Source organism: Zootoca vivipara, chromosome 5, assembly GCF_965207765.1.
Source record: "Zootoca vivipara chromosome 5, rZooViv2.hap1.1, whole genome shotgun sequence".
Taxonomy (NCBI): domain Eukaryota; kingdom Metazoa; phylum Chordata; class Lepidosauria; order Squamata; family Lacertidae; genus Zootoca; species Zootoca vivipara.
In genome coordinates, this window is record NC_142588.1 from 20,521,916 (window position 1) to 20,765,708 (window position 243,793).

Below are 243,793 nucleotides of genomic sequence, written 5' to 3' on the forward strand. Positions count from 1 at the left end.
CATCCCCAAACTGCGGCCCTCCAGATGTTTTGGCCTGCAACTCCCATGATCCCTAGCTAACAGGACCAGTGGTCAGGGAAGATGGGAATTATAGTCCAAAACATCTGGAGGGCCGAAGTTTGGGGATGCCTGCTCCACAGCCTAGCTTCATAGTGTTAGTATTGGGAAATATTTTCTCCTGCACTGCTAGGAAGGATGTGCACTAAAGCACTGCATTGATAAATTATCACTTAGCCTTACTTTTAGACTTGGTGCAGGCGTGCACTTGAGTATGTGTGATGACTGGAAGTTGGATGTGTGTGCTCTACACGACCAAGTGTTATCTGAGACAATACGAAGGCTCAGTCTGCCATGTTAGTGGCCTATTGACAGATCCAAGCCAATGAGTGTAGCTGTCAAGAGTTGAGGGTGAGCCCAATACATTTTGGCACCTGGGGCAAATGACAAAATGGTGCTTCCCCCTGCCAGGGAAGAAGGAGTAAGCGAACAAGGGGAAGAATAAAGATCTACATCGGGAACAAGAGGGTGAGTGAAGAAACAAGGGGAGGGGGAATCATGTCAACCTTACCCAATGGTTGAAGTGGGAATCAAAGGCCATCGTGGTGGGAAAGGGGCCTGCTCTGAATCATGCCAGGCGAATGCAGAGCCCAGAAGGGCAGCCTTCCACCATTTCTTCTCTAGGGGTGGGAGACCAGCAGAGCCTCCTATTTGCCAAGAAGCTGCTACAGAGGTGGCATGGGGGGAGGGGCCTGCCAAAGATGTGGCAGATCCAACCTCCAAGGAGCACACCAAAGCCATATTGCAGTGGCAGCAGCAGGCAGGCAATTCATTTATTGGAGGCTGGATCTGCTGGCCCTCTGGATCCTGGGCCTGAGGGGGTCACCTCACCTTGACTCATGTGTGAGCTGGCCCTGCTTTTTAACCACCATTATGGAGAAGATAGAGATATACCATTGTTAAAATTAAGAGCAAGCCTCTTGTTTAAATTGACATTAGGTACAGCATCTTAACTCCTGCTCACCTAGCAGTTCAAAAGCACGTCAAAGTGCAACTAGATAAATAGGTACCGCTCTGGTGGGAAGGTAAACGGCATTTCCGTGCACTGCTCTGGTTCGCTAGAAGCGGCTTAGTCATGCTAGCCACAAGACCCGGAAGCTGTATGCTGGCTCCCTCAGCCAGTAAAGCGAGATGAGTGCCGCAACCCCAGAGTTGTCCGCGACAGGACCTAATGGTCAGGGGTCCCTTTACCTTTACCTTACAGCATCTTAAAAAGCAGAGACATCACCTTGCCTACAAAGGTCCATATAGTTAAAGCTATGGTTTTCCCAGTAGTGATGTATGGAAGTGAGAGCTGGACCATAAAGAAGGCTGATCGCTGAAGAATTGATGCTTTTGAATTATGGTGCTGGAGGAGACTCTTGAGAGTCCCATGGACTGCAAGAAGATCAAACCTATCCATTCTGAAGGAAATCAGCCCTGAGTGCTCACTGGAAGGACAGATCCTGAAGCTGAGGCTCCAATACTTTGGCCACCTCATGAGAAGAGAAGACTCCCTGGAAAAGACCCTGATGTTGGGAAAAATGGAGGGCACAAGGAGAAGGGGACGACAGAGGATGAGATGGTTGGACAGTGTTCTCGAAGCTACCAACATGAGTCTGACCAAACAGCGGAAGGCAGTGGAAGAAAGGAGTGCCTGGCGTGCTCTGGTCCATGGGGTCACAAAGAGTTGGACACGACTAAACGACTAAACAACAACAACATTATCTGTCTGTCTGTCTGTCTGTCTATCATATATTAGCCAGAATGATATTCCAGCAAAGTTATAATGGAAGCATTGGAAAATTAAAAAGCTGCTGTCAGATTAATCTAGAAACCACATAACCACCACAATCCTCACTAGGTTGCCCAAATGCAAAAGAGGAAGCTTCCTGTACCTTTAATAGTGTATAGAGAGGAGAAATTTTGGTAGTACAGCTCTTCTCACCTCTGAGGATTAAGCTGCATCTGCTGGAATTCTGCTATTAAAGGTGGCATGGAGAGTCCTGTCTTTCTTTGCATCTGGCCTCTCTAATCCCCAGTGGAATACTAATTGCCACCATCTTCTTAAAAATAATATTTATTTCCTGGAAATAAAAAAAATGTAGAATATACATATTAAAAGTAGCATTAAAAAAGTTTAAAAAATGATAATTGTGGCGGGGGAAGCATGATATTGCTTCAATCTTGACTTATTACAGGATTTTGAATACTGGCAACTAATGTTGCAGTTCTGGATGCAAGCATTTATAAGTATGTTCCATCAGTGCAAGCTGAGTAAATATGCATATAATTTTGCTGTAATGGTAGCCTTATTTCCACTTTTATGTATGGCTTTCACTTCCAAGATGCCTCCTTAACTTTCTGTTAAAGTACAGTTTGGGCGTCTTTATTATGGACTCAGTTAAAGTTAAAGGTAAAGGGACCCCTGACCATTAGGTCCAGTCGTGACCGACTCTGGGGTTGCGCGCTCATCTTGCATTATTGGCCGAGGGAGCCGGCGTATAGCTTCCAGGTCATGTGGCCAGCATGACTAAGCTGCTTCTGGCGAACCAGAGCAGCGCACGGAAACGCCGTTTACCTTCCCGCCAGAGCGGTTCCTATTTATCTACTTGCATTTTGACGTGCTTTCGAACTGCTAGGTTGGCAGGAGCTGGGACCAAGCAACGGGAGCTCACCCCGTCACAGGGATTCGAACCGCCGACCTTCTGATCAGCAAGCCCTAGGCTCTGTGGTTTAACCCACAGCGCCACCTGGGTTCCCTATGGACTCAGTTATACAGCTGCAAATATAACATTTTAAGTGTGTTTTAAGTGCATTATACAAATGTGACACTAGATGGCGCTGATAAGCTAATGGCAAATTCCATATCTACTTTACGTTTTTTTTTAAAAGGCATTTTCACAGCATTTTTAAAAAATATCTGTGTAGATTCAGTCTATTAGGCACAAAGCAGCTGTAAGATTTGACTTAAAAATTCATTGGTTACTAATATAGGTATCTTTTGGAAAGTTGTCCTGCGTGTTTTCCTAACGCACAAACCTGTTGCATTCAGCAACGACTCTTTCCTATGATTTAACATTTCAAAGGTGCAATTTTCCTAAAGAAAACATGTTTGACTTTTCTCCTGCAGTTCTCTAGTTCAGTGGGCACAACACAAACTGCAAAACCTTGCAGTTTTGCACCTTTTATGAGCAACGAGTGTGTGTGCATGCAGTGTATTCAAGAGCAAGCTGCATGTAGGGTTGCCAACATTTTTACCAGCTCTGTGCTTGCAGCCAGATTAAACAGATATGCTCTCTCCCACTTTATGCTTTCTATGCTGGGAAAGCTCTGCTTGCTAAATCTCTGCAAATCACACTGCCCTTAAAAGCAGAGGAGCCAATGCTGGGAACAGAGGGGTTCTCCTCCTGCTCCCAGATAACCAGTTCACACACCCCAACCCCTATTGTTGGACCCAAGGAAAGGCATTTCACACATATTCATGCATCATGCATGCTGCTCTTTCTGAGCCCTCCCAATATTGTTTTTTTCCCTGGTTCCAGCAATTAAGCCAAAGCTGGTTAAAGAAACACACAGGGCAGTAACTGAATGCACACCTCCTGCCAGTGCACAATCAATACATTTTCCCAGCTATAGTATCTTCCGCCATAGTCTACACTTCCCCACCAGCAAAACAACTCTCTCTCATTTAAAGTCAACAATACAAAGATCTCAGAGACCCACCTCCAGATTGCCGTTTTTAAAAAAGCACCAAAACTTTAGTGAATTCCATCTAAGGAAGAAACAACATGGAAGTGTCAATTTTTATTCCAGAAGGGGGCGTCACAAAATGTACAGCACTAATACTTGCACAGTGCATAGGTGCCAAGGGCCCTGGGTGCCCGAGCACCCACAAATTTCCCCATGAAGGGGCCGGGCACCCACAAATTCCGGTGCCAGGGCCATGCACGCTGCACAGTACCCATGGCCCCGGGCACCCACGATTGTGGGGCCACGTTGGCACTCCTGGCACAGCGTATCTCTTGATTATAATTCTGGGGCGATTAAAAGGTTATTGGCTACGACCTCGTAGCAAAAAAAGGGGAGTGCTTGTTCCCTCCCATTTCAAACAGACCACATTCAACAGCAATAATTCAACATCCTGTGCCCTTTTAAAATGTGTGGGTTTTTTGGGGGGGATGGCCTAGTGGGCTGTTATTTTTATTATGTATTTTGTGGTTTTATATCTTGATCTTATTCTGTGAACCACCCTGAGACCCCCAGGTATAGGGTGGTATATAAAGTCAAATAATAATAATAATAATAATAATAATAATAATAATAATAATAATAATAATAAAAACAGAACAGAACTGGTAGAGCATATAACCTCCAGCGTCCCAGCTGAGCATCCCTAAAACATTAAAGAATGGAAACAAAATCACTATACTGTACAACACAAGCACAGCAGAGACTTGGCCACATGGCCCAGCTCTAGAGGGGGTGTTAACTCAGTCCCACAACCTGTGTTTAATTCTCCTTTCTAGAACCCTCAAAAGCAGCAGTGGGTGCCCCCGAGCATGTGCAAAGTACATCCCCCAAAGCTGGGAGTGGGACGAAGATGAGGACAAGAGGGGGACAAGTTGAAACGCACAAATCAAACTTTGGAAATCCTGCACGGGACGAAAGGGATAGTTAACCAAAAGCTGGCACACATCTGGCAAGTTGGGGGGGGGTGTCGAGAAAAGAAAAGGCACATGTGAATCCGCGTTGAATCAGGCGAGTTTCCTTACTGGCGTCTTAAGGGGCTCTCCCCCCCCCCCCCGCCACCTCTGGGAAAAGGAAGCCCATCACGGCTACGCAGTCACTGCTAGGTTTCCCTGGGAGAACCTCGACAGCCCCTTTTCATGCGCACGCTTTGTGATTCGTAAAAAAGGAGGAGAGAGGTTTCTCCGACGAGGTTTCTCCCTCTTTGATAGAGGGCAGAGGGAAACAAGCGCCGGCCTCCGCAGACCTTACCTTTCCCTCCAAGTCACGGAGGTTTCACATCCAGGCCGCAGGCGCCTCCAGCTCTTGGGGGATTCCCACGAAGGATGATGCTGATGCTCGATAGGCTCAGAGGCGAAGAGAGAGGACCAGAATGGCGCGCGCTCTCTTGCTCGAAGTCTCCCTTTGGGAACGGCCACCAGGGGATGAGGCTGAGGGAAGGCGGCAAAACAGCCCTCGAAGCGAAAAGGGAAGAGAAGGGGGGGCGGGATAAAATAATAATAATAAATAGCCCGAGGTGTGTGTGTTCCCCCCTCCCCCCTTCACATCTCCAGGTGAGCCACTTTGGGAGTGCCTGCCACCCCAAAGGCTGTGAGGAAACAAAATGGAGACTGGCAGCAGAGGGACTAGAGATAATCCGGTTGCCTCATCTGATTACTGGGCCTGTGCGAGCCGAGGGGAGGAGAGAGGGAGGAAGGCAGGGAGGAAGAAAAGGGTCAGGGAGAGGATAAAGGGGCACATATTTTGTGTGTGTGTGTGTAAAGAAAAAGAAATGGGGTGTGTTTGTGTGTACAGAGTAAGTGGCACAGACAGGGCCGGCTCTACCGTTAAGCAGAGGGAGAGGGCCGCCTCAGGGAGCTGAATTGGGACCTCTTCACCCAAGGGCAAGGAGCTGCTTCGTTCTTTTATTTATCATCGCCTTTTACCGCCACCACCAAAGGGGAAGGCGGCTTGTGGGGTTTTTGGCCTCCGGTGCCGAAATAACTGTGATGGGCACAGGAGGCAGGGGTGCATTTGCTGCTCCGCCTCGTGCAGGAAAAATGTTCCATGCCGGCTCTAGGGATAAGGAGAAGTGTTCCTTGAGAGACAACCTTGTCCTTCATATTCGCAGGAGGTCCCTGTGTTTTGCAGGAGAGCTCTTCTTTCACGTCCCTAAAATATCGGAAGCCCGCTCCGTGGCAGGGCTTTCAGTCCGGGCACCCATGCTCACAGAGTGGCAGCATCCCTGTCAAAAGATGATGGGCACCCAGGATCCGTACTTTCTGGAAACGGCCGAATACATTTTTTTTGTTCTGACTAGCTTTTCTAGCCGGGTGGAAAGGTCTCTGCCATATGCAGTGCTTCTTTTCTGGGGGGCCGCAGGGCTACACATACCCCTAAACGTTTTGTGAATCTGACCTCATTGAGGGGCAGTATTTCAATATGAATAGGAAAATGATAGGACCGCTAAACATTTTTTAAAGAAAAAGAGCACTGGCCTAAGGTTTAAAAACAGGACAAAATGAGCAGCTGTCTTTAGCTGGTTGTGTTTTTTTTTGCACCCTTTTAAAAACTATTCTTAGCCTTAGATATATTTGTAAATTGACTTGAGGTGCATGTAAAAGACAATTCATAATAATAATAATTTTTAAAAGAGTCAATTCAGAGTATATTCAGGTGGGTGGCTGCAAAGGAGGTTGGCGTTCCTGTCCATTTCATATTTGTGCAGAAGAGGCAGTTTGCAGGGCTGAGAGAAAAAGCAGGCCTCTCCTGAAGCTCCCTCTCCCATGTAATGCTGAAAGTTACACTTTCTCGTCCTCCTCCTTGTCTTGTCAGCCTCAGGGGATAGGCGGGAGGAAAGAATATTACAGTAGAGCAGAACTGAATTTGAAGGTGGAGGTGATTTATTGCATCACACTCTTCTGCACACAGAGCAGCTACCAACCTTTGCAAAACCACGTTAAAAGCAAATTTACTAAACCACAGTTCACCATGTCATGGGGACACTCCTGCCAAGCCCCAAAGGCTTGCACAGAACCCTCAATTAAGATAAAGTGAAGGACAGCTGGATCTGTCATGTCACATTCTCTTAATCTGAATCCTCTTCATTCCCAGCCATGGGTGCTGTTGGAGTGAGGGCATTTGTTACTTTAAAACGCACATCGTAAAAGCAGGACTGTGTTGTTTAGTTAAGAATATGCTGAAAATTCCCTAAAAATAAGGAACTGGGGCAGAAGCAGAATATATAAATGAATAAATGAGCATTTTTAACTGGAAAAACCAGAATGGTAAAATGAATGAAAGGAGTTCACATGGTTATAGAGACAAAAGGAGTCCAGTGAGAAATATTTAAAAAAACACCATTAAATTTTGGATTAGCTGCAGCCTTAATAGATGTGAGAGCATACCCACAGTTAGTTTCCCTAATCTCATCGTGCCATCCTTGTATAGTAGGTGGCTTTTCACTTTATCCCTCATTATTGGGGTAGCTTTGGGAGCTACTGTATCACTGGAGAGCACAGCCACACTGCTCCTGTAACCTACGGTAGGAAATGACTTTAGAGCTGAGCTACCTGATCAGCAGATTCACATGATGCATCTTGATGCTAGACGGTAAGTACCACTTCAGAATGTGAATGGGGGATGAAATGTTTGAAAGTTCGTTTTTATGCAATGTACAGATACGTGCAAAACCAGGACAATGTGGAAAAGGCTAGCCTGCATCCTGTTTCCCAACATGCTGATTTTGAGTGTGCATATTACACAGAAGCATTTTGACATGAGGCTTTCCCTTTCCCCCCCCCCACCACACCCACTGATAAAAAATTTCCCTCCAGTCTGAATAGTACATTCCAGGAATAATTGCACCATGTGATTCTTCTTCATGTGCAGATTGTTTTATTGTTATGGTTAAGTTCTTGGCCTCACTTTGAAAAGGGACTACTTGCACCCCATTGATTGCCACCTGGTCTTTGAATTTAATGGCCTTCGTACTGCAGCGTCTTCCCCTTGGGTGCACTCTGGGTAAGCAGAAAACGTACCACCCAGTTGTCTCTTGCAAAGGTCACAGCAGCCATGGCCCTACTTGTGTGCTGGCTCATGATGGCCCCAGGCTCTGTGATCTGAAGAACACGGGAAAGCTTCTACCATTCACATTAGAGCCCAAACCCATTTAAGCTGGTAGACTTGCACTTCACCACTTAACGTTCGCCTTGAGGCAGGCTTGGTGTGTTTTTAAAAAGTCTGATTTATAAAGTGAAAATAATGTAGGCCTCCAGGGGAAAAAAAAGATGCCATTTTGTGGGCAACATTGCTTGTTTGCTTGAATTCCACCTGCCACGATTAATTTTAATCAAGTCCGGGAGGGAGGCATATTGAAAGTGTTTTAATGTTATTGTCAAAAGGCTATGTTGCTAATTTTAACTTTATACAGTCCATTAATGTTGCCTTGAGAGCAGTCTTTCTTCTAGCATCAGCCACACTGAATCACCACAACCCTATAGCCGCAAACCCAATGGGGACCCTGCTGGTTCTCATGCTAAATTTTGCAACACTCTCTGATGAGTCTGGGCTCTAATTGCAAGTGGTTAGGGCTACCATACATCCTGTGTGACATAGCCATGATTTGACCATTGGAAACTGGGTGAAAATCACTGAAATGTCTGGGAAAATCTGGACGTATGACAGCCCATGTCAGGAGTGTAGATTTTGGTGAATTTCCTTTAAAATGCCTCAAAAGCTTCATGAGCCATAGCCCAGCGGGTCTGCATTGCATTCAGGAGGTCCCAATTCTCAGCATCTCCAGGTTAGTATCAGGTTAGAATGGTAGAGTTGGAAGGGATGCCAAGGGTCATCTAGTCCAACCCCCTGCAATGCAGGAATCTCAATTAAAGCATCCATGACCGATGACCCTTGCAAAACTCTGCTTACAAACCTGCAAGGAAGGAGTGTCCATCACCTTCTGAAGGAGGCCGTTCCCCTGTCAAACAGCACTTACCGTACTGTTAGGTTGTAAAACAGGCATCCCCAAACTGCGGCCCTCCAGATGTTTTGGCCTACAAATCCCATGATCCCTAGCTAACAAGACCAGTGGTTGGGGAAGATGGGAATTGTAGTCCAAAACATCTGGAGGGCCGAAGTTTGGGGATGCCTGTTGTAAAATACTCCTGCCCCCAAACCCTCGAGAGCCACAGCCAGGCAGTGGAGGTAATACTGAACTACATGAACTATTGGTCTCATTCTGTACATGGCAGGTTCAGTTGAACAGAAATCCTGCGCTAGTTGGTGCCTTAAGGTTGCCAGGTCACACCAGGGAAGAGAGACAAAATTATTGGGGGTGGAGAGAGGACACGCATAAAAACTGTAGCTCCTGATTCAGTAAGAGGCTGAAAGGTACAGGGGGGACTGGAGGTTGCAGCTTGGCAACTGTAAATCCGTATGCTGCATCTGTGTTCGTGCTCCTGCACAAAAACCAGGCTGCTATCTGGACACACCCTAATGCACAAAGGGTCACACACGATGTATCAGATCAGATTCGAATGTTATTCCATGTTAACCGAGTCATTCTCTTCCACGGTCAAGTCTGTCACGTGTAAAATGTGAATACTCATTGAATAACACCCTAGAGACACTGTGAGGGTGAAGCTGGTGATTTATTTATTTTAAACAAAACCACATTGTACTAAATAATAATAACAAAACAAATACAGTACTTGTAAAAGCAAAAGCAAAAAACATTGCCCTAGATGATTAGCACAGCACTGCCACCCCGTGGATATGCAGAGCACAATCCAGCCAGACTTAGTCACACAAAAAAGGATCGTGGAGGGGCGGGGGGAGCAACAGGGTTTCATTGTGAATCAGGACCAAATTATGCATTAAATGTGCAATTGCAATTACATATCTTTTTTTAAAAAACAACCTAGCATATTGGGGACCGCAGTGCATAGGGGGGAGCAGGGAATTAACACACACAAAAGTTATGCCCCCCTGGAAACTGCCTATTTCCTCCAGAAGGGAGGGAGAATATCAGTGCAAATAGCTAGGCAAACAGTGGCTTCTGGAGAGGAATTTCCACTGGGACCATGGCACAGAGGAACAGGTTAATTTCAGCTTTACTCCTGATACGATATTGGTGTAGATCTTTGTACATGCCTGTTTTTCATAGGAACCAAATTAAGTTCAGCATTTGCCTTATTACACCTTCATATTTAATCATAATAAATAAATAGGTATCATAATACTCACCTTCAATTTTTGCAGAATCTTACCACAAGTAAACTGCTTTTTTTCTCTAATGCAGGCGCAAAAATTTGCGCAATATGGTGTCTGAAGCAACATTTGAACACATGAGAGGGCTATTGTTGATCCTTACATTTTGGAAATTTTAATTTTGGAATCAATTTATTTAACTGAAACCTTAAGTCCCATTGATTTCAATGGGATGTGTTCGTACATTATATTTTCTTGATGAGCAATTAAGATTAGGTAGTTCTTTTTTTAAAATGCATTCACTTAAAAAACTAATGTGTGTCTTTATTTATTTATTTAAAAGTTCTGCCTGTCTTTGAAGAGCTGTGGAATGAACATGTCGCCCACCTTAGTCCCAAAACAACCCTGTGAGGTAGGTCAGTCCAAGATAGAATGGCTGACATCAATATTATCCAGTGAGTTTTGTGGATGATTGGGGATTTATTCAATATACATCACTTCAATTAACCACACCTCTCTATGTAGCAGGGTGAGAAATCTCAGGCCCCAGGAGTTGAATATGCCCTTCCTTGCCTTTCCTATCTCCTATCTGTGGCCTGGGGAGAGGAGTAATGGTCTGGAGAAAGTTCCAAGGGTCAGACAGAGATGAAATGGTCAGTTTGCATTTCTTAGTACAGAAAGTATTGATCTGGTATGTAGAGATATTTCCTGTAATACTTAGTTCTGGAAGGTTTCTTTCTACATGAAAGAAGCAAGCAGAAGGTCCTTGTTTGGGTTATTCCTTCTGGGAAGCTGAGTGGTTTAAACTGGTTCTGTTATTCTTTGTGTCAAGGTCATGGTGACTATAATAGTCAGGCCAGGAGGAGCTTGGGTTTCGCACTTTCTCTTTCTATCTCTTTGTTCTGATGTGGTGTTCTGTGCTGTATGCTACAGTGTTAAGGTTTAGTCTTATTATAAGTTCTTGTTAAGTTTAAGATAAGTCTGATGCAACTGGATTTATTATGGTCAGTAGCAATCCTGAATGTATTTGGATTTGTGACCATGGTGCTCACTTGCCTTCAGTGGCAGTAGCTAAAGCTCTGCCAGATGAAATACAATTGCCTCTAGTCTATCTTTTGGGAATCCTGCAATGTGTTTAAGTTTTCCTCCGCACAACAGAAATGACCTCTCAGGGTAAAGCATCTTCAACGGGGCACAGGTCGGTGCTAAATATTTAGAGGCATAACCTGTCTGTATCCCCAATAATACCAGTTCCAGGATGGTATTATGCCACAACCATCAGTGTGCCTCATCTTGACCATACATTTGGTGGTTAGTCATTTAGAGGTAACAATGTTTCATGGATAGGGTAGCATTAAAATGTGATCTGGGACTGCAAACTGACCCCAGCCTGTGATAATCTGCAGGGTTGCCTCTGTAGCAGATTGAAGCGCAGTTAACTGCATTTATGCAAGCAAATCTTGCTTTAATCTATCAGTTTTATATAACCTCCCCTTACAATCATAACAGAGATTAATACATGATTATTATTTTTTAAAACGTGTCTCTGTTCTCCTTTTGTAAGCAACGTCCCTCAGCTGAGAACTGAAATTCTTTGGCATGGGTGGAAGAAGAATAAAAATGAAAGTTATTGTGTTAAGGAGTGGACATCTCATCTTATCTCTGATGAAAATAAAACTGGACACATATGGACGAAAATTCAATTGGGTCATTATAAACTGTCATGACCTAGATTCCACCTACTAAAGGAACTCAGAAATTGTCCATTATTTGACAACTTTTATTTGTATTTCTTTTTAAATGTATTTCTGGAAACAAGGCAATTTCCTTAATAAATACCTTATTATTGCTTAAGATAGATGATTTGTGTCAGTGGCCCTTTGTGGCTTACTGTGACTGCACTCTCCTCTCACCATGCAACCTGACGAGGACATTTTCCACGTTCGTACAGCACCAAGCACTCTCCAGCTGGCCAGTGGTCAGGGTTGACATGGCACTGAAGAGCCAGTTTGGTGTGGTGGTTAGAGGGTTGTACTAGGGCCAGGGAGAGCAGAGTTCAAATCCCTGTTCAGCCACAAAGCTCACTGGATGACTTTTTCTTCTGCTCTCTCTCTCTGTCGCTCTCCCTACACCTACCTCACCTTGAGCTCCTGGAATAAAAAGGTGGACCATAAATGCAATAATAAATTGTAGTCTAGCAGCATTTAAAATATAAACTCCCCACCACCAACTCTCTCTCTCTGTTTTCCTTACTGCCTCCTTCCTTTTTAACCAGGGAGTCTCTGTTCTTGCTCCCATCACAGATTCTCCAAGCTCACAGCACTTTTGGAAGAACAGAAACATATATGCAAGCAGAGGAGGCAATTGAGGCAACCATCAAGGGAACAGGCAGGGAAAGGTCCCAGAAGAAAAGCAGGCACAGACTGAGCCTGGGAGAAGCTCACAAAACAATTGTTCAGCCCAGTGTTTCAAGAATGCCTTTTCTTAAATAATTGTTTTATTGACAGTAGCAATATCCTGATGCAGATTCCTAGCTGGCTATTTTTTAGGATCTGGCATAGGAAAAACTGCCTGCTCAGTATTTATTTGTTTGTTTGCTTGTTTTAACCCTCATTTTTGGGTGGGTGCAATATTTCAGAATGACAAGAGGTGGTGCTGTTAGTACATCTTCTGTACAAATGGCACTGTAAGGAGATGACTGTTATGCTTTAAAACTATGTACAAGAATCTCCCAACACCACTGTGGATTCTTGATGTAAAAGACTCAGAGGAATAGCTCTTCCGTGGCCCTAGTTGGCAAGCCGTTTTACTGGAGGGCCGCTTTGAGAAGGGAGTGGGGAAAGTGGCAGGCCAAGGCGACAACCTCCGCCCAACTCCTTTTGGAGCAGGTGCTTCTCATCAGCCACACATCTTTTTTGCCACAAAGGTTGGCAATGGAGAGCACAGTTTGGCCCAAGTGCCACCAGCTGCCGATTTATGAGGTTAACAGCAGTCGGAGCCAGCCATGGAAGCTAAGCCACGCTCAGCTCCACTATCCCTTGATTGCTTGAAACATTTGGGGGCCTGCCCCCAAAAATATATATATATTGGGGGGCAACATAGCCCCTGGTGTGGCATATATGACCTGCTGCCATTAGGAAAGCACAGCTGGGTCAAACCAAAGGCCCATCTAGTCCAGTACCCTGTTCTAACAAGAAGGCTGCAGACAGGACTTAAGTGCAACAGGCCTCTCTCTCCAATTTCAGTTCCCAGGAACTGGCATTCAAAGGCACACTGCCTTCAACGGTGGAGGTAGAAGATAGCCGCTATGGTGCAGTGGAAGATGCTGTCCTGTCATCAGCAGATGCGATTGGCTTTTGCATGTAGAAGGTGGTGGAGTCAGATCAGAAGGTCAGCGGTTTGAATCCCCGCAACGGGGTGAGCTCCCATTCCTCTGTCCCAGCTCCTGCCAACCTAGCAGTTCAAAAGCACACCAAAAAGTCCAAGTAGATAAATAGGAACTGCTGCAGTGGGAAGGTAAACCATGTTTCCGTGCGCTCTGGTTTCCATCATGGTGTTCTGTTGTGCCAGAAGCGGTTTAGTCATGCTGGCCACATGACCTGGAAAGCTGTCTGTGGACAAACGCCAGCTCCCTCGGCCTGAAAGCGAGATGAGCACCGCAACCCCATAGTCGTCTTTGACTGGATTTAACCGTCCAGGGGTCCTTTACTATGGAGAAAAGGCATGGGAGGAAATCCTGCTTCCGTTCCACTTAGCCTTTAATTGGATCACGGTTACGTCAAACCATCAAATAAATCTCATATTTTTCCACTTGCTTGAGAAAAACCAAACAGCATATCCCAAAAAGGCCTCGGACGCTTTGTTTTTAAATACAAGGCAAGGCAAGTTACGCTTCTGGCAGTTGGCCCCTCCGTGCCAATGTTTTTTGTCAGGATGCTTTGAGGACGCCAACCCTGCGCTTTCCAGGAAGGAAGAGGTGGCTGCTGGCAGGGCCCACTTACATTGTCCCTCTCTTAGATTCCTTAGACTTGCCAGGTCTCAGCAGCCTTTGAAATCTCAAGGAGCTCCTTGGTGACCAGGAGGAGGAGCTGTTTATTTATTCAACATCCACGGGGAGACTAGGAGGAGAGGTAAGGAGCTGTGCAGCCCAGCCAGTCCTCGCTGCCTCCCTCCCTCTAATCTCAGGTGGGATCCAGATCCATGTGGGAAAAAGTTATCAGCTGGCACCTGAGGTTGTTAGGGAGGGAGAGAGACGTTGGGGGTTTGCTTGGGCTTTTATTTATTTACTTTTATTTGCTGCTACTGCCAGCCCCAGCCCAGATGCAACTGCCCCAGAGAAGAGGGAGAAAAGAACAGCTGCTAGGAAGAAAGGAGACCGAGAGTTGAAACCTCCGTTGGGTAGATGGGAATGATGAAGCTCTGGGCTGCACAGGTGGAACATCAGTGAGAGAGAGAGAGAGAGAGAGAGAGAGAGAGAGAGAGAGAGAGAGAGAGAGAGAGAGAGAGAGAGAGAGCGCACCGCTTCTGTATTCCTAGGACCCATGTCTGGTAAGTAGCAGCACGTGGAGCTGCAGTGCACAACTGGGGCAACTTCGCGATTGGAGAAGGGGGTGAAGGAAGAGGAGAGTTAAGTGCAACTTTCATAGAATTGTGGAGGTTCCTTCATTTGGAGTCAGGAAGCTGCTGTCTTTGAAAGTGTCACCGGCTTGGGCAATGCTGCTGAAAGAGGTGTTGCAGGGGGAGTAGGGGAGATCTGTATTTGCCTGTGCTTAGGAAACACCTGGAATTTCAGCCAAGACAACCTCTTTAGAGGTGCTGGTGTCTCCCTGGTGGAATGCCAGCAGCCAGGTTTAATCTCCCCGTGCAATGATTAAGCTGCCGATCAGCATCAATGTGGCATGATATTGTTTCGTTAAAGTAGGCACTTCTTGGTTGTCACATGCTTTGAGAGCTGTTTGGCAGAAAACCGTCGCAATAACGAATACTAAAAGTTGCACGCCATGCACTTTTCGTCTCGGTGGCCAGGCGCAACTTGCAAGGGAGGTGAGGGCTCCTGTATCACGGAGAAATATGCAGAAGCAGGAAACTGATCAGAAGCAGCTCTCCCCCCCCCCCAAAAAAAAACCATGACAAGCTGCACCTGCTGAAATTCCTGCTTCTCTACACCTACTGGAGATAGAGACAATGGACCACTGGGCTTTGTGTTTTGGAATTTTGTAACCCAGCTGTTACAGCCACAGTATTTCTGAGCAGCCTCGACAGATACATTCTGAAACCACCTACTTCACCTGCCTAGGGTCTGGAGCATCCTATTTCAAGAAACCTTAGATTAGAACAGGGTTAGCCCTGTAGATTTTTGTTGGACTCCAGTCCCCATTGTGGCCAATGGGCAGGGATGATAGGAACTGTGGTGTAATGCCTCCTGGAGAGCCACAGGTCACCTACTCTTGGGTTAGAAGGAGAGAATCCCAGAACCTCTGCTGTCATTTTAGTCTATCAGGATGTTGCATCTGTATTTGAATTCTTGCATTGCTTTTACGTACGCTGTCCTGGGAACATGCCTGAAGGGTGGACTAAAACACCCCTATGATAATGTAGAACAAATAAAGCCTGTGCAGCTGTTGTAGTTTTCAATGCTACCTGTCCTTCTCCCTTGCATCATGTGCTGCCAGTGCTTTTTTCGCATAGAAGAAAAAGTGCCAGAACTCACCTCAAATAGACCTTTGAACTACTAGTATAGGTGACTCCCCATTTACGTGGGGGTTCCGTTCTGGGCCCCTGGGTGCATACACAAAATCACTTACAATGGGCAGCACCCTGGAGAGTCCTAGTGGCTCACAAGGAGACCCCCCCCCTCCCCTGAGCCCAAAGAGGAGGAGAGGAGGGTCTTCTTGCCAGCCAGAGGCTTGTTGAGGCTGGAGATGCTTTTCTTGGGGGTAAGTGGGAAGAAAATGGTTTTTGGGTGGGGGAACTCTGCAGGAGCCCACCCTTCATTCTGTATAGGGAACCCATGTTTCACTAATTTCAATGCTAAGATAATGATTTGTTTGTTAAGTTAAAGATATGCTTGAAAATGTCCTTGTCTTCTAACCTGTTAGCAATGGATTCAAAGCAGAGCCGGCCGTACCGTTAGGCAGAGTGAGATGGTTGCTCAGGCAGCTGATTTCAGATGTCATGACAGGGCAGCAAATTGCCAGTGAACTTGAGAATATGCAAACTTCAACTTACAGGAGTCTGGGATGAGAGGCCAAAGCAGATAAATGAATATACAGTAGATATAAAATTGTGGTGTGGATTATCCCAAAGTCCATGGAAGGGGTATTGCCACAGGGCACAAAACTGTGTGGACAAAATGGACCCTTTTAAAATTAAAACAACAACACCACATATTACCTAACAATTGCCTGGAACGGAGCAGAAAACAGAAATATAGTATGTGTGCAGATTCAACCATAAAACTGCTAGCAGCTTTGCAAAGCTAAGCAGGGTCTGGTATGGCTGCAGATTGGATGGGAGACCATGTGTTGAAATTCCTGCATTGCAGGGGGTTGGACAAGATGACCTTTGGGGTCCCTTCCAACTCTACAATTCTATGAAGTAACACACTAACAGTACAACCCTATATATGTCAACACAGACGTAACCAACATCATGTTCAAGGGGATTGATTACCAGGTAAGTGGGTTACAAGGGACGCGGGTGGCGTTGTGGGTTAAACCACAGAGCCTAGGGCTTGCCGATCAGAAGATCAGCGGTTCGAATCCCTGCGACGGGGTGAGCTCCCGTTGCTTGGTCCCAGCTCCTGCCAACCTAGCAGTTCGAAAGCACGGCAAAGTGCAAGTAGAGAAATAGGTACCGCTTCAGCGGGAAGGTAAACGGCGTTTCCGTGCGCTGCTCTGGTTCGCCAGAAGCGGCTTAGTCATGCTGGCGACATGACCCGGAAGCTGTACGCCGGCTCCCTCGGCCAGTAAAGCGAGATGAGCACCGCAACCCTAGAGTTGCCGGCAACTGGACCTAATGGTCAGGGGTCCCTTTACCTTTACCTTTAAGCGGGTATAGGGTTTCAGCCTAAATCAAGTGTGAAGGACCACAGGGACCACCCCACTACACCTTACGTTTCCTACTACTCGGATTCAAAATCAGCGCTGGATTCCACCGGATTGCTGGCAGAGACTCTAGTAGAGTAAGATGCAGCTGCATAAATTGGCATTAAAATGTCCTGCATCCTTGGATAAAACGATTCCTTGATGAAGGGAAAAGAGATGGCACCAGAGGGGCAGGTTGGAGCTCCTGTGAAGCCAGAGATGGATGGAGAGGACTCCTGGAGGAGGAACCTCAGTGCCTAGTGACCTCTCTAGCCTTTGTGTGATGGAAAGAGGTGCCCTGAGTCCACAAAGGGGGTAAGGGCAAACAGAGAAGCAGATCTCATCTAGTCAACCCCTTTACCTACATGTTTGCTTACCTGCAAGCATGGGACGGTCCAGAAAGGGAACATCAACAGGCTTTCCACCTTCTTCATGCCTCCCTGAGAAAACGGCTGAGTCAGGGCTGCTAGGAAAGGGGTGGCCGTGCCTGAACAAGTGAAGAAAGGACTGCACTTACTGTTTGCAGGAGATCTTTTGAGTGGGTTCCCTGTCATGGACTGGGGTATTTAAAATGTGCTTTAACACCTAATGCCCGGTAAAAGCTGTTGAGTTGAGCATTCCCCATTATTGTGTCCCTGCCGCTGGGTGCCCAACATTAACCATTAAGACTTTTCGAACAGCTAGCATCCTGGATCATGAAGTGAGATGTTACGAACAGCTATTAAGTGATCATATTTTATTTAAGCGAATTGCTTGCTGGTGCTTAATGATGTTTTCTCAATGTCTGGAAAACAGCCCATTGTTCTTAATAGCTCATTAAGGTTGAAAACTGCTATCTGTCAGGAAACATCTCCTAGGCATGGTGGCAATGAAGCTAGAATTCAGCATGATGTGAACATTGCTTGATGTGTGAGTCTTGGTCAGGGATTGAGCCTTCCTCTGAGATTTAGGAGGAACCCATTCTTCCCATGGACAGTATAAGACAGTTGTATACAGATTCGCCTATGCTCCCTCATCTATGAAGACTTCTGACTGGTTGCTTGCCTTCTGACAGGTACAAAGTTACTTCCTCTCCCTTGGCTGGAACAATGCTGGAGGAGAAATTGGCACCAAATAAAGGACATTTTTTAAAAATCCAAACATTTAAACAGGACATGCCAGGGGCCTGAAAACCCAGATATGATTTGAAACCAGATATGAGGGTTATTGCAAGAGTGGAAGCACTGGCTTTGGTTGTTCGGTCAATCCGTATGCACACTTCTGACTTTTGTAGTTGGTTTGGGAGGATTTGTGATCAGTGGTTTAGTGGAGCAGGAAGGGCAGGTGCAGAATTATTATTATTTTCGCAGATGATACCATTGCAAGACTGGTAATTGCTAGTGCTGTGACCTTGGGGCAGGGGGAAATAATGGAAAGGCAGGCCTGGCCTGGCTTGGCACACGGTCCCTTTGTTAGGCAGGCTTAGACCAGTGGTTCTCAAAAGGTGTAGCAGGAGAGAATGGCAAATGTGGCAGGAAGATTCAAGGACAATCAATATTATATTTTAGGAAAGAGTCCTGTTCTTATGTTGCTGCATTGTTTCATACTTTCCGAATGTCCCGTGATCATATTATAAAGCAGTTGTGTTCTATGTTACAAATCAAGCACTGCTAGGAGTTGTTTCTTTTCGTTTTGCAATGCATTTCTATTCAATAAAAAGTTTGGTGTGGCGCGAGCAAATCTTTATTCTGAAAACGTGGCCCAGAGAAAAACGATTGGCTTAGACAGTGAGCGGGCCATTAATTTCACCAGTGAAATTAATGGTTGATTTGAGTGTGATCCCCACCAAAGTCCAACATCCTAAGCACTATATACCAGCTTGTGCATATTTTAACTCTCCTTGGGGGTATAGCAATGGACTCTCACAGGAACATGAGAAGCTATACCAAGTTAGTCCATTGGTTCATTGAGCTCAGAACTGTCCATACTGCCTGGCAGAGGCTCTCCAAAGTTTTAGACAGAGCATGTTTCCAGCCCCCTTGAATATGCCAGGGATTGAACCTAGGACCTTCTCCATGCAAAGCAGATGAGCTATGATGCCCACCAGATGTTGTTGGACTATAACTCCCATCATCCCTAACCACTGGTCTTGCTTGCTAGGGCAGATGGGAAATGTAGTCCCATGACATCCGGAAACTGATGTTCTGCTGAAAGCTGCTGCTGCCTGTCTGCTCCTCCATGTCCAGTATGCATCTTTGCAAATGAACGGATGTTGCCAAATACAGCAGAATTCCCATTCAGAAGGAAAACGCAGCAATGCTCTAGGAACGTCGCTTTGCTTGGGGAAACACACAGTGAATAACAAAACAATGCACTGTTTCTCAGCAACATGCGGGTTTTAAAAAGAAGTCATGCCCAGGTTCCCCTCTGCACAGAAGTTCCCACATCATGTTTTGGTGCTAGCTGCCTTCCTGATTTATTTCCTGATTTGTATCACCTCATTCTTGGATCAGATAGGGCAAACCTGCTCTTAAAAACCAGTGAGCCAAACGCTGCTCCCATTGCCAGTGGCGTAAATCCTAAGCACTTCTGCTTGGACTCCGCAAATTTACTCTGGAATTGCACCACCGTGAATGAAAGTGCAGCTTGGCCTTGAGCCACATGGGTGGGTCAAATATGTTTAAGGATATGATTAAGCTGTGGGCAAAGAATCGGTCACGTCACACTTGCGTAAATGTCAAGTTTTGAACCTCTTTGGGTGTGATCAAGCGCACACAGTGCAGGCTGCACACAGAGGCCCCTGTACTGTCACAGATATCGTAGCTAATGGTACAGGCAGAGGAATTATTCCACTGCTCATTCTGTCTGCCAGACACCTTATTACTGGTGTGTGGACTCTGATTTATGTTTGGGCCCTCCCCTGCACCTGGGAAAGAAGACAGACTACACGTTTGCACGTGGCACAAAGTGTATGCAAATCTTACGTGAATTTGTGTCTTCTTTTGCAAGTGGCGTGGAAGGCCTAATCCACATGTACCAGACTGTGCACAGAAAATGCTGTTGGCATGAAGAGGCCCCATAGCATTTTTTTAAAGTATGTTATTTGAACAAGGAAAAACATTGGAAATAATAAACTAATCTAACAAATTGCAATCTAACAATCTAGCTAAAAAAATATTATGCAAAACTTGAAATTTAGCCATTGAGAGGCCTAAACAGTATCTTATTATTGTACATTAATCCACACTCCCTTTTGGCATCTCTGGGTGGAAGTATACATTACAAAGTTCTCTTATACTCCTTGATCACCAAGATCTTCAGATGGGGCACTTCTGGTGGCTCCCCATGGCCCTGAGGTTCAGCTGGCTTTCACGATGGACTGAGCCTTTAGTGTGGCAGGCTGTGCCTTATGGGAACTCCCTGAAAGTAGATGTCCATCATTAAACCACCTAGACACCTGTACTATGTGTGGAAGGTGAACTGATTCTGCTACTGCACTGTTGTAGCTGGGGTTGGGGGCTTGCATACAAGAGAACGATCCAATTCCTGTGACTCTACAGCCAGCTGCTCATTCACATAAAACCATAATTTGGTACTCTCACTGCACAAGAAACGTTAATCAACTTTAATTAAGCAGCCTGAATCTCCTGGCTTGTGAACAAATCCCACCTGAAAATAGTGGCAGTCTGGAAGTTCCATGTTCTAAATGTAAGCTTTCATTGTAAAATGAACATCTTAAATCTTTTGCTCAGTGAAGTGTTGGGCTGTGTGTGTTTTCTGCTCAATCAGAACAAGTAGCTGCTGTTGCTGGAGGTGTGGTCGGAGGCATCCTTCTATTGCTCCTTCTTGGGATAGCAGTATACCTCTTTTGGAAGAATGTGTATTTCAAGGCTTCTTATGAAGAACTTACTAATCCCGCTTCCCCAGTCCAAGCACCAGTTCGTCTGCAGGAGCCAAATGTTGCAAGGTAAATAGTGTATTTTATTTTACAGTGGTACCTCTGGTTGCGAACTTAATTCATTCTGGAGGTCCATTCTTAAGCTGAAACTGTTCTTATCCTAAGGCACACTTTTGCTAATGGGGTCTCCTGCTGCACGCACGTCTCTGGCGCATGATTTCCGTTCACATCCTGGGGCAAAGTTCGCAACCAGGAGCAGCTACTTCTGGGTTAGCAGAGCTCGTAACCTGAAGCGTTCGTAACCAGAGGTAGCACTGCACTTTATTTTTACATCTGCTGTCAGTTATCAGATTCTAAACCATGGGGCAGAACATGCAACAAGAGACCCAGATTGTCAGTGGCTAACCCATTCCAGTGACCCACAGTTTATAGATCTTTGCCACTGGTTGTGTAGAACCAAATGGTGAAAATGTGTACCTTTTGATGTGCTATGTTTATTGTTTATGACTTTTGTTAAGTTGGTAGTTATGTAAATCTTGCCATGCTGTAAGCCACCTTGAACATTGTTTTCACTATGGAAAGGCGGCATACAAATAAAATGATGATGATGATGATAAAAATGTTCTGGAAGGCCTGCAAATGCCATCTTGACTGTCAAGATAACCCCGAAACTACCATAATTGATGGTTGCTGAAAGAATGAGCTTACATATGTTTATTCACTTTCTTTGATATGTGCTTTGGCTTGCTTTGATGCTCTGCTTATCTGTGGATTTGGGAAGCTCTGTGATTGGCCTGGGGATGGGAGCTAGTCGTGAGATTTGGATACCTGCCCTCATCGGCAGCTGAACTGATGGGAGGTTCTGGCCAAATTGACATAGGCTGTTTTTGTGCAAGGTAATGATGCATAGATGCTTTCTTGGGCAAGTCATTACAATCTCTTGCTGCTTTTGTCTCTATCCGGAGTCTGTGCTGTAACTCCACTCCTTCTTCTAATAACGCACTGGAATTGAACACTCTGATGTTTTATTTTATTTTATTTTATTTATTCTATCTACCACCCTATACCCACAGGTCTCAGGGCAGTTCACAGGATAAAATCAAAATGTAAAACCACAAAATACATAATCAAAATAAAAGTAACAACACCACAATAACACACACACACCCATTATTCCACTGCTCTTGGCATGACAATCCTACTTTGAATAAAACAGCAACATACACTTTTTAATGTGCTAAGTTGCATCTCAGTGTTTCACATTTGCCCATATAAGATGACAGAGAGTAATTTATTAAATGTTAGTTCCTCTGCTTGGGGCATAGCTGCCAAGTTATCCCCTTTTTTAAGGGATTTTCCCTTATGCTGAATAGACTTCCTCGCGAGAAAAGGGAAAACTTGGCAGCTATGGCTTGGGGTGGGGGGTGGGGAAATACTACACTGACAGAAAACATGGATGTGTTTTCTGCTATTGCTAATAGAAAAACAAACTAATACAAGAAACATCTTTTTTAAAAATATGAACACAAAATTAGCAGGAAACTAACCAAAATATGTTTTATATAGAATTAAGACTAGAAGAGAGAAATAGGGATATATAAAGACATATTTTGTCTGAAACTAAACTGGCATGAGAGTTTATGAGGCATCTCAAATGTAAGTAAATGCTGTTATGAGTTGCTCATAAAGGCTGCTATAAGTTGACATCCTTTATGTCTATGACATCCTTCTTTGGTATCCCTGCACCTCACTCACACAGGACCTCCTTTGGGCCTGTGGATCAGGACATTGGTCCCACCCTGACTCCAGCATTGCTCGGGTAACAATAAGTGGATTGTTGCAGTGTGGCATGCCTCCATTCCATTCCCCCCTCCCCTCAGTTTTCCATTCTTCCTTCCAACAGTCAGCTAGCATCCTGTCCTGAGCATGCTCAGTCTTCATCAGGCTCTTCTTGGGGTGGGGTGGGGTCTTTTACCCCTCCTTACCGGTAGGTTCCCCCCCCCCAAAAAAACACTTTTGATACTTCTGCACACATCAGACTTTCTCCAAGTATTCTCTTTTTTATGTGGGTGCTGTTTTCGCTGCACGAGAGCTAACACTTGAAGATCTAAGATGATAGATCGATAGATTAGATAGGTAGGTAGATAGGTAGGTAGATGAGTTCAAATTCTAAAGGAAAGGTATTGTTTACGTGGGGAAACACCTGATCGTCTCCCACTCCCTTTAAAAATTATTCTGATTTAGGGTAGAAGGGTTGCACTACTTATTGTCTTAACTGTTTTTCTTTTAATAAAAAAAATAGTTCCTTAAAACCAAGGAACTATTTTTGTATTTTTAAAAAAAACATTTAATTTGCTTACCATATTCTTTGCATTTCCACTAGATATGTGTATGTGTATAAATGATAATGCAGCCGTAGAAAATGTCTAGAAAACAGTGGTCACGTTCCATCTGAAACCAAGATCATCTACCCATTTCAGCGGAGGAATTTAAGCACACGTTTAAATCGAACAATGGGTTTATTTTACACCTTTTTTGCTAGCTTGATGTGACTGACTCTGGTAAGTTGTCTTTTCCGCAGGACAAAAAGCGTCCCCTTCATCGTCCCACCAAAATTTCACAGGCAAGCTTGGATTGATATGATAAATGGAGAACAAATTCAGGAGGATAGTGACCTGTATGTCACTCCTGACTCTGGGCCTCGATCTTCTTTCCATTCCTTAGGTAGGTTGATACTATTTGAATGAGTAAACCGGAATACAGAGTGTTAGAAATCTGGAAGCATGATTGGAATTTGTCTGAACTATAGATGGGGTCTGTTGTGGGACCAGTGCAGGTTGTGGAGGCTGTATACTGTGGGTGGAAGGAACCATGCATAAAAGGCATCAAGTCCCGTCCCCCCTGATGAACCTAATGTTGTTACAGTCTGAATCTAAACCGTTGTCTTACTCATGTAATAACAATAATAATCTAAAAATACATTCGCTGTAGTTTCACAGTTTGCAGGGGTGTGCAGGTTCATACAGGAACATTCCATTTTGTAGATCTGATATTCTTAACTCAAAGGATCTGGGTGGTTTCTTCCTCTCTGTGAAGCTGGCGCATACCTTGTCGGATCCATCAACCCAGAGCTGTACAGATTTCCCGAAGACAAGAGCGAAACAGACTTCCCAGAGGGTAACATTGGTCGGCTTTGGTTCTCAGTGGAATACGAGCAAGAATCGGAAAGGCTCCTCGTCTCCTTGATCAAAGCCCGGAAGTTGCAGTCTCCTTCCAGCTCCTGCAACCCCTTGGTGAAAATCTACCTGCTGCCCGACGAGAGGCGCTATCTGCAGTCTAAGACCAAGCGGAAAAATCTCAACCCCCAGTTTGAGGAGAATTTTGTTTTCCAAGTAAGCTTTCATGTCAGTGGAATATTACATTGATGCCGGCCCGGCCCTCCCGTGAGGCAACTGCCTCAGGTGACAAATTCTGAGGGGCAGAGCATGGCTAGAACTGTGTGTCATGTGGTCTGTCCTACAACCCCCAAGTTAGCTTTCTGCCCTACAGTGGGGGACTCTGTTCCTTCAACCAGTGCTGAAGTAAAATGCAGCTACCAGTCTTGTCAGATTTTGTGCACAGAATAGGGAATGCACCATCTTGTCCTTTGCCTCAGGCAGCAAAACAGCTGCCCTGCTCCTGTTTTGATGTGATGTTGTAGATTCTTGCCTCCCATACTCCTGATAACTGAGATCCAAACTACAATTACACACACACTTCTCTTGCAGTGGTCAACTGGGAGATTATTTACTGGGGGAAATGAGACTGTTTAACCTCATTTGCAATGTTCTGTTTGCTACTATCCAGATTTCCAGTAGCGCCTTATACCAAAGGACACTGAAGTTTTGTGTCTATCATGTCGACAAACAGAAGAAACACATTCTCTTAGGCCAAGTAATATTCCCTTTGAAAAATGAATCCTTTACCGGTGATGGCAAAGTCATTGTCTGGAGAGATCTGGAAGCCGATACCCTTGAGGTAGGTGATTCATTAAAGCTTAAATCATTATCCTACCTTGAGTGTAGAGAGGGGTGTTCTAGAAAACTCAGCACACACTAAACTGTCAGATGGGATGAGCTAAGAAAATGTAAAAACACAGGGCAATCCTACACATATGTACTTCCCATTGAGTTCAGTGGTACTTTCTCCCATGTAAGGAAGATTGCCGCCTTGTGATTCTTGTATGGCCCGATTTGTATATCTTTAGGGTACAGTTCAAAATGCAGATATTGCAATTGTCATTTGGCATCATCTGGCTAAGAAATGATAAGCATTTTCTGGTCCCACCCAAGGTTCAGTTCCATAGAAGTCAACAGGATGGAACTGTTTCCTGGCTCACCCCTAGATAACCAGCCCTCACATGAATTCACATGGTAACTAAGTCATTTCTGTGCTTCAAATTTAATCAGTCAGAAGACTTGAGTGGAGAGATTGTTCCTTAATAAATTTGAAGTGGCAGTAGAGAGTGGGAGAAAAGGCTAGAGTGAATGCACATTGTACAGTTTTGGAGCAGAGGGAAATAAAAACACACCCTCTAAGGGAATGAGATCTGAACACAGATTCCTTTCCTGTGTGCACAGTCAGTTTTCTGGAGCAATATTCAGATGCCCATACAAAGCTGATACAGATCTGGTGGGCTTCCATTTGCACCACCTGATGTTACGAGTCCTTGGTGTTGAGTCCTCAGGGGTGTCATTATGAAGGGGCTATGGGGGCTAGAACCCCAGACTTTTCTTTCAAAGCTCCAGATCAGGTGTGGGCAACTTTTGGCTCTCCAGATGTTGCTCAGCTCCAATTCCCATTAGTCTTAGTAAGCATGGCCCGTGACTAGGGGTGGTTGAAATAGTTCAGCAACATCTGGAAAGCCAAAGCTCCCCCCCCACACCTGTTCCAGATCAACTAGCATCCTTAATGCCCTTTCATCCTAGGAGCCCATCAGACTTTTCCTTTCCACAAGTGCTCAGTCTGTGCATGAACCTGCCCCTTAACAGGGAAAGCAAGGTGAGGAAGGGAACCAAACTCTTGGTACATATTCCTTCCACATTTGTAAATGAGTAGGCATGGATGGCAAACCTCTTCGCCTTTTCCTAAGGTATCTCTAATATCTATTGGGCACTGTTTCACATCACTGCTCACATCCACAACATACATTTAAAGTGCATGGCTTCCCCCAAAGAATCCTGGAACTGTAGTGTGTTAAGGGTTCTGGGAATTGAATCCTGTGACCAGTAAGCTACAGTTCACAAAGACGATATATGGTGTCAATATCTATGGTGTGGGAGAATAACTCTGCTCTTAAACTTAGTGAAGTAAGGAAAAGATTTGCTTCTTAATACTAAATTCTTGATAAAGTGCAATTTTTACAATGCAGCTGACCAATGTTCTTCTCCACCCCAAAGCTGCCTTCTGAACATGGTGACCTCCAGTTTTCTCTCAGCTACAATGACTATCTGGGCCGTCTCACGGTGGTAGTCCTGAGAGCTAAGGGCTTGAAGCTCCAGAATGAAAGACATGCTCTCGGTAAGAAACACAAGGCTTATTTGTTTTTGAGAAATTAACCCTATTTACAGCACATTACTTGGGTCTCCAGCTGCTTTTGGACTACAATTCCCATCATCCCTGACCACTGGCCCTGCTGGCTAGAGGTGATGGGAATTGTAGTCCAAAAACAGCTAGAGACCCAAGTTTTGGAAACACAAGACTTAATATTTGTGATATCACTGTCAGGGACTGGGCAGAGGAGGAATGGTAGAGCCTGACCCTTCCAGAGAAGAAGACAGTTCAGAATTACAACAGGGGTTTGAGGGAGGTCACAGCTCAGAGGCAGATGAGGGGAAATGCTGCGAAATAATGGGAGAGGGGGAACAAGAAGCACGAGCTGACACAGTGTCTTTAGAAAGCATTCCAGACCTGCCCCCTCTCCCAGAACCCAGCAAGCACTGAAAGCAGGAGAGCAAAGAGCTCAAAGGCAGAGGGCACTTTTCAGCACCCATTGTGATGGCGCATGGAGAGAGGCAAGGGGTGGAGACTCACTCGGGGCAATGCAGTTATTCCACGAGGCTGCATTTCCAAGCTTCTCTCTGTGAATATTAAATAAAAAGCAGTTGGTAAGAACTTTTCCTTGTCTTATCTGCTCCTGGCAACCTGCCGTGGGGGTTGACTCCTCTGCCGCCTGACATCCACTGAGATAATGGAGGTTGCATTCCAAACTGTTCCTTAAGGTGCAAAACTTGGAGAAGGGGTTGCGGATTTGTGTTCCTCTGAATGCTTCCAACCTATATTGAGTGGTTTACAGCCTCATCCCCTCATTCCAGGTGTATTTGTCAAAGTGTCACTAGTGAATCATAATCAATTCATCAAAAGCAAAAGGACCACGGTTGTTCCTGCATGCTCGGATCCATTGTACAATGAGACTTTCAGCTTCAAGGTGGACCAGCAGGAGCTGGATACAGCAAGCCTGAGCCTGTCTGTGCTCCAGGATTCAGAGGGAGAAGGTAAGGAGCTGTTTTCCACTACTGCCATCTGGTTACCTGCATACTTTTTTTGCATAGCAATGAATCTGATGACTTTTCTGTTTTCTCCTTCCTGTTTTAGAAACTTCACTGGGCCGTGTGGTTGTTGGACCTTTCATGTACACCAGGGGCAAGGAACTGGAGCACTGGAATGAAATGATCAGTAAGCCCAAGGAGTTGGTGAAGAGGTGGCATGCTCTGTCTCTTAGCACCTGAAAGGTGGTGAGCACTCTTGCAAGGGACACCTGTAGCAAAGAGCTTTCTGCTGTGCTGTCTCCAGAACATTCTTCAGATGTATTCTCAGCGTATGCCCATCACAGGTGTTGGGTGACTTAGTGATCAAGAGTGTTGACAACGTTGTTTAAAGCGCCGGATTTCAAGGCAGCGTGGCACCTCAGATCTGCTCGGTTGCAAAGTGGAATTTGATCCTTAAAATTAGGAGAGCTCCCAAATCAGTGTGAGAGTGTTGGCCACATATACCATAGTAGACCACTGAAATTTCACAGAATTGCAGAGTTGGAAGCAACCCCGAGGGTCATCTAGTCCAACCCCCTGCACTGCAGGAATCTCAACTAGATTCTACATGACAAATGGCTATCCAACCTCTGCTTCAAAACCTCCAAGGAAGGAGACTCCACAATCTCTTGTGGAAGTCTGTGCCACTGTTGAACAGTTGTTACTGTACGAAAGCTCTTCCTGATGCTTAGTCAGAATCTCCTTCCTTGTAAATTGAATCCATTGGTTCAGATCCTAGCCTCTGGAGCAGGAGAAAAGCTGCATCCTATGTGACAGCCCTTTAAATCTTTGAAGCTGGCTATCCTATCTCCTCTCAGTCTCCTCTTTACCTTGCTAAACATACCCAATTCCCTCATCCATTCCTCATAAGGCTTGATTTCCAGACCCTTTATCATCTTGGTCCCCCTCCTCTGTACACATCCCAGCTTGTCAATATCCTTCTTAAATTGTGGTGTCCAGAAATGGACACAGTACTCCGGATCTGACCAAGGCAGAATAGGGCAGGAACATAAGATTCTACTGGCTTGATCCCTGTATTTTAAACCCTTGGATAGGAAGCACTGGTCACCGTGCCATTAAGAGTTTCCTTAGCAACATCAATTAATCAAATGTATTAGGAGGTAAGTGCATTAAGGATATAACTGAGCACAGAAGACATGTTATGAAAGCTAGTTGGAGGCACCACATCTGCAGCATTCTGGCTTTGGAATCTCTGTCCTCATTTATTGGAGCCATTTCCATTATCTCACTGGTCTGAGGCAGGTGGACAAAACTTCTGTGCTGTTCCATCTCTCTGACAATATGGATTCTGCTTCAGGTTGGCTAAAGGATTGTTTCATCAGTCACAGGCAGAATGATCATGGATTATACTAGTGCAGGCTTGCTAGATCACCAGGCTGTGTGCATGTGTTGTGCTAATGCAAAATGGTGAACAGCGGGGGGGGGGGGGGAGGATGGAAGCATTATCCAAAGTTCCTGTGTGAGTCTAGTCTTTCTGTTTAGGTCAGGAAAAAAACCTCAGGCTGTGACCATTTGTTATGTTCTCCTAAAGTCGTGCGCAAGCCACTTTTTAAAAAATCATAAAAGCTAATTTAATTTCAGTAACTCACTTGAGAGTTCAGCTCGTGATATTTTCTAATCATTAAATTATTCTTCAGTGAAGGAAAAAAAGAAAATGAGGAAATTGTTTTAGCTGAAATGAAACAGGCTTCCCTTTGAAGCAGGATGCAGTGTTAATTAATGCAAAGCATGAAAGCGCCAGACTTTAATCTTGGTTTCCATTGTAATTCTGAGTTGTATCTGCCAAAGTCATACTTTGGATGTGTGCACATTGCACCAGACCACACACACACACACACAGTGTGTGTGTGTGTGTGTGTGTGTGTACGGTAATATTGTTGATTAAAACAGTGAACAAAAACAATTAAAGAGGAGAGAAAGTGAACAATAAAACTCCATATGGGAATGTGACCTCTACTGTTGGCAGCAAAATGCCTCTGAATACCAGTTCCTGGGAATCACAGGTGCAAAGTGGGGAGTTGTGCTCAGGTCCTACTTTTTGGCATCTGGGTTGGCCATTGTGAGAACAGAATGCTGGACTAGATGGATCATTCGCCTGATACAACAGAGCTCTTACATTCTTACAAAGGGAGTGAAAATCAAGTTTATTTGTGTGCTGTTCTTACCGACAGAGCAAGTTGAGAGCAGTTACTTGGTTGTTGCTTGAAATGAAGCACTGGTCATGTCTTGGGGTCAGTTATGCTTTGGTTATTAGTCTGTAATGCTTTGCATTATGTTAAAACATGTGCTGTGAAGCCTGAGAAATAATGCATTTCCCTTGTCCCTTTCCTGTGTCTATCTCTTATTATATATATAAAAATACATTTTATGTGATTAAAAACAATTTGAACCAATGTGTTAGTCTGGTGACTCTAGTCTGCTTCTCACAAGATGCTAGGCTCTGTTTAGTGAGTTGGTGTCAGTTTAGGGCTGCTTCCTGCTGGTTCCTTATCATGGGACTGAGTTTGCCCTTAAACATTGGCCTGTTGCAACACAATTAATTGTGAGACCCAGACCCACACCCACCCCTTTGAGCATTTTGAAAGCTGCCTCATGATGGATAGGAAGAATCCAATCAGAGAAGCTTAAAGGAAAGCCCTTGTATATTCAGGGAAGCCACTCAGATGGCAAAAATTGCACGCCAAGTGGTTAACGGCAGCCAAGTAATTGCTTCTGATTGTGGTGATAAAGCCTCTCAGAATCTCACTCGGCATTTTTCTTCAAGTTACAACACACTCAAGTGAGTCATGAGACAGAGCCATTCAGTGTGTGAGAAAAGGTCTCTAGCTTAGCCCATGCTGACTTTTAGTTGCTTCAGTTGTGGGCATTTGTTCTCATGCGACTGAAATGTCGCTGGGCCACTACAAAGCATCCAAAGTTCACAACAACTAGAGGTTCAAGGATACACTGGGGAGAGGAAATGATTGTTAAAGGAATTTAAGGCTGTAGTTTAGACATTGATCCCCCTGCCCCACAAAGAACAAGCCTAATAAACAGATCTGTTTTTTGTGGTGGTGGCGGTGGCATGTGTTCATTAGATTTCTATTAAATGAAATATAATTTAAATTGTTTTCTTTCTTTCTCTAAATGTTACTATAGAAACAAGTGTTTGCTTTGGAACACATCTGCAATTCTGTAGTGACATTTAACTTCAATCCAGGAAATAAGAGATTTCTGGTATGAATGCAGAAGTGTTAGTCAACATTTTTATTTGATTTGTTAAAAAATAGCTGAAGCCACAATCTGCAATGAAAGGCTCTTCAGAGGAATAAAGAAAGATCAGACTCTGAAGTACTCATCTACTTTCAAAAGTGAATTTTATTATAAATATCACTGTACAATGGTAAAAAAGGTTTAAAAATTGGGTTCATATGGAAGGGTAGAGTAGGAAAAAGTAGTTTCTTAGGTAAGACGTTCAAAATGTTGACTGGATGTTTTCAGAATACCCCAATAATTAATCCTGCTAGTTTCATAATAATTACCAGAAGGATCTTTCATAGAAATAATTGCTGCTCATAAATAATACAAAGGGTATCTATAAAAATACAAAACCTGGGATATTTCATAAATCATTAAAAATAAATATTTCATTTCAATATATATATATTCAGAGATCAAGATGAAAATCCAGCAAATTGAAAATCTTCTCCAAAGGGTAGCTATTTTCATCCAGTACAAAATGGCTCCGGATTTCCAAAATATAGGATGCTTGTGTGTCTGTGAGCAGTGAATGACACAGATCTGCTACTATCATGCCGTATGTGGTCTCTAAAGAAGGTGCTGCAAGAAACAATGAATGGTTCAAACATTATCACTTGACACCTTTCCAGTTTACACTCAAGATAAGCTATTCTCCCTGGACAAGCCGCCTCATACAAGAACAGGAAAAATAGGCTCTAACAGGGCTCCCCCAATAATATTTCCATTAGAACAATATGAAGCATTTTGTGACTTTCAGTAAAGCAGGGTAATCCATTCACAACTATCTAAAGTTTAAAAATATAAGTGTTCAAAAAGAGCAAAGCCTGCCACTGACATTGGATTATTGGTCAATACTGAGGAAACCCCAGGACTGTACAAGGCACAGTGGATGTCTGCAGAATACTCACAGAAGCACCACCCCTCTCTAACTAATCCACCCAGGGTGGAAAAAGTTCCCAGAACAGTTGGTATGTCTCTGTTGGAGAAACACCTGAATAAACCTCTCCCAGTTTAAGTTTAATGAGGATTTTTAAAGGACTGGAATTAGGGAGAACTCCAACTTTACATAAGTAGAAGCTGAATAACTGCAAACATTTGACCACTAAGTTTTGTCTGCTTTTTTAATTCAGTTACACAAATAAGTGTATTACCTATAGCCTTGTTCAGCCACTCTGCTGGAATATTGAGGAACATTTTCTCCATTAGTTCTGACGCCACTTGAACGGACACATCGCATTTCCCATCCTCTACAGTCATCAGTGCAGGTCTAAAGGAGGAAACAGGAAAAGTGCTATCAGTGCTAAGTCAAGTCAAGTCAATGTTTGTTACGGCAAACAGCATATGAAACCAAATTTTCTGCATGATTCTTTACATAAACAATCAATATGGGGTTTAACAATCAATATACTAATTAAGTGTACTTAAAACATGTGTCCTGTCAGTGCTTGAGTTTAGTGGCTTAATTTTTCATTAAACCCGAGGATTTGGTAATTAAGACATTCAGTCACATACTGTTATCCATATGACAAGTTCTTTTTTATTGCATTATCTTGATTTAATGACTCGGTAAGATACCTTGATTGAACAAGCAGGAAAAATTTGCTTCTATACAATATGCTAGTGTATTGTTTCAGTAGCCTTTCGTTGTATTTGAAAGTGGTAATGTATTTACAAGAGACTTTAGAAGCTGAATACTTACAGCCAGAGTGACTGCAACACTTTATTAGGATATTCCAGACATGAGCAGGAGGGGAAACTATGATTAAGTGAAGAATTTCTAATTCCTTCTAGAACTCATGTACTTGAATATTAGGGATTTGGGCATTTTAAATAATAAAATACGTATTAAGAAGAACAGTGTTTAATTTCTAAAAAGAAAAGCCTCTGTTCAAAAGATTGCCACGAAATTATATGCTCATATTTACAAGCCCCTGTCATTCCAGATGAACAAGGATCTGTAGGCACAAGCTCAATTACATTGTTACTTAGAGAGATCTCTATATTGGAAGACTCTTTGGGGAACAGCAATCAATACCTTTTTTTTCTTTTGACTCAGCCTCTTGTCTAGTGAGGGGAGTACATATACCTGGTTATTCTGGGGTATTATAATAAGTTAACCACAATAAAATACAGTTTGGGGAGCTTATCGATTGCAACTCCCTTGCTCTAGAGCAGGCTTCTTCAACCTTGGCCTTCCAGAGGTTTTGAGACTACAATTCCCATCATCCCTGACCACTGGTCCTGCTAGCTAGGGATCATTGGAGTTGTAGACCAAAAACATCTGGAGGGCCGAGGTTGAGGAAACCTGCTCTAGAGAATCCCCCAACCACACAGCTGAGTGCTTATTAGGGGCTGCAGGGGGGAGAAGTTATGGTGCAATTATACTGTTAGTATATTAAGCTGTATTTAAATGAAAGTTTAACTGTAGTACACTTAAAATCTTGAAAATATCAAAGGACAGGCATCTGAAACTTTCTATGAATCTTGTTCTCTACCCTATAACTGAAAACTGAAATGATGATCTTGGAGACCATCCAGTGTCAAAGAGGGCTGTGCCTAAAGACAACACCTTATAATTTCCCAAAGAAAATAGTACCACTCGTTTATTTTAGTGATAAATGGCATGAATCTCTATACTTAGGAACACCTCCATTTGTTGTTCAAATACATAAAGGCAGAACCCGGGGGTGGGGTGGGGTGGGGGTGGGGAGAAGTAGAGCAATAAGACTAAGCTTTTTTTAAAAAATAAATAAATACATGTTTGCAGCTGACCCGTCAAACAGGTCTTGTGATTCAGAATAAATTCAAGGGGGGAAAGTATACTCAAGCATATCTAACTTTTGGCTTCTTGAGTCAAGGACGTTCTCAGCTTTGAAGTTCCAAACACTTGACTAATGGTGGTGCTTAATCAGTTCGCTCTCTGTATGCAAGCAATTAAGGTGAACCGAATCCGTTGGCAGCTGAGCAGCTATTTCAGTCCCCCATTAATACTTTTAATCAACTACAAATAAATTGCAATTTCAAAGAGAAGCAGGTTGAGATGCTTAATTTCGAAATATACTAAATAATTAACACAGGACACTGGCTTCTAACTATAGCATTATCAGTTCCTGGGAAAGATTTCACCAGAAGTCATGCTCTTATAAAGTCAAAACCACCACAGGATTAAAGGCTTGTAGATGTAACTATCATTTGGTTTTACTACAACAATCAGATTTTAACTATTATAATATTTTAAATTCTATTTTTGGGAGGGAGAAGGCATTATGTAAATTCACATACCCACATCCGAAATAGAAACTTAACATTAATATACATACAGGGAGAGAAAGAGAGATGCAAGGCACACTTTCACGTTCTGAACCACCTGCCATGCCATTATTTTCAATCCTTGCTGCAGAGTTAAAATAAGCTGTAGATACCCAAGGAGCAATTAAGTAGACCAGGAAAGAGAAATGTCATGTTAATTTAATTGTTGCATGCAGTTAAACCTTAAACCAGACAAGAATCCATAATCATAAATGCAAATCCGATCCAGTATTTGCCTTTCAACAAATCTAATAGGCAAAAGAAATATTGGTGGGTGATAAATTCATATAAGAAACCCTTTCAAATAGGATTTTCACAATAGGCTTTCTATACTTCTCTTGCAGACAAGTACAAAATTCTGTTGTACAAAATTCAGTGTATAAGACTATGGACTAACCTGCCATTTGCCTCTCTCTATTATATACAGTAAATTGTCTCCATGTGAATGCTAACTGCAGAGTTGCTACAAAGCCCTTAACATTTCTGAGAGAGACCACCTCAAATATCAGCTATTGCTATATATAATAAAAGTCAGATGCATCTGTGGATTTTTTTGGGGGGGAGGGAGTTTCCCACCTGCATAAACTATCCACTACTGCCACCTAGTGTTTGTCGTCAGGTTTCGCTTCCAACAGAAGTTGCTAAATTATTTCAGCAAGGTAATTGGCTTCTTAAAACAAGATGCTGTTTCTAGTTTTTAGTGAATTGTTGCGCCAACAGTTTTCCAGGGGTCTCTATGTTACACTGGTACCCATAAATCTTTTGGACTTCAGCCTCAAGCTCTGTCAGCAACTTTTATTACCATGGGAATCACCAAAACAGATAGATAAAAATAGAGAGGGTTCTATCCAATGAAATCATGCTGTTTGCATATCCTGTTTCTGCCTGTGCAAAGGAACTTCCCCACTCCTCCCCCTGCATGTACATCAAGGCTGTTCTTGGGGGTTCCGTTTGGAAGAGAGGAGTGGAAGGGGAAGTTCTGTTGCACAAGCTGAACGCCTTGTGTTACTGGGATGGACTTTGGCTAATACAACCCAAAGATCACACTTTGTAATGAAGTAATAGTAATTTATACAAATATATGCATTAACACTTAGTTCTGTAACACTGACCAAACACAGTTTCTGTTAGACTGAGGTGTTTTTATCCTGTTGCACCACAACATTGTTTGCTTGGTAAGGCACTATGAGGGTGGAACCCCTTCAACAAAAATATGGAAGGACATAAAAACTAAACTAATACTTTAAATGGGAACTTGATGGTCTTTGGGGTTTATACACCATAAAGACGTTCAATATTTAAATGGTGTAAACAATGCTTATACAGTATTAAAATGTTGCATTTATAACCTGGCCTGCTTATCTCGTAATTCCCAGAAAGGGGTGTGAGACACTTGGCTCCTCCACAAGGTGCCCTTTGCTATGGGCTGCAACAGGATAGGGATGCCAAGGCACACAGCTGTGCATTTGCCCTTCCATAGGATTCGTCTTCATCTACCAGAAGAATCTACTTACCCTTCAACCCTCTGTGAAAAACTCACAAAAAGTTTTATCAGTTTTTCTACTACCCATTCATACCAAAGCAGTAAGAGTAGGGTGACAGAAAACCACAAGCCTAGTGAACGTAATTGACTCAATCTGACCCTGGGAGCATTTCACCAGACTGGATTGATTCCCTTTAAAACAAAGTTATGGAGAGAATGTAGAAGTTTAAATAAAACGTATGGTATCTCCTTTCACAATAATACACCTGCGGGCCAGATTCATATACAGTATTAATATGGCAGCTACCATCAACTGATTCTCATTCACTCACTCACTCACTCACTCACTCACTCACACATTCATCCATTCATTATACACACACTTTTTTACCTGTAGAATATCTTCATTTTATTAGAGGGTATGCAGCTAACACACTGTTTGTAGATCTTGTTATCATCTATCTGTAGTTCAAGTCCACATTTTGCACAGCCCGCATAGGTGATCCGAGTAAGAGAAGCAAATATCTGCTGCAGTGAAGTTTTATCATCAAAGACAAGTTGTCCATATGGAGAAGAGGCAACAGCAAACTTCAACTCTGAGATGCAGGCTTTCACTTGGATCATTCCTATGGAAACATAAAGGAGTTGTCTAGTCTCTTCTGCCGCCAAGAAAACAGGTAAATCATTATTGCCAACTGAATAATGGTAGCTACTTGCACTATCATGTAAATGGATTTTCATCTTATTCTAATCTTAATCTTGTTGTTGCTGTTTAGTCATTCAGTTGTGCCCAACTCCTCGTGACCCCATGGACCAGAGCATGCCAGGCACTCCTGTCTTCGATCTTAATCTTAGTCTACAGTAAACCCCATTGAGTTCAATGGGATTGTCTTTAAGGTGTGTTAGATTGCAGCCTAAACGGCTCTTCTTCACTGAACCAAATTAAAACAACAATGACATAGGGAGTGGCACGTGGAGCTCTCTTCTCCTAATGGTCCATATACTTCTTGAAAGAGCATTAAACATATTTCCCTTTGGGTTGGCACTCAGTCACCAGGTTTGCACAGATGTGGGACAACTCTAATTTAATTAGATACTTGGCATTGTGTGCTCCTTGTTTTATTTTTAATTGCTGCGATTTGCCCCCTCAAAGCTCTTCAGTACAATTTAATAAAGGAGCAAGAGAGAATCCTACTCCCTTAAAAAGAGGGAGGAAAAAAGAATGAAAATCTCACCAGAACATTTCTCCTCCAGAAGTGCAGCCAGGGTAGTTATACCCATCAGTGATCTGACATCCTTCTGAAAGTTCTCTTTGAACTCAATAGCTCTTCTATCATCATTGAAGAGGCACTCCAAAGATGTCCATGGTGTTGTATGCAATTCGAGTTCACCAGAGATAGGACTGTGTTTTGCAAATAGGTATTTGAATTCCCATATGTGGTCTAAGAAGAAAAGAATAACTCCACTTAGAATTTTAGATTCTACTTCCCTGTTAATATCCTCAGAAAACTTTGGATGGAATACTGCACTTTCAGAGATGATAAAAAAGAGGAATACCTTCAATGCTGTGTGCAAAAAATAAATACATAGCATTTTGAGTGTTTAGAAAGCAGATAAATTTGCCTAGTTTACACAAACATCTTTCTTGGGAGATGCTATGAGTGGTGGAGGAAGTCACATCAGGGCCAACCCATCCTACTCACCACATGCATCTGTCCCATGTACGCATGTAATGCAGGGATAGAGAACCTGTGGCCCTCCAAATGCTGCTAGACCCCAACTTTCATCAGTCCCAACCAGCACGGCCAATGATAGGAATGCTAGGAGCTGTAGTCAAGCAACGTCTGGAGGGCCACAGGTTCCTCAGCCAATGAAAGTTTGCACAGGACCAATGCCTTTAGAATCCAAATCACATAGACCAGGGGTCCATAAACTTTTTCAGCAGAGGGCCAGTCCACTGTTCCACAGACCTTGTGGGGGGCCGGACTAGACTATATATATATTTTTTGGGGGGGTGAATGAATTCCTATGCCCCACAAATAACCCAGAGATGCATTTTAAATAAAAGGACACATTCTACTCATGTAAAAACACACTGATTCCCGAGCCATCCGCGGGCCAGATTTAGAAGGCGATTGGGCCAGATCCGGCCCCCGGGCCTTAGTTTGCCTACCCATGACAGAGACACACATCATATGGTCAATTCCGACACAGGTCACATATTGCATGGTTTGGGCTTGCTCCTATTGGATGAATATTTTATTACAATCAAGGTGAGAGAAGGCAACCATTAAAGGTCTCCTAGTGTACTCATAGCTGGGAAGAGATTTCAATTTCCTGGCTTACAGATCATGGCCAAAACCACTGAACAACATCTCTTTAAAATCCTTGCAACAAAAGATAGTCGTATTTCAATTTCAATACATATGAACACTTCTTTATATTCAGAATGTTACTGTATCTTCTGAGGAACGTGCTCAAGATTACACTCTCACATAATTAATATATTTATAAGGAAATAATGGCTTGTAAATACTTTGATTTCCAAAAGAAATGACCTCTGTATGCTGATCTATTTTCCTATACTCAGTAGTACTATGAATGACCACCACATGCTGCTCTATGGTGAGTGAGTCATAATGCTCAGTTGTCACGACCTACAGCCCTGGTTGGCATGAAGTGAGCTCCTGATCCTGGTAGTCTTGATAGGAACATTTAGGATTTTTCAACAGACATAGATATTTGGACAGTTAAGAACACAAGTCTTATCTTACCTTCCAGATATAGTCTTTTAATGATTAAACACAAATTGTTTGAAATTTCAAATTACTCACAAAACTAACTGTAGACTAAATTGCAAGGTTGAATGACAAATGTTAGATGAATTGCAATGTTAGATTTCTTTGCCTTAATTTAACAAAACAGAGCTTGAAATGAATGCCATAAAAAGCAGTCAGCTACCTGCAGTTGTTTAAAGAACAGAAATCTTAATATTTTTGCACAGGGACACACAGGAGAATACACAAGATGACCCTGCAATATACATGGACATATATCACATAACGATAGGCAGTTTGCTAGTTCTAACATAAAGAGAGACTATTTTTGTTGCTTAACATAAAAGCCTTTAACTAGTTAGTAACCATTTGGAAACAAATTGAAAAAGTTGCAAAAATGATTGATATTGCTATGTCAGAAGTAATAAATCAGCCATACATTTGACAGGCATTTGTAATATACAGTATGAGATAGCCATTTCAAACAAAAATGAGATTAGGGTCAAATGATAACATGCTGTTTGCTCCCTTCTGTTGCCCTATGTCAATGGATTACACAGACAAAGAATTCCACAAATATTGCATTAAAACAAGTAGTGACTTTTTACCTCTTTTCATTTGAAGCTGAGGACAGTGAGCTGATAGAGCGCCCCATAACACCAAGACATAATGCTGATCCTTGATTTGTTCCACTGTTAAAATAATTTTTCTTTTTGTTTCTCCTTTGTAACTGTATGTAGATTCTAAAGATAAAATATTGCAAACACAAACATGATTTATATAGAAGTTGAGGGGGGAGTAGTTGAGGGTGCTAATGTTAAGTAAAGCAGAATTTTGACACCAAAAATTATACGGAAGAGGGGGAAACTAACAATTCAGCTGAACATGCATCAGGTGGAGCCTGGTTAACTTCACCATATTAAACAATCATATTTCCAGAAACTACAGTATTATGAACCACAATCAGGAAATGGTACAAGGTAATGGTTGATCAACATTTCCTGAAAATCTTTTCCCAAACATTGAGTGACTTGGCCCCATCAAATATTGTATTATATGCTGTTTTAGACAACAACACAATGAACTACTTTTGGTTTTGGCATATCCAGTGGTATTTTTGACCTTCCCCCTTTGAACAGCAGATCTCCATGCCAGATCAAACTACTTTGAAAGTCCCCTTGGTTTTGAAAAGGGGTTACTATGTGGAACATGAAGGGATGTTTTTAAAAAACAAGTCATTGGGCACATAGAATAAGCCATATAGAACTCTGCATCCTGGATATAAAATCTTCCTTTCAAACAGGATGAAAATTCATTGACAAGCAGCAACTTTTTATGTGTGATGCTACATATATATATGCAATCAATCCATCAATAACCTGTTTCCAAAATGAACAAAATTGAAAACAGGTATTAGTGAATACTTTGAGTTAACCCTTAATCAGTTTTAGAAGGCATTTCTTTCAGAATGTCAGAAATATTTGTACATTCTGAGGATCCCACTTTTGGAATAAGGAAGATGCTACATAGATTAAAAAGATGAACTGGTGAAAGGAACATGCCATTATTTTGCTCTCTGAGAATGCCAGGTAATAGCTCTCCAATCATACACTCATTTTAGGAAATCTAGACCTATCGTCAATTCTTATCTAGGATATTAATCATTACTACTGAAGAATCTGGGACAGAGCACACAGCTCTGTCGTTAGCCACGTGAGCCACCTCACTGAAATCACTGGCTTAACTTCACTAGTAAGGTATGTTGTTAAATCAGATAAGCTCTCTACCTAAGCAAATGAAAACATTATTTGTAAGTAGGGAAACTTCAGGTAGTCTCATAAATCAAACAATGACCATTTTCTTATCTATAGTATTTCAGGTACCATGCTCCCCCTTTCTCCTTGAGAGGGATCTGAAAAGTCTGTTTAAGTATTTAGTGAGAGGACGGAAATATGTCACAGAAGAAATAGTTGTATTAATAACATGCATAGTGGCTGTTTTCTCTCAAACAGGTAAGTCAGAGGGAGGTATATTTTCAAGGTCTACTCTTAGGTTTTTAAAATCTGTAGCCAGGGAACTATCATGTCCACCTTATTCTTTTCAATCTCAAGATACAGCCCCAGTGAAATATAGGATTAAAAAGTCAACTGACCTGATAGCACAGTGATGTTGATAATTTTCACTATTGCGTGCACCAATCTATCTGGTTTGAGCTGATCTAGTTGAATATGTTGTATATTGTTCAAAGTCTGGGTCTTCCTATGGGGGAGAGCTTGAAGATAGGCATGCTTGGAAGACACATATGCCAGCAAATCCTGGAGAATATTGACATCCACTATATGCGAGACTAGAAAAGAACATATATAAAATTAAAAAGTATCTCTAATTTTTGGGCAGGGGGGCTGTATGTTTCACCTATGGTAATCCCAGACCAAAATATCACTTGCAAGCATAACTAGCAATGTTCTTAACTTAATTCAGAAATAGTAATTTAAAAATTATGTACTACTTAATGCCAAAATAGGCTTCTAAGCCGTTAGAAATAAATTTTAAAGATTGTTGTTTAGTCGTTTAGTCGTGTCCGACTCTTCGTGACCCCATGGACCATAGCACGCCAGGCACTCCTGTCTCGCACTGCCTCCCGCAGTTTGGTCAAACTCATGTTCGTAGCTTCGAGAACACTGTCCAACCATCTTGTCCTCTGTCGTCCCCTTCTCCTAGTGCCCTCCATCTTTCCCAACATCAGGGTCTTTTCCAAGGATTCTTCTCTTCTCATGAGGTGGCCAAAGTATTGGAGCCTCAGCTTCACGATCTGTCCTTCCAGGGAGCACTCAGGGCTGATTTCCTTAAGAATGGATAGGTTTGATCTTCTTGCAGTCCATGGGACTCTCAAGAGTCTCCTCCAGCACCATAATTCAAAAGCATCAATTCTTCGGCGATCAGCCTTCTTTAAGGTCCAACTCTCACTTCCATACATCACTACTGGGAAAACCATAGCTTTAACTATACGGACCTTTGTCGGCAAGGTGATGTCTCTGCTTTTTAAGATGCTCTCCACTAACCAGTGGAAGCAACAAAGACAACAGGCATTTTAAAGATATATATTTATTAATGCAAATACAATTTCAGAAGTGATAGTTAACTAAATTTTACTCAGGGTAAGCATTGAAATTAATGGACCTTAGTCATGTTCGTTAATTTCAGCGGCTCTACTGAGTAAAACTTAGTTTAATACCACCCAGAAGGCACTCATAAAGGCACAATTTGTACATCACAATTTGTACATAGTTTTGCTCCTCTCCACTAACCAGTGGAAGCAACAATCCATGTTGTTGTATCCAAGCTTATACCATAGCTTGTTTCATCCAAACAAACCTTGATTAGTAAACAAAAAACAAACCTTGATAACACCATGGTTTGTTTGCTGTGGAACAAATCATGATTCTCCAGGGATCATGGTTTTCTGCTACTGTTAGCTAGAGGGAAGGAATGAAAGAGCCTTCTGCACATCTGCCATGTAGTTTACCATGATGTGTGAATGCTGCCACTGTGATTCATGTGTTTTTTAAAGGCATCATCTATCTATGTGTTTATTCAGGAAATTTTTTATCACATTGGCCCTGTTCAGTTTCTTTCTACGAGAGCATCCTCGGCTCTTCTCATCAGCAGACAGAAATTTATGCTCAATCACATCACCTGCACCCATGCCTTCCCTGAACCTAGATTGAAATTCAGATAGATATTGGGATACAAAGTATGTATTATTGGGGAGAGCAGGATAGGGAGATAGGGAAGAAAGTGAGTGGGCAAGCATATAACATGCACATTTCATGTAGAAAAATGTTTTACTGAGCCATAGGTATGCAAGAGACAGTTCACAAGTTCAACAGGCCAATAATGTTTTCTACATTCTTGTGTTCCTCATGCATTAAATATTTGGATTAAATTTGTCTGAAGGGTATGAACTTTAGTAAAAGAAGTGATGATATTATACAGCCATTTTAAGAAAGTTTGGGAAATACTAGATTTAAATTATTAAGGAAATCATGAATTGGGACAAGAGGAGTTCACTGTATGCAAAGTATCAAAGCTTACATTTGTTCTGATTAATAGTCGAGCAGCTTCCAAGATTCAATAACTGACTAGTGAACGTTGACTGCAGCAGTATTTCCCCATTCCAGCGATTCTCATTTATAATCACATCTGCAATGAAGAGAAGAAACCTCAGTCCGGGTCACAGGGTGGGGGACACACACAGACATATCCCACTTCAAATCTACAAGCTGGACTAGTCCCTGTTCAAAAACTTAGCGCCACCAAGTTGTTCAAGCTTTGCATGACATTTTAGATATTTAGTCTGTCTGAATTGGGCAAAGATATGGCAATATTAAAAGTCCAGCTTTCAATCCAAATTTTGGCTTCAAAACACGTTGTGGAGAACCCTTCACAACTGCCTGTCTCTGCTAGGGTGACAGTAAATACAGTTCTGATGGGAAAAAAGAATAATTTTTCAAAGTTGAGTCTTCAGAGATAGCATAAGAGTTTTGCCAAGCCTCCAATCCATGTTTTTATGAATTGAGTCACCAACTGTTTTCTTTCTCCTCCATCATTGTGGCAAACACTGATTAGCACTTGACCTCCAAACAAAAATCAGAAACTCACTTCAAACCTTGACTTTGGAGGGCAAACACTAATAAATGCTTTTCAATTCCAGTGCTACAGCAAATCATGCTTATTGTTAAGCTGCAAACTGACAGTGATGCCACATGCAAGGGAAGAAGGAGAAGCGAGTGCAAAGGTTGTTTCTGATCATCCAATCTGAGCAGATGCATGTCGAGAAAAGAAAAATCTCTTATTTAATTGTGCTCCAATTTAGTTGCTGCCTTGAGTTAAAGCAGTATTAAAAATACTGGCTTTGTGGGGAGCAGAGAACAGATTATGCAGTGTCATGATATTGTTCGATAGAGGTTTCTTGGATGTTCCAAATAGTTAGGAAACATTAATTGTAGGGTGGGACTGGAGAGCGACTCCTCTACCACATCTCTATAGTTGTGGTGTAATTTTTATAATTGTGCTTACAATAGGGAATGTGTTTCAGAGACACTTTACATTGTACCCGAGACTCAGCAGAAAGGTATATATACCAGTTCACTGTCTAGAATACTGCCTATGGAAAATGTCATAAATGAACTGATAAGTGCCATTTTACCCCTTACCTGTGAACAGTACGATATCGCCAGGAAACATTGTAAGTGACCAAAATGCTGCTGCTCTCCACAGCGCAATCTTTCGTTGTACTTCAGACTGATCAAAAACTACGACTGTGGCTAGAGGGACTCTTGAGGACAATTTAGATCCTGGCTTTGTTTGTATTTCTTTAATATGGCAAGGATGTAGAACTGTGACTAAGACGGTGTACTTCTGACCTTTGCATAAACAGTCTTTAAGCAGGGATGGGTGTTTCAAAAGTTTCTTAAACCCTGAAATTCTCAGTTGCTCTATTTGTGGAACTGCACATACTGGAGAACAAATCAATTTGGCTTTCTTTGATTGCCGTTGGTCTCCAAGTGTAATGTAAGTTGCTGGTGAAATATCTTCAGATGTTTGAGATCTTTTACCAGAGTGGCTGACTTGAGAACACAATATTCCTTTCTTCCGTGGTTCAATATAATGTACTTCTTTCTTAGGTTGATCATCAGATGAACACAAATGGTCAGTAGGCATATCAGCATTTTCTTGAAAGCTATTTTCTCTCAAATACGAGTTGCTTTTCACGGTACTATCAAAGTCAAACAGTTCAAGAGAGCTATCTGTATCAGTGATATTTGCACAAAAACCACCATTTTCATTTAACTGAATATGCAGTTCTGTGGATGCTTCATCTTCCCTACAAAGTCCATCCAATTCTGTTCCACTCGCCTTTGTACATTTGTTTTGTGTTTCATTTTGTCCTACAGCATGCCCTCCTGAAAGCAGAGCAACTTGGCTTGAAGTCAGAATACTAAGGAATTCAGTGTCTGTTGAAACTGGAAGATTTGAATACATATTTAGTGGTTTTCCAGATTCTTTCATTACTTGTGGGAAACATCCTTCCAAGTATTGATTCAAGAGCTGGTAATGAGCACACTGAACATCTGATGGTTTATCATCCTGTCCTATAGACTCTAGACCTCTGCTAAACTTTTCGGTACTAGAAGCCAAGGGAGGAATAGTAAGGTTGTTGTGCATCTTACTGGTACCTCCTTTGGCATCTTCAGATTGATTGCTTGGTTCACCTGTTTTTGTATCAGTGAGAAGCTGCTGATATGGAAGATGCTTAGCTTCATTGCAGAGTAATTTTACTCTTCCAGCCCCAGCTCTAAAGTCTGTCAAAAAACCATCAGTCAACCCATATTCTTTTCCACCATCTGGTGGGAAGTGATTTTTCGACTGAGCAGTCAATTCTGTATCATTCGGTGTCCGATGATCCACATGTTCAAGACACATACATTTTCTAGTACAAAGTTTAAAAGTGTCCTTAGGAAATGAAAAGTAGAGTTTCTGCCATTTTTCAGCAGTAGATGCTGAAAACCTCTCTTCTTTAGAAGTCTTTAATGAGGCTGGGAGGCTAGGTGCACCAAAGAAAATATGAATTTGAGGTGCTGCGGACATGCTGTTCTTTCAGTTTTTTGATTATGAAGAAATTTTTAATAAATATAATAGTTCATTTAACACACGGTGCTTAAAATGTGACTTATAATCACTCTTCATTTTTCAAATAATTCATTAAAGGGTAGCAATATTAGTATTTCATACAAATTACCCAAATAAAAAATCCATCCTACTGATTTGGGAAGGTGGTTAAGTATCCCTAATAAAACATTACAAACTGAGATGTATCATACAACTGAAACACAGTGTTTGTGTTTTAAAGAGCCCAGAACACTATTGTGTCCAACAGCCATTTCTACCCATGTGACTTTTATGGGATGAGTCACAGTGAGCCCGGGAAACATGCTTCAACAGCATCAGACTTCTTAAGGGATATGCTACTATTGTCTCTAAAACTTAGCTGTGTTTGTTAACTTTTAGTTAAATATGCAGGTTTATTAAAATTCTTGAAGACAAGGAGATGACAACATCAATGAAATTTTCCAGTCCTGTTTCTGTGTTGAAATATTATGATTTTCATATTATTCAAATCTGGATGTTCACTGCTACTTGGCACTTTGGACATCAGCTTCTGCTCCCATCTGGCATTTTTTTTGGCGAAACATGCACAATCATGAATGCTTCCACTTGAAATCAGGAGCCCAAGATCTCCGATACGTATTCCAGATTTTTGATCTCCTGTAAAATATTTTTTTTAAAACAAGCACAACGCTCAATAAAATTCTTAAGCATGTATTACTTAACACATAAAACAATTATTTATATTCTATTTTCCTTCTTAAAGAGGAACTCAGCAGGTTACAATAAGAAACATTTCCCTCTCATTTTATCAGAAAATCTTTAATGCATATTCTTAGTTGCCCATCAGAGGTCACCAAATCCTTAGAAAACTATGAGTACTGTAGATTCTACATTGTAGCATGACTGTATGAGGCATATATAATATACACACGTTTTATAATCAATCCAGCTCTGGAGCAGTATTAAACATACCCTAACATATTTTATTTACTCTCTGCCCTAATAGGGACAAGTGTTTTATTTCACGTAGAATCTAAAATTGAGATTCCTTTTTTTATGAAAGGAACACACCAAAAGTGAAAGAGGACTGTGAGATGCAGTGGGTAGGATCAATTGAGTATGGGTGCTTTAGGTACACATTATTTATTGTGGCTTCATGGATCTTGTGGATGAGCAACTGTCCACATTACACTTTAAAACAGTTTCAAGTTCAATAGCACAGTGAAGAACATGGGTTGATCACATCCAGCTGAAACAAAAAGAATAACCCAGTATTTATAGGTAATTTATAAAGAGAAAATAATGGCAGGGATGAAGTAGACAGAAGGTAAAAGAGAGAGAGAGAGAGAGAGAAATTGGGAACACTGTTCAGTGTTGCCTAATCCAAGGCTACGGTTTTCAAATAACATCCGTAGGATTTAAATGGGTCTGGTAAAAGAGAAAGATCAGCCAAGGTCAACATGAACCACAAAGTCTGAGAAAGATACAATACTGCTGGAAACAGCAGTGCCAAAGCAGAGATTAAAGGTTATGCAGTGTTTGAAAAAAGGCATGATGAAACTTTAGGCACTGGCCTACTATCAACAGGTTGGAGTTTGCTACCTCTGAGTTGCAGAGTTCAAAAGTGACAGAGGAATGACAAGAGTAAATAATTTGTTTAGGTCAGCCCCACAGAGCATAGGTTTGAGACCACTTGCCCCATTTGTTCATTAGTATGTTACATTTAACTTACTTCTGTTATAATTTTATCCAGCCCTTCTTCCTATAGGACAGTGTACACATAGTAAAAAACAAACAAACAATCCATTTCAACATTTAAAACCAATAGCCATATAGAAGTACTATCAGTGCAAGAGTTTAAAAATACAATGAATTATAGTTGGAAGGGATCCCAAGGGTCATCTATCCAAACACCTGCAATGCAGGAATTGCAACTACATCATACATGACAGATAGCCATCCAACCTCTGCTTTGCCTTACCAACAAAGAGAAACTAAAATATACAAGTGGGAACTGCAACAAAATGTTGCAGTGTGAGTACTACTATTCAGGGTTCTAGTCATCCAACAATGTCTCCTTTTGGGATTCCCCATTCAATTCCTCATCCAACTTTACACTTCTATGATTCTATGATCTCCTCTTGCTTTTGGCCTCCCACACAACATACATGTAGCTTCCTATTGCTGCTGGGCGGCAGAGGGGGGTGCTCCTAAAGCTTTCCCCTATAACTTTTACAAACCTAGGGGTTCCTCTAAACATGCTGATACCTTCTTCTTTCTCAATGGCATCATTTAGATTACATAGCCATCATAACTCAGCACCTGAGAATAGTATTATTATATACAGCACTTCAATTCTTTGCTCATTCCTCCTAACTTAAAGAACTTCCTGAAAGTAGGAAACAAAATGCTACAAACAATTTGAGATAGAGCCTCTAGAGCAGTAACAACTCTGGAGAAGCTGTATTGTGCTTGATTCCCCAAATAGTAGGGTTATCATTATACTGAGGCACTACCGGTACTTAAAGCATACTAACAAAAACAGGAGAAACTGTACTACACACAGAGAGATATATACTAAGCTACTTTCTGTAAACAGCAGGGAATGTTTCCCACTAAATTAGGTTCCTGCAAAGGTCAATTCAGAAATAGAAGATCACCTAAGTAAAGAAAGCACTCCATGCTTGACCTGACAAAATCATTATAATCTCAGATTTCATTAAAACACACTGGTTTAATTTAATATCTGGTTTAATTTTTTAAAAAACAAACCCTTATGGTTTCAGTGGAGGAACAGGAAAGGGGGAGAAAGAAGAACGCTAGTTTCACTCAGCATTTCTAGTGGTTGATACCACACATTGGAACAACCTTCTTCAATGGCAGCACTCCAAATTACTGCTGACAGATGTTCATTTGGACTGCAATCTCTGAATATCGATGCCAAGATTGTGGGGCGCTCTCTCACATTAGGTAGCTGGGCTGAGGTTCATACAATTCTTGCTATGTAGAAGCAGGCTACAAAAAACTCACCCACTCCCAAGCCATGTCTAATTTCAATGAGATTTTGTATTATCAGAGGAGAACTTTACATTATTTATAGCTTTGCATCTTCTACACCAGTGTTTCTCAACCTTTTTTGGGCAAAGACACACTTGTTTCATGAAAAAAATCACGAGGCACACCACCATTAGAAAATGTTAAAAAAATTAACTCTGTTCCTATATTGACTATATATAAAGTAATTCTCCCACGGCACACCAGGCAACATCTCGCGGCACACTAGTGTGCCACGGAACAGTGGTTGAGAAACACTGTTCTACACAAAAACTGTTGCTAATTCTATACAATAATAAAAAGAAAAACTGTTGCTTTGGAATTAAATGTTTACAATCTAGGGATACAATCTTGCATCTAATGCTATGCTTTGAAACTAGGTGACCACAGCAGAACTAAGTGTGTACAGTGCTACCTTGGTTCTCAAACTTAATCTGTTCTGGGAGTTGGTTCAACTCCTGAAATCATTTGAAAACCAAGGCGCGGCTTCTGATTGGCTGCAGGAGTTTCTTGCACTCAAGCGGAAACCGCGTTGGACATTTGGCTTCTGAAAAACATTCGCAAACCGGAACACTTACTTCCAGGTTTGCGGCATTCAGGAACCAATTTGTTCAACAACTAAGCCGTCCGAGAAACAAGGTACCACTGTATACCTGAATCCAAATACAGTCATATCTTGGGTTACAGATGCTTCGGGTTGTGCGTTTTCGGGTTGCGCACTGCGCCAAACCGGGAAGTACCGGAACGGGTTAGCAGATTTAGCAGAAGTGCTAAATCACACTTTGTGCATGTGCAGAAAGAAGTGCTGGATTGCAACCTGCGCGTGCACAGACGCGGTGCTGCGGGGAGCAAATGTGCCTCCCACACGGATCATGTTCACAACCCAAGCGTCCACTGTAACTGGATTCATGCAAGAGACTGGTGTTGATCCACCTGAGCATCTTGCCCCAAAGATGATAAATTTGACACTGCACTATAATTGCCTAGATTAGAAGGAACAACAGATGGTTTTTAATCAGACCTGCAAATACTCGCTCCTTCAGATCAGCAATAACAGTTGAGTTTAGAAGTAACATTAAACCACAATACATAAGAATAAACCATGGTTAATTTAAAACAGGAAGCAATGCTTGAACTTGTGGCCATGCAGGAGGAAGAAAGAGGATGGAGGTGTGTATGAGCTTGACACTCACAGAGGCTCATCCCCATAATGCTAAGCAATGCTTTGTGTTTCATCTTATGGAGGCCTATGAGGCATTCATTGACCTTGTTATAAAATCAGAAAGGACAAGTGTCAAGCAGGCACATCATGGCACAGACCCAGTCAAGCACCTTGCCCACACCCTCAGCTGAAATCAACCGATATCCATCTAACCACCTGCAACAAGCAGAACCTAAGCTGCCTTTTGGTATAAACCCCAAGCCAGAAACAATTCAAGGTACTTTATCTGCAAAATGTGTTTTTAAGACAGGAATTATTTATGCAGCAATCCTAAAATTATTTGCTCAAATGCCTGCAAAGCCTTAAACACATTTCACCTTTCATTTGCTTTTAATATCTAATACACAGAAGAATATGGGATGACAATTTTAAAATTATGGAAGAAGAGAATGCTACAGTAAGGCTGTTAATAAATGTTCATTGCTCTGCATTTCTCTAGTGACATATGGCAATCAGTTTTTTTATATTACATTTAGATTCTGTACTAAAGTAAAAGAGAGAGATAAAACCTGCAACCGACGTATACTGGTTAGAACTAAAAGGCACATTTCCATTACCTTTGTTAATTATTACACAATTTCTTAATCTGTTCCACTATAAGTGGCCAATAGAACATTTGCTTTTTATCTCTGAGGTGGTCAGAGTCTTACTGATGGGTCAATGATCTCTTAAAATGTGACTAACTGCATCAGCAAATTTGAGCTTTGCTACAAGCTGCAACTGATTGTTGTAACGGCTCTTACTACACAATTAGAAGCCATGAAATAAGAAAAAGGGCTTGCACAAGCAATATAACAAGATATAAAGTCTTTTGACACAAAGCACTGCTATACCATCTCTCTCTCTCTCTCTCTCTCTCTCTCACACACACACACACACACACACACGAGAATCTGTGGGGAGTTCTATTATGTCTAGCAAATTATCTTTAGTCACTTCAAAGACCAAATTAGAGATCAATGTTATAGTTACTTCTTAGCAAAACAATTAACAGCCTACTTCTATGCAGAGTTAGGCACACCTACTTAGGGAGGCTTAACTGGCTGTTAGGGGTTACTTATATAACGCTTACTGTTGTACACAGAAGAACAGCTAGAATGAACATGTACTAAAGGCCTTATTTAAATGTGCATTCGGGGGGGGGGGGAGCAAGTGGGATGGAAAGAGTACACTTGATTCGGTCTCCAAAATGAACTGATTTCTCCCAACCTATTTCCACTCCCAACCAAACAACTGTCCCACCACATGTGCCAGTAAGTGCCAATATCCTGGCAGTCCCTCCAGCACATGAGGAAAGAGCTCAATGACATATGAGCCACCCAATTTGGTGTCAGGGACCATTAACATGCTAATACCTCCCTCACATTTGCCAACATAGATTGATGTTTGTCTTGTACCACAAAGTCATCTACTCCTGCCCTTCAAGGGTCAGCTGCAATTCTGTTCCCACCATATACTTATGCCATATATATACTTTTATTCCTAGGCATCAATCATGGGTATGATTAGGTACCTTGCAAGTAGTAGTGAAGATATGGACACCCTGTGCTGTCCAATATAAAGGCAGAAACTGAAAACCTTGGGCATTCCAGTTTGTGGCTGAAAATTTTTGCACGTGTTCTCAGATCAGGGGATACCAACCTTTTCAGCCACTGACATTTTTGGACCCATCGGAACATTTGCAAACTGGAGAAACTGTCATGGACATCACAAACACACCATAACCCCTCTCCCCTCGCCTGAAATAAGACTTCACAACCCAAATTAATAATTACCCCTTTGAAGTCATATGCTATTACAACAGTTTCTGCTTTAGTTTCCTGCAAAGGCATATTAGTGACTCATAGGAAACTGGTCAGGAAAAAAAGTTTTGCATTTCCAAGAAGTCAGTGATGTGGAACACTTGATCTAAAATGTGAATAGACATCTTTGGTACAATCAGGAATATTTACAGTTATACAATGTCAAGTGTTCCTAGTTAAAGTGTAATGCATAGTCAACTTACGCAATGGAAGTGCTTTCTACTCAAGATAGATTTGGGACAGAGTTGTGCCCAGATGTGTTTTGGCAACAAACAATGGATAAGGATTACAGCATTTTGAATGTCAAGTCGATTGCTGTACTTGGGGTCATAAAATATTTTGCTCTAACAGGCCAAGTCTTACCGGTCTGCAGAACTGAGGAGGGACACCTCAGGTAGAACATTTTCAAATACCACTAAAATATAGAATGTCAGTTACTTATCTTTTGCTTTTATCACCTAGAGCAGGGGCATCATTTAAGTTTTCTACCACAAGCAACCAAGTGTCTTGGGCTGTCTCTATACTCTTACATCAGATGCATTAATGCAGTGTTTCTCAACCAGTGTGCCTCCAGATGTTTTGGGACTACAACTCCCATCATCCCTAGCTAGCAAGACCAGTGGTCAGGAATGATGGGAGTTGTAGTCCCAAAACATCTGGAGGCACACTGGTTGAGAAACACTGCATTAATGGCCCTCAAGGTTATATCTTGTTCTCTGTAATGTGCAGCTTGGCTCTTTTACTCAATCTGCAGATACTTTTTGTTTGCTCTTTGTGACATATTTTAGACATAGATGAGATGATGACTAAGGGCTGGTGGGTGTACAGCTGGGATCCACTTCAAGGGTAGGTTTCCTTCATTGGTTTTTTATTTATTTCAATCCAAGAGTTATTGACAATCATCACCATCCCTTTGCAGAACAAAAACTGCTCAGTTATCTCCTTCAATATAAGTCTACAAATGGAAAAATTATTATTACATATAATCATGGGCCCTAGTAGCCTCAGCTCTAGGGCTGTGAACTAACAAAGAAACTAATTTGGATGAGTCTTATTTATTTAAAACTGGATTTCTGGAAGTATTTTTCATTCATTTTGAAAAAAACAAAACAAAACCTGGCGGGCTGAACTGTGCAAACAAAATTATTCACGCTGAATATTTACTTCAGCAGTGATGAATCCATGAGAGAAGCAGCACCTGTAACAATGCTACAAGCATGAATTTGCAGATTTCTGTAGAAATAGCTTGCAATGTGGTAGTTAAAATGCTTTTAAGGTCTCTAAATTTGAAATAAACTTCCAAAGATTACGGTACATAGGAAGCAGACGGGCGCCATTGCTGGATTCTGCGAGTGACTAGGAGGTCAGTTTTTCTGCTATCTCTGCACTGTAAATAGTATGCACAATAAAACCTTTAAAGACAGAACGGACTTCCCTTCATTCCGCTTCCCTCCTCAGTCCCCCCGCCTGACCCGCTGCTACCGCTCTCGCTGGGCGAAGTGCTGGTCAGGATGACGGGAGGAGGCTCCCTATGGGGCGTCCCCCTGACAATATGTATTGCCAATTCACAGGGGTAGTCACGGTGTTCCATTGCGCCAGAAGCGGTTTAGTCATGCTGGCCACATGAGCCAGAAAGCTGTCTGTGGACAAACGCCAGCTCCCTTGGCCTGAAAGTGAGATGAGTGCCGCAACTCCATAGTTACCGACTTAACCATCCAGCGGTCCTTTACTTTTTTATAAGCAGTATACGGTTGGGAAGAAAAAGGGGGGGGGACGGCTTATGTTCTTTTACTTGGTATATATGTGGGGTTTTTGTGTCAGCGTCACTTGGGTAGGTTTTCTTTCTATGCGCTTGTTATGTTTCCTTGGTGGTGAGAGAGGTTGGGGTGGCCTAGGTTGATTGTCTTTGGATGGCTGCAGTGGAATTTGTTTGTCCAAATTTGTTGGGTTAAGTTAGTCACACTGATTTGAATCATATGCTGTTGGTGGGTTTGTGTTGTTGTCTTGTTGGGCTATGTATGTGATAATGGGGAGCCATACCAGAGTAAAGGCTTCCTCTTCTATTTGTCCCCGTGTCAGTTTCAGTCTATTGGTTAGCTTTACTAGTAAGGCTGTTTCCCATACTACTTGATACCAGTGTTCCATGTTTATTCCTGACAGGTCCCTCCAGTGTCTGGCTATGATGTTTCTGGCTGCTGAGAATAGGTGGATTATGAGCTCTTTATAGTGTGAATAGGCATTGTTATCTTGGAAGATGTTCAGTAGGGCCAGTTCTGGGGTGACTTCTGGTCCTTGTTTAGTTATTTTGCTTATTTCTTGTATGCACTGTTTCACTTGTAAGGGGAAAAATATTTTCAAATTTTAAGAGATGTTACATTTTTTATTTCCTATGCAGCATGTGTGAACACAGCACATAAACGTCCGTATCTGTACATGCTGTTAAGCTTATGTGCACAGGCTCCTCCCTTGGGAAGCATTTACTGCTTAGCGGCCCCAGTTTTATTATGGGGCCAGCTACCGGTATGTACAAGTAAATTTTTTGTAGAGCAAAATACACTGGCTCCAACACCACTTTCTAGAGAACAGAGTGGACCCCAAGAATACTTTAAAGTGAATACAGGCAACTCCCAATTTACACAGGGGTTACTTTCTCGGATATCACACATTTAAGTGAAATCACATACATTTGAAACACCATTGAAAAAGCCTGCAAACACCCCATTTTTGAGATGTTTTTGAGTCACTTCTGGGTTCAATGCGACGTGCCTATGAGGAGTTGCACACATATTGAACATGCTTAAAGGTGAAGTTGCCTGTATGTAGGGACAGCATATTTATTTACTTGATTACAGCCTGATTTTCTCCACAGGATGGACCCAAAGTAAGTTGCAACTTCATAGAAGAACTCAAAAGTAAATCAATAACCAAAATTACCATAAAATATTTTTTTCATACTGTTTTGAAAATATTTTCTAACTCCTCCCCCCCAAACCCCCTGATGTGAGTTTTCCTAAAACGATTCTGATTGAACCAACTGAGTCTTCTGAACCAGATTCACAAATGAAGTGTCAGAAGAGGTTCTGTGGCTCACAGACAGTCATCAGCTTGACTCCTGATACTGATGGCATAAGGAGTAAGACCTCACCAAAAGGTGTGAAGCAGGCATTCCCATTTTTTTTCAATCTCTGTATCTAATTCTAGCCAAGGTTTTGATTGCTTCCAGACAACCTGTTTATTAAGGGTTCATTTTGATATGTTTGCCAGGAGCTTAGACAATGCTGTGCCAAGCAATCACTATTCCACACTTTCCGGTACATTTTCCCTTCACCTTCCTTATTGCCGCTGATATTCTTGGAAGCAGGTTTGCTGCACAAGTCCTCCAAAGCAGCTTTAATGGTGAAACCTGAATTTGCCAGCATGTGATTTAAACCTACCCACAAACTTGTGACTGTCTTGAAGCATCCTTCTCGCTCCCCCGCCCTGACTCACCTCACAGAAAGTTGAATACAATTCAGTAGTCACTGCAGCTTAACGCAGATCAATTCACAAGATCACACTGTTAAACCTTTTTCAAAAAGGCAATTTCACTGTAAACAAAAAATAAAGAACTTGGTTATCTACTTGCTTGTTATCGACATGTGAATGTTAGCAGTTTCAACAAAATATTCTGTTTATATAAACAGTTCTGCTAATTGTTCATTTTAAATAGGAAAGAAACCAGCCTGCCACTACTGACTTTGGGCTGTTTGTAGCTCAAATGCCACTTATCTACGCATAAGACATTTGGAATCAGCAAGAGAAATGTTGATTTCTAGAACTGTTTAACTTTAAGGGAAAAAGAATATATTATGTAGCCCTTCTGAGAGACATTTTTTACCATTCAAATCTGTCATGCTTTGGGTGACCCCTCATCTATGACACAACTGTGAAAATTAGCAATGTTGTTTCCAAGATATAAAAGACCAGAACTACTTTTTTTAAAGAGTCAGCTATTGCTTTAAATTCTTCATTGGGTGGGCAGGGGGGATGGGACAAATTTATGCTTAAGACTGGCACATTGAATATTCAGGGATTGTAGAGTGGGGAAACCAGCATATTCATGTGTATGTCAGTACCTGGCAGCCCTGCTGACCTTGAGGCTTGTGAGTTTCCTCAGGCCTGGGAAGTGGAGGGAAACACCAGCTGTGGCCTATTGCCACCCCCTTTTCGTTTAATTTTTCCCCCTATTCACTATCCCTGGAAAGAATTCTTATTAGTGGATTTCCCTAAAATTTAGTTAATTTATTACATGTAACAGTACAAATGTTTGAGATATGGAAACAAGGGCTTGCCTGTTCAACATCATACGGTTCAAAACTTATATTTGTATGTTCTTTTCTCTGCTAATGTGGATAAGGGATAGGAGCGAGTTTTGTTTTGTTTTTTTGCTGCTGATGCTTATGGACAATTTGTACTACTCACAGGGTTTGGAGAACAGGAATGAAATATGTTGTTACTCAAAAGCCACAAAGAGAGAATCTGTTGGCACAGAGTGGAAGAGAGCGGGCTGCCATGAGTGAAATATAGGTTCAGAATTGTTGCTAATACCATTGGTTGTTTAATCAATTTAAATGTTTTGCTTGCTTTTACGTACATATTTGGTTATACTTAAAATACTGCTTTTTGTTGCTGAAGGTTTGCTTGTTTAACTTATGATAGCATTGTTTATTGGTCCTGTTTAAAATATTTTGTAATTTTTCTAAATTATTTTTCTCCATTTATTTTTATTACTTTGTTTCCCGCAGTGGGATTGAAAACATACAACTAAGAATGGGCTATAAATACTGTAAATAAAAAAATAAAAATAAATAAATAGCCCACACACCACCAGCAAACCTAGTAATAAGAGCACTAAGCAGATGGATCTTCTATACAGGCAGCATTACAGAAAAAAGAAAATGAATTCTAGGGGCTTATGGAGCTTAGCAGCTACTCACACAACAACCAGCTGTACCAATAAGCAAGTAAACAACTTGCTTCTTTATCTTGGTTCATAGAAAAACCCTGTCTTAGCTGCAGTTATCAAGTGCAATATTGTGCTGGTAAACTGTGCTCCAAAATTGTCAACTCCCAATTTTTTTTGCAGAGAATAGTCACTAGTTTTAACTGGAACTCAGCAAGCATCACAAGTAATAGTGCATTTTAATATTTGCTTGAAGATACCAAATGACTCTGTACACACTCCAAAAATATACACTTCAATTACTTTTTTTATAGAGATGTTCCAAAGACCAGAACTAAAATCTAGTCAGTGCAGATTGCGTTAAGAAAAGAAGCAGCAGATCCCTGGTTTTCATTAAGGATTGGTGCCATCTGAGGGCTGTTGCCTGCCTGCATACCATGTCCCTGAACTAGGGAGTCCTGTTGCAGTGACATCAGCATATAGTTAAAGTTAACTCTGATTGTCCTTCTAATCATGGCTTATGGTGGGTTCACAAACTATGCTTAAAACAAACCATGGGAGGCAGGGGGGCAATGTTCCTTTGCAAACCATGTCCCATTATGTCTGCAACAGGTTGAGATGGTAGAAAAAGAAGCAGTTTAGTTATTATAGCAGCTCTCGCCTTTAAACCCCCCCTGCTCCTTTAAGCAAAAAGATACATTTTCATAGCTGCCAAGTTATCCCTTTTTTCAGGGATTTTCCATTATGCTGAATAAGCTTCCTCGCGAGAAAAGGGAAAACTTGGCAGCTATGCATTTTACAAAGTTTGGGGATTTGCAAGATAACCCATGGTGCTTCCTCTGCAGAATCCACAGGTCTTTAAGAACTCCCCACTGAAATACAGTATGGGAAATCGCTCTTACAGTGGAGAATATATAAGGGTCAAGAAAGATTATATGGTCAAGAAAGAAAACCACAGAGTGAAAGAGAGAAGATTTTGCCAGAACCAGGCAATAGGAAGCTCCCTTTCATCTGGAAAATATATGCAACACTCTTAAATCCACACATAACCAGAACATTGTAATGCCAAAAACTCCAGTTAGCATAGCATAACAAAAAAAGAAAAATGTGTGTACTCCCATAACTCAGTCCACAACACTCTTGAAGACGAATACTAAAAGGGCAAAGCAGCTACTTGCTTATATAACTGCCTTGGCCACATTATGGTTTGCATCAACCTACAATAAGTAACATTATTTCAAAGGAGATTATTATGCATTGCACAAAAATATGGCCATTGATGCATTAAAAAATATCATTGTGCTTGTATTGTTGTATAATGCCTGAATATTTTACATGAATTGGTGGAATGTAAATGTGGTTATAAAAGGAAAGTAAGATGTACCTTTTGTCACAGAAGTTACTGACATATAAAACTGCACCCCAATATTTGTCAGTGGAAACTGCCAACATTATGTAACCTACATAAGAAAATGGAGAACAGCAAACAAGAAACTATAAAATATCCAGCCATTAAATCACTCTGAACACATCATCCCACTCCTCTTTCTACATACCAAGAGACAACTATACTTACTTTTTGAAATACAGTACAAGGCAATAGTCTAAGGATGCTATAGCCAATGTGTTTTTATTAATATTGCTTCAAAAGTATTTCCCGTTGCTAAAAAGGTTATTTGTTTTTTATAAAATTGGTTAGAACAATCTCCCTACAATCATAAACTAATTTAAATTGCACACTGTTCTTTCCACTTCATATGTATTCCCAGCCCTGTAACCTTTGTTGATGTTGCAATGCCCAGGGCACCTGATAAAAGAACTTTAAGGAAAAATATTTATGTAAAATGCCATAGCAAGCAAGAAGCAGTAAGAGAGTACAGAGTACATGAAACCAGTTCATGCTGGCCAACAGATCATATAGGCAACACAAGTTTAATGCAAGGGCAGTGTTTCAAACTGCCAGGTACAACATGTTGAGATTGATATTATGAGCTAAAATATAGGCCTGTAAAAGTCAAGGCTAAAGTATTTTATAATGGTCTAATGTTTAAACATTACCCAATTGACAGAACTTTATTATAAATATAGTAAGAACTAGTGCAGTGCTGATGGAGTCAGAGTTGGGGAACTAAATTTAAATCCCACAGGTCAATTCTCTGGTTATGGCCAAGATATTATTTCTCAAACTCTGGGACATATGCGTAAAATGTAGGTCTTTCAGAACCAGAGTTATATGGTCCTGGTGGCTGCTCCAGTCACAAATTTAGATGCTGCATTCTGGATTAGTTATAGTTTCAGTGTCACCTTCAAAGATAGCCCCACGTATAGCATGTCACAGTAGTTCAAGGGGGAGATAACCTTACACACACAGGGCTGTGTGTGTTCAGTACAGCTCGTCATTCATAGAATTGATGTAAATAAGGGATCATTCTCATCTCCAATGTGGGCTACATTTTGCAGAACTGATATGGTGTCTCACACAGGAAATAATATTAAATTATATGGTAATCTCAAGAAATGTGGTTAATTCCAGTTACCTAGTCAGTGAACAAAAGCAGTCACACATTCCTGCTTTTCCCAGGAAACGTGCTACGAATGGATGAAACACTCCTGACAGCTTTCTTGTTGACATCTCTGTATAGAGCACTACTTCTGGTGTTCGCTGGTGGAAAGCAAATTACCTGATTGAAAAGGTACTTATTTCCCTTGGAACATTCCTTGTGCTGTTATTGCTTCAGTCCATGGTAGGCTTCATGCTGTCCACTAGTAGGTGCCCCAGTCTGAAAACTGAAGCTCTTCCTATATTTGAACCACAAGACAGGAAGATTCCAGCTTGCTGTTTCACGGCTAGATCCCTTCCTTTCAAGTCTTGGCAAGCAAACTCTAGCTAAATCAGCAGTTGGAACATCCAGGAGGCTGGTGAAAATTACTTACTGTCATTGCCCTCCTCAGCATCTCTCTTTTTTTTCTGCTGTTTGTCTTCTCTGGAAGAGAAACAAGAAAGCCAGCTGAAAATTATCTAACCTAGCAAGTCAATCTTTCTATTTGAACTGTACTTAAGCCAGGCTGCTAAGGCTCCTTGGCAGACAAAAAGAGCAGCACCAGCAGCTGGAACTTTATTGTATATTACTGTAACTTTCTTCTTGTTTTTTTTCCTATGCTTGCTGAATTATTGATTTCATTTTCTTTGAATTTATTCTGTAAACTTCTTTCTCCACCGACCTCAACCTGTGTTTTGTATTTGATAGTAAGTGGGTTTTTCTTGTAAGCTGCTTTGAGCAAACTCAATGTAGAAAGGCAACGTATAAATAATGTATTAATTTATTATCCATCAAAAGACCTATTGGTTCTAAGTGAGCATCCCAGTCAGCTGCGTACCGGTACTTGTAAATAATAATAATAATCTGCTACTCTCTTTGTGTGCACCATAAGCAAACAACACAATGATCTGCCAAGGTAGGAGGAGGAAAAATAACCATTTCTTAGACTAAAAGCAGCTCCAAGAGAGCAAACAGTCTTAAAGGTGCACTAATCACCAATTTTGGTCATTTGCACCACAGAAAAACAGTGATTCTAGGCTACAGTCGTACCTTGTTTTGTGGCCGGGATCCGTTCCAGAGCCCCGGCCGCTAGCCAAAAAGGACGAAGGCAAAGTGCAGCATCTCTGCACACACACGCGGAGCAGTTTACGCTTCTGCACATGCAGCAAACTCGGAAGTAACCCATTTGCCGGAATGGATGCTAGACAAGTGGGAATTGTTCTCAGAGGTATTATTGTATTTTCCTAAGGGAACATTTTTTCTAGGATTGTTCCAGGCCTTCTCAGTACAGTGGTACCTCGGGCCGAGTACCCAATCCGTTCCAGGCTGCTGTTTGCACCCTGAAAAGTACTCAACCCGAGCGGCGCTTTAGCATATGTGCAAAGCACCAATAGAGCACTTCTGGGTACATGCACAGAACGCTTCAGCGCATGCGGCAGAACCCGGAAGTAAATACTTCCGGGTCCACCGAGTACGCAACCCAAAAGTACACAACCCACAGCGTATGGCATATGCAACCCAAGGTATGACTGTAGTCATCTGAAGGCAGCTTTGTTTAGGAAAGTTTTTTAATGACTGATATTTTAATGTATTTTTAATCTCCAGTTGGAAGCCGCCCAGTGGCTGGGGAAACCCAACCAGATGGGCGGGGTGTAAGTAATAAATAATAATAATAATAGTTGAGCGCACCCTGTGAAATGCCCTCCCGTAGGATGTCAAGGAAATAAACTCTGACTTTTAGAAGACATCTGAAGGCAGTCTTTTATAGGGAAGTTTTAAATGTTTGATGTTTTAAGTTAGTAAGTTCCAGCAAAACTAAGTAAGAAGTACTCTGGATCAAAAAGTAAAGGGTCACCTACAGGAGTTCTTTTGAGCAGGAACTCTGGGGGAACGGAGTCCCTTTACCCATTTAAAATTAATTAGTATTATTTGTCCGGGGGGCTGGAACGGATGTACGTACATGCACCCAATGCCCGAGCCAAAAATCCACCTGTATCCGTAATCAATAAAACTGTGGCCATTTCTAAACCAGATCATTGTCTGTTTGAGTTGATTAATCACATCTTACATTTTGCCACTGCCTCGCACTGCGACTGGGCCCGCAACAAACAAGCAAACTTCCTGATGAGTTTCCCGCCGCCGCCCCCCGCCGAAAAAAACAAGTAAGAAGCACTTGTCACTCATCGATGCGGTGTGCGAAGTCTGAGCAAGACATTTCCAGGAGAGTCTGAGGGAAGCCACCGTCGAGCAGCGCAATACAGTGGAAGGCCTAAGCCCGGGAGGAGGGGAATGCAAGGCATGTCAGAAGGAACTAGAGGCCAGCGAGGCCTTTCTTTATTTATGAAAACGGGGAGCCTCACGGCAGCTACCCTCCCGCCCATACCGGCTTTGCCCTGAAACAGCCGACTTACCTCCCCCGCCCCCGAACGTACACCCCAACGGAAAAAATAAAACTGATTACAACCGTCGCTGCGCGCGCTTTGCTAAGAAGGAGGCGGGACAAACCGGAATCCCTCACCCAATCAGAAAGCGCTCTCCTACCTCAGACGTTCTTTCCCTCCGCCGCCGCACCGCGCAGGCGCGCTTCCCCCCCAAAAAAACGCCGCCCGAGGAAAACACGGGCTCCTCCCAAAGCCGCCGAAGGAGGTGGCGGTTAATGGAATGGTTGCGCCTGCGCGATGGGAGGAGGTGTTACCACGACCCTTTCCCTTCCCCACCCTTTGGACCCGCCCCCTGTTTCCCTCCCGCGGAGGGGCCCATTTAAAGGCAGCGGCGGGGGACCCGCTAGCCCTTGTTGTCGAGCCATTGGGTCGCGCGGGCAGCAGCTTCCTTCCTCCTCCCTTTGCTCCTCCCACCCCTTTTTCCCCCGCCCTGCCGCGTCGACGCCCTTCAGTTTTCCCCCCTCTCAGAGCGGCGAGTGCCAGCCCAGTGTCTCCCTTGCCCCTTTGCCGCCGCTGAGGTAAACCGCCGGCCGCCCCCCCTCCACCCCACAAGCCCCCTTTCGCCGCCGCTACCATGTACCGCTGCCTCGGGGAGCTCCTGGCGCCCGTCCGCGCCGCGGGCTCGCCGGCGCTGTCCGGCGCGGAGCCGTGCGCGGCTGCCCTGCTGGCGGGGAGCGGTCCGGGGAGGAGGAGGGCGACGACGACGAGTCGGGACGACGGCGGGCGCCGCCAGTACAGCCAAGCGGTGTCGGCGTCGGAGGACGACCCCAACTTCTTCAAGATGGTGGAGGGCTTCTTTGACCGGGGCGCCGGCATCGTGGAGGACAAGCTGGTGGAAGGGCTGCGCACCCGCGAGAGCCCCGAGGAGAAGCGGCACCGCGTCCGCGGCATCCTGCGCATCATCAAGCCCTGCAACCACGTGCTCAGCGTCTCTTTCCCCATCAAGCGGGAAAACGGCGAGTGGGAGGTGGTCGAGGGCTACCGGGCGCAGCACAGCCAGCACCGCACCCCCTGCAAGGGAGGTGAGCCTCGCCCCCCCCCAATACCCAGCTCTTCCGCTTAATTCCGTGTGCGGCGCAATGTTTTCTCAAAACTTGGGTTCTTGTCGGACTACAACTCCAATAGTCCCTGACCACCGGTCCTGCTAGCTCTAGGGATGATGGAAGCTGTAGTCCCAACAGGAGCCGAGAACCTAAGTTTGAGAAACGCCAGCAGCAACTCTGGGGGACCAGAGTTCGAATGAGCCACGAAGCTTGCTGGGTGGCCTTGAGCCTAGCTGCTTCTTTGGGGATCACTTGTAGCCTAGTAAAATTGTCTTCCATAAACAGATTTAACAGGGAGTCCTACCTCGCAGGGTTGTTAGGAGAAGAACCGTGCACACCACATTGAGCTCCTTGGAATAAATGGTGGTGTATAAATAATAAAAACCACCTCACCAAGCTGCTTGCTTTTCCTCCTCCCGAGTTGATTGATGTGTCCCCCGACCCCCTCTCTGAATGGCTCTACCTGAGCCCCAATGCAAAAAAAAGGCCAGCTCAAAGCCTGTTCATTAAAACCAAAGAAAACAAGAGGGAGGGGGGGAACCCTGAGTCACAATGAATGGGAAACAGCATAGTCCCAGCCAAGATAACTAGCACTGTATTCTGTGTTCCAGACAAAATAACTCTGTGTATCTATTGTGGCTTGGAAAGTGCACACGGTCTTTGAAGTGACGCATGACTCTTAGCTCTTCGTTTTCCCCCCAGCAGTGGACCACTGATGGGGGTAGCCCAGAGCTGAGTTTTCCTCGTCAGTAACTTTAGCAAAGTAAATGCCTTCCTACCATCTTCCCCCATAGCTGTGTCAAGTTCTCCCTTTTTGTAAGGGAAATTCCCTTATGCTAAATAGGCTTCCTCAAGAGAAAAGGGAAAACTTGACAGCTATGCCACCAACATAGTTGGGAGTTACCATTTGCATTGGGTGTGTGTGCACCATGTACTTTGCTACTGAAGTAAACAGGTCTGCTGTGTGGGTTGGCTGTAATGTAGTCATTGCCCCCTTGAGAGCTTTCCCTTCAAATATGACTATTGTGGTTTCAGCAGCTGAAAGAAAAAGATTAGGTTTGTGCCTGTTTACTCAGGAGTAAGTCCCGTGTAACCCAAAAGAGCTTTGGAGTAAACCTGCATATAAGATGAGGCTCCTTGGATTAGGTCATTTGCACAGACGTGCTCAGCACTTAATTTATGACAATCAATTATTGTACCTGGGACAACTCCATTAGAAATTATAGTCATTAACAGGAAGTATCATAGTACAGTACTGAATTTGTATGTATCCTACCTTCCTGTGGTATATGTGATGGGGATTCCCCTTATTTTTAGCTTTGTAACAATATCTTGAAGTAGTTTGGGATGAGAGAGACTGACCCATTATCATCTGGTGAGGTGTGTGTGTTTTTGTGTCTCAGATTCTCTCATTCTAAATGTGTGGTGTCTTCTTTGCATTTGCCAAGAAATGACTTGCATAAGTCATCATGAGCTGAAAGTGAAAGTGGGAGCAATCTCTTAACTGGTAAAGTTGGCACAGAACAAAGATGTGAAAAGCTCGCCTGATAAATTTCTGCCAACCAGGCACTTTCACACATGCGAAGAATAAAATACATGGCAACTATTTTGTGCAGGCAAATGTGTGGCTAGCCTGGCTGCCATGTTGGCATCACTGGGATCACGAAGAGCATCTGCATCACAAGCAGAAGGTCCTAGGTTCAATCACAAGCATTTCCAAATAGGGTTGGGAGGAACTTCTACCTGAAATCATGGAGAGCCACTACCTATATAAGGCCTATGTTCCTATTTTCCACAGTGCCTTAGATCTTGCACTGTTTGGGGGTATTGTGGAAGAGAAATGGCACCCACCACAAAAAAAGTTTGGAGAAACCTCTGCAGTGGGCTCTTTCTAAGCAGTGAAGGGAGGAAATACCAAGAACTTCGCTTTAAAAAGCTGAGAAATATCAGCTTTGCTGTAATAGTACATACCAAGAGCACGTGCCTTCTCCAGTTTCTGAATTCTGGGCTCAGTACTACGCCTAAGATTTAAGATTAAAAGTGGGAGGAAAGGAGGACATTTTTCTGCCTCCCCACTTCCAACTACTCTCTGAAGACTGGAGAAGAGACCCTCTTAAGAATATTATGGTTTACCTCGCCTGGGCCAAGGTTTACACTCCAGCCAAGATCCCTTTGTGGACCGGATCACGTGAGTGCCCACACCTGTGATTTCCTGCGTCTGCACAGATGTGTTTTCCGACGTGTGCGCAGACGCAATTTTCAGCGCAGCGGAAGCAAGTCACAATTATGGGGGCAGCTCGGGGGCCAGTTAAATGACCCGGCCCATGGGTCTGTACAAGACCATGTGAAAATGAACATAATATTTTAGCTGCAGTTCATTCATTTTCAGCTTTTTATTCTTGTTATAAAAAAGCATTGCCAGACATTCCATTGTTGCACCCATAACCTAGACTTAAGGTGCCATTTAGCTCATAGCTTTCATATCTCAGTTTCTAACACTGGTCTTCTCTCCTACACTTCTTACAGAAATTGTTTTCTACTTTGCTAACTACATAAAGTATAGAATTCCATTTAGTATTCTTATGTGCTTTTCCATAATTGTTTCCATACCACCTATATAATTTAAGTAATTACTGTTTAAAAATTGCTCCTTTGGGAGTAGTCATATGCTGTATAGTAGACAGTCTTTGCTGCAGAAGAACTCTTCTATTATTTACATACTCCAGCACTATATCTATATCCATGATGTTGGGAGTAAATGTGCATAGCTGCCAAGTTCTCCCTTTTTTAAAGGGAAATTCCCTTATGCTGAATAGGCTTCCTCGCGAGAAAAGGGAAAACTTGGCAGCTATGTAAATGTGCCTTGTGGGTATGTAACATGGAAGTAATTGTTTGTGCCTTGGGAGGCAACATTTAATTTCTTTGGGAATGGAGGAGGAAATACTGTTCCCAAAGACAAACTGTTGAATAATCCTGTAGGGATTATTAAGTATTAGGTGCCTCACTCCACACATGAGCACATACCCTCATAGAAGCAGAGGAGTAGAGCTTTGGCATTTGTCATTAAGTTAAATAAGTGCCTGTTTATTTTTTTGTCTGCTTGCTTGTATTATCAGAGTAGAACTGTAATGCAATCATATACATGTTTACTCAGAAGTAAGACTTTCTGAGTTCTGCATGGCTTATTCCCGTGACATCTCATATGTTCCATGCAGATTAGCTGAGGAAGCTAAGGACCAGAAAGGGGACAATTTGCATCCTCATGAGGGGGCTTTGTGGAAAGGTTTAAATGTGTCTGCCCTGTACTGAAACTGCTTTCATAAAAAAATAGATATTTGGGCTGCTGTAACTAGAAAAACATAATTGGGGTGTGGGGCAGATTAGACCATAATGCATGTGGCAGTCAGTTGCCTAAGGGCAAAGAATTTATAAACTCTAAAAACATCCTTTCTATGGTATTCTCTGCTCCTGATGAGGTTACATTGGTACAAAGGTTGTTAAGGTGCATTTTGGCAATCAGAGAATATAATCTCTTGCTCAGAAAGAAAATCATTTCAACATTTTTCCTCATCTCAGCCCTATGACAACTGAACTTCCTCCAAATTCTTGAAGCCGCTCACAACAGACTTCTTTCCTGTTGAGTTTTATAAAAGATCCTTTGTGGAGTAGAGGAACTTAGTGTACAAAGTTTCAAAGAAGCTGGTTACTTATTGGGATTGCCCTCCTTGAAGCTCCTGTGATTTTTGCTTAATCTTCAGTGGCTGTATCAGCCTCAGATGTAAGTAGAAGAGCTGTTTTGGTATGTCAAAATCATGCTCTAAGTTTGGTAATGCAGAACAGTATGTTTATTCTTCAGACTGTTTACAAAAGTTTACAAAAGAAATTGTACAAAAGAAATATTCAGTAAATCTGAATTAACAAATGGAAAGGAAATCCTAGAATACAGTATATAAATACTAGCAGAACCATATCTAGCATAAAATCTTTTCCAAAATTGGTTAAAATCACATAATTGTACGAATAATAGTGAGTAAAATAACTCCTCCTTTGGAAGGGAACTGATTTATTCTTTAGTGACCAGATATTATGTTGAAGATAATCTCAGATATGCACAAAGCAATTGCTGTATTCTGCTTGCAGCTCTTATGTCTTGCTGACATAATAGTTTTGCAATATTAACTTTTATCAGTGTTTTATTGAGCAGCACCTAGTTGCAGTATTTCATGAGAAGCTCAGTTAGGTTGGATTGGCTTATGTGTAAATGTACCTGAGATCCCCAAATCCCCATTCTACACTTTAGTTACCAGCTCCATACTCAAGTTTCCCCAGAGTTGGGAAGTCATAATTCCTATGATTTTCATGCATTAGTTCAACATTTTCTACGTAGAGCAGAACAGGATGAGTGGTAGAAAGTCAGCTGAGAAGTAGTGGTGTTGTATATATGTTCCTTTGTAGTGACTGCTGAAGGTGGTAATCAATTTTATATCATCCCCTGAGTAAGTTTCACAGTCATGCCACTAGCTCTTTCCCTTTCCCTCCAACTCATTGTCTACTTCATTTGTTATTTATGTGCAATTATTAAAAACTTGGTAAGTTTTAATTTAAAAAGTATATGGAAGGAGTGGGATAGTGATCTGTGTAGCCCTCCTCTCAGGATACCCCATCTGATTCTGATTTGTGTGCCCCAGCCTTCACATGAGCTTGTGAATGGTAGTTATACAACTCCATTGCTGCTATTCTTGAGTGAGTATGACAAAAATCACAGATCTAGTTGTAGTTTGTGCCACCCATACAGCTGCCTCGAGAGAAGCGTAGTTTTCCTGGCTTAGTAAACTAAGCACCAGGTGTCCATAATGTGTCCTAGAGTGGGAAGTATCTAATACTTTTGATAGGCTTGCTATGAAAGCTTGTTGCTGCTGGTTGACTCCTTGAAAAATAAAAACTTGCACCCCAGAGAATAACTCTTTTGTAATAGGATCCAGACAGTTCCTTGAGGGGCTTCCAAAGGTTTGCGTACATTCAGGGAGGTTTGGGGCAGCTGTGAATATCTGACCCTTTCCCCACATCAGTACTACTTTTGAAGAAAAAATAATAATGTGGGGTTTACTAGTAGAAAAACCCATGCCCAAATAAATCCTCACTCTGTTTTCAGCTAGGGATGGTGCTCACATCCTGCCTGGACACCTTACTACAGAAGTCTCACCATTATATCTTAGTACTTGGAAAAGCTAGAAGCAAAGCTTTTTATGACTTCACTGCTGTGTACTGACAGATGTTCATACACTGATTTATTTACTAAATGGTACTGATTCTTGATACAGCATTGATAATCTAAGAAAGATTTGCTTAGAAACACCAGTATTGGAGCCTACTTATGATTTAAAAAATATATATGCTCGATCCTTTGGGGTAGATAGGATAAAGTAAATGTTTGAGCTTCAAGTAGATGCTTGGATAATAAACAAAATTTGGCTTTGGCTGTTTGCTGTCAGCATAGCTGAAAGAAATCATTAATCTAGGACGGAACAACTACTAAGCTGAAAGATAAGACCTGCTGTTTACCAGGATCAGTGTTAAATACTCAGAAGATTAAAGTCAAAAGGTCAAAAGTGGTGGATTTTTTTAAAGGTTTGCATACATTGAAATGTTAATCAGTCAAAGGATTTTGAATTATTTTTATTCTTTACTAAGGTTATGATGCCAAATGTTCAGTGAAATTTAGAGTGCTTCACTTGTTAATTTTTCTAAAAACAAAGGTTTTTCAGCTACTTGAGGCCCTGTAATTGAGATGCAAGGCCACTGAATTTGGAACATTCTGCATGCAAAGCATGTGATCTACCATAGAACTGTGGCTCTTTTAAGTACCGTGTTTCCCCCTTTTTAATACGTAGTCATAAAGTAAGCCAGGGCAGCAATTTTAAGCATTTGCGAAAGATAAGCCATACCCCGAAAATAAGACATGGTGTATCTCCATGCCTGCAGCAGCGCGGGCGGAGAGCTGAGCCAGCGGCCGGGCCTCTGTTGCTTCTAGCCCAGTTTCTAGTTTCTAGCCCAGCAGCTTGGAGCACCCAGGAGCACCGGAGCCAGCGGCCCTGCCTCTGCCTGGCCGAGGAGGCCTGCTGTTCCGCCGTCCGGAACCGGCTGCTGGAGCGCGCGGAGCGCCCAGCAGCCCCGGAGCCGAGCGCCAGAGCAAGCGGCCTCAGCTCCATCCAGCCGCCGCCGTCCCGCCGCGCGGAAACGGCTGCTGGAGCGCACGGAGCGCCCAGCAGCCCCGGAGCCGAGCGCCAGAGCAAGCGGCCTCAGCTCCATCCAGCCGCCGCCGTCCCGCCGCGCGGAAACGGCTGCTGGAGCGCACGGAGCGCCCAGCAGCCCCGGAGCCGAGCGCCAGAGCAAGCGGCCTCAGCTCCATCCAGCCGCCGCCGTCCCGCCGCCCGGAAACGGCTGCTGGAGCGCACGGAGCGCCCAGCAGCCCCGGAGCCGAGCGCCAGAGCAAGCGGCCTCAGCTCCATCCAGCCGCCGCCGCCCCGCCACCCGGAAATGGCTGCTGGAGCGCGCGGAGCGCCCAGCAGCCCCGGAGCTGAGGGCCAGAGCCAGCGGCCTCGCCTCCACCCGGCCGCCGCCGCTCCGCCGCCCCGCCGCCCGGAAACGGCTGCTGGAGCGCGCGGAGCGCCGAGCAGCCCCGGAGCTCAGCGCCAGAGCCAGCGGCCTCGCCGTCGCCGTCCCGCCGCCTGGAAACGGCTGCTGGAGCGCGCGGAGCGCCCAGCTGCTCAAAGCGCCCAGCAGCGCTCAGACAGCCCAGCAGCATGGCGCGCAGTGCCCAGCAGTGCCCCGAGCCAGCAGCCTGGCCCGGCCAAGAAGACCTTAAGGTGCTGTAAAAACTGTAATAACGTAAAAAAAATAAGACATGCCACCAAAAATAAGCCACCCTGTGGTTTTTTGAGGGAAAAAAGCAATAAGACGGTGTCTTAAAATGTGGGAAACACGGTATATCATACTGAACATTTATGTAGTGCTTCTAGGGAAGCAGTTTTCAAGCTTTCTTTTGTTGTTGACAGCTTGGTAGTCTTGGTGGACCACTTAATAAACATTTTTCTTTCATACCAACATCATTACAACCAGTGCTGTAGTATGAAAATTACAGTGTGGGCCTTAGACCAAGCTGCTGAGAAGGTCCTCTTCCGGTATTTATTTATTTATTTTGTAGAAATTAGTAAACTCCATCAAAGGAAAACCATAAGCTTTAGGGGCTATAGTGCCTTGTTTGCTTATTGGATAAATTTGGCCCTAGTCAAAAAGCACTTGACCCCCATCTGGGGGGTGGGGTGGGAAACATTGTACAGAAGCAACCTTTCCATCACTCACCAGAATAGTGCTCACACACGGTTGGTTCATAGACCACAGTTTGAGAACCTTTCTTCTACGATGATCAAAGCACTTTAACACATTATCTTAATACAGTAATCTAAACAACTCTGAAAGGTAGATAGCATTGCCATATCAGAGCTGGCATACTGAGATAGAGTAATGCACCTAGTGATTTTGTGGTTGAAGCAGCTGATGTTCTGACTCTCCCCACCACCACAAACACTCACACATGAACACCCTGCTCTATCCTACTGGAGTTGGGAAGCAGATAGAAGGTGCTGGGTTCTTTTTTAATGCATGGTACTGCTTACCTGTAGGATAAGGGAATTGCAAATGCTCTATATAGGGTGACTAATAAAAGAAGTCCTGTTTGATGTAACACTTGGCACATAATGTAATTCATTAATATAAATAATATAATGTATATGAAAACAGCATCATTTATATAAACAAATGCAAAAATTCCCCAAGTTCTCACTTTGCCTGTTTGACTGCATGCTTCGAGGCGGTGCTTAACGGGAAACTACAGCTGCTCTTGTTAATCATATAGACAGCTGCCTAGAGAACTAAATGTATCCACTAGTGTACAGGAAGTAGGAGTTAGCAATGTGAAACAAACTTCTGACACTCTCTGTACTTCTCATAGCAAAAGCTTGTTAGAGCAACAGATTCAGGACCTGAGAGTAAACTCTTGATCCTATAGTGATGAACAAATCTGTGTTGATTCTTTTGTCAGCAAGAGTAGATAATTGACTTCAGATCCTGTTCAAACAGGGGCTCTTAAATCCTGTCAGCCTTGCATATTGGTATGTAATATATTTAAAGTCATAGCAGTTTTAATCAGTACTAGATTAATAACTGCAAGTGTCTCTGTTGGAGCACAACATAAAAATTAAACTGCGTATGGTTACTTGTTTCTAACTACATAATTTTATTTACAGGTAGGTAGCCGTTTTGGTCTGACGTAGTCGAAACAAAATAAAATCTGAAGTGTGCATGCACACGAAAGCTCATACCAAAATAAAAACTTAGTTGGTCTTTAAGGTGCTGCTAGAAGGATTTTTTTTATTTTGTTACATAATTTTATATCACTTGCTACCTTTTGAATTACTGCTGATATTTAAATCTCAAATGCTGTTTGTTTACTCAGTGAACCATATATTCTTTAGAGCAGGCATCCCCAAACTTCGGCCCTCCAGATGTTTTGGACTACAATTCCCATCTTCACCGACCACTGGCCCTGTTAGCTAGGGATCATGGGAGTTGTAGGCCAAAACATCTGAAGGGCCGCAGTTTGGGGATGCCTGCTTTAGAGTGTGCATAAAACAAAACAAATTTGGAAATACTGGTATAAAGATAGTTTGCCTTCCCATGAATCTGCTCAACAATTAAACTCTATAGATTTCTAGTATGAACCCCAGCATTCTGAACTTTTTACCTTCTCATCCATTCTTAAATTGAGTTTGGCCCCAATAAAGTGATGCCCGTGTATGTTGGCAGTCATGTACTCTTCAGAATGCACTATACAAATTTTTTAAAAAATGTATATAATAGGGAAACTGTACAGACAATTTCAGATTGGCAGACTCCAGTGTGATTCTTTAATTCACTGATGACACAGCTTGTCCTTATTTGCTGTGGGATATTTTAATGCCATTTCTTACCTGTTGCCTAACAAGATGTTGGCTGTCCCTTCCCTAAGACACTGTAGAGGCTGCTGCAATGGACAATAGTGATCTGACACTCTGTTATCTTCATAAGATTAGTTTCATATGGTTATGAGTGGTAGTATTACTTATGGAAATGAGTCATAAATCAGTGATAGAGTATATGGGAATTTCTGTATGAAAAAAACAAGTTCAAGAAAGGTTAATCTTTGAGACCTTGAAGAGCTGTTGCCAGTCAGAGTAGATGGTGCTGTGCTAAATGGTGCATTAGTCTGACTTTGTATGTGGCTACTTCATTTGCTCATGTCATCAACATATAAACAGAAGGGCCCTACTGAATCAGGTTGAAAGCCTGACTAGTCCAACACCTAGTTCTCATTAACCAGATGCCTATGGAAATCCCACAAGCAGAAACAAATTGGCCAACTTATTTTGTCCTTTGTTCATACTAATAAGGTTCTTATTGTCAACACAGCCATCTTCACTTTTCCTTTCGTTCAAGTTTTATTACTAAAAATACCTGATGTGTGTATATCTGGTAATGTCGAAATAGTATTAAATCCAGATCACTCAAGTGTGGCTTGGTGTTGTATAGGGAAACCAAATACTTGTAATTTAGCCTGCAATCCTAACCCCACTAAGTGCCATTGTATCAATATGACTTACTTCTGAGTATACATTGTTACGATTGCATTTTTAGAGTTTTTACATATGACACTTAAAGAACCTTAATTATCTAATTATGTAAAAACTAAAAGTGGTTCGACCACTTGTGTGACTATTAATGCAGAGGAGAGCCATTTTAAAGGGAACTCAAATTCCAGATTGTGTACATTACAAAAGCAGGAAATGCAAAAGCCAGTTAAAGTACTGCATGTTGAAAACAGATAAATCATCTCTTCTTTTTTCTTTTCCATCAGATGCACCCAATTTCTGCAAGTGGCATGCCTTAATTATTAATTCTTTTGCCTTTTTCAGACAATTGAGGAAGAACAACTCAAGGATAGTTTTTGTTTTTACAGCATGCAGCACTGAGGCTGCAGGTCAAAGGGAGATGTGGGCTTTCTTGCTGCAACCTACACACTCCCAAGCTGATTTTACTGGCAAGGGAACAGAAGAACAGCCCAAGAGCAAGAAACCCCATTCCCTTTGGTGTCTGAACAAAACCTCTCTAAAAAGAATACCAAATAAGAAAATGAATAGTTCTTCCATTAGCAAGCTTATTAATACATTTGTGGTGCATTTGGGGATTTAAGGAATAAGCAATTTACAGCTCATGACTTCTAAGTGCAGTCAGACATTTTAGAAATAGGGATGACTCTAAAAAGAGCTTGTAAATCCAAGATGATGTCTTTGAAACTCGGGTGGTTATTTTCTTACTTGGAGCAACGTCTTGGTCCACTCTGCTAGGCTCTGGCAGTTGCTTGTTTGGTCCTTGTGTGCTTGATCTCCAATAGTTTCTAGAAATGTGTAAACCTTGTTCATGACGTACCTGACATATGATTTAGTTGACCTATCCCTGTAGACTTTTAAAAATGTGACTAAAATGGTGTGTTCAGTAACCCAAGGTAAGCTACGGTAATGCAAACTTCCAAAGTCCAGTGCATTTGTGGCCCTGTTAGTAGAGAAACTGGAGAAAATAGACCAACAATTTGAATGAGTGTTAATGTTATGCTAGAAAATTATTTTCTGTGTTCACATTTGAATATGTTTGTTTTCCTTGGTTATTTTTCTTGCATCAGTAGACTGGGTTCTTGTAGTGTTGCTTCAGCAATGAGCAAACTTTTGTTTTGCATCATTGCCATTTATTGCCACTTAAACTGTTACCTTTTAAATGATCTCTCTTTCTCTACTTTCTTATGTCTGTGAAGCGTGTAGTAAAATATGTTACTTTTATTTAAAAAAATATTATTATTTTTGGAGAGTAGCTAACCTAGTTTGTGTGTGTTGATATGGAGACAGCCATAGGAAAAAACATGTGAAATATATATTTAAAAATCTCTAAAGTTTATTCTTCATTTCACAAGCAGAAGTTACAGCATTGCTCTCAATTTTGCTGATGATTCTAGAGTAACTTTCACTACTGTTCCATTGCAAAGGAGGTGAATCTGTTGTTAATAAATCACGTCCTTCTAAGTTAACTTGCATTTTTGGGTGTGCCACTGTGCCAGGGAAGGAAAAACCCTAAACAAGTAAGATTCTTTGCTGGTTCAATTGGAAAGTATTTTGCATAGCTATGAGTCATTTTGTAATTTAAGACTTTTACAGAAAAGCATATTGACTCATCATCTTTGAGTTTTAGGAGTTATAACAGTATTGTGCACAACTGAATAAGAAATGTTAACTTTGCTGTATAACTTCCATGTAGGGGCCTCGCCCCTGCCCTTCAGCACTTTTCCAATGGATCTCTTTGTTTAGCTTCATAAATCGGTGGGTAGTTTTCATAGCGTACTTGATTAAAAACAAAGTATCAGTGAGCTATCAGTAACAAGATCCTCCTCCCATTTAGTTTATTTCTTTTTAGTCTTCTGGTGTTCTGTCAAACAGATAATGCCAAGATACAGCATTTTAACCTTTTTTGTATGCTGATGCGACAGATTGGGCTGTTTAAAATTACATGTTGTGAGGGATAAGAGCTACCGACAGCCCCCTCCCATCCTGAATACCAGCTCCTCCCCCAGCGGGGAGGGGGAGACTTCGAGTGGTGATTCAGGAAGTGGAAACAGGAGCTTGAGTACCTTAGCGGAGCACAGGCACCGCTGGGGAAAGGAACAGGGAAGCAGGGAGATGGTGGGAAAGAGGCCGATCCCAGCTACCCCGGGATTGCGTAAGAAGCGCCGGGGGAGGAGATTCAGTATGCCAAGATTACTTTGTTGGAGGAAAACGCGCGAACCGCCATTCGGAGGTTCTGCGGAAGACTGACAACATGTACTACCATCTGTAAATAGCACTGCTTTTCAGCACTGTAAATACACAGCACCAATAAAAGGATAAAATGCAGAGCTGTGTGGAGTCGTTACTCTGAAGTAGCCCACCCAGGCCACTGTGACACATGTCATGTTGATAAACCTAGATGCATTGTCAAATGCACACAATATAGTTATTTCCCTTCTTTCCTGATCAGGAACAGAGAGTGATACCTTCACCAGTGACTTGACTGAGAGGTTATTTGAACCACTGTTTCCCCTAGTCCCAGCTTGACTTACAGGTGATAGTTTTGCAGATACAGCCATACCTTGGGTTACAGACGCTTCAGGTTGCGTGTTTTTGGGTTGCACACCACACTGAACCCAGAAGTACCGGAACGGTTACTTCCGGGTTTCGGTGCTCGCGCATGCGCAGAAACAAAAATTGCACTATGCGCAGAATCGCCAAATTGCGACCCGCGCATGTGCAGACGCGGCGCTGCGGGTTGCGAATATGCCTCCTGCACGGATCACGTTCGCAACCTGAGCGTCCACTGTACTTTGAGATAGTATTGCAGAGCTAGGCTGCTTATTGGAGCATATGTTATTTGTGGTCAATCATGGTTTCTTGTCAAACTAGTGTGCAGTTTTCTGTAGTACTTCAAATGGGAGTTGGGAAAAGCCATAGCAAGCTCCTAGCAGTTGGTACTGCTACAATCTATGGGGTCAGTTGAATGGGTCAGTGATGATGATGATTTATTTATATACTACTCTATGCCCACAGGTGTCAGGGCGATTCACAAAACAAAATTGCAATATAAAAACATAGAGTATATAATCCAAATAAAAACAGAAACAACAAAATAATGCCCCCCCCATTTTTTAAGGGCATTGGACGACAATCAACCAAAGGCCTGGTTAAAGAGGAATGTTTTTGCCTGGCACCTAAAAGTGTATAATGTAGGCACCAAGCGAACCTCCCTGGGGAGAGCATTCCACTGCAAACAAAGGCCCGTTCTCATGTTGCCACCCTCCACACCTCTCAAGGAGGAGGCACACGAAGAAGGGTTTCAGAAGAGTATCTGGGTAGGTTCCTATGGAAAGAGGTGGTCCTTGAGTTATTGCAGACATGAGCAACTAGCTTCCTTGCACAGAATACCTGAAGTAGTTTTCTAGGCTCTTTTAAGTATAGTAAAATCTATACTTGCTGATATTTATACATCCACAGCACTTTAAGCATCAAAAGATATGTGGCTACTTAACTCCTACATATCAGTGTCCCACCATTTCATTAATGTATTATTGTCCATTTCCCTTTTTGCTATATGCACTACAGCTGCGTCACATTCAATAATACTTTATTCGTTTTACTTAGAGATGGAATTGACTGCACAGAAGCTGCTTGCACTCTGGACTAGTCAGCTTCACCACTCCACTGACTTGGGAATATGACTATAATTGCTAAAAATGGTGTTTCCCTTCACACATTACATCTGTAACCTACTATTGCTGAATTAGCTCCAGTTTCATAGTAGGGGGTAATAAAAGTAGCTGCCAGACAGACATTACATACAATCTTACTCTATTGAAGATTAGTTGTGTTCTGTATTCTGTAGTGCACCTACCAGTAATTGCAGATGGTCCAAAGTTGAATGGATTTTGCCTCAAATTGCAGTTTATGAAACACCTTCATTTATTAAGGTTTGGTCATTTAAAATAAATGAGATAGTTCATGTAAGTATACTTATTTGAAAATTATTTTTAATAGGCTCTAGCAATGCTAAAGAATCCCTGATATTAAGTTATCTAAATACAGTACCAAAGAAATTGACTGATTCCCCCCCCCAGGTCTTTAAAGGATTATCAACTAAACATCTGATGCTAGCACCAAACAGCTGGAAATATTCCAGCCTTTAGTTGTGATTCAGGAGAGCTACATATGCAAGGAGCTTGCACTAGTTTAGCAGGTTTAGAAAAGCAAACGTTTTTTGTGTGGGGGTGTGAATGTTCTACCTCTTGGAACTCTGTCTTTTGAGCTCACATACTACTCTCATAGTTCTTTGGATCCTAGTCTTTGGTTCCAGTCAAACTGGAAAGAATAAGTTGACTGAAAACTAAGACTGAAACTTTATCACTATACAGTACTCAAATTAATATGTGTATCCTTATCTAGAGTGCCCAGGTATTAAGTGATTCTAATGCATATACAGTGTAGTTTGGGTTCTCAAGTATTGAACCACTGCTTTTGCTTTCTAAAGGTGTTGGTGGCATTTTCAGTACAAAACAGCACAGTATATCACTGTTTTTTTTTATAAAAAAGCTGCCTTGTGGATCCAATTTGGTAAATTTCTAACTGCTGGAATGAACTTGTCATGACAATTACTGAACTTTCTGCCTTGGTCAGTGGATTGGGCAACCCTAAGCGTGCTATCAGACAGCAGGCATGCCTCCAATTAATGTGCTTCCGAAAGACTGGAATGATGAAATGTTGACTCCAGCTAGAACAAACACTGCAATACTGTATGTCCTTGTACATTCCAGACATGTTACCATTAAAAAGTGGTTCATCTCTTTCCTCCATATGCAGTTAGTAGCTTGGCTTCAGAAATGAAGGCGAATGTAAACTGAAACATTTCTCCTCCAGCAAATGATACCAGAGTTGTCAAGGGAATACCCATATTCAGAATACAGCAACTATGCAGAACAGTGTGGATGGCTCTTGTTTCATTGTACTGTCTCAACTCTCAGTGGTCCTGCACTTATATTTTCTTAATGGCAACAACATCACAACTTATAGTTCAAGTAGTTCCTTGAGAAAGTTAGCATGTCCTGTCTTAACACTAAGTTTTCATGTATTATAGTTAAACAATTAGTTTACTTTCTAGATGCAGAATTGAAAGGAGAATCATTTGAGCTGATTTTGTGCTTCTTAAATATAAATGGAGTTGCTAGAAGCCACTTTTGTACAGAATTGAAACTTCATTTAGTTGACCTTTCTTTGTAGGCTTTCTCTAGAAATATATATTGGCTAAAGTGACACCTTCCAATTGAGCAAGTGTATATATATCTTAAGAGGAAGTAATTCATAGGTCATTGCTCAGCCCCTTTCACAAAAGGCAAAGGATAATAAATTTTGTTTAGATTTTAGATTTTGTTAAGTCACTGTAATATCAAAATGAAGGGGGAGAATTCTTTTTCTTTAAAGTAGAAATTATTCATATTGTGGCTTCAGGTATTCCAAGCAAGCAAAACTACCCTCTTGAACAACAGCTTCCTGCATATGGTAGTAATTTCCAAACCACACACTAACAACCAAATGTGAAGATAGCATTTTGCTTCAGTGCATAAGGGCTAGAATTGGAGTATTCCAGTTCTTTGCCTGTAACACTGCAAAACAATGCCAGAATTGCAGGGGTGTTAACCAATAATAATTTTATTACTTACATGCTTCCTATCTGACTGGGTTGCTCAGCCACTCTGGGCAGCGTCTAGCAAAATGCTAAAAACAGTCAAACATTTAAAACTTCCTTAGAGTGGGTATGTATTCTAGCACAAACATTCAGGACAGATTGTGTCAGTAAGCTTCTTGACATATTTATTAATTGCTATTAATCAAGGAAGGGTATTTACACACACAGCTTTATTGTGGTCCAAAGACCCAAAATACGCAGTATTTTTGTTCTTTGATACCAGTGCTGCATACAAATTTGGGGTGTTTTTGTCTGACTCCAGAGAACTGAAAAATTGCTTGTGTGGGACTTTTTCACAGTGATTCTTTTGCAATGCTTCTTGTGCACATGGCACTTATTCTTAGCCTTTGAGGCTTGTTTCTACTTGACTATGAAAACTTAAGTTGGCTTATTGTTTTCCTTCAGGTATTCGTTACAGTACTGAAGTGAGTGTCGATGAAGTGAAAGCTTTGGCTTCTCTAATGACATACAAGTGTGCCGTAGTGGGTAAGTGATGTTTGTAAAGGTTCATGTACGTTCAGTCATTGCTAATGCTATTTAAGAATCTTGAGGCCATGTCAAACTTAAATCTCAAGCATTACATTAGAATATGAGATGGGCTAGGTATGTATTTATTATATATAAAATACTTAATTCCTTCTGTTCTCCTTCATTTGATGTTTTCAGTGAAGCAGTTATCTGCTTGAGATGAGAAGAAATTTAGGTTTAGCATTGAATTAGCATAGCCTTTATTTAAGCACTTGCCTGTTAGCCATGGGCAACAAAGAGTAGCAGCAGCTAAGGAAATTGGCTTGTGGAGAGAAGATGGATCACTTCAACCCTCTTCTGTGCCCAGCACAGAAACTAAGCTGGTTGCCAGAGAAGAAAAGCCACCTTCACATCCAACCTAGAAATATAGCTGCTACAGGAATGACAGAACTCATCCCTTCTCTGCCATCTCCCAGCAGTCTAGTAAACATTCTTTGCCAGTTAGTAACTTTTGTGAATTTTCTAACAGGACTAAATTAGTGGGATGTGTTGGTGGTAGAGAGGGTTTATATGGGGAATAACCATATTTACTGATTAACAGGATTTGGGAACACACCAAATCGATCTACAATTTATATGGTGCCAAAGCTGCCTGTTAAGCCCCACTAATTCATAAGTCAGACTTAATTCATTGTTTTAAAACACACACATTGGCCAGTTTAGGTGTTCTCTTCTTAAAGAGGGATTAGGATTATACCTCAGGGTCCTGTAGTCTTTCCCCTGCTTTCTTTCCCAGCTTCGAAATGTGCGGGAATTTGGGCTCAGCAAAATTCTTCACTTTTTAGGATTTATCTCCATATAGTTGTGATTCAGTGCCAATAACAATCTGCGTTGCTTTTAATGGTTTTTTTATGTTGCTGTACGCCACCCTGACGTTTTGCAAGAGGGCGGTATATAAATTATTTTGTTAATAAAAAAAAAGAAAATGCCGAATACTCATCACCAGTAGTGGCAGGTTCTGTTTTCCCCATCACTTACCCCTACTCTTCATTTGCAAGTTTTGCGTTCTTGTTTAACTTAAGCACAAACATTTGTTTTCAGACGTGCCGTTTGGTGGTGCAAAGGCTGGTGTAAAGATCAATCCTAGAAATTATACAGTAAGTTCCAATCTGACAGAAATCTTTTAGACAGCATGTTTAGGTTGGGTAAGTTTGAGAAATCACTCTGCTATAGTAGGGCTATTGTGACAGTGGGGTGGAAATCTTGCATTCTGTAGCATGTTGAGGAATGAAACGTAGGCAATGTATTCACAATTTAAGGTTTTAAAACAAGTAAGGTGTTTCAGAATCTCCTATGTAAAAGGTTACATTGCTTAAATTTATTTACAGGGGTCCACAGATTTTGGCTGACCTTGTTAGCCAACCAAACATTTAAATTCACCAGGACACTGCTTTCCCCCGGAGAAGGGCTGGGTGTTTTCACTGTTCCTCAAACTCATTGCAAGGTTGGGGTCAATCCCATGTCTTCTTCCTGCTATTCCAAGTTTAGATCCAGAGATTGGATTAAGAGGTTACTCCTGTAGTTGCACTGCATTTACAAGGTGCTTGGAATGTTTCAAGCACAATGTAACTGTGGGGATGTGTCCACTGCACCAAGCAGAGTTGTTGTAGTATGACTAAGAGCACATAAGCAATGGAAACACATGTATTGTTGAATGTTTTTCTTGGTAAAATATTTTAACATATGACATTAATGGTTTATGTCTTGAAAACTGGACCTTAACTGCTTTTTTGTTATAGGATAATGAATTGGAAAAAATCACAAGACGGTTTACCATAGAACTCGCAAAGAAGGGCTTTATCGGTATGTTATGCAGCAGCTGCTGTAACAATTGCTATGAGAAAGATGGCTCAGCAGCATTTTCTTCCGTTTTCTCTCCAGAAAGGTTTTAGCAGTTGCTTAGCATGCTCTGAGTAACTCATGCACCACAGTGTAACCATTGCATTTATCACCTCTAGGTACATGCAGAAATGCCAAAGTGCTTTGTTTCTTTATTCCAAGCAAACTATCAAGTTATACTGTGTCTGGGCTGCACCACTTCTGATTGCAGACTCTTGTGACTGAATGCTGAGAAGAGTTTTAGCTTCTCTTTGACCTGCTGGATCTGGACCTGACCTATGGGCAAAGGGTTATTGTGTACGGAGGTATACCCAGACACAGGTTTACTTCCCCAGTGAGAATTGAGTGACTTGCCAGATAACACCTTTCATCTAGTCACTGAGCAGAGCTCCCATATTTATAATACAGTGGAGTTTTATTTAGTAACCTGTGCAATATTGGAGCTCTCCTTTACCTTGTGTGATGGAGGAAAGGGCATGCTGGAAAAAGGGAGGATGGGAATCTTTCGTTCCATTAACTTTCTTTCAGATTTAACCCATTATCTGTTCCTTTTGAAACTCCCCTTGCCTCTCTTTTCTCTAAGATTAAGCCACATGGTCTTTACTTAAAACAGGGATTGCCAACATCTGAATCCAAGAGGTTGGCTTTATACTTTAGCCCAAGGTCCATAGTATATTGCACTGACATATACACATCTTCTGACCCACTCATAGGCTATCAGACTGTACCATAAGAGCAACATAACTTTTTTAGTAAGGGCTTTACAGTGTGATATTTGGGTAAAAATTTACCAAACCTTGATTAAATTTTAGTGGTGCCAGTTGGGGACCATGCAAAACTGCTTTATGGCTCAGATCTAGTTGCTGTTGGTCATCCCTACTTGAAAAGAAAGATGTTGGCATACTCCAGAGTATTTAGTTGCTTTTGTATATTTTTCAAATATACCAATACCTTGTTGATGTGGTTGTGACCAGGGTTGCACATGTTTGCATGTAGATGTTGCATAGTCTTGTTCAGCATCCGTCACTTATTTTTGCTTTCTTTCCTAATAATTCTGAACACTGTACAGTATTTGCTTTGCGCAGAGTTAATGCTTTCATTCTATGGCCCCAGAAGTATACCTGAGTAGCTAACAGCTGTGCAAACGTAGCAAAATAGCTCTTCTTAACCTGGTCAGTTTCATACTCAGAGCAATTTTGTTACTGTTTGCTTTTTCATGCTGGTCGTAGTTGTGCCAGTTTTAAAGGAAGTTGAGGAAGGAAATTGAAGCTCCACCTTGTAGCAACCAAAAAACAAGGCTTTGTCATAGCATTCCAAAATAACCTGATGGTTTCAGAAATGACTATCTTATACTGTGTTTTCCAGCCTTTTCTAATATCTCCTATAACTTGCACTAGTGCGTGAATTGTTCTGTTTCCATTTTTTAGATGTAATTTTTTTTTCTGTAAAAATTGGAATAGCTTCTCATAACCAGAAATAACTCTGTAAAAAGGGGCTTGTTCCAATATGAGGAATACTGCAAAGAACTGAATTGCTTCTGGTCTAACAGGAAAATACTTCTGGAAATGAATTATTGTTATCTTTGCATTGTTTTCCTGCTTAAAGATATTTCTTCAAAAAATCTCTGTACAGTGATTCTAGGCTGCCAATAATCCTAAATGCACTTTCATGCCAAAAGCATGAAGAAAATTAGAGGAAAGCATTAAATATCTTTTCCCAGAGTTCCACTTTCCCTTAACCTCACATGTGGCTCTAGTATACAGTGCAGCTGCATTGGTGTATAGATGATGACGATGATGGTGATGATGATGATGATGATGATGATGATGATAATAATAATCATCTGATCCAGAAGTCTTCCAAGCAGCCTCCAAAATGTGGGTGCATCACAAGAAATATTGATTCATTGTTTATAAAGCACAAACCAGTACTGTACCATAGTTCACAAAACGAGTATAAGAGTTGCTATGATATTCGTCACTTTAGGTTGGCTGTAAATTGAGACAATTGAGGCTGGTGTTTGAATTGTGTTGATGGTCTTAATCTTGTCTGCAGGCCCTGGTGTTGATGTGCCTGCTCCTGACATGAGCACAGGTGAGAGGGAGATGTCCTGGATTGCAGACACCTATGCCAATACCGTAGGACACCATGTAAGTTCTGAGTGAAGGCACACACTTTAGGCAGAATTAGTCAACCTATTTTGCCAATTGTACAACATTTACCATTTCCATAATCTTAAGCACTACGACTAACAGATATGTGATACTTCACATGTGCAATACAATGCAGAAGGCTTGTATAACTTTTTAACAAGCTGGCAGCACAGTCATTTGTATGTCTACTTGAGTCTTATTCCTGATAGAATTTTAGTGTTAGTTTTGAATGTAAAAAACTAGTAAAAGCTGTTATAGCAGTTGCTTGATGCTTTTATATATTGCAGAGTAAAGCAATTGTAATTGCCTCTGTTTCAGTACATCTTTGGGCTGTTGTTTAATTCTAAATTGGTGGTGTTTAAATTTTTTGGGTAGCTTCACACATTGATGAAGTTAGTGTGGATACATTCTATGAACCATAATGTTCCCATAATATGCAGCCATACTTGAGTTTTTCTATTGCATGTACACATGAGAAGCTAAGACCCATTGCAGCTCCCAGGTTCTATGATGATAGAACCTGTTCCCCCAATCTTATTTCTTGCATTATAGAGTCATATATCTAATGTTACTCTAATGCAGTGCCTTCCAGATGTTGTTGAACTATAACACTCATAATCTCTGGTGAAATTATGTCCCATGCTAGTGGGACTGATGGGAGCCTAACATCTGAAGGGCACCCTGTTGTCTACCTCTGTGGTAATGTACAAACTAAGAAAAAAGCATGCTAAGAAAAGGCTGGGTCAAATTCTGTTCTGTTGTACAGTAGTACCTCTACTTATGAATAACTCTACTTGCGAATGTTTCTACTTATGAATGGAGCTCCGTCCGCCATCTTGAATGCGGTTTAGATAGGATTTTTTCTACTTACAATTTTTTAGATAGGGTTGCTTCTACTTACGAATTTTTTCTCCCAATGCATTCCTATGGGATTCGAGTTACAATTTTTTTCGACTTACGAATGTGCGTTCGGAACGCGTTAAATTCGTAAGTAGAGGTACCACTGTATACAAGTTATGTGTGTTCAGGGAGCCTCTTGAGTATTGCTATTCAGGCCTATTCATAAAATGAGATTCAGGCCTCTGAGCTACTCATTCCTGCGACCACCAACTGGAACCAGTCAGAAAATAGTAGCTGGGAGTCACACAGGGATCTTGATTATTGGGATGAAATCATTGCAGTGATGGGGAACGCCTGTTCCTGAGATTTTGTCCAGCTGCTGCAAGTTGGAGTAGTACTGGCCAGTGGTCAAATTCACTGTAAAGCTGTCTTTAAAGTGGTACCTCGAGTTACAAACTCTTCAGGTTACAAACTCTGCTAACCTGGAAAAGTTACCTCGAGTTGGAAACTTTGCCCCAGGAGGAGAACGGAAATTGTGTGCCGGCGGCATAGCGGCAGCAAGAGGCCCCATTAGCAAAAGCACGCCTCTAGTTAAGAACAGTTTCAGGTTAAGAACGGACCTCCGGAACGAATTAAGTTTGTAACTAGAGGTACCGCTGAATATTTTTATTCATTGTAGTATAACTGGAGTTGGACCTTAGTCTCTTAATAGAAAAATAATTGTGGTGGTTAATACGTCCTGCAAGGCTGGCTTTGTTTTGCCTCTTTCCATTTAACACTTGCTCATCTCTGAATAACGGCATGAGAATACAGAAGTATGCCTCTTGGTAAAGCAGTTTGAATTCCCTGTCGGAATTTATACCACAACAGGAAAAGTGTTTCTTTTTCAGGATACAACAGGCTGGCCTTTGAGAGTTGTTAATTATTCATGCATGAGAAAGCTTTTGAATAATTCCACAGCTCCTTTGGCTAGATTGCTGTGAGTTAGCATTTTGCTTGTTCAAGGTGGCTATGGAAACAAGTTTCTGGAGCAGCTTCTTCATTCGGCCTGTTACATTCAATTTCTACTTTGTTTGCAAGTTGAGTGGCAAAACGATAAAGATTCTAATAAACACAAAGTAGAAAGCAATGAGAAAGCAATGAGAAGACTTAAAATCTTTCTTGGCCCACAAGCATGTTGCAATGATTAAATTCTACTGTAGCAAACTCTTTAGTATTCAGGGCAGTAGACCAGTGTCCCTGTACAGTTTTTGTTTTTCTATTTTATCTTGTGATTCAAGGCACTACTTCTAAGAGATTTTTCATCCTTGAGAATGTTTGCATGCTAGTTCTGGGCATCAGATCCCTAAAAACAGGCAAAACATAAGTATTGGAGTAACTTAGTTAATAATTCTCTGCAAACCTGCAGGTTTTAAGTGTCAGTTGAAAATCTCTAGCTCAGTAATTGTTTCATGCAATGTGTTGCCCTAGGAATTCGTTTGAGACTTGGTATTTCAAGGTTAGCCAAATTGAATTGTAAACCCAGTTCATAAGTGTTTTGTGGGGTCCAAAAGCTTGCAATAAGTAGGAGTTGACAGAGTCATTCATTGTATATTCAAGAAGAGTTTTGTCACATGCCACTGATAGAAAACTAGTTAAAGCAATCTTGGTTAACAGTTTGCAGTTTACTTTCCCATTCCTAAAAACATGAGTGATGTCTTAGCTGTAAGACAATCTAGTTGGTTTTCTATAAAATATTCTGATGGTGATCCTCAAATGTTTCCTGCTGTAAAATCACAGTCATTTCCCCAATTCAGCACAGACACTGAATCTTGACAAGCTAGAAATGGCCAAGCTGCTCTGCAGCACCCATTTATTCTGTTGTAGGTACAACAGCTCCCAACCAAAGTGTTGGGTGCCAACCTTCCTGTGGTGCTACAGCTGCTTCCAGACCAGTTGAGTCATGCAGTAGCTTGTCCCCGTTCATGCCCTGCGCTCAAGGAGTGCCAAGCACAACACTCCACACTGTTGTGTGATATAGCGGGTCTATGGACTGGGACCTGTGGTTATGGGATCGTAATCCCAGATGCACTTGCTATGAGAAAAAAACACTAATGCTCACTTGTGAATGAAGCAATACATATGAGTCATCAACAGAAGAAAATAGTTTTATGCTATGAGTCAGATGTTGTTCTAAGGCGTAGCAAGAAGAAGAAGAATGCTGCCGGGAGTTTTAAGGGGCTCCTGCAAAAAGTAAATTTAGAGATGAAGAGGCAGTTGAAAAATGGAAGGAAATGGAAGTTTGTTGATAAGGAAGTTCAAATCGGCCAGAACGTTGGTAATATGGGGAATAAGCTTTCCATCTGTTGTTTGTGGGAGTTGTTTCATCCAGTGGCAGCCCTGTGTTACGGAAGCACACAGGGAACTTGACACCAGACTGCCAGCTTTTCATGGTGGTCCTCATGTTTAGCTTACCGTTTGTGTAATGAATACATATGTGCAAAACTACAAATTAACCGGCTAGCCCCTCTCTGCTTTGTTTTCATTGAGGGAGCCAGCTGCTTTTAGAGAGTCTGAAAAAAAGAAGATGAAACCCCAAAAGAGCAGAAAGAAGTATATAAGTAGAAGAGTAACCCTGCTATGCATAGGCTCGGATATCTGCCTGGGCTTTTAACAAATTAAAGGATTATGCTAATAGTTTTTAAATAATTGTATTTTATGTTCCCGTTGCCAGATTATTTTAAAGGTGATTAAACAGCTTTGGCTGATTTAGTTGTAAACTGCCCATAGAAGGTTCAGATCCTCTTATATGCTATTGCAAAGTCCACAAAGTCTATCCAAAGTGTTTTAAGCATAGTTTAATTGGGATTTCTTATAATCTTGTTTTAATATAACAGGTAGCAAAGCTGCCATTCAAATCTTGGGTGTACCCATTCACAGAAATCACTGGTGTGTGGCATTCCTTGACAGGAAACCCTGCTGTGAACCAAATCCACCCCTTGGGCAAATGCATACTGATGTAAAATCTCCACCTCCATCATTCTGCCCGGACACTGAGGTCCAACACAGAGAGCCTTCTGGCGGTTCCCTCGTTGCAAGAAGCCAAGTTGCAGGGAACTAGGCAGAGGGCCTTCTCGGTGGTGGCGCCTGCCCTGTGGAATGCCCTCCCAACAGATGTCAAAGAGGAAAACAACTACCAGACGTTTAGAAGACATCTGAACCTGTTCAGGGAGGCTTTTAATGTTTAATAGATTACTGTGTTTTATTTTTCTGTTGGAAGCCGCCCAGAGTGGCTGGGGAAACCCAGCCAGATGGGCGGGGTATAAATAATAATAATAATAATATATTATTATTATTATTATTATTATTATTATTAATTAAAAAGCTGTTTAAAAATATGTCAAGGTGATCTTAAGATTTAAGTAATCTGGTATCTCTTCTTTCTGGCACTTACATTAATATTTCTGCTAAATTTACTGCAGTAAGCAGATCCTCAAGGCATCCTGTGTCATGCAAATGCCTTTAAATTGGTGAAAGTACAGTATTGTGATAAACTGATTTGTTTGCAGGAGCAACAACTAGATATGTTAACTTCAGTGAAGCTAAAACTCACTAGACATCATTAACACATAAAAATCCAGCTATTTTGACAGATGTTTTCCATGGGAACGAGCCTAACTAAACTTATTTATTACTTTTTAGGACATTAACGCCCATGCTTGTGTCACGGGAAAGCCAATAAGCCAAGGTGGTATACATGGTCGTATCTCTGCCACAGGCCGTGGAGTCTTCCATGGAATTGAGAACTTCATTAATGAAGCATCATATATGAGTCTATTGGGAATGACTCCCGGATTTGGGGATAAGACATTTGCTATTCAGGTAATTTTGTCTAGAATAGTAACCACACTGGAGAGAAAAAGCTGGAAACGTAGCTGCTTTAACTGATAACATGCATCTCATGGGATATTGCTAGAACTTTTAAAAACAGATGTGGCACACAGTATGACATTCAGGTTCTGCTAAACCAGACACTGTAATTGACATTGGTAAAGAGGTCTCCCTCTTTTTCTTCTTTCGTTTTGAATTGTGTCAAATCATAAGCCTGCAGGAACTGACTTCATAAAAAAAAACTTTGTATGATGCTTAGAAAAAATTGTGTGCTTTATATATGACAAATCTACACTATTTCTCCATCCCTATTTCAAAGAGTATCAATCATGCATGTTGGAACTAGTATCTTCTGTAGATAGGCCCTTTTTTGTAAAGAGACATCCAGTGAACATGCAGTAGCTGCTGTACTGCATTCATAGGTCCTGTGCCACCTGCATAGTCTGAAAGTAGGCTACTTTTTATTCATTTATTAAAAGCATTTATAGCCTACCCTTCATCTCAGTGGATTCCAGGGTGCAGGATAGGCTAGTTTCCATAAAATTTCGTGAACAGCCAAGCATAATAACATAACAATAAGAGCAGCTAAAACCATGGAGCTGGGTAAATGCCACAAATAGTACTTCTCTTTCTAATATGATTGTATCCGAGTTTTGAATTTTACACACTTCTGAAGAAGTGTGCATGCACACGAAAGCTCAAACCAATAATAAACTTACTTGGTCTCTAAGGTGCTACTGGAAGGATTTTTTTATTTTGTTTCGACTAAGGCAGACCAAAAAGGCTACCAACCTGTAACTTGAATTTTACAGTTACCTAGAGTTCAGAAACTTGTACAGTGGTACTTCGGGTTACAAACGCTTTGGGTTACAAACTCCGCTAACCCGGAAGTAGTACCTCGGGTTGAGAACTTTGCCCCAGGATGAGAATGAAAATCGTGCGGCGGTGGTGCAGTGGCAGGCCCCACTGGCGAAAGTGTGCCTCTGGTTAAGAATGATTTCGGGTTAAGAATGGACCTCCGGAACAAATTAAGTTCGTAACCCGAGGTACCACTGTATTTGTATTACTTGCTGGAATCCTTTATTTAGAGCTACGTGGAATCAAATTTTAGATATGTTAAAACAGAAAGTTGCCCTTACTAAATATGGGGTTGTACTAATGAGTTACTGTATTTTTGCCAATTAATAAGCGAGAGGGGAATTCTGACCTGTGAAAAGAAAGGGATGCCAACACTGCCGCTCTGGAATGCTTGTGTTGGCAGAGCTGAAATGGGGTGTGCCTGTGCCCAACCAAACAGGGAAATAATAAGGGGGAAAATGTAGACAGGCAAGCTTTGTCCTTGAATAAAGCTGGGAGTAGGTTTTATCCTTTTCCCTCTGAAGTAACTGATTTTAAAATAAGCTGAAATAGGCTGTACAAACTGCTAAACTGTCAGGGCTGGAGTCCAGCATAGGTCAGCAACAAAACAAATCAACTGAAGCCAGTGAAATTATTTATTTATTCAAGGAAATGAACCACAGCTCTGGCCTACTGGACTCTGAAACGCTTTCTAGGAAGTCTTCCCCCGATGAAGCAGTTGCAAGGACTGAAGGTCCCCACATTCTCAGTGCCCACTAGGACTCCTCCTCTCCAGGGACTTTCCTGCGCAGTCTCGGGCTGCATCTGTACACAACCACCCTCTGCTCTGTTTGTCTCATTTCTCTGTGGGTTACAAAGACCAGGTGGGAGGGAAGCTGCTCGGAGCAAGAGCGGAATACTCGCTGACTTCTGCCTTGGAGTCTGAAATGTGCCCTGCAGCAGCCTCTTCCTGTGCACTAGACCCTGTCACCTTTTCTGCTTCTGACACCTCCTCCTCCCTCTGACCACTCATCATTGTTCCACTAGGCTCGGATCCTTCTTCCCCTGGGGATTCCTTAGAGGTTCCCCCACTTGGTGCCTCCCACCACTCCTCTGCATCCAGCCAGGGCATGGTATATGCTAGTGCAAATTTACTTGCATCCTAAGTAGTCATTCTGGTGCAAACATCTAGGATTGGGTTCCTAAACCATATGAATTTTCCTCTAGGAGGATCCAGGCCTCCTTTTCTCCAGCTTAGAGTTCAGCATCAGCATTCCAAACTACTGGGAAGAGGAGAAGAGGAAGAAATATTCTTAAAACTGAATATCTTTCAGTGTAACCTTTATGAAAACTAAACACATTGCTTTAATGGGTGATGGTGAAATCTCTCATGGACTTTCAGCTGATTTCTTATATCCCCAGTAACAAACATGGCGTTCCCTGAAATGTGAATAGGTTACGATTGTACAGTGATCTTCAGCCTAAAATAGGTGCCGCTACAGCGGGAAGCTAAACGGCGTTTCCATGTGCTGCTTTGGTTCGCCAGAAGCGGGTTTGTCATGCTGGCCACATAACCTGGAAGCTGTACACCGGCTCCCTCGGCCAATAATGCGAGATGAGCGCCGCAACCCCAGAGTCAGTCACAACTGGACCTAATGGTCGGGGTCCCTTTACCTTTATCTCCCGTTTATTTGTACAGTGATCTTGAGCCTAAAAATACTTCTCTTCTTAACAGGGATTTGGCAATGTAGGATTGCATTCTATGAGGTATCTTCATCGTTATGGTGCAAAATGTGTTGCCATTGGAGAAAAAGATGGTGCAATCTGGAATCCTGATGGACTTGACCCAAAGGAGTTGGAAGATTACAAATTGGTATGAAAAAATGGTTCTTGATTTCATTGCAAATTTGTACAGCAAAATTAAATAACATATTGCCAATGGAGAAGGTACATTGCGTATTTTGATCAATAAAACAGGGCTCTATATTGGAAAAAAGTGTTCCATAAATGTGTGTTAGGAGTACTCAATATACACAATTTAACCGTAGATTTGTATTTGGAAAGTATATCTGCTGACTTTACCATTAAGGAAATTTCCTTAGAGATCCATATAGCATCGATTCAGCTGCTAAATGATGTACTTCTGACTGGAAAGTATATTCTCTGTCTAGTGGGTGTTTAAACCTCCAGGCATCAATTAAATTTAAATTTTCAATCATTGCAAAGAAGGTTAGTATCTCCTAACATAATCTTTTGGTCCATGTACTTCATTAGCCTGTTTTCCAAATCTTTTAAAAATTCAGCCTTCTTTTCATTAGGGGCGTATATTCCTATAATTACAACCTTTCCCCCCTGTATTGTAATTTGTGTCACAATCACTCTTCCCAACAATTGTGGTTCAAATTTGGACCTCATATACAAAGCTGCTACTCATTTCTTGGTGCTGTCTGATGATACAAATTCCAAACTAATTCCTTTGTTTATCAATAATCTTCTATGTCTTTTAGCAATATGTTTCTTGTAAACAAATTATATCTAAATTTTGTTTCTTTAAAATATGTGCTATTTTATTTCTTTTTACTTTACTATTCAATCCATTTACATTCCAGTTTAATATTGCCATATCTGCCATGTTGGTTATGTTTTAAAGTCTTGTCTTTTTACTTTTCTTTTTCTTCCTATTGTTATCTTCCTCCTCCTCCTGTCTACACTATCCTCTGATTGTTCTGGGTCCTGTCCTTCTACTGCACCTTCCAGAGCGGGGTCTGTACCTCTGAAATCTTTACAATTTCTCTACCTCCTTTTCATCTATGATTCTATGTTTATAAGTAAAAGATACATTCTGGGTACTCCCAGCAGTACCTGGTGTCATTTCTTCTGAGAGTACCTGCAAGGTCTTTATATGGTGCCCTTTTTTAAGGAGACGGGGAGGGACTTCTTTATATAAAATAGTTTCTCTCCCCCCAATACTGTATTGATTTTGTTATTATTATGAGTCTGCCATATTTTGTCTTCTATCCATCCCAAATTTAGGTGTATCAGGCAGTCTCCAGGCCATTTTTGGCCCTTGCTTGTTTGGATCTAATTCTATATCTAATTCTATAGAATTAGATATAGAAGCAGATTGGATTATTGAAACTACTGTTCTATTTGAATTCACTGGAATGAGCCATTGACTTCCCTTTTGTATCCAAACAGCAACATGGATCGATTCTCACCTTCCCAAAGGCACAGCCCCTGGACTGCCACATCCTTGAAGCAGACTGTGACATCCTCATCCCAGCTGCCAGTGAAAAACAGTTAACAAGGGCCAATGCCCACAAGGTCAAAGCAAAAGTAAGAGGAGCACGCAGAGCAAATGCTTGATAATGGATCCAGAAGTTGTGATCCTCTTGCCATGGGCAAATATTCAGCTGTAATATTTTATTTCCAGATAATTGCTGAAGGTGCTAATGGACCCACAACTCCTGAAGCAGATAAAATCTTCCTGGAAAGGAATATCATGGTTATTCCGGTAAGGTTTCCTTGTAACATATATAATCCCTCCGTGCCAAAATTAGCATTAATTTTTGTGTTAAAACATACCTGGTTTACATTCTGGGAATATAAAACTTGTCAGTAAAAAAATGTGCTATCATTTTGGAGCTCATTGAAATTTTTAGCAAAATTCCCAATGATTTTAATGGAGCTGGATTTATATCCTATGAATTTCCATTTTCTCTATAGCAAGGTTGGGAAGGAATGTTCATTTGGCACAGGGGAATACATCACAACTTGATGCATAACTTAGTAAATTGATAGTTAAAAAAGAAAACTACATAGTTATAAAATTACTCAAGTACTCCAGTTGAAAATAAATTTTGGGCAAGGGATCCATCCTGGTTGAAGATTATTTGTATACTATACAAATAAGCCTACTAACACTGATCAGATTTAACTTTTCTTTCACATCTGTATTTGCAAGCAGGTGTTTGCAGGCTTTTTCAGTGGTGTTTCAAATATACGCAATTTCACTTAAACATGTGATACCTTCAAATGTAACCCCTGTGTAGAGGGGTGTGTGTGCCTGTACTGTCATTTAGCCTAGTTGGAATGTAAAGGGAAAGAAGTACAACACCCCATTTCTGATCACTCACAGCCACATTCTCACAAGCCCCTAGTCCGTGTCCAAAGGGATGGGGTGCTGCTATGCTGCTGCTGCTTCTCACTGTGGCTTGACTCGGAGCAGCGAGGTACGGTAGTACTCCCTGGACAGTGCCAGCCAACCTTAAAGTCCCATAGGCAGATGATATATATGCTAGCCCTCTGTTCCCTCCCACAACCCGGCAAGAAATCTGACCTTTGCTGGCCTTTGCCTAGGTAGCAAAGGCATTGCTCCTGATTGACTCCACTTAACTCACTGCATTCCAGTTGTCAAGAAAACCAACAATTTGGCTTGCTTTATCACCTTGGGGTTTCCATCTGCTGTTGGTATCTTTTTGGCCTCCAGTAGATCAAACATTGCACAGCTGCAGGAGGTAATATCTGACCTCCTTGGATCATTGTTTTGATTTTAGGAGTAGGAGGGAAATCCCCATGAAGGGTAGTACAGGTGGCAATGTCATGGAAGGGAAAGCGCACTTCTGAAATACATTATGATAGAGTCCAGCAATGGGGTGCAAGAAACCTCCTTTGGTTTTTTTTTGGGGGGGGGGCACTTAACCACCCTCTGGCACTGCCTGTGCCAGTAACATGTTAGCAGCCAGTGCAAAGATGTTATACTTTCCAAATTACTGTCTTTTGCAATTTTGAAGTAGACTTTAAGTTGCCTATAATGCATTTTCTTACAAAAACAAAACAAAACACAAAACCTTTCAATCTTGTCCTATGCAGGATCTCTATTTAAATGCTGGTGGTGTAACTGTGTCTTACTTTGAGTGGCTGAAGAATCTGAACCACGTCAGCTATGGTCGCTTGACTTTTAAATATGAAAGGGACTCAAATTACCATTTGCTAAGTAAGTTTAACAAGTACTGCACACTTTACGCAGATAAATTGTATCATCCCCTCTACTAATAACAAACTCACTTTCTTTAGAAGATTTCAAGTTTTGTGAATTAGTTTACAATATGTTCTAGCAGCTAGAAGCTTTTAGTAGGACTTGTTTTTGTATGGCATAATGCAATACATAGACTAATATTGCCAAAAGAAAACCTATGCAAATGCAAATTAATAATACTGGAGAATGAGATTTTCTGTTCTATAGTGGAAGTTTATAGATAAGTTACTGGCAATACTGAAAAGCAAATTTCAGCTTAAAAGTGGAAGTAGATACATTTTGCATTAATCTAGAAGTCTCGTCACCCGGCTGTCCATCTTTGAATCGCTTCAGAGTTCTGTCTTACTGCAGCAGAATTGCTTCAGTTGAAATATAGGAAACTTAGAAGTAGCAAAGCAAGTGCTTCTGAGAGAGACTGCTTCTGAGTCAGCCAAGGCTGCACACTCATTGAATACAGCAGGATTTACTTCTGAATAAGCAGGCATAGGATTGGATTGTAACTGTCTGGACTGAAACTTGCTTCATTTAAGAATCTTGCATAGGAAAGGAGCATGACTTATTTATTTCTCTCTCTTTCAGTGTCTGTCCAGGAAAGCTTGGAAAGAAAGTTTGGGAAACATGGTGGAAGTATTCCAGTTGTGCCTACTGCAGAATTCCAGGATAGAATATCTGTAAGTAGCTGCTGCAAGATTTTGCTCATTGCATATCTGATAAAAGAAACCAGTCTGTGGGCACAAGTTAGACTAAAGTAAAAATACCTCACTACTTATAGTATGAAGGACATGATATGAGTTTTGTTTAGCTTCTTTCAGTGGGTTATAGTTCCAGATGTTGCCGAATTTGGGAGGGGAAATGCAGGTTTTTTTTATACCTACCCACAATCTTTGTTAGTCCATGGCAGCTAACGTTGAACATGTGCTGTAACAAGCCCCAGCTGGGTATCAGAGGCAGGAGCTGGCAGACTCCCTAGATTGAAACAACTTAAAAGTCTGACCACATCAGTATGGCTGCTGTTGGTGGGTTACCAGTGGGTTGACACTAAAAGGAGTCTCTACTTTGGGGGGTCACACAAACGTAAGGCACTACCTCTTGGTGCTTTCCTTTTGGTCCCAGCCTAGATGAATGTATGCTGACTAGTGAGGAGGAAAGGAAGGAAGTTATTGAACACAGTGTGGGGTGGGAGCACTGCACTTTCTAGGTGAGAGATAGAGTGGGGGCCCTGAGCGTTTGACAAAGTGCTGACACAGGGTTGCAGCAAAATGCTCTTGTGCTTATCGACTCTGTGTACTTTGTTTGAATTGATACCATGGTGGTACTACGTGCCTTGGCAATGTTTCCATTGGGGAACAGGAAAGTGTGTGGGTGCCCTATTCCAGTGATCACATTAAACGCATTTAGGTTTGTTTGGCTTTGGCTAGTTTCCTTTTCTATCCAGCAGTTAAGGGGGTATACAAAATGGTGTGGGTTAAACCACAGAGCCTAGGGCTTGCCGGTCAGAAGGTCGGCAGTTCGAATCCCCGCGATGGGGTGAGCTCCCGTTGCTCGGTCCCAGCTCCTGCCAACCTAGCAGTTTGAAAGCACGTCAAAGTGCAAGTAGATAAATAGGTACCGCTATAGCGGGAAGGTAAACGGCATTTCCATGCGCTGCTCTGGTTTGCCAGAAGCGGCTTTGTCATGCTGGCCACATGACCTGGAAGCTGTACGCCGGCTCCCTCGGCCAATAACATGAGATGAGCGCCGCAACCCCAGAGTCTGTCACGACTGGACCTAATTGTCAGGGGTCCCTTTACCTTTACTAGGTTTGTTTGGCTTTGGCTAGTTTCCTTTTCTATCCAGCAGTTAAAGGGGTATACAAAAAGTGGCATAGCATATCAATCCCTTAAGCACTAACATTTAAAAAAATACAAAATGGGGTCTGTGGCTGGTTTCAGACTGACTACTCAATGCAATTCTTTTCAATATAGGGTGCATCTGAAAAAGACATTGTCCATTCTGGTTTGGCCTACACCATGGAGCGTTCTGCTAGGGTATGTATTACGTAAGGGTGGAAGCTTTAAACTTGTGTTGACACCTTATCTCCAGAGGTAAATTGCAGAGGCACATAATAGTGTGACATTGTTCCTCCTTGCTCCAGTTTCTGGATTGCATTAGTTGATCAGCATTGGGTACCCAACACAGAACATTAAATGAACTCTATTATTTTTCTAACTTGCTCATTAGCAAAAATAATAATATTCTACCTATAATTTTAGCAACAAGTAGTAGAGGCTGTTCTGCCTTGGGGAGTGTTGCTTTAGGCTACCCTGTGCCCTGTTGTAAGCTCAATAGTAAGACCTTTTGAGCAGAGTGTGTACATGCATATGATCACTGTCTGTCTCAGCTAAACCAGAGTGAATACACTGAGGCAGCTCCTCATTCCTACCATCTGTCTGGAATGGCAGCTGACTTAAAATTGTTTGCTCTGTCATCAGTTCTGTGGTGTGTTTCTCAGCCTCTTCCAGGATCAGAGTAGCTGAATGTCAGTGCCCCAACATTTAAACAGAATGGGTAGGTCCCTGTGCTTAATAAACTGTAGAAGTATTCATTTACCACTTTATTGGCTACCTTGTGCCATTTAGAAAATGAATATGAAGCCCCAGCTGATTAAGGAACATTATATTCCTTGTTCAATGGCTTCTCCAAGTCTGATCAATATTAGCATTGTGTGTGTATTCAATAAGAGCTCAGTAAATATTTTGTATTCACACTATAACATTTTTGTATTCTCCAGCAAATCATGCGTACTGCTATGAAGTACAATCTAGGTCTAGACTTGAGAACAGCTGCCTACGTCAATGCAATTGAGAAAGTCTTCAAGGTGTACAATGAAGCTGGTGTGACCTTCACATAAACAGATAGTCGTCTGCCAAGGTCTGGCACCCTGTTGCATACCCTCTTCAGAAAGCGTATTTCAAGTTTACATATAACCACAGAAATCCCTCTTTTCTCACTTAACTATTGCGGATATGATTCTCTGTTGGCTTCAGTTTGAGTTAGTCTTTCATCATTAAATAAATAAATAAATCTGTGGGTTAGTGCTTCATGCCGAAAGATATCTAAAGATAACCATTTCATATGCACTTGTTTGGGGGGGAAGGGGGGGTTCTAAGTATTCTTTGCCATGAAACTTTAAAAAGGTACCTTTTTATTGTATGAACCTGTGGTCTAGCCACAATAAGCAACCTAGCAAAGCTTCAGATCACACAAGTGTGTGCTATTGGAGCAAATAGCCAACTATTCATGCACTTTGGTTTTCAAACAATAACTCTCCCAGCTTTGGCACTTTGAATAAAGGCCTTGGATGATCAATGCAGTGGCATTATCAGCGACAGAACGGGCCTCCTGCAGGGAATATCTTTGATAGGATTCTCATTTTTACACTTAGCAGCATCATATACCTGGTTCTCCTTAGACAATGTGTTTTTCTTTTTATAACCTGTGCTCCTGTTACAGGGATGCCTTTAAATCATGTACTCATCCTCTACTCAAGCACTGCAAGGTGCACGTAAAAAGATGGGTTCCAGGAGCTAGTATTTTTATAAGCTGAAGCAGTATCATTGTTGTACAGGCACCCAGCGAAATTATCTCTTGTGTTTAATCTTATCGCAGCATATTCATTAAACTTGTTTTTTAAAAGAAGAATTGACATGTACTTGAGCATAATCTTAGGTAGTCCAAAGAACTTGTGTAGCCTCTTCCTCAGTTGTGTTTTATTGTCTGAGAGCTTTTAGCGTTAGCTATTGCCTCAATGAACAATTAAATCATTGGCAACAAGGAGGCAAGCTGCTACTACAAACTTTGTGTAGTGTCCTAACATGCTGACTTTGTTCTCTCTTTTTTGGTGGTTTGCATATTCTGAACATAAATAGTTTAATACAGAGAGGGCCTTGAAGCCAGGACTCGATCACAGTTTTGAGGATTCTTGGTAGGTATTTTGTCCAGAGGAGTCCTATAAAGTGCCAGGTGTATTTATGTAATGAATATGAATGTTTTTTAAAAACAAAAACAAACCCAAGCCTTCCCAGAACTCATGCTTTTTTCTAGCAACTTTGTAACTCATGACATAACATGGTAACAAAAGCAATTATTAAAAGTTGACCTTTCCAAACATATGCTGGTTTGTGTTTTTCATAGCTTTTCACAACATCCCGAGAGCTGAAACGTTCAGTGTAAATAGAATGAAGCTGAGTTTGGAATTAGAGAACTTTTCAGGCAGCTTTCATAGTACTAATGTGTTAACGTTCTTTGGTTTTAATTGGGATGATACAAAGGAGTTACTGATGCATTTTATTCCTGATGGCTGTTCAACATATGCAAACTATTTTTGGTGTTAAAGATATCAAGTGTTAACAGGCATGTGTGTACAATCCCCTGAGTTTTCTGAACCTTTCCTTAAACTTTGCATTTCGTCCTGAACCCTTTCCCCCCTTAATGTTTCAGTTCTTGTACCCTTTCCACTTCAAACTGCTACTTATTCTTGCCAGTGACCAACAGTTCCCTAGTTTGTCCAGCCAAAACTCTTACTGCTGTGTGGCATAATCATGCTAATACAGAGTTTCCCTCAAAACTTTGGAGTTTCACCTGAGCTTTGCACACAGGATCTTCACAGTGGGGTGGGGAGGGTCCCCCACTCACATAGAATGTTGTGTGTGACCTGAGGAGTATTTAGTTAGATGATGCATAGTTAAAGCCACATATTACATTTTACACGTGTGCCTGCATGCTTACGTGTGCACTCGAGTCTCGCATAAAATGTGTATGCCCACTTAACACGCCCTAGCGCCTTCTGCAAAACCAGCCTCATGAACACTTCTCAATAGTCGTATTGAACCAGCATGTAAAACATGCACCTTGTTAGTTATAATGAAACAGAGTTTTAAGATTAATTTAATGAAATGTATAGGGATTTATAGCTTCACTTTTAATGAAGGTGTAAAGAATATATGCCAAACACCTGAAGAATTTCTGTCCATGAAATGTATATAATAAGAGAAAACAGTATAGTAATAGGTTTAAGTTGAAACGTTCTTCTGTTCTTCACTTTGTCCAAAGGCTTTGCCCCAGGCAGTTACCTGGCTTGTTAGGCTTTGTGCAGCCTTTTCTCCAGTATCCTGTGCAGCCTTGCAGGTGTCATCTACCACTTCAAAACAAAAAGGGGAACAATTTAAGGAGGTGAGAGACAACAGCTGACTGCATATGTGGTTTGCTTTTTCCATAAGATGTAGAACTGTATTGGAAGTGCAAGTGTACATGGGGGGGGGGGGGGAGTCCACATGCTGTTTAAGGAACCCAACACCATATGAAGAAGCTGGCTTGCAGCAGTTCAGATCAAGTTCACTATTGTCTGCTCTTGACTGACAATGGCTCTGCAGGGTCTCCGCCTATGGCCTTTCCGATTACGTTGGTACGTGAACCTTTTTTAAAGCTAGATTTGCCCAGGGTTGCACTTGACATTACATGCAAAGTGCGTGCTTTTCTGACTGAGCTTGGAAAGGAGCTACAGAATGCTTATTGTGAGGGCTGCTAACTTGATTTCAAAAACACCAGCCGCCGGGGTAGGCTCAAGGTAATATTTAGCACAGTGGAAAAGAGCTAAATTGGATTTTTGAGTTTTCTGTCTCCTGATACATAGGGTTGTCATATTTGAAGAGGTAAAAATCTGGACAAGAAAAGTGGTAGAGCGTTTTTAGGGCAATTGCCTGATAGACCCTCCGCCGCCCAGGTCGCCCAAGTCTGAACCAGAACAACACACACACACACAAACACAAAATCCCAAATCCAGGACATTTGTTTAAAAATTAAAAAAAATTCCGCAGATGGGTATGTAGGACCCCCCTAACGGAGGAAATGTCAAAAAATTCTTGGACATATGGCAACCCTATGATACCAGTTATTTGAACACAGGTTTACTATTTGGAACAGAAAAACTGTTCCCCACTTAAGTCTGTACTGGAGGGGGGGAATCTGAATTTAGAAGGTATGCACCAAGTCTCTTCTACATTTATAAGCCATCCAGATACCACACATTTTGAGAATTGCCCAGGTTATTAGAAGGGTGCCTCCTTACCTTTCTGACCAGTTTCTGTAACCTGGTCCAGTACTTTCTGCACAGCCTGACCTGCTGAATTAACTGCAAGTAAAACAGAAGAATAAATCACAGAAATAGAAAATTTACAATTCTCTGAATTGTACCAAGCACATGAATGGTGTATCCTATATAAACTCATTGTTCTTACATAGCCAAAAAGCATTACCCCAGCACACAATGGAGGTATCAGCAAGCCTTTATGGACTCCCAAGGTTTACAAAAGGTAAAAAAAAAACATTGGAAAAACCTAGAAGGGTGGAGGAGGACCCAACATACCCTAGTAAAAACTGAGCATGCTTAATGGGTCAACATGCTGGCTTGGCTGTCGGAGGACGGAAATAGAAATCCAGAGGGAAAAAGTATATAGAACAGAATCATGGAAGACACACTTGCTAGCTAAAATCCGTAACAGGAGCAGTTTGCAATGCAACATTTTGTTGTTGGTTCCACATGTTGTAAATCATCTTCAGGAAGAGAAACATAGCTTTATTTACACTAGCTCTGCTGAGAGATTGATTTGCTTTTGGTTCTCCTGAATCTCACCTGGCAGTCGATATTACATTAGTCTACCTGAACTGTTCCTATCCTAGCTGGTCACTCTTAATTGTAACTTGAGCTGATGCCTGAGTTCGCCCTTTTCTTCTTCCTTTTGTGTCTCAGATTACAAGGACTGTCTTGTCTTTTTATATTTAATTGATCTGTAAGCTGCTCTGGGAGCCTTTTTAGCTGAAGAGGAGTTAAAATGCAATATGAGCCACACAAAAAATGAGCCACAGCCACTTAAGTAAGGAAGTTCTATACATCATGAACATTTTAACATGCATTTCAGTTTTGCATTCCTGTGATAGTCAATATACACACACTGTTCAAGAAAGTTGCATAAATCCTCCATGTTGTCCCAGGTCAGAAGATTTGCCAACTTTTCTCACCAGATCCTGGGCCTTTTACTGCTGACTAAAGCAGTAAAATCTCAGCTGAAGCATTTCCCGGCAGGTTGGGAAAACTCCATTTACTGAAGTCCAGCTCAAGAAAAAGGAATCCAGCATTTCAGAGAGAAAAAGCAATTTACAGTCTCCATCCAAACTCTTTAGAAAGGCTGCCAGTTTTTCAAGCAACCCATTGCAGTAGCTTGAACAGAAGCTGGATTTCTAGACAATAGCTGGTGATTTTTCTCCACATACTGCAGAAAGTGTTGCCTGTTGGGTTTTTTGCCAGCCAGGCTGTTTTCAGGTCAGTTGGCAAACCCTATTGTTTATATAATGAGTTTTATTTTGGAATTCTAAAATAACATTTTGTGCCTTGATTACAAGCCCTGGTATAAACACTTGCATGGAAAACCTGAACAATTATGAAACAGAGGGGTCTTTGTTTGGCTTTCTGGACCCACGCCCTTCCATAACTTTTATTTAAAGGTCAGGATAATTACTGTAGGCAATGCATTTCTTGACAGAAAAATCAAACCCTTTTTGTATCTATAAATAAGAAATCCAATTCGAGGCACTTTGAATCTTCACACATTTTTGTTAAAGCTATGCAAGGTCAGAAAACATTTTTTCTTCATTGTTTCCATTTTCAATTATAAAATAAATATGGGCAATCATGGGCATAGGCAGGGAGGGGCAGCTTCCTCCTTTAAATCAATAGAAATCAATAAAAATACATATCTAACTGAGGTTCTGCTCCCCCCGACAAAAGGCCTGCCCCCCCAAAAAAATCCTGGCTAAGCCCAAGTGGGCAATGCAGTATGGTACACCCCCCATCCCCCCCCCTTGTAGGGACAATACAGACGTTAACTTTGTGGGGAGGGGTATTTTCTCACTTAGAAAGGCAAGATCCAAAGTGGCTTCTCATGAAATCCAAGTTATTCCTGCTTGTTTTTTACCCCACCCTATTCCAAAGAGGCTTTACTAAGACAGAAGAAGAAAGTTGAACATATATGGTAACAAAAATAAAAATAGGTCCCAGGGAGCTTTGCTAACATACCAAGAAAAAAATGACCTTATCTCCTCTTGCGCAATTAATACCCTTGCAGCCTTTTTTCCCTATTACACTGGAGCATAAAATCACTGAAAGTTGTGTTACATGAGATCAGACTACTTTTTCATCAAGCCTAGTGCATTTCTGGACTCCTGTGACTCAAGGGTTTCAGGCAGAGGTCGTTCACCTCAAAGCTATTGACAGCATAGAGAATAAATTGATAGTAGTAATACCTGCACATCAAGTTGCTGTTAAGGCAACAACCCACCCCAAGTCTGATGTTGGCATTACTTAAGGATAGATCTTTCTGTGACTGAAAAGGTAGAATATAGACTGGTGGTTTTACAAGAACAAAGACATAACCTCAGTGTCTTTACCTGCATCCTGGGGAGTGGTCCCGGTCAGTTTTTTTGCTTCCTCTTCAAGATTCAGCTTAAACATTTTTGCTTTTGTGTGGATGAGATCTCCTGCACCCTGATTTGTAGATCCCCAATCAGTTGACGGATGGTCACTTTCTCAAATGCAGTCCAGCCCTGTTTTGTTGCTTCCCAAAGAGTTGGCTCTTATAGACCGGCAAACTCCTCCCAGCTAGGATCCAGAAAAACCCAGAGAGCTCCGTTAGTCACCAAACTCCTGACTTCAAAGGAACTGGAGGGATGTTTGGAATTATTGTATTCCTCCCCGCAAGGGAGAGGGCGGGGTTTGGGACTTTTAAAATCTTTTTTTAACCAAAGTAGTTTTCGACAGCTGCAAAACGAGAGTGGTTGTGGGCCGGCCTGGCCAGCCTGCTGTTATGAAACGTTTCCATAACTGGCTTTCGGAAGAGCCAGAGGTTATATAAGGCCAAATAACGGTAAATTTCAATGTACAGGATGGGGGAAATGACACCAGTGCAAAGATACTAATTGCTGTGTTTGAAAGCATATAAACTTCAAATCAGGAACCTATGACCAAACTGGATGCAGCCGCATAGGAGATTAATTCAGCCTTCTGTGATTTTTGTTGTGCATTTTTTTGTGGCACACCTGGTAGTGCAAAAATGCACCTCTGATATGTGACCGAAAAACCATGTTCAGTCTGGTGGATCACAAATTGTGCCGACCTGCCTGAATTTTGCCTTTCTGGAAAATGCTATCAGTTGGGTTCATCGGATGGAAGGACTCCTCCAGGGAAGAAGAGAGATCCCTCCATGTTAGACAGCATATTTTGCTTGCAGAAGGTTCCCCACTGAGTTCAGTTAAAAGGATCAGGTAACACAGATGTGCACAACCTCTTGGTGGGGAATCGCTGCCAGTCAGAGTAGACAAGACTGGGCTAAATGGACCAATAGTCTGACTCTGGTGTTCCTGTGCAGATGTATGGCAGATGGATTCTGTCTTAGCAAATGAGTGGCTTCACACAATCCACCCAGGTGACAATGCTATGTGATGAACTTCCCGCCTTCATGCTAGTCAAGGGTACCACTTGTGGGGGGGGAGAGTTTGGACTGTGACAGGTGATACCTGTTGGAAGATGGTGCTGAAAAAAAGATGATGAGCATTATGTATAAGAGGACGGGCAATGGCTCATTGCAGTTATGCCACTGTCCCAGAGTTCTTGAACTAAAAATCCAATCTTTGATTGCATTAAGTCTCGCCGTTCACAAACTGGCTCATGGGGGTAGCCAGTTGAAGTCTATGGACTTCTGCATCTCTAACTCTGGGTTGTTTCTGATAGCAACAGCCAGCTGGCAGAAACAGTTACCAGGATACCTCACCCTTTTCCTGCTCCAGACACAAAGGTGACTGCATAGGATGGAAAGTGCTCCATAGTCAGTGAATCACTTCCTTCCTGCCTGCCAATTCTCAGTTTCTGGCGCCAGGGCCATCTCAAGCAGGTCGGGCGCCCTGGCACTGAGGCGCGGAGATCGCTCCGGCGCCCTCGCAGCGTGTAGCACGGCTTCGCCGCGCAGCACCCTGGCTGCCGACCAGGCGCCCTGGCGCCCCACGCCACTTGGACTATACCTAGAGCTGGGCCTCTCTGGCGCATTGGTTTTTAGTGCCAGGGCTTAAGCCAAACAAATGGTTTTTAGCATAGAAGCCTTATTTCTGAATCTGTTGTTCTCAGGTGCTCAGAGGGCAGAATTAGAGAGCTAATGGGTGGAAAATGAAAGGAAGCAGATTTCAGGTAAATGTTAGGAGAAGCTTCCTAAAGGTGAGAACTATTCAGCAGTTTAATGTTCAGTCCAGAGTAGTGTCCATTTATTTTTCCCTCCGCTGATGTTTTCCCAATGTTCAGTCCGGGCATCTTGGGCTCATACCTTTTTCTTTCTATCCAAGAAGTCAAAAAGAGATTATCCAATTATATTATACCAAATTTATGATTTTGGTTGGTGGGTTGCACAGCAATCAAAGATCGATTATTCCAGTAGTACCACCATCTCTCCCCCCCCCTGTTTTCAGCTATAGAAGACCCCAATTGCTTAGGGGTTGTTTGGGTGGGGGCATTGGCTGAGGGGTGGGCGAACAATAGCCAATGCAAGTGGTAAAATGTATCTTATGTTTCACACTGGAAAGCAGTGAACACCTTACATTCTATGCACATGCATTCCTCCGGCGAGTCTTGGATTTGAGAAAGGGGAAAAGACTAGAAATCTCAATAACATTAAAAATACCTGTGAGAAGGTAGGCATTTTGCTCCTAGAACCCAAAGTTCCCTTGCTTTTTACTGATGCTTGCTTTCTATGTTGCTTTCTCTGGTGTCCAAGGTACACTTTTAGGTAATGTTAGGTATGCGTACCAGCCAGACAGACCACATGCCATATCGCTAAAGCAACAGGTTATGCTTTTTTAAGAGTCCTTGAGGTAGGTTGACGGGCAAGACGGCCTCTGAAACTTTTCCAGTTTTTCTAGTTTTATGCCAGATGCCGATAGGATGCCCTGAGAGTGACAAAATGCACATTTCATACCTAAAGACAAAAATGGGGAGGGGAAGAGAAGAAAAATCCCCCACACTTCCACAGTTTTAAAATTCAGCATTCATTAACAGTGCACTCCTAATACAGAAATCATATACTCAGAAATAAGACCTAAAGAGGCTTTCCGCCCCCAGCCAAAACTCACTGGAACTCAGTTTCAGCGCCTCTCAGGTGTGTGCCATTGCCATTATAAGAGAACAAGGGAGGTGCAAATGGTGAGTTTTCTAGAAAAATAGCACTACTCACTCCCCAAAAGAGCAATTCTCCCAGTCTCTTAAGGTGGCAGTTGGCAAGCATCAGTAGTTATTTATACAGTTTTGGGTGACTAGAAGAGTTTTCTTTCATGTTTACAATGCATATTGGACAGGCTATCTGCTCAGCTTGGTATGTGATGCAGCGATAAGGGCCTTTAGGTGTTAAAAAGAAAGGAGAATTTTGACAAGTGTCACTTCTCTGATCTTAGTGCTTGCTGCTGTATGGAATGGAGCATCACAGAACAGCTAATACAGCAGAATGGTGGGTGGGTGGTCCAAAATAAGCCCACCACTCATGCACTATTATTGTGTCAATGACATGTTGCATCATGCACTATTATTGAATCAATGACATTCCCCTGCCCCCCCCAAACCCCTAAAAGCATTCTGAAGTAGGCCCCTAGCTGCTGTCTTCTGCGGTGATGCTGGGACCCAGTCCGACCCTTAGGCAAAATGAGTGCTCCCACACATGATTCTGGGTGTCATGAGAGGGCAAACAATAGTTATTTGATTTTTCACCTCTCTCTTTTTACTGTCAGGGAAGCGAGATCCGCTTGCTTGGTTTTCGGGCTCAGCTAGCTGCCCAGATATCTTGCCCGGCTTCAGATACAGTAGTGCCTCGGTTTAAGAACAGGCTTGTTTGCAAACGATTTGGTTTACGAACTCCGCAAAACTGGAAGTGGTGTTCCGGTTTGCGAACTTTACTTTGGTCTACAAACGGAAACCGGATGGTGGAAGGGCACTGGTGGCAGATTTCTCCTAATGCATGTTTATATGCAGTTTTGACTAATGTACACATTTTCTGAAGAAGCTTTCCCTAGTACAATGCATGATTTTCAGTAAAACACATATTAATTTTTATGCACTCTCTCCCCCCCAATATATACATTTTTGTAAGCATTGCTTGGGTGCAGAACTGCACTGCAAAACTGAGTTGTGTTAATTTTGAAGGATCATTGTGGTTTGGTTGTTTTGGGAAGCACGGGTTATGTATGTTTGCCTTTCTATTCAAACTGAATTGAACTCCTCCCGCTTCTCTTTTTAGGAAGGGAGGAACTGCCATTCACTGCTCTACCTAGCAGAATGCCTTGGGCTGATTCTGTGCACATTTACTTAGAAAACAAGTTCTACTGTGGTCAGTTGTCTTGTTCCTACATGTGCCTTAATCTCTAACATCAGCATGCACTGCTTCACAAGCTGGGGAAAGAAACACGGCAAACCCTGAGAATTATATTCTTAGGCTTTTACTCCACACTGTGGCTGGAAAGAGAAACTGCAGTAACACTGACATGTTATGTGAAAATGTGCACCAGTGTTGCTTAACCTGAGTCTGCTTGTGGAATCTGCAGGGGATCATCATACACACGATGATCTGGTCCAGTGGTTCCCAACAGATGGTCCACTGGGGGTCCGCGAGCTATACCAGAGGGGTCCACAAGATGCTATTAGAATAAAAAATATATTAAATATATTTCGTATGATAACAGATTTTTTGTTTTGGCCGCTTCCTGCATGAGCAGAGTCTAGCGCAAAACTAGAATTAGATAGAGGCAGTAGTTCTGCTGTATGCCGTTAGGTGGCGCTTTACAAACACTACTGTTTTGCAAAGAGGCAGCGCGCGCATTCTACTAACGCTCACCTCCCCAAGATGCTTTGCGCGCGTCGGCTTCATTTGTGCGCTACTGCACAGGTACCCTGTCTTCTCCATTCCCCTCCCTCCTCCCTGGCACGCGCTGCCTCTTTGCAAAACACTCTCACTTTTTAATTTTAGGATTAGGAATTAATGGGGGTCCTTGTCACAATAGCGGCTCGATGAGGGGTCCTCGAGAAAATTTTGTTGGGAACCCCTGTTTTAGCCTGTTGGTATGGCTGATTATGGCTGACCTGGAAGCTGTACGCCGGCTCCCTCAGCCAATAACGCGAGATGAGCGCCACAACCCCAGAGTTGATCACGACTGGACCTAACAGTCAGGGGTCCCTTTACCTTTATGGCTGATTATACTTCTATATCTCCTGCCCAAGGGTAGAAGATTAAAGAGGTGATAGCCAGGGTGTGAGTCATCCCTGAGAATTTTTCTCTCCCTCCTAAGGCAACGATCCCTTGCGATGTCATCTAGTGGACTCAAGGGACATCCCATGATATCAAGCATGATGCTTTCAAGCATGATGGAACACAAGCCGTTTGCAGAGACATGTTAAAAATCCTTGTCAGAACCCCAGAACACTTTGATATAAGAAAGAAGAAAAAGAAAGTACAGCATCTGTGTATCTGTGCAGATCCTGATGTTCAAACATGCTCCAACTCTGTCCTTGGCTTTAAGGCCCTGCCCAGGTTGTCCCACTCTTTGCTATTTGTACGCCAGCATCCCCACCTCCAGTGGGGCAAATATCAGATTGGGGAGGCCTTAGATGGACAAAATGTTGCAAAGAGAAAATGTTGGTGCTCCATCTCCCTTTCTCTGATCAGAATGGTGGCTCCCCAGGGCTGCTTTGAAGGTGTTTTTGATTGATTGATTCAAAGAAAAACACATACACTAGAAGACTGGCAGATCTAAGGGCATACAAGGTCTTTGGCATACAAGGTGTCATGAACTGGCAGGACAACGGGGAGGTGGAAGAGGATCCCGGCGAGGGGCAAGCTGGGGATGGGGAAGGAGAGGTTCATGTAGGAAGTACTCACAGGGTGACGGAGGATGACAAGATGTTGGGAGTCAGTGCACAGGAACCAGAGCAGCCGGACCCATCACCATAGCTGCCAAGTTTTCCCTTTTCTCGCGAGGAAGCCTATTCAGCATAATGGAATTTCCCTTAAAAAAAGGGATAACTTGGCAGCTATGCCCATCACCAGAGCCAGAGGCCCCTGTCTCCATGAACACGGTGGGCTCTGAGGCATAAGGAGCAGCGGGAGGGGTGCTCCAAGAGGCTGAGGCAGGCAAGGGCCCCAAACCCAGCTTCCTAGCCGGCCAGGTGAGGCTCGCTAGCTCTCAGTGTCTGACTCCTCAGCTAGAGTAGGCTTGGAACAGGTGAGAGTCTTATGCCTCGTCAAGCCCAGGTGCTGCAATCAGCATGCAAAAAGAAGCAGAGCTGAGGGGCTGTGTTTGCTCAACTGCCCATGTTGATAGACCTCAGCTTGGATGCTCCAGGATCTGCAGGACTGTGCTTCGGTTTGGACCTTGTGCACGTGGATTGACCGTGGACTGACTTGCTGCCAGGTAATCCAGGGTTTCAGGACAGAAGGGATGCTTTGCATGCAGAAGGGCCCAAGCTCAACCCCTTGCTTCTTTAGGTAACTGCTCAGGGAGTAGGTGATGGGTGAGATCTCTGCTGGAGACCCTGGAGAACTGCTGGCAGTAAAAGTAAATGATTCTGGGCAAAATTGCTCAGTATAATTCAGCTAGCTAGGTCCATAAGAAGCTATATCTTGATAGTGGATCTCCTGCGCCTTGCCGAATTTATTTTATTTTATTTATTGTATTTATATACTGCCCTATAACTGGATGTCTTGTCTCAGGGCAGTTCACACCCTGAGTTGAATGGCTGAAGTGTGGTTTAAATAAAACCAGGGACTTCCTTGCTCCATGCCACATGATGCCCAATCTCAAAGTGCCCCTACAGTGAAAGGAGGTAGGCATGGAGGGTTGGTTGGCTTGGACAATCACTTATTCACCTGTGATTTTTATCCTTGCAAGTTACTGTCAACTTCTATAGGGGGAAATGAAGCATAGAGCTCAGTCACATGTAAGCACCCAAAGAATTCAGATTGTCATGCATATTTATTATTATTATTAACATTCAAGTCAAGAAAAGGAAAGACATGAAAGGTAAAACAACAAATAGTACTTCTGTGCTAACAATTAGGCTTTATGGGTATTGCTATGACCTGTTGGTTGGTTGGTTGTGTTTGCTTGGAAGAGAGCGAACAACCCAGTGTTTCATTGCTAACCTGCACCCTCCTAAATAAACTCTGCAGTTTTGCAATAGTTGCAGTTGGGAGCCATTCTTACAACTGCCTTAACATTGTATCACTGCAGAGTTTTCAATACAATTACAGACTTCGGCAGTCTGTTTCAACTAAAAATAGTGCAGCCTGGAAGTGCACAGTACAATTGTTGAGATCTCAAAAACTGATCCCAGGTGGCAATGGGTTTTTCTGCGCATTCGTGATAGTGAGTAGTATCAGAAATTGTGTTAGTTCTTCCAGTTGTTTCATCCTGCTTGGAGAACTCACAATGCATTGTTGCACTGTCAGGCTGCACACCTCTAGCTCCGTGGTGGAGCAAACTAACACAGCATTAGGAACCATTCCAGCTACTGTGTTTTAAACTATATATAGATTAAGCCCTTTTCTCAGATAAAGACCAAGAAAGGAGTTGATCTATTTCAAAATACACCCACCAGAAAACCTTCACAGGTTTAGTGGTAAAAGACATTATGTGCAGAAGTGCACACAAGGTGCAGGTTGGCTATGCACAGTGCAGTTGTTCAGATCTCAGGAAGACAAGCAAAGTTGCGCATTGATTGTTATTTGTTCAGTAGCGATGACAAATTGCAGTTTATTTGTGGTCCTATAGGGTGGAGGGCTAACAGTGCAGTGCTGTATTGCCGACCCACAATTTCTTGCAATGGGAAACTTTCCAAGAAATGCACTACATGGCATGCTCCTGGAGCCTAACAATTTTTTGGACAGGGAAAGTCAATATGAATAACTTTGGGAAATAAAACCCTTCTCTCCTGGGTCAACGACTAGTGTTGCCAGAGGGGCCACTTTAACAAGAGAGAGTAGAAGCATGGGACAAAGCTTCACACCTTATCTGAAATGGCTTCCTGCCAAAATCCCTCTGTTATTGATGTTGCTCATTTCCAATTCCTCTTTTGCCTCTACAATTGAGAAAGCAGACTAAAGGTGAGTTAATTCCATCCTTGGTATGACCTGATATACTGGTGGTAGTATGATGCTTTGTCTTTACAAGAATGAGGCGTGAGACTGGCAGGGGATCTTATCTCAGGGGGACAGCCCTCTGACATGATTGTGTGGAAAGTCACAGGTGCCGAAATGCCCTGAACAAGGTTGTTAGACAATTCAGTTGTCCAAATCTGGCGCGTTTTTCCTTCTGAAGGAAGGTGGCGATGTGATGCTTTTCTTTTCTTTGGTCTGCAAATCTACAAATCAGAAAAGGGGTGGTGGAGAGAATATAGTTCGTGTTTTCCGCAAGGATAAGGATTGCGACAGAATGGAAGAGGGAAGTGTGAATCTGAGGATGCCAAACATTCTTTGGTCTGATTTCAATATCACGATGGCCATCATTTCTTGAGTCCAATTTTTTTCTCGAGGTCGGTCACACCATCTTGAGCTGCTTTGTACACTTGGTCCACAGCTGTAAAAGGGAAGGGAAGGGCGTTACGAATTGGGGTTTCCCAAGCACTTGGTTCCTAATGTATAGTTTCGATGTGCTGCCCAGCTCGAACAACCACTGCCTGCAAAAGCAGGATAGCCCACTTAATATTCATTGAATCCTCATGTCCCAGCTTCCCCTTTCCCTAGCCAGTCAGAGATTAGGGATGGGATTGTGCTTTGAGGTCAGTTGTGATGTTGCTGCGTTTTCCCTGCACTTGGCAGAATCCCGATATGCACACCTTCCTCATTGGGATGACATTGGCAAAGACTGAGTGAGCTGCCATGTTCACAAAGCTATAATTTTCCGAGTTCCCCTGGGAAAAGACATTGCTTGTTAAACCACTCTGTGAACTGTAGCTCTGTGAGGGGAATAGGGGCTTCCTAGCAACTCTCAGTATCCTTAACAGACTACAGCTCCCATGATGCTTTGGGGGAAGCCATGATACTGTTTTAAATGTATAGGGGCCTTACATCTAGTCAAAGGCATGGCACTGGCTGCCAACTTCCTCCTCCTCGAGTCTCAAAGTTGCCATTACAGAACTTAGTAGGGAGGAGAATGGGGACATAACTAGAATTAGCTGGCCCTGCCTCTCATTGGTTCTGGCTCTACCTCCTTTTGGCCTCCCTGCTGCCTTCTGTCCTACCAATCCCAGTTGCAACCACCCACCACTAATGACGCTGAGAATCAGCTGCCCGAGGCAGTTGCCTTATTCTCACTAATGGTAGGGCCAGTACTGATCACTTTATGTCTACAAAGCAGATGCTTGGCTACTACTGACCTTATGCAACCTACCAAGGGTTGTATACACATATCATCAATGGAACAGGCACAGATCATTCTGAATTGACAATCTGCTTTTAAGCTAGTAGCAATTTCGAGTCCTACCTTTCTGACCGGCCTGGGTAGCTTGGTCCACAACTTGCTGCGTGGCCTGTCCCACCTTGTTTACTGCAAGAAAGAGAAAAAAGATTATATATACCGTATATTCCGGTGTATAAGACGACTGGGCATATAAGACGACCCCCAACTTTTCCAGTTAAAATACAGAATTTGGGATATACCCGCCGTATAAGACATATGACCCGGCGTATAAGACTTTCCCCCATCTTAAGTTCATTTGTAAAAATTTGTAGAAATTTTGAGATCGGTTTGCAATATTCTTTTTAAAAGTCCTCATGAAAATTCACCATTTTAGCGTGATTTCGCCTAATGTACACATTATTTGTATGCAATTTTGCTTAATATGCATATTTTCACAGGCAGTAGTCCACCTTATATAACATTTTTGTGCATTATTTTTCACCAATGCATACATTTTTTGTATGCTTTGCAATTGCATAAGCATTTTTGTACATATTGCTTGACCGGAGAACTGTGTTGCAAAATTTGAAGAAGTGCAAATTTTGAAGGGTGGCTGCATTTCGGTTCGTGTATTGTTTCAGGAAGTGCAAATCAGTTTGGCTCACCTTTAAATGTGACCTGAATCACATTTCTCCCCCGCCCCTAGCAAAGTGTAACCCCCACCAAGCTGAAAACATCAGCAATACTTGAGGATCATCTGCTATCCATAGTGTGTTTTTGCAGAGCCATGCATGCATGCAGAAGCCCCAGAAGGGTTTTAAGGAATCCCTGGCACATTTTCCGTTTGTAGTTGATGGGTTATGAGATCCTCTTGGTGGGTCCACAAGCTGTGTGGTCCTGCATCACGAGGTTAGAATCATAGTTCAGATTGATAACTTTATCAGACACGCATCAGCAGACAATAACAAGATGTACTTTGAGTGCACGCTGAGTACATAGATATCATAGGAAAAACAAGATCTTCCTTTTCACAACACCTGGGTGAATGGTTGTGACCTAGCAGATCGGTGGCGTCTGAGGACATGAACGTACATGTTTTTCAGAACGGAGTTGTTTTTAGGAGGGGGGAAAGCAGTGCCATCACAAGTAATGGGGTGAACAGGAAAGGCTATTTAACTTAGGTACAGAAAAGAAATCTCACTATTCCTCTGAGCGTACTACAGTGATGGCTAGCTCACACCACTCCCCTAATTGATGTTGGGAAAGATTGAGGGCACAAGGAGAAGGGGACGACAGAGGACGAGACAGAGGACAGTGTTCTCGAAGCTACTAACATAAGTTTGACCAAACTGCAGGAGGCAGTGGAAGACAGGAGTGCCTGGCGTGCTATGGTCCATGGGGTCATGAAGAGTCGGACATGACTAAACAACAACAACAACAACAACAACAACAAGAAGAAGAAGCCATTGAGGCTTGCATTGCCATTCCACCTCTCAGTCTGACCTATCTCACAGCGTAGCATAAGAGCCAACTCCTAGGGGCTGAGGTCCCTTCGGGGGCCCCCATAAAATATTTGAGGGCCTCTCCTCCCCACAATTGATGGGCATTGCCGTTCAAATGGTGTGTGTGTGCCACTTCATGTGATCATTTCTGTGGGGAAGGGCTCACTTGTCCCCCAAAATTTTATTCAACTTGGCACGCCTGCAACGTAGTCACTGGTCCTGAATGGGGTAACTGTGCCCCTGAAGGACCAGGTGCGCAGCCTGGGAGTCATTTTGGACTCACAGCTGTCCATAGAGGTGCAGGTCAATTCTGTATCCAAGGCAGCTGTTTATCAGCTCCATCTGGTACGCAGGCTGAGACCCTACCTGCCTGCGGACTGTCTTGCCAGAGTGGTGCATGCTCTAGTTATCTCTCTTGGACTCCTGCAATGCGCTCTATGTGGGGCTACCTTTGGAGGTGACCCGGAAACTACAATTAATCCAGAATGCGGCAGCTAGACTGGTGACTGGGAGCAGCCGCCGAGACCACATAACACTGGTCTTGAAAGACCTGCATTGGCTCCCAGTATGTTTCCAAGCACAATTCAAAGTGTTGGTGCTGACCTTTAAAGCCCTAAACGGCCTAGGTCCAGTATACCTGAAGGAGTGTCTCCACCTCCATTGCTCTGCCCGGACACTGAGGTCCAGCACCGAGGGCTTCTGGCGGTTCCCTCGCTGTGAGAAGCCAAGTTACAGGGAACCAGGCAGAGGGCCTTCTCAGTAGTGGCACCCGCCCTGTTTAGGGAGGCTTTAATGTTTAATTGATTATTTTATTTTATTTTTCTGTTGGACGCCGCCCAGAGTGGCTGGGGAAACCCAGCCAGATGGGCGGGGTATAAATAAATTATTATTATTATTATTATTAGGATAAAATCGAGAGTGGGGCAGATTGTTCTGAGCTCTCCAGAGGAAAGGCAGGATACAATGGAATAAACGTAATAAAAGTAAGCTGCATCCACTTTAGTGCTCAGGACTATTAAGCAGACCATATAATGTCAATCAAGAAATGCCATTGTTAAATCCCTGTTGCTGAAGGGCTAACCTGTTCTTTGGTGAAGCTCTTCCTGGACTGTTCCACTTCAGACTGCACATGGGGGTGTTTGGTTTTTTTAATGAAATTCAGCCTCCTTCAAGCATTTAAAAACAACACATTGTTTATAGAAGTCTAAGGCTGCATTCAACAGCACAACCTTCATCTGCCTCAGCTGCAACAAAGCATGTCTCTCCTGTAACCTTCCAATAGTTTGACATCACCCCCAAAGACGCACTCCTCCATTGCCTCCCAAGACAGACGGATACCAACAATCCTAATTATAATGCTAGCACTTCTACCCCAGATTTTAATGTTACTTTTATACTGCATCACCTGTTGCATTATGGAACTGTGGCTTGTTGATCAATATACCACCATGTCGTACTAAATTTGATATGGCCGAAAAAGCTGTATGCTTGAACACTGCCTGAAATTTCTTCACCTGAGACTACAACACAGAACTCCTGCAATTTGCTGGGTTAACTGGTTGTAAAATTGATATTTTTTTTCTGGAGCCAAATAACCTGGAAATGAACACTAAACTTCTGCTAGATTCTGCTCCAGAAGTGGCTTTTGCATTGTGGGAAAGATTGCATAAAGTGTGGAAATTATCAGATAAGGAAACTTTGTGAAAATGGAATAAAATGCTGTGTGAATGCAGCCTGACTTGATATCCCACAGAGTTGTAGAATCATAGAGTTGGAAGAGTTAGTTCATAGAGTCATAGAATTGGAAGTGTCTTCAATCTGCAAAGACACTTTTTCAGAGGGGTGCATTCTGGTTTACAAGAAGCAGAGACCAGGAAGGAGACCAGCTTGATGCTACTGAGAATTTATAAACAAGCCCTGAGAACAAAACTCTTTTTCATTGGGTATCTGAAGTGAAACCAAGATAGATAGATAGATAGATAGATAGATAGATAGATAGATAGATAGATAGATAGATGGATAGATAGATAAGGTGAGTTTCTTACCAGCATCCTGCACGGTCCCTTCAGCTTGTTGAGCAAAGCCCTTAAAACATGGCTGCTTTCCAGACATGGTTGTTTTCAACAGCTTCCGTCCTTTACCAAATTTAAAACATCGGCCTTCTAAACATTCTGCTTCATTGTCTCCAGCCTCTGCTGGTTTTATATACAAACCAAGACACACACACCCCTCATTGATGCTCACTGGGCAAATATTTTCAATAGGTGGAGCATTCAGGTGGCTTAGCATTTTGAGCCCCCAGATAAACGAAACTCAAGGCACGTGTCAAAATGCCAAATTCTTCACCTTTCCCAGGTGTGTCTCAGCAAGCGTTTTCTTTCTTTCTTTCTGCATCAGTGGGAATAATGCTCATCCCTTCTGAGTAGAATCTCGGTGGAAAATAACTGAGCAAATGGCGGCCACGTCAGCACGGAGCAACACAGAGGCAGTTGTGTGAGAGAGGCGCCCATGTCCGTTCGTATCTGGGCCTGTGTATCCACAATATTGAGGTAACCAATGTGGTGCCCCCCTTCCAATGTTGTTGAACCACAACTCCCTTTCACCCCCCCACCCCTATTTGTCATGTTGGATAGAGCACACCACATTGTCTACTCCTGCCTTTGCAGAAGTGTCCTCAAAGGTTGCATTCCGATTTATTGCTCTGGCATATGGATTTCATTTCTATTGCACTAAACATTTGCAAAGTACCATCTTTCGAAAAAGAGTATAGGAAACCAAGGCCCTTCCTCCCTGTCCTAGGGAGACAAGAACACAACATACTGGTGCTCAGATGTCTCTGTGCAGGCCCCTTATCCTCCTTTGTGCACAATGGGATACATGCAGTATCTTAAGTGGCATCAGTTACGGTAATTCATTTAAGTCTTAACAGTCTTTTGTATGCACACCCTCTTTAGGCAATTTGTGCATATTACTTTACTTGCTTCCAAACTATTTCCTTTTTATTGATTTGGTTAACAGAATTGGCATACCACGAAATGCAAGAAACTACTAAAAACCACTAAGCCATCTTTCCCCGTTCTGGTATGGTGGCGAGCCGAGCTTTATTTAGTGGTTCTTCTAATCCAGTCATGCAGCCAGCAGAGTTTGTGTCAATACTTACCTGAGCTTCCGTTCACGGCATCACCGGTATTGACTCTAGCAATCGTATTGCCAAACTAGTGTGTTTTAGTAAATGAGGCGTGTTTTGCTCGCCATTTAATGCAGCGTTGGACGGGCCATTAATGTCTCTCATCTCTTGACTCGGAGTTTTAAAAAGCAGAGAGAGCAAACAGCCCCCTGAAGCCAGCAAACAAATATGAAGTACAGTCCAGATGTGTCAGGTGGCGAGGAAAGGAAAGAACCCGTCAGGCAATGCATGGACTTCTGAGAACAGAAGACAGCAGAAACAGCTTGCTGCTGGCTTAATAAAACGCTCAGATGGACCGTTAAGGCACCACTGAGGCAGCTGTCTTTTGTGTTGACCATGAGCTGAGAGGTTCCTTGGAAGCTAAAACAAGGCCTGGATTTGGGACATTTGCCCACTTTGGAACTTGGGGAGACATGAGGTGATGAAGCAGTTATACAGTAGGGAGGAGCCATGTCTTAGCAGCTGAGCACATATTTTGCATGGAAAAAACGCCAGGTTCAAACACTGGCATGTCAAGGTAGGGTTGGCAGTGACTCCTGTCTGTCTATACAGTTGATACTGAGCTAGACAGACCAGTGGTCTGACTTAGGCTACATCTGCCCCATATATTTAAAGCAATACTACATCATTTTAACAGTTATGGCTTCCCCCAAAGACTCCTGGGAACTGTCGTTTGGTAAGGGTGCTGAGAGTTTTTTAGGAGACTCCATTCCCCTTCCAGAGCTACAGTTCCCGGAGTGGTTTAACCATCAATTCCTCTTCCCAGGGAATTGTAGATATGTGAAGGGAATAGGAGTGTCCTATCAGCTTTCAGCACCTTCAATGAAGTACAGTTCCCAGGATTCCTTGGGGGAAGCCGTCATGTTTAAAGTGGTATAATTGTGCATGCACATCACACATACAAAGAATTCTGGGAACTATAAGGGTGCTGAGAATGGTTGTCCTGTTAGGGACAAACTATAATTCCCAAGATTCTTGTGTTTTGAATTTGTAGTGTGTACAAACTCTTAGTATATGGCAGCTTCCCACTTTTTGGATCTGTGTTGAAAAACAGGCATTTGAGCACCATACCATGTGCCAGTGGGGTTTCGTTGTCCTGGGCAAAGATGCTGGGACAGTATGCAGAGACCCTGAAATCTGTGAACTGAGGCAAGGAAATGCTTGAGGAACCTCAATTTACGTTGCCACAAAGGCTTTTCTTTTGCAAGAAATGCCACCAGGCACACACATCTGGCTCAAGGATTATTTAGAAGTGTGCTTGTTTTTAAGTTGCGAGTGAAGGGAAATATATGACTCACGCTGCTTGCTCTGGATCGTCTGTTTTGTTTTAATCCTTGGCTCCACCTGAGAGCTACTGAGCAAATCACATCAAATCAACTGTGATTGGTCCCTTTTAAGAGATGAACACTCCCCTGGCTCTGCTCTTGCTGATTTCGCAAAGGGAAGAAACATTTCGCAGAAGCCTCTGCCAGGAACATGGCGACTTGTGTTTATCTTAGGGATGCAAGGAAAATGACAGCTTTGCATCCTCTTTGAAGTTTACCTTCTATATTCTACCTGCACAGATAGCTTCCTGGATGCCACTGGAAATCCCTTCCCTGCCAGTCTGAGGATTGCAAAATATATGAAAGAGGTCCTCCCCACTTCCTCAGCTGTATCACAAGCAAGGCCAGCCAGTTTTTGTGTGTGCAGGAGGGCCATTTGGCCTGCACCTCAAGTTCAAAGGGGGCCTCAAACTCAGGCAGTTGTTAGTTGTTTGGCAAGCTCAGCATTGTTATTATATTTATAGGCACCAGACCACAATCTGATACACTTGTCTTACAGCTGCAAATTTAAGCAAATCTGAGATGAGATTTGGAGGAAGGCACACTGATATAGATTTTGTCATATTCAAGAGTTTAAAGCGTTCATAGATATTAATGAAAAGGGATCAGCTCTGATGGCACAAGATTAGACTGTGATGATGAATGTGTCCTCTTTGATCAGCTGATAATATATGCCAACTACTCATTTCCCAGTCCTCTCTCTAACTTTTTAATGCTGGTGTGGTATGCCTCTTACAAAGGCAAAACTACTACAGTCATACCTCGATTTAAGTACGCCTCGGTTTGAGTACTTTCAGGTTAAGTACTCCACGGACCCGTCTGGAACGGATTAATCCACTTTCCATTACTTTCAATGGGAAAGTTCGCTTCAGGTTAAGTACGGACTTCTGGAACCAATTGTGTTTTTAAACCGAGGTACTACTGTACAACCAACAAGACTCACAGTCAGAACGATGAATAAACTGAGAAGGCACAAACAAAGACTTAGTTGAAACAAGTTGTTTTATTTTGTCTCTTTTTTTTCTTAAAAAAAAATGTCCACCATTTTTAGGGATCTCAAGTGCTGATGCTAATGAGCAGAAGACATTAACCAGCAATTCCAACCACGACTGTGCTATATCACGGCTACCAAACCACACGCTCAGAAGGCTTTGAAGATGGGGAAGGAAGGAAGCCACAAAGGAGATGGGGGGGGGGACACAGTTTCCCTAAAACAGATGGTCAAGAGTCTGCTAGACACCTATGATATGTCGGTATGAGGCAAGTGAAAGACTGTAGTGCTGAATGAAGTTAGCCTAGGGGATGAGTGATTTCCCTGCTCTGGTGGCAGCTAACATTTCTGCATTTACTCCTGGGATTCCCACTTTTCACACTAGGAGGGTTAATTTCCTTCATTTTCGCCCTGGGAAGAAGAAAAACAAGAAAGCAGGTTAATTTGCCCCCCCACCAAAATCCAAGCCGACTCCGAAGCCAGAGGGGAAAGCAAGATCTCTATACACATGCAGAAAGTTTTGAAAAGGAGCGGTAAACATGCCTCTGGATGAGCCGTCATCAAGTGCAATGAGTAATTAAACCGTAGGAGGGGTTCCCCACTCTGCCAGGCAACATACATGTTGATATTCATAGTGGCCCCATAGGAATAAACAAGCAATAAAGTGTGCTGAGTAGACACCCTCCTCAGCAAAAGAGCCAATGTTAGAAAAGAGATATTTCACCCTTTGCATCAATGAGAAAGAATTAATATATTTGTTATGCAGAAAAATGAAAATGTGGAATGACCCTGAGAAATCTGGAGTTCCGTGTGTGTGTAAATACTTATATGTTACCATGTGTGCCTGAAATTTGCTGAATGCTGACATCCTAGATACGTTTCCTCTCTAGGGTGGCTTGGCTCTTCCATTAGGCAGACAAAACAAAATGAAAAAATCCTTCCAGTAGTACCTTAGAGACCAACTAAGTTTGTCATAAGTATGAGCTTTCGTGTGCATGCACACTTCTTCAGATACACTGAAACAGAAGTCACCAGACCCTATGTATAGTCAGAGGGTGGGGAGGGGTATTACTCAGAAAGGTGGTGGGAATGATAGGAGTGGTAAACCTGTTGATGACTGTTAACGACTGTTAATGACTGCAATTGGTCTTGCAGGAAAAAGCAATGGGTGAGGTGCTAAAGAAAGCTTGATCATGTATAATGAGATAAGAATCCAGTGTCCTTATTCAGACCAGGTCTCTCCATGGTTTTAAGCTTTCCAGTCTGTTTCTGAAATTTTTTTGTAATAAAATAGCTATTTTGAGATCTTGTCTAGAATGTCCTGGGAGATTGAAGTGTTCTCCTACTGGTTTTTCTGTCTTCTGGTTCCTGATGTCAGATTTATGTCCATTTATCCTTTGGCGTAGGGTTTGGCCTGTTTGTCCAATATAGAGAGCTGAAGGGCACTGTTGGCATTTGATGGCATACACAATGTTAGAAGATGAGCAATTGAATAGTCCTGAGATGGTATGTTGGATGTTGTTGGGGCCAGTAATGATGTTGTCCGGGTGTATGTGGCAGCAAAGTTGGCATCTGGGTTTATTGCAGGCTCTGGTACCAGTGTCCATGTTAAGTCTGGTGGTTGTATTATTGTGGGTGAGGAGTTGTTTAAGATTGGGTGGCTGTCTGTAGGCAATGAAAGATCTCTAGGTAAGGTCTTGGTGGCGCGGTGCGCCAGGGTGCCGGGCCGGGAGGCGGGGCCCTGCGCCGCGAAGGCGCCAGAGCGATCTCCGCGCCTCAGCGCCAGGGCGCCTGACCTGTTCCAGACTGCCCTGCTCCCAGAGCTTGAGAAAAAGAACTGTCATTGTCTAGGAGAGGTTGTAGATCTCTGATGATGCGCTGTACTGTTTTAGCTTGGGAGCTGTATGTGATTAGGCTGTATGTGATTAGGCAGAGTGAGCAATTGCCTCAGACAACAGATGCTGTTCCTCCTGAACTCCTAGGCAATTCGCCTTGTATGAGGATAGGGCTGGGTGCATCACACAGCTTGTCCTGTACCCCTTACACTAGCTTGCTGCCCCCAGGTGTGCCAGAGCAGGGGCCAGCAACCTAAGGCCCTTGGGCCACAAGTGGCCCACGGGGGGGGGGGTCATTTAACCGGTCCCCGAGCTGGCCCTGAACCGAGCTGCCTGCTTGGCGAGTCCCGGTGCGCTGCGCTAAACCAGCACAGCCACTTGCTTCCGCGGTGCTGGAAATTGCATCTGCGCAGATGCGTGCGCGATCCAGCCCACAGAGTGATCTCCACTGGAGTGAACCGGCCCAGGCGAGGTAAACCTTGCCGACCCCTGTGCTAGAGCATTCTATCCTACAGAGGTGGATTTGGGGGAGTGCGAGCAGTATGGCTGCACTGGGTGCACAGCCGAGGAGGGCGCCTTCTCAAAGTCTGGTAAGCACTTGCCTGGCTGCAGGAAGGAGATGTGAGAGCTCCGACAGGGTCCTAGAATCCTCCTGCCTCCTTCCCAAAGCCGGGCAAGCCCTTTCCAAACTTTGAGAAGGATAAAGGAGGCCTCTAGGACCATGTCAGAGCCTCACACTTCCTTCACCGGATGCATCAGTCGGGAGTCGGGGCCAACAGTGGGTGGGGCAGAGTAAGCCTATTCCACAGCGTCGTATAACTCCCCCCCCCGGAAATCTGGCATTGAATTTGGAGGCTCCTGCTTAGGCAGAATGTGTATCTCTAAATGAATGATCAGTGAAGAATCACAGAGCCATTCAGCTACCGTTCAGCGGGTACAATTCCCTTGTACACAATTCAAGTTGCAAATTAACTCTGTTTGGGGGTTCTGTGCATGTAGGCTGGCTCTGCACCGCCATCAGCAGCTAGTCCCTCTCTGCAGCAACTGGTTGTCTCGTGCTCTGCTACTCACTTGCTCTGAACTAGAGCAGTGAGTGGAGGGGTGTGTGTGCTGGAATCTCCTCTGATGATTGGCTGGCAGGCAAGGCACCTACCCACGTTCCTGGTTTATTTCTCTTCTTTCCTTTTTGTATTTATGGGATTCTCCACTGTCCTCCTTCCTATTGGGTTGGGGTGTCAAATGGAAATCACCTTCCTCTGTCTCTCCAACCTGGAAGGACACCATGGCACCATCGGTGGGGTCCCCAGCTGAAGACTAACATGAGGACTTGGTGTGCTGTCACCAAGCAAGCTCTTGGGAAGAAGGACACACACAGAGACACACCCCAAAAGCCACCTTAATTGGTGGCACAGAAGAAATGAGGCGGCATTACGTGATCAAGAAATGGTGCGGCAAAACAATGGGGACAAGGTGCAGTAAGCACCCCAGATACCCGAGCTCATTTGCTTTATTCATTCATGGAAGGGGGAAAGCTGGCAGTTCATATATTGTTGGACTCCAACTCCCATCGTCTCTGGCCATCAGCCATGATGACTGGGACGGATGGGAAATGGAGTCCAGCAAATCCGAAGGACACAACACTAACTGTTCTGAGATAGACCATTCCCCAAGGTGTGCTGAAGGTACCTTCTGAGCTTTCCATTGGCTAAAGTTCTTGACTTGTACTAGGGATCCTATGAGCTAGCCATTTTCTCTCTGGCTAACCCTCTAGGTTTTGTTGTCTTGGAACTTAGCTCCACCAGAATGTGACTCAGTTAATTTTATAGGCTATAATGAACCTGAATTATAAATTTTCCTTCCGTGTGAAGTATTTCTTCTAGCACCCTTTGTGATTAAAGTGATGTTGTTGTTTAGTCGTTTACTCGTGTCCGACTCTTCGTGACCCCATGGACCATAGCACGCCAGGCACTCCTGTCTTCCACTGCCTCCCGCAGTTTGGTCAAACTCATGTTCGTAGCTTCGAGAACACTGTCCAACCATCTCATCCTCTGTCGTCCCCTTCTCCCAACATCTTTCTGTCGTCCCCTTCTCCCAACATGCCCTCCATCTTTCCCAACATCAAGGTCTTTTCCAAGGATTCTTCTCTTCTCATGAGGTGGCCAAAGTATTGGAGCCTCAGCTTCACGATCTGTCCTTCCAGGGAGCACTCAGGGCTGATTTCCTTAAGAATGGATAGGTTTGATCTTCTTGCAGTCCATGGGACTCTCAAGAGTCTCCTCCAGCACCATAATTCAAAAGCATCAATTCTTCGGCGATCAGCCTTCTTTATGGTCCAGCTCTCACTTCCATACATCACTACTGGGAAAACCATAGCTTTAACTATACGGACCTTTGTCGGCAAAGTGATGTCTCTGCTTTTTAAGATGCTGTCTAGGTTTGTCATTGCTTTTCTCCCAAGAAGCAGGCGTCTTTTAATTTCGTGACTGCTGTCACCATCTGCAGTGATCAAGGAGCCCAAGAAAGTAAAATCTCCCACTGCCTCCATTTCTTCCCCTTCTATTTGCCAGGAGGTGATGGGACCAGTGGCCATGATCTTGGTTTTTTTGATGTTGAGCTTCAGACCATATTTTGCGCTCTCCTCTTTCACCCTCATTAAAAGGTTCTTTAATTCCTCCTCACTTTCTGCCATCAAGGTTGTGTCATCTGCATACCTGAGGTTGTTGATATTTCTTCCGGCAATCTTAATTCCAGTTTGGGATTCATCCAGTCCAGCCTTTCACATGATGAATTCTGCATATAAGTTAAATAAGCAGGGAGACAATATACAACCTTGTCGTACTCCTTTCCCAATTTTGAACCAATCAGTTGTTCCATATCCAGTTCTAACTGTAGCTTCTTGTCCCACGTAGAGATTTCTAAGGAGACAGATGAGGTGATCAGGCACTCCCATTTCTTTAAGAACTTGCCATAGTTTGCTGTGGTCGACACAGTCAAAGGCTTTAGCATAGTCAATGAAGCAGAAGTAGACATTTTTCTGGAACTCTCTAGCTTTCTCCATAATCCAGCGCATGTTTGCTATTTGGTCTCTGGTTCCTCTGCCCTTTCGAAATCCAGCTTGCACTTCTGGGAGTTCTCGGTCCACATACTGCTTAAGCCTGCCTTGTAGAATTTTAAGCATAACCTTGCTAGCGTGTGAAATGAGCGCAATTGTGCGGTAGTTGGAGCATTCTTTGGCACTGCCCTTCTTTGGAATTGGGATGTAGACTGATCTTCTCCAATCCTCTGGCCATTGCTGAGTTTTCCAAACTTGCTGGCATATTGGGTGTAGCACCTTGACAGCATCATCTTTTAAAATTTTAAATAGTTCAGCTGGAATATCATCACTTCCACTGGCCTTGTTATTAGCAGTGCTTTCTAAGGCCCATTTGACTTCACTCTCCAAGATGTCTGGCTCAAGGTCAGCAACCACACTACCTGGGGTGTACGAGACCTCCATATCTTTCTGGTATAATTCCTCTGTGTATTCTTGCCACCTCTTCTTGATGTCTTCTGCTTCTGTTAGGTCCTTACCACTTTTGTCCTTTATTATGGTAATCTTTGTACGAAATGTTCCTTTCATATCTCCAATTTTCTTGAACAGATCTCTGGTTTTCCCCATTCTATTGTTTTCCTCTATTTCTTTGCATTGCTCATTTAAGAAGACCCTCTTGTCTCTCCTTGCTATTTTTTGGAAATCTGCATTCAGTTTCCTGTATCTTTCCCTATCTCCCTTGCATTTTGCTTGCCTCCTCTCCTCCGCTATTTGTAAGGCCTCGATGGACAGCCATTTTGCTTTCTTGCATTTCCTTTTCCTTGGGATGGTTTTCGTTGCTGCCTCCTGTATAATGTTAAGAGCCTCCATCCATAGTTCTTCAGGCATTCTGTCCACAAAATCTAAATCCTTAAACCTGTTCCTCACTTCCACTGTGTATTCATAAGGGATTTGATTTAGATTGTATCTTACTGGCCCAGTGGTTTTTCCTACTTTCTTCAGTTTAAGCTGGAATTTTGCTATAAGAAGCTGATGATCTGAGTTACAGTCAGCTCCAGGTCTTGTTTTTGCTGACTGTATAGAGTTTCTCCATCTTTGGCTGCAGAGAATATAATCAATCTGATTTCGATGCTGCCCATTTGGTGATATCCATGTGTAGAGTCGTCTCTTGTGTTGTTGGAAAAGAGTGTTTGTGATGACCAGCTTGTTCTCTTGACAGAACTCTATTAGCCTTTGCCCTGCTTCATTTTGAACTCCAAGGCCAAACTTGCCAGTTGTTCCTTTTATCTCTTGATTCCCTACTTTAGCATTCCAATCCCCTGTAATGAGAAGAACATCTTTCTTTGGTGTCATTTCTAGAAGGTGTTGTAAGTCTTCATAGAACTGGTCAATTTCACTTTCTTCAGCACCGGTAGTTGGTGCATAAACTTGGATTACTGTGATGTTAAAAGGTCTGCCTTGGATTCATTAAAGTGATAGATTTGGTATAATCACACAGGATTGGAACGGAGTGATGAATTATAGCTGGAGTTTCTTACCTGCCCGTGGATGAATGATTGATATTGCGTGTGTTCGTTGTTCGAAAAAAAGTTACAATTGGAACTTAATTTTTAAAAATGGTTTTAAAAAATGAAATAGTAAAAAGTTGATATATACTAAGATTTAATATATGCACAAACAAATACGCCCAGTGCATTATCAAGGGGCCACTCGGTCCGGAAAAATGCTCCATCAAAATCGGCTCTTAAGCTACAAACTACTTATTCTAGAATCATCCCAGTAAGTAGTTTGAGGTTAGTAAGCAAAGATTGGAAACAGATAGTCGTTCTTTTTTGACCCCGCCCCAAGCTGCAGGCAGTTTGCACTACGTACACTATTCTACTCTTAAATTTGATAGAAAAGTTATCTAGGGTTTTGCATCATTTGAGAAATCTGTAAAACCCATTTGCTGAGATGCAGCACCGGGGCTGCATACACACCATAAATTTAAAGCACATTAGTTTCCCACAAAGGATCCTGGGAACTGTAGTTTGATAAGAATGCTGGGAATGGTTGCAGTGTAAGGAGTAAACTACAGTTCCCAGGATTTCTTTTGGGGGGGGGTATGTTTTCAAAGTATGGTGTGTACACAGCCTGGGACAAAGAAAATGTGCATGTATGCAATGGGGAGAAAATCTGACCCACTTCCAATTATTATTATATTATTATTATTATTATTATTATTATTATTATTATTATTATTATTATTATATTATTATTATTTTTACGACGACTGTCTGCTTCCAACCAAACAGGCCAGGAATGGGCTTGTAGCTGGAAAGACAAACAAAAGGGGAGTATTTTTTGGCATTATGATCAGCAGAGAAAAGACCTGAAATCACCTGTATGCAGAAAAGAAATGGAAACCAGCTCAGCACAGAGAAAGTAAGGAAAGAGCAATAGATGGCGAGAAAAAACCCAGACCAGCCAAGGATTCTGGGGTTAGCTGGGCTGTGGCTGGGCTTTACCTCTGCACTGATTTCTGTGGCTTCCACTGGGGCGTCGTCTTCAGCAGTGGCAGCGGATGGCTCTTCAAATTCCACTGGGTGCTCTAAGTCCTCCTGTGGGACGTAAACCACAAGGCAGACCATTAGGAGGGCAAAAGCAGACCCTCCAACATTTCTCCGGTGAAAATAGGGACGTAATAATCCACAATAATGATAATTTATACCCCATCCATCTGACTGGGTTATCCCAGCCACTCTGGGCAGCTTCCAACATATATAAAAACATAATAAAACATTAAACATTTTTTTAAAAAACCTTCCCTATACAAGGCTGCTTTCAGATGTCTTCTAAAGGTTGTATAGTTACTTATTTCATTGGCTTGGTGGGTTGCATAACTCTATACCCTCCAACATTAATCCGGTGAAAATAAGGACATCCTAAGGAAAAGCGGAACCTTCCAGGATCAAACCAGAAACCGGGACGGCTTCTGTAAACCCGGGACTGTCCCTGGATAATAGGAACACATTGCAGAAGCATATTGAGAAACTATTGCAGAGTTGTTTGTTTTTTTACCACGAGGAAAAAGAGGCTGAAGTGAGACTTCTCTGGATCCAGATCTCAAAAGATCTCTGCCCACTTGGCCTCACTGCCTCTCCTTAGCAGGGTTATTGCCGAATCCCTTTCAAGGTTATGCAACGTTATTGCGACAAAAAAGAAATTTGGCAGTTTTCCAACCAGTTTCCACCAGCTTGCTGTGCAGACATCAGCCAGGCAAACTGTGTTTACCTCCCCACAGTGTCACCTGCTGGTTTCTGAATGCCAAGCTGTTCAATGTTCAAGAGCAAGCCAGTCCATTATGGCAGGGGTGGGGAGCAGGGGGGAATTGGTAGCCTCAAAGGAAAATCAGGCTGGCAATGGAAGCCATTGAACCGGCTCCCCATGAGCAGAACCCCAGGCAGCAGCAGACCTGGCTGGCCGGGCTCACATACCCATTTCCTCTTCCTCGTTGGATGCATATTCATTGTTTTATCATGGGCGAAGGGGCACTTTGGTCTCCGGCAAGAGCAGATGCTCTGTTCAGCTTGGTCAGAGAGAGGTCTGGACTGTTCTAGAAGGTCTCTGTTTTTTGTTTTAAAAGGTTTTTATTGGTTTTCTTGTTAAAAACATTAACAGGACAAAAGCAAACAATCTTCATCCACATGCTTCCTTTACAAAAAAGAAAAAAGAGGAATGTGGAGACAAATGTATAAGAGAAAAAAGAAAAGAAACAAAGAACACAGAGGCAAAAACAAACAAACAAAAAAAGAAAAAAAGAAAAAAGAAAGAAAAAAGGCAACACACTAAATGCTAGATAAATACAAAAAGAATAATCATTAAATAAACATAATTTAAATATCTTCTATTTTGACTTCTAAATTACCTCTCTGCAATTTGTGAATTTTAACCTTACTATATCGCACAATTCTTAGCCTATTTACATCATTATCTATTCCTTAATTTACATTGAGTTCAATTGTGTTATAGAAGGTCTCTGATGGGGTGTTAAAGGCAGGGGAACGAATATTTGCCAAACAGAAACTTGCCCTCACGGCTGCTAGAGCCTATGTTGCAATGCTAGACTAGTTCCATCTAGTTCTCACAGCCCCTATAAATAATGGTCGCTGCCCCCGTGGTGTTTTCCCCTTCCCCGAGCCAGTAGGTCAGTATATTTATTGTTTGGAGAGTAGGTCATCGCCAGTCGCTGAGCCACGAGGGAGAAGCTTAGCTATTGTGCCTGCTTCCTCCTTCCTCCCCTGCTGCTCTTTCCCCAGCACTTCCTCCTCGTCCTGTTCTGTTGCAGCTCTTATATCTCTATATATAGATAGGTAGATCTGAGACACAGGCAGACTAACAAACCACAGGGAGGGTCAATGGAACCACTCGAAATTGTACTGACATTCTTCTTTGGCTCCTGAGATGTGCCACACATTCTGGTCAATTCTATGGCCTTTTAAATGTGGGTGTGTGGCTTTTATTATTATTAATTAATTAATTTAAATTAATTATATGCATTTTGTTCCTTTATGTTGTAAAAAAACAACAACCAACCCCATGATGTTTGGGTGAAGGGTAGTATATTGATTGATTGATTGATTGCCCAAATACTATGAAGCCTATGAATCAGGGATAAGGAACTTGTGGCCCTTCAGATGTTGCTGGGCTACAGTTCCCCACCAACCTTGTCCACTTGTCATGCTGGCTGGGGCTCAAGGCAACTGGAGTTCCATTTGGAGGGCCACAGCTTCCCCAGTCTTACAATGAGGACTAGAACTTTAGTTTTCAAAAATAAAACGGGGGTTTATTGAGAAGCCGAGTCCCAGGACCCCAGTCTGTGCTTTTTCTGGCGGTTGCCTACAATTGTGTAATGCATACATAATTTCCCTCTAACTGGACCTTGTATGTTTACTCTTGAATTCTTGAAATGTATGGTTTTGGTGGGTTTGTGGTGGTGATAATGTGCATTCAGGTAAAGAACGAGAGAGAGAGAGAGAGAGAGAGAGAGAGAGAGAGAGAGAGAGAGAGAGAGAACCCTAAATATTCAGGTTCAGAAATGAAACATGCACACTGATAAATTGCTTCATATGGAATTTCAAATTTGAATCTGAACACAAATTCGAAGGCTGGTGAGGACTATGCACACTGAGGCTGAGGATCAGTAAGAAACATCACTCGCTGTCAGGTCTAAGCTGGGTACGTTGGACAACTGTGCAAATTTTAAGCATCCATTCCTCCATAAAGCCAAGGGGGTTTGAAACGCATTTGAAAGGAAGGAGCATGTGCAGGTGGAAGAAAAACCCATCTCTGTCTTTTAAGCTGTTTTCCCCAGCCCAGACAGTACAAGTGAGCTGGGAAGAGAGGGAATTGCTTAACTGTGGGTTAAACCACTGAGCCTAGAGCTTGCTGATCAGAAGGTCGGCGGTTCGAATCCCTGCGATGGGGTGAGCTCCCGTTGCTCGGTCCCTGCTCCTGCCAACCTAGCAGTTCGAAAGCACTTCAAAGCAAGTAGATAAATAGGTACTGCTCTGGCGGGAAGGTAAAGGGTGTTTCCATGCGCTGCTCTGGTTCGCCAGAAACAGCGTAGTCATGCTGGCCACATGACCTGGAAGCTGTACTCCGGCTCCCTCGGTCAGTAAAGCAAGATGAGCACCGCAACCCCAGAGTCATCCGTGACTGGACCTAATGGTCAGGGGCCCCTTTACCTTTTTATGGAGCACAGCAAGGTAAGGAAAGGTTTTACGCTCTTCTCTTACATGCTCCCTTGGGGGGAATATATATATATATATATATATATATATATATATATATAAAACTGGAACAGGGCAAGTGTGTGTTTAAGATGTCCCATTGCTGGGTGAAACCCATAATGCAATGACACAAGTTAGAGCCTCCTCTGTAGTGGCCCCTCTTTTGTGGAACCCCCTTCCTTTGGATGTGCAGCTGACACAATTGCCATCAGGCTTTTGAACCTCTTTTCTTCATCCAGGCTTTTGATTCAATAAGGCCAGTGAAATTAGCCAATGTCCATCTACAGTTCTTGTTTTTTTCAAATACGGTACGTTTTACACAAGTTGGGGCATTTTGTTGTTTCAGTTCACCAACCTTTGGTATGGTAAATCACCCTTGGGAAAAAGAGTTCATGGAGAACGGCTTAAAAATCAAATTAACATATAACTAATTAATCAGATGTCTGCAATTGCCCCGCATGCTCGGCTCGTATCTAATGATGAGTGACGTGCTTGAGAATCTTCTTCTGTTTGTTTCTCAGACTGCATTCCGCACACCATGATTTTACTTCTCTGACTCACCAATCTATTTTTAACCAGGCAGGAGCAAGCCTCTTGAGATTTTCTCTTTCTCTGAACTGGAACAGTAGCAGCCGACACATTTCCAGGATGGAGTGTCAGCTTGCATAATATATATTTAATTTAATTCCTCTCTCTCCTCTCTTTTCTTCTAACTTCACAAGCTTTGCCTGGTTAGAAACACAAATTCCGGACACGACAGGGCAGCGTTTATGGTTGTACCAAACAGTAGTCTTTCCATCATTCCTTTATCTCTTCACGTGCCCTCCCAATATTTTGCACTGTCTGCCTGCAGACTGTCACTATTTTGCGAGAGAGATTCAGGCTGTGGAAGTGTGGCTGCCGAAAGTGGACTTGCTGCATCTTGTGTGGGCATGCTTTTCATCCTGTCCTCATCCTGGTGGCAGCCAGCACTTCAGTTGTATCTCAAAAATAAAATACAAAATTGGCCGCATCTACAGGTAAAAAGGATACCTGAATGCGTGCCCACGATGAACCTTAAATTTCTGAAACTTGGGGAAGCCACACATGTATTTTTTTAAAATATCAACCCACTGTTTTGTGCAAATCTGGTTTGGTGGAAAACCTGTGTCTCAAAAATTGGCCACACACAGAGCTAAACTAATACCTGAGCTCATGCCCACGGTGGAACTTCTGGAAGTGGCAGAGGATGGAGGCAGCCACAACACACACACACACATTTTTAATCCACTGGGATTAATGAAGGGTGGCATTTCTGAAGTTGGTGAGAATGTGTTCCTTTGCCTCTGATGTTTCTATCTTTACACAGGCAATAAGATAGTTGTCTCGTCTCTATGTCTGCCATGTGATTTTTAAATGCGATCCGTAGCTTTCTATGCTCTGCGAGGAAAAACTCCAGCCAGTTTTGTTTCAGGGCTATGTCACAGAGTACTGAATCAATTGTTCTTAAATTGTATTTTAGGGTATATATGTGTTATCGCCGTGTGTGTTGTGATTTTATCATTTATTTTTTGACGTGTTTTGGTCTTGGGCTTGAGCCCTAATAAAACTGTAATGGAACTGAAGCGATGCAGCAAAACAAGGCCAAGCATCTGCTGTCTGCCTAATTGGTCCAGCGTCCGCGGCTCACTTACAAATTGAGCAAGCATTGGCTGGTGAACGCGTGGTCGGTGCCTGCATTGCAGCAAGCAAGCTTTGTGCTGCATCATCTGAATGGAAATGTTGATCCCCGTTCCGAGATGAGAACGGTTAAACGGAGGTTGTTTGGCACTGAAATTCACACATGCCAGTGCAGGAAAGAATCATAGAATCATAGAGTTGGAAGAGATCACAAGGGCCATCCAGTCCAACCCCCTGCTTTGTGTTTTGCTTTGTGTTTTGCCAGAAGCACAAACGTCCTCTCTGTTTGTCAAGATGCTAGGCAGAAAATGAAGACTCTGTAAGAGGAGTGTGTAAGAACTCTGGACAATGGTGGTGTTATCGTGTTCTCCCCCCACCCAAAAAAGAAGATGCATGATATAGCCATCCTGGAACTAAGAACACATGCCCTTTCCCCCCCCCCCCCATGTAGTCTAAAGCTTCTTACACACTAAACCAGGCATCTCCAAACTTTGGTCTTCCAGATGTTTTGATCTACAATTCCCATCTTCCTCGACCATTGGACCTGTTAGCTAGGGATCATGGGAGTTGTAGGCCAAAACATCTGGAGGGCCGCAGTTTGGGGATTCCTGCACTAAACCTTCAAAGCACATCTGAAGGACTTTTTTTCTCCCTCAAAGAGTTCTGAGTACTCTAGTTTGTTAAGGGTTGCCAGGAATTGTAACTCTGTGAAGGGTAAATTACAGTGCCCAGAATTCCTTGAGAAGAAGAATGTGCTTTAAAGCTATAGTGCACACAGCCCAAGGACATTTCCCAGAGTGCTAACCATCTATACCAGGCGTCGGCAACGTTTTCTGCCCATGGGCCGGAGGATTCCCACAGACTATCGTCCGTGGGCTGGACATGGGCCGCACAGGCGCAGAAGTGATTTCCGGTGCCGCACTGCCCATGTCCGGAACGCCGGAAATGGCTTCTGGGCATGTCTGCGGCTGCGCAGAAGCGATTTCTGGTGCTGCGCTGCCCATTTCCAAAATGCCCGCAGCGCCAGAAATCGCTTCTGTGGCTTCGTAGACGCGATTTCCGGCACCGCTAGGCGAGTCCCCACACCGCGTTGCGCCAGTTTACCGCAGCACGCGAGGGGACTTGCCGAGCGGATGGCTCAGTTCATGGGCGGCCCATGGGCCGGATAAACGGCCTGGAGGTTGCCGGTGCCTGATCTATACCAACCTTCCTCAATCTGGTTTTTGGCTACAACCCCCATCAGCTCCACCCAGACTGACCGGTGGCCAGGGACAATGGTAGATGTTGTGTGAAGTAGCTAGAGTTCACCAGGTTTATTTGTCAGATGACTGGAGGATGAGAGGCGAGGTTGTCAGGGGTGAGGAGTTATTAATCCATCTGGCCTGCCTACTTTCCCCTACAAATACCCCACCATGGGCTTTACCTGGCAAGACCAGTTTGGGGAACATGTGTTTGTGATGGTTCCGGCCTACCTTTTGTACGACCCCAGTGGTGGTGACAATTGTCTCTGCTCCTTCTACGGTCTGCTTTGCCACAGTGTTGACACTGGCCACTACAGACTCCCCCACCAGGTTGGCTTGTTCTTTGGTCTTCTCAGCAACTAAACATAAAATAGAAACAAGCAGATCTGATGAGATACAGTGCAAACCATTCTCTTTTTTTGGGGGGGGGAGACCTAATTATAAACATTCAGTAAAAGTCTGAAGCAAAAGTGAGTAGCTTGTTGATATGGTTGGTGCTGCCTCTTTTCAAAATAATGTCTTGCTCCAAAGTGGCAATGTTTTCTGTCAGCTCTCACAGAATCTCATAGAATCATAGAGTTGGAAGGGACCCTGAGGATCATCTAGTCCAACCCCCTGCAATGCAGGGATATGTCAGCTGTCCCTTATGGGGATCGAACCTGCAACCTTGCTGTTGTCAGCACCACGCTCTAAGCAATTGAGCCATTCTGTTGGGAACAAGTGTAGTCAGGGAGTGTAAGTGTAGTCACAGGTATAAGGGGAAATTGCCACTTGTGGAAGTGAACCAAAGGCATAAAACGAAAGCTGCTAATTCAATACATAATGTGGGAATTTGAAATGCTCTTACCTGAAGTGACACTCTGCACTACGCCCTCTTTGGTTTTGGTCCCTGTAAAATGGGTGAAAAAAAGTCTTTTCAGGCTTGTTTTAATTGATCCTTGTGCTTTACTTTTTATTTTTAAAAAACGGGGGGCGGAGACCCTTCAATTGACATTCACGGTAGCAGGACAGTATGTACAGCAAAGGCATACTTAGGCAAAGTGCAGATGAGTCATTCATCCCCACACAAAAGGATCAGAGATTCCTGAATCCTAGACAATAAGGGACTTTAGATAAGTGGCATGGTGATAGCCCGTACAAATGTACAACACAAAAGCCTTTTTAGAGGGCATCTTTTTTCCTGGGAATAGAGAGAGTGGGAATAGAGAGGAGAAAGGTTTTTTTTTTGGGGGGGGGTGTTTCTAGACAGTTGCTGTTTTGCAGGGAGGATTTGACCGCATACCAGAAAATTGCAGTTGCACAATTAAAATGGATCTGGCCCACTTGCACAACAAACCCACTTCCACCCACCTCTAGCCCTAAGCTGGACTGGACATTTTGTTCTTTGGACTTGACTTTGGGTAGTTTTGCATAAGAGGCTGGTACTGTACCTCCTAAATCAGCTAAGGCTGCATCCACACTGGGGAAAGTGGAGAAGCTTGGTTCAGTTTGCATTTGGGGGCAAACCTACTTTGCACCTTCTGAAATAATACAAGAACTGGAAAAACAGCCATCCATCAAAATGCACAGTTATTCTGAATTTTGCAGGGCACATAAGCCAAATAATGTTGACATACATGCACACGCTGAGGTAAAAGCATCCATAAAAATGCATCTATATTAGTAAAGGTAAGATGATAAAAAGACACTAATTTAGGGGAAATTGCTTTGTAAAAATGTGTGTATTAGGCAAAACGGCATACTAGAGAAAATTCGTATTCAAATACTGGTGAATTTTTGTAAGGGCTTTTTTTTAAAAAAAAAATCACAGAAATGTGGAGAACTGAACTTAAGAATGGAAAATTGAGAAAAGGACAGATTCACCCACGTCTGCTTCACACTAGGGGATTCAATCAATCAATCTTGATTATGATTATGATCACAGATCAGTCGCTTTCAGAGTGACAGAATTCTGCATATCATGCTGCATATCAGCATGTATTGCAACGAACTAGGTCTGATGTGTAAGGGATGCAGGTGGCGCTGTGGGTTAAACCACAGAGCCTAGGGCTTGCTGATCAGAAGGTCTGCGGTTTGAATCCCCGCGACGGGGTGAGCTCCAGTTGCTTGGTCCCAGCTCCTGGCAACCTAGCAGTTCGAAAGCACGTCAAAGTGCAAGTAGATAAATAGGTACCGCTACAGCGGGAAGGTAAATGGCGTTTGCGTGTGCTGCTCTGGTTCGCCAGAAGTGGCTTTGTCATGCTGGCCACATGACCTTGAAGCTGTACGCCGGTTCCCTTGGCCAAGAAAGCGAGATGAGCGCCGCAACCCCAGAGTCGGTCACGACTGGACCTAATGGTCAGGGGCCCCTTTACCTTTTAGGTCTGATATAGCATGAACAAGGGTTTTGTTTTGTTTTTTAACAAACAAACAACTACTGTGAATGTGCCTCAAACAGCTCATTTGAAACTGATCCTCAATTCTTTGTTGTTGTTTTTTAAATTATGTTTTAAGATTTTCAAGTGACCTGTTTCGCCAGAATTCCAAATATCCCTTGATTTGATAGGTAGCGGCCAGTAAAACTTGAAAATAGGTATTTGTGGGAGAGGGTTGCTGTGTGTCTGTGTGGCGTAGCTGAAAGCGTAGACTTTCAAGTTCATCCACATATTAAATAAAAGGCGTCTTTGGATTGTATGAAAGTGGTATAGTGTTAGTTTTTAAAATAATAATAATGGAGGGGAGTATTAATACTATCCGCAGAGTGGTATGAAATTTTCCTCCACAGATTTGCTTGGTTGTGTTAACACAAGCATAGTGTGATTTCCTCCCACGGCAACTACACATTTAAATGCAGAGGTAGCCCTTCAGACACTGGTCAGCTATAGACGAACTCAAACTTAAGGTATACTGTTGTTGTTTAAAAAAAGAGCTAGTGCTGGGAATTTGAATTTGTTGCCAGTTGACCACAAATCCAAAAATCATCTGGCCAGGCAATTTTTTTCTCATGGTGCCCAGGGCGGGTATGTGTCTTTGCACTTGCGTTCCAGAAGTGAGGTGAGGAACAGAGGAAGCCATAAGGCCAGGCCAGCCCTCGATGCCTCCGGACATGGCTGTTGCATCCTCATGCCAGCCTCCCTGAGTGGCTTTGTGAGGCTCGGATCTGAGGAGGGCGGCATGGAGAACAGCGCAACAGCCACGTACCTCTTGATCCCAGCCTTGCCACCTTGCGCAGCCGAGGGTCAAAGGGCACGTGGCTGTTGCGTGCTTCCTAGGCTGCCCTCCCCGAGGTGCTTTGCAAAGCTGAGGTCTAATCAGAGGCTCAGGGAGGGCGGCGGGAGCAGTGGCACCCCCCCCAAAAAAAATGCGCCTAGGGCAATTGCCCCAGCAGCCCTCCCCACACTGTGCCCCCTGAGTTGACAACAAAGCTGCATCCATGATTTCTCCTCCACGTTGCCACCTAATTTTTTTGGGGGGGGGGGGCGGTTAAGCCTGGAAGGGAAACAGCCTGTAGGAATAACAAAGGAGCAAAACAAGCCCTAGCCTGTCTGGTGCGTTGACTGAAAACAGCATTGTGAATCTGTGTACATCATTTGATTCTCTTTGAAGGTTTTAAAGAGCATCTAAAGGTTAGCACAGCCACACATGAACGCCACATCCTCGATCCAGTGCCATCCATAGGAATTTAAACCCTTGATGAATGCCAAATGAGTGCTGTGTGTAGCCTTTTAAAGGGTCCAGCAGGGCTGGTCCACCCATGAGGCAAGGTGAGGCGGCCGCAGGGGCAGTGGATCCGGCCTCCAAGCAATGTGTTGCCCCATGCGTCTTGCATTTTAGAACTGGATGGAAGCTGGGCTGAGGGGAAATGTCTCAAATGGCAGAATTTCTCCAGGAACTACAGGATATAGCAGCAGTAGCAGCAGTGAGTGAGTAGCAGCAGTGAGTTGAAAGGCCCTGCAAAAGCCAGGAGAAGGCAGCTCTGGTGTTGCTATTCTAAGCTTGTTTGGTCTGCTGTGTGTTCTTTAAGGACCACACCCAGTGAGTCAGGCTCCATGCTCGCCTTATGCATGGCATGAAACCCGACCTGCCAGCGCAAAGCTGGCTCCGTTCCTCACCTCACTTCTGGCACGCAAGCGCAAAGACACAAAGTGCAGCTGTTGCCAACCAAAGACAAAATGGGTGTTGTTCCAGAAGCTTAAACTTTTGCCTGCAGCTTGGGTGTATAAGGTTACAAAGTCAACCCATTCCCCACCACAGCTGGCTGTCAGAAACCATGCTCTCTCTTCTTTCTTTTTTTCATAAATTAACTTGGGGGGGGGTATGCAAAACATCACACATGCAGAGTGGAGCCATTTTTTGTGTGCGAGGCCCAAAAACCTTAGACAGCTGACAGCCATTTTGATTTCCCATAATGCTGCTGGTATAGCTCTTCTGCTCTGGGGCATTGTGGGAAATTTTAATAATAGGCCCAAGCCACCTGGTGCCCATTACAGCTTCCATAAATGGATAAGCTCACCAGATCTCAGTGATACAGGGAGCCCCCCCTCCCCCCCCAGGATGGTACTTGGCAGAGATCCGACTCAAGAGATCCTCAGAATGAGTCGACACCAGGGACTATTGATGAAGGAGAATGAAGGCTGTTCCCACATAACTTTACCCTGTGGTAGCATTTCTGCTCTCATCTTCACTGTATTATTTCTCAGTCTGGAATTTCTTAGTCCTTGCTAGCTCTCCTTTCCCAGAGATTCAGGCTGTATGCCCTGCTTTCTCTTCAAATTTGCCCTGAGCCAGAAATTCAGCTCCCAGCTCTCCCCGTTGTGCAAGCTGTTCATAAAACTTTGGTCTTCCATCTTCATGTTTGTTTTTTTCTGATGAGTTTTGGTCTCTGTGAGTCCCTTGCTCTGCAATGGAGATGTCCGAAAATATAGCATGGGTGAAGACAAGGGGCAGGATAATGGGGCCTCAAGAGTCTTAATGGTCCACAGGAGAGGCATCTCTTAATCCATGCTTTAAACTCTCCATTTTTGCTCACCAGCTAGGAGCATCATTTGGCTGACTGGTCTCTGGTGGTTAAGGAACAGGGCACAACAAGAGCAAGCACATGCTCCCACTGAGGGGAGATATCCTGGCTACATTATCTGAATTGCTCTGATTGGATATTATAAAGCTGTAGAGTTGGAAGGGACCATGAGGGTCATCTAGTCCAACCCCATGAAATGCAGGAATCTTTTTCCCAATGTAAGGCTCGAACCCACGGCCCTGAGATTAAGCGCCTCACATACTCTCCAACATTTCTATTACTACTACTACTATTATTAATTAACCTTAAACATTTAAAAAATCCCTATACAGGGCTGCCTTCAGATGGCTCAAGGGTCGGATAACTCCATACCCTCCAACATTTCTCCAATGAAAATAGGGACATCCTACTATACCATCCAACATTTTGAAAATAGGGACATCCGAAGGAGAAGCGGGGCATTCCGGGATCAAATCAAAAACTGGAATGTCCCTGGAAAATAGGGAGAGTCTAGGGAGGCTCTGGTCTCATGCTCTAACACAGTGGTTCCCAACAGGTGGTCCGCGGACCCCCAGGGGTCCGTGAGCTATGCCAGAGGGGTCCGCAAGATGCTATTAGAATAAAGAATATATTAAATATATTTCGTATGATAACAGATTTTTTTTGTTTTGGCCGCTTCCTGCAGGAGCAGAGTCTAGCGCAAAACTAGCCGCCCTGAGCCCGGTTTTTGACTGGGGAGGGCGGGGTATAAATAAAAATTTATTATTATTATTAGAATTAGATAGAGGCAGTAGTTCTGCTGTATGCCGTTAGGTGGCGCTATACAAACACTACTGTTTTGCAAAGAGGCAGTGTGCGCATTCTAAACGCTCACCTCCCCAAGATGCTTTGCGCGTGTCGGCTTCATTTGTACGCTACTGCGCAGGTACCCTGTCTTCTCCATTCCCCTCCCTCCTCCCTGGCGCGCGCTGCCTCTTTGCAAAACAGTAGTGTTTGTAAACAAAGCGTTGTTTTTCGTGGAAGCTACAGTTCGCGTAGTTAAAAATGGACCGTTGGTTTCAAGTTTGGAACCTAATATTTCAGAAATAATGGACTCAAAGGACAGATTTAACTCATCTCATTAAGAACTGAAAATTAAAACTAACTGTATACTGATGGAGTACTCTCTTGTAACTGTAAAAAAACGTATAAATATAAAATATAAAAAGACTCTTAATTTGGCTCTCACTTTTTAATTTTAGGATTAGGAATTAATGGGGGTCCTTGTCACAATAGTGGCTCGATGAGGGGTCCTTGAGAAAATTTTGTTGGGAACCCCTGCTCTAACAACTTGCAGAACCTATCAGGTGAGCCACTTATTACTTGGCAGAACGAAAAAGGCCAAGGCCTCATAAAAGAGCACCACAACTCAAGCTGCAGTGCAGTCAGATTTGTGTTAGCCATGTGAAGCAAAAACAACTCAGCGTGTGTGCCCTAGGGGCGGAGTATGTAAGTTACCGTGTTTCTCCTAAAATAAGACGGTCCTCAAAAATAAGCCATGTCAGGCTTTTTGTTAGTAGAATAAATATAAGACATCCCCCGAAAATAAGCCGGGGGTGGGAGCCGCTTGGCTGCAGGTGAAGCCTGGGATCTGCGTGGGCGACTGGGGGCGAACACCCTGAGCACTGCGGCGGTGGCGAAGAGGCGCCCGATCAGCCCGCTTCTCAGCTGATCGGGCGCCTCTTCGCTACCGCCGCAGCACTCAGGGCGCTCGTCCCCAGTCGCCCACGCAGATCCCGGGCTTCTCCTGCAGCCGCAGCTGCCTCTCACCAGGCTCTTCGCGCTGCGCTGTGCTCCCCGAAGCGGCTCCCGTGCAGCCGCCTCTTGCCGCGGGGACCGTGCAGCCGCTTGGACTTGGATCGGATTTCACAGCGTGAGTAGGCACTGGGCGGAGCGTGAGTGTAGCTTTCGCGCATTTTCCAGCCCAAGTGCCGGCGGAGAACATTAGCTGCGAATGGACAATCGCTGCCTGCCTCCTGGCGCCCTATCAGTCAGCCCCGTGTGCTGCGCGCGAGAGCTGAGGGCTGTTGCCTGCCGGCGGCGCGAGACCTTAGGGGAAAAGAACAGACAGCTCGGCTCGCTGTACACAAAGCGAGGGTGGCGGGTGGGAAGGGGAGAGATGTGTGGGGAGAACCCTTTCGCTGTTTGGAGCAAGAGGGGATGTATGGAGGTGTACTGCGGAAGAGGCAGCTGCTGTCGCCGCCTTTCCATACTCCTTTCTGTGCAAAGGGAGAGCGGGTTTCTTACAGCCGCCGCGTTTCTTTGGGCATTGCTTACGAGTGCCGAGTAAGAGCCCTGTGTCATCCTCAGCAGAGCAGAACAGACAGTGCTGGCTAAGAGAAAAATGACTCGCGGTGCCCTTGTTGCGCCCAAAGTTATTGCTCTTGTGACTCTCTCCCCCCTCCGCAAAGACAGCAAAAAAAAAATAAGACATCCCCCGAAAATAAGCCGTGCTGTGTTTTTTGGGAGGAAAAATAAATATAAGACGTGTCTTATTTTAGGAGAAACACGGTAGGCAGAGAGATGCTGTGCCCTCCTGCAGCAGCAGCAGCAGCAGCCTTTGCAAGACCAGCCACTGCTCTTCCCCGTCTCCGCAGTGACTCATCAGTATTGCTACTTGTGCATAGTCAATAGGGATCTTGAGGGATGTGCAAGAAATCCCTTTCAGTGCAGCAAAAAACTGGCTGCTAATAAACGGCATGATTCGATGCCAAGGCCAAGAATATCTCCAGGCAAAGGACTGGTTTGCTAAGATCCCAAGGGAAAAGAGTGAGTTTCCCCTCAGATTGGATCAAAGAGCTTCTCCAGGTTAGGCTGCAAACCCCACTCCCAGTTTCCCAATGGAAGTATGTTGTGCTAAAATTTTCATATATGTACCTGTGGCAACTTCAAAGGTCAGATTTGGCTAGTTAAGATTAAATCAGAAAGAAGCAGTATATTTTAAAAAGCACTAGTTTTGCAGCTGTTAAAACATGCAGTTAAATGTTATCTGCACAGATTAAAGTCACCTTTTTTTTAATGCAAAAGGATTTGTGCCCTTTGGCTACTACATGGGCCCGTATTTTTGGTTCACAGGAGCCACTGGTACGATTTCTCCCATTTACTTTGTTTTTATTGCTTGATGTTTTATTATGTTTTTGTACTTGCAGCCACGCCATGATCATAACAGCAAATGAGGGGAGCCAGGCAGGAGAAGCCAGAGCTCCCTTATTTCCGGCTATGGCCGGAATCCCTGAACTGTCCCCCTCCATTGTTACAGGCAGGTTGCTCTCAAATTCCAGATGCTGGGAATCACAAATGAGCAGAGGGCTCTTGTGCGCATGTCTTGCTTGCTGGTTTCCCACGGGCATCCAGTGGGCCACTGTGAGAACAGGATGCTGGACTAGATGGGCCATTGGCCTGATCCAGCCAGCTCTTCTTGCGTTCTTAACCTTACAGCCAGTGATATATAGCCTGACACACAGCAGGAGGCTTGTACTGCTTTCCTTAAAAGATGCCCCTGGCCTAAATGCAGGGCTTTGTCATTGTCATTTTTTTAAAAATTACAGTACTAAGCATTGGATAGGCAGATGAATCTTTGTAATGTTGGGAAGTCAGCTAGATTCAGAAGCAGTCAGAGTTCCTTCGTGCACCTTCAAAAGTCGTGCAGAAGCAGGAAATTTGTTAGGTCATGCAAGGCTGAGGAGAGTTGCCCCTGTTAAAAATCCCCTTGTATAAAGTTGTGAAATATACAGGAAACTTTTTTGCCAGCATCTGAAGGCAGCCCTGTATTAGAAAGTTTTTTTTTATGTTTGACGTTTTATTATGTTTTTATATGTGTTGGAAGCTGCCCAGAGTGCCTGGATGGGTGGGTTATAAATAATAAAAATATTATTGTAGGTTTGAGAAAAGGCCATGCCTTTGGGTTACCCCTCCCAGGCACATAATTAACAAGAAAGGCAATGCAGACAACAGTGTGGTGACCACCGCTGTTCGGAATCTTAACACATGTGCCTGGGCCGGCCCTACCATTACACAGAGTGAGTCAGCTGCCTTTGGCAGCAGATTACAGGTGTCAGAAAAAAGCAATGCATTGTTAAGTGATTTGGTTCATTGTGATTGTACTTTTCCTCCCAGGAGGAGGTGCTTGTGGGGTTTTCTGCCTCAGGTGCCAAAATAACTTGGCTGGCTTTGAAGAATGCTATACATCTTGAAGGGGTGATGGGGTATGTGGGTGTGGATCTGTCGGTGTGGTGTGGAGTTGCTGATCCTTCTCAAGATGCAAAATGTCCCGGGCCAGCCCTGATTTTAGCCAAACCACAGTAAGGACACCACCACCACTGATCAAGTGCGATGCTTTTGCTCAGAAGGATGCAATTATCATGGCTGAGCAGGGAGGATATAGAGTGCCTCTAATCAGAAAAAAAAGGCAGCCTACTGTGCCCGAGAGGGCTGAGAAATGCTTGATAATCTACCACTGACAATCTTGTTTTAAGCTTCCTGATGCAGCTTCAACATCTAGTAGCCCCTTTGTGGCACTTTTTGGTCCTGAAAAGCTTCAGTTACGAATTACTGTTATTTGTATTTAAAACGGACCATTTCCACCCCCAACAATGCACCACTCAGGAGCAGCTTTCAGAACTGGTGGCAGAGCTCTCTGTCTCTAAAGGCCGGGTTAGATCATTGCAGATCCGAAGGGCAGAGATGGCAGACTTCAGAAGCAAAGCTGTGAATGCAAGCCTTTTCGGTCCTCGTGACATTTTCAGCCTGGTTCTGCAGAGCTGAACAGGGAGGGTTCTCCTAGGCATTGGTTTTCAGCTGTTGTTTCTTGACCTACAATCATAGCTGTCAACCCTCCCTTTTTTTGTGGGAAACTCCCTTATTCCAAGGTGTGATCATGAGCTCCCTCCCATTCCACATGATTGTAACCAAGCAAATGTGCTTGCCAAGGTAATGGGCACTTCTGCTCTAAGAAGATGAAGAGGGGAGACAAGAGAAGGAACCAAAACAGAGAAAGGAAGATGGATGCCTAGGTGTCCACAGAGGGGAGATGAACCGTAATATCTAGATTGACAGCTTTCATTTAAACCAGCATTTGTACATCCTGAGGTATAAAGCAAAATGCGCACACACTATTCCTCTTGTTTTGCGTGTGAGAAACTAGCTGGCTCCCTCTTTTGGTGTTCTGTTTCTCCCCCCTCCCCTGCTGAAAAAAAATCCTGTGGACACCCAAGGTAGAAGAATGGAGATGCCTCAAATATTAAAAAGTGGATCTTGAGGGCATGTGGTAGGCATGTGACTGAAGTGATTGAGGACTACAGTACTAAGGTAAAACCACCACCAGGAGGGTAGGAAGGAACCTTTCTATTTTGCTCTGATGAGTTATTGACTGCCTTTCCAACTCTGGCCATTGGAGATCTTGGCAAATTAGCCACTAACAGCATTACGAGTGATTCCAGCTGAGTTTCAGAACACTGGTTTGCCACAGTTTCTATGAGCTTTCAGACAATGGATATGCTCGTGGCTTTTGGAGGGTGAATGCTTCTATTATGGAGAGCACAGCTTGCACCCTTCTAGGGAGCATCATAAAAACAACAGTCTCCCTGTGGAATGGGAAAAATGGAAGGAACTTGCAGTACAAACTCATGCATGTCTAGTCAGAAGTCAATTCCGCTGTGGTCAACGTGGCTTACTCCCACAGGGATGAGGTTGCAGCCTTTAAAAAAAGGCTACAGAAAAGGAAAACAAATCCCTCATCTAGGATCAGACCGTGGCCATGTTCATAAATGCTTCTCCACTGTGTGCCTGGCTCCAAGGGCAACTTGGCTATCTTCTTTGCAGGGCTAACTGAAGCCAAATTCCATTGAGCAAGATCTTCTGCAGCCCTTAATTGATAGCACAAGCCACTACTTTGTTGTCAGCCAATTAAATGCGTCAGAGCAGCTCCTTTTGCTGGGAAAATGACGCCCAACTAAATGCAAAAAAGCAAGGCAAGACTGAAAAGCACATTAAAAAAACCCAAAAGCAAAGCACCCACCACCCACCTTGGCAGCCACTTGACCCTTGCAAATCTTTTGGGAAGACCGGTGCATCATGAAAGGGGTGATCTATAATGACTTAAATGCTGAATCATAAATGATCAACCTCAGGCTTGCCACCCATTTTACTACCTCTGCTGCTAGAGCAGAGAAGTAGCAGGTGAAGCTTTCTCCTGGCACGGAGCTTTGCTTGCATGCCCCTCAATCCTTTGCAGAGGTACCCAGAAATAAGTCCTGTTCCCTGGGATGTACACCAAAGGAAGTGCACAGAGAACCGCAGCCTTTTACATCAGTGCATTTCAAGCAGTTGCTAAAAGCACAGGTCCAGGGGAGGTTGGCATCACTCTCACCATGCCGTGTATTTTATATTTCCAAAACTAGTTCATCAAGGGACATATTATGGGACACCTTCACTTTACCCTCTTTGCGAAATATTACTACCTGCCCCTGGGTAGCATCATTCCCCAAGGTCACCCAGCAAATGTGGATCTCTCTCCCCCCCCCCCCGGGTTGCATTGCAGCAACAGCCCCCCCTGTTAGCAAGAGATCTCTTAGTAATAGGAAGAGACTCTTACCTACATACATCACCCCTTCCTTGGTCTTCTCTGCAGCTTCTGTCACTCCCTGCTTGGTCTTTTCGGCTGCCGCCACCACACCCTCTTTTGCAATGGAAAACCCTTTCTTAAAGACATCCATGCTGAGCTGCTCTTGCGGTACCTGCCGAGAGGTTCCCCGTAGAAAAGCTTTGGGAGATGGAGTGGTACTCTGCTGGCTCTCTGCAGTGCCACGCTCCTGCTCACTTTCTCCAGACAGAGCCTCCTCCTGCTCTTATCCCTCTGCTAGACGAAAGCAGTGTCTGGTGGACTGTATCGCCCTTGCCAGCTCTTATTGATGAGGCACGTTGCAGCGTAGCCAATGCCTGCGAAGTGGCTGGTGCTGAAATATTAATGATATGGATCTGCCTGGTAAGGTTTTAGAGTGGTGTTGGGGGTGGGGTGGGGGGAAGGATGCCGAGGTAAGGGAGAGACTTTTTGGAAAGCCTTTAAAGATCTGCTGCAGTGCTCACTCAAGGACACTCTGTAGATGCTTCTCAGCCGGACAGGGAGGGTTATTTATTTATTTATTTATTTATTTATTTATTTATTTCTGCAGCCATGCTCCTGGGAACTAGACTTTTTAAGAAAGCAAAGATCTCCGGGGGACGGGGGGGGGGCTTACGTGTAGCAAATAGGAGATGCAGAGAGTGCCTGGATTCACAGCAAGCAAGCAATCTGTCTCATCTTTCAATGTGTGCTGCTCTGGTTCGCCAGAAGCGGCTTAGTCATGCTGGCCACATGACCTGGAAGCTGTACGCTGGCTCCCTCAGCCAATAATGCGAGATGAGCACCGCAACCCCAGAGTCGGTCATGGCTGGACCTAATGGTCAGGGATCCCTTTACCTTTACCTTTACCTAGCACACTTGAACCAACATAATGGACATCAGGGATGAAGACAAAGGGGAAAGCCTCTTGGTATGGATGGGAACAAGCAGACAAGATCTTCAGCTGGGCTCTTTGGGGGGAGCAAGGGAGGGATATAATTGAAATAAATAACTAAACTGCAATTGCATGCATGTGTTGGCTAATGAGGTCAGCTTTAGATGGGGGGAATTTGTATTCCTTCTAGAACAGGCTTACTCAAACTTGGCCCTCCAGATATTTTTGGCCTACAACTCCCATGATCCCTAGCTAGCAGGACCAGTGATCAGGGATGATTGGAATTGTAGTCTGAAAACATCTGGAGGGCCGAGTTTGAGGAAGCCTGTTCTAGATCCAAGCCCTTAGACCCGACAAAAGACTGTGGATAGCTCTGGTGTTTCAGTGACGTATTGATCTGGGAGCCAAAATGGTCCAAGAGGAAGCTAAAATGGTTGGAGGAGATAACTCATCCAGACTCCTCCTCTAGCCCAGAGCGCTCTCTCTCTCTCTCTCTCTCTCTCTCTCTCTCTCTCTCTCTCTCTCTCTCTCTCACTGAAAGAGAGAGAGAGAGAGAAGAGAGAGAGACCTGGTTCATGCACAATGTGTTGAACCATAGTTTGCAATAAACTATAGTTTAATGTACACAAGTGTTTTGATGCTACCCAGCTGATGCCCACCCTTTAGCAGTGCTACTGCTGTCAATCACTCGCTGTAGTTGCTGCTGTTGGCGCACGCTCTGAGTGAGGAAGCAAGCAACAAGAGGAGCAGAAACCTGTGCACATCTGGTCGTATCTCCAGAAGATGATACAACTGGGAGAGGGAGAGCCAACCAAACAGGCGGCAGCAACTGTCTGAAGGAGCAGAAGGCCCCACTGTATCTTGATCAAGGGCCCACTCCCAAGGCAAATCTTTAAAAAGGTAGTATAAGCACTGATAACTGGGAAACACTCGCCTGCGAGCGAGCACTCCAATTGCAACCTTGACCAAAGGTGTCTTGGACTTTGAAGAAGCACGAACTCGGGACAAAAGGGAGAAACGTGCTAAGAGGAAGGCATGCTTGGCAAACCCTCACCGTGACCAACTCCTGCCCAGAAACCTATGTCCCCACTGTGGAAGGACGTGTGGATCCAGAACTGGCCTCCACAGTCACTTACAGACTCATTGTTAAGACCATGTTCATGGAAGACAATCTTACTCGGGTACTAGTGATCTCCAATGAAGCAGGCAAGGACCCACTGGCACATGGAACCAGCACTGCTTGAAAAACACTTCAAGTTTCAATTCAGGTGAAATTCCCTCTGTGTGCAGAATAACTCCGAGAAGCTTTATTTTGGGCCACCTTGAAATTCCTCAAGCATTTGGCCTGAAAAGGAACAAGCAATTGCCAGAGTCCCAGTGGTGCAGACCGCAAATGACTGCCCTCGGCCTCCCTTTTGAAAAAGCGACTGGGTTCAGGAGCTGCCATTTTAATTTCCCATAATGCTCCAGAGTGATGCTTCATAGGAGTCATTGTGGGAAATTTTTATGGGTGGCTCCTGGACCCAGTTTGGTGCTGCCACAAGGTAATCCAGAGGAGACCCACTGTCACTGAAGCAGGGGTGCTTCTCAAGCTCTCTGTTCATCTTATTGGTTGCTGTGTCAATGGCTGGTGTTGATTGGCTGACGCTGTGGCAATTGGGCGGGCGATTGGGTACATATGAGAGGTGGATTTTTGGACACGTGTGGGTGAACGATTTCCGGCAATCCACCCTAAAAGAAGCTCAACAACTCTGTGCCATCTCCCACCTTTTTCTTGAGACAGAAAAGTACGGTAATCTCTTTTTTTATTATTAGGCTTCCTTAGGTGCAAAATAAATAATTGGGTCCTTGAAAATGTGGCTTCTCAGAACTGGACAAAACTGGAAGTGTTAGCAGAGAGGCCTGCTAAGGAATAGAGAATATGCCGCAGTATCATGAAGAATAATGACCCATAAATCACTTGCGCAATAAACACATAATAGGAGTTTGACTTCCCGGATAGCTATGAATTCAATCTTTTGCTGCATCTCAACAGGAGTCTAAATGAAAAATGACAGAGAGAGAGAGAGAGAGAGAGAGAGAGAGAGAGAGAGAGAGAGAGAGAGAGAGAGAGAGAGAGAGAGAGAGAGAGAGAGACGACTCTTGTGCCTTTGCTGCAGGAGCGATAATCCCCTCTCTCATATGAACAGGTTGAGCAGGGTAATATATTAATGGACAATGGTGTCTTTTACAGTGATGGAACTGTCTCCTTCTCTAGTGACCTTAAGGTATTGGAAAGCAGAAGTCCTGGAAGGAGAACTGTGGTGAGAGGCCCACTTCTACAGGTCTGTCAGAAAGGCTGTGTCTCAGTGGAAGAGCTGCTGCTTTGCAGGTTCAATCTTCACCATCTCCAGTCAGGACTGGGAATATCCCCTGGTTGAAACCCTGGGCTAGATGGACCCATGATTTCATAGAATCATAGAATTGTAGAGTTGGAAGGGACCTCTTGAGGATCATCTAGTCCAACCCCCTGCAACGCAGGAAGGTGCAGCTGTCCCATATTGGGATTGAACCTACAACCTTGGCATTATCAATCAAATGAGCTGGATGGAGAGCTCTACAGAAGCTTCTTTTGTTCCTAAAGGAATCTTTTTGCAGAACTTAGGCCACTTCATTAACTCGACGGAACATAAGCTGAATTGACTTAGTCAGGATCCAACCCATTGCCCCTTCAAGTTTGTGGACACATTATTCCAACAGGTCAAATTCTGTGATTTCCAACTTCAAAATATAATTTGGAAGTTTGGTCCTGAATACGCATATGCATTTTTGCATTTGAAAATCCCTCCTCTTTCGAAACACTAAGGAGGAAAGGAGCTGAACATTATATTCTGGACACCAGGCAAAGAGTCCTCTGTGATAAGCACGGAGAGAGATGAATAAATAAAATATTGATCCAAGATGAGATTAGAGATGCAGTCCACTAATCGACATACAGTACTGCTACTGACACAATTAGTTTAAAAGGGTTTTCCTTTCCTTAATAGTCCTTTCTCCTTTTGACCTTCACTGGCTCCTTAGAAAAAGTCATTTGAGTTTTCAGGCATGGTGTGCAGTTTTCTCAGGAGCTAATAACCGAGAGCAAAATATGAGTGTACAGTGGTACCTCTGGTTAAGAACTTAATTCGTTCCGGAAGTCCGTTCTTAACCTGAAACTGTTCTTAACCTGAAGCACCACTTTAGCTAATGGGGCCTCCCTCCTGCTGCCGCCGTGCTGCCGGAGCACGATTTCTGTTCTCATCCTGAAGCAAAGTTCTTAACCTGAGGTACTATTTCTGGGTTAGCGGAGTTTGTAACCTGAAGCGTTTGTAACCCGAGGTATCACTGTATCAGCAAAGTAAAGATTTCAGAAAACACTTCTGGAAGCCATCCCTGAATTCTCACTATCAGTGAGTCTGTGGGAACCCAACTTCTGTCCTGTTGGGTTTGCCCATTGTGCAGTGACTTCTATAAACAGGGGCTAGGGAGGTGCTGCAGATTACCTGGTTTCTCCTTGTGTTAGCGCTGCTGGAAGAAGGGACAAAATACCAGATGAGTCACATGAATCAGCCCAAAGATCTTACATGCGAGATCCATGTGCTTGGGGTGATCTTGGAGCACATGCTGACATCAAATGTTAGATATGTTGATTCAGAAAAACAAATGGACTTGCATGATTTGAACATCCAAGTTGACACAAGTTAAATGACTTATATGGCATTTGCTGCCTGAGTACAATCAGCCTTGCACATGGAGGTTTAATAATAATGTTTAGCATTTGCGAGTGGGAACTGCAATGAAATGTTGCAGTGTAGAGTTCTAGCAACTCCATTCCATTTTCCCCTTCACTTGTCCCAGACTGCCTCCAACAGTGGAGTTAGGACAAAGCCATCGTAGCTAGTAGCCCTTGATAGACTCCATGAATCTGTCTCATCCTCTTTTAAAGCCATCCAAGTGGGTGGCCATCTCTCCCTCTTTGGGGAGGTGGATTCAGTCATTTAACCATGCACTGTGTGAAGAACATCCTTTCTCCTGTTTGTAATCTTCCAACTTCCAGCTTTGCTGGGTGGCCACGATTTCTAGTATTATGAGAGGACAGAAAAACTTCCCTCACTTACTCTACACCAGGACTTTGCTCCTCGTTTCCACCTCTGTCTGCTGTTCACGTGGACCAAGCATAGGAGCCAACTCCTAGGGGCTGAGGAGTCTTCGCCCCGCCAACTAAAATATTTGACGGGGCCGCCACCTCCAAGTTGATGGGCATTGCCATTCAAATGGTGTGTGTGCACCACATCATGTGATCAGTTATGTGGGGTAGTGCTTACCTGCCCCCCCCATATTTTATTCAAGTTGGAAACCCTAGGACCAAGCCTGAGATTGTTTTATATGGGGATTCTGGAGACAGAAGTTGGGATTCTCTGCATGCAATGTATTGCTGTACCAATGGGCTATGTATCTAGTCCAGGTCATACCCTTCACCAAAGGTGGAGACTCTGTGGTTCTCCAGAAGATTTTTAGTTGTCAACTCCAGTCCTTCATTGGTCATGCTGGCTGGCGCTGACCACCTGCCCTGGATCGTCCTTGGTCTAAAATGGATCCAGATCTGCAGACAACAGACATCTTCCCTCCTTTGCCTGATTTCCTGGAAGCTTTGCAGAGAATTTTTATCCATGCGCTGATGGCTGCCACAGGGGCCCCACACTCAGAGGCTCATGCACATGCACAATTGATTTTTGGAGATGGGTGAAGGAGGACTCTTGCTAATGCAACTTCCATTGGATTTGCGATAAAGGCTAATTACAGGTCTTCATGCTTGCATATTCCTGTCATTTGCTTGGTACGTAAGAGAGCCAAGCGTTTTTAAAGAGAACTTACCTGCTGCACTTAGCACAGTTGTGGAGTTGAAGTCCTGGACTCTGTTTGGCAATCTAAATCAACGGTAATGAAACCATGCTACTTAAGGAGGGGAAAGCAAACATGTCCTGGTCTGAAGAATATTAAAACTCTGCACCTAGGCAATCCAAATTCTGCCTCAAGAAAAGCTGGATTCTGTGAACAGTATAAAATATGCCTATTGAGCACATCTGCATAATTCTCTTCCTTTGGATAAGTTTTTTTTTTTGGCTGTTTACTTTGTGAGGCATCATAGCTGCTGGGAAATGTTTATATGCCTCTGGCTTCTGAGATTTCTCAACACACTTTCAAACTCATTTCCATACTAAAAGGACTAGAAACTTAATATTAAGCAATGGAAGCCCAGATTCTTAGAAAGCTGAATTCTGCTCACCCAGTGGATGGTGTTTTGTGACCCCTTTCTCTGATGGATCCCTTTTCTTAAAAAGTCTAGATTGCACTTTACAGGGCATACAAGCTGGAAAGTTAAAATAGGATCGGTAATACCTATTCTTTATACAGGAGTTTCCCTAAGTGCTAGGGATCATCACATAGACTTCCTGAACTATGTTTACAACAATTTTGTAAATTGTTGTAGCAGGTGTGGGGTCAGAGCTGAGAAAATGTACTGTTTAAGGGTACCCAGACATACCTGAGGTGAAATTTGGACCAATGACTTTAAAGGTCGTTCTTTCAACCATCACACTACATGCAGCAAGTGGTGTGCTGTTGAGCAAGATCTCAGCCAGCAATATTTCCCAGACTATTTGAGTTCAAATTATCTACAGCATACATTTAAAGTACATTATCAGACCCTCCAAGTGTCCCTATTTTGCAGGGACGTCCCTGGTTTAGAGAAGCCACCCCAGTTTCTGATTTGATTCTGGAATGTCCCGTTTTCCCTTAAGATGTCCCTGTTTTCATTGGAGAAATGTTGGAGGGTATGGAGTTATCCGACCCCCCGAGCCCTCTGAAGGCAATCGTGTATAGAGAAGTTTTGTTGTTGTTTAGTCGTTTAGTCGTGTCCGACTCTTCGTGACCCCATGGACCATAGCACGCCAGGCACTCCTGTCTTGCACTGCCTCCCGCAGTTTGGTCAAACTCATGTTCGTAGCTTCGAGAACACTGTCCAACCATCTTGTCCTCTGTCGTCCCCTTCTCCTAGTGCCCTCAATCTTTCCCAACATCAGGGTCTTTTCCAAGGATTCTTCTCTTCTCATGAGGTGGCCAAAGTATTGGAGCCTGAGCTTCACGATCTGTCCTTCCAGGGAGCACTCAGGGCTGATTTCCTTCAGAATGGATAGGTTTGATCTTCTTGCAGTCCATGGGACTCTCAAGAGTCTCCTCCAGCACCATAATTCAAAAGCATCAATTCTTCGGCGATCAGCCTTCTTTATGGTCCAGCTCTCACTTCCATACATCACTACTGGGAAAACCATAGCTTTAACTATACGGACCTTTGTCGGCAAGGTGATGTCTCTGCTTTTTAAGATGCTGTCTAGGTTTGTCATTGCTTTTCTCCCAAGAAGCAGGCGTCTTTTAATTTCGTGACTGCTGTCACCATCTGCAGTGATCAAGGAGCCCAAGAAAGTAAAATCTCTCACTGCCTCCATTTCTTCCCCTTCTATTTGCCAGGAGGTGATGGGACCAGTGGCCATGATCTTGGTCGACACAGTCAAAGGCTTTTGCATAGTCAATGAATCAATGAATTCATGGATCAATGCCTTGTCGTGGCGAAGGGGCTTGAATAACTCAGAGAAGCTATGAGCTATGCCATGCAGGGCCACCCAAGATGGACAGGTCATAGTGGAGAGTTTTGACTAAACGTGATCCACCTGGAGAAGGAACTGGCAAGCCACTCCAGTAACCCTGCGAAGAAAACTCCATGGACATAGAGAAGTTTATTTAATGCTTAATGTTTTATTATGTTTTTATATGTGTTGGAAGCTGCCCCGAGCGACTGGGGCAACCCAGTAAGATGTGTGGGGTATAAATAGTAAAATTATCATTTTACACAATCTCTGCCAAGCCAGAAATCTTGGTTTGTTTCCTTTCAGAATGAGTGGGGAGGAACGAAGCAGGTGCGCTTCACTCATGCACGCTAAGCGATAGTTTATGGCTTAATATGATCTGCGGGCACAGTCTATGTGTGAATTGTGCGCACACGTGCTAAATTTCTCCTTCAGAATTTGGCACACTTATTCTCTGCACACAAGTGGCTGCTGTGTGCCTCTTCGTAGAATCATAGTTGGAATGTTGTGAATATCAAGGAGTTGACATGTCATGTGATGAGTCAGCCTCACGAGACACGGGGTGTTGCCTAACTCAGTGTTTCCCAACCAGTGTGCCTCCAGATGTTTTGGGACTACAACTCCCATCATCCCTAGCTAGCAAGACCAGAGAAATGTTGGAGGGTATGCCCTCCTTCAAAGAGTCCAATGAACTGTAGTTTCTTAAGGGTGCTGGGAATTTGGGGGGGGGGCTCTGTGATTGATGTTCCTTCAGGATTCTTTGGGGGAAGTCAGGTGATTTAAATATGCTTAAAGTGGATGTGAGAAGGAAGGAAGGAAGGAAGGAAGGAAGGAAGGAAGGAAGGAAGGAAGGAAGGAAGGAAGGAAGGAAGGAAGGAAGGAAGGAAGGAAGGAAGGAAGGAAGGAAGGAGGGAGGGAGGGAGGGAGGGAGGGAGGGAGGGAGGGAGGGAAGGAAGGAAGGAAGGAAGGAAGGAAGGAAGGAAGGAAGGAAGGAAGGAAGGAAGGAAGGAGGGAGGGAAGGGAGGGAGGGAGGGAGGGAGGGAGGGAGGGAGAGAGAGAGAGAGAGAGGCAGAATGAGTCCACACTTCCGAAGTTGGGTGTGTAGGTGGTAAATCTACACAACATTCCTATATATTTCCCGAGAACAGTAGAATCCTTGTTCCAGTTCTGTGAGCATAAAACCCCGTTTAAATTATTCAAACTATATGCAGAGAAATTGTGACCCTAAGGAATCACCATCAAAAAATATGTCCTAAAAAGATTCTGGCTGGTAGGGCTTTTTTTTTTGTGTGTGTGTGTGTTTTTACAACTTTTTCTCCCTGGCCTTATTATCAACAATGTAATAACACCCTTTGTATATAAAAACTTCCCATGCTTTAGCTTGTTATAATCCTTACGTCATCAGCCCTGCATAGTAAATCGGTATCATTCCCCGCACCCATTTCACAGATAGAGGAGACTGAGGCTGAGAGAAAGGCTTGCCTAAGGTCATTGAACTGATGTTCAAAATTGTATTTTTTTAAATATTGTTGTAACCTGCCCTGTGATCTTCTGGTGGGAAACTCTATAAACAAAAAGCAAGCAAAATTTAAATGGGGGGGGGGCGTTTACTAGCCATGATGCTGTACCTCCACTGTCAAAGGCAGTCAAAGGGAGAATGCTGCTGTGCTCAGTTTTAGCTTGTGTGCTTCCCCTGAGTATCTGGTTGCAGTGGCGTAGCAAAGTCAGGTGGTACCCGGTGCGGAAAGTTTCTTGTCACCCCCCCCACACACATTGAAGTTATTAAAATAAGGAAAAATAAGATACTTACAGTTGCAAGTGTTATTTTATGGTTTATTTACTTGTGAGCATAAGCACTTAGAACCTTTTTTTCATGAGGGGAATTTCTTATTTTAAAAATACATATTTTTGCCATTTTGTCACCCCCCCAAGTGATGACATCCGGGGTGGACTGCACCCACCGTGCCTCCCTTCCTGTACCATTGTCTGGTTGGCCACTGTGAGACCAGGATCCTGGACTAGATGGTTGAATTCTAGGTTGGAGAGCAGTGAACCAGGGATGGTAGTGTTTGCTAGAGAGTTGTGACTGGGCTGGAAGCTGGAGGCACAGAGAGCCTTGACTTTGTGGACTGAATCCACAAAGTGAATGGTGGCAGTGAGGTCTTCACTGGAAACCTAATGCAGAAAGGAGATCTGTTGGAGACTTAATGCTGGGAGCTCATCCATCCTGCACTCCGGCTAATTATATGTGCAAATTAAACCATACACCCAAAAGACAATATAGAAATGGAGGCAATGAGAGATGGAGGCAGAGAGAGATTTTACTTTCTTGAGTTCCATGATCACTGCAGATGGTGACAGCAGTCCCGAAATTAAAAGACGCCTGCTTCTTGGGAGAAAAACGATGGCAAACCTAGACAGCATCTTAAAAAGCAGAGACATCACCTTGCCTACAAAGGTCCGTATAGTTAAAGCTATGGTTTTCCCAGTAGTGATGTATGGAAGTGAGAGCTGGACCATAAAGAAGGCTGATCGCCAAAGAATTGATGCTTATGAGTTATGCTGGAGGAGACTCTTGAGAGTCCCATGGACTGCAAGAAGATCAAACCTATCCATTCTGAAGGAAATCAGCCCTGAGTGCTCACTGGAAGGACAGATCCTGAAGCTGAGGCTCCGATACTTTGGCCACCTCATGAGAAGAGAAGATTCCCTGGAAAAGACCCTGATGTTGGGAAAGATTGAGGGCACTAGGAGAAGGGGACGACAGAGGATGAGATGGTTGGACAGTGTTCTCAAAGCTACCAACATGAGTCTGACCAAACTGCGGGAGGCAGTGGAAGACAGGAGTGCCTGGCATGCTCTGGTCCATGGAGTCACAAAGAGTCGGACACGACTAAACGACTAAACAGCAACACCTTCATTCCAAGGAACTGAACCCTGGAGTGGAGATTGGGGAGCATGCAATATGTGTGTCAGTTGGAGTTGCCCTGTTCCTGATCTCCGCTCCCTCTCCCAGGCAGGGCTCCAGAAATCCTGGAAGAAGGAAGATGTGTTTCAGTTTCTAAGTGTGTTAAGAAAAGCAGGCTCAGGGTGGCCACCAAGACATGACATAATGCACACAGTGTGTCATTTCCCAAAGAACAGCTGATCAGCTTAGTGTTGAACAATTGTCATGGAAGGAAACACTATTTAGGAAGCTAGATAAGAACCTTAAAGTCTCTCTCTCTACAGAAAACTCCTGACTCTAACCAGATACAACCAAGTCCAGCGCTTCCTAGTGGCCAAACTATGTAATGGCATCTACACTAGGATGGTGGCAATTTAAAAAATTGTTTTTTTATTTATTTTTATTGAACAGAAGGAACTTAGGCAGACTAAGGGTGGTAAATGAGATGAAGCAATATATCGTGCATAAGAAAGCAGCAGCATTCGTACAGAGAACTGCATAATAGTTGACAATGCAATGCAAATTAAGGGATGTAAAGTATAGCTTGTAAGAAACAGAAGATGATGGATTATTCCTGGAGAGATTCACCTGTCCCAAATGTCTTGTGAAACGGGGGATTGTGTGGCAATTTTATCCTAACAACTTTAAATCCCCAATCTTTCTAGCTTCTATATCCGTGTGAGCCAGACTACTTTGGAGTAAATGATCAGTGTAGCATGTGGAGGAGGAGTTTTGTCAATGTGATCATATGGATGGGCAACTCAGGGAATGATCTTTGCTGTGAGAATGGCATGTTTTAAATGCACAAGAGTTTTCATCTTTGAAATACTGAAGGTTATAAGATGGTCCTGGGATCAGCGCCAGATTTAGGGCAGTGTTGGTGGTTCCCCCATACAGTGCCCCTAGTTGAAGGAGCACAAATTTTCATCAAAAATAATAAAACCTACATTTATATGGGTACTCGCTCAAAGTTAGGGGGCGGGTGCCAAATTTTGTCCTCAGGGCGCCATATTGGTCTGTATTTGGCATCAAAATCTTGAAGCATTCAAGCCTTATTGAAGCCACCATCTTGCTAAAGCTAAGCAGGTGTGGCTCTGGTCAGCCGCCCTGGATGGGAGAAAGCCTGAGAACTACATGTAGGTTGCCTTGGGGTTGCATGATGAAAGAAATGTAGGATATATAAGGTAAGTAGATATAGAAATAAATTGTGGTATTTGCTGCAACCAGCTTGCTTTAGTCTTTAAGCAAGGGCTGTGGCTAGTAGCCTATGTCCCCACTGGAGTTCAGAAAAGGAGCAGAGAATATGGAAATGGCCACAGAATTCAGTTTTCTGAAAATGTCAGCCTTTGCTTCTAAAAAAAAAAAAGCGCAAGTTACTAGACCTCGCAACTACAAAGATATAGCCAAAAATATGCAGGCAATAGCAGCTGGATGATTTTGACTATTTGCTGTGTGATTTCAATGCCCTGCATAGCTCCTTGCTCCTTTCCATGATTAGCAAAACCAGAAAGCATTATGCAAAACAGTATTATGTGTACAGACTGCAGGATCTTGGATCCTGTTTTCTTGGTGCAGAATTTGGACATCCTGGGCGCAGGATGTTAATATTGTTGAGTGCACAGTAAGTGTAGCCCTGCTTTTATGTCACGGCCATTTTCAGCGTGTTCTGTGGCTGCATCGGGCTGCTTAGTGTGTGGCATGCAGCTTGGGAAACTGCTCCAATATTTTCTTTTCCTTGCCTCCTCACGAAAGCTAACATCCTTTTCCTGCTCCCCAGCAAGAAGGCAGCTGATAAAAGATCCAGTTCTTGTCTGTTGATAATTTCAGAAGCTAGTAAGGAAAACACACAGAGGTCCCCGTCCCCCCGCCCTTGAATCAACCATGACCACCCCCTGCCTCTCTCTTACACACAGACTCACACACCACCTCCCCGACTGAGGTCTTCGGGGGCCCCCCACAGGAACCCACATTGTCTGGTGACCTTTAACATTTCCACTGTAGCTGGGAGGGCCGATAGCTTTGCTTCCGTTCTTTGTTACGTGCCATTCCGCTTTCCAAGCTTGAGCTTAAGGAATGGTGCAAAGGGGATTGCAGGAGCAATTTGATTTGAAGTGCAGGGAAGTGTAAGAGCACCAAGGAAGGAGCCCACGATGATAGCTAAGGTCTTCCTCCTCTGTGGTACCCTAGTGCTGGCCGAGTCAGACCTGCATTCAAGATACCTTGGGCATCCAGATCACAAGCAGAGGCCCCAGGACCGCAAGATGCTAACAGACCCACAGCCATCTTCTCGGCCAGAGGAATATTGGGAGATGGAGCACATCAGAGAAGAAGCCCTCCACCCGGCAGCCACCACCGAGACAGATGATGTGAAGGATTATGATGATGCCAATGACCACCAACCTCATCATGAGTAAGTATCGGCCAAAAAGACATTCTATGACATCTATGTTGCACCCCATTCATGAGTAGACACATATAAGGTTGCCCTGAATAGGTCAGCTTCACTCAGAATAAGTCACATTCACCAGGGTAAGCCTGTATAGGATTGTATTCGTAAGGAAATGATTCCAGAATTAGAAGGATAGTTGGAGATTCTAGATATGCCTTTTAGGAAGGGGTGCAGTTTATTCCAGAACGTCACTGGACCACACAGCCATAGATACTGAAGTATCCCATATTTTTAATTATTCTTTTCATCTTGTAAGCCTGTTAGCAACTGAAAGCAAACTAAATGGGTATTAATGGTAGCAAGGGAACGAGATGATTTGTTTCTGTTCAATGCTTAGACCTAACTAGTGTAAGCGCATTAAGTTTTACAGTTTAAACACACACACACACACAAACACACACACACACAAACACTGATGACTTGAAGAGCTAGCCTTGGCTGTTATTTGTAATATTTAGTGAAACTGGAAATGTATTTGTTATAGTGATTTATATTTCACCTTTTACTCGAGGTGGCTCACCATTTGAAAATAAAAGCAATCAAATTCAGAATAAAGCAAAAAAGAAATTTATTAAACAGTGTCAGTGTAGAGCAGGACAGAAGAGGCAATGCTTCAGTTAAATGTGCAGTAGAACATGGAGCATTGTTCAGCTAGAATCAATTACTGATATGTCTTTCATATTGACTTGCTCATCAAAATCAATGGGATGTGCAGCGTAATCCTATACATGTCTACTCGGAAGTAAGCCCCTTGGAGTTCAATGGGATTTACTTCCAGACAGGGTTGGCCCACCCATAAAGTGGAATCCCATGGGGCTGCACCCCTATAGGTGCTCTACCACTGCCACAGAAGGAGAAGCAGCTGTGGCAGCTTCTGGCAAGGTCTCGTGAAATCTCAGGGCTCCACAGTGCATTTCAGAGATGTCCAGGGCATGTAAAGAGGTCCTTGGCTGATGAAATATAAAAACCAATGCAGAAAGCTTAATGAATTTTTCATTGCAATACCTCTTAATGCAGAGCTGTGCCTGCAACAGCAACCATAGCTACAACCCAACTCTTTATATTTACAACTCTGTGCTACTAATGTTTGGTTCTTTTGCTTTGAAAATCTCAGATACCATAGGTGAGCACCCACCCACCTTAGCTGAGAAATGTGGAAAGGGGTAGGTGTTTGTGTCTCTTACCATCTTAGCTTACTGGATCTCCAAAACAACAACAACAACAACAACAACAACAACAACAACAACAACAACAACAACAACACGGTCTCCATATTGTGTTCGTTGTGCCCCACTGCGCTCTCTTCCTTCTGAGATATGTTCAACATGGTGCCCCTTCTGTGTTTGCCGAGGGTTTAAGGGTTCTCAGAACATGGGCTCGTGGGAGAGGGTAAATAGAACATGGGACTCTTAATCTCAGGGTTGTGGGTTTCAGTCCCATGTTGGGTGAAAGATGCAGGAGGTGGGACTAGAGATGACTCTTGTGGTCCCGTCTGTTGAGATGTACAGCAGCCCCATATGAAGCACTCAGGAGTCAAGCTGCATTTTAAGCAGGGATTTATTCCACTTGCAGTCTTGCATCTTCATAAAGCAGTCTTCTTACATCCAGGAATCAGCATACACAGGTGGGATTACATACAGGGGAGAAGTCAACTACCGTATACCCTTTTATACTAGCTGGCTATAAACCAGTTAGGCAACACCCCGTGTCTCGTGAGGCTGACTCATCACATGACATGTTCAACTCCTTGAAATTCACAACATTCCAACTATGATTCTACGAAGAGGCACACAGCAGCCACTGGTGTGCAGAGAATAAGCGTGCCAAATTCTGAAGGAGAAATTTAGCGCGTATGCGCACAATTCACACATAGACTGTGCCCGCACATCATATTAAGCCATAAACTATCGCTTAGCGTCCATGAGTGAAGCGCACCTGCTTCGTTCCTCCCCACTCATTCTGAAAGGAAACAAACCAAGATTTCTGGCTTGGCAGAGATTGTGGTTTGCTTTGGGTCATCTCATCCCATCGATGAAATGCTGGGATGTTAGGAGTGAAAGCAACAAAGTTTGTAGTTGTTTACCTGAACTGGGCTGGGTCTATAGACAGGCAACCTGCTTTTCCTCCTGTTGGTTCCTTCTTTGGTAGCTACTTGTTGGCATGTATTTTCAGGCTTATACTTCCTCCTCCTTCTCTAGCCAGTCTTTCTTAGCTTGTCCTAGTGTTCCCTTAACCTCATGACTTCATAGTGGGCACACATGAGCTTGTGCCCAGGATGACGTTGTTTGCCAGGAGTTAATAAAAGTTAACTTCCTTTTATTCGTTCAGGCAGCAGTCTTACCAGACTACTTTCTGCACACAGCTGCAGTATATTTACCAAACTCCAACGAATAATACGCACAGTGTTTTTTCAAGTTGGTTGGCCAGGTGGTGCCTCAGAATTTAAAAGAAATCCGATTTGAAATCCATAACAATATAAAGCTACCTATTGGTCCATCCCACTGAGCACGGCCTACTCCAAATAGCAGAGTAGATCTAAGCCTCCAAGGCACCAGGTAGATATTTCTGGTCCTACTACCTGAGATCTTTTTACCAGAGATGTTGAGGGATGAAATGCAGAAGTCTATGTGCAAAGCATGTACTCTATTGCTGACCTATAGCCCCTTCCTCAAGAACTGCAGCATCAATGACTGACATCAATACCAGGAAAGATTCTAGAGCAGATCATTAAGCAAACGGTCTGTGAGCACCTAGAAAGAAACGCTGTGATCACTAAAAGCCAGCATGGCTTTCTGAAAAATAAGTCATGTCAGACTAATCTGATCTCGTTTGTTGACAGAATTACAATCCTGGTAGATGAAGGGAACGCTGTGGATGTAGCCTATCTTGATTTCAGCAAGGCCTTTGACAAGGTGCCCCATGATATTCTTGTAAAGAAGCTGGTAAAATGCGGGCTAGACAATGCTACCATTCAGTGGATTTGTAACTGGCTTACTGACCGAACCCAAAGGGTGCTCATCAATGGCTCCCTCCTCATCCTGGAGAGTAGTGACTAGTGGGGTGCCACAGGGTTCTGTCTTGGGCCCAGTCTTATTCAACATCTTTATCAATGACTTGGGTGATGGGCTTGAAGGCATCCTGAGCAAGTTTGCAGATGACACCAAATTGGGAGGGGTGGCTAATACCCCAGAGGACAGGATCACACTTCAAAATGACCTTAACAGATTAGACAACTGGGCCAAAGCAAACAAGATTAATTTTAACAAGGAGAAATGTAAAGTACTACACTTGGGCAAAAAAAAATGAAAGGCGCAAATACATGATGGGAGACACCTGGCTTGAGAGCAGTACATGTGAAAAGGATCTAGGAGTCGGTAGACCACAAACTTGACATGAGTCAACAGTGTGATGCAGCAGCTAAAAAAGCCAATGCAATTCTGGGCTGCATCAATAGGAGTATAGCATCTAGATCAAGGGAAGTAATAGTACCACTGTATTCTGCTCTGGTCAGATCTCACCTGGAGTACTGTGTCCAGTTCTGGGCACCACAGTTCAAGAAGGATACTGACAAGCTGGAACATGTCCAGAAGAGGGCAACCAAAATGGTCAAAGGCCTGGAAACAGTGCCTTATGAGGAACGGCTTAGGGAGCTGGGTGTGTTTAGCCTGGAGAAGAGAAGGTTAAGGGGTGATATGATAGCCATGTTCAAATATATAAAAGGATGTCATATAGAGGAGGGAGAAAGGTTGTTTTCTGCTGCTCCAGAGAAGCGGACATGGAGCAATGGATTCAAACTACAAGAAAGAAGATTCCACCTAAATATTAGGAAGAACTTCCTGACAGTAAGAGCTGTTTGGCAGTGGAATTTACTGCCAAAGAGTGTGGTGGAGTCTCCTTCTTTGGAGGTCTTTAAGCAGAGGCTTGACAGGCATGTGTCAAGAATGCTTTGATGGTGTTTCCTGCTTGGCAGGGGGTTGGACTGGATGGCCCTTGTGGTCTCTTCCAACTCTATGATTCTATGAATGACTTACGTTTCCTCTGATGTATGTTACATGCTGTTGTTGCATTGGTGAATTATTATGATGACATCTCGCTTGTTCATGCATGTGATGAGTTGTGAATCATATTGGCTGCTGATCCTTGTTTATCTTCACGGCATGATGAACAGGGCAGTTAGCTGCGTTGACATCTAAGTTACCCTGACAGAGCATTTGAGACACGCCCTTCTTAATACGCCTGGAGTGGCTGGCACCGGAGGACTGCAGGGCAGATTCCTTGTGGGGAGATCAGAATCAGTTAACCTCAACTGTAAGGACTCAGCTTCTTCCTTCAACCCATCCGCAACAATCTTTAAAGAGATGCCAGTGCCCAGTGCCATGAAACTAGCACAGACTCAACCCGGAAAGTGCAATTGTTTGTTGAGGCCAAATACTTGGTGACGTGCGACACATGGTTTGAGCTGTTTCAAATTGTTTTATGTCACGTTTCCTGATACTTATGCATGCACACACACTCCCTAATCAGAAATGCCCAGGGTATTCTTCGGTTGAAGACTGAAATCGAGAAGGCAACCAAAGGGGGAAATGTCATAGTAATGAGTGATTTACGTAGCCCTCACAGAAACTGGCTACATGCCTGTCCTGGTTACCTCTGGTAACATTTCTAAGGTAAAGGGGCCCCTGACCATTAGGTCCAGTCGTGACCGACTCTGGGGTTGCGCGCTCATCTCGCATTATTGGCCGAGGGAGCCAGCGTATAGCCTCCAGGTCATGTGGCCAGCATGACAAAGCCGCTTCTGGCAAACCAGAGCAGCACATGGAAACACCATTTACCTTCCCGCTGTAGCGGTTCCTATTTATCTACTTGCATTTTGACGTGCTTTCGAACTGCTAGGTTGGCAGGAGCTGGGACCGAGCAACGGGAGCTCACCCCGTCACAGGGATTCGAACCGCCGACCTTCTGATCAGCAAGCCCTAGGCTCAGTGGTTTAACCACAGCGCCACCTGGGTCCCCTGGTAACATTTCTATACACTCCTAAATACTGTGCCCTGGAACAATTGGTCATGGAACCAATCAGAAGGGAGGCAGCCCTGGGCTAGATGACCTTCATTGTCTCTTCCAGCTCTACAGTTCTATGATTCTAACACTGGACTTAATCTTACCTGGTGGGACATGTAAGTATTGTTGAAGTGGTTTGAAACAGTGGAAAGAGACAAAATTTCTAGACCTTACTCACAAACTAAAAATGAACAAATCACTGGGTCCAGGTGGTGTCTACCTAAGAGTTCTTTAAAAACTCAAAAGCAAAATTCTCAACCTTCCAAGCAAACCACGCGACTTCTCCCTAAAATTGGCTTCTGCATCTGATGACTAGAAAGTGGGCATCAGTTTTTGAAAAGGGATTTGAGAGGGGATCTGGAAAGCTACAGACTGGATAGCTTAGCATCTGCTCTTGGAAAACTGGCTGTCAACATTGGACTCCAACTCGCATGAGCTCCAGCCACCATGGACCAAGGTCAAGGATGATGGGAGTTGTCCTGAACCTCTGTCCTGACCTGATGGCAAGTCCCCAGTCCAGGGTCAATCCATGTGTCCAAAGGAAGCACAGTCCCACAGAGATCCTGCAGCAGTTGAGCAGACACAGCCCCTCAGCTCTGCTTCCCTCTCTGCATGCTGATTGCAGCATCTGGGCTTGACGAGGCATGTGGGCCTCACCTGCTCCAAGCCTACTCCAGATGAGGAATCAATACCCTCCTCCCAGAGCTAGCGAGCCCCACCTGGCCAGCTAGAGAGCTGGGCTGTGGGCCCTTGCCTGCCTCAGCCTCCTAGAGTGCCACTGCTCCCTATGCCTCAGAGTCCGCCGTGTTAATGGAGACGGGCCCCTCTGGCTCTAGTGATGGGTCCTGCTGCTCTGGTTCATGTGCGCTGACCCCCATCTCCTCGTCATCATCTGTTACCCTGTGAGTACTTCCTACGCCAACCTCTCCTTCCCCATCCCCAGCTTGCCCCGGTATGTCCCAGTCCTGGCTACACCCCTTGCTGGCATCCTCTTCCTCCTCTCTGTCGTGCTGCCAGTTTGTGGCAGGAACTATCGTCCAGCAATATCTGGAGGGCAACAGTTTCCAGTTCAGTAGGAGAGGGCTCTTGTGCCATTCTAAAAACTGGGACCACCAGACAGTGGTGTCTTTGAGGGCGATAGAGAATGGCCATCCTTCACTTCTATGGAGAGAAATTAAGTGCTGCTCTTAGAAATAGCACTGAATTGTTGGGGGGGGCATGCCCTGTGTTCTGTAATGAACTTGCTTCCGTGATTACCATCTTTTCTGTTATGGGATTGATTTTGTTTTTCCCTGCCCCTCCTTGCTGTTCCAATTTAGTTCTACTAATTGGATTTGTTGATTATGTATGTAAACTGCTTTGATAATTTGTCACAGAAGTGGGAGACGGTATATAAATTCTCTCAATAAATAAAAATAAAAGGTACACACACGTTCCCTCACGTACACATGCAGCGGTTGTGATGGTCTCTGTATGGCTTTTGCACATTTTCTAAGCTGAAAGGGCTTTCCATGTTGGAAATGCACCGTGTCTGAAAAGGCCTCAAGTGTAGGCGTGAGAGGAAACCATTTCAGTTGCCAGATGGAGACATCCGTCGGCTATATATAAATCTATCCCGGCCTTTGGATGTTTTCCCACACAAGGTCATATACAATGTTATACTGGTGGCTCATGTCTCACAACAGGTGGTTGGTTCAATGTATGTCTGGAGGAGGAGAACCTGCTATTTCAATACATTTTCCGGTATTTTGCGATGGCTTTGTCTAGTTACAAAGAAGATCTGGAAAGGAAGTTTGGTGATGTGACCGGATACAAGTTCTAAGATCAGGAAATTTTAGAACTCCCCCCCCCATATTTTCTCTAAATCAGAAATGGCTGTGTAGGCCCCAGACGAGTGTCTAGACACAGTGGTGGGCTGGATGGGAACTAATAAACTGACCCTAGATCCTGGTGAGGTGGCATCTCCGTGGGTGAGGTCCGGGAGATCATGAAATTGCCTCTCTTGGATGGGGCTACACTCTTCCTGAAGGAACTGGTACGGAGTCTGGAGGTGTTCCTAGATCCAGCGCTATCACAGTGTGGCCAGTGGTCAGGAATGATAGGAGCAGCAGTTCAACAGCAGGGCCGTCTTAAGCGTATCTGGCGCTCTGGCGCTGTGGTGCGAAGATCCCTCCGGGTGCCTCCCCTCGGTTTCCCAGCACGGCTGTCTGGTGGGCGCAGCGCGGCTGCCACGGGCACAGCAGCGCAGTGCCCCCCTGACGGCCCGGCGCCCTGGCGCATTGCGCCACCCAGCCTTGCCTTAGAGCTGGCCCTGTTCAACAGCATCTGAAAGGCCCCCAGTTCCCCATTTCTGGAGGTTGGCTCTTGCTCAAAAGAGCAAAACGTTGGAATTGTGTCTTATGATGGTGCATTCTGAAGAATTCTGGTGTCATTCCTTGTGTGGATCTTGGGTGTTATCCAGATGATACATTTTTCAGTTGTGGAAGCTGCATACTTCCTGAAAGGCAATGCATCTTGTCACTGGACCGTTGTGGTTTCCGGGATGAGCAATCCTGTCATACTTTCACTCTGTTACCTTATTTGGCCCGACTCTTGTCATCAATAGAAACAGGGACAAGCAGGCAGCAAAAATCAGTGTAAACCTGAGAATCAAATCTAGAAGAAATTTTGCCTGTTCCTTAGAGCCGCAGAAGGGGCTGTGCTGGGGGTGATAGCATTCTGAGAAATGGTGTGGTGTCAAGAGAAAACCATCTCTAAGCTTTTGTTTACAGTCTACCCAGGTGCTTCAACCATGGGGAATAATGGGTTGTGATTCTGAATATGTGCGCTCGAAGGATTTGGATAGCTGATGATTACTTGTTGGCATCCATCTGTCTCAGGAGACAATGGAGCGCGCCTCTGGGGGTGAAGTCAGGCAGCACCGAAGTGACCTCTCTGGGGTGCAAACTTTGGCAGTGTGGATGGAGGTCCTGGGCCTTTAATCTTGGCCTCTCTGGTGTGGTCCAACGAAAAGCAGAGCAATACATTTGGCACCAGCTTGGCTGCAGGAGTTGCTGGAAAGAGGTGTACCAGTCTTAGGGACTCCACTCTATATTTGTGCAGGGTTTAAGTTCTTGGGCTTTTCTTTTCCCAAGGATGTCCTGCAAGGCAGTGGAGGTTTAGAATCAGAGTTTTCCTTCTCCTAGACAGGCTACCTTCCCAAGTTGATGATTATGAGGTGCTGGCATATCTCACCTGCTTGGGGGAGGGGAGATAAACAGTTGGGGAGTTGGCGCTGAGTCTGAATTTTTGTAGCTGATGACATACTCGGTGCCACATTATAAACTAGCATTGGCAGGTTGGTAGCCCGTCCCCTACTGCAGCTGTGAAAGGCCAGGGAAAACATGAACAAATGTGTTTTCATTTTCTCTCCCCCAGTTCAGACAAATTCCTTGGGGGGGTGTGTGGAATATTACAATGCTATAGGGGTTTGGACAGTGGGTTTTTCAGTTTTGTGTTTGTTGGCACCACATCCTTGGGCTCGCTTTGAATATTGAAAATTGCATAACCAATAAAGTCACTTCATAGGAAATGGACCTTGGTGTGACCATGGCCCGGTGCTTGTTACTACAGAGGGAAGTAAGAAGCCATGAAGCAAGATTTATTTCAGGTGCGGTGTTGTTATCACACAGTTGCACACAGCCTTCCCTGCCTTCGATAGTCTGGCCGGATCTTTAATAGAAGCAGCTTCTCATTTCCGACTGTCGTGTTTGGGTGATAAATGGGGGCTGCAGGAACTCTCCTAAGTGCTGGAAGCAGATAAAAGCAGTGCAAAAATCCCCACTGCTCTCCTTCTAGGGAAGTCAGAACAATGCTCAGGCTTAATTGCTTGTTTGCTTTGCTCGGTTGTACCGGAAAACATTTGTAGTTCTAATCAGGCCCCTTTTTCAAACCATCAAGTTTGCACCAAAAAGTGCTAAAAAGAAAAGAAAAGAAAGAAAGAACAAACCCCATCCCTGTCTCAGTGGGGGGGGGGGATCACAGACACTGTGATCTATGTAATCTCTCTGTCTGTTTTTTTTTTAGTTTAGTTTAGTTTATTGTTACGGTTCTCGACCAGCATACACATAAAACAATCCAAAATACAATCTAAAATATAAGCAATAAATATAAACCACTTTAACCATTATAAAAATTATTAGATAAAAGAAGGTATCACTTACCAAAATAAAAAAAAATAAAAACTTAGGTGGTCTTTAAGGTGCTACTGAAGGAATTTTTTTATTTTGCTTTGACTCAGACCAACACGGCTACCTACCTGTAACTATTACTTGGGAGGGTACAGCAAATGGTAGCAATGGATCATCTTTGGCTCTGTCCTGAAATTTTTGGGCACTACTAACTAGGTCGGCTCGGATTTTTATGGCTCTAGCACAGAACTTGGCTACCTTTGCTGTCACATTAGAGTTAGCATCTGAAAGAAGCCACTCTATATAGAAATTGTCTGTTGTTATTTATTTTTATTTTTTTAAATTGCAACACTTAGAGGAAGAAAACCCGTCTGGCATTGAGTCCCTTTCAACTGGGAATGACTACCAGTCAGAATAAGGCCCAATGCTGTGATGGGGTGAGGGGGTGAGGGGGGGGGGGCGGAATTCAGGCAGGGCTTTTTTTCAGCTGGAACTCACCAGAACTCAGTTTCTTCACCTCTCAGGTGGACTTCGCCATTATAAGAGAACAAAGTGAGTTCATGGTGAGTTCTGGCACCTCTTTTTCTAGAAAAATAGCAATGGGTTCAGGGAATGGTGGGCCACTTGAAATAGCTCTGTGGACCTGATCCAATTTATAGGCCGTGGGGTTCCTTCCTCTTGGAATAGGCTGAAATCATCTCCACCCGGAGACAGACAAGGGAGAACTTGACAAGAAAAGCCAAACTGCTGTCATCTATCCCGTGTCGTATCAGCAGGTATAACGTTGCACAAAATTGGGGCAGCCACACTAAAAGCCCAGCTCTGAGTTGCTGTGGTGTGGGCTTCTGAAATTTGGGGGGCATTGAGGAGAAACTCGCCTGCAGAAGGGATAATGTGGCCTCTCAAATAACCTGGTCCTCAGCTGTATAGGACCTTATATGTTTGTTCTGAAACCTTGCACTTGGCTTGGTTACAGATTGTCTACAGGATCTCCCAAAGTGTTATATGCTGGTAGCAGTTTGTCTCCAGAAGTAGCCCCTACGTTTTGGACTAAAACATATTTAAACAATAGCTGAAGACCTCCTCCTCCTCCTCCTCCTCCTTCGCAACTGCCTTCCGAAGCTAAGATTATTTGACCCCTTTGAGATCTGTGTTGATTTGGCAAAGAGACATCATTGATTGCTGTGATTCCTGAAGGGATGGCTTCAGCCAAGTCACAGAAACAAGCTCTGATGACAGTGATTTAGAGCAGGCGTCCCCAAACTGTGGCCCTCCAGATGTTTTGGCCTACAACTTCCATGTTCCCTAGCTAACAGGACCAGTGGTCGGGGAAGATGGGAACTGTAGTACAAAACATCTGGAGGGCCGAAGTTTGGGGGTGCCTGATTTAGAGGGAAACGTGGAGTTGTTCAATTATTCCAGACAATGGCTTTGGACTTGCCTGCGCCGCGTGGTAGCTAATGTAAGGGAAATTTGAAATCTAAGCTGCAGTTACTACAGCGGACAAACCCTTTGCGTAAAGACGAAACCAAAATGCAAACCACTTTCTGAATTGGCTGTATCTGTTCTGTTGCGGTGGCGATAATGTGAATTAAGTAGGAACAAAGGATGCTTTCAGAAGAGAGAAAACATTTTATCATTGCATTAATCTAGTGCAGGGAAAGTCTTGGACACATCTCAGAGGATCAAAAATCCATTTTCAGCCTGCCATCTTGTGACCTCGGCTTCCCATAATGCTTCTGAATTGGCGCCTTTGGACTTTTGTCTCATGAGAACGTTTCCCATTAGAAGGCAGTTTCATAAAATGGGTGATCTCATCCAACTACACTTTTGTAGTGGAGAAACCCCATGAAACCAACACCCCTAGGGCCAGCCAAATGAATGTTGCTGCCTGAGGCAAAGGACAAAATGAAGTCCACCATGAATCCTGTATTTCACATGCATTTAAAGCCCTAGAAAACCTGGAACTCAAGAACTTGAAAGAGCATCTTCTCCCTACCTACCTCCCCATTTCCCTAGAACAGCAAAGGAAGACTTCATAATGGTCCACGTGTTGGATGAGGTGTGGGTCCCTGGGAAAGGGCCTTTTCAATGGTGGCTCCATGTCTATGAAACTTTCCCAGCCCAATTCATTCTTTTTGACAACAGGAAAATACAGTGGTACCTCGGTTTATGAACACAATTGGTTCCGGAAGTCCGTTCATAAACTGAAGCGTTCATAAACTGAAGTGAACTTTCCCATTGAAAGTAATGGAAAGTGGATTAATCCGTTCCAGACGGTCCACGGAGTAACCGTTCATAAACTGAAGCGAACTTTTCCATTGAAAGTAATGGAAAGTGGATTAATCCGTTCCAGGCGGGTCCGCGAAGTACTTAAACTGAATCGTTCATAAACTGAAACATGGGTGTAATTGGTTCCGGAAGTCTGTTCATAAACTGAAGCGTTCATAAACTGAAGCGAACTTTCCCATTAAAAGTAATGGAAAGTGAATTAATCCGTTCCAGATGGGTCCGCGGTGTTCATAAACCGAAAATTCATAAACCAAGGTGTTCATAAACCGAGGTTCCACTGTATGTACCTCTTCCACCAAGACTTTGGAAGCGGAGCCAGGAGGGTTTGGATCAATGTTATGAGTGTCCCCTTGATGTACTGTTATTTTATAAGGTCTTAAAATCAATTTGGTATAGTTTCCCTTAAGTTTGAACTTCTTTTGCTTCTGTATACTGCCCTATGACTGTAAGATAAATCAGGACAGCATATAAATCTGCGAATAAATGGAGGTTTGCCTGACGCCTTCATTATACACTTTCAGGTGCCAGGCTAAAACGTTCCTCTTCAATCAGGCTTTGGGCTGACAAACATCCTATGTCCTTGGTTCTTTTATGTTTGTGGGGGGAGGGGCATTGTTTTGCTTTGCTATGCTATTATTCTTGTTTTCATTATGTGTTTTGCATTTTTACCTTGTGTTTTTATGCTGTGAACCCAGGGCCATCTTGAGCAGATCGCGTGCCCTGGTGCTGAGGGGCGGAGGTCGCTCCGCCACCCGCCCTGCCCTCGCAGGGTGCAATTGGTTTCCGCGCGGCGCCCTCCTTGCCAGGCCGGCGCCCAGCTTACCAGCCCCCCGCCATGGTGCACTGCACCACCGGGGGGCTATGTAGAGCCGGCCCTGTGTGAACCGCCCTGAGATCTACAGATAGAGGGTGCTCTACACATTTAATAACTAATAATGAAATAATAAAATAATGCAGGTGCCAGGCAAACATTCGCAACCAAAGTGCCACCACCAAGAAGATCCTTTCCTGCGTCACCACTGGCCTCACTTTGTGTGTGTGTGTAATTTATTAAATTTTCTGTTTTACAGTTTAAAATACTCATTTACATCCTTAAGATATCAGTGACTTCCCTTCTTCTCTTTCCATGGTTCATTTTACATATCATAAATCGCTGCATATTTTACAAAAACTATAACATTCAGTATAGCATTATTGCATCCATCAAAACTTGTTTACATTGTTGAATTTATCTTAATGCCGCCAGCGTTTTCAGCTGCACACAATTATTTCCCATATATTCAATAAACATTTTCCAATTTTCTCTAAATGTATGTTCTTCTTGTTCTCTTATTCTATATGTTAAGTCTGTGAGTTGTGCATATTCTGTCAACTTAAGTTGCCATTCTTCTTTGGTTGGGACCTCACTCATTTTCCATTTTGGGGCTAACAAAACACAGACCGCAGTTGTAGCATACATAAATAACTTGCACCTGGGAATTTCAGTCTGAATTATCCCCAAAAGAAAGGACTCTGATTTTTTTTTGGGGGGGGGAAGTACTTTTAAATGTGCTTAACTTTTGGCTGGATTGCGACCCTTGTTTTCAGGGCTTGCTTTCATTGGTTTCCTGCCTCAGTGTACTGGTTGCTAAGCTCCCGCTCCTGCAAGAAGTGACCTCAGCCTCCTTTCTCCTGCTTTACGCACTTTCCCATTGTTTCTGCCACTCTGCCTTAAAGCAAACACTTTCCCATGTATGGCAATTATCAGAGATCAGTTCCCACTGGAAGATATAAAACTGCAGCTAAATCCAGCCATTATTTCGTAGGTGCGAGCTCTCTCCACGCCCAGGCAAAAAGCCACCCAGTTCTGATGCAAATCTTGACTCTACAGCAGCCGAGTGGAAAGGTCTCCTGACCTTTCTGAATTGCCTGCATGACGCTGGTGGCATTGTGTGGAAACGTTACATTTCGTGTTGTTGTTGTCTACTGGACTGCCTACTTCTCGGGAGAGAGAGGGATATTTACATCAGCACAATGTTGTTTCTCCAGAGAGTTCATTCGCAACAGCGAGTGATCTGCATGCCAGCACAGTTCTATGTGCAACAAGATGGGAGGCCCCTCAGCACACAGCATTTTGCAACATTGCACAGGCAACGGGCAGCCTTTTTCATGTTTGTGTAAACGCCAAAGCATAGAGTCTGCCAACTGTAAGTTTCAAGAAGGTGAGCTCTGGGACCAGGTCACAGCACAGTCTTCACCAGGCATCCCCAAACTGTGGCCCTTCAGATGTTTTGGCCTACAACTCCCATGATCCCTAGCGAAGAGGACCAGTGGTCAGGGATGATGGGAATTGTAGTCCAAAACGTCTGGAGGGCCGAAGTTTGGGGATGCCTGGTCTTCACCAACTCCAGATGTTGTTGAACTACAACTCCCACAATTCCTGACCATTAAATCATGCTGGTTAGAGTTGGGGTCCAGAACATCTGAAGGGCACCAGGTTTTGAAAGGCTGACCTATGGATAGAAGCGCAGGGTAAGCAGAAGCAAACCAGGACAGGGGTTTTGTGAGTTTAACAGTGCCTTTGAAGAGAGGAATTTTTTTTGCCACGGCACACAGGAAACAGAAACCAACAGAGGAAGCATTTCGTGAGCAGGATGATGCACTGATTGGAAAAGCTCCCCCTGTGAAATTCTGCCTGCTGTGTTCTCATGAAAGGCACATAGGGGAGGGAATGTGGACCACTGGTACCAAAATGTAGGAGAAACCGGCCTATTAGAAAAGATAACCAACACATTTAAACTAGTTACAGGTAGGTAGCTGTGTTGGTCTGACGTAGTTGAAACGAACGAACAAAATAAAAAATTCCTTCCAGTAGCACCTTAGAGACCAAGTAAGTTTGTCATTGGTATGAGCTTTTGTGTGCATGCACAATATAAACAACATTGTGCTGATATAAATATCCCTCTCTCTCCCGAGAAGTAGGCAGGCCAGTAGACAACAACACGAAATGTAACGTTTCCACACAATGCCACCAGCGTCATGCAGGCAATTCAGAAAGGTCAGGAGAAAAGCTCATACCAATGACAAACGTAGTTGGTCTCTAAGGTGCTAATGGGAGGATTTTTATTTATTTTTTGTTTCGACATTTAAACTAGCAAGGGGACAAGCAAAGGAGGATGCCTTCACCCCGGTGTGGCTCGCCTTTATTACGAATACAACACAACAACACAATGACCTACTCCCCCACCCCAGCATCTATGACTCAATAATAAGGTTAATCTGACTCAGCAATCTCTCCCCGCTCCACATTTCTCTCCCCCCTCCCAATTATATAATGCCTATGACAACAATGTCTCATACCAAATGTAAAGGAATTGTGAACGAGACTCTATGAATCGAAAGTGAAGATGCTATATGTACTTTCCTTTGTTTGTTGCACAATACAATCTTTAATTAAAAAAAACCTATTATGTTTGCCTGATATAGGGACCAATGATAGCTGTTCTCACAATTCCTGCCTGCATTTCCTTCCTCTCCCCTAGGAACTGGTGCTCGTCTCCACAGTCCCGCCTGGTCACGTATATTGCTGTTTGCAAGACGGAGAAATATGTAATTAAGTCTCAGCAACCGTGTCCAAATGGGACTCCAGATTGCCAGAAGATCATGTAAGGATGACAGTCTCTTTAATGGGGTTTCGTGATAACTTCAAGGCCTTGCCTGCACCTATGAATATCCTGGAATTGGGAGACCCCTGTTCCCCTCGCATTGCTAAAGTGCCCAGGTTATTTGTTTCTATAGATGCTTAGAGGGCAGAGAAAGTGCAGGTTGCAAGCTGGATGCGATTCTTAGCCCAAGCCACTTGCACTTCTCTTATATGTGCAAAGGCTGTCAAGGTGCTCCTAGAAAAATATCCTGACACTCCTATGAGTCATAAAGAAATCGTTCAAGTTATCCAGAAAGAAGGATGGAGAGAGATCAGAAGTGGGACCTTTCCTCTTGTGTGCATTCCTGAATGCTATGCTTTGCTGCATGTCAGTTCCCAGGGGGATGAGGCATTTTCTACCAGGTTTCTCACGGAAGTCCCCCATAGGCTAGGTTGGTGCCATGGACCGGTTGGATGCAGAGGAATGGCGAGAGGAACCAGCTGGGGAACTATGAAGGGAAGAAGGCTCAGAGCCCAAGGAGTTGTGTTGGGACAATGATTGATGAGGGGTCACAGGGAGAAGAGAAGACTGAGAAGAGGAGGTGTCGGAAACTGGAGGGGAAACAGGGCTTAGTGAGCTGGGAGAGACTGTGGCAGAGAGAAGTCGAGAATCGCAGGTAGAAGCTGACACAGGTGAGGTGGAGGAGGGGAGGCCAAGAGGCAGTGATGAGTCATGGGTGTCTCCCCCTCCTGCTGTGACAAGCTCCCCTCCTCCCATCTCCCAGAACCAGAAGAGGACTGAAATGGGCAGAGCAGCAACAGATTGCATGCAGACGCAGTCTCCAATTGCTTTGGGAAAGCCCTGGAGAGGAGGGACTTAGATGGCTATGGGGAGGCAGGGAGTTTCAGTCTCAGCAACTGTTTACATGGAAGACGACTGACAGGGACTGAATCGCAGTGCTCATTAGGCCTGACACTCAGCTAAGTCAGTAGTGATCGTATTTTTGCTAATAAAGCATTAACTCCAATTTTGAATTGCGGGTGATTTACCAACTGGTACGCTCTGTGACAGTTGGCATATTTCTCTATTAAGAAGCCAGGGTATCAGTATACCCAATTTCCTCATCTGAAAATTTTGTTTGCATGCTATCTCTCAAGTGTTTGCTTTCCTACCTCTAGGTACAGAGTGGCTTTGAAGCCAGTTTACCAGATTAAACAAAAAGTCAAGAACATTTTGCATTGGAAGTGCTGCCCGGGCTACTTTGGCAAGAACTGTGAACATCACGGTAAGCAAGGCCCTAAGGTGAATAAATGTTAAGGCTGGACACAGCTGTAGGGATATCCCATAAAATATACTAGGGCATTTAAAAGGATGCCTCTACCGTAGTTTGTGCTGGGCATGCACTTGTTCAGTCGACCTGGGATGCGGGTGGCGCTGTGGTCTAAACCAGTGAGCCTCTTGGGCTTGCCGATCAGAAGGTCAGCGGTTCAAATCCCTGCAATAGGGTGAACTCCCATTGCTCTGTCCCAGCTCCTGCCAACCTAGCAATTCAAAAGCACACTAGTCCATGTAGACAAATAGGTACCACGGCAGCGGAAAGGTAAATGGTGTTTCCATGCACTCTGGCTTCCATCACGGTATCCCGTTGCACCAGAAGCAGTTTAGTCATGCTGGCCACATGACCTGGAAAAGCTGTCTGTGGACAAACGCTGCCTCCCTCGGCCTGAAAATGAGATGAGCACCACAACTGCATAGTCTCCTTTGACTGGACTTAGGTAAAGGACCCCTGGACGGTTTTTTACCTTTTTTATCCCAAAGCCCCTTGGGACATCTCCCTTGCAATGTGGAAGTCATTGCAGTGTAGTCTGCTCCTTGCTGCACTGCAGAGGTAACAGCAGTGAGTCTTGTTCAGATGGGAGAAGGAATGGGATGGGCATAGAATCACAAAATTGGAAGGTACCCAAGGGTCATCTAGTCCAACCCCCTGCAATGCAGGAATCTCAACTAGATCGTCCATGACAGGTGGCCATGCAGCCTCTGCTTAAAGACCTCCAAGGAAGGAGAGTCTACTAAGGAGTCTGTTCCACTGTCAAAAGGAGTCTGTTCCACTGTCAAACAGCTCTTATCATCAGAAAGTTCTTCCTAATGTTTAGTCACAATCTCCTTTCTTGTAACTCGAAGCCATTGGTTTGAGTCCTACCCTCCAGAGCAGGAGAAAGCAAGCTTGCTCCATGTTCCGTGTGGTAGCCCTTTAAATATTTGAAGATGGCTATCATATCTCCTCTCAGTCTCCTCTTTACCAGGCTTGTATTATCCATTTTGATTTTTCCCATTTCTCATTTCTCAAATTCAGTTTTGGTGGTGGTGGTGGTGTCAAGAAAAATCATTAAAATTGTCAGCATTTAGTGCAAATTTCTCCTAATAAACACATTTTATGCAGTGTTGACTAATATACATGTTTCCAAGCAGTTACCCCAATATAATGTGTATTTTTATGTGATTTCCCCACAAAATATATGCATTTTCATAAACACTTTTCTTGGATACAGTACACATCTTTTTGCATTTTTGTCTTCTTCTGGGAGAGTAGGAGTATGAGATTGGCAGAGGTTGGAGAAGTTGGCAAAGTTCCTTATTTTATTTTATTTTTTGCATGGACCCTAGCCTATGTGCTTTGGTCTCAATCTGCCCCAACTGTTGCAATATGGGGATCATATTGGCCTACCTTACAGGGCTGTCATAAGGATTCTCAGAATGATTGTGAAGTGCTCTGAATACTCATAAAGTACTATACTGATGGTAATTATGTTTATTTATACATTAGGTGCTATAATTCTAATTCACCAGCCTGTCTGGAAGTAAGAGATTAACGTTAGGGATGCTTTATGAATCCAGAATCGACCTAAATGAAAATAATACCCTCCCCACAGTGCTGAACTGCAAAAAAAGAGAATCACTGACTTGGCAAACTTAATTTGCAGATCCTAATTTTCTTCCGGTGTCCACCAATCAGCCAGAAAGCTGGAAGGAAGAACGAGAAGAGCTCTCCAGCCAGAGTACGTTTTAATTCAATATATTGTTTCACCATTAGAATAATGCACCCCTTAAACCATTTATCCATCTGCATGACATTTCTTCCATAGGATAGAATATTTTTGCAATGTACGGTAATAATACAGTACAATCATGTGTTTCTTACTTAAGAGTTAACTTCACTGAGTTCAGTTAGACTTACTCCCAGGTAAGTAAGCATAGGGCTGCAGCCTAACAGAGCTTTGCAAAAGGATGAGAAACTAATGGCCCAAATATTCCTTAAGTTACTTGAGCAACGGGTGTTGGAATGGTTCTCCCTGACATTTCTCCTGGGTCTATAGGGCTGGGTGGGGGGCAGAGTGGAGCAGGCAGCTGTTAGCTGTGTGCAAGTGTGCTCTGCAGTGTTTTCCAATGCTTTCCTCCAGGTAATGCTACCTTCCAGGCTCAGGTATGTTGTAAATGGTTTCATTTGTTCTTGTGCCTTTTCAACAAATATCCTTCGTCCTTGGGATCAGGAGATATTGCAGAAGCCCAAGAAAGCCACGAAGCCCTACTGGAAGATCTGCAGAACGATATTCACCAGGCCACGAGCAACTTGGGAGTCTTACAGAAGGTGCTTCATTATAACGGCAGCAGCACAAGGCGAGCAGCAAGCCACAACCAATCAGGTGAGAGCACAGCCACAAAAGGGTGGGCAGAGTTGGGTGCACAAGTCATTGACGGGCAGGACTCTTGACAAACTGGAGTGTGACTAAATGAGGGCACTGTTGGGGATCTGGAAGCCAAGCCCTATGCAGAATGGAAGTTTAGCTTGGAGAAGTTTAAGAGTAGGCATTTGTATTTGCAAGTTTTGACATACCACTTGCACTCATAGTCCTGACTCCAGCCCAGAACCAGATAATGGGTGTGTTTACTTGTACGTAAAGAAGTACACTTTAAGTAGTTGAAACAAAATTTAATAATTCCTTCCAGTAGCACCTTAGAGACCAACTAAGTTTGTCATTGGTATGAGCTTTCGTGTGCATGCACACTTCTTCAGATATTTTGTTTCGACTAGACCAACACGGCTACCTACTTTAAGTAGAGCAGCCTAAATGTACAAACTCAGCAGCTGGAAAAAGAGAGGGATATAGTCAAGATGTTCTTACAAGGCAAAGGAGCTGCAACAATAAATCCAGTCTGAGAGCAAGCGCCAAGGTTCAGGAGTCTGAGAATAGCAGCAAGGGTTCAAAGACTGCACGGGAGCTGTGAAGTCATTCCAGCAAGTTTTGCACCTTGCCACATAGTCTCTTCCTCCCCTTCTGAATCCTTGTCCTCAAGTGCCTTCCACTCCTGGTCTGAATCAAGGGTGCTCAGAGGGAGCCATGGCACAAAATTACTGGCTGTAAAAATCTGCTCCATAATCTCCTTCCCCAGCTCAGTCATCAAGCTGAGCTTGGATCAGCCCGTTTTTCACGGGTTACTGTGATGATAAAATGGATGTGTCGAGCATTTAAATAACTCTGAGCTCACTGAAGGAAGGGTGGCAATTAATTGTATTACATGATCATTTGTGTGCTGCTTGCCCTGCCCTAAGTATATTTGCTGGGGGAGTGCTTGAGCTGGCCTGAGCGTTCAGGATTGGATGAGCTATGAGTGTATCATCAGCATCTAATGATTATTATTAATTATATTGTTGTATTTATTAGTCACATTTTTCACAAAAAAGCGGCCCAAGGTGACGTACAAAATAGTAAAAGTGTTAAAACCAAATATAAGAAACCAGAACAGAATAAAAACTTAGAATCACATACGTCCCATCCAAGTAAGAGGCCACAGATATCTAAAACCCTCCAACTTAGGGGCTGAGAGCCTGGTTTAAAATACATGTTTCTCCTGGTGGCTGAAACTAAAGTTGGCACCCTGCGTGCTTCCCTTGGGAGAGCATTCCACAAGCAAGGAGCCACCACTGAAAAGGCCTGCTCTCGTGCCTCCTCCCTCAGAAGGGTCTCAGATCATGACCACAGACGTCGGGAGAGGTGGCCCTTGAGCTATTGGGGTTCCTGAGTGGCATATGGTTTTATAGGCCCAAACCAGCACTTTTGGGTTGGCTTGGGCTAATTGGTACCCACTGCAGTTGTGCCACAATAAAGTGTTACCTTCTTGGACTGTCTTACTCCAGCCAGCAGTGCGGCCATTGAATTCTGCACCAGCTGCAGTTTCCGAATTGAAGTCAAATTCTAAAGGAATAACTGCCCATGTTACCTTATATTGTTTTTATTTGTATTTCAGAAGTACAGGAGCAATTCCTCCAGCAAACACTCTTTCCCCATGTGCAGAGTTTCTTGGAGGAGCATTTCAACCCAGTCTGGGCAAGCTTCAATAAAAGTTTACAGGATCTTTCTGCTGCCGTCAAAAATCTCTCAAAGAATGTCGAGGCTAATCGGAAAAGTATAGAGAGGTTCCAAGAAAGCACCGTGCCCAAGAAAGATTTTCAGGAGTTGGGAACGAAGTTTGAATCCAAGGTTCAAGCCAACATTTTGAGAGTGGACCACGTGAAGAGAGAAATAGAGAGTCATTTACACTCGCAGCAGGCAGCCTTACACTACAATCTCACCATGATCAAAGCAGATACTGATCTGAAGCTCAAGAGACACCAAAAGACACAACACTTCTATTTGTCCGCCTTAAACAGCAGCCTGACAGACATGAGACAACAGCAAAACAAACTTGAAGATGAGCTCAAGACTCTGAATAGAAATTTGGCAGTATACCCAATACAATTTGGCAGCCAAAATGAGGCACTTATTGAGAGGGACATTCAGATCCTCAATGAGACCCTGGCAGCGCATGCTCAGCAGCTGACCAAAATTTTTGATGAGTCTGATGAGGACTACACAGAACTAATCGATTCCATTGCGAACTTGAAAGCCACCTTGAAGCACGACCTGGAGGAGTTCAGAGTTGATTTAATAGAGAAGAGTCTTATAATAGAGGAATACAGGGATGATCTGGAAAGCAAGATTCTTGCTCTCAACAACACTCTGTCCAATATTGAAGACGGCCACTGGGATCTAGAGAGGTCTCTGAAAGCATGTCATTGTGGAACACCATCTTCACACGTTGTTACAGAAGATCTAGCAAACATCACTCAGGTCAACAGAGAAGAAATAAAGCAACTTGAGGCACGCTTAAAGGATCTTAATGCAGCTTTCCCTATTATACACCAGGTTCTAGAAAGCCAACAGAAACAGAGTCAAAAGCTGGAAGGTGGCATGTCCCTCCTCAATTCTCATGCAGAAAAGCTGTCTGAAAATATTGGCATCCTGGAAAAAAATGATGAGAAGATGCACGGGCATATCAAATATCTCAACAGCTCCTTTAACTCTTTGTTGTTCGATGCAATGAGACATGAGCTAGCACTAAAGGCCTTGCTTGGAGAAGAAAACATGGATATCTTGTTGGAAGAGGACTCAAGTCCTGTAGAATTATCCATAGAGCAGCTTCAAAAGACTATCAGGCTAATCTCTGACGAGCTCACGGAACAAAATTTTACACTGGAATATCTTATGAAGACAATTCACTCTTTGGAGATGATGGATCATGGAGATAACCCCAATGTCCATATATCTCTTAAACATCCTATGTTGGAAAGGAAAACAGGGGACACAGCACAGGAGGTTACCACCCAACGCAGTGGAGTGGAGCACATGGAACCAAACCATGAAGCTGCCATGGAGGATGCTCTGGATAACCCAGCGTATCACGATATCATGACTCTGAAGAAAGAGATTGGGCACCTCAGCAGGGAGATGCATAAATATAAGTTGCAGAGGGATCGTGCCAATTTCTGCTGTAATTACACCATAGCCAGCCTAGTGGAACCACTCGGTGGCTCAGTGGAGAATTTGAGGGAAGACCTTGCGTCAGCCCAGCAAACCCTTGAAGAGCACCTGCAGGTCTTTCAAAAGCTGTTTGGAAGCAACAAGGAATTAGCCGCTGCAAATGTAAGCTTGGATGTCACAAAGATTCAGTCGCTGGTGGGCAGGAGGATGAGGAAGCAGCTTCAAGAGGGGCAAAAAATGAGAGACAAGAAAGACGCCAGCAGTCGTAGGGAAGGTACCTTAAACGGAAGAAACAAGATACAGGCAGAGATCCTGGAGACAGGTACATTTCTTCCACCCACCCCCTACAATAACCTCATCACGATTCACCCACCTGAGGCTCTCTAGATGTTTTGGACATCAGGCCCAGCCAGCTTGGGGAAGTTCATAATATTTCAAATATTTCTTAACCACCCTCCATCAAAATGTTCCAGGGTGACGCAAAAGAAAAGTGTAAATATTTCATTTACAGTGGTACCTAGAGTGTTGAATGCCTTGGCTCCCAAACAAATCGGCTCTCGAACGCCGCAAACCTAGAAGGAAGTGTTCTGGTTTGCGAGCATTTTTTGGAAGCCGAACTTCTTTTTTGGAGCCAATCAGTCTTGGTTTTCGAATGGTTCTGGGAGTTGGACTCCCGGAATGGATTAAGTTCGACAACCAAGATCCCACTGTACTTTAAAAAGTATTCATATACTGCCCTCTCGCAAAACATCAGGGTGGTGCACAACTCCATAGGGTTAGGTAAAAGCAATTTCATACAATCATTGAAATGGTTGGGTACGCAAGGGGCAGCATAAAGGAAGTCTCCAAGAGATGCCTTCCGAAACTCTGCTGGAAAGGTGTTCCTTCAGCATGGGAAGTCCTGGTTAGAAAAGAACTAGTTCACACCCATGAACAGCTGCTGCCAGTCAGATTAGGCAGTTGTGGGCTTGGCCAAGGGCAGGGAACTCTGGGACCCTCCGTGTGCTGCTGGACTCCAGCTCCCATCAGCTCCAGCCAGCATAGCCAATGGTCAGGAATGATGAGAGTTGGAGTCTAGCAACATACAGTGGGCCAAAGATTCCCCCATCCCTGGTAGACAAATAATCTGACCTAGCATAAGGCAACTTCTTAAATTTCAATTGCATTAAATGTTGTTGTATATGATGATGTTGTTGTTGATAATACCCCACCCATCTGGCTGAGTTGCCCCAGCCACTCTGGGCAGCTTCATGTCCACAGGAACTTCTAGATCTATTTCATACTTCCTTTCAGCAAACTCCACTCTTATTCTGAACTATTGATCAGGAAGCTTCTGAACTCCATTGAGCCAGTCCTGTCAATAAGTACAGAAGAGAACATTTAGTTTGCTACGCTCTGAATTTTGATGGAACATGTCCTAACAAAGGCACAAGAGCCATTATGATGCCAGCACTTTCCGAAGCTTAGCATCAAGTGAGCCTTTTCAATTTAAACCAGTTTGCTTGGAGCGTGGAAAGTAGGTAATTCATTGCACAGAAAGAAAATCTTTAAAAGTTGTTGAAATTCCCTCTTCTATCTATAGGAGTGCCGCATTTGCCATGCCACATGTTGGCAAAACTCTGCCACAAAATTCAATGGGATTTATGAATGGCTTACAGGGGTGGGTTTGCGTGGAACAAAAGGGCACATAATATATTCTCAGTAAGTTTCACAAATTGGGCAAGGATAAAACAGTATTTTAAAGTCTTATCCTATCCAAATGAACCTTAATTTAGTTTCCACTTGATTGTTTGGAACTACTGTATTTCCTGAAAGGGTGGCACGGGTCCCATAAGATAGCCAATTATGTAAAACAGTGAAGAAAATAACTCGGGGAGTTTGTGCTAAAGAGGCACAGATCTCAACAGTGGTTTCTTGAATTAGTTTGCTTGTTGAATTATAGTGTAGCTCCATCTCCTGGCAGAATAGTGCTTTTGTTTTGCTTTCCCTGAGCTGTAGTCTACAATAGAAAGGGGTGTTTCAACATTTTGACAACTGGGAAAACCCATACAAATTTCCAGAGCCAACCTGCAGATTTGGTAAGATGGTTTCGCCACCCCACTGCACCCCAAACATCCCCTCCCTTCTCTTCACCTAGTGGCAGCTGTAACAAATGCACACTAAGAGCCTCCCCCCCCCAAAAACCCATTATCCTGCCATAGTCACCAACAGTGTGGCATGGTGCCATGGAATATGTAGCTCCCATAAGCCCCAGCACCTAGTCATGGAGAGATAGAAATAAACACTCCCCACTTGCCTCATCAGAGTACCTGGCAAAGGGGGAATGTGGGGCAGGGATGGCTTTGTAATGTGAGGAGGTGGCAGTGGCAAATAGAGAAATTCTCCAGCTGTATCCAATACCCAAGCAGGGAAGAATTTGGGGGAATGGAAGACTTACCTCGTTTTTGAGATGGAAGCTCACTTCAATGCCTGGCCTGGGAGACACTTGAAAGCATCTTGCCTGGTAAATTGGAAATGTTCTGGGACTTTGGATAATTGTATGCAGTGTTTGTAAACTCTCCCTCTCCCCCATCTAGGTACATATGTGGCCTTTTATGTGAGGTATTCAGAAGACAGAGGGCTGAGCCTCAACGGAACATATCTTAATTATGGAGGGGGCTATTTCCCTGAACACGGCTACTTCAAGTCTCCTCATACTGGGGTTTACCTTGTTGCCATCAGCGTGCAGCTTGCACCAGGACCTGCATTGGGGCAACTGGTCTTCAGCAACCGGCAAAGAATGACGCTCATCGACACCAAAAAGAGAAAGGCAAGTGGAGGCGCCATGGCTACTTTTGCCCTTGTGGAGCTCAAGAAGGGTGAGCTCATGTGGTTTGAACTGGTACAGGGCACTGGAGCGAAGCAGAACCCAGCTGGATTAAGCATGGCTGGATTTCTGATATTCAAAACTTGAAAAATAAAAGGTCCCAAAGTCATAAATGATACTTTGCTATACACACACGGCTAACCTGTACTAGTCCAAAGACGTTGAGTTTTGCTGTGTGCACTTTTACATGTAGTCCCAGCCCTTGATTCACCTCAATGCTGCTTCCTAGAAATAGTTCAGTTGTTGCTTAGCAGTGTCACAGAGGATGAAGAAATAGTGTTTGTATGTTGCAAAGGCTTTAGGAAATACATTAGAGCAAGGATGGGTCACTTGTGGCCTTCAGCTGCTGCTGGACTCCCAACTCTTCTTGGCCCTAGTCAAGGGATCAGTCAGGGATTATGGAAAATATCAGGAAGCCCCAGGTTTTCCCTGCTCCATCCCTTTGATAGTTTATCTTGCATTTGATTCTATTCTTCCTCAGACTAAAAATGCTCCCTCTTGTCTTACATCCAGTGAAGAATGAACAATGTTCTTATAATTAAGTTTCCAGTGGAAAATCAATCAATCATTTAAATATTTATTTTTTTATAAAAAAAATCCAAGACAGGACAGGCCCTCCTACATTAAAAAAAAGTGGCATGGCGCCATTCTCTGTTGTGCTAGCGATATCAGAAATCACACAGGAGGGATTTCCAGATGAACAAAATGAGGGATTTCTATTCCTAAAGTGTTATGAAATGATGGTGTCTATACTTAAGAGAACTGTATCACTTTGCGTACATTCTCAATAAATACTCTTTGTTTTGTACACCTGGCTGTAGTTTTGCTTTGCACATTTTAATAGTTCAAGTGCAGGAATCATAAAACTTCCACTGATAAGTGTTTAACCCAGTTTCATGTAGATGCGCAAATACTGGATATCAAATGATTATTTCAAGGGCAAATTATTGTGAATAAAACTCCTCATAGGCATGATTCCAGCTAAGTTCCAAAACTGCAGAAAGATAAATGTGAATATACATTATCTGTATGTACTTTGATAAAACTAAACTGTGTGTGTGGTTTGTTTTATAAATGCTACAGAAAAAGGTTCAGCAGACAGGGGAATCCTAAGATTTAAGCGTGTATGTAATGCACAACTTGAGGTAAGCGGTCTCACATGCTACAGGGGAGATGGAAGAACAAAGCAGAGGAAGGGGTAACATTTTTAACAGCAGCCCAATGCTGTGTATGAAGTATAATTCTGCACTGAGATCCAACAGATTTTTCTTGTAGAATGGTGGAGGGAAACTTTTCACAAGGTATTTTGGACTCTGGTTTGAACACATGGGAGTGCACATTGTTGCAATTATGAATGGCCTGTTTTACTTTAAAAATACACAGAACCAGTGAATAATCAATGCCCGGGGCTCCACTTTTGGTGCATCTGAAGTAAGGAAGCAATTTGAGTATTATTTTGTATAGTCTTACCTTGGTACTTGGATGGTTTGGCTCCCGAACGCCGCAAACCCGGAAGTGAGTGTTCCGGTTTGCGAACGTTCTTTGGAGCCTGAACATCTGATGGAGCTTCCACAGCTTCCGATTGGCTGCAGGAGCTTCCTGCAGCCAATCAGAAGCCATGCTTTGGTTTCGAACATTTTGGAAGTCGAACGGACTCAGTTTGACTTCCAGGGTACGACTGTACTTCAGTACAAATTACTTGTGAGACATGATCTTCAGCACTGATTTTAAAAGGCAAAGCATACAACCATGTGTGTGGATGTTTGATCACCAATATGCAACGGTTAACAAACAAATATATTACTAATGTTTACTAAAATAAGGTTATTTACTTAAAAATGATACATTGACATGAATTTGTGTACAGAACAAAGCAATTCATGGTAAACTTAAGGCACCTTTAAATCAGATGCTGTACAAAAAGACACTTAGCCTGTTACAATTAAAAAACATTCTAAACTTGTGGTATATATAACAAAATGAGTATAATCATACTGCTTCTTTCACCCTCTCCTTTTTATTTACATCTTCTATAGGTTAGCTACATTATTCTTTCTGTATACAATATAGTACATTTTTATATTGGGCATGGGTAAGTCAGAGCACAAAACATGAATACAGTATGTGGGCATCTATATTGCATTCAGGGGTACTATACAACAAGGCAATTGCTCAATGAGATGATCATTTGAAGTATTCATTTGATACAATCCACCAGAAATTTTAACACCAGCTTAGAATGAATGGGAGTTGTGCAAGAACACTCCTGTTTACACAACAATCTCCCTTTTATTTTACTGAGGCTTGTACTAGAGAAGTTCCTGGCGACCTGTCCCGTCTCTCTTTCTACAAACTTCTGCAATCCACCAAAATGGGTTTGGGAGACATGATATAAGTGATGATGAGGATTCAATATGAATAACTAGGCATCACAAGACAAGGGAAAATGTACATAATTACTTTTCTAAAAGACCAGCTAAATTTGAGTCCTCTCACATTCAAACTGGGCAGAAGACTCAGTATTTAAATTAATATGCAGCGTGAAAATAATAAATGTTGTTCTAGTATTTCAGATCACACCTTGATGTCAGACAGCATTACTGCAGAGAAGGCAACCTACAAATTTGTAGTGTGTCAGCATACTCTATTTAAACAGAGAAGTTGTAGTGCTTACAAATGTATGGGGGGAAACAGAAAAGTCTGTTTCCCATGCACTAGAAAGGTACAGATGCAATGACAGTAGTGTCATGACGCCAATGACAAATAATGTTTAGAGCTGAGAAGAGTATCAGGGGAAAGCATTTATCAAAACAGACATGGGAAACCGAGGCTGTTAGTGACACAAACAGGCCTTGGGTTCATAAAGAAGCCAATTCTTGGAATATGAAGGTGTTACATCAAGCAACAGGTGACAGCAGCCACAGGAAATGTATTTATGGAGGTAGGCATTTTTATGGCATATGAAGCAAAAGGTTTGTTTTTTATGGCACTAGTCAGAACTTATTGAAATCATGGCTTTTTGCTTTTTTAAAAGAAGTGCAATACTCAAAATATATACCAATAGTCTTGGCTGATTGTTATTAGGTAATTAATAAATTATCTCAGATGACAATGGTTAATGGGAGAAAAAGATTTTGCAGAGCAGAAAACGCCACCCAATTTAATTACAATATTGGCTTTCAGGAATATTTTAGAAAACAAGCAAACGGAATTCCAAGGGGAGATTTCCATTCATTCTCGTTCCTCTAGTATTCCTTACTGCAAAATACATTCAGCATTTGGGTTAATTTCTTAACACTGACCAACCTTCCTCACAGGCTTAAATGGAGCTGCCCCTGCTTCTTTCAAATTCCCGAGGGTGGCACAACTTTGCAAAATGCTGCAGCTTCCTTAAAAAAGAGGGAGAGTTGAAAGTATGCTTCATAAGGAACAAGGGAGCAATCAAACCATTGTACTTTTCATCTAACTATCATGATACTCTCAAAGCTTCAAGGTACACATTCATTTGCAAGTGGGAAATTATTTCAAAAGCATACTTCCAAGGCACAAATGTGCTGTTGATGAACTAGTGTGTATAGTACACAATAGAAGACATAAGCAAGCATGTGTTTTTAAAGAATTGACGCACACATACTAAACTTAGTCTAATAAAAGATAACATTAGCATGAAAAAGTCTGAAATGAGTCTGCTGGCGTTATGATAAGACAATAATGTTGAAAAACATACCAATTCTCTTGACAATGGTATAATTCAATTTTGCCACATTTAAGGTCACTTCTCACTCTTTGGCTGCAATGTCATCTGGCCACTTGAAAATGCCTCTGAGTGGCCACATCCTTCACGTTGTATTGGCTCACCAGGTGAATCAGATATATGTCATTTGTCTGCAAGATGCCAACAGGAATATTTGGTGGTAGCCTGGAGATAAAACCACACTGCAGAAGCTCTTGTGTGAGTGAGGCTGTTTGGCCACCAAGTAGTAAGAAGGATTCTACCACACATCAAGTGCAACCATATAGCAGAATTGCTACTTGCATCTACTCCCAATTGAAAATTAATTTACAATCATGAATTAGTCAAGCATTTTTACAACTGCTGAATTAGTAGTATGAGTGCAACAAATGACTTCCAAGTTCAGCTTTGGTCAGATCAATAAGGTGATCTACAGAGGTGTTAAAGATGCCCTTAAAAAACAAACCCCAATATAGGTGGGGCATTCATACAGCTGGTACAAGGGATCCAAAGAAACATTGACACAGAATGATTAGTACCATGAAGAAGACAGGAGTACAATTTCTCCCCTTGTTCAAGGGGGTGGAGAGGGAAAGAGATCAAAAATAAAAATTTACTTTAGTAAATGAGATCTTACTCCCATGTGATGAAATCAAGAGGAAAAAATTAGCAAAGGTCACACATGAGCATTATGTTAATGGTACTAAATTTCGGAAGGAAATTATTTCAAAACTTGTTTAACAATCTCAAGTCTTTTTGAGGAAAATTTCATTTCTACTAATTGCATAGCTGGAAGGAATGTGGCGCTTCCAATTAGAAAATGAAATGCCAAACACCTGTTGCTTCTACTACAAAATGCAGTGTGTTCAGAAATAATTGGCTATTCCCTCTGCTGTAGCTAAAATGTCTCCTAAGAAAGTATCAGGGACATGACATGAAATAGCCCATAGATATGACTGGACTAAATCCAAACTACATTCCATTGAATTCAATGTGAAAAGTTAGTCATTACTAAGTTAAGCCACATTTTCTCCCAATGAGAACTAAGTGCAAATAACTTAATTTGGATGCAACCCAGTGGCTCTGAGATAGTATTGGCATTTGCTAGACTGCTTTGCTTTATTTTAGATTCTCAAGTCAACATAAAAATTAAATGTCAGCATATAATGCACCACTAATAAAGCTACCCAACTTACATGGCACTTAAAAGAAAACAAATGTTCCATTCTAGATGATGGAAAATATACACCCCACCAACTATTCTAACAAAACTCGTAAACATATACTTGTTAACATTGTATTTTAATATAGCCTAGATCAGTTGTTTTCAATCAGCATTCCCAGGAATCCTGGGGTTCCTCAAGAAATTACGTCAGAGGTTCCTCAATATGATCAGTACCGGACCTCCAGAACGAATCAAGTTCTTAACCCGAGGTACCACTATAAAAGCAGACAGGCTTCCTGAGACCACTTGTCTACCACTACTGATCTTCCTCTGCTATTCAGAGTCACTGTGGATAGCTGAAAGTGTCCTAGAGTATATACTTGGCTTATGAGAATGTAATATTGAGGCCAAACAGGCCGAGCAAGTGGACTGAGTGTACCTACAAACAATTCTTGGATCTTCAAAATACTCTGTGACAAACAGCAATCCATGCAGAAGTTCTTAAACATGTCAGTTAATGGTGGAAAGTGTTCCCTGAAAGCAGTAGTCTAGTGCAGTGTTTCCCAACCTTGTGCCTCCAGCTGTTTTCGGACTACAATTCCCATCATTCCTGACCACTGGTCTTGCTAGCTAGGGATGATGGGAGTTGTAGTCCCAAAACATCTGGAGGCACAAGGTTGGGAAACACTGGTCTAGTGTAATAATTTGATTTATGGCAAATATTTACCAGCTACCTGTGTAAAACAAAACAAAACAAAACAAAACAAAACAAAACAAAAATACATTTTAGAACATCAGCCAGATTGCTTTCCTGGTACTGGACGGAAAAGAAATGACACACCTTTGCTCAATATCCGTGGCACAATATTGTCTGTGACTTGCTGCATTCAAAATAAATTAATTCATAGCTTATGTATCCCATGAACTGTTCAGCTGATACTAATACTTAAAAGGCATCACTGAAAAAGCAATGATTTAAGGAAATGTTAAATAAAATTTGTACATCTATAAATTAAAAAAAAATACTGCAATCCTTCGCCTGACCATTTACTGTTTGCAATCTATTGAACAAAATTTTAACACATCCTCACATTTGTTTAAATTCACTCTAAAATTGCATTAAGGGTCTTGCCTCTAAAAGGGAAATTTTTTATATCTTTGTAGTATCCATGCACATACTTTGACAGACTATCCAACATTTCTGCAAGTCACATTCACCTTGAATATGATTATTAAGTTTCATTATTTTCAGATGTGAGTATGTTATGTTTACACATATACAAAAGAGCAGGTATTTAGCAAATAAAAGAACACTGAACACTATATAAATAACTTCCCTTTTTTTAAAGCTAGCTAAGATACAGTTTACAGTACAAGATTACAGGCACTTAAATTATTGGAGACGTTTAACTGTTCCATGTTCTGTGCTCAGTCTTTGGGGAATTCATAGCACTGGGAGTATGAATTGTATTCTGGTCTGTTCTTCACATCACACTTGACGGTGACATACTGCATAGGTTCATAGTAGCCATTTTGGTTTTTGGTCATGAAACATATATAATTTTTCCATGCAGCACAGAGGAAGGCAGACATTGATTTTCTTTGAAATCCAAATAGGTTCCATATTCTGAGCCAAGGCATTGCAAAAGAAAATAGTAGCTTTGCATGAAATTAAATGGCTTCTTAGGTATTCCAAATGGCATCAGAAAAATCCTGGCACGCCACACAAAACCATAAAAGGCGTAAGGAATTATCAAATTAGTACCCCAGACCGCAGGCTAATCCACCAAGACGTGATAAGGTATCATCAGGTAGGCAATAAGTTTATTCCCCCCGCCTCCGCTGTTTAATTCGTTTAACTTACGGCTTTCACAGAAAGCACTATCATCTGAATATGAAATTCAGAACTTGATGAGTTTTAGGGGAAAGTGTGAAGAAAATCTCAATGCAGCTCAAAACAAAAACAAAAAAAAGAGTAAAATGAGGCTATCCACATGTATACCATATAGTGTACATGGATACCATTTTCTACAAAGTACTGAAATATTTAATATTAGCAGCCTGTAAAAGTGGTGAGGAAGGGGGCTGAAAATCAGACCCAGCCCCATCCCACCAGACCCTATACTTGCTTGAGTGAAGACACATAACAGTCCAATGGCATTTCTTGGTCAAATCTTAACATCTTGAGATTCTACCATCTTGCCAAGTGTCTTCTTAATCCTCAAAGCTGTAAGTCTAGAGGCAGGATTGTGGGCCCAGCATTCACACATTAATTTCAATATTGCTCTTAAACACTGAAAATAGAAAAAGGAATTCTTGCATAAACAATTATGAATTTAACAGGATTTGTACACTGCTATACCAACAACTGTTGGCTCGTTTTTCTAAACCACTTATAGGCTTTTATAATTAAATCAAAGCTTTTTTAAGTGCTTTACAAAAATGAACCAACAAGTGAACTGCAATAGAAATAAAGTCAAATGTTTAAAAAATGACTTTAAAAATGCAAAAGATAACTAAAACCATCAATTTTAAAAAGATACACAATCAAATACTGTTATATTTTTAAAAGTATGTCAAATTTACATTTCTGGGAAGGTTTGCCAAAACAAAAAAGTTTTCCGCAGGCACCAAAAACAATATAGTGAAGATGTCTGCCTAATATCAAATAGAAATGAAATACTGTTGCTGTTTGGAGTTAATTATTGTTAATGTGCACAGCAGATAAGTAAACCTTTTCTAATAAGAGAATAAAATAAAAAGTGTGAAGATGTATTTTTTTGGGGGGGGGAGCAGAGAATTCCAATCAGCAAACAATGAAAACTTCTAAGTTAATGTTTCCCTTCAAATCTAAAAATTATTTCCGTAAGTGGGGCAAAAAGAATTGTCAACTAGATTCTCCTTCTTTCAGCATGCTTACCTCATCACTATTCCATCTATTAGATACTATAGGGCGCAGGTGCTTAACACATATGACCTCTCTCATGTCCTCGTAGGAAGGATCATTCGGCACCATGTCATAATAGGGTAGTTGGTACTCTTCAACAATACCTGCAGATAAATGATATAAATTTAAGTATGCAATTGAAAATTATTCCATGTGCTGCAGACAAGACTAATATACCAAACCTGCTTCTGATTTTAGGCCATTACAAGACTTAAGAGAGGCTCTTATTTTTGCATTTCAAAAGGAAATATTCCACCCTACTTGCAAGTAGTTTGGGTGGGGGGCATACATAGAGGCTGAGACACCTACACATTCAAGGGAATAGGGAACAGCAAACAAAGGAGAAACTAAAGGAGAACATTCATGCTGGTCTCCACAGATGCTACGCTTGACAAAATGGGCAAAATAGAGAGTCATGTTGCTTTGTCACAAAACCATATTGCCTTCCCCATTACCCTTGCTACACTCCAAGCCCCACATAAGTTGGGTTGGTAGAAAAAGGGAACCATGGGAGTAGCAGCACTTAATGTACAGAGCAACACTAACTTTACACCTTCACTTCTTTTCCCCCATAGGCTCACCTAGCATTTCTAACAGTTGTGTTTCTTTATAAAATAATCAGAGTCACTGATTTCAATTCCTGGAGGCCATGTTGCTGGTAAGAGAGATTGCGTGTGCAGCACATACACTTAACAGTCAGGGGATTGCCTGGCACATCCCAATTGTAAGACAGGAGGGGGGAAAGGTGCTAGGGGATTCATGGAGAAAAGGAAGAGTTGGCGTTAGAGGCTTTAAGACAGCTCCAGAGCTGCCATTCACTCAAAAGAAGGCACAGGGATTTCTTACAGCCTTTTACAAGTCTCCCTCTGATCTCATAGTTAAATGGGAAGCACAAAGAGACATGGAAAAGGCTTTGTGAATCTTCTCTTGCTTCCCCTCTTAAGTCCCTGCGATTTAAGTGTAAGGGATTTTGACACCTATTAAATTTGGCCCATGATGCGGATCCTGATAAGAATTTGGCCTACGAAGCAAAAAATGGTTCCCCACTCCTGACTTAGGACATAGGCATTTGAAGACTAGATGTAGGATTTACCTCCTGTGACACAACGCCGAGCCATTTCCCAAATGATCAAGCCAAAACTGTAAATGTCAGCCATAATGTATGGCTGGAAATGATTTTTATTCAGACTTTCATCTAGGACTTCTGGAGCCATGTAACGCTTTGTTCCCACTCTGGTATTCAAAGGGACATCAACTTCATTTGTATCACTGCATTAACATAAAATGTTGTACGGTTGAAATAGTGTAAAACTAACATGCAACAAGAAGCAGTAACAACAGTAATGAAGCTTTTTCCTTCAGTTGTTAAACTAGTAGTTTTTTTTAAAACAGTGTAAGACAGCCTTGGTACTAAGCCCCTAGAAAATATCAGCTTGCAAAAATGTTGGTTTTATGAGCAATACGCAGACTAATTTTAAAAAAGTGCAGGCTAGAAGCACTCCCCACCGCAAAAGACTGGCCCATGAGGCCCATGGGCACTCTGAGCAAAAGAAGCAGGTGGCAGTTGTAGAAAAGCTGATTCAGCTAGCAGAGTAGAATGCTTTGCTTCTACTTTGCCAGCCAGATTGGCTTCCGTAGTGTCCACAGAGGAAGGGATGCCATGTACTCTGCAGGCAGCATGGAAGCTGACTGGGCTGATGAGGAAGAGTGCTGTGTTGCTGCTTCAACAGCCCCAAACCTGGGTGGAATTCCATGCACTCACTTCCTAGCTCCCAATGGCTACCATATAGATGACTGACACAAAGAATAGGTGCTTTTTGGTGGTGCCCCTGCAGCTGTGGAATTCAATACAGTGGTACCTTTTACTTACGTTCACCTCCGGTTATGTATCCTTCGAGATACATGCATGGCAAACCCGGAAGTATTTTCCTGGGTTTCACCATGTGCAGAAGCGCTAAACCACAGTGTGCGCATGCGCAGAAGCAGCACCTCTGATTGTGAATTCCTCGGGATCTGACCAGAGCTCTGAAATGGATCCCGTTTGCAACTGGAGGTACCACTGTACAATGTGATAGCAGCAAACCCCATCCCTCAATACTTTCAAATCGGCCTTTAAGATCCACTTCTTTGCCATGGTCTTCAGTGGCTAATTGTAAGATGAGCCATAGAAATGGCGATATGGTATTTTTTTTTGTATGCTTAAGTTACACTGGGTTGTTATTTTTGTGATGGCTCTGAATAGTATAACTAGGAAGATGTTTTAAATCATTTATTACATTATATTTTATTGGTTATATTTGGATGTGTACTTTGCAAGCTGTCTTGTTAAGAAAATATCTTAAGAAGTGGATTTTAAATCTGCTAAATAAAGACTATCATAACCAACCTGCCTGCTAATGTGAAGATCACAGGAGTAAGGAGTCTTTTAAACAGCCTGCATGGATAATTTTTATGAAGTAAACTATCTGTAGACGAATGCATTTTGGATGCAATTTATAGCTGTCAGTTCCATTTGTTTCAAACTGAGCATTAAAGGGAGTGAAGTGTCTGCAACTGCCAAGGAAGAATAGAATGCTGAACACTAACATCATTTGTCTCCCTCTTCTTTGAAAGCAGGGTAATTTATTTTGGTGTGCATGACATTCAGAGATCTCTAGCCCAAAAACATTTTGTGGCTATATCTTGTCTCAATTATTCTTACTCAGGTCCACTTTTGCAAAGAAAATATTTGTTCTTTTGGGAACATTCCTGTTATGCACAAAGATTCTACGGTTGTGAACCAGCCAAATGAATCCATCACACTTTTCAGATTTGTGCACAGATACTTCCATGTGTATACAAAGGATAGGATTGGATTACCTACCTGTTGAATTTGACAGCTAGGCCCAAATCGGCAATACAGCAAGTCCCATTTCTCTTTATCAATATATTTTTACTTTTCAGGTCTCTATGTGCAATAGCAGGCTTGCCTTGCGTTCCATATATCTCTGTGTGCAAATGGCACAGGCCACAAGCAGCAGAGTAAGCCAGTTTGAGCAGAGATCTGTTGTCCAGAGTGGTACACTTCAGGAAGTCATACAATGACCCATTTTCATGATAATCAGTAATCAAGTAGAGCTGGGTCCAGGAGCCTGTGCCTTTAATATCTGCTGCTATAAAACCTGTGGAAGTTAGAAACATAGTTCATGCTGAATGTTCCCACAAATAATGAAATTAACACTGTGCCAGGGATGGATATTGAGTAGACATTTCTGTGACGTGGAGTGGGGCTTTTCCCACCATTCCAATCCATTTAAACATCTAACTCCCTGGCAACAAAACACAAGCCTGAAAGACTTGTGGTCTTTTAGGAAGAAAATTAAGACCTCTCAATCTGCCAGGCTTTTAAAAGTACAGCCTGACTTTGAAGAGGCAATTTCATAATCTGCTGTTGATTTGTTTTTATTGTTTGATAATGCTTTTAGCATTTGTTCTGTTGCTTTATGTTTTCAATTACTCGGGCTCCAGCTTAGTCAAGAAAGTAGGGTTTGAAAAATATAAATATACGTTTGAAAAATATAAAAATTACACATACTACAAATCTCAGATTCCTAACTTAGCAGTAGTTCCGCTAAGGATAAATGGAGTTTTGCTACAGAGTTCAGTTTCCTGCCTTTAGAATCATACTAAACAACCCTGAAAACACCCATCGTCATCCCTTTCAATTTCACGGGATTTCTACTTTGCAGATGAACTACATTATTAATAGATTTTAGCAGGTTTTGTCTTTCTTCTCAGAATGACACCACATCTTGATGCAAAAACAGTTTTCAATACTTACCGAGTATATTTTCATGGCGCATGAGAACTGTCTGGTAAATCTCAGTTTCTCGAAACCAGCTAGCTTCTTCAGTGGTGAAAAATACTTTCACTGCCACTTTTTCACCCCGCCATTTACCCATCCAGACTTCACCATATCGCCCTTTTCCAACTTGCCGCACCATTTGAATTTGTTTGGCAATTGTCCGCTGGACCTGAAGAAGAAATCTGAAATCACTGAGTGATACCACAGATGCTGACCAAGTGCTTGGAAGCTCTTATTCTGACATTGCTTTTTCACATAAAATAGTGGATGCTCAAACAATTCATTAAAAAGGAGCTGTTAAACAAATATCTGCCACTAATTTAACAAGCTAAATCATAATCAGATCAAGAAATGAATTCTTTCTTATTGTTGCTCATGGAACCAATCCACATATTTGAAATATTTGGTCTTGGTCAACACAACATGAAATGAATTTCACTGGAACTGTGGCAAGACTCGGTGTGCAGAAAAACCCTGTTCCGACATAAACATGTCTTCAACAATCTAATGTTTATCTTTTAATCTAAGATTAAACTGTGTGTGGTTTTTTGTTTGGTTTGGTTTTTCTTTTAACCCCATAAAGAACTGGTTTACCCACTTGGCCAGAACCTGTATTCTAATAACCTGGCTCCAGGAACCCTGCTTAGGATGAGTAAGGGACTGGAGACATTCACACTCACCTCGTTTCCATCTATAATTGTTCCAATCAGTGTCATATGTGCTTCCCACACCCTGAGTACTTTGCCCTATTTATTTAAGGACCATTGCTGAGGCAGTCCCAAAGACTCCCCATCTGACTGTGACAAACTTCTTCCACCAATTCCCAATAATCAGGGGCTGAAATCGCTGCCCTCCGGGAGCTGATTGGACAAGCTATTTCCACCTCTGCTCCCCTTTTCTCCAAACTGGGGGAAAAAATAAAGCCCTTTTCTATATAAAGATATCAGCTGCTCCTTCCTGAAAGGAGGCGTGGCCTCCCATGATGTTTTGCACATGCTTGTAGTTTAGGACCTACCTGGATTTTCCAAATGTACAAGGAAAACTGGCAGAAACTATTACTAAACTTTATAAACCTGTCTCTCTTGAATACTTTCTCTGCGTATCCCAAATGGTTTGACAATCTACTTTGACTGGTGAATCAGTTTCTCCTACACTGTGGGATTAAGCAGAAAGCAGGACAGACTATTGCCCAGCAGGGACTGAGGAGATAGTGCAGGCTCCTTTCTCCCACCCAGGGAGTCCATCTTCCACCTAATGTGGCTTCAACCTAGGGGACTGAAAGATCTGGGGACAGGGTGCACCTCTCCCTTATAGGTTTTCCCCTAAACAGATAGTGTATTTAAATTTCCACACACACCTCAAATAAATCTGCCTTCCCAACAAGGTGTGTGTGTGTGTGTGTGTGTGTGTGTGTTTATAAAAAGTAGCATGCTAGGAGACTAGTAGGGCCAGGCAAGCATGGAGGAGGGGAAGTAACGTCCTCTGATGATAGCATAGAAATTCAGCAGGCTCAGAGAAGAAAAACTGAGCAATCTATTCCACCTTGCCAGCCTCCTCACTCAGCTTCATAAAACTCCAGGCAAGTTGTTAACTACATGACTGCTGTAAAATAAAGAACTCTCAGCTGAAGAAGCACAGGTAAACTACTGGCTTACCAACAGAGGAAGTCCTGAACCGCTGCCAGAGCTCTGTGATTGGTCAATAAGATCCTTAAGTGACTCGCCAGATGGAATAAAGGCTTCACCCTGTTCCAGGTCACGATTATAGCATCCTCTCTTTGCTACCCACTTGCAATAATGCCTGGGGGGAAAAACACATCTTGATATAACATGGTGTTATTTTAAGTAACTCTGCATACAGTGCTATAATTCCAAAAATATTTAGCACTGGTGATTTTTTAATCAATTTTTGCATCAATGAGCAAATGTTGTCTATATAGTTTCATTTCTTAGTTTTCAATTTTGCCTGACAAATGCAAACTGCACACGGAAGTGAATACCTTGAACTGAGGGGCCAATGTCATTTGAATTTGTGGTCTCCTTTATTATTATTGGCTCTGGATATTAAACCCACATATAAAACCGTTGGATCTCCTAGTTTAGTTCTCTGCATGCTAAGCAGAGTGGGAAGAAGAGCACAAGTTCAAGGTCCCCTTCTGACTTTACTGTGTACAGAGTTAAACTCCAATCAAACTGAACAAGCCATAGCTAAATTAGGAGGGTGGCACCCTAATCCTGAATATGTGTGACAATGAATAAGCTTGTGGTGCCACTGTAGCCTTTCTGCAATGCTGGCACTGAGGCAACTTTTCATGACTGGTGGGTGGGTGGGTTGCATAGCTGCTGCTATAATCCATCCTAAGCTCTCAAGTGCTGATGAAGCAAGTGACTGAGCCAGATTGCAACTTTGCTTTAAAAAACAAAACCAAGATGAGTTACAAATGGCAAGTTTCAGAGGTAAGACACTAAATATGATACAAAAATAGTATCATGCTAAGAGTTGCTTAATTATAGGGTTTATAAATGCCAATATCACATACTGCTCAGATTGCCATCTTCACTCTGTATTAGGCCAATAGTCCAATCCTCTATATGTCTACTAAAAAGTAGGTCCCAATGGGGCTTTATCTCGATTAAGCGTGTATAGGATTGTAGTCTTAAGGATCAGTTCACAGAGTCCTCTGGTGCATGCACATGATGGAGCACAATAATGAATCTCCTCTGCTTTTCCCATTCTCCCTCCTTGCATATGGAACATCAGATCACAGAATCAAAGAATCATAAAACTGTAGAGTTGGAAGATACACCAAGGGTCATCTAGACCAACCCCCTGGTATGTATGTATGTTTCTTTGTATGTGAGTGAGTGAGTGATATGGTATGTATGCAAACACAACCATAAATAAACTCTGACTGCCATAGAAAAGGGTATACCCCAGATCACATGCAGCTCAAAATCAGTCTTCCCCATCTTAGTGCTATCCAGATGTTTTGAACTATTAACTATGTTAGCAAGGGTTGATGGGAGTTGTAGTCCAAAAATACATAGAGGGTGCTAGATGCAAAGTGGGGCAAGGTCATATGCTTGAAACACACTCCTATATTCTGGTATATGTAGAGTGTACACAATAGTGAGCTTGTATTATTTGGCTGTCTGTGTCAAGTTTCACGTCAGGTTGGTTTCCATACATCTGACTATTTTCACAGTGATGCAAATCAAACTGTGTTTGATTCTAGAATACCTCCACACATTGAGTAATCTAACTAGTTAGCAACAAATCTGCAATACGCTACGCCTGAAAAATAGGATATCACCTAACAAGGTTTTTACCTGTAGCAGAAACAGCTAAATAAGATGATCATAACTATTATACAGACCGCCATAGAAATAAATGCAGCCATCCAACGTATGCTGCCATCAAAGATGCCATCTAAATAAAGGAACAAAATATTAATATAATTAAAATGAAAGGTAAATTTTTCTCTGGGAAATATGAGACAAACTTAGGGAATATTGGAAAGCTATCCATCCCCACACTGCTCGTTGCAACTCTTACATAGTTACATATATAGCAATTGTGTGGAAGGCCTCCTTTTAATCAGTAGGCATGTGGGATCCCCAGGGATAGGGCTCCTGCACTCGTGTGCTAGAAACGTTGAGTCGGATTTTGTTAATTCTGTGAACATCAAGTCATACTAAGTGATTTTCTGGTTCTATATTACAGTCCCGCCCCCTTTTTTGTGAAGAATTCACTCATTCTTTTTAATCAAATGCAGTAAGACTGGTGTGTGATTTACAGGACATTTTCCACTATCACTCCTCTGACAATCCAGCTTGGTTTAGCTTCCTCTGATGAAACACAATAACTATTGAAAAACAAAATAGAAAAAAATTCCTTCAGTAGCACCTTAAAGACCAACTAAGTTTTTATTTTGGTATGAGCTTTCGTATGCATGCACACTTCATCATGCACATGAAAGCTCATACCAAAATAAAAACTTAGTTGGTCTTTAAGGTGCTACTGAAGGAATTTTTTTCTATTTTGCTTCAACTCAAGACCAACACGGCTACCTACCTGTATTGAAAAACAAGTTAGAGAAGCAAGGGGGGGGGAGATTAAGGTACAGGTTATGCTTACTACTTTCTTATTACTGCACTAGGAAATAAGTACATGCTTTTTGGGGGTGTGAATTAAAGCAAAGTTGAGACTGGTGAAAAATCAGGAAAGTGGTGGGGAGACTGCTGAAGGCAGCAACGCTGATGACTGTGATGATAATGATCACAATAATTAACATTAGCACTTTTAAGTGGTCAAAGCACTTCCCATGCATTATCTGAAATCCTTACAACAAACTTGTAAGTCAAGTTAGTACTATTAATTTCCATGTTGCAGATGGGAGGGAAGATACCAAGAGTTAGTTACTTGCCTAAGGCCACCTAGTGAGTTTATGACAGAACTGAAATTTGAACCAGGGACTTCCTCATTCACAAATGAGCTCGAACAATGATGATAGCTTCGGGGTAGGTCCTCACGCAGATCCATAAAGATGCTTTGCAAACTGCAAGCGGCATCCTAAATTTTTAATGATCCTCTGGAGCCCCTTGAGAGAGCCGGATAGTTTTTTTGGTAGCCTAATGAGAATAACGGTAGTGATCTCTTGACTAGCAACGTGCCATTGTTTGCCTGTCAAAATGCTATAATCACTTTAAGGTCTCCACGCTCCTCAATCTTGGTTGGGGTGAGGAGCAAATATTATAGTCAATGCAAGGTATCAGCATGGACAAAACAGCAAACACAGCTAATTTGGTTTTACAGCATCCAAAGGAAGAAATGGCAACTTGTTCTGTACTGAGATCCTCATATGAAATGACTTGTATATTTAGTTGTAATAAATGTAGTACATAAAATTATACATAGAGGGCTAATTCTAGAAGGTGGTGCAGTGTGAATAATGTTTGACCCTGGCATTTATGCTATGGGGCTCCAAAGGGTTCCTTTATGCCACCCCCTTTAATATCTATTTCAGAAGGGGGGGATCTACCTCAAGGGTAGCATTCCCTCATAACCAGTCTTCTGTCTGTCTGAGGCTATGCAGCTGGAAGTTGGGGAGAGGGATTTATTGGCTGTGACACCCTGTATTTGGAATTCACCCAGTATCTACTCCAACAACATTTTGGAGTAGATAGTTTTATTTCCCCAAACCTTTTATCTTCCATTATGTTTATGTTGCAATAAACCAACTTTTTGATGCTGTCTGCTGCTTTGGGTTTAGCTGCTGCAGTCAAGGGGACCAGTGGGAAGGGTTTGTGACAGAAATCTTGGTGCCCATGCAAAAACCTGGTTCACATCCCTAAGGATCCTGCCTGTGGAATATTTATTCATTTTCTTCCATTTATGGTCCACATTTTTTCTGCTGCGGAACCCAAGGTTGTGTGACATGCATGTATTTCCCAGGTGGACACGCATCCAGGCACTAACCAGATCCAACCTTCAGCAGGTGGTGGCCTCATGTACCTTCAAACCATACTCCGGAAAATACTAGAAAGCACCATACCTGGACTTATGGGAGGAGGTAATGTGGGCTGCAAATCTCGATTGCAGAAATCTGTCCGACAGCATTCAATTGTCCGTCGTGGTTGTGCTTTTGGAGAGTCCTATAGAGAAAAAGAAATGATGCATATTTTGTCACAAGTATTCTCTGAACAACCCTCTATAGCTATGTAAATTACAACAAAGGGAAAGATTAAAGTTATGTAGATTTTTGCTAACTAGATTAGATCAGAAGAAAACTGACAAGTGGGATCTGCAGCAAAATGTTCTACAATGGAGTGTTTAGGTTTTCAGAAAGTAATGCCTTTCCCCAGGATATTGCATTCAATTATTATCCCCTGCACCCATTTTCTGTCCCCCCATTCAAAAAACAAACAAACTTAAAACAAACAAAGCAGAGTGTACCCCACTTAGTGCCCCGCCTATTTTTTGTGCTTCTACAAACAATTTAGGTTCATACAATCCTGTCAGGACCTTCTTCTTATGGCTGGCATTTTGGCATGCCACTCTGAATCAGCCTCCCGTGCACATTATGAGGACAATAATATTGAGCTTTACAGCTTTGCTGTAAGGATTTTAAGACAAAGTATTAATGTTAGAAATGATAAAATTGGCAAAGAAATAAATCTCCCAATTTTAGGCTTTTGGAGCAAATTACTTGCATGAACAGCAAATGTTGGAATTAAGTGTGGGGAGCTGCCTGGGTTCACATGCAACAGAAGACAGTTGGAATACCTTGCACTGGAAGTCTGAGCCTTCATACTTCATGCAGCCTGAAGCAAGTGTAATTTCACCATTTTCTTCTTCTTCAATTATGGCAAAGCAATGTCCATTAGTTCTGGAACAGATGAATTGACTTCAATTCTCCATGTACTGTTCTACATTCAAGCAACCTATTTTTATCTATTAGATTATTGTCTTGTATTCTTCCTTCCAGTATAATGGACACATGGCACTCAAGATACTGCACTCAAAGGAAACAATGGACTTCAGAACAGATAAAACAGGGTTGGATTTATTGATGGTGTGGGAAAGTCATGGTAGGTAATCCAGGGAGATGAACTATTCCTGAGGATTACATTCCAAGATTAATGCTAATTATGAAAAAAAGCTTCAAGACTCCTTCTATACGTTAGTCATGCCTATCATGTGACACTGAAAAAGTTGTACATACCCATGGGAAATCAATCCTCTATTGCCTGCAAAAATCAGCATTTAAACCAATTCTTATTCAAGGCCTAGTAATTAAGCAAACACCAATTCAATGTTTTCAAAATCTGGAAGCTTCTCTGACTGCATCTTGTAATTTGAACTGTTTTTAAGAGAAGCCAACTGAAATACAGCTCTTCAATTACTCTCAAGCAGAGAATTAAGTAATGAAGTCTAGATTAATCTCCTTCAACATATGTGCCAAGATCCAAGTCTGTTCCACTAAATAGATATCATTAAAATTTGGTGCTACAGAACTTTTCCCTCTTTCTTTCTTTCTTTCTTTCTTTCTTTTTCTTTCTCATCCTATCCACACATAAACAGGTATCACTGAATTCAATAGTTTCCCATTAGGTGTACTTGAGATTTCAGCCTTTGAATGCCTGGAGATGCACAGCTTTAAGGCAGCTAAAGGTCAAGAATAAAAAGTAAGATATCTTTCAATTTGGTATTAATAACATTTAATAGGACATTTATGACCAATCAAAACATGCCTTCAAAATTATTTGATGGGTTTTCCATCTTTAAAATTATATCTACCAGATTTATCAACTACACAAATACTGTACTTGGATATAGAAACTATATCAAAAACAAACACTAGAGGGCAATAAAAAGCAACAATTCTAATGTGAGCAATGATTTGACCAAATCAGATGCCCTTATGCTATGCAAGAAGAACAGGTTGTTTAGCTGTACCTGTAGTTCTTTGAGTTGTTATTTATGGAGACACACATGTGCAGACATGTAAGCTAGTCTAGAGATTTGGCAAGTGCCCTGCCCCTATCTTCCATGCTCACGCATTCAGGGACATAGCTCCTGCATTCGTGCTCAGCTCAAAAACCACAGCCCTATGGGAAGACTATCAGGAGATAACAACCATACTTACATCTACCGTGGGGAAAGAGAGTGGGTTGTGTGTCTGCACAGATGACTATTGGAAAGTCTCGTTACAAGTAAGCAACCCGTTCTTCGTGGTCTCTGTGCACACATACGGGTAGTAAAGCAAGCTAGCTTACTAGAGGCAGGAAATATACAGTACGATGAGGTCAAGGACGCAAGTGCAGCCCTTCCAAAAAACATTGCTCAGTTCCATTTGCCTTGTAATCAAGTAGATTACAGATGAAAACCAAAAGTTGTAGCCAAGTAGCAGCATCGTGGAGGTCCAGCAGTGGACCTTGGAGGAATACCATGGAAGTCATTACAGCTCTGGCTTCACTTTGGAGTAGGGAACTTTGGAGGTCTGTAGGCATAGGCACAGGTGAACCATTGAAGACACTAGTGGGTGAAATGTTGGGTCTGGCACCCTCCTAACAAATAAACAGATCCAGACTACTCCATAAGCTTTTGGTTCGGGGGGGGGGGAATCAAAACTCTGAAACTAGGCTATGGAAGACATGGCCTCATTGTGGTGGAATGAAGAGGCAACCTTGGGAAAGAACAAATATCTGTTTTCAGTACAACTCTGATCTAGTGTATGGGAGTCAAATATGGGAGCTCAACACGTGGAGCACACTGATAACTCACACTCATCATCACACTCCTCACCAATGTAATTGCCACTAAAAAGGTACCTTGGAAGACAGTAGGTTTCCTGAATGAAATTATCTGCAGGTACAGAAACCATGTTTGTGTCGTCTCAGAGGCCACAAAGAAGATATCGAAAGCACGTCAAAGTGCAAGTAGATAAATAGGTACCGCTACAGCGGGAAGGTAAACGGCATTTCCGTGTGCTGCTCTGGCTCGCCAGAAGCAGCTTTGTCATGCTGGCCACATGACCTGGAAGCTGTACGCCGGCTCCCTCGGCCAATAATGCGAGATGAGCGCCACAACCCCAGAGTCGGTCACGACACTGGACCTAATGGTCATGGGTCCCTTTACCTTTTTAAGAAATATATTAAAACCTTTTAACCAATCCTCAATTCAGAAAGTCATTTCACCTGGCCATAATAGTATATGAACTGAAAAAGGGTGGAACAAGGGAACTGAGAAACAAGAACGGATCGTGAAAATATTTGAAACCTCTAACCTTACTATAACTTGTACATATTCTTAATTACCTAATGAGAAAACAGTCTGAATTCTGCCCGCAACACTTACTTGCATGTATTGTTAATGGCATTTTCTGGACAGTGCCCTGAGCAGTAGCACTGCAAAAAGGGCAACGTGTCCTCTGGAGCTAGGGTGACTCCATCTTCCTGCTTTTTCTGCTCAGGATCAGTCTTCATCCCTGTCCCATGGAGCATGCTGTCTAGATTCTGCCCTGTATAATGTAGATACAAACATAATGGTTTGTTTCAGAAGGCAGGCTTACACTGAAGGTTTAGAACCCTTGGATGCAGTAGCCTCTGTATAGTCCTTCTGTTTCGGCTCCAAAGCAAACCTGGAATGTTCATTTGCATACTTAAAACCTAACTTGAAAACTTATTTACCTGTAAGTGGACCACCACAGATTTCTTTTTAATTTTTTTAAAATCTGACTTTCAAATTAACAAGCACAGACATAAATTAAAGTAAGTAATTGAAATATCAATGTTAACATTCTGCTCAGCAGGCAGCTGAGCATAATACAATAATAATTATATTTTAATAAGATAAATGATGGTTAGTTCTGTCCTGATAATTATATGAAATTTAATGGAAGTGAATTCCAAATGCATTTCTTTCTTTCTTTTTACATTATCTCAAAAATTAAGGTGTTTAAAAATTTTATTTGGTTGTTGAGTTTTTATTCCTACTAAATTTGTACAAACTGCTACTTTGCTAGGGATCATGTGTAGGAATACTTCTATAGCAGGAGTGGGGAACCTGTGGCATTCCAATGTTATTGGACTACAATTCCAATCAGCTGAGGCTGATGAGAGTTGTAGTCCAAACATCTGGGGGGCACCAGGTTGGGGAAGGCCACATCTCTTAGATTAAACTGCATTTCCTCTCACACTTAAAACATTCATAATATCAGAATATTATTTTAATTACTATCCATAATGGGCACAGAATCTAAGTTAGCCTTCACCAACATGGCGCCCTCCAAGGACTGAGCATGCTCAACAGAGTCCAGAAGCCACATAACGTTGTGGAAGGCGGAGAAGAAAAATGGAAAATGAGGGACGTGAACTCAGTGCCTGAACCCCATTGTAGCTTACTAATATCCTGAGAAGGTCATAGCTGATGGACAGGCAGACTAGCACCCTGAACAGGAACACTGCAGGGTGGCTGGGTGTGATTTTCTTGCAGGTTCTTATTCCAATTTAGTATCAGGATCTTAACTATGTTTGACCTTTTAGAGAGACTGGAAATAAGAATATAATTCTGTACAGCACGTTTTTATAAACATTTATATTTATACAAGCAATGAATATCACAACAGCCAAACACCTGCTGTCCTTCCAATTATCTTAATTTCCTGTTGAGGCTTCCCAGGTTTATAGCAATAGCAATGTGATAATACAGTAATATCACATAAAAACAGCACTAAAGCAAAATCTGCAGTCTTAACAGCTATACAGTGGAACCTCGACTTACGTACGGCTCTACTTACGTACGATTCCAGTTACGACCTTCAGTAGGTGCTTCAAATTATGAACTTTCCTCTAGATACGAACAGAGGCCTTGCCAGCAGCCCAGAGCTCGCCCAGCTGGCTGCGAGGCAGCACTGGGGCCTCCACCACCGGGGAGAGGCCTTGCCGGTAGCCCAGAGCTTGGCCGGCAGGCTGCAGAGCAGCGCTGGGGCCTCCACCGCCGGGGAGAGGCCTCCAGTTTGCCAGAGCTCACCCCACTGGCTGCAGAGCAGCGCTGGGGCCTCCACTGCCGGGGAGAGGCCTCCAGTTTGCCAGAGCTCACCCCACTGGCTGCAGAGCAGCGTTGAGGCCTCTGCTGCCGGGGAGAGGGCCCACATCCCACCCCCAAAACTGTGGAAGAGGTGCCGCCTGCAAGAAGCACAGCAGGGCACACTGTAGCCCCAAACCCCACCGAGGAACTAACCTGAGGAAGTCCAGAGAAGAACGTGGCCTGGCCGAAGGGAATCAGCTCTTTACTGACCCTTGCCCCACCCCCAGCTTGTAGCCAGGTAAGCCCACCCACCCTCAGTGCACGTAAGGAGAACAAAAATGTTATTTTTTTCCATCTACAATACTGTCTTATTTATTTTATAGTACAGTACATTGATTATTGCCTTCATTTTATGGATCTATGTTCTCGTTAGACAGTAAAATCCGTGTTAAATTGCTGTTTTAGGGGGTGTTTTTCATCGTCTAGAATGAATCAATTCACTTTTCCATTACTTTCTATGGAAAAGTGCGCCTCTACTTATGTATGTTTCTAGTTATGACTGAACCTCCTATATCTGAGAGGAGTACCGAAGCTAAACAGTAGTGGCCCTTACCTCCCCAGGGGTTTCTGTGGGACCATCTTATCCTGAGGGGAGCAGAGAAGTAGCAGTTGCTGCTTCTAAACAAACAGCTGCATTTCCATTTTATTGTAACTTTTTAAAATGATGCCTTTTGTGATATTCTTTTGTGAAACACTTAATGAGGTTGAACTGAGCAGCAGTATATAAATACTTTAAATAAATAAAACAGGCAGGAATCTTTGAATATCTCTAACATCTTTGCTTTCTTGCTTAAATGAACCTTCGTCTATGCCTATAAATTTCAGTTGATTGACTTTTTCCATGACTCAGCTCACAGTTTACATAGTCTTCTGAGTGATTCAGAGAGCCCTATACCTGAATAATGACTTTGCAATTAGTCTCAAGTAATTAGTCTCATAAAAACAGCCATATCTACCCTGATTCGCTCCTTGTCAAAAGAAGGCTAGCAGACTCTTCTGACTAGCAGCGTGTGCATTCACTAGGTAATCTTCCCTGTGTGAGGAAATAACTTGATAGCTTAGATTCCTTAAGTGCACTGTGTCCTTTTTCTTTTAGGGTACTTTCGTTTAAAAATATTATAGCCGCCACATTAACTCAGAAATATCTGACGCCTTCACTGAATAAGACTGTCCATAAAGATGGGAATTAGTCAACAGATGCAAATGCTACACCATTTAAAATACAAAAGAATTTTATGATTGAGTTTAGTATGAACTGCATAATTAACAACAACAACAACAATAACAACAACAACAACTTAACAACAGTTGCTCCAGTCACTCTGGGAGGCTTCCAACAAATTAAAACATCAAACAGAATCTGGAATATTTTTTTATAGCAAAATCTTAACATGTCAATGAAAGTCAATTCAGAAGCATGTACCAAATCAAAACGTTTTCCAGCTTTCAGTACTAAGGTCTATTATAATTAACCAGGCCCCCCCCCCAATGTACTGGTTTTGAAATAGAAGGCAAACCAAGAAAGCCTGCTTCTTGGTAACCAGCTCTTATATATTACCAATAAAGTAGGGTCATGGTACTAAAAGGTAGGCAGCATGTCCTGTTAGCAATAGATAGACTGCTCCATAGAATCTCTATGAAAGTTATGTTAGAAATCTCCCTTTCTGTAAAAAATGTAACTGATTTTTATTTTTGTTTTTGTTTCAAAGCAGAGGGTTTGAGAGTTGCTGAAAAAGATGGAAGCCATTTTCAGGTGTGCACAAAAGTCTTCCATTTCAACAGCTTACATGTTGTTTCTACGTTTAAAAAACTACAGCAGCTTATCTGCATCTATTTCAGACTGCAGTTAAAACATAAAATGTTGGCTATGCACATGAACATTCCATACATCAAAAAATTTCTTTTTCTAAAGTTTTACAAGTATGACTTTACCTTGAACTTGAGAAATGATGACTGCATAGAACCCCAGCAATCTGATGTAAACTTTCAGACAAATCATTGTTCGAATATAAATCCTTCCTGTGCGCTGTCAACTTTGGCAAATTGCCCTGCCGCTTGACAGGTTCTAAGCTGGACTGTTTAGCAAAATCTGCTAGAAGACTTGGTGGCCAGTTGAAGCAATGTTTTAATTATTCCAATTTGTTTTCTGGAAAAAAGAAAAGAAACAAAATTGCATTTTTGAACAGATGAATAAAATTATGCAAATTCCCCAAACCCTGAAAATGGGAGGGGGGTATCAAATGGACAAGATACAGTAAAAGCTTGAAGTGATAAACATGTACAAGTATATTTAAAAGACTAAAATATGACCTATTTGTATTTTAATCCATTGGATAACTATACATTTTAAAATTAACAGTTGACAACTAGCTGATTGATAACATCTTTGTAGCTAAAATGTGAAATTGCTGTAGAACTTAGAATTTTAAAAGAATGATAATAATTCCATTCTAAAACACCAGTGCACAAACATGTACTAGAAAAAAAGATTTTTCTTTAAATACAAAGCTGTCTACAAAACACTCTTCCAATATTTGCTCAACTGCATAAAAAGGAAGGCAGTAAAATTTGCTCTACCATTTTAAAGTACACTTCAGAAACAAAGTGGGCAAACATGGTTATATTAAAATGTAGCAGCTTTTAGTAATCTCACAGTGATGTTTTTGAAATGATTAATAGAGCCTAAATAGGTCTCAGAGGAATAAACAGCAATTTGGACACCTAGGTAGTTAATATAGACAATACAGATTCTGTGTTAAGATTAACAGAACACTGATTTTGCCTTTCTTTGGCCTCTTGTTTGAGTGGGCTTGACCTCCTGACCCCTGTCAGCCTGGCGCTATTCTTGAATGAAAAAACTTGTATTTGTTCAAGGATGTGCTGCAATTACTGTTAGTGGCTGCTTCTACCATAAATAACTCAATCTGTCTGTTGGCAGGACCCAAGAACTTTTCATTTTAATTACTGCTTCATAGGCATTTAACATGGAGGCAAATTACTGGCAGAGCATAGAGGTGTCTGTCACTTTCAATTTGCGCATGCAGGGGGCATGCAGCCTTCGACCTGTGGCCTACTTTTCACACATCTGTGACTTCTTAGTAATGAAGAAACAAAGCAGCTTCCTCACTACAAGAAATAGAACCATTGCAACGGAATAGCCTATCTGTGGATACAGCAATTGATGTACAGTATATTCAACGTGGTCCAGAATAACTCCACCTAAAGCTTCTTTTAAAAGTCTCAATGAATATTTTAGCCTTTAGGTCTCGGGTAGTGTTGCTGTTTCAAAAGGTCTTCAGCTTTTATTGTATTGATTTTACATTTGCTTTATTGTGCCAATTCAGACTGTACACAGCCCTGAATATTGTCACAGAATCACAGAACTGATTCTCAATTAGAAACCCTTTTTTTAAAGTGACCTAAATTTTTATATCCCTGAATCACGTTTCCATGACTGGCAGATTGTCTCCTTTCAGTCCCAGAATAATTTTCCCTAGTCAAAATTGTTGTTCATGTGTAATGGTCATGAATGCACAATGACCTCAGATAACAATTAAAAAATTAATAAGTTGGGCTGTACACTGCGCCATAAGTTTTGAATCATCCCAAAATAAGCATTCAAATTTCTTTTATAAGATGGTATTTGCATCCAGCCCAACACTTTCCTTCAGTGTAAGTCAGTGTCAAAATATAGCGTTCACATGCCAAATATAGTCCAAGAACATAGGAATGAGTAAGAAACTTTGTGTGTGACCCTAAAATATTTTTGGGCACCATAAATCATATACCCACAGATCCAGGACAGTGTCCTCAAAAGGTGGCATTGAATCACATCCAGCCCAAAGCTTTCCTTGGGTGCAAGACACTGTTAAACGTGTGACCTCACACAAATCAGTACAAAAGACTGTCAAATATTGTGTCCCCACCCCAGAAATAGTCAACATTACTGGACATTCTCCTAGGATGTGTGGGCATTTGACTTCTGATGGCCCAAAAACAACAGGGCTAAAAGGACCCAAGTATCCAAAACTAAGCTGATTATATATAAGGGATGAGGACTTTATCTAGGCCCAATTGTAAGAACCTAAGACAATGACCATGCCTTTAAGATTGTTTTGTTTTATTTTTTACTTTTTTTCCCCTTGAAGAATCAGAGATTGCAGGCAGGCAGGCAGGCAGAACTGCAAATCCTGCTTTCATGACCCATATCCGGAGCCAGGTTGCAATTTTCCCTGGGGATCAACTGGCTGATGATCTGGGTTTTTTTTCACCTTACCACATACACAGCTAACTTGTATAAACCACTAGGATTTAGTTACACTAAGCTTATGCTTCTAGAGTGGCAGACCTTGGTTATTTGTACTTCCTGTATGTTGCATACTAACTTGCTTGATTTTTACCTCACCCTATCAACAAGGGCTAACACATACTCCTAAAATAAACCTTTGCTTATCCTGGCCATTTCAAGCTTTTCTCTAATACAAAGTGCTTACATCCATTCTGAAAGATGCTCAGACATTTGACTTCTCTGAGAGCCAGAGGTAAAAGAGTTTCAGAGTTGTTTCAATGCCATGTAATCGTAGTAATGAAAATGAAAATGAAGTAATTAAAAGTGCAAAAAATGAGGCTATGTTCAACAAAGAAATGTTTTGATTAGGAGGGTTTCTGGGTGCAATTTAAAGAACAAAATGAACTGGCTTAATGTTTTGGGATCAGCTATGCGTTTCCGTGCACTGCTCTGGTTCGCCAGAAGCGGCTTTGTCATGCTGGCCACATGACCTGGAAGCTGTACGCCGGCTCCCTTGGCCAATAACACGAGATGAGCGCCACAACCACAGAGTCGGTCACGACTGGACCTAATGGTCAGGGGTCCCTTTACTTTTACCTATGTAAGATTTATATGCACTTGTTTGATATTAATAAAATGCATTACAAAGTTTGCCTATAACAGAGGACTCTATATTTCAGAATAGTTTAAAAGATTTTAAATTGTCATGTTTGTTCACAACTGGAGTAGCCTGTGTGATACTCCATGTGACACGCAATAGTGCCCTATCCCTGGCTCACTACCCACTTTGTGATGAGGGTGGTTACCACACCACCACCCCTCTGAAAGTACTAGAACTTAAGAACAAAATTAGAAGTGTGATGCTCTTTTTCACTTCCTCTTTCAGCTCTATATGATTTTCAATTATCAAATCAGAATTTGAGTAACTAGAAAGTGGAGTAACTGAATGAGGAGGGAAAGGGGAGGGAAAAATGAAGTACAAATGAGTGGGGAATGTACAGTGCTACAAGAGTCAGGAGAGAGAGAAAAGGAAGAAAATCAAGAAAGATAAAAAGAAGAATGTGAGTGTAAGTGTGCATGCCAGATTCATTAAAACAGTCTTAACACACACTTTTTTCATGGTTTCTTTCCCCACTCATCAAATCACAGATCCTTACAGGTGCTCCTAATTTTGACAAAGGATCCACTGAAAACCGTCATCAATTTGTGACAGCTGCATATTCCTGCATTGCAGGGGGTTGGACTAGATGGTCCTAAGGGTCCCTTCCCAACTCTAAAATTCTATGATCTATTCATATGTCACTTCTGTGTCTACAGACGTGTTCTGTGATTTATTGGTGGGTTTGCTGTCATCCAATGTAAAAGTTGCTTAGATTGGGGGTTGCCATCCCAGCACCTACAAAGGCGTTCCTTGGCAACCAAGGGAACCTGTCATCACTCAGCTGTTGTTGCCCACCAGCCACATGGAGCTAATACAGCTGGCACTCCCTTTGACTCACAGAGAATTTTTTCCCTTAGTGAGGAGGGTGGCTAGGAGGCAAGAACAAAGAAGATACTAAATATCTTCACTAAATATGGCTGCCTGGCAGCCATGCAGAGCTGGAGTGAGGCACTTTCTTTGCCCTGTGAAGGGGCTTTTCTCAGTGAAGTAGTCAGGGAAAAGGTGGCAGAGATAACTTCAATTCGCTCAGCATTGTTGCCCACTGACAGATAACTTCTGAACTTGTTGACTAGAATCTGCAAAAGCCCCTCACTTCATAAAATGCAATACATACTAAAAACTGAACACTTAAATAAAACCACCAAAATAATCTGCTACAGGTTCATATTTATTTATGATCATAGCTGCCAAGTTATCCCTTTTTTTAAGGGAAATTCCCTTATGCTGAATAGGCTTCCTCGTGAGAAAAGGGAAAACTTGGCAGCTATGTTTATGATACTTATACCTCACCTATGGAATTTAAACAGCCCTCCCTTTAAAGTATGGTAAATTGCCAACTGCCATTAATAAATGTTAGTATTACATTGCAGAATGAGTTCTCCAGGTGCCCACTTTATTGCCCTTGTGTAGAGAAATCATGGCGTGCTATGGTCCATGGGGTCACGAAGAGTCGGACACGATTAAACGACTAAACAACAGAGAAATCATAGCATTCAAAAAAGGATATTATTTTGCTATACAATTGGTACTTCTCTTAAGAATTAATCATCTCGCATTTACTACCTAGTATTAGCATACTGAAAAGATAATAAGCCAAGAAGAAATGCTTGCTATCATTCTTCAGCAAGACATGCAAGCTGATAACTTTAGATTACAACATTCATTCCTTCAGGAATAGGTAAGCCACTTAAGTAGAACTCCAGCTGGATGGTATGCCTCATTTCTAACTGCATAGAATGTGCAGATGAAGGTTTTGAAAGGTTGAGTATGAATAAATTAAATAAAACGCTGTCAGAAGTTAAATACTGTATAAAGGCAATTAACAGAAATTGGCATTTTGCTGGTCAGTAATTTGTGTGATCAGGTATTTTAACCATGTAAATCTAACAAAACCCTGTTCAAAGTCGGCATCTTTTCTTAAAATAAGCTTTTTGTAATATTTATAGTTTTATGTCAAAATATTTTCATAGGGTTTTTGTCTAGGAGAACTGGAAAGCAGATTTCAGAAACTCCTTTCTCTCATCCCCCTCATCTTAATTCTCTGTCTATGTAGCAAGGTTCCTTTCTTTGGTCATCTGCCAGTTCCATAAAATAACTTGGAGTAAAGCGCTCCCCTTTTCTTGGGCCCCTCCCCTTAAGCAGCCCTAGGCGCCCTGTCTCATATGCTTTTCAAGGCGTGCTAGACTACACAGCAGACTTTCTGGCTCCACTTCCATTGTTTGCATGGCTGCATTGCTCCTTATCCACAGACTGGATTAGCATAAGAATACTGTCTTCTCCTTCAATAAGCAATCTCCCCCTCCTGCCATCCCCTACAGACAAAACAGTGAAGGACTTTATTTAAGGATAAAATGTTAAACGCCGTTGTTTTGCAGTTCAGTGTCGCTATATAAAATATTAAGTAATTCAGAAGAATGAGGCACACAAATTCTTGCATACCCACAGTGCAAGAAAACTTGGTGTTACAACTTTCAGCCTTCTTGGTATGCCAGCGACATTCCAGAGAATTAAACAAAGAACTATCAGAATATTTAAGGGAAACAAATATTTTGAATTAGATAGGGCTGGGTTTTGGAGGGGGTGTTTGGGATGAAGAGGAGAGAAATCAATTGATTGTCAACACATTTTTAAGGATGCAGGGTATTAAAAACATAGGGCATGACCCCATGTGCTCTGCAGATTTTAATTTGTGGAACTGGCTTCTAAGATTTTGAACGGGGTAGACATGACAGATATATGATTTGGGGGGGGGGAACACCCAGCTATAGTTATGGGAGAATGTTTGAAGAGTGAAAGTGTAGAATAATAGGTAACAAAATAAAAAAATTCCTTCAGTAGCACCTTAAAGACCACCTAAGTTTTTATTTTGGTATGAGCTTTTGTGTGCATGCACACTTCATCAGATCTTTAAGGTGCTACTGAAGGAATTTTTGATTTTGTTTCGACTCAGACCAACACGGCTACTTACCTCTAAATAATAGGTAAGTTTGACCATACAATTTGTTAAATCATGTCATCTCAGGACTTACGCAGATGAACTTTGGGTCAGAAAATTTGCCCAACTTGTTAGAATCATTCATTAACATTTGTGAATCTCTAACACTAAGAATGTAGAGGGGCAACACCAACATTTCAGATTCAATGCTCCTGGTTGCTTGACAATAGTTAAGTCAGGAGTCAGCAACCTTTTTCAGCTGTGGGCAGACTGTATTTTCTTTTTTTTGGGGGGGGGAATGAACGAATTCCTATACCTCACAAATATAGTGAACGCTTGGGTTGCAAATGTGATCCATGCGGGAGGCACGTTCGCAACCCGCAGCGCCGCATCTGCACATGAGTGGGTCGTAATTCAGCGCTTCTATGCATGCGCAAAGCGTGATTTAGCGCTTCTGCGCATATGCGAGTGCCAAAACCCTGAAGTAACCCATTCCGGGACTTCCGCGTTCGGCGCGGTGCACAACCTGAAAACACACAACCTGAAGCGGCCGTAACCCGAGGTATGGCCGTAACCCAGAGATGCATTTTAAATAAAAGCACACATTCTACTCATGTAAAAGCACGGACCATCTGCAGGCCAGATTGAGATGGTGATTGGGCCGCATCCGGCCCCCGGGCCTTAGGTTGCCTACCCCTGAGTTAAGTAATCAGAATCAGACTGTGAAACTTCCTCCCTTCCTCTCTACCATTAGACCGGGAGGGGGGGGGAGTCCAAGGAAGTGGGAGAAGCAATACATGCAGCTCACTCTATTTTTCTTGCTGTACAAACTGCTAAGCTAAGAGTACTATTACACAGAACCCTAGCATTTATCAACACCAGGCTATAACACACTTGTTGTTTATAATTATCTAATTCACAGCAACTCTTTCTGATTAATGCACAAGGTAATGAATGCACTCATTTTATAGAGTGAGAACCGAGGAACTGATGATTCTAAATTGTACAGGATGGTCAAAACACAACACTTCACACTTCACAATTGTGAAGAGCTCCAAAAGGATTTCTAAAAGTTGTGAATGGGCTGTAAAATGTCAAAATGCAATTCAATGTAAACAAGTATAAAAATGATGCAGGTGGACTACTTAATTTCACAAAGGCTACATGGTCTTGATGTCTGAACCGGTGGTAACTGACAAGAGCAAAACCTTGGAGTTGGAGAGAATAGCTTGATGAAGATGCCGACACAGTGTGTGTGGTAGCTGCAGAAAAGATAGATTCCATGCTAGGGATCTTTAGGAAAGGAATTTAAGATGAAACTGCTGATATAATGCAATTATACAAATCTATGATGCGGCTACACTTTGAATACTAAGTACTGTTCCGGTCATCTCACTTCAAAAAGGACAGTGTAGAGCTGGAAAAGGCTCCAAAAAGAGCAACAAAAATGATCAACGGGATAGAATAGCTCCCCATGAGGAAAGGTTTTAACAGTTGGGGATTTTCATAAAAGATCAATAAGAGGAGACATGATAAGAGTTGTACTAAACTGTGTGTTGTGTAGAGAATGTGGATAGAGACAGGTTTGCCTCTGTCTTTCAACTTGGGGACATTCAATGAAGCTGAATGTTGGAAGATTCAGGACAGACAAAAGAAAGTACTTCTGCACACAGTGCACAGTTAAACTATGAAATCCGCTCCCATGGGAGGCAGTGATGGCCACCAACTTCAATGGCTTTAAAATAGGATTAGACAAATTCATGAGGATACGGCTATCAATGGCTACTACCCATGGTAGCTATGTTCTACCTCCACTTTGGGGTTTCTCAATATCAGTTGCTGGACACCACAGGAGGATGCTTCCCATAGTCAACTGTTTGGCCACTGTGAGAAGAGGATGCTGGGCCAGATGAGCCACTGGCTTTATGCAACAGGCTCTTCTTATATATTTATGTTGCACATTTATTAAATGTCCTTATGTTTGGAGATACTATTTGCATCGCATATTCTATTTCCAAAGGAGCAGATTCCCCCGATTGGTGAAAAGAGGGTAGTATCTCCATTTGTCTGGACAGGAAAGAGCACCCACAGCCAGAGTGAGCAAACTACAGTGGTACCTCCAGTTACAAACTTAATCCATTCCAGAGGTCCATTTGTAACTGGAAACCGCTCGTAACATGAGGCACGCTTTCGCTAATGGCACCTCCCGCTGCTGCCACGCCGCCAGAGCGAGACTTCTGCTCGTATCCAGGGCCAAGTTTGCAACAAGGGGCATCTACTTCTGGGTTAGCGGAGCACGTAACCCAAAGCATTCGTAAGGGGGACAGTACATAACACGAGGTACCACTGTGCTGTGGAAGAACAGTCACACAAAAGAGTGTGAGTTAACAACAGTGGCATTCATGGATCTTTTCCTGCTGAAGAATGGAGTATAGTGAGGCATGGGCATAGCCGGGGGGGGGGGGGGGCAGCAGTCTTTTGGGAGATATTTCTACCAGTGAATTCCTCTCAAAAAGCTCAACAACTTTGGCTGATCTCCTAAAAAAAAGCTTTGCCTGCCCCCCTAACAAAAAACCTAGCTACACCCATGCAATGAAGGCAAAAAGGATTGACAAACTACTTACTCAGCGAGTTAAGGACTACTGGAATAAAACTAATGGACAAAGCAGATGCAATCTTAGGTGGCTCTGTGGGTTAAACCACTGAGCCTAGGGCTTGCTGATCAGAAGGTCGGTGGTTCGAATCCCTGTGACGGGGTGAGCTCCTGTTGCTTGGTCCCAGCTCCTGCCAACCTAGCAGTTCGAAAGCACGTCAAAATGCAAGTAGATAAATAGGAACCGCTACAGCGGGAAGGTAAACGGCGTTTCCGTGTGCTGCTCTGGTTTGCCAGAAGCGGCTTTGTCATGCTGGCCACATGACCTGGAAGCTATACGCCGGCTTCCTCGGCCAATAATGCGAGATGAGCGCGCAACCCCAGAGTCGGTCACGACTGGACCTAATGGTCAGGGGTCCCTTTACCCTTTACCTAAAAAATACTTTAGCACACATTCCAGAATGTGTGCTCAAACCATTCCCACCAAAGCCAAATTGCCCCCCCCCCTCCATTCTAATAGAAGTAGATGGAAGGGAACTCTGAACTGGCCCTTTCAGATGCACAGTTATCTTAGGATCACCATTTAAACTGACAAGATCCAAAGTCAATCCAACAATTCCCAATATCAGGTTTGTGCACTGCTTTACTGCTGGAGTGTTTCATTATGAGAAGTCTGAAGGAAACAACACACAGGAAAAGCTAGGATCAGAAACCATGGATTGATTCTAACTTGTTCCAATAAACCAAACCAAACCAAAGGAAGTAATTGTAGTGACAACCATGGTTATTTTAACCTGAAAGCAGATTCTTCCAATCTCATTTTCATGCCTGAACTAGAAAAGAGAGGGCAAACCCAAGGCTCATGTCCAGATTCATTTATATAATACTTAAACTATGGTTTAAGCATGATGTTCAAATTCGGCCAACAAAACCTATTTTGCACTGATTGGAATGAAATGAGTGCATTGTGAGCAATTGTCCATGCAAAAATCCTTCTCCTTAGGAACTATGGCCAAAGGAGTTTCAATAACAGAAATACCAGAGTTTTCAGAGTTGCCCACAATGGGTATCAGAAAACTATTTTCAAAGTTGAGCAGAACAGTTGTAATCTCTGTCCGTATGACCAAAATGTGAGCAGGGGAGATGAGGCACTGACTGAAAGTAGAGGAAGTTGTGGAGCAACATTTAATTCAAGTTTGTACGGACTCCTGTTTTGTCTCTCTTATCAAGTGGTTTGTTATTTTAACCAAAATGATTGATTTCAAGTTAGAGCAAGATAAACAGGCAACTCTGTATTTTTAGGTATCATAAATGTATTATGACTAAACAACTATGGACACATTCTTCCACAAAAATGTATTCCCTGAAGCTCAAAACAATGTTTTGAGAAAACTTTTTATGAGGAATCCCAAAGTTGCTTAGCATAAAATTATAATGTACTTGAAAAGGAAAGAAAGCACTTCATTTCTGTGGAAGATGAGTGCAAATTTTAAAGGGACACATATTTTAAGGAAATGTCGCTTGGGATTATTATTTGTACAAAACAACAACCCCAAAACCAAAATATTGCCATGTACACAATATTTACCTAAATTCCCCTATGATGCATTTTTATGAATCTTTTGTTATGTTTCTCCACAATTACAGCATTTGCAACATAAATACACACAAATTAAAACTGAATGTGAAATAAAACTAGATACTGGATCAAGAACTTCTCACAAAAGTAAGTACAATGAAAGCTATCTGAACAGAAACAGAACCATAATTTTAATTACAGAATTATCTAATTTTAATAGCAAGTGAAAATTTCAGTAATACCAAGCTAAATGTTTTACTAGAATGGGTTTATTCTACTTAACACTCACCATTATGTCCCAAATTTCAATATCATAGATGATTTTTTCACATCTTTCCTTTAAGTTGCCCTGAATTTTTCCTGCTATTACTTCATCAGTATCTTCAGCAAACTCCCTCTTGTGCTTTATCCAATGAGAGCATTCTGAAGGGGATAAATGTATCCAAGCCTGCCTTTCAAACTAGAGAGTGAACAGGACCTTCTCTTTAAAAATATTCAGAAGTATAACCTTGCCAATAAGATTTCATCACCATTCATTTAAAACAGTGGTTCTCAGAGGGTGTGGGGCACCACACAAGTGTGGCAGGAGATGCTGGAAAGTGTGCTGCAAAGATTCAAGGACAATCAAAGAAACATTAAAAAAATTAGTGTAGTATAATATCAAAATATTTTTCTATTTTCAAAATATGAATAACTAGCTTTTCAAAATGAGACTAAGAGCATCAAGTGATACTGCAAGCTCACACCTCTCATTGAGTTTGTACACTCATTTAGAAAAACAATTTTTATTCTGCAGGTGTGGCCCAGAGAAAAAAGTTTGAGAACCACTGATTTAAACAATGACATACTAATGTCCATCTATTTGGGCTACTTTCTGCTGAGGCTCATTATTATGTGTCCAACCATTAACAAACTTCTGCATGTAATGATAGATCAGATATTGGACCAATTTTACCCCATAAAAGGAACAGTAATCAAAAACATCTGAACTGAGTAGACTATTTTTAAATATCATATGCTAAACCAGGCTTCCTCAACCTTGGCCCTCCAAATGTTTTGAGACTACAATTCCAATCATCCCTGACCCCTGGGTCCTGCTAGCTAGGGCTCATGTAGGCCAAAAACATCTGGAGGGCTGAGATTGAGGAAGCCTGTGCTAAACTCTCTATTATTATTTTTCTGCCAAGGGTTAAAGCACCATCACTTTTGATCTTCTCAGCCACTCTGACCAGTAGGATTGGTTGATGGTTTGCCTAGAAGTTTACAAAGTGTCTGAAAAAGGCTTTAATCAGCCTCTCCAACAAGGAGAGCCAACAGACATTTTATACAATATTTTCAAATATGAAATACAATGGATGCTGATTGTCAATTATGTTTCAAGTGCCTATAATGAAACTCATGCCTTCCTGCTACAGTGAGGACTAAAAAACCAGCACAGCAAGAAAGGCTGGTTCTTGTTCTTGTTCTGTTTTATTTGCAGCTTTGATTATGACCAGGAGATATATTATAGACCCCCCCTCCCCCAGAATTTTGCTAGCCACCTTGAACTTTTAAGATAGGCAGGATATTGGTGCTTTAAATAAAAGTTAACATTTCTAATCCAACAGCCCATAAGAATGTTATATTTGAATTGAGCCCATTTTTGAATGGATGTTTGTTACCTTTTGCTGATGAGTGGGATGAAATGGTGCTGTAGAGTTGATATCCTGCAAACTTGTTTCATCTGTATTTCCACTTCATCAATTCCAAAATAAAATTGTAACAATGCATATTTCTTTAAAGCTGTAAGACAGGAAAAGAGTTGGAATTTAATTTCAAGCAGGCTTTTTAAGAACTAAAAAAATGTGTATGTGTTTCATCCTACCAGCTATAGAGTATTTGTGTGCATAAATGTTAGTCTGCAAATAACACAAACTAACACTGCACAGCCTCTCTGTACTGTGTAGTAAAGTACTTTGAAGGGGCTTTCAAAAGCAGTCTGTGATAACACCATGAAGGGATCAAAAATCCCACTAGGCATGCCTGAGTTGTTGGATATGCCTAAAGTAGTTATTTGGATGCTGGCCATCATCTGTAATGATGCACAACAACACAATTCTTCAAAGTGTTACATACAAAGAAGCTCAATTTTCATATTCAATTAACTGTATATAATTCAGTATGACAACCAACAGACTTCTATAGTCTTGGCATAGTCAAAAACATAAACAATTGAAGTGGGGATATAAAACTTGGTGTAGTAACTATGTTAACTTAGGGAAGGACTGGAAGAATCTTAGGCATCTGGTTGCTGAGGCTTCTAAAAATGCTATCACTCAGGAATTTAAATATTCTCTCAGTTTCCTATGTGATCTAGTGCCTTAAAGAACCTGTGGTAGTTTCTAGCTTGGCCCTCAAGCTAGAATTTTAAATAACAATTTTAATTTTAAATTTTAAATAAATTGTTGCCAAAAATAAGATCTATTTTGACAATTCACTCCCCAAAATTGCATTCCCATCCCCTTCTTTAAAAAAATAAAAAAGCAGTTCTATGGTGAAAGGCAAGTGATCGAAACGGTCAAAGTTGGCTTTAAGAGGAGAAATCTTGCACTGTGAGTACATATTTTGGAAGGTGGTGTAGTTGTAAAGCCAAAACAAAGTGTTTTTCCTACGCATTTGCTGAAATCTCATTAATCTTGTTAATTTCTGTTGGAACTCGTATAAACCACTGAAAATAGGAGCATGGTTCTTGCTGTTCTGACACCAACAGAATATCTGCTATTATCATTTTTCTGACAAACCTACATGTTCTATTTGAGACCTTATTAAATTTCCTACAGCCACAATGTGTGCGAAAATGACATCCACAAACAAGTCCAAGGTTTAGCACAGATGGAATCCTGAAACGTTTTGTGAAAAACCCCACCCCACCCCAATACCATCAAGGAGACTTCAGAAGTGATTCAATCCTTGATCAAACTCCCTCTCCTGTTGCCTCACCTTATAGCTAAAATCACTGACTTGATCACTTTCTGCAAAAAGAAAATGCAGGCTTGTGCTGCTTCAGAAATGCCGGCCCATGGGCTTTCATGGAAGAGTGGCACAAACTTCAATGAGCTGTAAGGGTGGCTCCTTTAACAGAACTGATGTGAAGCAGCCTGTGTAAGTTCAGAGGGCATATAACACACAGTAAAGTTTCTTCCACTTGAGAAGCATTCAGGATGGAGGCGTGCTCCCACAGTACCATGCCGCTCAATTTATTAATAAGCAAATTCAGTTCATCTATTCTTTCCTCCAAAATACAAAAAAGATTATCAATCCAAAATATTAAGAATTCCTCTCCAGGTTTTAAAAATACTGCTTAAGACCTATTTCCATGATTGTGTGATTTAGGCATGCAGAAAGAATCAAACCTCAATTCTACCTCTCCTGCATAAGGGTAAACAAGGGAGAAAAATGCTTGCCTAGGAATTTCAATGCCTTAAGGCTGATCTTAGGAAGAGAAGCAACTACTTGTGTTGGCTTCATATAAGAAGCAGGTGCTATTGTAGCACTGCCAGGGGGGGAAATAGGGGAATAAAATTTTTCAAATGTGAATCAGTTGTGGGATAAAAACTAGATGCTAGATACTGCAAACTGAACTGAACTGGCCACAATTATTCTCTTCCCCCAAATTATGGAAAGGCATCTCAACCCCCACAATTTTTCCTGTGGTTATGTCTATGGATTACATATTCTGAGGGATGTTTCAGAAGCTGTTTACTAACTATACATGCCAATTTCATTACTTCTGTAATTTTTCCAAACACAGAAACTAAATACTTTACAATAGTGTGTGTACAGGGGTGGAGCAAAGATACACAATGCCACAAAGGACTAAGAGAGACATCCCATCATAGGGCTACTTCACAAAAATACTGTAGCCAACGACTTTAAAAGACTAGAATTTTTGCACAACCACAAGCAGTTACAGCAGTCTGTGACAATACTTTGCTAAAAACTGTGAGAGCCTTTTTTTCCAACTCGCAACTTGAGAAAGAAATGGTCAGAGAAATATCAGAAATAGGCATATTTCAATCAGGCTAAGACTTTTACACAGTGCTTCCTGTGTAAAGCTACACTTGAAGTATAATAAAAGCAGACTTTTCAGTCACTACATCTTTAACTAGCAATAATAAACTGATCAACAGTATCATTCTTTCTTCAGAGTTCTGTTGCATGCATACAACTAAACTAACTGCACGAGTTAAAAACAGAAAGTCCATATTTTGCATGGCTGCAAACTAACATCACATCTTTGTGGAACTCAATGTACTAAACAGCCATGCAAAACATTATTTACTGTATATTCCTGCGTATAAGACTACTTTTTAACCCAGGAAAATCTTCTCAAAAGTCGGGGGTTGTCTTATACACCGGGTCGTATTTCTTATACAGCGAGTATATCCCAAACTCTATATTTTAACTGGAAAAGTTGGGGTAGTCTTATACGCACAGTCATCTTATATGCCAGAATATATGGTATTTATTTTAAAGGCAAGTATTACTCGCATAAGCATGATCAACCTAGTATAAACACAAAAAGTTGAGAAAAAATATTGGCGATGTTCCATTAAAGTTAGACATATTTCTTACAAATGTATTCATGTAAGGTGAGCTCCCGTTGCTCGGTCCCTGCTCCTGCCAACCTAGCAGTTCGAAAGCACGTCAAAGTGTAAGTAGATAAATAGGTACTGCTCCGGCGGGAAGGTAAACAGCATTTCCGTGCACTGCTCTGGTTCCCCAGAAGCGGCTTAGTCATGCTGGCCACATGACCCGGAAGCTGTCTGCGGACAAACGCCGGCTCCCTCGGCCATTAAAGCGAGATGAGCGCTGCAACCCCAGAGTCGTCCGCAACTGGACCTAACGGTCAGGGGTACCTTTAAGGCAACATTTGATTTTTAAGTAGCTAATTGCATGGATGAATTTGTGCATCTTCTTATGTAGTCCCAAGATTAAAGGCAAGTGGTGCATCACACAAATAGTTTGAACTGGATTTCTCCTCCCCTCCCAACTAAACTGATTGAACCACCATCTATGTGTTTCCAAATTCCGGGTGTATGGCAGACATTTTCAATCACCAGCTTGTATAAACTTAGATTGATGTGCCTTCCCCACCCTTGCTTTCACAATCTGCCCCATATATATTAATCCTCATCTGGTCACATCAATCTCATAAACATGTCTGAAAAGGGAGAAGTCAAAGATGTGACAGTTATTGGCATAATGGGAAACTTCAGCCTCTTGAGAAACAAAAATCATGATTTGCCATTGTTCTGATTTTGCTCTATATCATAAGCTGTGCTCAAGACCAACTCTTTTCCTATCAATGTCCCTGATCAGCTATGGGAAAGCAGCAATATTGTAATAAACGTAACCATCTGATCACCATGCCTGCCTCTCTGAATCGAACCCCCCCCCCAAATGTATGATCCCTGCTGATTAAGCTGTCTCTCTCCTCCCACCCAACCCTCCTGCAGCCTCCTCTCCACCATTAAGAGGTATGTTCTTACAGGACGTGGCCAGGACAGCAGCATACTGTCCTGACTGGAATGAAAAATATTGAGGGAGAGAAAGAAGAGGTACAAGCCTCTCCTGCTTCATTTGATCACAACTGAGCTGAAGAGCTTTTTGAGCATGAAGAGAAAATACACGTCAACGTGTAACTATTACTAGTGGTGCATTTCTTTATGCAAGAGTGCATGCAACCTTGTGAGAGAGAAGTCAACAAGCAATTTCCTCCATTCCTTCTATAACAGAACACAGAAGTAATAATAAAGTACCACCTCATGCACACAGTTATCAAATAGTTACTGTAGTTAGGTAAGTAAAGGGACCAAACTTTCATACGCGTATAAAAGTAAAATTTGGTGAAGTAATAACTAAAAACATGACAACTGTGATTATATGATCAGCATAGTAGATGATATGGCAGCTGCACTTAAAAATTCCTGGAGAAAAGAAAAATTGTTTTCCCTTTCCAGGCCCCCTTTAAAGAAAATCTCTTTTGGTCTTTCCCCCGAGTGGGGGCAGGGCTAAAGACGACTGGCAACTGTGTATTCTAGCCAGCATGTCTCCAGCCTTCAAGTGTAGTGGTAGGCTCTGGAATGAAGAATGAGTAACTTGATCTTTTCCCTTCCCTTCTGCTTCACAGCAACATTTAGAAAGTAATTTAACCTCTTAAAATGGCATCGCAGCACTGGTTCATAGAGTTATTCTGCTGAAAGCGGGAAATATTAGGAGTTTTAAGTTTTTTTTCTTTTTTTTAAAGAAGAATTTTAGAAACATTTAATGAAGCATATCTATTGATGTACTGTATGTCTGTTTTCAGGAATTGAGGCATCTTGGTTTCACAATAAACTTATAGCACAATGCTAAAAATGTTTACTCAGAAATGTTATTGATTTCAGTGGAACTTGTTTACGATTAAAGTCTGTGATCCACAGCACTTGATAGTGCAGCTCATATCTTGAATTATCTGTAATGCTCTCTACAAGTATTACTTTTTTGCTTAAGCCAAACAACTGTCATTAAAGTCACATATATTCTGAAGATTTCCTCTGCTCTGCTTTCTAGGGAGGCTGCTGTCTTCTTTGATGGATATTCTACCAATTATAGGGGAATAACCAAGATGCATACAGTAAAATGGATTTGTTTATGGTTATACTGTGTTGGTTATAAATGGTTATAAATGGCACGCACCCAATACAAATAAGCAAACTGTGCAAATGATTCCTGGACATGGCTGCAATTACATAACAATTTCAATACCGCTCTTTACAGTCCATTAGTACATTAACCATTATAAGAGCCACAGCAAACTCCGTTTAAGTTCTGTACAGATACTTGGTTCAGATATTACATGGTTTGGCTATTGGGAATGTACCTCAGGTTTGTGTACTTTTATCCCATCCAGGTTCGGGGTAACTACAGTGTGCTGTTAAATATAATCAGTTTGCCTGCAAACCAGCATTGAAAGCTCAGTTCAAACAATGGTTTCTCATTTTGGTTTGAAAGTAAACAATGACTCACTGTGACCATAGCTTGCCTCATTCAGACATAAAGGTAAATTATAGTTACCATGAACAGAGCATCTTATTGTATGGTATGGTCAATGTGTCTCAAACAAACGTGAAGTGGAGAGTCACTTATGTTTGTTATACACCAGCTGGGTTCACATGTAACACTAAACTATGGTTCAGTGCTGAATATGTTAGCTGGAATCAACCCAAGCAAATCTTACTCCTCCCATACAACAGAGAGCTCTTTGTCAGTGTTTACGTCCAGTTTCCCCTAATCTTGCCTTATCATGAACTAGAAAATCACAGAATCATAGAGTTGTAGAGTTGGGAAAGAGGGAAAACAAGTCAGCTTCATAGGCCATGGTTTGTAATCGGTTTGATTTGAAACAGATTATTTTGTGATAAATCATGATCCCTAATTTGCTTACAAGAACAAGTTGAGTGGGGCAAACATAAAAGTAAATACTGACCAAGTCCTTCTCATTCCTGCACTTGGAACTTCAAGTTAAACCACACCATAGTTTAGCATTATGTGCTAGTGAAGGCAATGTAAAGCACAGACAAATACAAAATTCATTTCAGTAACATAGAGCTATATCTTACATGTACATTTTATTGTTCATCCACAACTTCCTAAGTCCAGGAAGGCTGATTCACACTGTGACAGGTGGGGGGGGTTACAGGTAGGTAGCCATGTTGGTCTGGGTCGAAGTAAAATAAAAAAATTCCTTCAGTAGCACCTTAAAGACCAACTAAGTTTTTATTTTGGTATGAGCTTTCGTGTGCATGCACACTTCTTCAGAAGTGGGGGTTACTCTGGCAATGTTCTGATGAGCCAGCATTTCTCTATAGGACAATAAGCTTTAAGGCAGGGGTCCCCAAACTAAGGCCCGGGGGCTGGATGCGGCCCAATCGCCTTCTAAATCCGGCCCGCGGACGGTCCAGGAATCAACATGTTTTTTATGAGTAGAATGTGCTTTTTTATTTAAAATGCATCTCTGGGTTATTTGTGGGGCCTGCCTGGTGTTTTTACATGAGTAGAATGTGTCCTTTTGTTTAAAATGCATCTCTGGGTTATTTGTGGGGCATAGAAATTTGTTCATTTTTTTTCCAAAATATAGGTCTGAGGGACAGTGGACCAGCCCCCTGCTGAAAAAGTTTGCTTACCCCTGCTTTAAGGACAGGGATACAGAAGCACTTATTACCTGCCAGTAAATCTCCTACTGTTGAACACTAAATTAATATGGAAGATATGTTAAACTGAAAAAATGTAGCATCAGAAGACTAATGTCAAAATTATAAGCATCCTAATCAGCATTTGAATTTCACCAAAGAATGAAGCAATACAAAACCCCAGCTATAGTCTCAGCTCACTTTAACACTATGAAAAAGCAACAGTACAGCATCCTTTATGCACTTTCATAATGTCTCTGCTTTATTAGGCAAAATAGTCTCCATGCACTCATTCTGGCATCTTTGAAAATAAATTAAGAGAAAACAGATGCATTGGCAGAGATGCATGGAAAGCACTCAGACTTCAACCATGTCAGGGATCTATTGTGCTATAAATATAACAGCAGGCAACCTAAGGAGGCTTCTCTACTGATACACTTGTCTTTTCCATAGCAGCAGTAAGCAAATATGGATTAAACGCTTCATGAAAAAATGAGAATGCCCTTTGTTACTTCTGTAACACTGTCAATGACAACAGGTTTAGCTGACAGAACCACAGCTATATAGAACAACACAATAGTGATCAGTACAGTAATAAAAATGTATTAAGCAAGCAGTAAGCTTCTCTAGTATAGCAACTAATAAAAGAGGGTACAATCGATCCCAAGCTAAGCTCCTTTAGCTATTCTGATTCCAACATTATTTAAGCTTCAATGCTACAGTCCCTTATCTGGGAGTACTTTAGGAGGCAGAGTTGGCCTCTGTTGCATGGATTTGTTACCAGCTTAAGTGAAATTTGGAGGGTGGCAATGAGAGAGAGGGCCCTCTCAGTGGTCACATCCATCCATAGGAATTATCTACGCAGGGGTGCTTGCTTAAGGCATACATTACAATCCTTTTAACCAATGTGGACTTGCAACTGAGTACAGTACATGTGCACAGGATTGCACTGTTTAAACAGCTAAACTTGGTTTGACTGCGCTCAAAGAAGGTTCATGCAGAGAAGCCCAATTCACATTACCAAGTGTGTAAAGAGTAGTTTAAACACTATGGACTGTATCCAATGCTACTACTCCATTTGTGAAATGAAACTTCCCCCTCCTCTCCCCTGCATTTCAAAATTTGCTCCAGAGGTAGTACCTATGATATAGATTTGAGGGTTGCATAGGCAGAGGAGAAGGGAAGGCCTTGTTGTTTGACTGGAGGTTGTTCATGCAGCATTGAATACATTTCTTAATTGGGAAACATTTTCTTTTAAAAGTGTGTTTTACTGCCTTTCCTTTCCTTTCTATCTTTATCTGATCTGAGAAGGAAGTGAGGGTAGTTACCTCAGCTTGAACAACACATGAATCATGACAGAGCTGTATCTTGGGGTAGAGGAAATAATATGCACCTGCAAATGTCCTCCTTTTCTCCTATGACAGCCATACTTGGAATCCTTTGGAAGCAGGAATGGGTAAGACTGATTAAAACTACTATATATCCCCAGCACATAGGATAAAATCTATAAGAATCTACCACTAACACTACTAAAATGAATCAATTTAAACCTAGGTTAAACAAACATTTATATCCCACTTTTCACCCAAGGAAGTCAAGATGTCATACAAAGTTTTCCCCCTCCTCGTTTTATCCTCACAACAACCCTGCAGGATAGGTTACACTGAGAGACTGTGATTGGTCCAAGGTCACTCCATGAGCTTCATGGCTGAGTGGGATTTCAAGCCCTGGTCTCCCAGGTTATAGTCCAAAACACTACTACTAGATCACACTGGCTCCCATGAGATATTTCAGGTATCGCTTCTATAAACATGCCTATTGATTTTATAACCATGAATGAGGTCCATCATATCATGAGCAGATACCCATACACACAACAGGCCTTCATCTTTTCTTCCCCACTACAACTCCCCACAACTCCAAAATCTGCTCTTGAGTCTTGGGGGATCACCTGGAGCAGATTTTGGGTGTGTGCAGGGAGCTGGGTGAGAAAGAAGAGAAACCAGAAATCCAGTTGCACAAGCGCATTTCTATTGCCAAGTGGCTGGACATCATTGAGTACAACTCCATTGAAGCCCTTCTCACTCTTTCACGTCAAACAGAGGTAGAGATGGGATGTTTGCGCAGATTTTATTTTCTCTAATGTCCGAACACACTGCCAACACACATATGTGAGCTTGGGCATGTGCAGGAGGAAGGTAAACAGAGTTCAGCTGGGCCCTCTCAGAATTCTTCATGAGCAGGTGCTGCATATCACACTCACTTATTTACCACTCTATAAAATCATAGGTATCTGACAGCACACTTTAGAAGTAGACCATGTGCACTTACAGGAGCAAGGGCACCCAGGGTCCTTTACTTGAAGGCTCAGTCCCCATAATTTTCCCAGAGCAATAGCTGGTAGTGAGCACCCACTCCTGCCTGGATGGGAAGTAGATGCTCATGTCCAGGTTTCAATCTCAAACGGAATTGGCTGCAGTGACATAGTAATAGGGGGGCGGGGGGCGCTGCCCTGGGCAGCAGGCTGGGTGGGGCTGACCACCTCCAACGGCCGCCACCATGGAGGAAAAGCCCCAACTGCTTCGCACTGTGGCGCATGCCTCCTATGCGCTCATGCGTGCGACGGACACCCCTTCCTCCAGCGGGGTACCTTTGGATTTGCCCCAGGCAGCCAGGTGGCTAGCTACGCCGTTGACTGGCTGGTATAAAATTGTAGTATAATCACTGCCCAGCAGTGTCAGAAACTGGGATAGAAAAGCTAGGAGCCTATGGGCACCAAAACAGAATGTCAAGTTGCCATTGGGGGGGGGGGGTCAGCAACACTTTTTATTATTTTGATAAGCACGAACTAATACACATATATGACACATTGTTAATATCACATTTTAGTAGAAATTATGTTTAATTTGGTGTTTACAATAAATATACTGGTACCATACTTCAGTTTTCAAAACACTCTACTCTTTATTGTTAAACTCCTTAATATATTGTCTATATTTAACATATACTTTAAGGCTTCAAAGCACATGGATTTCAGTAATCCTTGAGTATCAGCCAGGCACAAAAAAGTGGTACCCAGACTTTTTGAGGTGCTCACAAATGGAGAATCTTTAGGCACGAATCTCTACGCCTGGCACCCTGCTAATTTCGAACCCTGCCACCCAGATAGGCACAGTAGGTGGCCTAATGAAACAGGATGGCAATGATACAACAGCTTTCTGTTATGGCAATTCCTCTCATCCCTTTTTGCTCACTCATGTATAACATTTCAGCAATGTATTTTTAGATTATTTCTTTCACAGTTGGACCTCTCTACAGGCATCATGTGCAACACAGGCAAACCTACTATCTACTGAGCCAGTATTTCCTTGATAAAAGTTATTTTACAGTGCAATCCAATGCCTAACTCAGAAGCAAGATCCATTGAACTGAATACTGAACAGTGCTTACTCCCAATTAAGTGGTTATAGGACTTTAACCTTAATGTGGGGAGAAATGTTAGTGTTAAATTCCCCCCCTCCCATGCCATTCTTATACAGTGAAATACCAAGTAGATTTTAGCCTTCTCTCTCTCTCTATATATATATATATATTCAGGAGCATTTCAGGAAGCACATTTGGATTTTAGAACAGAAGATAGACTGTAAGTCAAATCATATGAACAATGAAGTTTTCTAGTACATCCTGGTACATTTGGTTAGATGTCAAATTCTCAAGCGAAGGCAAAGTACTGTAGCAAAATAATTTTAATCTTCTACAGTCTGACATGCTAGAAGCATCTCTCATAACAACCCAATTGATGGGCCACTGGCCTGGATCACAGCAATGGCTGGAACTTGTGGTTTTTAATCAGTCTAACATATTGATCAACTAAAAGGATGCCCCTAAACTGGACAGCAGGATTTTTTTATTTTATTTCCAATGTTTATAAAAACCTCAGGTGCCAACCAACTTATTCAGAGGCATTCTCCCTTCTCTCAAACACAGGAGGAATGCCTCTGCCAAGATTATGCCTACAAGGACAAATGTGTGAATATCTAAAAAATTACCATAAGTAAATATGTTTCGTGCTTCAGAAATAATGTTTTACCCATATGCAAATTTAACAGATTCATCAGTTATTTAATTCAAAACTGATATGAGTAATCCATTAGAAGTGCTTGAGGGCTGTAACCCTAAAAATATTTGAAATGCAGGACAGAGAAAATATTTTAGTTTGGGGATGCCAGTATAGAAGTGTCCAGGCAAAAATGATTTTTCTTTCTCTGCTCTAATTTGTGGTCACTGCACTGGCAATGAGCGCCAGTCCCAGACTAAGGTACTATAGCCATAGGTGCTGCTGCTGCTTAAACACCCAGCAGCTTCAGTGCACAAGTGCCTTGCAAAATCATATTCATAATATGTGGTTCAGGCCAGCTATGGTTCAGCTTTGCAGCTGCAACTCAGGAAGGAGCAAAAGGTATAATCTATTGCCCCCTCCCAATCAGCTGCCCCTGTTGTTTTTCCTTGAATTGTGGAGGCGTGGGGTGAGCAGAAAACAAAGTGATCCCTTTTTCTTTTGCTTGTCTGCTTCTGTCTCTATCTACTTTGCTACTTTGCCACAAAGGCAGATAGGTACATGCAAGTGAGTGGGTGAGGAAGCAAAACCTGTCTCTCAGCTCTCACTTTCTCCTTTACTTCCTGCTTCTTTAACAGCACCCTGATTGTCAACTTCTAGCTCACTTTACTCAACTTAAACTTAAGTCACTTGGGAGTGACTTCTGTTTGGTAAACAAGCCTTAATCAAAAGTATTCAATGTTCATTTTACATGCTGCATAAATACTAAATATTTTACGAAAAACCAAAAGCATTTAAACTTAAATATATCTGAGTGGGGGCAGGGATCAATAAAGCACACTTGGGTAGCAATTTGTTTGGAATTTGTTTTTATTAGAATATGTTAGTTAAAGTTTAAGAAAAAAATTAAGGTACTGAAATTGTATGTAGGCCTGTGTGCAAGTACTTCCTAGGGACAGTCATCTGGAAAAAGTTAATTACAACATTACAACTAACAGCTATTTGATTCATTATGTTAATGATTAATTTTATGGGGAAAATGTATTTTTAGGAATGGAAAATATTGCACAGAAAAATGTAACAGTGGAATTTTTTCCACTCAAAGTCACTGTGGGTGGGTGGAAAATAGGGCTAGGAATAAGATTTTTTTAGAAATAATTTTATTATTTTCATTAAACATTACAAACAGCAAATTACACAGAATGATTTCAGTTACAAACCTATACAAAGCAAAGTAACCTCGTCCCAGTATACCTGAAGGAGTGTCTCCACCCCATCATTCAGGTCCTTCTCCAAGGGTCTTCTGCCGGTTTCCTCACTGTGAGAAGTGAAGCTACAGGGAACCAGGCAGAGGGCCTTCTCGGCAGTGGCATCCTCCCTGCGAAACGCCCACCCATCAGATGTTAAGGAAATGAACAACTATCTGACTTTTAGAAAACATCTGAAGGTAGCCCTGTATCAGGAGATTTTTTTAATGTTTGAGGTTTTACTATGTTTTTACATGTACTGTAAGCCACTCAGAGTGGCTGGGGAAACCCAGCCAGATGGGTGAGGTATAATTACTTACTTACTTACTTACTTACTTACTTACTTACTTACTTACTACTACTACTACTACGGAAGCAAGGAAAGTATCAGTAAATGTAATATTACTCATGCATTTGGAGATTCATCTTACTGCAAGGATCCTATGCCTCATGCATTACCCCACTTTCAGTGAACCCCCCACGTGGCTTCTCCACATAGGTGCTTGAGAGACTAAGTATACTGCTTTTTGTATATGAATGAAAACAAAAACCAAATCTCCTCAAGCCTGTCCCTTTTTGACACACCCCTGATAGACCACCTTCTCTGCTTAAGACAATCTGAGAAGGCTATGTCCTAGAAATAATTAATCCAGGTCTCCATTGGTGGCTGATTCCGCTTTCCAATGGCTGTCAACAAAAAGAACTTAATCACTAAGTTTCTGCTCATGGTAATAGGACTAAGGATGTAATAGGCTTCAATTCCTGGCTCATAATGGAGGTGATGCTGTCAAAAACATTTTTTCATATTTTTTGCTTTGTATTGCAGGCCCACCATGCATGATAAAAGAATCATAATTCCCACAGCCTTTCCAACATAATGGTGATCAAGACTTGTTTATCTTGGAGAGCAGTGTTGGAAACCAATGCCAGTAGAAGAGAACCTTAAGGGACACTTCTTGAAGGCAAGCGGAGTTTATCTTTAACAGGAGGCAGGACCACAGCCCCTTCCATTTATGCTCATCAATGTGAGTCCCAAAGTCCCCCCTTCCCAAGCTGGTGAAGGCAATTAAAGCTGCCCCTAGACTGATCTATCAACACACTATAAAGCAGGCACCCCAAAACTTTGGCCCTCCAGATGTTTTGGACTACCAGAGCAGTCCAAACCAGAGCAGCATATGGAAACACTGTTTACCTTCCCGCTGGAGCGGTACCTATTTACTCTATCTACTTGCACTTTGAGGTGCTTTCGAACTGCTAGGTTGGCAGGGATTCGAACCGCCGACCTTCTGATCGGCAAGCCCTAGGCTCTGGGTTTAACCCACAGCGCCACCCGCGTCCCATGTGTTCTCCATATAGTACATCACTAATTCTATTGACTCCCCTAGATTCCCAGGCCTGAAATTGCTGATATTTAAAGCAAACTCCACTCCCTCTATGTCAAAAGGGTTGCTTTCAAGAAGAGGTTACAAATTTTCCTCAGTGCTGCAGTGGACAGTCCCAGAAAGAGATGGAGGGGGAGATCTCAATCTGTGCCCAGGGTAACTTCCAGGAGCCCCTAATAAGGGGAATTAGTTGCTTAACCTGAAAGGCAACATAATATAACTTTGAATGGAACACATGGTGTAGTCCTCCCCACCTCCATTTACTCTCAGAAGACTAGAGAAGAGACCCTCCTAAGAATATTAGGGGGCTGGGCAGGGGAAGGACTAGACCAAGTGAAAAATGAACATAATATTTTAGCTGCAGATCATTCACTTTCAGCTTTGCATGCATCTGGACATTCTGTTGCTGCGCCCATAACCTAGGCTTAAGGTGCCATTTAGCTCCTAGCTTTCATATCTCAGTTTCTAACACTGGGCAGTCAGTGCATTTGGAAGCTGCATCCTTGTGGGCATTTAGGTAGCTACCGTGTTTCCCCCTTTTTAAGACACCGTCTTATAACTTTTTTTCCTCAAAAAAACACAGGGTGGCTTACTTTCGGTGGGATGTCTTATTTTTTAATTACTGGTACGGTTTTTACGGCTCAGGGCGCTGCTGTGCTCTCTTGAGTGCTCAGCACTGCAGCAGCCACCGGTTCCGGGCGGCAGGGCAGCAGGCGTCCTTGGCCAGGCCAGGCGGAGGCCACTGGCTCAGGCGCTCCCCCCGCCGCTGCAGGGTGCTCCAAGCTCCTTGGCTGGGCCAGGCAAGGAAGAAGCAGTGAGCCCAGCGGTGGTGGCAAGCGGTGGTGGCAAGCGGAGCACGGGGATGCAGCCAGCAAGGCGGGAGCGCGATCAGCTGTTAAGCAGAGCTCTTGGCCGCATGGAGTGACTCTGTGAGTGGAGGTGCCTGTGGGGGTTGGTTTCCATGGCGCGGAAGTATGGCTTATTTTGGGGGTATGTCTTATATTTCTCAAATGCTTAAAAACCCTGCCATGGCTTACTTTATGACTATGTATTAAAAAGGGGGAAACAGGGTACCCTCAGGGGACTGGCCTTGATGAGGGAAAGATCAGGCTACATGGTTAACAGACAGGAAGTGTTGGGGACAGTAGATAAGCGTTTGTTGGGAGCTGGATTTCTTATACAGTGGTACCTCTGGTTATGAACGCTTCTGGTTACGAACGCTTCTGGTTACGAACTCTGCTAACCCGGACGTAGCTGCTCCTGATTGCGAACTTTGCCACAGGATGCAAGCGGAAATCGCGCGCCAGAGGCGCATGCGCAGCAGGAGACCCTATTAGCGAAAGCGCACATCAGGATAAGAAGGGTTTCAGCTTAAGAACGGACCTACGGAATGAATTAAGTTTGTAACCAGAGATACCACTATACAGTATTGATTATCACAGAAGCGATTTGGAATGAGAACGGGAAAGGACACTTTTATAGATACACTGTGACTGGCATGGCTCATAATTGTTGGGTTGGCTGCATGCATGGCAAAAGGTGAAATAAACAATGGGGACAGTTAAATGGAGATTTATAGTTTGACTGTAAACCTTCAAAATAGGATGGAGTATAAATGTAAAGAAATAGAAGGTGCAATGTGCCACATCTTAAAATTTAAGACAGACAGATATCCACAGCTGCCAAGCAGATGTTTAATTCCACATTTTGATTCCCTTTCTTCTTGTTTATTTTTATTGGACAATCTCAGACTTCAAAGCTGACATCTGTTGTTTGACTTTCCACAATTTAATTTACCCTCTCTCTTCTAATTCATTATGCTAGAAAATTTTTCAGCATAATAGTTTCACATTAAAAAAAGGTGTGACCCGGAAAAGAAGTATTAAGAGTGTGGAAGTCAAGAAGTAACCTGATTAATACTGGTTTGAAATTCATTAACGGAGCATTAAAAAACCCACACTGAGATCCATAGTTTCTGCAGAATACAGCTCTAGTGGCTTAACATATCCACCCCAGTTTACAAAATATAAATTAGGGGTTTATTTGGAGTAATAAAGCTATGCATGTTATCAATTGTTTTATCTGACAGCAAACTGTATTTTAAAAAGTAAAATTATCAAATTTTAATGCATCTAAAGAAAATAAAAAGTTATATTGGAACAATTTATCTATAGGTAAAGGTAAAGGAACCCCTGACTATTAAGTCCAGTCGCAGACGACTCTGGGGTTGCGATGCTCATCTCGCACAGCTTATGATATAGAGCAAAATCAGAACAATGGCAAATCATGATTTTTGTTTCTCAAGAGGCTAAAGTTTCCCATTATGCCAATAACTGTCACATCTTTGACTCCCTTTTCAGACATGTTTATGAGATTGATGTGACCAGATAAGGATTAATATATATGGGGCAGATTGTGAAAGCAAGGGTGGGGAAGGCACATCAATCTAAGTTTATACAAGCTGGTGATTGAAAGATGTCTGCCACACACCTGGAATTTGGAAACACACAGATGGTGGTTCAATCAGTTTAGTTGGGAGGGGAGGAGAAATCCAGTTCAAACTATTTGTGTGATGCACCACTTGCCTTTAATCTTGGGACTACATAAGATGCACAAATTTATCCATGCAATTAGCTACTTAAAAATCAAATGTTGCCTTAAAGGTACCCCTGACCGTTAGGTCCAGTTGCGGGCGACTCTAGGGTTGCAGCGCTCATCTCGCTTTAATGGCCGAGGGAGCCGGTGTTTGTCCGCAGACAGCTTCCGGGTCATGTGGCCAGCATGACTAAGCCGCTTCTGGGGAACCAGAGCAGTGCACGGAAATGCCGTTTACCTTCCCGCCGGAGAAGTACCTATTTATCTACTTACACTTTGACGTGCTTTCCTGCCAACTGCTAGGTTGGCAGGAGCAGGGACCGAGCAATGGGAGCTCACCTCGTCGCGGGGATTCGAACCCCCAACCTTCTGATCAGCAAGCCCTAGGCTATATTGCTATTCATTTTTTAAAAAATCAGAATAGTTTACAACAGTCACCCATAAAACCATAGAATAAAAACTATACAAAATTTTAAAAACAGAAATCAGCTATTTTGAAAAGATGCAGAACTCAATCTAGCCTCAAAAATCTCTGTTAGACTGACACTTTTTGCAGAAAGCATTTCGTAGTTCTATTCAGTCAATTATAGTTTGGCTGAAAGATTCAGCTGGAATGTTGTGAGAGAGATTACAAATCATAGTCTAGACTTCAGAGGAGATGTGCTGCTTTTATTATATGCCACATTAATGATCAAATGCATATTGCTTTAAGTTATGCAATACTGGAGCACTTCTGGGGATCATGGGCGTAGGCAGGGGGGGCAGGAGGGGGCAGCTGCCCCCCCTAGAAGCAAAAAAAATAATGTATTTTACAGACCATAAACAGCACTTTTCCCCTCCAAAAACTGAAGTGGAAAGGGCTTTGCTTTAGCAAGAGCAGCTAAGTCTCCGCTTGCTGGGGGGGGGGACAGCAGTAACAAAAACACATCAAATAAATAAAGCAAAGTGGCTACCAGTAGTTAAGCAGTTAAGACAATGGAGCATATATCCCCAGGCAAGATTCGATAGCTGACCATTTCACCCTATTGTTCTTAAGTGGGAGTTGTTAATGAGCATTCAGGAGCATTAAGAGTTCTATTGGTGATTTAATGAGGGTGCAGACTCAGAGGATTCAATTTGACTAAGGTGGCTCTGCAAGGCTAAAAAGAAGTGAATAAGAAAGGGGGGAGGCTGTAGCTTAGACAGACACAGTGATGTTTATAAAAAGCATTGGTGTTCCAGTCTGCCCCTCCTCCTGCATCTGTATACTGTAAATCACGGGTGGCCACCTCCCAAGAGACTCTGATCTACTCATAGTTTAAAACTGGGGGTGATCTACCCCCTTTTGGGGGGTTCAGGTCAAAGCTGTTGAGTTTTTTTAAAAGGAAGGGAAGCCCTGTTTTTTTGGGTTTAGGTCAAACTTGTTGAGCTTCTTTTAGGAGGGAGGGAGGCCCATTTTTGTTTAGGGCTTCAGGTCATAGTTCAACTTTTTTGAGGGAGGAGGAAAATTTTGGGTGAGCTTTTTTTAGGGGTGCCAGTGACCTACCAGTGATCTACCACAGACATCCAGTGATCTACTGGTAGATCACAATCTACCTGTTGGACGTGCCTGCTGTAAATCAAGCAGAGAGAAAGCTGCTTACAAGGCTCCTGTACATGCAGAGTTCCAGCATCACAGCGTCACCCAGAGGCACCCACAAATATGAGTTATCCCTCTCTCTATTTCTTCCTTCCTTCCCTCCCTCTTCCATCCTTAATAAAATACGGGGGGGCAGATAAGCCCCACATAGAAAGCCCATCAACATGGGGGGATGACTCTTTCAAATACGGTATTTACCAGTAATTGGGGGGGGGAGGCACCTAGGCCTCTAGGAGTTGGCTGCTATGCCTAGGAGTAGGACAATTCAAGAAAGCAGAACGATGCATATTGTATGGTAATATATCAATAGAATCGTAGAATTGTAGTCGGAAGGGACCACAAGGGTCATCTAGTCCAACCCGCTGCAATGCAGGATTTTTTTCCTAAGGTGGGGCTTGAACCATGGTTGAAATATTATGCTGATATGCAGCAATGCCTCGGAGCCGTCGTGGCTGCGGCCATGCCTTGCCTCGCCCTCGCCCGCCCTGCCACCCCCTCTCGCCTGCCCGACCCTCCCATCCTCTTGCTGCAGAGTTCCAGCATCACAGCGTCACCCAGAGGCACCCACAAATATGAGTTATCTCTCTATTTCTTCCTTCCTTCCCTCCCTCTTCCATCCTTAATAAAATACGGGGGGAGGCAGATAAGCCCCACATAGAAAGCCCATCAACATGGGGGGATGACTCTTTCAAATACGGTATTTACCAGTAATTGGGGGGGGGAGAGGCACCTAGGCCTCTAGGAGTTGGCTGCTATGCCTAGGAGTAGGACAATTCAAGAAAGCAGAACGATGCATATGGTATGGTAATATATCAATAGAATCGTAGAATTGTAGTCGGAAGGGACCACAAGGGTCATCTAGTCCAACCCGCTGCAATGCAGGATTTTTTTCCTAAGGTGGGGCTTGAAACATGGTTGAAATATTATGCTGATATGCAGCAACGCCTCGGAGCCGTCGTGGCTGCGGCCATGCCTTGCCCCGCCCTCGCCCGCCCTTCCACCCCCTCTCGCCTGCCCGACCCTCCTGTCCTCTTGCTGCAGAGTTCCAGCATCACAGCGTCATCCAGAGACACCCACAAATATGAGCTATCTCTCTCTCTATTTCTTCCTTCCTTCCCTCCCTCTTCCATCCTTAATAAAATTTGGGGGGGGGCAGATAAGCTATGCTATGGTAATATATCAATAGAATCATAGAATTGTAGTCGGAAGGGACCACAAGGGTCATCTAGTCCAACCCGCTGCAATGCAGGATTTTTTTCCTAAGGTGGGGCTTGAACCATGGTTGAAATATTATGCTGATATGCAGCAACGCCTCGGAGCCGTCGTGGCTGCGGCCGTGTCTTGCCTCGCCCTCGCCCGCCCTGCCACCCCCTCTTGCCTGCCCGACCCTCCCGTCCTCTCCAGCCAAGCAGGGTAGCCGCCAACGCTACCAGCCCCAGAAGCACAAGGTGGCCGCTGCTGCCGCCGCCACAATATCATCAGGCCCGCTGGTCCTTTAGCCCCGCCCACTTCATGGCCCCTCCCCTTCCGTGCCTTGGCCCTGCCCCTGAACGACCATGGCTTACCCCCCCCCCTAGTTTTGATCCTGGCTACGCCCCTGCTGGGGATTCTTACATTTCTACTTAAAGCTCAATACACTTTGCTCTGAATTACCGGTAAACATATCTACTACCAGGTCCATTAGTAGAAGTGTGTGCAGTCATACAACTATCTGTGGTTGAGGAAAGAAAGTTTTTCACATTTAATAAATCCTTTTTAAAATAGCAGCTTCTTAATACTGTGTTGCGGGAACAGCTGTAGAACGGATCACCTGCTGGTAATGTAGTAGTATGTAAATGAGTCTTATTTTTGGAGCAAAGATTCTAGAGCAGTGCAACACATTGCTGTATGCAGCAGAATATTTTCCTATTTCTGGAACCCAAATATAATCCTAGAATATCACAATACACACTATCATGACCATGCAAAAACAACAAACCAACCTAGGCTTGCCCAGCTGCAAATAAGAATTATCTTTAAGCAACTAGATAGGGAATCTTTACAAAGACTGCTTTTAATTTTTATTTTAGGCCAGACACAGGTATATGTAGGCAGGTGGGTTAGTAATTGCTTTGTGAGCTGGTAACTTCAGTAGGCTTTTTAGGTTAAACAGATGTGACTCACACAAGATTCAAAATTACCAGTCTAGAATAATCAAGCCAGATATCTACATTTTGCACCTACAAAAACTACAGTATTTTTTTAAATCAAGAATTCAACCTTGCCTTTGACCCGTTTGCCACTCACTATTAATACTTCAGTTGCTTTCTTGGTGATTACTAATTTTCAAACTGGTGTGTGCTCACCCTGGTTTCCTAGGCTTTAATTTCTGTGCTGTGAACAACAGTAAATGTGAAGTTCAAACAAGTACTGTATGCATTCCCAGATATGTATCCCAGAATCCCTAGTGCACACTGCAGACATCACTTTGGAATTTTTCCAGGCCATCTGCGTTTGTAACGCAACAACTGTTCAGTTGTTGCTCATGTGTTGCAAGGAAGCCAAATGTTTTCCCTCAGGGAAGTGCTTGTATCTCAGGTATAATGCAATTACTATATACTGTGGCTGGTAAAAATGTGATTCTTTAGTAACCTTGCAGCACCCTTCCAATGAGCAGTTCTGTCTGCAACATACTAAGTGTCCAGGGCATCTACCTGACAGCCAGGTCTTGTTTGCAGCTGGAACTCACCGGAACTCATTTCTGGCACCTCTCAGGTGGGTGCCAATGCCATTGTAAGAGAACAAGGGAGGCATTCATGGTGAGTTCTGGCACCTCTTTTCTAGAAAATGGCACTACTGACAGCATCCATGGCATACAGGTGGTAAATAACTTCCTCCCCCTCATACTTGGTGTGTAGGCGACAACACACTGCAATAGTCTACTTCAGGCATGTCCAAAATTCGTTTTGGGGGCTTAATCCGGTCTGCCGGTCAGTTAAATCCGGCCCCTGTGGCAGTTTATTTCCTGGGATAAAATCCTTTTTAAAAACCCTCCACAACTTCAATCCTAAAAAAAGATCTTTGGACGGTCCTCACGGCCCTTCACTTCATCAAATCTGGCCCTCTTTGAAAAACGTTTGGACACCACTGGTCTACATGCAAAAGAAAAGAGGAAAAACAAAACACAGGAGTTGAAAATGAGCTATCACAGGGAAATATGAAGATATGTCCAATACCAGTTCTCTCTACACTACCTGGGAGCAAATCTTCACACTCAGTGCAGGGGCACACTATACCAATACCTCAGTGAGCCACTTGTTATTTTAACTCAGTGTTTTCTTTTTAGCTATTCTATTAGTCCCCTTTTGCCCTGTGCTACCACTTCTTTAAATACTTCTCCAATAGCTTTCCCTCCTTTGCTTTCCCCATACCATTCATGCTCTCTTCTCTGTAGTACAGTGCATCTGTCATCCCTACCAACACAAACCTTTCAGGATTAAGAGGCACATTCAACAGGGGGAAATGCTTGGGAGCCAAATATTGATGGTGGGTGGAGCCACCTATTTTCTGCCATCCATATCATGGTGGTACAATCTCTCAAACCAAATGGGCCGCAATAATACCTCAACACAGAGCCCAGGAACCACACGTTGAATTACAATATCCATATCATAAATTAAAGTGTTCACAATATAGTTAATAATATTTAATATACACAATGCTTGTTCACAGACACCCACCCCATCAATTGGTGCATCCCAAAGCTCAAACCTCTCTGCAATATGGTATCTTGTAGGCTACTAACAGAAGCAGGGACTAGGAGGAGGGGAACATGAATAGTACACAATCCAATATATGCACTTGCACAAAAATCAGGAGCACCAAGTCCCTCTGCCAAACCTTTCCCATTTGGGTGGGATCTGCAAGGCAACAACAAGGGGAAATGAAAGAGGTGGACCAGCCCAGCTTGCAGTGTGGCTCTGAACTATGAGCAAGGCTACGAAAAAAGGAGAGCCTTAGCTTGCTTGCAAAAGCCCTCTCCTGAATTGTGCAGCTACTTAGCCCACAGCCTTTCAGAAAGCAGTATGAGAGTAGCACAATACTGATGGGTAGGGCAGCATGCACATGCCTAACTCCCTATGCACATCACACTCACCTCAATGAATGTAAGTAATGAAAAGCAGTGATGAGGAATGTAGGATTTTAGTGGTATCTTGGGACACCCTTGAGTACTGCATAGAAGGCCTCGGAGGGTCATATGTACCTCATGGGTTGCTCACATGTGGCATAAAAGTAATGTTTCAAGACTACCAGTAATGACTGGACTATCTGTGCTTTCTCTCATGGCTTTAAACAGCGAAGATAGGTACCTAGATTGTATGTGGGTGGGGGATATTGCCTACATTGTGTATCCCCAAGAGAAATTTACTTACCTGAGAACCCTTGCTACCTGCCTAAGGTAAGAAAAAGTGGCAGGTTGTAATATATTTTAATGGATCAACTTTTATTACCTTCAAATTTAAGAACAGTGGGCAAATATTTATATACACACTTCTTTTCATTGTAGATTTGAACTGCTAATTAATATACATATTACATGAGAGAAGTACATTAACAGCACAATCCTATGTGAAAATTAGGTCCTCAAAGTTCAATGACAGTTCTTATCTGGGATGTGTGTTAGCTAGACATATTTACTAGGGAGTAAGCTCTATTAAGGGACCCAGGTGGCGCTGTGGTTAAACTACTGAGCCTAGGGCTTGCTGATCAGAAGGTTGGCGGGTCGAATCCCTGTGACGGGGTGAGCTCCCGTTGCTTGGTCCCAGCTCCTGCCAACCTAGCAGTTCGAAACCACGTCAAAATGCAAGTAGATAAATAGGAACCGCTACAGCGGGAAGGTAAACGGCGTTTCCATGTGCTGCTCTGGTTTGCCAGAAGCGGCTTTGTCATGCTGGCCACATGACCTGGAGGCTATACGCTGGCTCCCTCGGCCAATGATGCGAGATGAGCGCGCAACCCCAGAGTCGGTCACGACTGGACCTAATGGTCAGGGGTCCCTTTACCTTTAAGCTCTATTAACACACTGGGACTTTCTTCTGAGTAAGTATGTGTAGGAATGAACTATAAACAACATTTCTTACGCATGAAGTACAGTATTCCAAGTAGCCCAACTGAAATCATGGAACTTTAAAAAACAAAAAACACAAAGTTCAGTTAATTTGTTTAGAATAAAGTTACATTGCTGGAACATAAAGTTACATTGCAGCAGGCAACTTGCTCCAAAGCTTACAAAGTTTTACCAATTATATATTGAATATATCTTTCTTCTACTTAAAACCCATTGACCTGCAAACTGCCGGTAAATAGTCTTGAGGATGGCCTTCAAAAACATACCCCCTTAATCTTCTTTTTGTTATGATGAAAATACCTTTAATCTCTCTCACACACACTTTCAGCCTAACTTTTATCCTGCTTTAGAGGGGGCTTTATCAGAAGGAGTTGCAACTTCAGAACTCACAATTTAAGCCCAAAACAATGCTAGTCAGAACATTCCATCAGAAAACATGTTTAGCCTTTAAGATATCATTCCACTGCTTCAGAACTTTCAATAACTATACCTTTAAAAACTTTGTGCACTTGAAAGTTATTGCCAAGAAGCTAACATTCTGCAGTAAGAAAGTTTCATTTTCTACAGTATCTTTTTAAATGTAAGAACGCTAGTTTTGTGATCATAAGATGACAGAAAGACTGAAACTAAGGACCTGCAACAAAATGTTTCAGCATAGGAGTACTCCTGGTTCAGGATTTGAGCCAAACAACAATTCTCCTAGAATGCTCCATTTCATTTCTTCATCACTACCCCTGTTAGCCAGCACTTAATATCCACTGACCATGCTCAGTCCTCGTTGGGCTATTTTGGGGTTTTCTTCCCAAGTCCATTTGAGCTAATGGAATAATGCCTCACCAAACCTTGGCTCCTCTCCACCCCTGGAAGCCTGCTGATACCTTCCTCTTGTAAACAGATGTGTGCTGTTTGGCCTACCTAAAGGATCCACACTTCAAGAGAACTGAGTTTATTAATAGAATTTGGGATTCACAGTGGTTCTCAGGAACTGATTCACAAAACTGCTGTTCAAAAATTAATGATATGTATTGGCCATCTGAACAACATGCCTTCACATACAAGAAACAACACGTATCAAAACCAAGCCTTAGGCAAAGGCAACTATGTGCACTTTTACATATCAGATGAATACAAAGACACTCATGCTTCTTAGAACGAAGGAAAAGATACACAATTGTGATGTAGTATTTACACAGTTCAAATAATTGAACATAGTTGCTAGATGCATGAAAGGTAGAACAATAACCCTTAACACTTTATTTAATTTCAAGGAACCAAGCTGCAGTCTTTAAACTATTAGGCATATAACCCTAATTCACTTACTTGGAGGCAAACTACATTCAAATTAACTGGGTACATCCAAGTCTACTGTGTAATTGGTATGAAAGCTTTTAATAGATTTGTGCATTACAGTCTAAATATGAATAAATCACAAAAATATATTGATCTAGCATTCAAACAACTGAATCCACTGTGTGGATTTAGTTTGGAGTTTTTTGCACCAATTTGTTTTGAGCTTGGAGGAGTATATTTCAAGAACTGCAGGACCCAAACTTAATAAATGCAATTGTCTTCTCTGTTAACTTCACTTTGATTTTTAAATCCTACATAACAGAGAACTAGGATCAGGACTTCTGGTGTGGTGCCAGTTCAAGGCATCTGCAAGTCAAGTCATGTATTTGGAATAGAAAATACACCTGTTAAACTCTCATAAACATAACTAACTGGAGAGTTCTAATTCACATGAATTGTTATGACAAAAATGTAAAAAGAAAACACTAGAGTCATACCTCGGTTTGCGACCGCCTCCGTTTGCGACCACTTTGGTTTCCGACCACCACGGACCTGGAAGTGTTTACAACAGCGTGCACGTGCGCAGAAGTGCTCTATTGAAGCTTCGCGCACGTGCAGAAGCGTGCATCAGCGAGAGACCGATTCGGGGAGCGACCGGCTCCGCGGAACAGATTGCAGTCGCAAACCGAGGTATGACTGTACAGTAAATTTAACACAGTGGTGGCCGACCAACAAACAAGTTCACTTGGTGGACTTTCCACCTCTTGCCTAAAGAGTGCTAGGTAGGGAAGCAGAAGTGCACAGAAATGCCAAAACTGGGCAAAAGGACCCAAGTACACCTTAACATCCCACTTACTGAATCACTTTTGGAACCCATGTTGCAGATTGGCCAGATTGGCTATCCAATGATTTAGAACATGCTTGTGAAACATTTAGCTACAATAAAGGTAAAGTTACCCCTGACTGTTAGGTCCAGTCATGGACGATTCTGGGGTTGCGGCGCTGATCTTGCTCTATAGGCCGAGGGAGCCGGCATTTGTCCACAGACAGCTTCTGACGAACCAGAGCAGCGCACGGAAACGCCATTTACCTTCCCGCCAGAGCGGTACCTTTTTATCTACTTGCACTTTTGACGTGCTTTCGAACTGCTAGGTGGGCAGGAGCTGGGACTGAGCAACGGGACCTCACCCCGTTGCAGGGATTCGAACCGCTGACCTTCTGATCAGCAAGCCCTAAGTTCTGTGGTTTAGACCACAGAGCCACCCGTGTCCCTTTAGCTACAATAGCTGTCTATTACAAACTATTTTCTTTCCTTGTTTCATACAACTTTCATTTTATAGAACTGTATTACCATCCCATTTCTTTTACTTTTTTTTAACCTTTTACAGAACCAATGAATACAACATTATACTGGATTTATCAAACCAGATCTATCAATTTTCATCATACAAAAAAACCCCAGCTAATCACAAATGAATGTCTTGCCTCATTAAAGCTATTTTTTTACTGGATATGCGAGTGAACAAAACACGTGCTCCAACCACATTCAAACACCGAAACCCAAAATGTCCAGAGACACTGAGGTTGCAATCCTGCGAGTAAGCCCCATTGAATTCAATAGGACTTATGAGTAGGCATAACCATGACTGCGCTGCTGCACTCATTTTAGTAGCAGATTTATACTTTATAAATACTTTATAAAATTTCGTTTTTCAAAAACTGGCAGTCCACTGCTTGGAACCCAGGCCCACTGATCTTATTTCCAACCAAGTCAAATGTGCCAAGAACGAACTGCAACTGCTACTGGGTTACCTAGTCACTGTAATATTGAAAACACTGCAGAAAAGTAGCACACACCGCACTACTGGAGCTTGATTAACGCTTCTAATTGTGACGGCTATCAACTCCTTTAATATTTATTGTTTATTTTGGTGGCTGCAGTTGAAAGGATATTAAATAATTCTGTTAATTAAAAAGCAACACTACAAATGAAGGGCCTCTCCCCTACATAAGTAGCACCATTCACTCCAGGAAGACAACCAAGCGCAAAAACTTACACCAGGATCGGAAACGGAAAGGTGAGAAAGGGCAACTTAAAAGCGCCAAAAGGTTCCTAAGCAAACGACCAATCCCAGGACCCTCAAAAAAAGAAAAAAGACACCCTTCTCCAAATGGTAGCAGGCAAAGAAGAGAAGAGCAGCAGCAATGGAAACGACCTATTGATAAGTGGGCATTTCCACGGCTAGCAAACAGCTCTGGCCGAGTTATTTAATTAGTTAAACCTGGGGCTTTTTAAAAAAAGTTATATAGTGAGACACAGCGGGCCGCTTGGGGGGGGGGGGTTGGAATTGGAGGCGTCGATTTTCCGTCGACACCAAGAACTCCGGGACCGGCCGACTACGCTTCTCTTCAGCAGCCCGAGCCTATACTTAATCCGGAGTGAATCCCACCGAGCTGAACGGGGCTCACTCCCGAAGGAGCGTGCATACCCCCCGCTTTAAGGAAGCCTTTCTTATGTTTTAACCTCTTATTATGCGAATGGCTGGGGCTACCCAGTCAGATGGGTGGGGGTACAAATAAAAATGTATTGTTAAATTCAAGACGGAGAGGGGAGGGCAGCCTTTCCCTCAGGGCCACCGGCCAGGCCTCCTCTGCACCGGTTGCGAGGGGGAAGGAAACACACACGCACTCGCGTCCACACGTCTCCCCTTTCGCGGGAGGGCGAAACCCGAGGGAGGCCTGCCTGCGGACTCCACACCTTCCCCCGCCGCCATTTACTCGCCTCCCTCACCTCTCTCCCCTCCTTCCCCGTCGCCCCACAGCGCGCCCCACTCACCCGCGTCGGGGGCCCGTCATCCTCCTGGCCAAGGGGTTTCCTTTCTGCCCCCACACCGGAGCGGGCTGAGCTTGAGAGGCGGGTAAAGAGGGTCGTCGTTTGGGGAGGGGGGAGAAGAAGGCGCCCTCCTCCTCCTTCTCACCGCCGCTTCGGCCTTGCGACGCGGCTCTGGGCTAGACGGCGGGAGGCGGGGAGCCGAGAGGGTGGCTGGGCTGCCCCACAACACACAGGCGCGCAGGCCTCTCTCTCTCTCCCTCGCCGCGCTGCGCCTCCCGCTCACTCGACGCCCGGGCCGGCCGTTCCCCTCAGACCCGCGCGCGTGCGCATGAGAGTGTCCTGGGCGCGCGAGCGAGATATATATATAATTGGACAGAGGGGTGAAAGAAGACGACGAAGAGGCTTCTCGGGAGCGAGCGAGCGCTCGGATTATTCCAATCACGGCCGCTGCCTCTGAAAGCAGCTCCAGCAGCAGCAGCAGCCGCCACGGAACGGGAGGCGGGGAGAAGAGAAGAGAGGCGGCAGGGCGTCCAATAGGAGGCCGAGGGGGGGCGCGCTCGCGCTCGCCCGTGCGCAAGGGAATAAAAAAAGGAGGTTTGGGAAGCGGGGAGAGGAGACGGGCGCAGCCGCGCGCGCTTTCTCCTCGCAGGCAGGCAGCGTCGAGGGGTTTCTATGTGCGTGTCTCTCTCTCTCTGGCTCCTGTTCTCTCCCCGCGTTTCCTCGACGGAAACCCGCCGAATAAGACCGGCCTTAGTTCGACGCCGCCCGCCGCCGTGTTGTTACTTCTTTGCCTAGTACGGGCAGCGACCTGGGTTCGTTCGGCGGCGCTCGCCACCTCCCCGCCCCTTCTCCCGAAGCAGCGGCCGAACGCGCGGCGGAGATTGCCGAAGGGCCCGAGGCGCTGTGGAGAAGGGGGGGGCGGGGGAAACATTCCTCCGCCATCTCCCTTCCCTGGAAACCCTCGACGGGGGTGGGGACGTGTTTCCTTACTGCACCAAATCTCACCTACCTGATACGTGGATAGGGAGTGCAGGATTTACGTATAAGCTG

The 243,793-nt window shown here is 42.8% G+C and overlaps 7 protein-coding genes across 20 annotated transcripts; 3 read left to right on the forward strand and 4 right to left on the reverse strand.

The window, feature by feature from the left end:
* The first annotated feature begins 14,326 nt into the window (after positions 1–14,326).
* Positions 14,327–29,593, forward strand: SYT15 (synaptotagmin 15). 2 transcript variants are annotated; one of them, XM_088670166.1, is made up of 10 exons: positions 14,327–14,420; positions 14,477–14,523; positions 20,829–21,006; positions 23,519–23,661; positions 24,034–24,329; positions 24,784–24,954; positions 26,376–26,496; positions 27,291–27,470; positions 27,571–27,707; positions 29,456–29,593. In XM_088670166.1, exons 2-9 carry the CDS (start codon positions 14,517–14,519, stop codon positions 27,702–27,704), a joined length of 1,230 nt encoding a protein of 409 aa, XP_088526292.1. In that variant the 5' UTR covers positions 14,327–14,420; positions 14,477–14,516; the 3' UTR covers positions 27,705–27,707; positions 29,456–29,593. The 2 variants fall into 2 exon arrangements, with proteins under 2 accessions (XP_088526292.1, XP_060130968.1); XM_060274985.2 differs by lacking the exon at positions 29,456–29,593 and having other exon boundaries at positions 27,571–28,408.
* A 1,270-nt stretch (positions 29,594–30,863) lies between these two features.
* Positions 30,864–62,524, reverse strand: SHLD2 (shieldin complex subunit 2). Of its 11 annotated transcripts, none has more exons than XM_088670162.1 (12): positions 62,354–62,524; positions 58,960–59,009; positions 57,410–57,485; positions 54,573–54,670; positions 43,550–45,662; positions 42,429–42,536; positions 40,486–40,680; positions 38,942–39,076; positions 36,792–36,998; positions 35,948–36,182; positions 31,916–32,031; positions 30,864–31,343 (listed from the first exon to the last, which is right to left on the reverse strand). In XM_088670162.1, exons 5-12 carry the CDS (start codon positions 44,982–44,984, stop codon positions 31,171–31,173), a joined length of 2,604 nt encoding a protein of 867 aa, XP_088526288.1. In that variant the 5' UTR covers positions 44,985–45,662; positions 54,573–54,670; positions 57,410–57,485; positions 58,960–59,009; positions 62,354–62,524; the 3' UTR covers positions 30,864–31,170. The 11 variants fall into 11 exon arrangements, with proteins under 11 accessions (XP_088526288.1, XP_088526287.1, XP_088526283.1 ...); XM_088670161.1 differs by having other exon boundaries at positions 58,563–59,009; positions 62,354–62,488; XM_088670157.1 differs by lacking the exon at positions 62,354–62,524 and adding an exon at positions 61,107–61,399.
* On the forward strand, positions 61,473–96,711 carry GLUD1 (glutamate dehydrogenase 1). The gene is made up of 13 exons (XM_035138278.3): positions 61,473–62,028; positions 77,863–77,943; positions 79,027–79,082; positions 79,725–79,788; positions 81,880–81,974; positions 86,499–86,678; positions 89,260–89,397; positions 90,723–90,860; positions 90,958–91,038; positions 92,397–92,520; positions 93,142–93,233; positions 94,527–94,589; positions 95,333–96,711. Exons 1-13 carry the CDS (start codon positions 61,581–61,583, stop codon positions 95,450–95,452), a joined length of 1,680 nt encoding a protein of 559 aa, XP_034994169.1. The 5' UTR covers positions 61,473–61,580; the 3' UTR covers positions 95,453–96,711.
* Positions 96,712–97,501: 790 nt separating this feature from the next.
* On the reverse strand, positions 97,502–101,190 carry LOC132592174 (uncharacterized). The gene is made up of 3 exons (XM_060274988.2): positions 101,044–101,190; positions 98,669–98,731; positions 97,502–97,741 (listed from the first exon to the last, which is right to left on the reverse strand). Exons 1-3 carry the CDS (start codon positions 101,105–101,107, stop codon positions 97,614–97,616), a joined length of 255 nt encoding a protein of 84 aa, XP_060130971.2. The 5' UTR covers positions 101,108–101,190; the 3' UTR covers positions 97,502–97,613.
* A 6,442-nt stretch (positions 101,191–107,632) lies between these two features.
* Positions 107,633–142,752, reverse strand: SNCG (synuclein gamma). Of its 2 annotated transcripts, XR_015950158.1 has the most exons (6): positions 142,243–142,526; positions 131,463–131,504; positions 130,847–130,974; positions 124,452–124,544; positions 110,158–110,220; positions 107,633–109,251 (listed from the first exon to the last, which is right to left on the reverse strand). XR_015950158.1 is itself a non-coding variant. In XM_035138701.3 (5 exons), the coding sequence occupies exons 1-5, from the start codon at positions 142,361–142,363 to the stop codon at positions 117,469–117,471; spliced, it is 405 nt and encodes a 134-aa protein (XP_034994592.1). In that variant the 5' UTR covers positions 142,364–142,752; the 3' UTR covers positions 117,072–117,468. The 2 variants fall into 2 exon arrangements, 1 of the variants encoding a protein (XP_034994592.1); XM_035138701.3 differs by lacking the exons at positions 107,633–109,251; positions 110,158–110,220 and adding an exon at positions 117,072–117,489 and having other exon boundaries at positions 142,243–142,752.
* An 11,825-nt stretch (positions 142,753–154,577) lies between these two features.
* Positions 154,578–180,874, forward strand: MMRN2 (multimerin 2). Its single transcript, XM_035137313.3, has 7 exons — positions 154,578–155,162; positions 170,242–170,364; positions 171,522–171,628; positions 173,325–173,399; positions 173,892–174,044; positions 175,648–177,522; positions 179,777–180,874. Exons 1-7 carry the CDS (start codon positions 154,903–154,905, stop codon positions 180,151–180,153), a joined length of 2,970 nt encoding a protein of 989 aa, XP_034993204.2. The 5' UTR covers positions 154,578–154,902; the 3' UTR covers positions 180,154–180,874.
* A 4,778-nt stretch (positions 180,875–185,652) lies between these two features.
* BMPR1A (bone morphogenetic protein receptor type 1A) lies at positions 185,653–243,545 on the reverse strand. 2 transcript variants are annotated; one of them, XM_035137314.3, is made up of 13 exons: positions 242,747–243,545; positions 216,063–216,183; positions 204,278–204,491; positions 200,615–200,777; positions 198,041–198,143; positions 197,310–197,409; positions 195,085–195,184; positions 193,411–193,555; positions 191,732–191,924; positions 190,775–191,072; positions 189,005–189,180; positions 187,885–188,015; positions 185,653–187,258 (listed from the first exon to the last, which is right to left on the reverse strand). In XM_035137314.3, the coding sequence occupies exons 3-13, from the start codon at positions 204,342–204,344 to the stop codon at positions 187,133–187,135; spliced, it is 1,602 nt and encodes a 533-aa protein (XP_034993205.1). In that variant the 5' UTR covers positions 204,345–204,491; positions 216,063–216,183; positions 242,747–243,545; the 3' UTR covers positions 185,653–187,132. The 2 variants fall into 2 exon arrangements, with proteins under 2 accessions (XP_034993205.1, XP_088526293.1); XM_088670167.1 differs by lacking the exon at positions 216,063–216,183 and having other exon boundaries at positions 186,285–187,258; positions 242,747–243,198.
* Between the last annotated feature and the right edge of the window lie 248 nt (positions 243,546–243,793).

Bases quoted from the DNA above. Each gene is read 5' to 3' on its own strand.
- SYT15 (XM_088670166.1), top strand. The intron at 24,955-26,375 runs GTAGGTGATTCA...TCCACCCCAAAG, and splicing joins TGGAAGCCGATACCCTTGAG to CTGCCTTCTGAACATGGTGA. The intron at 27,471-27,570 runs GTAAGGAGCTGT...TTCCTGTTTTAG, and splicing joins CCAGGATTCAGAGGGAGAAG to AAACTTCACTGGGCCGTGTG.
- SHLD2 (XM_088670162.1), bottom strand. From the start codon at position 44,984: ATGTCCGCAGCACCTCAAATTCATATTTTCTTTGGTGCACCTAGCCTC. The intron at 36,999-38,941 runs GTAAAAAGTCAC...TTTTCTTCTTAG, and splicing joins TCAGCTTCAAATGAAAAGAG to ACCACATATGGGAATTCAAA. The intron at 36,183-36,791 runs GTGAGATTTTCA...ATGTTTCCATAG, and splicing joins TCTGGAGGAGAAATGTTCTG to GAATGATCCAAGTGAAAGCC.
- GLUD1 (XM_035138278.3), top strand. From the start codon at position 61,581: ATGTACCGCTGCCTCGGGGAGCTCCTGGCGCCCGTCCGCGCCGCGGGC. The intron at 89,398-90,722 runs GTATGAAAAAAT...GTATCCAAACAG, and splicing joins AGTTGGAAGATTACAAATTG to CAACATGGATCGATTCTCAC. The intron at 91,039-92,396 runs GTAAGGTTTCCT...TGTCCTATGCAG, and splicing joins GGAATATCATGGTTATTCCG to GATCTCTATTTAAATGCTGG.
- LOC132592174 (XM_060274988.2), bottom strand. From the start codon at position 101,107: ATGTTTAAGCTGAATCTTGAAGAGGAAGCAAAAAAACTGACCGGGACC. The intron at 98,732-101,043 runs GTAAAGACACTG...TTTTACTTGCAG, and splicing joins GACCACTCCCCAGGATGCAG to TTAATTCAGCAGGTCAGGCT. The intron at 97,742-98,668 runs GTAAGGAGGCAC...TTTGTTTTGAAG, and splicing joins TACAGAAACTGGTCAGAAAG to TGGTAGATGACACCTGCAAG.
- SNCG (XM_035138701.3), bottom strand. From the start codon at position 142,363: ATGGATGTCTTTAAGAAAGGGTTTTCCATTGCAAAAGAGGGTGTGGTG. The intron at 124,545-130,846 runs GTAGGCCGGAAC...TACGTCCCACAG, and splicing joins CCACTGGGGTCGTACAAAAG to GAGGACTTAGAGCACCCAGT. The intron at 117,490-124,451 runs GTAAAGCCCAGC...TCTTCTTCCCAG, and splicing joins CCACAGAAATCAGTGCAGAG to GGCGAAAATGAAGGAAATTA.
- MMRN2 (XM_035137313.3), top strand. From the start codon at position 154,903: ATGATAGCTAAGGTCTTCCTCCTCTGTGGTACCCTAGTGCTGGCCGAG. The intron at 170,365-171,521 runs GTAAGGATGACA...TCCTACCTCTAG, and splicing joins CCAGATTGCCAGAAGATCAT to GTACAGAGTGGCTTTGAAGC. The intron at 173,400-173,891 runs GTACGTTTTAAT...CCTTGGGATCAG, and splicing joins AGAAGAGCTCTCCAGCCAGA to GAGATATTGCAGAAGCCCAA.
- BMPR1A (XM_035137314.3), bottom strand. From the start codon at position 204,344: ATGATTTGTCTGAAAGTTTACATCAGATTGCTGGGGTTCTATGCAGTC. The intron at 195,185-197,309 runs GTATGGTGCTTT...TCCTTTATTTAG, and splicing joins ACCTCCTCCCATAAGTCCAG to ATGGCATCTTTGATGGCAGC. The intron at 187,259-187,884 runs GTAAGCATGCTG...TTCTATTTTCAG, and splicing joins ATAGATGGAATAGTGATGAG to TGTTTAAGAGCAATATTGAA.